We start from the raw sequence: 257,994 nt of genomic DNA, 5'->3' as shown, positions 1-257,994 counted from the left end.
TTTAGTGGCTCCTCCTCCCTTGCTCTGTCTGAAACTGGAACTCTTGGAAGCTGAAGGAAGGTCCGTGTTGCAGCTACATGAAGGTGTGGCTTCATTGCATCAAATGAAAATTATAACAAAGATTAATTTACCCCTTCTTTGAAGAATCTTAAAATGATAAGCGGTGAATCTGGCCTCATTTCTGCCTATGTTTTGTGGTGAGAGACTTAAAAATGTAGTTTGGAGGTTATCAGCGTCCTCCCCAGAAATCACATTTCAGGGTCTTTTGCTCAGCCAGTGAGTCAAGGTTGTCTCAGTTTTATCAGACTTGCTAAACAATTGGGAGCGTTTCCCACTGCGGCTGTTTTGCCTTCCGTTCTGGAAGTATGGGGCATGGGGGTGGGAGAAGCAAGGGGCCGCCGGAGGCAGGCTGGGAGCTTCACATACTGCAGATACACACACACTCACACACACAAATATCCAAGAAGCAACAACCTTGAACTTCAAAATTTCAAACTGGAGGCTACATACTTATAAAGCAAAATAAAATGTTTTGAATTTCCAATACTGCCCACTGTGATAACAACCTATATCGAAGTGTCTGTGGTATTTCTGGAATGCAGGGTGGCTGCATATTTGCAAATCAATGGGTGAAACTTTCTACATTTATAATGATATGAGGGATCACAGGAGCCGTGATGGAATCACTCTGACCAGTATCTGTTCTGTCACTCATCTTCTAGCAATAATAAATGATGGGTCTAATTCAACAACATTCACATCTAGCTTTTATCTATATAGAAGTTCAAAAAGTAATCTTCCATTGCCCTGCAATGAAACTGGCTATATTTTTTGATGAACTGCGCTCTAAAAATGTGTCTGTACTTGTTATCACCATGCCTTGGTTATGAAAGCCTAATGCCAAAAAAATGAACTTGCTTACTACATTATCAGGACATGCTGGGTTTTTTTCTGCTTTCACCATCTGCTTGCTTTCATATGCTTTCCATTACTGAGACAGCGTATTACACTGCTAGCAGAATTAGGAGGAATAATTTAGCTCCCAAAACAAACATGATAGTAAATACAATGGGCAACATTCTGCTCTCTCTTCAGTCTGTGCAATCCACTGAAGTCTGTTCTGTGACACCTAACTGGGTCAAATTATTTTCTTAATCCTAAAGGTGCAGCTCCAATTGACTTCAGTGAGGAAATCTGGGTGTACATGAAGGAGGAATGCAGCTCACATTATGCCCAACACCTAATCTAATGGAATAAGGGGTTTTCTTCATTGCTGTGGTATGTTACACTTTCATCTACTTACTGAAGTAGGTGCAATCTATTTAAGGCTTATCTAACATATACCATGCATAGAAATTGCAAGGAAAGGTCTCCCTAGGCTGGTGTGCCTGCTGGGTGAGGGCAGCCAGCACCACCAGCTTCACAGAGCAGCAGTGAGCAAGAGGCCCTTTGAAAAGCCAGTTGTCAAGGGGTGGCTGAGGAGGGGCTGCGTTCCACATGTGGGCTGGTGGGAAGAGAGGCATCCCAGCACAGCGGTCACCAGCTATCGGGGACTGCAGCTGCTTCACCCTCTTGTGAAGACGACCTGAACCCAACAGGCTCTGCTCACTGGCATGCCTTGGGAACCCCTGTCTGGTGCTGGACAGACGGCTGTACTTGGGGTTGGCTCGTGAAGAAGGAGAGTGGCTAGACTGAAAGCCTGTTTGCATTGTGTGAGCGCAGAATTTTTGTGCTGATCCAGTAAGGAGGTGGCTTATGAATTGATGTGAGTGCTTTTGAGAGCATAACCTCATAAAACAAAAGTTTTTCAGGGATCACAAACAAGACTGCAGGCTTTGTATTAACAAGATATAAAATAAGACAATACCTTTATATGCTATAACATAAAAAACCCAAGCATGCTAGCCATCTGTAAGGACTTGGCCATTCTTGTTTTTCTTACAGACACAGAAAAATATGGTTCTGCTGTGTATTCTTCTCTCATTCTGCAGGGGAGTCATGCACTCTGCTTCCATGAATGCTCTTCAGCATCAAGATGATGCTATATCCCTTAGTCTCAATCACTTCTGCTAGTGTCTCCACAAGGAGATGATTAGTCTGAATAAAAAGAAAGTAGCAAAAAGTGAAGAGGTTCACTCCATTGCGTAGGAAGAGCAATGCAGAGAAGGACTTTGAGGTGAAGCTGAACATCTTCTCTTTATTGCATAATTACAGAGAACAGAGAAGCACCACTTGTCACTGGCTTATGCACTCTCCGTTCTGCCACGTTTACTAAAGCTTGTTTTCAGGTTTCACCATAAAAGAAAATGAATGGAACCAGGTTTATCTCTGAAATGAATTGAGCACATGGCTGCTGATTCTTTTCACCCATACAGCACCATTTTGAATGTTCTGAATTAAATCACTGCTTAACAAAATAAACCATAGTATATAAACATTAATTAATATTCATAGTAAGTGAACTTCCTTCCAGATTTACTTCTGGTGAATAGATCTTGGCTCTAGTCCTTGAAAACCAGCACTGAAAGAGCAGAGCTGAAGCTGTTATAAATTACTGTTTGTGATGGCAGTGTCATAGACTAGAAGTCTATCAATGTGAATCATCATAAATCAGGAAGGAACTTACACAAAATGTGCTGCTGCAATAAACAACAGGCTTCTGCAACTGAAAAGCTCGATTGACATCAAGTTCTTGATTCAATAAAACATTACTTTCTTCATGACACATGAGCTTCGCTTTCACAATATGGCCCTGCACTGTTTTGCATTAGGATGTTAGAAATGTTACTTCCCTGAGCTGCTCGACCTGGTCTCCCCCCAGCTGGAGGAGCTGCAGGCAAATGGAACTTAATAGGAAATTTAGGATATTGATATATAGTGTTATTGTTTTAGCAGGTTTACTCTGACTTAATAACATGAGGAAAACAATTTATCTGGAATATATATGGCTAATAGCTGTAGGAAACGTGTTTATCTAATGTAGCATCTAGCTTACTTGCAGAAATTGTAATGGATTCTTCTCTGCAACATGGTAAATCATAAAGATTGTGTAAATAGGTAGATCTGAAGATGAGAAACACTGTTGAGGATCTACCTGGCAACAGACACCCATTGGAAATCAAATGACCATTTCAACTGGCAACATGGTATAAATCTTTTGTTATTGGGTTGCTTGGTTGTGGTTATTTGCAAATGAATTTGATTATTAGAAAAGGGAAGATAATAACCAGGAAATATTTGAGCTCAGCAAGTTATATATACTTCCCTGTTGACTTCAAAATGTGTCTAAACACATACAAATCAAAACAAGTTAGTGGCATCAGTGTCTTCATTATTCAATCCACTTCAGTTCATCTTATGAACTGCAAATTAGTTCTTCACATATTTGTCATGATTAGGTTAGGTTTATGAGTGACTCATGATAGATGGAGAGTGGAGTACACAATAAAGGATGAGGAAAAACCAAGGAGGCTGGTGTCTCTGGCATGCCTCAGGTGGGGATGATATGTGGTAAACACGCACTTCTTTTCCTCCAGGGGGGCAGTGAACATTAGTACAGTATTTGTACAACTCAAGTATTCCCAATAAAGACCTTGAAATACCTGTTCCTCATACAAGGCAAACAGGTTTCCAAGGGAAGGCTTTACTGCCTTTTTTTTTTTTTTTAATCTGGAAACCAACTTTTAAAAAAAAGAGAGAGCACCAGAAAGAGAGAAAAAATGGTTAACATTGTTATTTTTGTTGGGATCTCACAGTAAACTTCAGTGTAAGAGGAAAAAGAAAGGATGTAACTGAAACTTTACATGATTCAGTACACAGATTAAAGTATGTGCCTCTATTCCCTGTCGGCCTAAGGCAGAAGATAAGGTTAAGAAAAGTTAGAGAAAGGGCTACTTAGTCTTTACTAGTGCAGATTAAAGGATTTGAAAGGCCTAAGGAAAATGCTGTCCTAAAAATGACTTGATTTGCTTGTGTTTCACAAATCCTTGGAAGGTACATGCTGTTCAGGAAAGATGGAAATAGAGATTATCGTGGCAGATTAACATTGTAGTGCCATGATGCGGTAGTTCATAAAGGAAAGAGATAAGGCAGCACGGATGGGAAGCAATCTGTTCAGGCTAAAATAAGTCTGAGGAAGGACAGTAAAGGTTGGTTCTATTGCATCTCTAACAGCCCCCAGAAACAGCATCAGGAAAGGTTATCATTCTCCATAATGCTCTTACAGAAATATCACACCCCATGCCTCAGTTGCAGAACAAACACTACCAGCAATATTACAGCCTAAATACTCGTGGATCGAGACACTCAGATTTCTTCATCAAAGAGCCACTGAATCAAAATGCAGAGCAGCAGTTAAGACCTGGTTTTGGTGAGCAGGGAATGCATCACGCAAGAGCTAATCATAGACAAGAATTTTGCAATGAGAGGACATGGGCTGGCTCAGTTAAAATTAAATCAAAGAATAAACAAAAATAGACCTGTTACTATTTATTGAACTAACTACCAGGAAACAACTAGTGAAAATAAGTTGACCAAATAACTCAAGGACTTCAATTTAGGAAGGGCTTGACATTTAGATCAAAGAAACCTTCAAGTAAATTGGGGGAAAAAACAACAGCTTCTAGTGAAATGCTTCAGATCTAACAGGATGAATAATCACTTCAAAATGGCTATTACTCATAGGGAGATCAGACATCCCAGATTGCCAGAGCCATCCTGAAAGATAGAGATTGTCCTATATATATCCTGGCAAAAATCTCTGAGACACTGCAGAGCTCTGGATTTTCCTTGTCCCCTCTCCAGGCAGCAAGAACAATCCCATTCCCAATGCCACCACGACAGAAAGATGGGGACAACATCAGCCCCTCGCCAGGTCACACACCCCAATGCGGGGGATGTGCCTCTTGCCACAAGACACAATGTCCCTTTTATAACAAAGCAAAGTTAATCACTTGAAGTCTAAGTAATCAAAGCACTTACAAGAAATGGAAAAAGAGACAGATCAGCAATGAAAACTGACTTGGAGGTCAGAGAGTGGAGAAATACAGTGGAAACTGTTGAAAGTGAAGCATTGCAAAGGAAATTAAAATAACAAATGACTCCTCAGCTATATAAATAAAAGGAGAACAAGGAAAAAATGGAACTGCTCTGAAATGGGAATGATGTGAAGATTAAAGGTAATTCAAGTATGGTTCCAAACCTAAATGAGTACTATACTTTGGTTTTCTGTAATGACAGCAATACTGACTTTAATGGCAGAAAGCTGGATGGACAATAGGAAAGAAAGTCCTTACCTGGAAGTGGAAGGTAGTGTGTTCAGGTGGGGAAGGAGGGAGCAAGAGTAGGTGTTGTCCCTCCCTGATTCTGAGAGACGCAGCATGGTAACCAGGACACCAAATGACACTGTCAAGGGGCACTGGCTTCCTGGATAACAGCACTGGTAGCACCTACAGAAAGAAAATGAAAAGTAATCTGGACAATTACATGTCCTTTTGCCTGAGATCAGTTCTGTGCAATTTGTTAGGACAATTTCTGAATAAAGTAAAAGTTGAGGACATGAAAGTAAATGGGATAAAACGTAACCTGAGCTTACCGAATAATATATTCTTCTGGCGAAAGAAAAGAAAAGAATTGTAACTATCTAGACTTTGGCAAGGCATTTGCAACAGTGGGAAGTTACCATTTAAATCAGCATGTGCAATGCACAGCACAGCCGTGCAGCAGGCAGTGATGTGGCCGGTGCAACAGGACCACAGGCTTTACTGAAAAAGGAAGGACCGCGCTGAGGGAGATTTCTGCACAGGGAAGCACTGAAAGTAATGCCCATGGGCTGCTCTTGTACAATAACTTCATCAGAGGCATTTACAAAAAAGGAAGTTATATTAATATATAATATTTAAATGTATATTTCTATTAATAAATGTTCTGATGTCACAAGTTTAGGAAGCATTGCCAGAGCAGCAAAGGGTCGGAATATCACGCAGAAAGACCTAGATGGCTTTGAAAAACAGAAATAGGCTGAATTTATCTGGAAAAGCAAAGGCTGGTAGCAAAACTGTTGCAGTAAGATGGAAAGCTGAAAATTAATTAAAGAAGATAAAAATCACAGGGTGCTCAGCTGCAGGGTGAGTACTTCTATAAGATGATCATACGCGCTCCTAGGCTGTGGTGAATGAACTCAGAACTGTTACTTATCCCCAGAGAAGTGTCTGTGCCATTGCAGCCACTGAGCAGGGTCCGCTGCGGATGTCTGTACCGTTCGGGTAGCGGGTGACACGCAAAGAGGAATTCAGACCTGAACAGACGGGGAAGGACTTCTGCCAGGCCCGAAGGTCTGCCCGTCCTGCACGAGGAATCCGGAGGTGTGGGGGCTGCTCTGCTCAGAGAAAGTCAAGGCTGGGAGAAGTGAACACAGCAAGGAAGCAAAATACGAAGGAGCGAGAAGAACTCATTATATTAAAGTAAATCAGTTGTGCACGGGGCGATGCTGGAGGCAAAACCATCCAGACTGAGCGGGGCCGTGCAACTAGGAGCAAGGAAAAGTCCTTCAGAACGGAGCTTGCTGCCACCGGTCCCGCCGAGCCCAAGCAGACCTCGCGTCCCGCCGCGGGGGTGCGCGGGGCCATCGCAGGGTCGCAGCCCACCTCCGAGAGGGGGTCCAACGCGGCGAGGTGGGACGGGGCACAGAGGCAGCAGTGCCCGAGCCAGAGCTCTCAAGCCCTGCAGAGCCCACGCTGGATTCCTGCAGAGAGAGAAATGCCTCTGCAGCGCCTGCCCCACCGTGGACCCTGGCCAAAATCTCTCCTTTCCCTCTCCACCAGCCCAGATAACGAAGTTTGTCGTATTTATAACTTATTTTGCTTCTTGTGCATACTTCCAGGTATACACTGTCCTGCAGCTCGAATAACATCCTGGCAGCAGAACAAGGCACTTCATTTCTGTTGACTGAGGGTTACATCCTCGGGTACTCCAAACCAGCAAAGCTACGTTAGCTTGTCCTGGCTAGAGATCTAGCAAAAAATATCTAACAGAGGAGAGAAAATACATGAAAAAAACACAGATATTAAGCAGGGCTTTGTGTCATAGCTAGCACTGGTGCCCTGACGGCTCTGGTTCACTGAGGGGTCCTGGCACAGAGAAGGGGTAACACTTGCCAAAGGAAATGCTTTTTGCAGTGTTAGCTTCCTTCCTGCATCACGGTGCTCCAAGGCTCAAACCCCCAAATTTTCACAACTGCCCCAAGAAATGGCTGCATGAAGCATAAGTGAGTCCCTCTAGTATTGCCAAGCATATCCAAATACACGGGAGCTGAAGCCAGCTATGCAGGTGAAACAATCCTGGGTTCTGTTTCTGCGCTACTTCAACAGGACTGAAATACTTACGTTTTAAGGAGAGTCTATAAATCTAGCTGTACACACATACACATGCATTCATTTAATTTCACTATTATGAGTAGCTATATAAAACTCCACGAAAATAATTTGCCAGATTCCTACCCCCTCTTTATCTAGGTTATAACAGCTAGTATATGGATTTATATTTTGGACCTAATACAGTAATTGCAACTTTAACAGCGTATTATCCTTTTCCTCCTGATGGACCTGGCTGAGAGTGTCACCCTAAAACTAACTGTCTAGGTATATAGAGATGGATGCTTAATCTAACAGCCACATCATTTCTGATCTTTAAGAGCCCAGTGCAGGATGGACAGTGCAACTCTAACAAAGTGATTGTAAAATGTCTTTTTTTTCAAGACCTGCAATTTATAAAGTTTTACCACTGTATCCTTAACACAAGAAACCTGGCAGTCAGGAGGAAACACACAAAACAGCCTGTCTCTTGGGAAGAGAAGAGAGGGATGGCTCTTCACCTGTCCGCCTGGGGCGAGGTGTCCTCAGCAGTGGGAAGAGGGAAGCTGTGGCCCTAAGCAAGCCCCAGGATGCACCCGTCCTGGCACTGGGTGGGATGGTGAGGAGGCAAATCTCCTGGGCTAGGAAATGGTGAAACAACTTAGGAAGATCTTAACTGATAATGCAGAATTGCTTTTTTCTCTCTTATAGCTCTTTTTTTTAGTAACAGCTTTCACTGTTGCCAGCCTGCATTTTTGGCCCTTGCTTTACCCGAATAAAATAAACATATGCCTTTCTTATCCAGTCTTATTGAGTTATAAGACCAACAGTGAGTGCTGTGGCAGCAATGATCCCCCTCCTCACTGGGATGAGAGGTGTGTTTGGGCCGTATCAGGCTGCTCTCTCCATCTGGCAGCCTCTGCTGGGTTAGGAGATTTTGGGAGTCTGGAGAAACATCTCTCAAGTTGCAAGGTCCTGGCTGCAGGCTGTTAACTATGTAGACATTTGTGATATATATATTAAGATTAATCTAGCTGACATATGAATAGAAATGCCTCCGTGTCAAAGCACCATAAGAAATGAGAGCAAAGTTTAAAAGAATATCCTACGTTGATTACCAAGGATGCATCTGGCAGAAATTGAGCTATAAATGCTGGGGAGTTTGTTCCCATGAAGACCAGTTGGCTACTCTGCAATAAGGCCCCATCAGAGATGGTTCACCAGCAGAAGTCTTGTACTTTGGTAACAGCAAGATGGGAACAAGGATATACCATAACTCTTTTGTCATCATCCTCCTTTTGTCTCAACTGGAAAGAGGATTATAATCTTAAGGCAGGGCAACAAAGACAAAGGGGAGCAACCTTGATTTACATCCTTGGAGCAAGGACTGAGTGAGATCTGAGGCCAATGTATTACACCACAGTAATTTCTCAACTCCTAGAGAGTATAAAAGGACTATCCAAAAGGGAGTTTGTCATTGCCAGAAAAGAGGAAGCCAAGAGACATGATGAGGGCTCAAGGCTCAGCATCCCTTGTCCTTGCCTCCCCGGGCACAGACAGAAGAAAGCTCTTGAGTGGGTGTGAATGCATGTGAGAAATACATGTGTGTGCATACACGAGCAATCTGAGAGAATGAGCATGAGGGACTAGAAATAAAATTGTTTCAAATAAAATCACCCTCCCTTTTCATAAGGTCTTACACTGAGTTTTGTTGCTTTCATTTCCTGCAACACATAGTGACAAATGCAGGGAGGACTGTTCATCAGCCTTTTTGACAAGCACTGGAGAAGTGGCAGAAGTACCTGCAACTTGGAGGTCACTCCCCTATTGCTAAGATCCTTTTCCAAAGTATCAAATTTTCTGGTCACCAAACACTACTTTGCTTTTGATGAAACACCATCCCATATCTCTTGCAGTGCTATTTATCTTCCCCTTTTTACATTTCCTGGTCAAAGTGTGCCCTTGGTTTTACTTGGAAAACAATATTGGTCAAGTTGCAGCCACTCACCAGTGTAACACCCCTTGGCCAGGTTCAGGATATTGGTAACAAATTATGTACTTCTGCATACTTGTGCCTTGCTATTTGGTTTGCTTTGTCTTTCTCCAAAAGGCTACTTGTACTTCACTTTCAATTAGAATTACATGATTTACTTTCTGAAGGAGCAAAAGTTAAGATGTTATAACATAGTTATTCTCATGCTGACCTTCGTGTGTTTCTCATATGACCATCCATCTTTCTGCTAAATATCCTGAACTCCCTTTTTTCTACAGTTTATCATGACTCACCATTACAACATGTTTGCTTCACTTGGTGGAGTCTTGGGTATGTTAATTTTGGAATGAATTTTCTAGTACAGCTGGGATCTCATCACTAGTGCTGCTGCGCTTTAGCAGTCTTAAATTAGGAAGATACAAGACGAGATTTCTTAATAGAGGCAAGTTTCCTTTACTACGGCACTTGTGTGCTAGTTTCAGCTGGGATAGAGTTAATTGTCTTCCTAGTAGCTGGTACAGTGCTCTGTTTCTGAGTTAGGTATGAGAAGAATGTTGATAACACACTGATGTTTTCAGTTGTTGCTAAGTAATGTTTAGTCTAAAGTCAGGGATTTTTCAGCTTCTCATGCCCAGCCAGCAAGAAAACTGGAGGGGCACAAGAAGTTGGGAGGGGAAACAGCCAGGACAGCTGACCCGAAGTGGCCAAAGGCATGATGTCTATTGGTATGAAATATTCCTGGTATATAAACTGGGGTGGGGAACCAGCTCGGGGACTAACTGGGCATCAATCGGCAGGTGGTGAGCAATTGCACTGTGCATCATTTGTATATTCCAATCCTTTTATTATTACTGTTGCCATTTTATTGGTGTTATCATTATTAGTTTCTTCTTTTCTATTCTATTAAACCATTCTTATCTCAACCCATGAGTTTTACTTCTTTTCCCTATTTTCTCCCCCCTCCCACTTGGGGCTGGGGGGGGTGTGGTGTGTGTGTTGGAAGTGAATGAGTGGCTGCACAGTGTTTAGTTGCTGGCTGGGATTAAACCACGACAACTTGATATAATGAAAAAGGGAAGAACTGAAAATAGGGTGGTAAATGTATCATTGAATTGTTTTCTGGACCACTGGGAAATGCTGTCTCTCCTTGCTGCGTGGGTCCATGCCCATCCTGGGCCCCCAGTGAACACTAACACACCCAGAAGGCAGAGAACTCTGACTGGGTAATCTTAAAAACATATGAGGTAATTCCTGCTTGTTGGTTCAGCACTGGTGAGGTCACATCTCCAGTATGTCCCAAGGAGGACCTGGAACAACCAGGGACATACCAGATGGGAGGATCAAAAGAGATCAGCTGCTTATAAAATCACAATCTGCAAGAACAGGCTAAATGAACCAGGGTTGATTAAACTAAAGGGAAGTCCAAGCTGGAACATTAACAGCCTCCTTTAAGTACAACCAGGCTGTTGCACAGAGAAAGGAAATAAAGTAATTTCCATGCCCATGATGGATTGGACAGGAAGTAATTGCGGAGAAGTAACGGACGAGAATGTAATTGCAACAGTGACAATTTGAGAGATTTAGGTTAGATATTAGGAAAACCATAAACAGGATAGAGATGCACTAGAAGAGATTCACTGTGGCGGCAGTGGAATCACCATTAAAGAAGGTCTTTGACAACAGGCTAAGACAAACATCCTTCAGGGTGCATAGTCTGACTTCCAGTCAAGCAGAAAACTGATGCCTTGCTGCCACATCTACCTCTAGTCCATAAGCCGTGTCTAGCACAACAGTTTCCACGCCAGTCCCCCAAATCCCAGTGCTCTCAGTCCTGGTAACTACAGAGAAAACAGTTCTCCACATGTAACTCACCCTCTAAAGGCAGGCAGCATGGAGTTTATTGACTGATAGATGTAGCAACATAGATGTCAAACCTCCTGGTACACTGTACAGGGACCTGTGATGTCCAAGCATCAACTGGCTCATATCAACATGTATACTGTTACATGTGCCCTCCCTGAGCCATATTATTGATATGAACCATTGCATTCTACTTTAATTTATGCAAGTAGGGAAAACTACAAAACACAGTGAGTTCAAAGGGAGCACTGCCATGAGCTCGAACAGCACAAGACGTCAAAGAAAGTGCAGTCTTTAGTATCCTGGGAGGCTCCTAAACATTATCTCACTTCAGCCATGAACAGATGGCCCTTATCTATGCTAAGGAAGAGCACATTTTCTTTCTACTGCAGCAGCAAGATGCTCCAAGGCTGTTACTTCACCCCTGGTGTCATGGGTCTAGAAGCAGCAGCAAGAGATGCAAGACAGAGCTGCCGTTTCTGTAGAGCTACCTCAACGCTGCTCAGTTTCTTCATGCGTCTCTCCTATAGATCTACTTCTGCATTTCCCAGAGATGTGAAGATGAAACTTCAGGGCTGTAGCCTGGCTCCAGCAGTGTAAGAGAGTTGGCACTGTCTTGCTGGGATTTTGACTGTGCAACACCCCTGGAGGCTCTACACCCCAGTTCCCTGGGCTGTAGCTTGCAGCCCACTGGGTAAAAGGCATTGGCTGTGACTGGCTATATAACTCTGTGATGGATAGAAGCAGCCCAGCTTCATTTTGAATCCCAGTTTCTACATCACTGTGGAGAGTCTCATTGAACTGCTGCTTGCTGGGGGAGGAAAGGAGAATGCTTTTTAGTAAGAAGATCTTAATTTCTGCCCTGGCTGATCCCAGCAGTAGCCACAGCATGAGGCATGGTAACAACTGTGAAGTCCTTTGTTGGCCCGTGGCTTGTAACAATACATACGTAGCTCCCTCAGGCTTTCTGAGGATTAATTAGCTGATGTTCATAAAGCTTTGAAGATAAAAAGCGCTCTGTAAGTGTTAAAGGATTGCTGTCTTGATGTGTCATCAGGATATCAAGGAGTTACTTCTTGCTCTGCAAGGCGCAGTTACTTCAGGTGATCCTACACAGCAAGCTATTTTTTCCCCACTTGTGCTGAACTTCAAACTTGATTGGGGAATTATTTCACTGAAAGATGCAAGAGTCTTCTTTTCATCCCAGGCTCCCCTCACTTACATGGGCCGTGTCCCCACTGCACCAAGACTGTGTCATGAGACATGCTCCTGAAAGGTTTATTTAAGCTTTCCAACACACTTTACTGCAGAAGAAATAATTCTGCCAGGATGCCAAGAAGAGCAGATGCAGCACACCTAGCTCTGCTGTCCTCTTCCGCAGCGACAACATGCTGTACTGGTCCAGCACTGCTCAGTTCCAGCCTAACGCAACACACCACTAATTTGCTTTCAGTTATCCCTAGTATCTCTTCTCCAACTGTGACAGAAAACAAGAGAGACTGTCAGGTATGGAAACCAATTCACCTATAAAGACATATACTAATTTCAGAGAACAATAAGGGTACCTATCTGTACTACCCCTTCCTAGACACATATAATCACGAAATGTTTGTAACACATAAGCTGCAGCTCAGACACCAGTGGTCCATCACACCGGGGCTGGACAAAATTCACTGCTTCTGGAATATCACCTGGCTCACCTCTGAGCTGAAATCCTTGTCTTAAAAAGTAAGTTAATCCTCATTCAACCCTGGATGCTTATGGCTGATTGTAACTCCAAACCAACTGTCAGCCCTAGAGCATATTAGAAACTGGAAACAACTTTTGATGAAAGGAAAAAAAAAAAACACCAAAAAACCCAAACAACAAACCACCAAAAAACCAAAAAACTTTTCTAAGCTTTCTGGGAGAAGAAAGCCAATTCCTTGACTGACAGTGCAATTGAGGGCTTTTAAGTACTCCACTCAGTCTTAACATTCAGGGGGGTAGATTTTACAAAGCTAAGCAGGATCTGGAAGCAGGCATCAAGTAGTATATTTGGCAGTATCTCTTGGTACCCAATTTCTATCAATGTCATTTTAAATCAGAAAACTACAGTCCAACCTTGAGTTAAGCACTTAAATCCCTTTAGTTTTCCTTGGTTACTCTGAACCAAGATTGATTATTAGTTTTAAAAATGGCAGGAAATTAAGTATATGGAATATTTTTTCTAAAATACTCTCTGCTTTATTTTCTCTGCTAAAATACTCTCCACTATTTTCTAAGGGCGAAGCAAGTTCATTAGGGTATAACAATCCTTCCAGTTTGACATGAGAGGTTGGAGAACCTTAGAAAAGCCCTACAGCTCTCATCCTCTGGAAAGAAGGATGGGGCTTTGCAAAATTCTGGATAATTAATTCTGTTTCAACCTCCCTGGGTATAAGATTTAATATGTGACATAGACAAATGTGTTTCATCAAACTGAAGTCCACAGAAATTTAGGCAAAGATAGGAAAAGATGTTACAAATATTACGATTCACAAAACTTTGCATAACTTGGACCTAAAACAAAGCCTGAAGTTCTGAAAGTTTCCTGGTTTGTGTCTGTATCACCCCAAATCTGCTATTTTATGGAAAGATGAAGATGCTAGACTCAACATATTACACATCCAAAGCCAGAGGCAGCAGCATCACCTCAAATGGCTGCTGGAAAGCGTGTTTCCTACACCACATGCATATACTCATGCTGGAGGACTTCTAAGGATTGTGAAGAAGAACTCTAAGAATTAGATGAGACTGATTTCTGACTTTTCAGCTGATTTTCTTGCTTAGCCTAGAGAAGAGATATCTCTGCTTTTTTAAGGGATCTTTTCAGAGCAGTTGCTGAATTGGGACTTGAGGCAAAAAATTCTCCAGTATTCTCTGGAGAGGAGGCTAATGCATAAACATAAGGTTTCATAATTTTATCCAGATAAAAGTATCTTGACCTTCTAGTTCTGGACAAGCAAGCCATGCTGCAGTGATACTAATTGAAAACTGGAGGCTCCAGCATTTTTTATAAAACTTCCAAAAAATTAAAAGCTTCCTGCTATTAATAATCAGCTATACAAACATCTTCACAAAAAAAGGGAATAGCAGTAGCTACAGAAACAGAGTTAGACAGATGACCACTCATTCTGGCTTATTGTTTATTTCACAAAGGGACTACCATGTGCTCTCTCAGCCAAAATGACCCAGATAAGGCAAATCTGCATTTTGTAACCATAACTGACTGAGATGCAAAGCTAGAAAATCCCAGCAGGGCTGTTTCAGCTACAGCAGCATTCCTCTTGCAGTTTCTGGTTTTTACCCCTATGCCATTCACATCTTTTCAGCTCCAAAATGCTCCCTATTTTTAGTACACAATTTGAACTAAAAATTAAACAAAGTGGGAAATAGCAGACTGGAAATCACTGTCCCAAAGCATTGTATGGTAATTGCAGACACACTACATGTCTTGGCCCCATTCTCTTTCCACCGAGTCAAAAGCAAGTTTAACAGATCTTCCCTCCTTGCTCCTGTACCTGTCTGTTGTCCTTGTTTTGCTCAGTATATACTTGGTTCCTTCCTTTGCTTTTACCTTCTCTTAGTTTCCTATTATTTCCTTTCTCATAACACTCTTGCTCTTGGGCTAATTCCTAATGTGCTTGCACCAATGAAGTTCCTATTGACTAAAATGCTGAGGAGCAGCTAGGGGCAGGAGAGGGCTGGGAAGGACTGGAGAGGGACAATGACCTTATACAGATGAAAAATTTAAGTGGCACAAAACCAAAGTAAATCTGAAGCATAAAGCTGTTACCTCCCCCCTTTTTTTTTTATTTTTTGCTTAGAACTTAATAGAAAATAAAGTCCTTGTAAAAGGGCATGAGGATACAATCACTGTCTGTTACTCACTCTTATTTATAAAGCACAGTTGTGTTGCCTGGTGATGCAGTTAGGTGAATAAAAGGGGAAGAGTTTAAATGATGGAAATGCAGAGTAACTTCCTGGAGCAAGCAGTTATTCCATCAGTATAAATGCCTTCAAAATTGGGTCCCTATTCTAAAAGATTAATAGTATTACAATCTGCTCCAGAGACCTCTGAAATTAGCAGAGATCTTTCAGTCTATTTTATCTGGCTTTTGATTAGCCTCTTAGCATAGACTAAAAACATGACAAGGTACAATAGAGCTGAGAAACAAGGAACAGGGAAGGAAATGTTTGCCAGAATATTACAGACAACCCTCATTAATTCCAGAGAATTATGATGTCAAGTCCCAAATAGCTGCAAAATGTTTGAACTAATATGTTCTTTCTAATCCACACTTTATTTTTAAAGTGGAATCATTATGCAAGCGTTACCTGAAAGATCTTCACTGCTTAAATTTGCTACATTAGCCTTAAAGGTACTGCGTCATTAGAATCCAAGACTACCAAGGTTAATCTGCAAATAGCTCTGCCCAGAAACACCACAGGTTACATTTCTCCTGGCTATAAAAATCATTGAAGTTCAGACTCAGGTTCACTGGGCCACGGGGCCCAAGCCCATTGCAGCCACACACTCCGGCAGCTGGCGCATGAAGTATTTTGGCAGGCTGGCTCCCATCTCCCATACCTCTTGTCTCTGCATGCAGGGACCTTCGAGGACACGCAGCTGGCACACGTCATACCCTAAATCTCCATCATGGCCTCTGACAAGCATCCTGTCCACTTCGGCCTCTCGGTACACAGATGGCCCTTTCCCATACGAGTGGGTACCCTGTTGCACAGAGGTGCCCAACTGAAAGCTCAGCTTAGAGCAATTTTTCTGAATAAGGTTCAGAGTACAAGCCATTCCTGTATCTCAGGTCTCTGCTATTTCCCTAGACAACACAGCTATCCTCAATTTGGCAAAACGCAGCATGGAGAGAAGCAGCCCATTGCAATTGCAAAAAATGCATTTGAGAGACTGGGACACACCGTTCCACCCCATGTTTACAACTGCCAAACACATAGTGCTTTTGCTTACGCCATATGGCTTTGCAAACTACATTAGCAGCAGCATAAACATATCAGTGACCTGTTACAGTCTGCCCAGAGGAGCCTAGTGCTATGTGTGTACAAAAATTAAAATAAAAAAAATATACTGCTTTGCCCCAGTTCAAAGGGCCTGGGGAACATCCAGGCCACTTCATATACCCTAATGCAACCAGGACATTGTGCGGCAGTACCTTCTGGCCTCTTTGCCGCAAGCCAGCACCTGCAGGTAACATCACGAACGGGATCAGAGTACCAGACTGCCCAACTTCTCACACCAGAGATACTCACAGTCACCTTAACCAGAGCTGAGTCCTGAGTGCCCTACTAAAGAGGCAGTATATCAGCAGGAACCCTCACACATTCAACACCTCACAAACAGGGCAGGTGTTTCTAATTGCTTCTGAAGGCACATTTGGAAGGTGTGGATAAGCCGGGTCAAGGTGGGTGGGTGCTTCTGGCACCTGTATTGCTTTTGGGCCTTGGGCTTGTGCACTGGCCAGCTTCTCCACATCAGCACAGGTTTAGCTGCTTGCAAACATACTGCAATGAACAACAAAACATGCAGAAATTACAAATGCAAGTGGGCTGTGGGGAAAGGGTGGGTTCAGCTCCAAGCTGATAAGAAAGTGTAAAGATAGCCAGAGAAACAGTTCATCTGCTTAGCCTTTTCAAGACAAAGTATTTGGTCCATAAATTCCTGCTGGGTTTGGTAATAGTGTATGAAGATCTCTTTTACTGCAGTTAGCATGCGCACATCACTGCATACACAAAGTGTATGGAATGACCTACTTCGCGTACTCAGTGGTTATTTTCCAAATGTGAGTATCTTGGTCACGTGAAAAAGTCAAGTTACAACAACCTGCGCAAGGTGCTTGGGCAATGTGCTGAGGCCATAGCCCCACTCTGTCAAGCCTGCCACACCTGAACTTCCCCATGAACACAGGGCTAGGCCCTTTACTTGAAGAAGTAGCATAGAAGAATGTTGCACACAAATAACTCTTCAGATTTTGACAAAGAAATTAAACTGGGATGAGGGATTCAAGGGAGGAAAAAGACGGTTAGAGGGTGTTCAAGGAGGGGAATGACCAGAACTTGTCACCTAGAGATGGGGTGTTATTGCCAAATTCCCTTAGTGCAAGTGTCATTGCACAAAGTGCAGTAATGGTGTGAGAAGCTCACTATTTATACAGAAACTAAGCAAAAAACTCCCTTTCCAAATATGGGCTCTTAGGGACCCTTCAGTGCCAAGGCAGCCTCTACGCTGTGGGCACGACTACTTTGCAGAGAACCCTGCCGTCTGGTCTCACTGGGGTGGTTCCCCACAACCCTCTCTGGCCTCCTACATGCCCAGTTTTCTTTGCACAGAAAGAAATATGTGAGGGAGGAGAAGGTGTTGGATCTTCAGCTTGTACCTGCGCATGGGGCTCACATGGTCATCAGAGCAGACACAGCTGCAGCTCAGCGGACTAGCCTTGGGAGTGTGGGGTACGCGGGATGCTGGCGTCTTGACTCAGGCTGTTTCTAGAGCTACAGAAACACCTTAAGGAGTCGAACGGAAACAATTCAATGCACAATTGCATAGACTGGTATTTGATATGCAAAACTTGATCTGTATTCCTTAACAGAAGTGTTCCATGGTCACTCTAAAACCGCTCCTACAAAATCACCTGTGCACAAAGCACTTCAGAAACACTAGCACAGCGTCCAGGGAGGGGAGGTGTGGCTGGGCCTATTGGTAAGCAAAGGTGAGTGATCCTGTCACATCGGGGAGTTCAGGCTTGTGTTTACCTATACATAACATTTCTGACCATATCAGAGAAGAAAAAATTATGGTTTGCCCAGGGAACTAAATAGAGAAGGAAGCTGCTTTACATGTGATTAATGGAGAGACAGGAGAATGTTTGCTTTAGCATTGCCCACCGAGGGCCAGTGCATGGGTACTGCAAGGCAGCGCTCCACAGCCGTTTCAGTCTGTTCAGCCTTAAAAGCATGGGCACAGCTTCTGCAGGGCATCCAGGTCACGCTTCACCTGCTCAGCATCACTGCCATCAATGCCGGGCTGTGCCTTGGGGTATCTCTTCGCGGCACCTTTCCCTACAGTGCATATCCACAAGTGGGACTAGAAAGAGGAGCTCACAGCAAGCCTTCCTGGGGCAAGGAGAAGGACCTTTCCTGGGGTGCTGGGGTGTTGGGGAGCTTTTGTGGGGCTCCCAGGCTATGTAGCATGTCCTGCAACTCCGTCTCTACATGGTTACCTCCAGCTTCCCTTCTTGTCCCCCCACAGAGCAGGGACCCGCAGATGCTGGCATGTGATCCGTGGTGCTGCTGGCCAAGGGATGAAATAATACACTCAGTGCACCAAATCTCAGCCTTGCCCCCAAGGCAAAGACCGAGGCACAAGAACAAGGGAAAGCAGAAGCACAGGACGCTAACGCCTTAATTAGTGCTGGTCCCCCATGGCACCTTCTGGGGCAGTGACTGAACTTTACAGCTGAGCTTTCATAGGTGTATAAGTACCAAATCCACTTCTGGGGATTTAGGTTAAACTGGTCTGGTCTGATTTTCATAAGTGGAAAGTATCCGGGACTCCCACTGCAACTCAACACATGGGACCATTCTAAATAAAAAGATAGATTCTGTGTTGCTGTGCTTTTCAAGATATTTACTCACTCTTCACCTTTTGTTTTATGCTTGAGACACCATTTGAATAATAAGACGATATATCAGCTCTTTCCCTATTCTTTAATGTATTTTAAATAGTATTCTTTCCTGTTCTTGTAAAAGCAATGTTAAACGGACAAATCTGGCATACAATTGAGGTAAAAGATATTTCACATAATCAGAGATCAACAGATATGTTTTCAAGTGCTTTCTTTTTCAATTCTTTCCACCAAAATGTGTTTAAACTCAAATAAGTATGTCCTGACAGTATTTTCTAATTGAACACAGAAATATTATTGTATTGAAACATCAAAGCCTAGAAGTAATATTGACAGTAAACAGATACAGAAGTGCAATGTTACTAAATGCAAAACCGTAAAAAGTAAACTAAGTAAAAAGGTATTAAGACCTGATCTCAGTTTTCTCAGCTGCAGTGTCACAAGAGAATAGAAGCTGTAAAATGTGTTGTCCATTATGATTATTTCTCATAGCACAGAAATACAGAGAAGCCTCTATTTTAGAATTCATTAGGTTGACATTCAGTACCCCAACCCTCTGCTCCACAGTAGCAAACCACTTTTTGTCTTTTTTCAATGCATACTCTTCTTTCAGGTTTAGTACCATTTTATTATTATTATTATTATTATTATTATTATTATTATTATTTTCATTGAATAAACTTTAAGGAATTGCTTCTTTTAATGTGTTTTATGCCAAAATGTTGGCAGTTTTTTTCAATGCAAAACCCAGATTGTAGTACATCTGAAGAATATATACCTGCATGAGCAATGGCCCCATGGCAGGAACGTGAACTCTTAGTAGCCTGACTGGGGGCATGGTCACAAATCACTCAGATGAGTTCATTGTCTATATTTAGTTTATCCACAGAATTATTGTTTGAGGTGCTTTGGCCAAGAAATGTAAAGGCCTTCCTGACAATGTCAGAAAAATAACGAAGAGAAATAATGTAGCAGATGTAAGTAGTTTGCCTGCACCAAGTAAATATTCATCTGCATGTCTGCAGGTAAAATTACCCGCATAACTTTGCAGGAGGGTAGAGGGAATCACATCTATTCACCAGCTTGCAGTTAATTCAGAAATAAGAAGTATGCCTGCTGGGCTCTCCTAACGCACCTTAGCAGAGGTATAATAAAGTGTTATGTGAGCAGACGTTACTGACTGACCTGGAGCACAAGTGCTAGTGAGTTTTAAGGGGAGCTGAGCTTGTATGTGCTGGAGGAACTTCTGAAATTCCCACCTATATTTTCTCAGTTGTGCCTAAATCTTATAATTTGCCCCTGGAACTGTATCAAACCACGGAGAGCAATTTCGGCTCATTGTGGTAATGGACAAATTGATGTTGCCTGAGGATAGCAAATGCTCCAACTGCCCAGAAATTTAGGCAGCATCTCATGCTTGCTGTGAGAAGCTGAAATGTGGATTTTTAAGCTGTCGAGCTTGGCAAACTTTGACGAGGCTTGAAAATTATATTGATTGAGCATCATACACAAGACCATTATTCTTATAAAACTCTTTCATTGTTCCCCCCCAAAAAATTGTTGTAAGCACAGAAATGTAAAGTGCTTTGACAAGAAAAAGCAACAGCAAGAAGTAGACATTGGCTGACTTCTGTAAACCTGAAAAGAATTAATCTTTTGAATATAGGAGTCAGATTCTCAGCTGTGGAAAAAGAAAGGCTCAGTTCCACTGTCTTCAACATAATTGTGCTGTCAGAGCCATCTACCACTGTGTCATAGTCACAAGACACTCTTGTACTATTATCACAGATTCCTCCTTATTCTAGCATGGGCAAGGAGACTGCAGGGCTGGATATGGTGGGGAGAGAAGTACAAAACAGAGCGGGGGGAGAAGAAAACCCTGTGAGGAAAGAAAGAAATGCAATGAAAGAGCCCGAGTAACTGCAGTGTTAGCCACTGTCTAGATGCGATTGCTTTGAGTACACAGGGTTGTCATGAATTTTAGGGGAGCCACACTGCATGATAAAAGGTCTGCCCTCAGACTGGCTTCCTCCAGGGCGTCAGGAGTGGGAAGCCAGACTTTCCAGAAACTCACCTAACACCCCAGTGTCAGAGTACACAGAGGGAGCCAGGTAAGCAGAAGACAAGTTCTCAGTCTAGAGGGGACCAGAGACGGCAGGGAAGAGAGAGATGGATGCAGCATTGCTCGTTTCATGGGGACTAGCAGGGAAACCAGTCTCAGTTCATATGCCAAGTGGGATTTCAGGAAAGAATTGGAGGAAAAAAGCTTGGCCCAGCAGGGTTCAAAGACTGTCTGCAGGAAGGGTCAAAGCAGAAGTGTAGCACCAGAGAGAAGGGCACAAAAGGGGCCCAGCTGCAGTCTGGCCCCGGGCTCGGCACTGGGATGCCAGCGGGCTCGTGCGGCAGTCGGGACAGCAGCAGAGAGCAGCAGGAATGGCGGCAGCCACTGTGGCAGAGGCCTTCCCTGTGCTCAGATGTCCCCCACTCTGAACAGAATTTCTTCCCCCTGCCCTTGCTGCCCTTCTCTCCACCCGGTCCCCTCCCTGTCACCAGCTGTCCATATTCAAAGCCTCGCCACAGTGGCCACATTCCCCTCATCTCCCCTAATTCTCCAGCAGCCCTGCCTTTCCCTTTGCTGCCCCTTCTCCCATGGCTTTTCCTTTCCAGCCGCCCTCACCCAAGCACGTGCATTAAGGGGGAGGTGCTGGTGGGCTGGTGGCATCTGCAGGACTGGGGGGACCCGCCTTGACCATGCCATGGGCCTGCCCTGCCAGTTTTGACCACAGGCTTCTTTCTTAGGAGCGGGCGCTACCATCAGCTGGAGTCCCAGGACATTGGCCTAATGACCCATGTTTTGTAGAGAGGGTCAGCACCTGGAAGCTGCGTGGTGGCTGCAAGGGGGAGAGGCTTTTCCATGGCTCTGTGTGTGGGAGGAGGAAGAGGAGAAGGCGGCCATGAGGCTTGCCACAAGCCTGAAGCAGGCAGCAGAGAATTTGTTGAGAGAGGGTCCACGATGTTCCTGTTGTTGTCAGCCCAAGGAAACTGGGGGAGCTGTGGTTCAGAGCAAACCGGTGCTCTCGCTGGCTGCCGAGGATCCGTTAGGTGACCTGGCGCGGTTGTTCAGCCAAGGAGGACCGGGGGCTGCAGCTTGTCGGCCATCTGCGCCTGACAGGCTCCAGCCAAAACTGCTCCCCGCAGGAACCCACACCGATGCTCGCTCTCATTTTGGCAGGCGAGGAGCAGGAGATGAGGGAGGAGTGGTACAAAGCTCGGTCTTAAGGAGGATTATTAGTGTCAACAAATTTCTGTTTTCCTGTAAGATCTGTGACTGATTCCAGCAAACTCCTCTTGCAGACAAAATCTGAAGAGCTGAAGAGTACAATATAAAAAATGCATGTGTTATGCAGAGCCATACTTGTCTTATCGCTCTCCTACCTGCGGCACATCCTGTGTGCTGCTGCCTTCATTTAAGCTACATTAGATTGAGGACTTATTTTAAAGAAACACCCACTATCTAACTGAAAAGCATCGATTCATATGGATACCTACACTCAAGCATCAAATATTGAAGCCCTCGTCTACTGAGTTCAATGCCTGAGTAAAGGCAAATTTGGATCTGAATAAAAGCCTCTTGCATATTTATCTGAGTCTAACAATTCTCCATGAATTATTAATGTGCCTGTCTAACTATCTACTTGCACATTAAAACTTCACACTAGCTTTCCTAACACATATGGCTGGACTTTAGGAGCAGCAACTTGTGAGTAGTTCTCAGTGCAGCAAGGCATCAAGTGCCTGTGAGCATTTTTACTCCTTGAGTGTAATATCCTACACTTCTCCCAGCCTACATATGGTTATTTACTTATTCCCTTCTCTCTGCCTTAAACATCTGAGACAAAACAAAGGTGGAGAAAGGGGACTGGGTGAAGGGTATCCAGCACCCATCTGGCTCTCAGCTGTGAAACGCTGCATGTGCTGTGGGTTGTATTTTTGACAAGCCTTCAGATACAGGGGATTTCTCCTGGCACATCCCCACGCTGTGAGGACTGTAGTCTGATCACAGACACTTCACTTCCCTTATTCAGGGAAACCTCCTGGCCACTTCAGTGGGAATTTGAGGAAATGCCTCAGGCTTGCCCAGCTGCAGGCTGCAGTGCCATAGCCATGTGGAGTTGCTTGTAGCCATATTTGCCATGTCTGAGTCAGACCAGATGATGTAGTCAGAAGATCATTTTGAATTTGTAGATAATTTTAAAATGAAGTTGCATTGAATGAAGCATTAGCTTCATCAAAAAGCCAAATCATGCTGGATTTATGAAACATCGCTCAGCTATGAACAAAACTGTTATTCCTTCTCTGAGCTTATTTGCTCTTTTCATGTCCTCTGCATTAATTTCCCTGGGGTTTCCTACCCCTAAGTACCCTCTGATGAGGAGAGTCTTGCATTCGGCCCCTGTTACACGATCCTCCAACTGCCCGGTGACAACAGACATAATTAGCCTGAATGGGAGGGAACAGCAAAAGATAATCCTGCGAAATGACAGCTGCAAACATCCCGTTTGATAGTCTTCATCGTGCGCTAATGACTGTTTTCAACACATGCCAACGAAACACAATGCAAACATGACTGTGGAGTGGGCATGCACGAGAGCTGAAGAAAGTAATGCAAAATCTTCTACCAAATGATAAATGGGCAAAGAATCATTATAGATAATTCCTTGCTGACATATACGAGCAGACAGATCTTGGTCCATTTCTGCCCTCAATTACATGGTGCAGTGACCAGGCAATTTAAGGGGGATGGCACCTATGTTAGTGATGGCAGCCTAGATCCTCCATATATTATAATTACAGGAGGCAGGGCAAGTTTTCAAAGATGCCTAAGCACAGCTTACACCTAGTTCTGTGACCAAAGCATATTAAGCATGCTGATATTTCTTTATTATTCTAGTTTTATATCTAATAATAATATCTAATAAAATCAATCTAATAATTATGCTATTATTACTACTAAAGCAAATACAAAGCACTTAGCATTTTGTCACAGAAACATATAATTTTTTTGAGTTTCACATTCCTTGGAGCACCTACCTTAGTCTAGTGAATCATGCCTTTCATTTCCTCAGCCTTTCAGAGGATGTATCAGATTAGAAGAAGCTGTAACTTACCTTTACTGTAAAACCATTGAAGTGACTCGGGCTTCTTTGGAGATCAGTTTGTTCAGCTACTTGTACTAGCCTTAAGAAAGGGAACAGACTTCTGGAACTAAAAATGTTCTGCATCTTGGAATACACTTATATGTAGGTATCTAAAAATGTATGTCTTCATTGTCAGGTAGGACAATGTAAGTAACTGTTAAGTTAAAGTCTGTTGATAATGTTTTCTGCTTACTATCATTAATAATAAAATGTCAAACTAATTCTAAAAGTCAAAACTATGTGGAAGGGGAAGAGGTGCTGGATTTAATGTGGACAACAAGCAAAGAACAAGTCAGACTATTCTGGGGGGCACCTCAAGTCAGAGGTCTTGCTATGTGATGAGGAAAAGGGAATTTGTTACTCGATGTGACAATGCTTTTATGTTTGTTATGTATATTGACCTACAAGATTTACTATGAGGCTTGCACACTCTTTAAGTATTAATTTCCTTGCTTTTAAGTCTTGTTTTGTAAATGCTGTGATAGATAATTATCTGTAGTCATTTCACAGTTGTGGCTTTTGTAAAGATGTCTATTTTCTACATTCTCTTGTTCTTCAGATGTATTTTTCAGATTTTACTTTTCTGATAGATAGCTAGACAAAATGATAAAATAAATGGAGTCACCAAGGTCACCAGATAATTAAAAAAGAGCCAAGGTAGCTGTGGCTGGAACTGGATATTGATGTCCCATTGTAATTATACCTGGAAAGCACCGGAGAGCAAAAGTGCACTGTCTGCACAGAATACGAGCTGTCGATACACTTGCAAAGGTGTGGGGCACTGCAGCTGCTGGGTAGCATGCTCGGTGCCAGCACCATCCCAGCCAGGCTCTCCACTTTGCTCACTGACAGCATGGGCAGCAAGGACACGCAGTGCTGTGCAGCACATGCTCTGCTTTGCCCTCAGCTCTGCTATGGAGATGTGCTCCCAGTTCTCAAATAAAGGCAATTCCCTTTCCATTGTACTATTTCTCACCTTGAATACTATGATGTGATTTACTTTCAAAAGCCTATCTATCTATTGGCATCTCTAAAGCACTTATCTCCATGGTGTGATACCTTAGCATTATACATGGAGTAAAAAATAATTACAGTAAGACTGCCTATGGGCAGCTTGTAATGATGGCAAATATTTTCATTTATGCTACTATTTCTATAGGTAGTTTTGAAATAAACGATGTGCACTTGCTCAGCTTACTATGAAAACATTTGTTAGATTTATTCCATTTCCATTTTTTTGTTTCTCCTGAGTTTCTTCCTTTTTCTCATCCTGCACTTGAATTTCCTCCCTTACTTCTTTCAGATTGCCCCTAAAAGAGATGAGAACAAAAAAAGTCAGAACCTTTTAAAAGAGCATTTCGAAATAATTTTCTAAAGAAAACGACTGTGCTGGCTAAAAAAATGTGTATTCCGTCTGCTGTTGCTTAATTCACAGAGAAAACTTACCTCTTTTAATTTGTAGCAAAGCATAGCACTGGATGAGGCTGAATAGATATGTGAGCTCTTTTGTTGTCTGAGCTTATATTGTCTAAGCTAATAAACAGAATTGTTTTTACTATGTTACTATTTCTGGTGACAAGATCAAATAAATACCCAAATACAGTTGGGTCTATTTAAAACAATGATTAGAAGATAGACATGCTTACACCTAAACTCTTAGAAACCTGAGAAAATGATGAGTTTTCATCCTGAGATAAATGAGACACAAGACCCCCTGTTTGAGGGACAGCACTCAGATCAGAAAGGAGACTCAGACACAGTTATGCAAAAGGGACAATTCACTGAAATTACAAAAGTCTAATTAGAAAAAAGTTTATGTTATTTAAATTGTTTGCAATGAGTTCCTGTTCTCATGCAGCTTATTTCTAAATAATATGAAGTGTCTTTCCTTCTACTTGTATACTTTCTATAGACCTTAACTGGAATAAATTTGCCCTGTAGAATCAAGTGTAGATCCATCCTTTTACCATATGATTTAATAAACCCCCCATACCTGCTGGGGTTCTTAAAGGGCCTTTATTAATCTTCAGCAGATAAATAAGTATCATGTAAATAACCATTTACATTGTTATTTACAACTGAGTAACAACCAAAACTGCCAGCCATCTTCCTTCTCCAAGAAAAAAAAATCATCAGAGAGATCAATGGGTAGAAAGAGGAAACTTGCAATTTACCCTGAATTCAACCAGACCAAAAAAAGGTTCTTAACAAATCATTGCACTTCTTTATACACGTTGGTAGAAAAGTTTGCTGGGAAGCCTCCTTAGCTTGGGGGGACCAGAAGGGGCCGCAGGGAGGGCCCTGGGGGACCCTAGGGGGTGGCAGGAGGGAGCAGACCCAGACCTGTGGGGACCCAGGGAGCAGCAGGTTTCTGCAGGGAACTGGGAGAGAGCTTTATGGGCTTACCCAGCCTAAAAAGCCACTGAAAATCACAGGATGGGAAAGCCAGGCTTGGGGGAAGGATGTACCCTGCAGGGAGACAAGGGCAGGAAGGAGGCTGGTTTCCAAACCTTGTGCTCTGTTTTGGGCCAGGAAGCTGAGTTAATCTATTGAAAAAGGTTATCCTGGTTTAGTTCAATATTATAGCACATCAATAAATGGCCTCAAGTTGAGGCAAGGGAGATTTAGGTTAGATATTAGGAAAAAATTTTTTACTGAGAGGGTTGTCACACATTGGAATAGGCTGCCCAGCGAAGTGGTGGAGTCACCATCCCTGGAGGTATTCAAAAAGCGCATAGACAAGGTACTCCAGAACATGGTTTAGTGGGCATGGATGATGGTTGGACTCGATGATCTTGAAGGTCTTTTCCAACCTAAATGATTCTATGATTCTATGAATAAGACAAAGCTCTAAGGACTGGACAGTGCTGATGTCTTTTCACATGCTCATTTTGAAGAAAAAGAGGGATGTGCCTGGCTCAGGGTAGCATCACAGGTAAGTGCTAGTTCCCAAAGTGCTGTGCTGCATGGAGAGGAGAGACTCAGGCTTCTGGTGGAGTAAGAACGGAAATGCAAAGCAGAGACAACTGGATAAAATTTACTTTTCTTATTTTTTATTTTGTCCTTCATGTTGTTACATTCTTAATGCATACAGCATTCAGAAACAATTCCATTTTTAATAGAGGGAAATTTCAGATTCTCAGCCATTGATATAAACCAAGGAAAGGTCTCTGTCTTTGAGCAAGCGTTATGCATTTTGTAATCATTACAGATGGTAAAGGATTTCCAGAGATCCAGAGATCAGCTCAGTCTATCAAAATTCTGCCCTACAAATGAGATAATGTACCACATGCCACTTTGCAGACCCCAACAGCTAGATTCACTTGTAGCTGGCAGCATCTTGGCAAATTCTGCTCAATGTCTTAAGCAAAAAGGGGGTAGAAGAAAGTTTCCGAATAGCAGGTGCCAAGCTCTGCTTTCAGAAAGCCAGGGGCACAGGGGAGAGCAGTCCGTGGGTTTCTGTCAGCTCAGCAGCACAGCAAACACGAGCAGCATTGCATCCTCCTTGCTTCCATCCAGTTCCAGGGAGCATTCGAGCGCTATCAAGGCGGTCAGACATCTATCTCCTTCACTAAGCACCTCACTTCAAACAGCGAGATTTTCAAAATGTTGAGCAGCTACAGCTCCCACTGAGATCACTGAGGGTTGTAGCAATTTAGCATGTGTGAAAGATTGGGGGATTTTAGTTTCCACATTTAAATATCAACTTTGGTGCCTAACTTCAGGTGTCGAACACTTACAATGGGAGCCAAAGCAAATAAGCATGTCTGCTCCTGACTAATACTTTTAGGAAAGCTGAGCCCATCAGCAAACAATGCTGGGAATGAAGACTTCTTTCAGGAAAATTGTTTTCACATAAAGACTACTAGAACAAAGCAATATTATTTTTTTTAATATTCAAGTATTTCTTAATGTATTTACTCATACAAAATAACAGTCATTTCTAATACAGGACCATGTGTGTGGAGCAAATAATAGAGTAGACTGGAGTTTTCTCCACTACGTCTTTTCATATCCTCACTTCTCCTTCTGATTAGGTTGGAAGCACAGTGCTGGGATGGATTAATGAACATCTACCCAGTAATTTATGTGACAGGAAATTGAACAACCAGCTCCTTGGCCATTATTTCTGTGAATTTCCCAAGCTGTAAATGCATCAAACAGTAACAGAAAAACATAAATTCTGTTAAGCAAAAGGTCTCATTTTTCTAGGTATGTCAACAGGCTTTATGGGAAAAAACCCTCAGAATTAACTTATTGACAGAAAACCTGTAAGACCAAATGTTTACTTGTTTGATTATGAATTACCATGGTGGCAAAAATTGGCCGAAAATGTTAATGATTTTAGATACCCAGTAATATGGGATCCTAAAATCTAAAAAAAAAATATGTTGGTTTCAGAAAAAAGCCACATATTTGCCACCCAAACCTCTGACCTTTTACAAAATGTTTTAAACTGGGAGTCCAAACTGCTGGATACCCTAAACAGCTCAGTATTTTTACCCAAATGTTAGCTGGTGGACTTGGAAATAGAGAAAGGGGAGATTCTTGGTGAGGAACATTACTCTGACAGGTCCACAGCTAGATGCTAAAGTACCATCTTCCAGAAGTCCTACAGATATAGAACTTTATTTTATTTACCCAAAATTAGGATTAATACCACTAGGAGTTTATAGAATTAGTTTTGAAAAACTGGAGAGAATGACTAACTTTGTGAACCTGCCAGCCATAAATTTGTAATCTGATGAAATATATTTGAACAAGGAAAACTCTGTGGTTCCTTAGTAACTAAAACTTCAGTGAAGTTTAATTCTTAGGTGTGTTTAAATTGTCTGAAATATACTACATCAAAACCCTCAGCAGCAGCAAAGAGCAAGGTGCCTATGTCCATTGAGTAATACAAGTATAAAATTCAATTCTATTTTTTCACTTTGACTGCCAATTTTATGGCACTTCATTTAAGCCTGAATCTCTAAAGAATCAATTCAAATTAGCTTTATAATTTTCCCCAAAGAATCTGCTTTAAAATAAATTGAATAGGAACATAAGACTTAGTAAATGAGTATAAAATTCAAGTGAACTTCTCTGAAGGAAAATCTCTTTTAATCAGAAGACAAATAAAGCTCAGGTGCAATAATATATGACAGCTCTAAAAATAGTTTGTCCTTGCTGGTGGTTTAACATTGGACAAACCATACTTCATGTAGTTGTGATGTCTAAGGGTTTCATGCCATGTTACTGGGAATATGAGTTGTTATATAAGATTGTGTTTTAAGGCAAACATAAGAATCCTTTTTTTTTTTCCCAATAACTGCCGTTTCATCAAATCTTAGCAATGTTGTGACAGAGCACCAGTGCTTTTTCACTTGTTTTTGTACAGTTGCGGTTCAGAGTGAGATTTATGCAGTTTTCCATCACTGACAGTGGCATTACTTGTTACAGCTTTGGATGTTTTCTGGCACAGGTGTTAAAAGTTTATCCTTCCTAAGCAGCAGATAGGAAGTCGGGGGATCGCATACCTGTGACCAGGTACCTTGACCCCTGGCAGTGGGCACAGGCTCCGGGGGACAGAGCACGGAGGTGGGACAGTTGCAGCAGTCATCTGCCAATTCGGCTCAGCCTGCTCCCTGAGGAGGAGGAGAACAGCATGTCTGGCACTGGGCTGGAAATGAAGGCACAGAAGCATAGCTAGCAGCCAGCGGAGTTGTCAGGGAAAAGCCGAGGATGCTCACCTAAGGTGATATTAACAGATTTTACCCAATGACAGGGTGTTCGGAAGAGCAATGAGCCCAGATGCCAACAGCCCTTCTGAGTCCTATCCCCATCACTAATTTTCACTGTGTCTCCTTGGCAATCCATTTAGCTTTCCTTTACAGTTCCGAATAGCAAATGCTGAGAAAGTGCTAAGTTTGATTATCATATCACATATACATAAAAATCACCTTGCGTTCTACTTGTACACAGCTACGTTCAAGGTGGAAAGCTGAAACTGAGATAATATTAATTCCAACCACAACTTCCAGCTGCCCTGGTGTCAGGTGTCCCCAGTAATCTACCTAAAGAAGGATGGTCAGGAGGTGGGGGTGTTCTCCCGTGGAATCCTGTGGCTCTGGCCCTGTTGTAGTCTTCAGAAAGTTCACCTGAAATCCAGCTGAGGGAGGTGTCTCCTGTTGCCTCACACAGCGGCAGAAATCCAGGTCCCAGCTTGCTCAGCCCTAATCACAAGCATATTAATGAAGCGTTCGTAGGAAAAAAAAATCATGCCTTCACTTTGTCTGATGCCAGACATTTACCGAGGTACTGAGTAGTCACTCGTGTTGTCACCTTCTTTTTTCTGTAAAGGCAAATTAAATCAGCAAATCAGATTGCCTCCAATTTATTTTTTAAGACATACAAGGAACAGATAAAATAAGCAATTGCTCTGCAATGCTGAGGCAGGCCTGTGGCCGAACCCAGCAGCTCCCGCCCCGTCTCTGTCCTTCGCTGCTGCATGGACTGTGAGCAGAGTTGCCCTTCCTGCCACTGACGTACCGGTGGTTTGAACATTTCCTACCACCATCCACTGCAAAATTGTGACGTATGAAAGACAGCAGCTACATCCAACACGCTACCAAGTCTTGGTGTTTGGGGAGGAGCTGGTGAGGGAACGGCAGCATTACCTCAGGAGTCCTAAAAGCGTGAAGATGGGGACTTGGATCTTCCAGCCCCAGAGGAGGCCTGGCCTTGTTTCGGGTGGCACGGCCGGACTGTGTGACCGCCCTGCGCTGCACATGGTGGCCAGGTGCTGGACACCGTCCGCATCCAGGAGGGGAACAAACCCTTGGGTCTCTCCCTGCAGCAAGAGAACAACAACGCACAGAACTCAGGTTTGTATCAGCACAGACCGTACAACACTTCCAGTGTAGCTCTTCTACTCTTCTTCTGAACTTAAAAGAAACCACCTTACAACCTGTTGTGGCAGCACGGGCTGGTGGCTCCAAGTCGGGCTCATCAGTGTCCTCAGGGACATGATACAAATTCTACTGTTGTTATGTTTTACCCTCTCATACAGACAGATACAGTACTGAAAAGAAAAGCCCCTCTGCATATCTGACAAGCTTCATCAGTATTATTTCTGGCTTCTGCTTGAAAGAATACATGGCTAATATCCATTTGGGCAATGTGGTGCCCAAGATGCCCAACAGAGAACAAATGACAGGAGTACGAACACTCCATGGATACAGTCAGAGAAGTCTTCATTCAGGACACCTCATTATTCACTTAATTATTCATTTTGTTTATTTACAGTAGAGCTATTACACATAATATGGTGTAAATCCCTAGCATCCTCAAACACCAGATGCTGGTTTTTCTCTCCAGTCCCAAAAGAAAAAAACAAAGCATCAGTGTGAGAATTAACAAAAAAGTCCAATTAAATTCCTTGCCAGAATGTTAATTTCCCAAAGATAAAAGCAGCAAATTAATAATAAGCTTCTAGTCACCTCCCTTATCACTTTTGCGCACATTTGAAATGACAATAGTCTGTGTCTAAAATGGACATTATCAGGTAGACAAGCAAATTTTAAAACTGATTTTAAAAGAGCCAATATATAATATTTCACCATTTTCTTGTCTCAAATATGGGTCAAAGGGAAGAACTGCTAAGGGCATTGCTCCTTTGAATGACAAGTTATGCACAAATGTTGGTATAAAGGCATGGGAGATGGAAGTCTTCACACAGAATACAGAGGACCACAGCAGGGGCTGGAAGGATCTCAGAGGTCGTTCTTTCATCTCCTTGCCCCATGGAAGAATGGACTATACCTAAGGTTTTCTTGGCAGGTATACATTCAGCCTGTTCTTAGAGCCCCCCTGTTAATGACAACGGCTCCAGGAAATAGATCCCTGCCAGTCACTCCCTGATCATTAAAGAGTTTTTCCTGCTTTAAAGTAATCTCACTTGCTGCAGTTTAATCACATCACTTTTTGTACTATCAATGGATATGAAGAAAAGGATTTTTAATTTTTTTTTTTTCACATCTGCAAGCCTTTTGTGCATTTGAATAATGTTACCATGTCCTTGCTCAGTTTTCACTTCTTCTTGGGATTTTTTCCAATTGCTCTGACACCAGCCCCTGTTTTGGGTGAAGGGCAATGCCATACACACTTGTGTCAAAGGGAGTTTTGCCATTTACTGCAGTGGATGCTGGCCTGAGCCCCAGCCACCTTTGAATTCCCCTCTTCCCTGCCATTTCCTCTCTGCCAGGGAAGCCCTAGCAGTGCGTGATAAAATGGGCTGAAGGCTTCACACTGCCACTCTATGCTCATAGTGAAAACTAAATTTTTCAGTCCCAAAATAATCAGGTATCTTTCAGCCATATTTTCATTCCATTTAGAGAAATTATTATTAAAATGCACATTTCTTGAAAGGTTTTGACAAGGCATTGCTCTTTTTTTATATCAGGGTCCTACAAAAGCATGCAGGCTTACATTAAACACGCTTCTGTTTCATGTGTGGGACCAAATCAGTGCTTTCATTATCAATGAGCAACACATCTTAAGTTGCAACCAGATGGCACTTGAGCAATTATGCACATATATTATCTGGCACAGGAAGGAGAAATATCAAACATAGCTTGCCAACCTACTGTTGCCCATGTGATTTTTATGATAATACCAGAGACTATTTCACAGAGGTGAAATATTTAGGTTTTCTGTTGATTGATTCAGGAAGGGATATTAATAGATTTTGCAAAACATGCAAAAATGCAGTATTCGCATAGCTGGAGATCAGTAAAATCAGTCAGAAAACAGTGGAGTGAGGACGTTATCTCAGCAGGAAGAAAGACGAACTATGTACCCGGTTCTCAGAGGCAGAGACCCTTTTAGACATGTTTGTGGAGTACTTTGCCTACTGTGATCCTGTGCAAGGATAGATGCTGCTGCAGAAAATATTCCTGAAATAGTGATCAAGTGTATTTAAAGGAAAGAAAAGGGTTTTTTACTGGATTACATGCAGTTTCCAGCATGCTGGCTTTAAAAGTCATAAAAATACAAAGTTTAAGATAACCCTAGCCCATATTGCAGGTAAGTGAACATCACATATATTTTGTAATGTACAGTAACAGTGTAACTGTAGTTAGATTAACTGCTATGCTCTGAAAAGTGACTACAAAATGATATCATGGTGTTTCTTGTTTATTGGGCAGCAATGATTTTTGAATCAAATATAAGTTGTAAGTAAAAAGGTGCTTCACGTAGTTGCAAATGTTCCAACAAAACTTCCAACAGAAGTTGACATGTAACTAGGTTACTGTTTTCATGCATTATCATCAGAATTCAAGATTCTGCCGACAAAATAAAATCTTCACTGACACCTCTGATTCCACTGACTATGGGCGGGATATTGAAGTATGTCCCAGGGTATTTCTCTGCTGTGGAGCACAGTTTAGAGATATCTTTATGTCCTGAGTCAAGCTCTAAGGTATTCAGCCATGATGTGTTGTACGTAACTTCAGTGAGGCATGCCACTAATTTTCATAGACGCTTTTGAAAATCCCGCTTTTACCTTCACTGACGCCTATGTAGCCCTGCCAGTGTTGGATTTGCATTGGGTGAAATGGATTACAAATCAGCAAACAAAACTAATATTGCTATTATAAATCATGCCTATCAAATAAAAATACATCAAACAAAAAAGTTTCATGTTACTATAACTGCTTTTGTATGAAAACCACAGTTTCATTTGTGTATCATCTCCCTCAGTACTTTAAGTGCATTTCTAGTTGTCATTTTCCAAGGTTTTCTCAATTCTCCTGAGGTGCTCTGGTCAGCCAGACAGGCTTGGTCTAGTTTGTTTCTGGACAGTTTCTCAGTTCTGTTCTCCAAACCAGTGTCCTTAATAAGTCTGTATCAGCATTTCTGCTATACCATTGCAGTTTAAAGACAGTAACGTATTTAAACCTTCTCTTTGTGCAGAACAACTTTATTGACAGAAGTCTACATTTTATTTAAACTAGTGTAAACTAAATTCATGCTGTTGGAAAGTAAACAGAAAAGCAAGTAGAAAGGAATTTGGAGTCATTCATGTTAGAATATGAAGATTCAGGTTACCTCTGGAAAACAGCGAAATACAATCTGTTTAACATTTGTCTTCACTTCAGATTCTCCTTCAGAAGAATTTTTAGGTAGACTTCCCAGAGATATACGCTCAAAGGGTCCTTGCATTAATTGAGATTTTATCTCCTGGAAATCTCCACTTTTTCATGTAATAACAGGATGTCACGTCTGTAACCATTGTGTAACAGAAAGAGTGAAGAAAACCTCTAAAGTGAGAGATGGAAGATAGGTAGTTCAATTATTGCCATTCACTTGGGAAGATGTAATATTTCCTGGAATCTGAGATACTCTGTACAAGCTCTCAGAGAAGCCCACAACTTTAAAGACACACAAAGTTACATAAAAATAACTATGCCTATGATCTTCATTTGTTCATTTTATACCATTTTAGGAATATAAATGGATGTTCAAAAGAGTATAAACTACATTTACACTCATTCTAACATCCCTTTGCAGTGTGAGAATGACATAAAAAGGCCTAAATATAAATAAGAATTGTAGATAATGAATGAGATAATTTAATACCCATTCAATAAGAAATCACAGGATGGTACTGTACTTATGTCAATCAACACATTTTTAAAAATCAGATCTTGTTAAATAAACTTGACGTGATTTTCCTATGAAATTACAAGTCTGGTGTATTAATGTTGTTCTGATATGACAGCCTCTGTGAGGCCTTTGACTCAGTACTAAACAACATTTGGATTTTGAAATTACTGTATAAAAGCAACACAGCATACACTAAAGGGATTCAAGTGTCTAAAAATATCCTCATTTCTGAGTTCACGAGGAATCTTTTCTGAATTATTTTCCAGAAAAGTGATTTTGTGATCTTTCTTTATGAATATGTTATTCTTTAATGATTGTGTTAGGCTATAGATTAATGAAGACTTGCAAATAATTAAGTGGACAGCTCATTATTTACCACAGTTAAACGCTTGATGCAATACACACACCACATCAGGCACATCTTTGTGAAATACAGGGATATGTCATCGAGAAAAAATAATTTTCTTATTTTCAGCCCAAATAGATACAGGTTTTGAAGTAAAATATAACTGAAGGATTTTCTACTTCTTCTTCTGTATGCAAGTCCATCTTTGGATCTTTCCATCTTTGATACCAAGGTCCCTGTTAAGAGCTATATCTTTGCTGAAAGCATGATAAAAGTCATTTAAAAGAAAGTAGGTGTAAGGGAGAGCAAAGCTGCCACTGAAGAATTTCCTCTGTTGTCAGAAGGCTGTGGAAGACTATTAATTAGCAGTTAAAATCTAATCTCATTTGTATGCTTCCTAGAAAAAAGGAGCATGCTGTAAAAGAACAGTGAATGACATATCTATATAAAAGATCGTAAATATACTTTGAAAGCCTTTGACTGTTTATTTTTTCTTACGACAGAGTCTAGATTTCATTTTTTCAAGATGATTGGAAGAGTCCAAGCCATTTCAAGTATAGTTTTGCCTGTGTTTAGCAATTCTTGTGAAAGTAAATGTTTTTTTTTTTTTTCCCCCCTTATAGATCTTTAAGACTACCAGTGTGCCATCCAACTTTCTTAATCTGGTGGCTATGGATGCTGGGGCAGTATGAGGGGACTGAACTGCAGGTAGCGTTCAGGCTTATGTGCTCTTTCTAAATAGTGTTTCCCATGGGCATGGTTGGAAACAGGCTATTGAATGAGATGGATCACAGACCTGACCCCATAGGTCATTTCTGAAGTTCTTATGATTTTAGTAGGACAAAAGTGCCTGAACTTCTTTATGTCCCTTGGCCTATGTACACCATTTCTAAATTTCTTTGTTCCATACTATAGTTAGAGAACTGCCATAAAGAACAGAGAACTGCAATGATGAATCACTGCAAAGGAGAACTGGTACAAATCAGAGAGCTACAAATATTTTCTTTATGATCCTACCGTTCTTTTTGCCATGACCAGCTCTCAACTAGAGATCCAACATGATTTCTCACCCTTGATTTACAGTCCTCAGTTCTATATGTCTAAGAATTGATCTTTTCCTGATCTAAATTTTAATACATCATACCAACTTGTAGATTGTTTTCACAATTAGGAGCAAAATATTACCATCATGGCAACAATGTAAACATAGTTTCTGACCAGTCTTTGTCAAAGGCACCTAATAAGTTTCAGTATCAAATGAGTTTTTAATAAATCTGGATGACTCAATTTTCTTAAGCTCCAGTAAATTTAGGTGATTTGCTAAGTTTAGAAATCCGCAGCTGTTCTCACGGATCACTATGAACAGAGAAAATCCCTCTATGAAGTAGTCTCTCTCTGATCATAACAGACCCAGGTTGTGGCGTTGCACAAAGGTTTGAATGCTACTTGCCTAAGGAAGCAGACCAAGCATGGGAGAGCACTGCAGAGGGTTCTCAGCAGGTGCTGAGGAGGACTGCTCCGCCACTCAGAGCAGCACAGCTGTGTCAGCACAGCAGAGCACAGGACCCAAATCTTGCTTCTGGGCAGCATTTTGCATGATATTGCCCTGCAGTGTATAAATACACTAGTGGTCAAGCACCAGTCTGAAGATCTCGAGTTCTCAGTGAGCTGCGGGAGTGAGGCTGTCTATTATATGTGTCTGATTTTTAAAGTTCTTCTTTTTCCTATTTATTCGTATGAAGTGTCTTATTTTAAAAACTTAAAAATGCAGGCTGATTCCTTCAGGATTTTCAGAGCTGTGTATGTAGTTAATGCATGAACTATTAGATTCCAGTAGAAGCTAGCACTTAGCTGCCTCAACCATTTTGCAGATTACAAGAGCCATCTTCCTATTTAATTAGGTGCTTAAATATTGCACCTAATATTTTTATTCTAATTTTTATTTCTCATATATGATATATATATATGTATTTTTATTTATGATAGTAAAGCTACGTAATGTATGAATGAAGATAGTGGCAAAAATAAAGAGAAATCTAACTGCTCCCTAACATCGTTTCTGAATTAATTGTACATCCATTTCACTACTGAATCTTCAAATTATTATTATGAAAGCTATAGAATATAAAATAGGAAACATTATGCTGCTGTACAAAGCCACAGCTATTTCCACAACTTCAGTAGTGAGCACAGTTCTGATCATCTCAAAAAGATTATACCAGGACTGAAAAAAACACAGAGAAAGGAGCAAATGTCATTCAAGACAGAATCACTTCTACAGTATGGGACATAATAGAATGGAGTTGTAAACCTCTGGACACTCACTTTTCTACACCCCTACTGCTATATGGCTAATCATCACTACTGCCAACTGTCAGAGACTGGACATTGAAGAGGTGGATCTTAGGTCTGTCCTGTACAACAGTCACAATTTTCTGGCATTTAGCTTAAGTTTCAGGACTCTGCTTTTAATCTTTTTTTGTGGTGAAATTCTGTCTCTGTCCAGACAGGGCTTTTGGGCTCCATCATCTGCACTATTCTGCAATTGTCCCTGTAGGTCTGACTTCAGAGCAGTATTAAAATCTCCAGTAAAATGTGCTCATTTCACAAAGCCAACTACAAAAAGAACAAACCAAAACCCCCAAAACATGTAATTAAACATATTAATTCGGATCAAGAGCATCTCAGAAAAAAGAAAGCTTAAAACATGTTGCTAATATATTTGGTAGCTTATCAGGTGGTGACTTACTGTCCAAATGGGGAGTTGGAAAATCTAGGATACTTGGGATCCTTTTTCAGGGCTCCTCTCTTTGGGCACAGCACATCAGTTCTGGAATAGGGCTTTCCTCTTCCAAAACAATGCTGTCAAAAGTCAGAATTACATGTAATTCACCTTCTGAGGCCTTTTGAGACAGTTAAATGTGTCTGTGTGCTGCTTTCCCAACAGAGTGAATAAGTAGAGCTTCAAATGAGTTGTTATTTGTACTCTTTTATCACTAGAATTTCATATTACTAACTCTAAAGATTGCCCTTAGCCAGGAATAGGAATGCTAACAAATATACGACACTTACAAAATTAGTACAATGTTTGACTATGACATGATTCTGTAGCATCTGTTACTTCTCAATATGTCACTGAATATTTCACAATTATTTAACATCTATCACAGCTTTCTTCTCCAAGAAAGATTAAGTATTTCAAAGTTCATTCCTTTCTAGCATAAATGTTCTGCAGCTACTAGGGTTTTCTCAGTAGACCTATCTCAGGTCTTTTAACGCAGCAACTTATCCTAAGATGTACTATTGTAGGTGTCTTATTTTTCATAGCTAGTTTGTAAGCCATCCTTAGCTACATTCTTAAACATTTTCTTGAATTTAGTAAAGCTAACTGTAAAAGAAACAAAATTTTCACTTTACATATTAAATGTATTTAAATTAGAATGACTCTAACAGAATTATGTGTCTAAATGCAAATTTGACTGGAGTGCACATAGAAATACTCCTCCTTGGCATCAGTGAGAGATTTCATCTGACTAAGGCTGAGATTTTGACCATAGCATAGGTATCAAAGCAATTTTAAACACCAGACTCCCTGGCTAACTCTACATTAGCAAATACTTCAGTGCAAAAGCAGTGGTTTAATATTATGATGCCATTGGTGCTGAGTCACTAGATGAAATGTTCTCACCACACATTTTGTTCAAACTTGTCTGAATAGAAGCTATGCCACAGAACTGTGGCTTTCTTGTCCAGAGGATCCTCTACCCTAGGAAACTCCATGCCATCCTTTTGTCTGTCTCATGCAGAAGACAGTAGCTTGTCACTGCCCCGTCTCCTTACGGTCTCAAATTGAAAAGCAGCTTTATTTCTGTTCCTGCTCGTTTCTGGCTGACACCACGATGCTGGTTGCCAAACTCTGCCCTCACTCTAACTTTGAGCAACATCCAAAGATCCCATTGAAGAGACTAATGAAGGCCTGGAGCCATGGAAAGAAATCCAAGAGGACACTGTGATGGCAGTGACACTGGCTTTTCTTTCAAATGAAATACCAGTCATGGAGAATGGGATGCCTTGCTGCTGTGAATGTTTTGCTGATGGTCAGCTGGACTGCTTGATATATGCTGGAGCACTTGGAGATCTTCATGGTAGTGCAAGTTAGTCATCATTCAGACTCATGTCTCCATTAGGTATTGAAGCATGTTTCATGTGTGCCCAGAGTGGTCTTTTAATTTACTTTCCCCCAAAATAAATCTTGATTTGCACATACCATAATGACTCTGCAAACTGAACCAATATACAGAAAGTGGGGAAGATCAGGGGTTTCACTTCAGAACTACACTATGTTTTGAGCCAAAATGTTAATGCACGTGCAAACTCTGAGCTCTTTTAAAATTAATCACTGATTTTTTATTTCTGGCAGATAAGAGGCTCAGATACGGAACCTTAAATAACTATGATTAAAAAAACCCCTTGTTATTCCCGTTTCTTATGGACAATGGTGCAACATATTTTCTCAAATTGTTATTGGCAATCTCTACACAAAAAGTTATACAAACAGGTCTGACTCTTTTTTACATTTGGGCAGCCTTCCCAAAGAACAGTGTTAAGGAATCAAAGCAGGGATGCAGCTGTAATTCATCCTAATTTTGAGACTGCATTTCATTGCCAGAGAAGTGTAAAGCTGATATGTTATAGTAAATGAGAGTCATGCCAAAGCTTTTCTTTGAACTGTGACATTTTGTGTGTCAGCTAGTTACTGGGTTTGACTTGTCAGCCACCACCCACCCAGCTGATTAAAGATAGAAGACACAGTAACACTGCCACAAACCTAATGTACTATCTTTACACTAAGTTTTATTTTGGGAACCTTATAGGGATGTATTGCATATTCTATGATGTACTGCACATACTTATTTTCTGATTCTTCTAATTATTGAACAAATGGATTAAATACTCATTATTTGATACACCAGGAAAAAAAAAGTAAACAAAATATTTCAGTGAGGACAGTCTTGATATTGGGCTTAATTGTTTGAATTCTTTTTCAGTCAAAGCTTTCCCAGATTTCAGTATACTATACTTGCAGGCTACCAGGAATGTTATGTTGCTCAAAGACCATAGTTTAACAACCACTCATTCAATCAATAAAATAATAGAATCATAGAATGGTTTGGGTTGGAAGGGACCTTTTAAGGTCATCTAGTCCAATGCCCCCCGCCATGGGCAGGGACACCTTCCACTAGACCAGGTTGCTCAAAGCCCCATCCAACTTGGCGCTGAACACTTCCAGGGACAGGGCATCTACAGCTTCTCTGAGCAACTTGTCCAATCTAAATCTACCCTCTTTCAGTTTAAAACTGTTGCACCTTGTCCTGTCACTACAGACCTTGGTAAAAAGTCTAAATCATCCGAATCCTTTAAAAGGAAATTACAGATTACTAGATTTCAATGGCTATAGTGAATTACAGAAGCCCCAGGGGAACAAAACAAATAAACTTTGATAGTATTTATGGTTATATAATTTATATATTTGCCATAAAATGGCAGCGATAAGCTACATGTATGAAATATCCACTTGCAAATAATTTAAATAGATGATTCCTCATTTGAAAACTTGAGAAAAGTAAATATTCTTTTTATGGATATTTTTAACAAGGCAATTCTGCTTGTTAAGTAACTGAGGTGTCAGAAAACAACAAAAAGTCTACATAATAAGAAAGCAAATATGCTTATAAACTTGGAAAAGATAGTATAACATTCTGGTAAGTAAATCCTGAAGATCCACCTCTGTGCTGTTCCATAGGGTACATGAATAATTATTTGTTGAAGAGCTATGGCTCCTTAGCTACTGCAACTCCTTTATTCTGTACTGGAGGTTCAGCCACAATTCAGTTCCCAGGGTTGTTCCCAAGATGGTAGCCATCAAACAAAAGAAAACTTATCTGGGCTGATTTAATTCACATCATTGATGTCCTTACATGCTTGGAAATGTTGCAGATAAGAATGTAACCTGCTAATGAGTGTATAGTTCCATTTTATGTCACTCCAGAGTTGACATGAGTTGTCAGAGTTGCAGCTTGTGCGCTAAGGCTGATCATAGCTCTTAGCTCTGCTGATCCTTTCATGTTGACCTTTCATGTTGAGCTGTTACATCAGCAGTAGAAAACAGAGAAAAATGAAGAGTGTGTGGCCTCTTTCATCCAATAGCTGGGTACCTATCGCTTTTATTGTTTCCCAAACCCTAACTGAAAATAGGCCACCACCTAACCCACCTAATAAATGTCATTCCTAATTTTATCAATTTGTAGTGAGAGCTGAAGTGTTTCTGCAGTTTGCTAGTCAAAACCCAGATAAGCAGTAGCTAGTAATTAATTTTTATTCAACTATTCAGCAGGAAGAGTGTCACCAGGGCCTACTCAGTTCCACTCAGCTGTGGTCATCTGCAGTTTCTTTCTGTCAGTCCTCGTGGGAGGAGAAATGAGAACACTTATGAACCTTTAATACAGTTCTGTTTTTTTTCTAAAAAAAATTTCCAACATGGTAAAATAATTTCATTGGCCTCTGCTGGAGTTTATGTTCTCAGTAATTCAGGTTCATAGCTACTTTTCAAGTCCTTGAGAAAACAAGGATTGAGAACATATGGAAATAAAAGAGATAGAGAGCACTTTCCTCTCTAGAGTTCCTTGCCATATATACAAGACATATATATTTCTTAAAATGAAAAGTATACAAAGACCCTTCTGTCTGTTATAATATTTAACAGAAGACATATAGCAGATATATTGTCAGCTATTTGGACAACAAATCACAGCTGGACAAGAAATATAAACAAGAGGCCATAGACTTTTTAACTGCTCCTTATAAACAAAATAATTATTTTTTAAATAAGTAAAATAATAAATAATAAAAAAAAATATAATAATAAAATAATACTGCATGGACTCAGTGTTTAGGAAGGGTACAGGGTCTGGGCAAAATAAAAACTGAAGTCTTCTGACCAAAAAAATACAAGGTAAGTAATATCACAGCAAATCATCATACATTTTTTCATGAATGCGTCTAGACCTGTAGCGACTATCCCTGTCAGATAATAATTCAATCTCCTGCATCTCAGAAGAGGCTGTGATGATATTGCTAATTAACATCCATGGTGATGATTCTCTTATGAAAACAGTCATCTATTGGGAAATGGCATTTCTGTGGCAAAACCTCCAATCTATTAGCATGTCTTGCCATCACCTTTCAAAGGTAACACCAGTTTGCTCCCACTGATTAGCACATAAAGTATGCTATTTGAGTTACAGCTCATTTTACCTAATGGTATCTGGTTCTTATATATAGAATCAGATACATCTGCTGATATATTCACTGTTTCCAACATCGTCCCATTATTTGTATATTATCTGCCTTGGAATTAAAGAAAAGAAAGATTTCACTTTGCCTGTACCTAGTGAGATACATACGTTTAATGGGAACAGAAAACACAGACATCATTTTATAAATACTTTGCCTACATTCCAGAGTAAATTGTACTCTGGAATGCCTCACTAAAATTTGAAAGAAATTAGAGACTCTCTTAACTTAAAAGTAGAATTGATACTCTCTTCCTCTTACTGATCATTATTATTTGTTATTTATTTACAGTAGTATTAAGTATGTGCTACAGTCTGTAAGCTCACTTGAGGAGAGGATTGCTTCTGGACAGTTTTAAAAGAAATCCCTAATCCAAGCAATTTAACAACTGGCAGGTAAACAGAAAAGAAGCAACAGAGTGGACCATATGATCAGAGACAGTGCCCATAACAAAATCTCTATTATCTGTTACTATTAATATGAGCACACAAAGGCAGTAGGAAGTAAGTGATCACAGATAAAATAAATTGAGTAAGAAAGATTTATCTATCTCATTCTAGCACAGCTTGGATGGATGGATGTATATAAAGTTACAGCAGGAAAGAACACCTCCCAGTTACTGGATAAGAGAGAGAGAAGGGAAGATAGCTTTGTAGACAATGACAGATTCTACCTTATACTTCCCCTCAGCTGTTGGGAAATTCTCTGATCTTGCTAAAGTGTATATATATATATTCAAATTCTTCCCTAAAAGTCAGCTGAAGGTTTGAATACACAGGATTTTCAGCCTCTGAGACTGAGGTCCATAATGCACAGTTTAAAGATTTATTACCTCCATTTAAAAAATTGTTTAAAAAAAAGAAAAAAGTATTTATGCTTACCTTACTTCCTTACATACACAGTTCATGATAATTGTTCAGAAATAAATCGGGTAGCTAATTAACCAATAAATGTTAAATTTTTAAAAAAGTGTACTATATAAAAAAGAAAAATATACAAAAGTGAAACAATAAAGGAAAGACAAATATACTACTGATTTTAAAAAAGCAGGCATTATCTGCCATAAATTTAATCAGTTTCTATACATGGGAGATATTGTGGTCTGTCAACAAAGGGCTGTTCAAAAAGTGAACAAATAAATTTCACAGTAACTGCAAATCAGAGTTGCTCCTTTTTCATCTGTTAAGTCAAAAAGTACAGAGTTACAGTTCCTAACTAGACTGATTAGGAATCAATTGAGATTTCAAATATTTTAAGTATTCTACACACACATACACATGTAAATTAATACACCCAGCTTGTCAACAGTAAAGCTTCAAAGGCTGTTCTTCAGAGCTACACTTACAGTCAAAGTTCTTAAAATGCTGGCTGAAACAAATGAAGTTTCATTGATTTTTAAATATCTTGAGATCTGAAGTTTTCACTTTGTCTTTTCACCAGAGAATATTCTTTAGGCAAAGTACACTGGTGATACTTCATCTTGTCCGTACTTCATTGCAGATTCAAACTCTTTGAAGCTAATGCGGCCATCAGAATCCTGATCAACTTCTGTAAGAGAGAAGAGATTTGGTATTTAAAACCCAAAAGACATTATGTAAAACAGACATTATATTTAGCTGTTGATATCCAACACCAATATTGTTTTTGAAGAGCTCAAGACTCCTACCACTTGAATTCTATACAAAGAATTAATGAACTAAAAAATGCTTTTTGTGTAGTACATCTCATATGAGGATCTCAAAGATTTTTAAAAAAGAAGAACAAGTATCATTACGTGCATTCAACAGGATGTAAATGTTATTTACAATATGACTTGTGCAAATTTAGCACTTTTAGCACAAATTTAGTTCTTACACCTCATCCTTAATTCCCCAAATTCAATCACCTGTGACAGAGATCCTCTAAGTTCTGTAACACAACATGCAACCCAAGACTTCTAGGTCTTAAGCTACCAGAAACTTACATTAAAAATTTCCCAAATTGCCCCATGACCTTCCACATGCTGCAAGCAGCTTATTTTGAAACAAAGTTTATGTTAACAGAAGACCTACTCCTTGTGGTTGTAAGAAAAAAAAAAGCTAATTTGTATGTTAGTATATGCTAAAGTGGATACTCCAATAGTCAAAAAAAGTCTCTGAAAAGTAAAAGCTGTTAGTATTTATTTCCCTGATATAAGATGGCAATTCAATTAATCCCATTAACACACAGGGCTAAGTTTTATCAAATGCATTTTGCAAAATTATTTGATGTAGTTATAAATTAGGCTGACAAAATAGTATTCTGTAAAGTATTTGTCTTAGTTCTGCCTAGCTTTCTTACTAGAAATATGACACTTATAAAAAAGTTAAAATTAAATAATAAAAAAAATGATTAATTGTTGGATCTCAACATTCCCTCATCATCTTGGAAAATATTTGACGGGTTTATACCGAGATGCAGTACATAATTTTATTCATAATTTGGAATAAAATTTATGATTATTACTGATAAAATTTAGAGATGACACAAAGATTGCTAGAATTATAGTGCTGCAAACTTTGCCATTACCATCAGTGTTCAATGGCAGCAGCCCTACCATCTTGCAGAATGCAAAATGGGATGCATCTTCTACTTAGACAAAATTGAAAATTCCAGAATAATCCATGCTGTTTAGCAGAGACATATTTTATTATCCTTTGAATGCCCTGGAAATTTCAAAGACATTCTATACCCTGAAGAACTAGTACAGTAATTCAGTTTTAAAGAAAGCCTTACACAAAGGGATAGGATGTCCTGTTTGACACTTATTCTAAACGCACTCTTGAGAAAAGCCTAGTAAAGGTAAAAGAAAATAATTTATTTACAACAGCTTCAAATACAGAAACACAGTTACAAAGGTTACGAAGACTGATAAGAGAAAACAGAAAACTGCTTACATCTGCCTATCCTTACCTCAGTTGCAAGCAGCTTCTCTAGATTATCCAGCTTTCAAGACATCAATGACTACCAAATGATGGGACTAAAGAAAGATTTCTTCTGAAAAAAATACTACATCTTAAGTTTTTCTTCACAGAAGAGGGTCTTGATTTGGAATATGTGCTTCCCCTTTCCCTGAAGAAGTACTATTTAGATTAAAATGTTATTATTCTCTCCTTCAATAAAAATTATTAATCTTCATCTTTTTCAAGAATCCCTCAGACTACCAAATTCCCACCTCTTTGGAACTTTTAACATCATTTGGTAACATTCATGTCTTGGCAATAAACAATCTGTACTAGTGCTTAACTTTGCTATCAATGAACTATTAACCTCTTGTGAAGTAGAGTTGATCAGACGAAGTTCAAGCCTCATGGTGCAATAATGAACCTTACATAGCCATAAACATATGAAATGACACCCTGTTGTTATGGAAATATTTAAATTAAATTAATTCTTTCAGATCATAGTTGGCTCTAGATTAAGACTAAAACATGATGATATTCTATTGTTTTTCATGTAAGGACAAGTTTGAGGTGATGATCACCCTCAATCACGTCTTTAGGGACAACATGATAGCTGGAGGTGGACCAGTCACTCAGTTTCTTGGTGAAAGGGATCCTTTCAAACACCACATGTTATAATACAAAGAAATGCAAACTTACTCACCAGTGAAGAATGAATGCAGGTCATAATTACAAACTGGAGATGCTGTCCTGGAAAGCAGTGACTGAAAAGGACTGAGGAGTTGTAGAAAATAATGAAATTAAGATTATCTCCTACTGTGATGTTTTACATGAGAGGGTGAATATGATCCTTGAATGTATAGGCAGGGTAATATCTAAACCAAATACAAGACTGATTTTATTTCAGAATATGGTGTTAGGAAAATTGTGAAGGAAATACTGTGTCTACTTTCTGGTGCCAGCACTTCAAAAAGGGTACTGAGAAACTTAAAAGAACTGATACAATAACTACAGTAATTATACAAGTTCTGGAAAACATGCCTTATAATGAGATATTAAAATACTTTGTTCGAAAAAAGATTGGAGAACTGATCCAATCAAATCAAGACCATAAGTATCTCTAGGGAAAATATTTAGGATAGTAAATATCTTTTTAAGCCTACAAGGAAAGACATGATGATAGGCACAAGTTGAAGCCAAAGCTAGAAAAATTTATAACTTAAATAAGGTGGTTTCTGTTAAATGAGGTTGATGAGCTATTGAGGTAACTTACCCAGGGATATGGGAAGTGATACTTCCTTGATTTACCCTCCCTTGGTGTATTCTCTGTACATTCAGGAGTTTCCTAAACCACACATGTATGTCTGCATGTAATTATTTGTGATGTATATTTATTACATGGATTTGTCTAACAGCTTTCTGAACTAATGTGAAGCCCATGGCTTGAGCACCTGCTCTATGATTAAGTACCACCTCTTATTTGTTTTGAACCTGCGAGTAATTTGATACTCCTTATAATTTAAGTACCTTTCTCAGTGACTATATGTATCAAAGGGTGCATAAAAGGGATCTGTTTTTAAAGATCAACCATTGAAGCATTTTTTTTAAAAAAGCCTATTTTAATGACAGTAATTATTAATATAACCTGTGCTGTTTGCAAGTAAACTACTTAATTCAAAGAAAATGTACAGATTTAAATACCTGAGAGAATGTATAATAATCGAATAGCAAAATCTCTTTTTTTAGTGTTATGAAGTATTCTCAGAATTTAATTCTGGAAGATCACTTTGTGAGTGTTTTAGAAGTCAGTGCTGACAACCTGGCTAAACTGAAGTTAATGGGAGTTTTGCCATTAATTTTCAGGAGGCAAGGATTTCACCCAAAATATCTGAGTTATGGGCATAAATCACATCTTTAATGTTTATATGTGTGCCTGTTTGGAAGCTGCTCTTGAAAAATGGCCCTCAACTTTACATGGTGTTTGTTCAACACCCTGAAAGCCACTAAATGACTCTTTGAATTAAGAATCACTTTCTGAACAACCTTTCAGCAGAGATTAGCAAGATATGTTGGGTGATAAATAAATGACAAATAAACTGGTAAGTAGTTAGAAGAAACACTACGTTTATTTAAATGTTATGGATTTTTGGAGCCTTGCCAAAAGTAATCTAAAAGTGAGAATGGCCTTGGAGTGTTAAATTTTCGTTTTCATCTAGCTGAAGCAAATGATATATTCATCCTTGTGACTATGAAAATACTATGTCACAGCATATTGATCTTTATTTCACAGGTCACTATTCATTCAACATTCTTAGTAAAATATATATAGACATTGCAAGGTATGTAGTGCCTCGGGTAGATTGTCTGATCTTTCACTGAAAATTGAGTAATAATCAGCATCACAAGTTACTGACTGTGAGATATAAATTATTCTCTTATACAATTAAGTAATTGAAGACTCCCCAAATCACCTAAGTGTATTTTCATAGGAAACTGGATTAGAGAAATGGTACTTTCCTTCTGACAGGAATATTTTAACTGTAAATCTGAGTAGAGTAAATGAATAACCTAAAAGACTAATGTTTAATATAAGCTGCCTCTTGAAGTTTTGTGTTTATTAATTCACTGAAATGAATACTTATCAGAAAAGTATCCACATGCAAATACAGCCTAGCTTTTTATTTTAAAAATAGCTGTATATACTAATCAGTTTCTTAAGCTTTTTCCCAACTAAACCCACAACAATTTACATATGGTCAGATCTTGTAGTTCTTGAGATAAAAACACAAATACAGAATTTGGCCAGAATGTTTCTTCTTTTTGTACAGAAAGACTCTCACATAAGCACCACCTTTTATGTGTAGGCACACAATTTGAAATATACTGTATCTATGTGATTTATACATAATTTTTTTCATTAATCCATCATATCTGTTCAAAACATGCAAAAGTATAGATCAAAGATTTTAATTCCACCCTGTATTTCTCTAGATAATTGAGTATCTGTCCTAAGTGGTAAATCACAGAATTAAGCAATCATTTCTATTACTTAAAAAAAAAGAGTAGTGAATGCACTGCAGAGCCAGCAGAGACTGCCATTGAGTTGGCTTTCAACTGGTTAGCTCAGTAGGACAAGCCCCAAAGTCGAATAAGAGCCAGGATAAATTAAACTCTGCTCAGATCTCTGATGTCATGGCCATACATCAGATATATGCAAGTGAAGAAGGTGGCTTAAAACTAGCTTAGATTTCTCCACTATGTAAACATCCTTAGAGATCATTAATTATACTACTGAGGATGGATGGTCTTCACTTTGACTTTGAAAGAACTGAAGCTAACCCTTGGGAAGAAAGTTTTCATCTAATATATTTTATGGAGGCAGAAGTTTTCATAGAGATCAGTGAGGAGAAAACACCAGATATATCACATAAATGAAATACAGGAAGAGAAATATAACATGGGACATACCATTGAGAATGAAAACTTCAAGGTTCCTTCTCAAAGCATTCTACATGAATAGGGGTTCACTTTGGTTACTGCTAAAAAAAAAAAAAAAAAAAAAAAGAATAGCATTTCTTTAAAAGTAGTAGGAATGGTTACTTGACTTTCCAGATAATTTATTGTCTAATGTATGACTTAAAAGCATTAACAATACATTTAAGTTTGGGTAAAATAGCATTAACAGTTAACATAACTAAATATAAAAAGACTACTTTCTGCTTACAAATAAACATAAAGTTAGAAATTTAAGGAATTTTAAATACTTGTTTCCAAACACTTTTAGTTTCCAGTTAACTGAGGTATTATGAGAAACAACAAGTTACAGAGGCCCCTACTTTCCATACACAGCTGCAATTTATCAAAAGCCTACATGTGGAGGCATAATACATGGCTTTTTATGCATTGCTATATAACAACCATTTTCTCAGAGCAGTTGAAGACATAATAAGATATACCATATGTATAAGTAACTTATTTCTGCAATAGTCCATGAACTAGAGCGATTTTCTTAATTGTCCGTATTTTTTCTTCCACAATGAAAGACTTAGCAATATTATATACTAGTCCTCCTGAATTAGAGACAAAAGCATGCCAGGCACACAGGGCTGGGTCTTCAATTCACAATTTCTCTGCAATTTACATTTCCCTGGTTTTAGGACACACCAAGAATAGCAGTGGGTTTTCCCTATTTATTGTAGCCATACAAATGAGATTAAGCATTCATACACATTTCTATCATGAGTCTCCAAAACCTATGTGTGTCAAGTTCCCTGCTATCTCAATATTTAGGTGTATATTGTGAGTAAAGAGAAGTTGTGCATTTTCCTTAGATTATTTCAGAGAAGTGCTAAGGAGTGCAGTTTCCTGAATTACCATGCTAGATTGTATCTGAAGTGCTCTTAAGTACTGTGAGCCATTCAACTGTACTGCCTTGCATCTCTCACAATACATTTATTGTCTCATTAAATATTTTCTACATTTCAAATGCTGTATCTTACTCAGATACCAGAGGCCAGCAGGATTGCTTGCTATGAATGATTTAGGCCTTCAGGCTTTTCTGCAAGTATTTCTGGACATAGTTCTTTTATGCTTAAGTTCCCAGCACCATTCAGGTCTAACAATGTCTGCCTTACTTTCATTCTTCTGACCTGGCTGTGACAATCCCAAACCCATTTTCTATTAAAAAAACTTTTCTCATTGTATTATTTATGGAAATCTAATATGAACGTCATAGGGACCCAGTCTATGCAGGAAACCCTGGTGATTTCATAAGGAAAAGGCAGCTAAGAACCCCGCTGCCTTTTTCACTAATATCAAATGATGTTAAATTTTGATCTAACTTGTATTTTCAAGGAAGCAGAAGTACTGAAGAAATGCAACTTACCTTGTGATCCAAGGGTCTTCCTTTACTGCTTCTCCACTATTTCTGACACTATCTTTCCTCTGCTTCAGTCAGAAAATCTGGATTCAATTTCCAAGGGAACCATCTTTCCCATTAAAACTTTATCATCAGTTTTACGTGCCCCGGTGATAAAATTTTCCAAATTTTGTTTGTCTACTGTATGCAAATTCTATTTAACCTTATTACTGACATCCTTGTCTTCCACGTTAATTTGCTCTAGAGCCACTTGTTACAATGTTCTCCCAACCCTCCTTGATGCACTGAGCTTCAAAGCAATATGGGTAAATACTACTTGGCTCTCATCCTGTTGGCCCTCATTTTAACTTATTCCTTGTGACTAGAACAATGTCAAAAGATCTGTAGGGTAACATGTTGCCTGCCTGCCATGAGTCGGAGATGACTGCTTTATTGCCTTTTAACTCAGATTAAATGTTAAGAACATGGGGCTCAGAATTTTCTTTTATGTCTTTGCTATCTGACTGAGAACTCCAATCTTGACTTCTTTCTTTGGGAATTACAATACAAATAAGAATTTTAAAAAACCTAAAAATAAGACAATTTACAAATACAGGTCTCTTAAACATGTTTTCCTACTATATGGTCACAGTTTTATAAATAAATATTGACTCCAATAGGCAATTATCATGAGCTAGAAAAATAAGTCATATTAACTGGAAAAAGGCCCCCTTTTTTTTTTCTCCTATGCAAACTGCTTATGGAAACAGCAACGAAAAGAACAGAACACTTTCTGAGACATTCCAAAGTACCAGCCTGTGAAACAAACTGATTCATAAAAATATTCCATATGATTACAGTATAATTCCAGAGAGTAAGCGGAAATATCACTTGAATATGCATTAAACTATACAATGACCATACAGACCTGTGGGTCTAAAACACCTGAAAACTTGTATTTCACAATTTGTATTGCTCTGAGTAAAAACTCACTACTTGACGATTATTGAGAAAAAAAACTACCACCACCAAATAACCTGAAAACAATTGCTAGAAACTGCAGAAATTGATCACATGTATATAATCTCAACAGCTTAAGAATAAAGTTCTCACATACGGAACTTAAAATTGATTATATCTTTTACATCCGAATTTTATTGCTATTACATTTATTTGATATTTTTCAATAAACCATCAGGGAACAATTTAAATCAGAGCCCAGACTTTCACTGCATTTAGAACCAAAGCTGTCATACTGATTGAACAGTGAAAGTAAAAATTACACTTCATGCAAGGAGTCCCTGCTGAGGACAAAATGACCCACCAACTGAAGATTCAAAGATGACAGCTTCTTCAACAAGCTGCCTTCTCTTCTGATTAACCAGCTGGTTCTTTCTACTCATCCTGCTTGCTTCCTTGTTGATGGGATTCCTGCAGAGCTCCGCAGCTGTTTTGTTACTAATGCGTATATTAATTTCACTTCTTTAAAAACCTAAGTGTTGAGAAAAGCCATTCTGATCTTTAGTAAACATGGAAGAATTATGAAGATATGCCTGGGTTTGCTTCCTGAAACAGGACATGCTGTTGGAGTACCAGCAGTCAGAAGTTTCAGTTAGGTAGGAGAGCTTAAGGAAGTATTTAAATTGTCATAGAATTAAATTAAGGTAGAAATGCACTTCACTTTACCTTCAATGTTGCTCAGGTTTTTGAAATTATCTTTAAAAGTAGAGAATGAATGAAGTACTGCTGAGGGGAGAACTGCACCAACAATATACTGACTTCAGTTATTTCTTCTCTGGGATAAATACTGTCCTTTTTTTCTGAGTGCACTGCCTTACTACTGCTCTCAATAACTGTAACATACTTTCTTCTTGATGCCCAATTTTCTACCTTCAATGTTCCTTATCCATTGATGCATGCTTTCCCTGATTTTCTTCTCTCTGAACAATGGAAATAGTCTTGGACACCCTAGTCCTGCCAAATTTTGTCCCTTCTTTCTTAACTGGTTCTTTTTTTCTGAAGTCTTTATCATTCATGCCGTGGTTGATCCCACGGGTCTAGTAGTGGTAGTTAGGCGGAGTAACTCTTCAGTTTATTTCTCCGAATGCTTCTCCGTAAGCAAACTACCCCAGACCCTCTTCTCTTGATCACTTCTGCCTTCTTTTTCTGCTGACCAGGAGAGCACCATGGAAGAACCTCTAAGCCTCTACTTCTCTGAGTGTGTTTTGTAGCTAATCTTGAATTTTTTTGGTGTGCAGCTGCCCACTGTAGCTTGTCTCCTGACAGCTTCTCACTCTCTTTCACTCAGGAAAAATAATTTACCCTTTGAATATAAATGACCCTTGCTTATGTCAATATTTTTTACTGCTTGTTCTTAAGCTTCTGCCTCTTAGAAAAGATCTACTGAAATCTGCAATGATCTCCAGGTTTTATAAGTGAATTAAGAAATGCCTTGCAGAGCTCAGGAAAGAACTGTCATTTGGAATCGCTACCAAATGTGTGTGTTTCTGTCAGATTTATTTAATGAGCAGTTGTAGGAACAACACCATTAATAAATATTTTCATCCCTGACTTAGAATTAAGTCAAATTTATAACATATTATATGTATTATTATAATATATAATAATATAATTATATGTACAACATAATATATAAAATATAATACTTAATAGAGAATATTTAATGTGTAATACAGAATGTAATCATTATATAATTATACAATCTTATATAATATTATAATTACTATTATATAATTTATGGATGATTCAGAGAATGATGCAACAGTATGCAACATGGAAGACATAGTAGTTGGATACAACAGTCTGAATTGTGCAGTAAGCTTGCCTGTTCAAACAAAATCACTTTTTGCAGAGTCAGAACTAGAAGCCTAGAAAAAAGAAATGCAGATTATATCCTCAATGGGAGGTTTATCATAGAAAGATGATCATAAAGAGCTCTGGAATCTTAGTGGAAAAGCAACCCAGCATGAGCTTTTAAGGAGCAGTCAAGACATAAAGAGTGAACCTGGTTTTAGTTACACAAATAAGGGAGAAGTGCTATTTATGCTGCAGATGCAAAATGCCATGAATAACACCAATACTGGAATACTGCATTCAACCTTGGTGTCTGTTTTTTGAAAAGAATCCTTAAAACATTAGATGATGCAGAAACCTAGCCTGCCAAAAAATCTTTTGGAAACAGAAATTGCCCAAGGAATTCAGTTCCTCTGTTTCCATCAGACGCTGTTGACATGACCATAGTGTACCTCCGTAGAGAAGATACTCAATATCAAAGGGCTAGTGAACCAGAACCAGTGACAAAGGCTAAGAAGAGAAAAAATGAAGAATAAACCAAAAATGTTTAGGAAAAAAACCCAGTCAAATTATATAGCCTGTAATTTACAAATATTCAAGCTAGTATCTTTAAAAATCTTAATCACTATGCTTACATCAAAAGTTCAGATAATCCCTCATCTCCTCAAATTTTACTTACTTAAGTGTAACTGCTTTAAAACCATCATCCTTCCTGAGGAGTAGGCACCTAACTTTAGAGCTACTAATTCTGTCTTTAATTGCTTGGTAAAAGCATTGAGACTGACTCAGAGATTGACTATTTTCTCCATAGTACTAGCTCATCAGATGAGGAAAAAAGGGAGTTTAAAAATCAAGGGTTTAGATATATCTAATGTATTTAATATTTCCATCCTTTTATTTCCTCTGAATAGATTTATTTGAAAACATGAAATGCCTTACTTCATGGCTACATATTTAACTATTCTAATCATTAATATTTGTCTTCTGCTGTTGCCTAAAAGCCCTAATCAGGCTTGAGGTCTCATTTAACAAGGAACTATAAAATACAGAAGACAAAACCTGGAAAAAATGAGCTTATACCTAAAAAAGAAGACATGAAAAAAACTAATCAAAGTAGATGCGTACTAGTCCAACAAAGTGCTGTCTAAATTGGAACTTAAGTTAAAACTTCCTTAGACTCCAGGTGGCAAATGGTCATCCTGCTTTCCAGAGCTGCTGAATCTTTGCGATAGCTCGTTAGACATCACTTTGCTTAGCCAAGGATCCCGTGTGACAGCTGTTTGGCCTTGCTCACCCAGGTTCGGTAGAAGTGGAGGAGAGCACGTAACCACCTAAAGCTCCAGTGTGAGCAGATGGTCACCTGCACTCTCCCAAGTGTTCCCTGGAGAAGTGTAAATAGTTAAACATCATCAATAACTGAATTCAATCTAACTAGACGGTGTCCAATTTTTGCCTCCTTCATATCGTAACATTTTTTATTCTAATACTGTAAAAGAAGAATACTATTCTCTAGCTAACTTGCAGACTGCGGGAAAAAAACACATACATATATTTCATGGTTTTTCTTACTATTTAAAGCCGCACTCTCAGATCTTGCAAACTAGGTAGGATCAGATCTGAAAAGTTTCAAATAAAATGCATACATTGGCAAAGAATAACGTTAGTGTTCCAATATTCATTCCTCTAAGTCATTCTTGAAACAATGTTCTAGCATGGACAACGTAGATAATCTGTGACACCAGCTGCTATCTTTCTACAAAGATTAGAGTTGAGTAATGAAGGTCATGGGCACATGAATAGGCTGAGAGGTGGTGAGTTGAGCTCTCCTATTTGTCCAAAGCTGCAAACCCATGATGCAAACTTTGAAAGAAGTGGCAAATGTCGTCCTTGATGAATGATGCAATTTTCTCACACTCTTAAATGTTTATCTTTCATGAACAGCCTGCTTGTTTCTCATGCTTTCAAATGCACATCTGCTCATCTGTGTGCAGCTGCCGTGCTGCAGCAACGTTTATGCCTTGAACTTCACAAGTTAAGATGGCACCTTGACGTGGTAGCACTTACATGCACCCATCTGAATCCAATGTCACATTCAAAAGATATTCTTGCTAGATCTTGATTACTATATTCTTGTTGCCTACGCTTTCAACTGGATGCTACCAATCACCTGTCATGATCTGAATTTGTTGCAGGACATAGGTAGAAAGAGCATTACAGTCACACTCAGACAATCCACACTATGAGCACCGCAGTCATCCCTGCTCCCTTTTTTTTACCTCTCTGCAGCATTTGCCATAGCTAATGAACTATGAACTGTACGTAAAAGAGGCTGACTCTTTTGAAACAGTTTATTTCAAGAGAGCCAAAACCAGAGAGGAGCAGTAGAAAAATGTAGCTCACAGTTCCCTTTTTCTTCAACCTTATTTAAAATACAGACACAGAGACTGAAAGAACTGGAAAGGTGTCGTGAACTCCAGTGAAAACACTATGTAGGCATTACAAAATTCCACCCTTTTATCATATTGTATTGCTCACAGTAACACAATGTCACCAAACTGCCTCAGTACTTGAGCTCATGGATAAAAAGCAGAAGATAGAAGCAGAAACTGAGAAAAAGATAAGTTACACTTGGTGGCAGGAAGAAATGCTTTAAGGAGCTTGTGGCACAGTGAAGTACCTACTGGCTGATGTTACACAACCCCATTTAGGCAAGTTAGTCTATAATTTAGAACTGATCCTGGACTTCTCTCTCTGACAATAACTCTAAAACAGGTACAAGAATTCATCCTGTCCTTACTGTTGATGATTTGGCCTCTGTAATACGTGCTTTTGTCACCTTTCAGCTGGACTACAGCAATGCAATATCCTGGGCACAAAGCCATTAGCCCTTAGGAAACTCAAAATAGTACAGAACACAGCAGCACATTTCCGCTGCAACCCAGGGTACTATAGGCACATCAAATCTGCTTTCATCTTCTACAGTAGCTCCTATAAAATACTGATCCAATTTTTATGTCTTTGTCATTATCTTTAAGGTGTCCAATAGTCTAGGAACAGAATACCTAAAGGATCAACTGGGAACCTGCAGCTCTGTCCCATTAAGGACAAAGCTTATTTTGTGCTGTAGGTAGAGCTTTGACAGAGAATAGTCTAAAGCAGTTGAACAAATGCTCGTAACATTTAAAGCATCATCACTTGCTATTAAGTACAAGATGTACTTTTTGGATCTTAATCTCAAAAACTAGTCCTTTTGTAATAATAATACAGCAGTTGGAAACAAAATCACAAAAATCTAACAAGTTTTTGTTTGCTGTTATAGAAGACAATGAAGGAAAATAGAAACACACTTAAGTGTTACCCCTATTTGTTCTGAAAATGACTCAGCTATAAAGATAATAAAGTACGTATAAATATCTGAGTAGAAGAGCATTCGCTGTTTCTTCCAAATGTAGTGGCACTGTATGTCTTACATGAACCAGGATATTCCATGTCAGTGATGATTAATCTAATTGTTAAAAAAAAAATACATCCAAGAAACATGTTTTAGAAACCTTTAGGAAAAAAGCAAAATATTAAGAGGCAATGTAAAAATTTCCAAACCACTTAAAAAGTTTGAGGCTCAAAGTGTAATTTATTTTCAGTGAGACAGAATTGTAAATGCCTAACAGACCCAGAAAGTAATGTGTGTGTTAGGCACTTTTAGTAATTCTATTTAAATTTTATTAGACAGTAATATATTTAAGGTGATATAAAAACCTGAATTTCTCATGCCATATCTCATGTGCAAAGATTAATTTAAAAAAAGGACTGGAAATCCAGAAACACTCTATTCAGCAAAGGATAAATATAAATGAAAATTTCTTCAGGGATATACTAATCTTAGTAACTCTGTACAAATTATCAAAATGGATGCCATGTAATATTAACAAAAGCATTGGTTTTATCAACAAAAACTGTTCTGTAATCAATTCACCTTAGGAATACTATGAATTATATAATCATTATGCAATAAAAGCTTTTGAAAACTGATGATTATTCAAGTGAAAAGACCTGCCTCCCATTAAGTCTTCTCTGAGGCATCAAGTTCCCATTTTCTACACCTAATTCAGGCACAGAAACATTTCTCAATTTCTTAATTGTATTTATTAGCATCAATGTAAATAAGAGAGTTTGAAATCTTACCTCCAGCTTATCAGTTCCTGTTAGATAGATTTACACTCTAAATGTCACTCAAGTCGTCAAGTAAGGGGACAGTTACAAGGAACCGTAAGTATATTAATATTAATGGAAAGAAATCCGTCTGTCTTAAACACTGTGATACCAAAAAGGAGATCAAATAATTTTTATTTCAAATATATAATCACTTCAACTAAGCTATCCAGTACCATCTTGAAGTTGATTATAAGATGAAAGAAACGGGACAGAGATGGTAATCATTTAATCCCTTAAGAACAGCTATCCTGAAGAGCTTTCCACTTCGTGCTCAACAGTATTCTAGTATGTTATGATCCAGCTAGAAAAGAAGTATAACAGTGAGGAAAATTATGTTTCCAGGAACAGAATTTTCACAGTAACGAAAAGTTCTACAAGAGAAGCAATATAGGAAAACTGACCACTTTAACAGATGGTGTCATAGATGAGTGTGCTGATGCAGTCTTTGACAGTGACGAGTTCCTATCATCAGCTGCGGTGAGGATTTATAACTTCAGAACTAACCTAGCAGGGATTAGTACATATAAGCCAGTCCTGGCTGCTGAGGCTACACAGGCACATGGGACTGGATGGGGTGAGAGACAGCATGGTTCTGCCTGTACACTCAGTGATACATTCAAACGAAATCCTAGTGGTGATTGCCAGACTGAAGACGCAGACAGACGACACACCAATACCCGCGCAGCTTCCAGGTGGGCTGTGGGAAAAGAAGGCAGTGCGGCTGCTCAGGAGGGACTTCCGTGGACCCCCTGAGGACATTTGACTAAGTACAACCAACCTATTTGCTGGCTTGCTGGCGTTCTTTGCTGCGAAGAGACTGGCAGATCCCTGGAAGAAGGCATGCCTGGGGTTTCCTGAGGTCTGCAGGAACATTGTTGTCCCCGTGGAACCCCGACACCACCTTCCCGCGGGGTGGGCAGCAGAACACCGCTTCCAAAACAGCTTCCTACTGAGAGCCCCCCGTCTATGCTGTGTCTTTATAAGAGCATGAAGATGACTATATAGCCTTCCCACCAGGTAATTTTTGCTGAGTCTGCTTTTACATTTTCAATTGCAATTTTGAAATACTTCAGAGAAGCTTGTCTCTGACTGTCAAATGTTTTAAAATGTTTTAACCAGATGCCCCTTGGTGGCTGAGTAAACATGGAACTACCATTGCATTGAGATCTAAATCAAACTTGCATGCGGTCTAAAAGACTAGTTTCAAGAAGAAAACTAGTAAAAATACCACTAAAGCAACTAGCACAGCAACATTTGATTAAACTTGATTTGTAAGATCTGTTTTGTATACAGGTTACCAAATATTTATGACTAATTTAATTTCTTTTTATAATATTCTGTGTGGTCTAGGGAGGACAGCATTCAACATAGGTTATCCTTTTCAAACCACAACACAATTTCCTTGAACAAAATAAAACAAAACCAATGGAAAATAGGAACTAACATCAGTTATTGTGCTACACAAAGGGAACAGTATACAACATAGAGCTCTGGTTCGTAATATTGCCATGTGTTGTTAACAGCAGTTGGAATTAATACATACCTCTTGACTTACTGAAGCACAGAGATACAGTCATAATAGGTTTGTATTAATACTTCACTTAGTAGACCTATCACACTGCATCTTCTACCTTCAGGTTTACATAACTGATTCCTTAAACTATGCATGAACTGTAATATTATTTAAAGATTCAGTTTCTGAGGTCAACTTCAGATACACAACTTTTCCATAATATTTTACAGAAAAAGGAAGAATATGAACATTTTGTTACATGCGCTACTGGAAAAACTAAAATGTCAACAAGACCTCTTTTTAAAGCATTGGTAGTCATATGAGATTTTGTAATTTGTATGTACTTGGCTTTTAATAAGAAAGTTTGCTAAAATATTTCTATGCTTAGTGGAAAATTATTATCTCTCAATTAATTTTATTTGCATCAGAAAGTCTCCTTGTGATCATCTATTGATACTACTAATTAACCAGAACAGACTTCTCAGTCTTCTGTGTACTTTAAGAAGTATAGGCACTATGGTTTCTGTGACTAGCATTACATGAAAGATAAATCCTACATGAGGTAAGTAAGAATTACTGAAGCACACAGTCAACCTTATACCTTTTATTATTACATTCTGCCTACCTAAACAACTCTCTGTAATTGCATACAGTAAGCCTTACATATTGATTCCAACTTGATTCTTGCATTACCATACATTTCTGCCACATTTCTCCTCAGAGGTGCCTTTATTGCAGTGATGGGTTAATGAGTTTGCATTTATGATTGTGAAATGTGAACTGACGCAAAAATGCAAGTTTCTAAAAGTATTTGTATTCTACTCTGTAAATCATAATTTTTTTTCCAGTACCAATAGGCCAGACTATATTATTTGTTTTGAGGCATAAATCTGAAGGAACAATAATCAGGACGTAATACTAAATTCTGAAAATGGTATCAGGAATTTACACATTTCACTGATGCTATCTGCATTCTAGTAAGAGTATGTCACATGATGGACACCTTAAAATAAATACTTGCATTCAAAGAATTGATATTTTAGTGTTCTGTTTTCTCCCACATTTTTCCTATGCACCTCCATGTCAATTTGAGAACACAGAAAATAAATTTTCCCAGATATTAAGAGACTTTTTAGGAAATTATTTTAGGAAACTATTTTAAAAACAAATGAACTTGAAAAAAGTGTTAGTTACAATGAATCTGAAATACTTTTGTGCTTCGTTTTTTCTATTTACTAAATATTATTGGGCAAAAACCATTGTTTAAGAGGTAAAAATAGCATGAGCTGTGCGTCAGACTTGTTTCACTTTGAGGTTTTCAGGTATTTATGACTTCTTATTAATTCTTCTCATTTTTCTCCCTGATTAGCAACTGGATTCACCATCTGTTTCAGTATAAAGCATCACATAAGGGTAGCATAGAACTGGATAACATAAACTGCCTCAAAAGCTGCCTTGATAAAAACAGATGGGATCATAGAAAGATAATCTTTAAATGTGCAGTTGCTGAAGTTATACTTTTTCTTTATAAAAGGGAACTTTCAGTATTGATTTAAAGAAAACCAGGCCAGCTATCTAGACTATTTCAGTAAAAGATATGTTACTCTATACTTTAAACACTGAACTAAACTATCATTAAACCTGCACGCTTCATTAGGTGTGCTCCTATACAGCAGTATTGTATTCAACAAGAAGTAAAGATATGCATCAAAGCATAAAAATACAACTACATACTAAAAGCAGTTTTAAGAATAAAACAGTAGAGGTAAATAAATTTCTTCTCAGATTTACGGAAATTATAAATTCAGAAGAAATCCTAGTTATTTACTAAACTTACTAAATAAATATGTTTTATAGAATTCATTATTCTACACTGGCCAAACCATATTTTCATTAAACTGTCCTTATTTACATTTAAAAAAGACTTTATAGATGTACTAAAGAAGAATAACCTGGTTTTACCAATATCATATTAAAGTTATTTCAAGATGCACAATATGAGTGTATGCTATGCCTCAGAAAGAGAAGCAACACATTTATATTCAAAATTCCTAAAGAAAAAGAAGGCTATTTACCAGTCCATGAAGCTAGAGCTTTCTGTTTCAGCCAATCCCCACTACTGGGAAGTGCATGCTTTCACTGTGGAAAGCAGAGGTCTGTGAACCAGGTGTATGCTACATCACGAATACAATATTCCATACTGAGTTTCATTAAAAGCTATGTTGTTTGCTGTTGTGGGGACGTCCACAGACTAATTTAAAGAAAAGCCCTAAAGAAGTGAGAAAATCAGAGAATTTACACTTAAATTCTTCCACCCACTGGTAAAATTTCTTTTTCTTCCAGGAATCAGTTCTATAGTTTTCTCTCTGCTATTGAGATATGACTGCAACAGATAAGAAAGGCAGTGGGAAAGAGTAAAAACAACAAGATGATGTTTTCAAAACGAGAATCTGATTAGACTCAGAGAGCATAATTTTTCACTGGCACTTCACGTTTTTCAAAATTTATACATTCCTATAGCAATCTATAGAAAGCTACTTCACATTTTATGGATAAATGTTCTGGTACAACTGCACCCTCTAACACCATAAGAAGATTTAATGCAAAACCTAATTCATTTGCATAGCATCTGAAATGAACTAGCTTTCCTTTCAACCTTATGTTTTCACATTAGAAATAAAGAATATAAACACAAAAATTGCCATTCTGGATCAAATCATTGGTTTTGTCTCGTACCCAGCCTTTGACAGTTATCAACAGGAGAAACTTCATGAAAAAATACTAGTACTTGTCAATAGTCCTATGTATTAAAACAGGCATTCACAGAGGAATGTTCTTCCCAGTGCTGATTGATATCTGGCTGCCTTATGCTCTAAGCATTCATATTTTCTCACCTAAATAAAAATCTAATTAATATAACTTTCTGTACTTTTACTCCTCATAGAAGTAAAAGGCTTAAGCCTTTCTGAATGCTATTGAATATTAGGATTGATATAACATGTTCTGTGTTCATGCAAGCCCCATTTGCATTTTTTTCAAATGGTGTTTGTACGTTTATTACACTAGAAGATAAGTACTAGTTGGGAGTTCCTTGTCTTCTTTAACATCCTCTTTTTTTGTTTCTTTCATTCATGCATGTTCTTATTCATCTCTTATCCAAGCTAACTGATCTCAGTCTTTCCAATTTCTTCTCACATGCAAGTTTGCCTTTATCTATAGTACTTTTTGCCCATTTCCGGATTTTTTTTCCGTTAAAAACAAGCCCTTCTGAGTCAGGAGGTAGAATTTATGGGGTCTAACTTGTCATCAAAAATTCTGTCAAGTCGAAACTAGTTATGTTGGTTTCATCTAGCCACTGGAGAGAGGGAGAGGCACTTCCTGAGAGGAAGGCATCCCATCCTACCACAAGCATCTAAGATAGGTGGGGTCAATCATCCCCTGTAAATGATCCTTGAAAGAATATGAGAGATGAGACTATCCATTTCCACTGAATCACACGGAGCAACCAAAGGAAAGGAATAACAGCAATTTACACCAGTGTGTTACAAATATTGCAATACTGCTTTTTTTTCTTGTTCCTTTCACTTCCCAACACTATCCCCAAATGTTTTTGATATTGCTGAATACAAGCGGAGATATTTATTGACATGGCTATAACAATATGCAGGTAATTTCTTAGCGTAGTTGCTGAGTTAATTTAGAACTGAAAATGCACGTGACTATTGCAAACCATTGCTTTGGCTATATATAACCTTAATTCTTTGGGTAATGGTGTACATCTCCTATTGGGCTACCAATTTACTTTGCATTTGAGGTTCCATTAGATATCTTGATAAACTCACACAGACTCAACCAACATAAATAATCTGATATTCTTTACTAATTAGTAACTTTGTTATTCACCCCATTTTAGTTAATAAATGTATCCAAAAAAGTAGGATTTAATCAGATGCCATCCCACTATTCAAGTCTCATGTTTGCAGTTTACTCTTTATTTTATGCATGTACTTTTCTGTTTTTTTCAGACATAGACATAGTCCTAATCCTGAAAGTGCCCAAAGCTCTGATCAGCATGGAAGCTTGTATGGAACAAAAAGTGAAAAGTCCATAGAGGATCTCTAGGGTCTTTGTGAAAAGAAACATATTTTTCCCCACCCTAAATGCTCTTTCTGAACGTAAGCGTGCTTTTTCTCCTACTTCCACACCTGCCAAGGCTAGGTGAAAAACAATTCAAATTAAATACGTAAAAGCAGTTAGGTAAACTGGATCCCCTATACCCGTAAGTCCCAAGGAAAGTAATGAGATGCCACCATTTAGCAGTGTAGATAATGTAAAAAGATCATGTGAAAAAGGAGACAGCCAACCTGCAATGGTGAATGTTTTAGAAAATTTAGTAAATCTTCTACCATGTGATATTACTAATTTACATGGAAATCTACTTATAATTATCTTTATTTATTACAATTTGGTTTTCTCTATGACAAGAAATCTCTGTGATCAGATGCAACGGTTTATCTTATGTTGAAATATTGCAAACAAACTGTCGACAGCTCTATAAGCAAAACAGAAAAACAAATGAAAGCAGAGTAGTAAGTAATGTCTATTTTACTATTTAGATATAAATACAATATTCTTTCCAATGAAGACTTGTAGTTGCTCTGTAAATAAGTTACACTTCTGTTTCTCAAAGGAAATCATATACAATTGGAAAGGCACTGCATAAACAGTGGAATGTGTCATTCCACTTAAAAATTGATATATGAATTTAATAACCAATCATAGACAGAATCATAAAGAAGAAATATGGCTGGTAGACAGATGGTCTAGTCTAGAACTGGAGGACTGTGTTCAGTTACTGGTGTTGCTATTTGTTCCACATGTAACACCAGCCAAGCCATTTCATCTACTCTGTACTTCAACTTTCCTGTTTACAACATGGAGAGAATGCAAGCCTTCAGTCCCCCAAAACCTCTCATTATATGCTTCAAAAGTGGCTGCAGGATACTCAGATCCTAGTCTGAGGACATAAAAGTTCCTAAGAAATTTACTACACTCATCACTAAGGTAATTCATAATTTTATTATGATATCCAGCACAAGAAGACCTTTTTTCCCTGTTTTGGCCAACATATAGATAAAATCACAGCTGCTTAGTAGTTTAACCATGAGCCAAATGCAGTTAAGGGGTTATTTTCCTCTTTTCATTCCTACCTGTGCTTCTTTTTCTCTGTTTTCATTCTTTTTTGCTGTTCTTTCATTGCAGCTATTGAAAAAAAGTTGAAGTAATGAATTTGTATTTGGTCCTGAAGACAAGACTACGTCAACTTTCTTCTGGTAAGAGCTTTAAAGCTTCTTCTCTTGCATCGAGGAAACTCAGCTTTGTAGTTCACAACGGATTTAAGAGTTGAAAAGTCATTACTGGAATTTGGGAAGCTCTACCTCCAGCACCTGCTTTGGGTTTGTGTGGCAGGGTTTTGGTAGCAGGGAAGGGGCTGCGGGGTGGCTCCTGTGAGAAGATGCCAGAAGCTTCCCCGGCTCCAAGTCGGACCCACCTCTGGCCAAGGCATCAGTGACAGTGGTAGCGCCTCTGGGAGAACAGATTTAAGAAGGGAAACCTGCAGTGGAGAGGGGAGTGGGATGTGAGAGGAACCCCTCTGCAGACACCGAGGTCAGTGAAGAGGTCGGGGGAGGAGCTCTGCCGGAGGAGGGGGTGCCCGTGCAGCCCGTGGAAATAAATGGTGGAGCAGATGCCCATTTGCAGCTCAAGGAGCACCCCATGCTGGAGCAGGTGGATGCCCCCGAAATGGCTGTGACTCCATGGGAAAGCCCGTGCTGGAGCAGTCTGTGCTTGAAGGACTGCAGCCTGTGGAAGAGACCCACACTGGAGCAGTTCGTGAAGAACTGCAGCCCATGGGAAGGACCCATGCTGGAGAAGTTCATGGAGGACTGTCTCCCATGGGAGGGACCCCACGCTGGAGCAGGGCAAGAGTGTGATGAGTCCTGCCCCTGAGGAGGATGAAGCAGCAGAGATAACGTGTGATGAACTGACCGTAAACCCCAATCCCCATCCCCCTGCACTGCAGGAGGGGAGGAGGTAGAGAAAACTGGGAGTGGAGTTGAGCTGGGAAGGAGGGAGGGGTGAGGGGAAGGTGTTGTAAGATTTGGTTTTACTTCTTATTATCCTTGTTTTGATGTGATTGGTAGTACATTAAATTGATTTTTTTTCCCCCAAGTCAAATCTGTTTTGCCTGTGACCATAAGTGGTGAGTGATCCCTCCCTGTCCTTGACCCATGAGCTTTTCTTTATATTTTCTCCTCCTCATCCCACCAGGGGGGAGGAGTGAGCAAGAAGCCTCATGGTGCTTTGTTGCCGGCTGGGCTTAAATCACAACACGCCTTTTACCAATATTGTTAAAAGTATTTAATATGAACACTAAACCACCAAATTCAGCTATGCATAACAGAAAACTTTATTGCTGGGTAGGAAACACCAGACTAATGGTCTTAAACGCTTATCTGAGCACATGGATTGCTACAGCAAAGACTAACACATTGGAATCTTCATTAGTTCGTGAAGGCAAGCAACACTGTAGCACAGCCTACAAGTTGTACAACAGAATGCAGTCTTCTATTTATTTGCATACGCACCAAAAAACCACAAAAGTGTGTTTTTGCACATTTCTGGCTCACCCAGTAACTCTGTGGATTCCAAAAGGATATCAGTTGCAGTCTGAAAGGTGACTTGGCAGCTTGAAGAAAAAGTTCCTCTAATCCACCCTTGAAGTTTCTTTTCAGAGGTGTTTTAGCCAGCTTTAGTCTCATCCAGACAGATGAAGAATTGGAAGGCAGCACGATCTGTGAAAAGTGTAAAGGAGATGTAGAGTTGAATGACGACTGCATAGAGCTGACATTAAGGACTGCTGCATCTCAATAACCTATATTAGCCTAAGCCTAGCATTATAAATGAAAGAAAAACTAACTTTCCAAATTCCATATGCAAGCTTTTTGTCATCACAGAAGATGCTCATCATTATTTCCAATGACAAAAGGAAAGATATTTATATAAAATTAATGCAGATTTCGTGTATTCTAATTTTTTTCTTCATTGTTGATCAGTTGCTAAAAAGGTAGAAAATGTAAATATGGCATGGCTCAACTCTCTTTGAAAAATAAGAGACATGTTATGAAGGGAATTTCATGTCTCTGAATAAGAACAGTTCCCCATGCATTTCCAAATTAGTAGATAGTTCTTTAATTTGGAAATCCAACATCCAGTTTCTGTAAAACAAAGAATTTTTTGGTTTTAGAATATCAGTTATGATAAAATCAATGTAAAGTTGTCACAACTGAGATGATACTCCAAGAACTGAAAAATTCTTGGGAAGAGGTAATATATTTCATTAGACAGTTGGATAAATCAGGCAAGATTTCAAGCATACAAGTTCTTCAAATTTTGTTTCTTTTAAATGAATTGATTTTTTTTAAATAGAAAAAATGCATTAAATACAATTTTATAATTTAAATGGAAGTAAGATAAAGGGAGCTTTAACAAAACCAAGAATTTTTAAAAACAAAAATAGCACATGCTAGATTTTAGCACACTTGGAGGGCACCACTGAAAGTTCTTTTACGTATGACATCTAAAGAGCTAAGGTACATAAAGCTCTTAGCTACACTGAAAACAATGAGAAATAATGGTCTAAATGTTAAAAGATCGACTATATCTGACTTTCTCAACTCTTACTAGAGCTAGTGAAGATATTAATTCACAATTTCTATAAATAAATTACATGTGAATTTTTATTTTGTCAATATCTGACAATAGTGGTGGGATTTTGGAAGGAAAAGTGTTTGCTGACCATTAGTCTCCAAAAGTAATTTTCTTCATTGCATCTGACCAGCTTTATCCATTTGTGCAGAACATAGTGCATTTAGTGTTTTAGAAATTACACTTTCAATCATCATCAGCCCAATAGAACAAAATACTAAAGTTAAGTGCTGAAAAGTGTATAGCTGTCTATGAATTCTGGTGGGTAATTATGCAAGACAAACATTATACATTTGTAGTAAATGGTATTTACCTTCCTTCCATCCAACCATTTTTCTGTTATAGAGGAGAGTCATGCTTTTAATTTGTAGCTCCTCACATTTTTACTATGCAAACCAATGAAGCAATAAATTTGTTTGTAATGAGGGAATATTTCTGCCTATTGAAATTTTAATGATAGTGGCATCAAAATACAGATTTAACCTCATAACTATGAAAGAGAACAATAAAACCAAATTCATATACACTCTAACATATCCACAAAGAAAATACAGTTCTGAAGGGTACAAAATACTGTTAATCCTTTACTATGACTTTACGGATTAGTAGATATTCACAGGTCATAAGTTCACCATATTTTCCAGTAGATTACTTATTAAATACTTCTGTGCAGATAACATGGTTTTAATAATAATTTTTTTGTATGAAGTGTTTTAGAGAAAGAAAAACAATATTTCTCATGTGCGAATGGGTCAGAAAGCAGATATGCAAACTAATAAAAAAGGAAGAAATCAGTTTAATGTGTCAGTATAGTTTGAATCTACATGCTACCTGCTTCTCTATTTACACAGTGGTATTTACAGCCTAATTCCCCTCTTATCATTCTTAAATTTTTTCTTTCCTCTAAATTCATATTCATCTTTCCAGACTACCTTACCTTTCCTCCTATTGCTTAAATCTTCAGTGCTGTCAAAGAAAATATATTCCCCTTTATTGTTCTTTCTTTCTCTCTTACCAGCTCCTTCCTAAGTTCCTAATAAAACCTAAGGGCTGTATGCAGGAACAGTACCACCTATATGCATTTTCCTTGTTACTCCCATTGAAAACATATTAGAAAATGATGATGTTGTTAAATTAGTAATGTACTGGTTGGAAAATAATTACAGCTAAATGGTCTAAGTCAAATGATGAACGTTTCGGACGTACAGCAACAGTTTCTTTACCAGTGTCTTCAGAGGGGGTGAGAAATTGCCAAAGTTTAGACAGATTGACAAGAATTGTATTCCAAGTAAAGTGCTATAGGAGCAATACAAACTGGGTATTTCCATATCAGAAGATTCTGAAGAAGGATATTTTTATAAGGATTTTAAAACCAAGAAAATTAGCAGTTACTCATGCAATTTGTAGCAATCATTAATAGGCACTGAACGCTCACTACACAGTATTATATGTAAGTCTTGTCAAGAACTAGAGAATAGTGCTATAGTATTTCAGTGTAGGACATGTGCTACGCCAGATCTGAGGGTCATAACCCTCACAGATAGGACTGTCAAGCAGATTAAAGAGAAACTGACAGCAGAACTAAGACTTGCAACCAGGAGGGATAAGGAATCATGTATTTAAAAGGTTCAGATAGGAAACTGAGAAACCAAGTCATCCAGCCTCTGTACTTCCCTACGAAAGAAATTTTTCTAAATCCTAACTGATTTGGTATTGAACCTTTCCTCAGGTGATTTGGTTTCTTTATTTGTCAGCTGTTGCCCTATCTATCTGTTTACTGTTGTGGACAGGCCATTTAGAAGGCCCTTACTAAAACAAACATCTCATTTTGATACAGTGAAAAATTCAGGAGAGAGCGAGCAAAGTGATAAATATTTAGTATTAAACAGTAACATTCTTCACATATGTAATCAGACTGAAAAAGAAGGTCCAATGATGGCTCTACCGTCTCTCAAAGTAGGACCCATTTCTGGAACATTGCCAGTATTTAGATTACCAAGTATTATAGACATTTTCAAAAGCTAATTAAGAGCATTATTTCATATAGGCATAATGGTTTACAGGTAGCAGAAAACATTCCTTACTACATCAGTCTTAACTAGTGAGAAGATAAAAGAGTATTTTTTCAAAATACAGAAACACAGTGTTTCAAATGATTCTCCATCTGACAACAGTGAAATTGTTACTTTAACTTGTAGTGGCTTAAAAAATCTACAATTCAACTGATTACAGACAGATGATTAATAGATTCATGGGGTTAAAAATGAAATGGCTTGCTATAACCATCTAGTCTTCCTCGATCCGTAATAGGCCCCAAAAATTCCAACCAATAATGCCTCTGATGAAGTAAATTATTCAGTTTGGCTTTACAGCTAGTCAAATTAGGTTTTTACCTAATATAGATATAGATAAAACTGCTTTATTTTCAGCAACCTTTGAAGAAATAAGAGCTGCTTTCTATGGGATAGGTATCTATATATTCATTAAACATTTTAATGAGCTGATTTAGATAAATGGATGAAAGGCAACAGCTTTGATCATAAAATACTATTTTAGTCTTGGAAACCATCTCCTTCACTATAACCTTGAATTATATAGTTAAGGAATATCACTTTATAACATTTTATACTGTTAAGTTATAACAGTATCATTTTGCACTGTTTATGTCTGAAATATTTGCACCACATCAAAAGATTGCATGAAATAAAACATTTAAAAACCTAAATTTCATTTTAGTAGACTCATTCATTAGAATGTTTTGTGACAAAGATAAAAGATTAGTTTAATTTACAAAAATCCACTCCTGGAACACATACTGTGATGTGCGCATTACCATTCTGTGGCAGAGCCTAAATGACATCTCTCGTATTTTCTTGGATCTCAGCTGTACTAAGGTCCAATTTTTACCTCTCTGAAGAAATAAGAAGCCTGATGCTCCTGTCCATGCACCTCAATTATATCACTTAGGAATGCTTTAATTTTTATGAATATTGGGCCTGCTCGAGGCAGTGGAAAAAACTGATTTTTACATGAGTCTCAACAAATCATAATACAGAACACATTATGTTAGTAAGGGACATACTTAAACATATACTGAATGCTTTCCATCACTCACAGACCTTAGACCCTTGTATCTAAGGTATCTGAATTTAACAGAAGGGCTAGCTACAGTAAGTAACATTTTCTTTTCACATACAATTTTCACGTTCCATGTTCACAGAAGAAGACCTGAAGATAAAATATCTACCCGAAATCTTTATGAACCATGTAGAAACAGAAAAACCCTAGCATTATGTATCAATCTGTCCAGTGCTCAACTACAAAACTTGCTATTTGGAGAAAAGCTAGTAGGAACCATCAGTCTAGATTCTGGTTGCATACAAAATACTGCATATGAAATTAAATATTTTATTTGACAGGTCCCCTCACCAATCTTACATGCTTATAACCATGGAGGCAAAGTCTGTGATGAAAAGATGCAAATTTTGCTATTGATTTCATTCAGCATGGAGTGATGCTTCTTGCATTATATTTCTCATATGGTAAATTGAAGTAAAAGTTCATTCTTTTGCCTGATGAACAAAGAAAATGGAATGAACCATAAATACAAGAAAAAGTTTAAAGTTGTAAAAAATTGTATCACCAAGATTATCAAAGATCTGGCAAAGTCCCAGATCATCCTAAGAATGGAACTAAATGTGTACAAAGCCAACACATACAAATGATTCCTAGAATAGCAGAAACTCACTAATCAAAAGATTTGCATAATAATCATCCATCTGTATGAAGCACCATATGGCAAACAAGACTGTAATTTCACTAAATATGTTTTCTAGGAGAAACATGTTGCTTGCATTTTCAACTAAGTAAAAAAAAACCCCAAACCTAGTCATAAAAGGTTGATACACCCAAGTGAGGGGAAACTTTTGATGTAAACATGAAGAAGGCATGGAAAGCAGAGTGCTGCAATAATCACACATCTGAAAAATATTTTTCGTGTGTGTAACAGAATATGTAAAAAAAACCCCCAGTTTCAAGAAGAAGAAAAGCAGTGGGCTGCTGGCAATGAATTACATATTCAAATCTTCATAAGGGTTTGAACATAAATAATTTCAATTTACTAACATATCAAAAAGTGAATTCCAGCTTATCTTTTAAGAGTTACATCTGTACAAATAAAATGAACACTTCAATATTACTTTCTTATATTTCTTTGAAATAATAGAAAAGATAATCAAGATTACACACACAGGGATAAGATCTAGAACTCTTGTATCTGTTTATGTAAATTCTGAGGTTATTAATATTGACAGCTTCTTCATGAACAGAATCAAATTGTAGCATATCTATATAAACCACATACCAGTCCATCTATATTTAGATAGCTGTGCTTCACCAGAAACATGAGTTCACTGATTTTATAGTAAAGAACAATTTTAGCAAAGCAATACTTTCAATAAGGAATTTAGGAATGCTGCGGAACTGCATATGCAGTGAGAGGTTTCCTGGTTTTAACCATTGATGAGGCAGCTTTTTAGGAAAAGCATTGTTGTGGTTTAACCCCAGCTGGCAACTAAGCAACACGCAGCTGCTCACTCCCCCCTGCCTGCCTGGTGGGATGGGGAAGAGAATCAGAAAAAAAGTAAAACTTGTGGGTTGAGATAAGAACAGTTTAATAATTGAAATAAAAGAAGAAGAAGAAGAATGAAGAAAAGATAACAAAAAGAGAGGGAAATAAGGCCCAAGAAAAAAAGACAAGTGATGTGCAATGCAATTGCTCACCACTTTGTGACCGATGCCCAGCCAGTTCCCTGAGCAGTGATCCGCCCCTCCCAGCCAACTCCCCCCGTTTATATCCTGAGCATGATGTCCTATGGTATGGAATATCCCTTTGGCTAGTTCGGGTCAGCTGCCCTGGCCACGCTCCCTCCCAGCTTCTTGTGCACCTGGCAGAGCATGGGAAACTGAAAAGTCCTTGACTTAGGACAAGCACTACTTAGCAACAACTAAAACATCAGTGTGTTAACCAACATTATTCTCATACTAAATCCAAAACACAGCACTGTACCAGCTACTAGGAAGAAAATTAACTCTGACCCAGCTGAAACCAGGACAGCATTTAAATAGACTACTCTAGTCATTATGATATATATACCCATTGCTTGCCTTTTACAAATTCAGGTGCGTAGAGAAATGTCAAATCAAGGAAAAAACAGAATTCAGCAATAGCTGAATGGGCCTGTTTTGTGGGTATCTTTTTATAAACGTGGTATGTTGAGGAGTCTCTTGCCTTTGAAGAGGAGGATAGGCTAATATATTTTTGTAGGCACATATTCTTAGCTCTTTGCATCTAGGCACATTGACAGAAGACCACTCAGTAAGAAGATGCAATAATAGTCAGGATTACTTTTCAAGGAAGAAACCTGTTAAATCTCAAGTGATCTATGGGAGTAAGTAAATAAAAGTAAATAACAGAACAGGAAGGGAGTAAAAGGTGGCAGAAACTAGGCCAGCTGATTGGAGCTATATAGTAGAAATATGTAGGATTCTTTTATTAATCTAGACTTACATAACAAAATCTCTAACTGGAATTTGCAGCAAAAGGATGTACCTTACAAAATGTCATTTTTATTTCCAGCAAAAGGAATTCCAAATAACCACCTGAAAGATTCTGTTGAGAACATGCTAATTTTTGCCTCCACTAACCACGGAGAAAGCATTTCCTGCATGAAAGACCCTCTTGTCGGCTGACCTCTGAAGCACTAGAAACTGCCACAGAAATTAAAACAAAAATAAATTGAAGATATCTTTCCAAGATAATCTAAAGAGATGTTACTGAGAATACAAGTGGCCAAATTAGAACTCCGTTTCATCTCTTTGGATGAAATCCTGTCCCACAAAGCCAATAGGAATTCATAATTGTAATGGAATTAACCATTTAACTGAGAGCGTATGTAGATGGTGACAACTCAGTCTGCTGGACAGAAATGCTACAGGGGGGCATCTCCCTGGTAAATTTATGCTTGGAGCTGACATTTTTGGTGAACCAAGAGAAACAAGGCTGAACAGCTGCTATTATTTGTTGTTACTATTAGTTAAAGTTAGCCAGGAATAGAGATCCTAGCAAACACATTCAAAACTTGGTATCTTAAGAAAAATGAGTAAGCCTCAGACTGCTACTAACTCTGGCCAATAATGATGTTTACTGTTTAGACAAAATTCAAGATTTTGGATTAATATAATAGGTTACATGAGGAAAGCATTAATCTGAAAACTACCATGGTTTTCTGAAGTTGAAGAACTTAACTGATTTATAGAATAATCCACCTACTATGCTGATCTCAATTTCAGTAGGTGTTGCTTGGGGCGGGGAGGGGATTAAAAATACTAAAATATTCTGAAGATAATAGTGTTTCAAGAAGAGTATCCATATATATTCTTAAAAAACAATATTTAAAATCTCCTGAAGTATAAATATGATTAATTCAAAATGTGAACATTACGCAACTTCAGTAATTTTCTTTACTGTTTTAATTTTACATTTGTTTGTACTAAGGTGATACAACATAAAATAGAGAACACTTCAGTGCAATCACTTCAGAAAACATAATACAAGCTGAAAGAGAACATGCACACATTTCTTCACATGTAACAACTATTAGGTGACCATAATAAAAGAGAATCTATTCCAGAAGCAAAAATTCTCAAATTCCTGTGTACAATAATGCCCCTTCTGCTCAAAAAACTTAAAAAATGCAACGAGGTATGGAATTTCTGTCTTTTTTTCCACTCTTCATACTAGTAAGTACTTTGAATAATTGTGTATTTTGGGGAACTGGGCTGACCTGGAAGAGATTTATAATTGGACAGAGGACTCCACCTTCAATTTACCAGATCATATCTTATATAAATTCTTTAAAATTCTTAGAATTGTTAAAACCAATGGTTACCCAGTGAGAGTGTTAGTCTAGTTCCCTACAAGCTTGTGCCTCTGCCAAAAACATACCACCTACAACAACTTCATTGGCAGTCTCAGCAAAGAAACTAGGGGTTGAAAGCTATGAAAACACAGGAATCAAGTGGTAAAATTGGCATGAAATGGAATGATTTTCTTACTGTTACAGTGGACTCCTTGAGCCTAGGCTTGAAGCACAACAAATGGGCAGTGTAGAACAGCATACAGTGGAACTGTACCTATAGCACATTATTCAGTTAAATCAAACATGATTTCTTCTAATTTTAAATACAGTCTTTCTGTACATTCATATAAGTATGGTCCCTCTGTATGTTCATAGAAAATTTTGAATATCTAAGATAAGGAGATATCTTTGGATAATTTGAGATTATGGAATTATTTTGGGATATTTAATTTGATTACAAAGAAACAAGAGCTGTGATTTATTTTTCCTTGATTTTTATGACACATTCCTACAATAAAACATTACTCAATTTAAACCATTATCGAGTAAACTTTTGCATATTACTAGTGTCTAAGGAAAAGTATACTAGTAGCATGGTTTTGAAACACTACACATTCTTTTGATCTTTAATAACATTATGTTTTTAACTTTCAAAACTGGAGCACAGATTTTTAAGTCATTATCAAGGCCTGCAGATTCCACACAAGTTCTTCAGTTTTAACCATTTAAAGATTTCAAATGTAATGTTTCTGGGGAACCTTAACATTCATAGCATTTATTTTACAGAAGAAAAGCATAAATGCAAAATACTAATGGGCTTATGTGGAATAGAATTTTCACATATTAAACTTAAGATCCTCAGTCATATACAGCACATGTAAAAAAAAGTTCTTCAGGCTCTATGTTTTTCTTAGGTATCTTGCAGAACTGCTACTACTGCTTATGTATCTTTATTAAAGCGAAGAGGTGGTTAAGATCATTAGTACTGGCTGGTAATCATAAAAAAATACACATAGGACAGGTAGGGACTTCTATTTAAAGGAAGTCTCTTTCTTTACTGACGGAGTCTTCCAAACTTCTTATATAGTTGCACATAACTATCATGTTCATTTTAATGAGCTCTACAAAAAGGTTAAGTTTTTGACCTCTGGAGCTCAAAGATCAAGTTATCACAGTTTTACTTCTTGTTAAAGAACTCTGGAATCTATTCATATCATGGGTATTATATGACCAATTGTTTTAATGAAAATTGGGCAAATACTGAAGTAGGAGTCGAAGTGATGTGTTGCCTACAGCCCCAGTGTCCATAATTGATTCATCTTTAAATAATTACCATATCACCTATAACCCTGCCAAAGCAAGTTTTAAGACTCAGGACTCCCTGGAGAGAACCGTGTTTCATTACTAATTGGTGTTGAGAAGAGAAGATGGAAGGAGAAGGAGGCTAGCTTTAATCCTACTTCTTCTTCAATGTTAGCATAACAAGCAGGTAACTATTTCTTTTTATGCCAGTCTTCGGTGTTTCTATGTTTGTTCAGTGCTTACCTACATGTAACTGGGTAACAAGACTAACTGCAGACTAGTACCACGTCTCCAATAACAAAATTGCAAAGTTTGCCTAATTTTAGCAGCTATGGTGCAGTAATTTCAGTTTGCACTTTGCTTTCTGAGCAGAGTTAATGAAGGTGAGGCACACAGAGAACCTGAGGCAAAATATAAAACCCACGTAATTATTTCAGAAAGATGGCAGTAGCCATGCAGTAGCTCTGAATTTGTTTCCTTTTGCTGAAGTACAGAGACCCATGCACATTCAGTAATAGAACTATGATACTGAATGTCTTCTTCACAATATTAGAAGACGGAAGTGGAAATGGTTGGCAAAACAGTTACAACAGGCATGAGTGGGGGAAAAAAGACCTGTCCAAGGAAAGCAGAATGGCTTTTTTTGAGGTCCCTATACCTGCCTACATGCATAAACTCTTGTGTTCAGTTTCTGTTTCACCTACAGATTTTGTGTGTTATCTTCTGTATGTCTCATTTCTGTGACTCAGTTGTTGATCTGTCAAACGAGAATTAAACCCCATATTTATTTCACTTCCCATTTCCCTCAGCTCTGGCATAATTCCATTAGAGCAATGTGAAGAGCCTGGATATATTGTTTGATAGTTCAGATTGCCCCTAAATGGTAGCTGTAAAAAGCACAGTCTTTACTGTAACTTCCACAGAAAAACTAATAGCACTTTGTCATGGTTTAGGAAGCTCAGTTTTGAACTAAACAAATACCAGACACTTCAGAAACTAGTTAACCAAACAGCATTATTAAAACTATAATCAAATTTCACTCCTTCTGTCCAAGCTAGATGAGATGAGAACTCTCAGTAGCAATTATGCCTCATTGTTGGTATGGGACCTTGAATTTAAAGCAGATGGTTGGTTTTGACCCAGATCTAGAAATGATGCATTCTGCATCTCACTGGACTGACTCACTAGTAGCATTTACAGTGCTGCTGCTAGTCGAGGTCTTGGCTGTGTATGTCTACATCATCCTGTGAGCCTTTAACAACAGCCCGAGGAGTAGCCTGAAGACATTCTTTGCGAATGGTGAGCCACGCATATGGGTGTGCTTAGTAGCTGGGTACATTATTATGCATACCCATATAGGCTGTCTGAGGTTTATCATAGAGATTAATATGCTAATCCAACTGATCACAACTGTTCCTAAAAGCAATACAAACAGAATTAGTTGTCTTCTGCTACTGGAACAGGCAATATGACTACTGGCTATTGGGGTAGTTTTTCATAGATTAATAAAATTTAAAGTTAAAAGGAATCACTAGAAAATCTAGTGTGACTTCCGGTACTGCAATGACTCAATTTTTTTTGTTAATTGGCTGCATTGAGTCAAATAACTTCTATGTAGTTAAAGTAGCCAATATTTATTTAAAAATAACAGGTAGTAGGTAGTTCACTATTTCTCTTGATAATTTGTTCCAATGGTCACTCTCTAACTGCCTTTTCACCATTGTGCTTTGTTATTTTGCTCATCTTAGTGTCATTGATATATTCTACCAGCACTGAAAAATCACATAAATATTTAATAAAATGAAGCATTGTATTAATAACTGCAAAACCCAAAAGGAAGCATCTGAATTCAATGATAATTTTCCAATGACTTTCTGAAATCTATTCAGTCAGTTCTTGGTCTATATAACACATGTATATTCATAGAATCATTTAGGTTTGAAAAGACCTTTAAGATCATCAAGTCCAACCATTAACCTAGCACTGCCAAGTCCACCACTAAACCATGTCCCTAAGCACCACATCTACACATCTTTTAAATACCTCCAGGGATGGTCACTCAGCCACTTCCCTGGGCAGCCCGTTCCCACGTTTGACAACCCTTTCTCAGTGAAGAAATTTTCCCTAATATCCAACCTAAACCTCCCCTGGTGCAACTTGAGGCCATTTCCTCTTGTCCTATCACTTGTTACTTGGAAGAAGAGACCAACACCCACCTTGCTGCAACCTCCTTTCAGGCAGTTATAGAGAGCGATAATGTTATCTTTTAAATCAGAAAGTTGTGTAAATTATGTTGTACAAAATCATAACTATGTTAAATCTACACAATCGTCTTTATCACTAAACCTTATATCTCACAGAATGAAGTCAAGCATTGTCCAAATTCTGCCTAGCTGGGGGCAGTAAGGGAAAACTAATAAACAGTGTGTCACACCTATTCATTTGTACTGTCAAATGGGGCCCTAGAAGGCACAGGGAACTCTCATAGCTTAGAAAATCACTGCTAACAAAAATTCTTGAGCTTGTATGCACGAGCTGTATGCACATTATAGTGAAAGCCACATTTAACTCTCCCTTAAAAGCAGTATTTCTCAGAGACATTGGAATAAAAGACTATTTGATACAAAATATTCAAAAATAGTAGATTCAAATATGACAGCATGACTTTCAACATAATAGTATTTTCATAAAGACAATTACAGTAGATCTAGTAACTCTCTGGGACCTCACATAATTTTAAATTCTTTTTTAGTTACCTGTTTTATTAGGAATGAAAACTATTCCAACCATTTTTCTATTACATTTATGGGATATTATTGAACACTATGCTTATAAAAACATTTTATGATTTCTACTGTACATTTGCAACTGCCAGCCTTCAAATTCTAAACAATACGGGCACAACATAATTTTAGAAACTGAGAGAGGAAAATACTATGTTGGATGTATTAAAAAAAGCAAAAATCCTTTATTCTTTTCCAGAATCCATTCTATGTCTAGTGGAGGCAGAGAAATAGTTACAGAGCTTTTAATACTAATGAGAAAAGTGCTGTTGTGAGGACAGCAACAATGCTAAGCAAGAGAATGATATAAACATTAAAAAGACCAGAAATAGCACTGTAACTGTAAAGCATAACATTGATTTTGGGGTAACAAAGGAGATCAATTAAAACTGGAAATAATTCGCGGCTGTGGATGTCCTCTATACACGTACATAGCACATGCCTTCTATGACAAAGTAACCTGCTCGGTTGATGTGGGGTGAGCAGTGGACTTTGTCTACCTGGATTTCTCCAAGGCTTTTGATATGGTTTCTCACAGCCTTCTCCTAGAGAAACTGATGCATTATGGTCTAGACAAGTGGTCTGTGCAGTGGGTGGGGAACTGGCTGACAGGCTGCACCCAGAGGGTGGTGGTAAATAGCTCCTTTTCAAACTGGCAACCTGCCACACGTGGGGTCCTCCAGGGATCGATATTGGGCCCAAAGCTGTTTAATATCTTCATAAGTGATCTGCATGATGGGATTGAGTATACGCTGAGGAAGTTTGCTGATGATACCAAACTGAGTGAGGAAGTGGACACTTCGGAAGGGAGAGCCACTCTGCAGGAAGACCTAGATAGGTTGGAAGAGTGGGCTAACAAGAACCTTACGAAGTTCAGCGAAGACAAATGTAAGGTCTTGCACCCCGGGAAACATAAACCAGGAGTGCAGCACAGGCTGGGATCTACCTGGCTGGGGAGCAGCTGTATGGAAAGGGACCTGGGGGTCCTGGTGGACAACAAGCTCGGTCTGAGTGAACAGTGTGGTGCTGTGGCAAAGAAAGCCAACAGGATGCTGGGTTGCATTAACAAGGGCATCACCAGCAGAGATAAAGAAGTCATTATCCCACTCTACTCAGTGCTTGTCAGGCCACACGTGGAATACTGTGTTCGGTTTTGGTCCTCACTATGCAAAAAAGACATGGACAGGCTGGAGAGGGTCCAGAGAAGGGCCACAAAGATGATAAAGGACTGGGAAGCCTGCCATTGAGGAAAGGCTGTGAGAACTGCATTTGTTAAGTCTTGAGAAAAGAAGGCTTAGGGGAGACCTTATCACCATGTTCGAGTATTTAAAGGGTGGCTACAAAGAAGATGGAGACTCCCTTTTTACAAGGAGTCACATGGAAAAGACAAGGGGTAATGGGTACAAATTACTCCTGGGAACATTCCGATTGAACACAAAAGGAAAATTTTTCACAATGAGAACAATCAACCATTGGAATAATCTCCCCAGGGAAGTGGGGGATTCCTCAGTATTGGACACTTTTACGATTCAGCTGCACAGGGTGCTGAGCACACCATGCTTTTGCCAAGAAAGGTTGGACCAGATGATCCTTGAGGTCCCTTCCAGCCTCATATTCGATGATTCTATGATTTGATTCTAGGTACATGGTAGAGTTCTTTATGATAATACTAATTAAACTGAAATCACTGTCAGGGAGTAATATAAAGTTGGGATCCCATCCAAAACCCAACACTTCACTGGCTAGTTTCCTACCCAACAACAGAGGATTTGGTCGTCACATGGGTCCAGGAATAATTACAGCAGCAGATGCACACTCCTGAAGCATCACAGTTCTCCTTATTCTGTCTTTTCTCAGGGCTTTTACTAGCTGCTACTATCATAAGATTGATTCACTCCCTCCAAGCAAAGCACATGGTTGTATCTGCTTTAACAAACACATTTTTAAGGAATGTCTTTTTTTCTCAGGATAGATCTTCTGTCTCTACAACAGGTAGCTTGTTACTTTAGGGAAGATTTTTACTAGGAAAAAAAAAAAGATTACCAAGGAGCTAAAATGAAATAGGGTGTGAGGATTTGGAAAGTGCTTTAAGTCTAGGTTCTTCTTATCTACTCTATAGCACTAATATTTTACATAACTTTTACATTAAGTCTAAGTTAAAGTTTTGGATATTTTATTGTGTACCTGTGAAAACGGAGTCTCGTGTACTTTTCTTAACTCCCAGTTCAGGGCAGTATTTGTTAATAAATTGATTCTTGTGTGCATATGCTGAAGTACCAGTATAGCCATTAAAGTCAATGGATCTGTCAGGTCTAAGTGCATCACTGATTTATCTATATAAAGGCCTATAATTGGAATATCTATTTGTAGAAGATTTAAAGAAAAATTGAAAAGTCAAGATCAAAGGCTAAATCCAACCCAGATATTTGCTATGGTAGAACAGTTTTGTGCTTGCTATTTTCTCTAGCCAGCAATGTGAGAGTGAGGTGGCCAAGGTTTGATTCCTCAGCCCAAGCAACTAGATACCCATTTACAACTGATGAATTCTTGCACAAATCCAGATAAGGATTGAATTTATGCTCAAGACTGATAAAGAAAGGCTTGGCTTTCTGACCTCAGTAAAAACTGGTATGTTTGAAAACTTCTCCAGTTTCTCCAACTGCACCAACTGGTCTATATAAGATAGTACTTTACAACCCTGTCTCATCTACATCGGAGTTGTCATTTGTCCATTCTGTTACTATATCCATGAAAGTTGAAAGCCAGCTCCCAACACAAAGACCTTTCATGGTCCTTATGTAATGTTCCTACATAATGATTCATAAAACAGAAGATTATCCGCTTAACTGACAGGATAGTTACTTTGTCTTTCTTTCAGATATTAATATAACAGAAAAACGTTGTTTCAACATGCAAAGTGTAACATTCCCCATACATTCCAAAACCTGCAAACAAGCAAGGACGAGAAAAACCAAACCACCAAACCAAACCAAAAGAAGCCATGTTTTTAATCTAAAGAAAACTTAACAAATGACATATACTTTACCATGTTTCATTCAGAGAAAACAGCATTAATAGACACCCAACAACAAAAATTGGACAGTTGTCTAATATGCCTTGAATAAGCCTCCTACTCTTAGTTTTCTCGTCAGTTCTGATGAGATCACCACATTTTGCTTCTGTGAAATGGAAGAATGACACAATCTCCTATGCAAAGAGCTTTGCGATGTGCTGACATGAAGTACTATACACTAATTAAGTGTTTATGAAGTTTCCACTGCTCACGCTGTCCAAAAGAACTATACCTTATTCTACCTTGTTTGATTAAAAAAATGCTCAATCTTCAACCAATGTTTAAAGACCTTCTGGCCAGTATAAGTACAGCTATAACAACTATCAAATTACTTCCTATCCATGCTATTTTTCTCTATGTACATCTCTATTCTTTTTCTTTAATTTCAGTTTTGCTGCTGGTTTTCTCAGAAAACATCCTCTTCAAAGCCTGGGGAAAATAATGTTCACACAGAATCATACAATCATAGAATCATTTAGGTAGAAAAAGACCTTTAATATCATTGAGTCCAACCATTAACCTAGCACTGCCAAGTCCACCACTAAACCATGTCCCTAAGCACCACATCTACATGTCTTTTAAATACCTTCAGGGATGGTGACTCAACCACTTCCCTGGGCAGCCTGTTCCAATGCCTGACACCCCCTTCAGTGAAGAAATTTTTCCTAATACCCAATCTAAACCTCCCCTGGTGCAACTTGAGGCCATTTCGTCTCATCCTATCACTAGTTACTTGACAGAAGAACCAGCACCCACCTCACTACAACCTCCTTTCAGGCAGTTGTAGAGAGCGATAAGGTCTCCCCTCAGCCTCTTTTTCTCCAGACTAAACAGCCCCAGCTCCCTCAGTTACTCCTCATAAGACTTGTGGTCTTATGGCCCAGGCCCCTCACCAGCTTGGTTGCCCTTCTCTGGACATGCTCCAGCACCTCCATGTCTTTCCTGTATTGGGGGCCCAAAACTGAACACAGGACTCCAGGTGTGGCCTCACCAGTGCCCAGTACAGGGGACGATCACCTCCCTGCTCCTGCTGGCCACACTATTGCTGTTACAAGCCAGGATGCTATTGACCCTCTTGGCCACCTGGGCACACTGCTGGCTCATATTCAGCCGGCTGTCGACCAAAACCCCTAGGTCTTTTTTCCACCAGGCAGCTTTCTAGCCACTATTCCACAAGCCTGCTTTTGCCACTTCTTATTTCGGTGGCTGTGAAGCTGCTTCTGTCAATGTAACTGCAAATAACTAATGTAGCTGCAAATATGCTTATTATTCATATAACTGTCTCAACTTCTTCAGTAGAGCTAAGCTTTAGACTTTGGGTTACCTTTCATGGAATACATTCTTTAGCTATTCTCTGGTCTTGGCAAAACAAATATCAAAAAGTATATCCTTCCAGCAAAATTAAATTCTTTCATTCAGGTCTATTACTACCCCTTTGCTTTACTACCCTCATCAGACGAAAAATGGAATTACAATACTTTACATCCATTATAGGAACTGGTACCATGTATCCTAACACTTACCTGCTTCCTAAAGACTCCCCAACATTGTGGTCTCCTCTCATGTGGAAGTCTAACCAGGCTTGCTCCAGTTTCCTTAAGTTCTTTATAAGCTGGAGAAAGCTAGTTTTCAAAGGCAGAACATATCTTTGATTCACACATTTCTATACTTGTTCATAGTATTTTTTCTATCCTAGTCTTATTGGATATTTTAGCGCTCTTTGAAATTAATTTCACATTTCCAGTGAAAAATCAACATTAGCACTTCTCTTAATTTGATAAAAGATATCTGAAACCCAATAATTATTCATTCTAATTTGTATTAGCTTTATTGTTGAAAACATCTCTTATCAATCATTGGTCAATTATCAATCATTCCTCCTCATTTTACTGGGTGCCTCTGACTCCTCAAAACTTTCTCTATGTATAACTAAGGTAAATACCATTATGTCATTTGGAAGTACTGTTACTTGATTGTTCATCTCCTATATTGGATTTTAAAACCCTTAGGCATTTCCTTACAAGTCTTTTGAAAATTAAAAATGGCCTAATTTTTCTTGTTCTTTTATTCTCATTCACCATTGTACAGAAATACATTTTAACTGATAGCTAACATCATTGAAGTTTCACCAAAAGGTTATTCTAAAAAGCCTTCAAGAATCCTGGAAGCTTGACTTCAGTTAATATTTATGGAGTACTTCAGAACCATAGCCTTTCTTGAGAATAGACACACCTATCTTTAAATTCAATGTCACCACAGAATCATTAAGGTTGGAAGGAACCTCTTAAGATCACCTAGTCTAACGCCCTAGCCAGCTAGGTTGTCCAGGATTGTCTCGAGTTGGTTCTTGAATATCTTCAGAGATGGAGACTTGTCCTGGTTTCAGCTGCGATAGAGTTAATTGTCTTCCTAGCAGCTGGTATAGTGCTATGATTTTTGAGTTAGGTATGAGAAGAATGTTGATAACACACTGATGTTTTCAGTTGTTGCTAAGTAATGTTTAGTCTAAAGACAAGGATTTTTCAGCTTTTCATGCCCAGCCAGCAAGAAGGCTGGAGGGACACAAGAAGCTGGGAGGGAACACAGCCAGGACAGCTGACCCAAACTGGCCAAGGGGCTATTCCATACCATGGGACGTCATGTCTAGTATATAAACTGGGGGGAGTAGGGGCAGGGGGATCGCCTCTTGGGGACTAACTGGGCATCAATCGGCTGGTGGTGAGCAATTGCATTGTGCATCACTTGTATATTCTAATCCTTTTATTATTACTGTTGTCATTTTATTAGTGTTATCATTATCATTATTAGTTTCTTCTTTTCTGCTCTATTAAACTGTTCTTATCTCAACCCATGAGTTTTACTTCTTTTCCCTATTTTCTCCCCCATCCCACTGGACAGGGGGGGAAGTGAGTGAGCATCTGTGCGGTGCTTAGTTGCTGGCTGGGTTAAACCACGACAAGACTCCACAAACTCTGCGTGCAACCTGTTCCAGTGTTTGACCACCCTTACAGGAAAAAAGTGTTTTCTTGTCTTTCCACCAACATGTAAATAGCATCTTCATTAAAGGCAAGTTGCATATTGAAAATAAGTTTCTAATTTAAAAAAAAAAAAAAAGATGTACAAGCTAAGATTAATCTCAGCATTATCTTGGTACAGAATTCAACAATTTTTGGATTGAAAGTATTTTGGAACCTAGTGTATCTAATTTTTCTGTTTTCTAAGCATTCTCATCCAGTTATTCTACAAGCCTGAGCTGTCTCCTCTGGGACACTTACTGTTTCTATGTTTGTGTACAGAGTTCATTGTTTCAAGTGCTCTGCAAGTCAGATTAATTAAAGTATTCATTTTGTTTATTTCACTACTGCTGAATCAAGGCAGACCTACATCTTGTAAGAATATAAGCACTTTACACTTCCACTTTTAGAGCGTATTCCACACAAAGTAGTTGATTTTCCTCATGGGGACCAAGTATAAAATATGAAGGAAAATGACAATTATTGACTGATACTGCACCTTTGAAAAGGCCAGCAGAAACAGTTACAGAGGAAAGATACTTATTATTTATTTTTGTCTCCTTGGAGAAGTGGATAATGATATACATATTCATAATGGTTTTGTTAGAACACTAATACACATTGGAGAACTTCAGTAAGTTTTAAATGTTAATCTAAATCTGTTTCTTTTCTCTCTGTAAACTAGCTGTGAACTGTGACCAGAGAGTCTTAGATCTTCTTCAGCTTGGTTTTCCATTCTTTATTCTTTCACTTTCATGGCTGAAAAGAGGAAAAATAGCTTTGCCGTTGCCGAACTGTTCCTGTTCCTGACAGGCTTAGGAATAGGTGTTCCATGTACAAAGAAGTAGCAGAGATATTTGCAGGTATTTACAAACAGGATTGCAGGAACTGCCCTTAATCACAGAACTGGAATCACCAATGGCTATGCAAACAGTATCAAGACTGAGGAAGGCAAGCAAGCAGTATTACTACTGACAAAGGATTTTCTTTTGGTTTTAGGTAATGTTGTGTTCTGGATAACAGGAATAATTTGGTTATTTCATTGATGTTTTGGGGGCATTCCTTTTCACAGATAGTACTTAAAGACCAGTGGTCAACTTAGTTTGACATAGTATTATACCGTTTATCACTGATTTTAGTTAAAGCAGACTTTTGTTTCAGTGTTAGTAACCCAGCACATTGTTTTATCCAGTAAAATCACAGAATAATATAACTATTCCACTTAAATAAATGCCATCTTCACACTTAAATCCGTGATATCCTAACAGCCCTGAGACTGTCTTGTACATCAGTACTCTGGAATATATATGGCTGTTCACTGTGACCCAGCTAAGTGGAAGGCAGACAATGAGGCAATGTGAAGAAACCACTGGAATGGTCACCAGAAGCTATCAAGTAAATTCCATATGCAACCTGGCACTAAGCTTTTAAAGGGCCTAGTTAACAATGGGATCTTCTTGCAAATTTAGACATTAATATCCTTCTATTACATACCTTCCAAGATAAATATTAACCCTCCTATCTTTTGCTGTCACAAAGAAGCTTCTACCTCCTAGCTGTTTTTTTTTTAAAAGAAGGTTACACTTTCAAGAACCACAGGCTATGACTCTGGAAGTCTCAATACTTACTGGTGGTGCAGGACCAGGGGATACAGTAACATGAAAATGGCTTTACAGTTTGATTAATCACACCTGAATTAACTTTGCAGCATTTGAATGGTATGGATTAAACTAGGCACAAGGCCATGTACTCAGCAGTAACACTGAGCAGATGCTCATTAACTGAAAAACTTCACTTGATGACTCTGAATGAAACAATGAAATGGGAATTCTTTCTTTAAAAAAGAAAAGAAAGCAATATGTAGCCACATAACTGAAGACCCTTACAAAATGCATAATCTCCAAGTGGCTCAAATAAAACCATGCATCAAATCCACCTCTGATTGCTTGATTCTGCAAATTTAATGTTCCTTTAAAACAAACTTTGTAAACACATTTTTTCCGTGTTTTCAAAAAAATCAAGTACAGGTATGATAGTATTCAAATAGCTTATGATTAGAGTTGGAATCTACCATCAATTGAGCTAACAGAATATACATACATATGTGTACATATATTTATATATACTAACAAGTTTTATCCTTGTGTGTGGAATTGGAGCACTGTAATGATGTTACAAATTCCTGCTGAGTAGGGGAATACAGAATCTCAAGAGTCCTGGGATTCCAAATTATCCCATATTTCCAAATATCTCTTGTAGAGTCCTTCCTACTAATTTTAGATTTCAGCCCCTTGTTACAACATGGCTTTATTCAAATCATCATTCAAATTATTATAGCCATAACAAATATAAAAAACTACACCTGAACAACAGACTAGAACTTAAATTAGATTGATATCTATTGTTAAATAGCCTGTTTTTCAACAATTCTTACTGATTATGCAGATTATGAGAATAAGTTTCATGTATTAACAGGCATACATTACAAAAATATTTTGCAGTCCTCCTTTACAACATGATCACTTTATGAATAGTCAAACTTTGTAAAAGCATTTGTGATTATGATATTAATGTGCTCAGTGTGGCTGGTGAGAAATGCCATTTTGCGATGAGGAAACTGAGGCACAGTACAGCAATTTGCGGAAGAGTATGCAATAACCTTTGGCAGGTATATAAAGCACAGATCTTCTCACTCCTCTTACAAGACAGTAATTCTAAACACATTCATTGATCTGTGTATGTTAGACACCCTTAGCATAACATTCTAATTCAGGGCACAGAACAAAAAAAGCCTAATATTTAATTTGATAATTTTTATAAAAAAATCTTCATAAATTCCAAACCATATTTGAAGACAGTTAAGTGGAAAACTGTACTATAAGGAATTTTGTCGAAGTATTAGAAAATGAAGCTTTAAAAGCAGCCATACGAACATACTCTTTTGAGAACTGATTCAGAGGCAGAAACTGTGGCAAATTGGATTCTTGCTAATAGAGAATGGTATTATTTCAAATGCTCATTTTCTAAGTAACTGAAATAATTAAAAACCTGTGCTAATTCTACATTGCAAAATAAACTTTTGTTATATTTTAAATTTATTATTTTGTGGGGTTTTTTTACATTTTTCTTCATAGTCAATTCACATTTTAAAATTTATGTTTCCGTAGGGTAAACTATATTATATTAAGGCATTATTACAGAGGAAGTTGCTGCCTATTTTTTTCTAGCTAATGTTACAGGGAAAAAATAAGTCCACAAAGAATAAAAAAAATTTCAATATTTCTCTTAACATTCTTTAAATCTGTTTTTTCTCCATCTTTGCATTTCTCACCTTTTTTTGTATTCCTGGTTATTATACTATACCATGCCATGCACATGCCTCTTTCCTTTAATTACTTTTTGTACTTACTTGTTCATCCACACTTTTACTGCCTGTTGCTAAGCAACATGCATAACATTAGGCCATACATTCATTTATCTTTGAAGACGTTTGACTTCCTTTTTGTGTCATTCTTTTCCAATACTTTATCCCATTCAATGCTGCTGTTGATTTCCACCTTTTTTCACACTTTGTTCAGAGTAACTTGCCTAAGAGTATCTATATATTTTTTAAAATAATTCCTAACCAACCAATATAGTTTTAATACTCAGTGTTGACGCTCTTTTTTCTTTTTTATCTCTATTCAATTAAAAAAAAAAAAGTTGATACAGAAAATATTCTGTATGAAGAAATGTATCTGTTAACTTGGGCAGAGGTATGAAGTCAAGACTAGAAGAGAGAGAAAGGCTACCAAAAATGTACATGCAAGAAGGGCAAAAGATGACATGAGTTAGCATCTAAGATGGACCTTGTTTCATAAATATGGTGGGGTCTTGAAGGTAGAGAAAAGTGTAAATTTGATGTAGCTAAGACACAGGGCAAATGTAGGACTTAAAACACAGAATGTCTTGGATAAACCAATTACTTCAGCAATTAGGAAATAGAAGGCTTTGGTCCTGTATGTTTCCTGAAATCTACACAGAATAGCAAACAGGTTAACTTTAGTAAGCCTTCTCTGAAAGATTTTTAAGACTTACTATATAGACAACACAGGTGTCTACTTTTAAGGGTTCATATTAACATTAAAAATTGAAAAAGCCTGGTTATAAACTATTATAGCATATGAAAGAAATTCAGCCTCCTGCCATCCTTCAGTCTCCCCTAACTCTGTTCATTTTTGTTCTCTTACATTCTTTCAGAGTCACTGAATATTTTAATAAATTCTCTCCAAAAAGCCACACAGGGTTATGGCAGGGTAGAAAGGGGTAAATAATGTCCTAAGGAATTAGCCTTACCAAATAACAGATGCTGTCAGCATCCATCCAATTTTCTCTTTTAGAAAAAAAATTACTTAGAGGAGCAGAAACAACATGTTTAATGAGAAGTAACGAATCTAGCCTTCTATAGATTTGCTTCATCTACCTACCACAACAATCTGATTCTTCAGTGACTTCTGCCTTTACAATACTTCCAATTCTCTTCATGCTTCTCACCCTTTTCCTTTTCCTTGTTGTTCGGCTGAGGAAGAGGCAGTATATGCCACAACTGACTGGAGCTTTACATATGTTTAAAAACTACATATATGTAAGAAATTAGTAAATACAGGCTTAACAGATAACCTGCTTCTATTTCTCAGAATGAATAAATAGAATGTTTTCTGCCTCAGCTGGTAAACAACACATGTTGCTAAAATTTTAAGTTCTAGAAATTTAGAATAGTTTAGATTTCTATTTGTCTCCAGTTTGGTTGAAATTGGCCAATGTATTAAAAATAATTAAGGCAGGATAGACAGAAAATATGAATGCATAAGACTTACTTCCCTAAAAAACCAGAATGGTATATGATGAAATAAAAAATAGAGGTAGTACTGATCAAAAGTCACCATATAGAATTAAAAGTCAAGGTGTCTCCCTACTCCAGTGTAGGCAGCATGTTGTAATTTGCTTCAGCTACCCTTTCTTAAGTCTTTCTTCTACATGTCACCACATACATGATCCTTTCAAAAGGCCTCTAACTTTGCACTGAACTATGCAGTAAAGACTGACCCCTTAAATCAAAACTATATTCAAGCACTGACAAAAGTATTCTGTACCCCAATGTGAAAGTAAGCCAAATAGCACCATCAGCAAGCAATGCACCAGCTGTGTGTTTCCTAAACGGCAGTTGTGTGATATGTTAGTCTTGAATCACTCTTCTGACACCAAGGAGAAATCTTTATTCTTTGGCATGGAACTTTATCTTCATCTAATTTTCCCATTTACTCCAAAAATCTTGTTCCATTTTATACATGTCTTCGTGGGACTACGGATCATTAAAAGGGGTGAAGAGGAAAGGAGGAGAAATGAACAGTTCCATCAATATAACAATTTCTCCTAAGATTTTCGTTAATATATGATATCATTCATACATGTGCATGATTTAGTCCACATCCATGTTCTACTGATTGCCCTCCTTTCCTTAAGTTTTCAATGAATCTATAATGTCAACTAACTTTATACAAAGCATTCTACTTTCCCCATTTACATGTCAGTCCTCTGGCACTTACTAAAAAAGCACAGATGTAAGAGGGGATTTTTACTTATTTGTCTGCAATCTGTTTAAATAGGAATCTCTTTGTTTACACTATTTTTCATCGTTTCACTTTGGCTTTTGCCAACTTCTCTCTTCTGCTGTATTTGAGGATGACATCTTGAACCAAAATAAATGTGTGTTTTTCTTCATTGTTATTCCCTGCAAAGCAGGCCCTGCATATAGTGGCCAACAAACTCTTCCTAGACCATCAGGAACCACTGGCAGCACCAGCCTCAGCAAAGAAGCCAGCCAGATCAGAGACCCCATATCTCTCTGATCACCAAAGGTAAATCACAGTTGCTCCTGGTTGTGGCTGGACATGTGCCACCATGCTGGATTTTCCTGAAGTTTCAGAAGGTTAAACCAATTTAACCTGAATGACCCTAAAGACTATCAAGAATGCTTCATGATTCCCCATTAAAGCTGCAGTAGTAGATAATAGTTGCTTTGACATCTAAAAGACCTCCTACTATCAAGACACAAGACTATGAAAGAGTTCACATGACACTAGGAGGCTGTATGGGGTATCTTATTACATTGCAAGGTCATGCAGATTTTAAAATGGAATAACATTATATGCTCCAAATAAGCAGCAAATGTATATATGTGCCTCTGCAGGCTTCATTATACATTCAGTTCAGCAAGATAACATCTTTTCAATTCATGCCAGTGAAAAAAATCCTAATCATACTTCAAAAACAGATCAAAAACTTTCTGTACATTTTTATGGGACTGTCACCAGATTCCTTGACATTATTAATTGAGCTCTGGACTTAAATTAGCATTTGTTGCTACCAATGAAGAACAGAAAGAAGTTATTTCCAACTTCTGTGTAGATACTTAGGTTTTCCACCCCTAAAATTGAAAGTATAAAACAATATAAAAGACAAAAATGTCCCAACTGTTACAAGCCATTACTATGGAGAACAGTTAACATGTAAGATCTGTATTTTCCAAACCCATTAAATTCTAACTACAGATACTGCTCGGGGGAAATCAATGATCTCTGAACACCAATAATATTAGTCACTTCACTTCAGAAGCTATAGTCGCTAAAATTCATACCGTCCTTAGTTATCTTTAGGTATATATGTGAGGTACGGCCATTGTTTACTTTCTTCTAAATGAAGGACATCAGCAAATGAAAAAGAAAATTCACTACCAGAAGGGGCTGACTATGAAAAGCTTCCAGTCCCAAACAGTCAGGATTTGAAAAGTATGAAAAACAGAGGAATGAGTCTGTAAAACAGAATGGCTGTGCTATATACATATATGAAAATAAGCATAACACATTTACTAAAACCAATCTTCAGAAAAAAACCCCAACACTAAGGTGAGGGCCGGAGAACAAATTAGTTAATTACAGTCTTGTTAATTAAATGCATCAGTGACTCCTTACTGACCTTTTTTACTAGATGACTCCAGACAAGGCTCCATTTGAAGTGTTTATGAAGCGCAGTTTGTCAGCATGAAAAAGATAGGCTGAAGAATTTATTAACCTTCCAGCATAAGAAGCCAGGAGGAAAAGAGTAAATAGTTGATGTAATTCTTTCAAATAAAACTTGATATGCCCTTCAAAATTACACTAAAATGTTTAATTTTTTTTCAGAATTACTATTTTTCACTACATAATTAATATAAGGAAAATTTTATTAGGTCCTTAAATTGGAATAGCACTCATGCTCAAAAATTCTGGTCACAGCATAATATGTATATTTATGCATAAGCAGAAGACAATGACACTATGTATTTATATTCACCAACTTAGGTAAAGAATTAACATTGCATTTAGCATTGTAGTGCATACACCATATTAATGTTACTCATGGGAGAAAAACCCAGCAGATAAAGACCAATAGAAGGAAGAAGAGAATTTGCTGCCAAGTTTGCAATTTAGATGTGTGAGACAAACAGCTTAGTATTTATTAGATGAAGAAAAGACACACTGTCATTTACAGTAGACAAGAGGAATCAGAACTATCTGTTGAGAAAACAAGGGTTGTTCATTTGCTCATTTCCTAAAATTATTTGATTCCAGAAGAGATTAACAGTACTAGAAGTTTATAATCAGGGGACAAAAACACACAGATAAAACACGGTAGACAAGCTGACTAGGAATATACTAAATAATAATAAAAAATAATCCTTAATACAAGATAGTTATAAAATGATCATTATTTTTGCTTTGCTAAATGTAATTACCAGTTAAATTACAGAGATCTTTGATCAATTTCTCAGCAGTAAAACTGTATTCTAAGTATGGAATTTGGCTTACTTTCAGCAAAAACTTGTAACTAGCTTGGAGAATAAGACTTCAAATCATGAAGGACTTGAAATAATTTCATATCTGTTTCTGCAGGCTATTTGGCAATATGGAGCGATGCATTACCTTGATAGGAAGATCCAAATCAGTTTCCTTATGCTTTTTTGAGTGTAAGAAATATGACCTCTGCACGTGTCCAAGCAACCCCAGGAATGTGCTCTACTGCTTGGAAAGTGAACATGTATTCTGATGCCTTCTACTTACATAATTCTGACAACAGGCTTTCAATAGGAAGGCAATCAAGTAATTGATTGAAACATCATAACCCAGCAAAACTTCGGTTTTGTTGAAATTGGTTTGCAGTTCCCAAACCAATTCTTTCATAATTCCTATAAGATTCAAACATTTAGTCAAACTCTGTAAAGAAAGCACTTTAACTGGTATAAGCGACTCCACGGTGGATAAAACCCACAACCCTATCTAGCTAGGAAGTCTTGATGAATTCTAGATTGTTAGCAGAAATTTGGAATTGTGGAAGGAAAAGAGGAGGGGAATCTCTGCTTCACACCTAACCAACAGTCTGGACATCAGCAACGTGCTTTAAAAGTCTAACGCCTATTGGTACTTGACTATGAACTTGGAGGAAACCATCCTGAAAAAGAAACAACCATGATCCAAACTGTTGAACGAATTTCTCAGACATTTAGTGTTTGTTAAAACACATGTAAGGATTGGAAGTAGATTGAATACACCTGCGATACTCATACAGCATATACATGGCATTTCCGATATCAAGACAGAAAGATTATGTCATGCCAAGTAGTCCTAACGGAGGACATAGAGCATTGGTGGTACATCAGATTTTGACAAAAGGCTCTTCTGCTCATTTTGTCTTTTTAATACCTGTCTGGATCCAAATATAAAAAATAATGAGAAGAGGTCACATCAGGTTACTCAGATGCCATATCATGTGATGATAGAATTGGAAAAAAACTTTCAACAGCCTTGGCTAAGCTGTGAAAATGAATAAATAAAAAGAATTGATTTAGAAGAGTCTACGTTCAATGCAGAGACTACAATTACAGCTGTTGTACAATTCTAGGATACAGGACCTGGATGGGGGACAGTTCCTGGTTTAAATGGAACTATGAGTTTCATATGGGAAACTAACAGTTTGAATTATTGAAAAGTTTCTAAAAAGCATGACATGATTCCTAGGAAAAAGAATGTTGTTCTATAGAAATATGGGAATAACAACAGCATATCTGACAAATAAACAGTTTCCTCCCCCTTTACCTGCCTATCAGAATGGGCATCATCAGATGTTCCAAATAAAGAATAATTATGGAGCACTTTACTCACTAATAAGTTGGGTTTTTTTCCTATTCCTAGTTAATAACCAACATAGACAAAGAAAGAAAAATAGGAAAAAAGAGCTGTGAATTCATAGGGATGGAGTGGGATGGGATGAAAGAATTAGAAATTATAGGACTTTAAGAGTCTAGAAACCAAAGACCAATGGGGTAAGAAATTGTCATGAAAGATCTTTTTTGCAAAGGAAAAGAGAATTTAGCATGAATCAATTATCTTTCCTACAACTGCTACAGTACATAAACAGAGTGAGCAAATCTGAAGCCACAATTTCTGGTCATGTCTGTGAGAAGGAAGTCTAGAGTGGGGCAATTAAGGCCTTTTCACAGAAAGCTCTTTTCAAACAAAATAATAGCACAAGAGGGTATGTTTCTCCAGAATATGTGGCAGGTAAGTACTGCAGGGTCTCAAGGATGATATTAACAGAGGATCCTAAATGGCCAGCATTTTATTTGGAATATCTAAAAATTGTTCACAATGACAGGAAATGGAATCCTCTTGACTGCACTGAATCAATGGACTGAATAGAGCTTTCTCTGTACCACCTCCCTGGGAATTACACTGAAGTTCTGTGTGAAAGCCACATATGGTCTTTCTTACATTAGAAGCACTGTATTTGTAAGAGAAAAAGCAAGGAAAGGCATACATACCACAAATCCACAGAAAGAGTTTGTTAAAAGAACTGGTTATGAAGTTAACAAAATCTGTTGATTGATTCCAATTGCCAACAATTCAACACTTTGAAATTTTATCCAGAGCACATCAGTGAATCACTCTCAATCACTCTTTTAACTATATTGTTCCGTCACCAAATAGTCATACTAGACATTCTTTGTTGGGAGAAGAAAACCCACCATTTATTGCTGTCTTTTTGGCATAAGACACATCTTACCTAACATAGTCTCAGGCCTGATGTGGACTACTAACCCACATAATGATAGTAATCCAACTCTATCTAATGCAGAACAATCTTTTGCTTTGGCATACTGACTTCTTTTTACCATTCCAGTTTGTGTTCTATGACAGGTGCATACATTTCTGAGTCTTAAGATAATTTTCCAAAAACATTAAGGATAGTTAGTTCCATATCTCTATCTAACTGAGATAAATGCCACAGGTCGTAAAACTGTGGAGGTGTTGCATTCTCAAAATGTCCTCAGCACCCAGAGAAACATAGCTCGTTTCTCTAAGACGAAAAGAAGAACTCAGGTTCTGGAATCTACTGCCTCTCATATGTATTACTATTTGCTCAGTGGTAACTCACAAGATCTTTGGGAAAGAAACGGTATTTTGCTAAGTATTTGTATATCGCCCAGTGCAATGTGTGACTCTAGCCCTCTAGTTAAGTCTCTCAAGTGCTACTGAATATCCTGTGACTTCTGAGGTCCTTGTGCTATAGCAGAAATCATAGAAACATAGAATCATACAAAACTCTGGGTTGGAAGGGACTTCTGGAGATCACCTAGTTATGTTGAAAGTAGGGTCTTAGATTAGGTTACCCAGGGCCCTGTCAAGCTGGGCATTGAATATTTCCAGGAAGGGACATTCCACCACTTCTCTGGGTAACCTATTCCAACGTTAATTCTCCTCAACAATGAAGATTTTCTTTCCATATTCAGACAGAATTTCCCCCAACACAACTTGTACACATTGCCTCTTGTCATGGTACATCATTGTGCTATGCTAGGACCTTTTTTGTGACTGTATGAATTTGTTCACTGAAGACTCCTCTTTTGTAGTATCGTCAATGTACTAAACCACAAGATGCAACACATGCTCAAGGGTATCTGTAATCTTATTTTTCCTAGGATTCCATTATTAAAAGGGAATCTTCTCTTGTTATCAAACTTATTTTAAGAGAATTTGCACAATGTACAAAAGATCTGGAGGAAAAATTCAGTGGATATGCTTTAAAAATTCAGAAATCATCTTTGATTATTAAATATTTCAGGATTTATGGCATTATGCTTTTCAAACTTCTGAGGGAAATATTACAACAAAAGAATACAATAGTTATAAATTGTATTAAACAAAAAATTCTGTGAATAATTGAGCTAACGATAGCTGATTTCCTGTAGATTTGCATCTTATGATTGACTGACATTAGAGTCTATGATGAAATCTTTGTCTAAAGCTTCTCCACAGTTCGGCCTTTGTAAGGTCTTCCTTCCAAGTAGACTTTGTGATGCCTGTTAAGATTCATTAACTCACATAACAGTCCTTTCCTATGTTGGGGGCACTTATAGCATCTCTCCTTCTTTGTTCACCTATTTATATGAAATTTGCAGAAATCCAATTATTTATTTGATCTCAGTTCTTTGTGATACTTTGCTGAAACCAGTCTGTAAGTTCCAAAGGTATCAGTGAGAGGACACCCATTATCCTACAAGCCTTATAAGAAGTCAGTTAAAAAAACTCACAGAAATTCTTGTAAAGCTGAAACACGAACACTTTGATAAACTTTGTCCAGTTCCGGAATGTAAAGATTGCTAAGAGCACATACATCATTTAAATGCTATTAATAATATTTTATGCCTAATTTAAACAAAATACTAAAAATGAAGTAAAGGGACACTGTGTTGCTATGTCATAAACAGTACCTGCTGCCAATTAACTTGAGAGCATTTATCAAATCAAGTAATAACTTAGTCCGTCATGTTAAAAACAAGTGCTGTCATCAGGTATTTCTTTAAACTAGCTATTAATTTAAGTCTTGTTAGGACATAATATTACAATATCCCCTTTTCAATTGTGTTGCAACTCTGATGCTGATTCGTTTTCTCAAAATGCAGCAGAGATTGTAAGAAAAAAGAACAAAATCTAAAACCAAAGAAAACTGGATAACAATTTGACAGAAGGCTGTTCTTTTTATTATGCCGTAGAGTGGCTCATTTTTATTTTTGTCACAGCTTTTTTTCTACTATAAAGGGACCCTAGACTTTGCAAACACTTCTTTGCTGCTGTAGAGTTATTGCTATTTATATTCTCTACTATTCATACTATTCATACTATATTATTCTACTCTATTCAGTGCAGTTTTTGCCTCAGTCTTTAACAATATTGATAGACCTTGGGCTGCCCAGTCCCCTGAGTCAGAGGACCACGAGTGTGGGAACTATGACTTTCCATTTGTGGACACTGAAATTGTAAGGGACCAGCCGTACCAGATGAATGTCCACAAGTCCATGGGGCCTGATGGGATTCATCCCAGAGTTCTGAAGGAGCTAGCGGATGTTGTGGCAGGACCCCTCTCTACCATCCATCAAAGGTCTTGAGAGTCTGGGGAGGTCCCTGCTGACTGAAAGCTAGCCAGTGTTATTGCAATTCACAAAAAGGGCGTGAGGGCAGACCCAGAGAGCTACAGACCTGTTAGTCTAACCTCAGTTCCTGGAAAAATTAGGGAGAAGATTTTACTGGGTACTGTTGAAAGGCATTTAAAGAACAATGCAATCATCAGGCACATTGCTCTCTGCACCTTCCTGAGGAGGGGAAGTGGAGAGGGAGGTGCTGAGCTCTTCTCCCAGGTATCCAGTGATAGGACACATGGGAAAGGTTCAAAGCTGTGCCAGGGGAGGTTTAGATTGGACATTAGGAAGCATTTCTTTACCGAGAGGGTGGTCAAACACTGGAACAGGTTTCCTAGAGAGGTGGTTGATGCCTCAAGCCTGTCAGTGTTTAGGAGGCATTTGGACAATGCCCTTAACATGCTTTAACTTGGCCAGCCCTGAGTTGGTCAGGCTGTTGGACTAGAAGATTGTAGTAGGTCCCTTCCAACTGAAACAGTCTATTCTATTCCATTCTATTCTATTCCATTCTATTCTATTCTAGTCTAGTCTAGTCTAGTCTAGTCTATTCTATTCTATTCTATTCTACTGATTAAAGTAAAAAAAAAAATCCAAACATATCTGGTTGTTGCTCTGCTTCTATTGCTGTAACCACCCCCACAAGGCATTTGCCACCACCCCTGAGTCAGTATAGAGATAGAGCAGTGGCCACTTTTCTCATTCAGCAATATCTAAAGTTAGCTGGATGGCTTTCACCTCTGCAAACTGACTCAATTCACCTTCTCCTTCAGCAGTTTCTGCAGCTTGTCGTATAGGACTCCAGACAGCAGCCTTCCACCTCCGATGCTTTCCTACAGTGTGACAGGACCCATCAGTAAACAGGGCATATTACCTCTCATTTTCTGGCAGTTTATTATACAGCGGGCCTCGTCAGCATACGTAACCTCCTCCTCTGGCAATATACCAAAATCTTTGCCTTCTGGCTAGTCCATGAGCACTTCCAAAATTCCTGGGCAATAGGTTTCCTATTCGAGTTTGTTGTGTGATCAGCACAACCCATTTACTCCACATAGCATCAGTTGCATGATGTGTAGAGGGAACCTTCCCTTTGAACATCCAGCCCAGCACCGGCAGTCAGGGTGCTAATAGGAGCTGTGTTTCAGTACCAACCATTTTGGAGGCAGCTCAAACTCCATATGCTGCCAATATCTCCTTTTCAGTTGGTGTATGGTGACCCTCAGATCTTTGATAACCCTGAGTCCAAAACCCCAGGGGTCAAACTCAGCTCTCCCTGGGTGCTTTCTGCCAGAGACTCCAGGTAGGGCCATTCTCCCCAGCTGCGCTATAGAGCACATTTTCAACATCTTGTCCACCCCGGGCTGGCCCAACAGCTACTGCATGAACAATCTCCCGTTTAATTTGTTCAAAGGCTTGCTGTTGCTCAGGGCCCCATTTAAAATTGTTCTTCTTCTGGGCCACTTGATAGAGAGGGCTTACAATCAGACTGTAATTTGGGATATGCACTCTCCAAAAACCCACAATGCCTAAGAAGGCCTGTGTTTCCTTTTTATTAGTTGGAGACATAGCTTCTATCTTGTTGATCACATCCATTGGGATCTGACATCCATCGGGATTTGATGACATCCATCTTGCCATCTGCAGATCCCTTGACCTTACTTTATTTTATGGCAAATCCAGCTTTCAGAAGTATTTGGATTATTTTCTTCCCTTTCTCAAAAACTTCTGCTGCTGTGTTGCCCCATATGATGATGTCATCAATGCACTGAGGTGTTCTGGAGCCTCACCCTTCTCCAGTGCAGTCTGGATTAGCCCATGGCAAATGGTGGGGCTGTGTTTCCACCCCTGGGGCAGTCAATTCCAGGTGTACTGGACACCCCTCCAAGTGAAAGCAAACTGCAGCCAGCACTCTGCTGCCAAAGGGATTGAGAAAAACACATTAGTGATACCAGTTGTGGTGTACCACCTGGCTGCCTTTGACTCCAATTCATATTGAAGTTCTAGCCTGCCCAGCAAGGCAGCACTCGGCGGCGGCGTGACTTCATTCAGGCCACGATAGTCAACTGTTAGTCTCCACTCTCCATTAGACTGTCGCACTGGCCATATGGGACTGTTAAAGGGTGAGCGAGTTTTGCTGATCGCCCCTTGGCTCTCCAGTCGATGAATCAGCTTGTGGATGGGAATCAGGGAGTCTCGGTTCACGTGCTATTGCTGCTGGTACGCCATTGTGGTAGCAATTGGCACTTGTTGTTCGTCAGCCTGCAGGAACCCCACAACCGAAGGGTCCTCGGAGAGACGTGGCAGGGTACACAGCTGTTCAATTTCCTCTGCCTCCAAGGCAGCTATACCAAAAGCCCATCTATACCCCTTCGGGTCCTTAAAATACTCTCTTCTGAGACAGTCTATGCCAAAGATGCACGGAGCCTCTGGGTCAGTCACAATGGGGTGTTTCTGCCACTCATTCCCAGTTAGACTCACTTCAGCCTCCAATACAGTTGGCTGTGGGACCCCCCCCATCACACCAGAAATACAGATGGGTTCTGCCCCTTTATAACTTGATGGCATTAGGGTACACTGTGCACTGGTGTCTCCCAGAGCCTTACACTCCTGTGGGTCTAATGTGCCAGGCCATCAAATCCACACAGCCCAATAAATCCAGTTGTCCCTTTCCTCCACCTGGCTGGAGATAAGGCCCCTCTAATCCCAGTCAGAGTATTCATTACTCACTTTTTGTAAAAATAAATTAGAAGTCCCTTCAAGAGGATCAGACATAAGATCAGCCCTTCTACTCTGCCTGTGGAATTGCCTGCTGGAAACCGGAGCAGCATTTTTCCTGGAAGAATCCCCTTTTGTGGTTGCTTTTCCTCGCAACTCATGTACCCATGCATCTAGGGTCAAGGTAGGTTTTCCATCCCACTTCATGTCCTCTCCATGGTCACACAGGTAAAACCACAGGGTACCCCATGGTGTGTACGCTCTATATTCTCTCTCTTGAGCAGAGGACCACTCACTCCTAATAGCTGAGATACAGGTGGGGAGTAGGACTTTTTGATCAGTTTGATCAGGTTTTGGACATTTCGGACAGTTTTTCCACAGCCAAGATGAGGCTTGTAGGGAGGAAGAGAGATTTTCTTTGTATTGCCAGAGACAGTGACCCATTTCATCCACCATCAGTGTCTCTTTGTCCTTCCAGCTCAGTACTGCCAATGGGTTGGCATACAATGATGGTGTGCTCCGTACAAACTTCCACCACATGGGTCACATGCATTGGACTTTGGATCTCTGAGTAGTTTTGTGTTGTCCAGGTCATAATAAATAATCCCTAGCATGGCTAATTCCCTCAGATAGTGGATGCCTCTCTCCACAGTGGTCCATTTGCCTGGTTCACATATAACATCTTCCTTGAAGGGGTACCTTTCCTTCACGCCTGACAGAAGTCACCTCCAGAGGTTGAGGGCTTGCGTCCCTTTTCCAATTGCCTTGTCAACGCCCCCTTCCCTAGAAAGTGATTCCGACTGCTTGGTTTCTCTACCCTCTAATTCCAGGCTACTGGCCCCATTGTCCCAGCATAGGAGCAGCCAGATGACAATGTGCTCACCTGGACAACAGCTGAAATCTTTTCGCATATCCCACAGCTCACTCAGGGACACGGATCGGGCGATTACCTCTGGTTCTGCCTCTTCCTTCTGTTCTCATGAGGACCCTGGTTCATCTTCATCCCTTACTAAGTGAACCGATTTTTTTGTATATTTCTTCTTCTGTATAGGGGCAACTGATACTGGCACAGGTTGGTTCTTGGTTCACCTGCAGTGCCTGTCACGGGCTATGGAGTAGCTGCAGTGCCTGTAGGTGGGATTGGAGTAGCCGCAGTGCTTATCACCGGGGCTGGAGTAGCTGCAGTGCCTTTTGGTCCGTTTTCCCTCCCTTCTCTCTGAGGGTGCTCCATAATATTGAGCAGTGTTTGGTAGATAATGGGCAGGACCCAGCAGTGTGGTAAGTTGTGTGTCTTTGGAATAGCCACAGCATTTTCCTTTCAAATATTCTATCACTGTATCAGGGTCCTGCAGTTGTTTGGGAGCAAAGTTCCAAACCTTTGGAGGTGAGAAGTTCACCAGATACCTGCCCATATTTTCCCACATGCCATGTCACCCATGATTATCTAGTCTCGGGGCAGATCTCTGGGTGATATTCTTAAATAGTTGTTTAACCTTAAACAAGACCTGGAACACATTTAGGAGATACAGAAATAGGAACATGCTGGTTTGAACATCCCAAGGATATTAAAAATTCTCAAGAGCTGTTATAATTTGCCTGGAGGAGAAGAGGAAGGTGAAGAAATGTGTCTCCCCCATGGACTGGCTCTCCGAGGAGAAAAGGTAAAAGGTGTAATTATTAATAGTTTCTGATAGATGGCTCCCAAAGAACGGAGATGACAGCAATGCTGAGTACAAATACCAGATTAGTTTCACAACCAGCAATTCTATCATAGCATAAGCCAGTGTTACAAAGTACAACAACATCATAACTTTAGCCCAGTTCCCATGGGTGCTAAATGGCACAACAGGGAGCATACACTGCAAGTGAGGTATTACAGGACACAACTTCAAGAAGAAGCACACCAACTTTGAGAGCGAATAAATTGACATTATGACCAGCAACTATTGAACTAATATAATGAATGCCTATAACAAATTTGTTCTAACGTGTTCCAGTCAGATCTGTCATTATCTCAACCTGTTGGGCCCAATGTTGGGCACCAAAAAGGACTGTCATGGTTTAACCCCAGGACGCAAATAAGCACCACTCAGCCACTTGCTCATCCCCCCCCAACCAGTGGGATGGGGGGGAGAATCGAAAAAAAGTAAAACTCATGGGTTGAGACAAAGACAGTTTAATAGGACAGAAAGGAAGAAAATAATAATAATGATGATGATGATGATGATAATAATAATAATAATAATAAAAAAATAACAATACTCTCCCAACTTCTTGTGCCCCTCCAAACTTCTTGCCAGCCATGCATGAGAAGCTGAAAAATCCTTGACTTAGTACAAACACTACTTAGCAACAACTGAAAACATCAGTGCGTTACCAACATTCTTTTCATACTAAATCCAAAACAAAACACTATACCAGCTACTACAAAGAAAATTAACTCTATCCCAGCTGAAACCAGGACAATATTATAAGACAGGTGTTGGATTGTTGCCAACCTCACAAATGCCAGCTAAGGACAGGTAAGAGAATCTGTTGGATTATTTTTACTTTCTGTCTTCCTAGAGTGAGATACTGGTTACAGAAAAACATTCTTAACTCCAGTCCCTGATAGGAGGTAGTAAATAAAGATGCTGAGCCAGGTCCTTTACGCTTTGATGTTCAGTCTGGTTTACCATATTCTTTTACCAGTTTTAGGGCAATGGTATATTATTTGTGGGCATGAGACAAGCTTTTAACCCACGATTTGAAAAAAAAGTACATAAACTGATATGCACGTGTAGGCAAAAAACGGATCTTTTCTGTTAGAGATGGTTCTCAGGAGATAAGGAAAATGACTTGTATAGGTGATGAAGTGTGATAATATGAAAGGCTGCAAGACAGTTGCTTAAGAAACAAGAACAACAAAGGAATAAACTACTGCAGGCATCACCAGAGCTGGAATGACATTGTACTGTGTACTATGTTTCCATGGCAACTAGCCATAGGAAGATGAATGTCTCATATTCACTGTGCTCTGCAGTACATGTCTATAAATCAAACTTGCATAAAAGAGCATAAGATTTCTTCTGTGGGGTAGCTCTGAAAAACAGGTTATTTTCTCATTACTAGATAATTACATGAAAGAAATACGAGACAATTAGGTCATTTTTCGTATGGAAAGTACCAATACATAGAAAAGTACTAATATACCTCTAGTGTGTGATCCTATCAATCTAAAGGCACAGCAGCATAAAATGCAGATCATGAATGCCTTCTTTTCTTCCTCAAGATCTGATCTATGCTTGCTAGCTTTAAAAACTGTATGAGACTTTTCTGTCCACTTTTGGTTTGTAAGACATTTTTCATCATTTATAGGTTCACTCACATTCACATGCGATTGGTTTTCAGCTTACTTCTGTCACTATTTCCATTATCATGGTCTAAGGATTTGGCATACAAATAACCTATTTTTTCTAAACAAATGGTACAGCTAAGATAAAAACATTTTCAGCAGCAGTAATTAATGATATTGTATAATTCAAATTACGTTCATATTCACAACAAAAAAGCAAAACAATACTTGAAATATTTTTTTAAGAATTTGAATCCAGCTTTAAAAGACATGTTCACTTACAGACAGCCATTTATCAGAAATTATTATTGCAAAGGACTTGTCACATTTCATATCCATGTAGCTACATGCAGAGCAGCAGCATTATTATAAAGAAATTCTTGTGTGTGGTACCCATTACAAAAAGCCCCATCATGAAAGAACATATCATCACACCATTTACCTTAGCAGGTACTTCTGCAACTCCTGTGTCAAGAATGTTGAGTTTTTATGGTACAATGGCATTCTAATCAGGTGCACACCAGGTGCATGATAAGCACTTGAGCATTTTGTTCAATATAACTGCAATTATTAGCTCAGAAACAATAAATGTTATGCTACTGTTCAGGCAAGATTATGGTCATTTAATACAATCAAATATGAACTAAAAACTCACCCACATTTTGCAAACTTTAGCAACAGCTAAGTGCAGTATATTACTGGCATCTGTAAGAAAACAATCCCTCAGGAGAAAGAACATCTACATTAAGTATTCTTTTATCAGTATGAGATGAAAATATATTTATGTTTGTTCCTATTCCCATGGAATTAAAAAAACCACAACAACAAACCACCCACATGTTATACTTAGAAACACTGCTGAATGAGGTATCTTTTTCCTTTCATAAAATAGAGTATTTAACACCACCACTCCATCCTGAAGCTGTATTACCAATTCAAATTAATTCACTACATCTTTACACATTTATAAAAGAATATACAATGTTAAAGTAAAGCAGAGATATTAACTGTATGTTTCATAGCCCTGTATTCCAGTAAATACAGTAAGCCATTGCTAATAACAGGCCACAAACTCTATACTGAGTTGCAAGGCCTGAGGACTGAGGCTTGTCAGACTGTCTGAACTTGCTTGACCTGCATGGAGATTTTACTCGCTTTATCTGTAACAGCAGTTCTTTTAAGGACCAGATGGCTATGTCTAATTTGTTCTTCTTACCTTTATACAGTATAAACATAGCTTTATACAGACAGTAGTAACAAAAATGTCTTCTATGTAAAATGAAATATTTATGAGTTTAAGATAATGATGTAGAGAAATGTAGACCTGGCAGGATAGCAGAGCCCTTCAGATGTAAAGACATAGCATATAGAGTAGAGGAGCACAGGCATGGGATGTTAAGATACAGGGCACAGGCTAACACTGGAGGACCAAGACTATAAACAACTCACCAATGGTCAGTTAAAGACATGCAGACACAGGAGCTGGAAAAAAGTGGGTTTATGGATGACAAAGAGAGCAAAGAACAAGTATCTGAAATATGTAACATATGCCACATATAGTGAATCTGGATGCAATGTGGGCTTGCAGACCAATGAAGAAAGAGGAAGGTGTAAACTGTGTTGGAAAACATACAAAACCAACCCGAAGTGGATGCTAGAGTGACAGACAAGAAAACATCGATATGAGTATCATACTCCCTCTGGTGAAGAAGTCAGGATAATGGCAATTCACCCTGCCATGCCTGCCTTGAACCTGTCAACCTCAGGACTGAGAGGGACAGTGGAAGACTGAGAATAATAACAGAAGAAGGGGTAGATGTTAAGAGGTGTGTAACACAGTTAACTGCATTGAGACTTTATGTAGCATAGTATTCTTTATTTTATTTTTCTTTCTTTTTTTTTCAATTATTAAATCTGTACTAATAATAATTCTTTGACTAGACTGCTAAGATTTCAGTTACAGTAAAAATAAATATTGGCTTTATGTATCAGGTGTGTGTTCTTTGTAGCCATAAAAAGATTTTGAGCATAAGAGTTGTTTACAGGTAGGTTAGAAAAATAATCTGTTATTCTTTAGCTTCTTACTGTATTATATTAAACATTTTAAGACTATTTTAATATGAATAAAAAATATGAATGATAAATACAACAATTCTATTTTCAAGCCTCAAGTTTGTTAAAATCTATTCAACATGTATGGATGCCTCATTATGCACCTACAAATCAAGTCTACTTGGTCTGAAAGCTAAATTACTTTGGTGCGGCCCTTCATTCTTAACATAAATCAATTACTGATATTCTTCCTTCCTTGTGTTCTGCGTAGCTTGAATACACTTGTTTTCATTTTTATATCTAAGAATATGTTGAGAATTACACTCTATAGCAGAAAATAATTCCTTGCTCTGTATGGTAAGTAGAGAAGCTAAGTATTATGTATGTGCCTTTTATTCCCACTTCCCGTTCCTTCCCTTTTAGCCTTTGAGACGCTAACCACAGACTTAGCTTATTCTGTAACATTTTACTTAATTTAAAGTGTAAGAAAATAATACATGCAACCCTCCAAATTAAAGGAACCCACCAGTACCTGACATGGTTTGGAGATAGTATTTCCACAAACATGAAATACCCTTTTCATATAATAATTTCCTGAAGCTCTGAAATTAGCTTTTCTAATTAAGTTTTTTTTTTTCCTTGTGTTAATCTGTCACTATGTTTTACTTAAGATTTTGAATGCTCTTTTGAGTTGAATCTCCCAGTCTTCCCCACTGATTGTACTATGGTTAAAATCTCAGCGATCACAGTATACAAACTGCATTCCTTCCAGATGGAATTAAACCGAAAGACATGTTCCCGGCATGCACTCAAAGCACTCCAACGTCCAGTAATTAATCAGTCTGTTGCCCAGACTAGAATTAGTCCAAGTAACTCCCTCAATGAATGTCACACAGATACCGGATCCCCAGCATGAACTTCTTGCTCTGCAGACCTGATTCTTATGTGCTGTATTAATTGCTAATATAGATATAATTTTAGAACTCATACTTGTTTAGAGTCGTCACACCTAAAGATGCTAAACATCTTACATGTATGTGTATTGTAAATGATTTTATTGAACATGAAAGAAATATTTTAAAACTATGTTCAGTCCCAAAACTTAATTTTGGTCTCTGTACTGAAAAGAAAGAAGAACAAGAAACATATCTGCAAATACAAAATTATATACACTGTTTGTTTTAGCAATCCATTTTCATATGGATTTTGTGCCACAAATACATTGAAACTTCTGACAAATATCTATGTCCAAAATATTTCCTCTGGTTTTCTTTTCATACAGTTTTAATCCAACTGTACAGCTCAATTTAGGACAAAAGTCTTAGCTCTGTTTCCCTACATAAAGTTCAACATACATACCAAGAGTTAAAAGAAATATCCAAAAAGGATGTATACCTAAAAGAGGATTTAGGACTCTGATTTCAAATTACAATTCTAAAGAGTTCCATGCAGATTTGGCCTGTTCAGTCCTAAAGAAATCTGTATTACACAATACTACTGTGCAATTTCTTTCAAGAGTAGCCAAAGAAACATGCAAACCTCTTCCTGAAAAAGAAATTTTTCTATGTTTCTCTTCAGGTTCCATACCTCATTCATAAATATGCAATCACAAGTTTCATTTGCTGGACTCTGATATTTACAGACTAATATGCTAGCATTAGAGCCACTGTTGATCGTGACTTGTCTTCTTTACTAGATACATAGTATACCATAACATTTGGTTGAACTTTACTTCATTTATTAAATTCATCATTATTATCATTTAGATTTGAAATTGGGGAGTTTCATTGACAGAAAGATGGGTCAAAAGTTTTCAGAACTATTTTACAATATGAAGCTAAGTCTGAATTTATTTGACAATTTTTCAAATGAGAAAGATAATGAAAAAATATATGTAAAAATGCAAAATAAAACATATGCTTTTCTGACCTAAAAAGCATTAATATTCAAGAAAAACATTTTAATCACTGTACAGAAAAATTGAACATTAGGCCCTTCATAGAAGTCCTTGAAATAAAATATTTTGAAAGGATAATACCTGAAGCTATTCTACCTACATTTTCCTATTCATTTCTTGACAATATACCAAAAAGTGATAGTAAAATCACTTGGACATTAAGAAAAATATACCACATAACTTTTCAAGCCTTCTTAAAATAATTACTCTCCCCAAAATACATTACGTCTTTAGTGCAAAACCACAAGATTATCATCTAAGAAGACATTAGTCACTCTACACTTTGATTTTGTTATTGTATGCCAGTGGCTTGAAAGATGTATGGACCAATTCCTGTTCTGCTATAATGCTTTGTACTATGACTCCAGATAACTGCAAAAAAGAAAACCAAACCAAAATCCAACACCACCTTTTAAAGATGGTGCTCAGCAAGCTATCTGATGCCATGTCTTCAAAAGTGAAGGCTTTTCTCAATGACTGAGTTACTTCCAAACAAAACATTCACATCACAAGAAGGAAGTTTTAGGCTTTGCAATGCAATGTTTTCCAAAACATTTTTTAAATAATGTTTACTGGCAACTGCAGAGGTAAGACCAATTTTTTATGATCTGCAAATTACTCTCAAAATTTTATCCTTTCACTTCTGAGTCAATCTCACCTTGCAAGAAAACTCACCACTACTGCCTTGCAATATACACTACAGTTTAACTGAATTTTTGAAGAGACAGCTGTTGAATGCAGATTTCCTGATTACAGGAGGAAAATGTAAAAGTAAATAATTTTAGGCTTCTTAAGAAACAGTACAGGCAACAAATTACTTTCTGTATCTGGTAATATTTATTATTTTAATTATAGTTATTGTTTTTATTATTTCTATTTATACAATTTATATTATTTACACATATTATTTATATTTATAATATTTATTATTAAAAGCACTGGAACACTAATGTGCTGAAGCTTATAACTTCAGCTGCATGAGAGAATCTAATAATTTCAATTAACTGAAATATACACAACAAAAAGCCTGCTCTGTTAATCTTACGTGAAGGCTTCGACTATGATTTTTTTCAGATAACTTAGGAGAAACAGAATTGAAGGCTCTCTGGAAGTCTTCAAAAGTCAAAAATCCTCTATCTTTTAAATCAAGATTAGGCAAGAGAAAAATAATACAAATTAAGGGGGGGGGGGTTAAACTACTTAATACAATTATGTTTGCATGTGAGCTAATCAATTCATATTTCTGAAATGATTATACACTCTTTAAGTTACTGTATTTACAAAATATTTTAGGATGGCTACATTACATAGATGAACAGTCTAAGAAAGATTTTATACTGACAATTCCTTTTTGCCACTGTGAACCCTGTTCAAAAGTACCGTGCCTACAACATCTACAAGTCTCTTATTTAAGTTTTAGTTTTAAAAGTAGACATCTTGAACTGAAAATTTCAGATCTGTAAAACTTTGCAAATATAAACTCTAAAATACACAAAATTACATTTCAGATCTATCATTTTCATTGACATCTCAGTCTGAGCATTGTGTTTCAAAAATTTTTTTCATAAAAAATTTCTCCTTCAGTTTAATCCTGCTGCAGACTTAAGATCCTGAATACATTATACCAGAGTAATATCAACTGATCAATCACTTAGGTTATGAAGTCACTTCCAGACCCAACTGGAAAATAAAGCATCTCAAACAGGGCTATCACAGATTGTGTGCAGCAGATAGCAAGACAAACAAAAACATAGTGCTTGAAACAGTTAAGTCCTTTGAAATAATTCACTAAAAATAACACTTCAAAAGCTACTTTCAGTTCATGGCAAAAAGCTGAGTGGATGCTTATCTGATCATCCCAACATCATCTGATCTGCCATATGTTTCACTCTCTTTTCAAGGACCATCGACCTATCTCAGGTCAGGAGAAAAAGGCAAAGGATCATCTGAATGTCTACCAGCTCAGAGGCTACTGATGAAGTTTCCTTTTTTTCAGTTTGTCGATGGGAGATCCTCTGCTATCTAGCAGGAATGAAAAAGAATCACCACATCTACTTCCCAACAGGAACAAGAAAAAATCCTTGGTGCTTTGGTTTCCCTTCCTTGGTCTATCATGAGAAATAAAAAAGATCTATAGCCATCACCAGGGACAGAAATCTGTAAAATGTATGACATAAATAAGTGAGTGGAGATATATGAGTATGAGTAACAGAGAAATAATGAGAGGCAGTAACAGCAAGCAGGTAGGGTGAATGGCTAGAGATTTCTTCTAACAGCTGGAGGAGCTCATAGTACATCAGACAATACAGTGCTACCACCTAGAACTCCACAGCCTACTGACCCTGACTTTATAGTAATATCATCATGATCTCTGTTAGTCTGGTACTGTTTTACTTAACTTTGCAGCATCCAGGACATCTCAACTTCTTTTCATTTCCTTCAGGTGTTCTGTTTTCCTTAATTGTTTTAGAATTAATACTCCAAATATTTAGGAGAAGAACTTACCTTGCGCAGCAAAAGGTGAAAACATTTTCCTTGTTTCATTACTGTATAACTGTGCAGCCTTCATTGCACTCATGAGATTTAAAAACTTTCCAAATATTAGACTTAGAAAAATGTAAAATATAAATAAATCTCCCTGCAAAAAAGTCAGGTTTTTCTCGTTAAAAATATGTATGACTGTGGTATACTCATTATGAATAATTTTAATTATATAAACAAACACAAAAATAAAACTGAAATAACAGCCTTCAAAGTTAGATCATGATCATGCAAATATTTCATATTGTTTAAATTTTCTCACATATTTTCTACACTTGAGTATAATAATTCTGTTTACTTCTACTTTTTTCTTCTTGTTACCTGCCATCTCATGGTTCTTTGCACTGAAGAGAAACATGGACTTTTCTAAGTCAATAGCACTTGCATGCCATGGATAAAGATCCATGCTGCTTAAACAATCTATCTGGCATCATTCCCAGCAGTGAGAGAACTCTGAAATAATCTATAACCTCAGATAGAGATTCCTATGAAATTCATAATAAAATTGAATGTAAAACTGAATGGGTTATTCCTCCTGTATACTATATGAAAGTCTTTATCTTATCCTTTTAATGAACCAAAAAAGAAAGAAATTGAAATGCAAACCTAGTTTCTAAGTTCTTAATTGACCATTTCTTCTAAAATCAAAAGTAAACCATAAAAATTTAGAAAAAAAAATCTGCCCCCCAAAACTTCAGGCCTCCCCATGAAACATGCAAAAATCTTGACATAAAAAGTCTGCAGATACATATTTTTTTTGACAAAAAAATCCCACTTCAGCTCAATATTTAAACACAGACAAATATTCTTTTCTCATAACTTTCTAATATATGCTTTATGCTCATTGTAAACAATTTAGTTTTCTTTAGAAGGCAACATGACTGTATCCTGCAGGAATTTTTCTTTATCAAATAACATAACAAAAGCTCTGCATTTCTCTTTCTTTGATTCATTCATATCCTGTTCTTTCTGCAGTTGTTCAAAAGCACAACTCCTTCAGCTCCACCTGCTGTCTCAATTCAAATCTTAAACTCCAAGCGTATGGATTTCCAGTGTTTCTTTCCTTATTTCTTCTTGAAAAATCATATATTAAGAACTGTTACAGTCTCAGTTTCCAGGATTACAAAGTCTTGCTGCTTTCAACTGCTAGGTTCTGTACATGCACAATTTCTTTAATAACAGAGGTTGCCTAAACATACTGAACTTGCCTGCGTGAACAGCTTTCCATTCAATTGGATAACTATGGAAGTGAAACCATAAAAAGCAATACAAGCTTTCCATCCATTTATTTTTTTCTCTTTCAGAGTAACATACAAGCCCAGAAAATTATAGTATACAATTTTCCTTTTATAGAATGACTCCTATAATAGAGTGCTGCCTATTCATTGATCTTGAGAGTTGGCAATTTATGTGCTACTAGAACAGGCTGTAAAGTTATCTCAACAGACAAAAAGGTCATCTTAAAAAAATATCAAAGCCAATTAGGTATTAACAAATCTATAATCTATCTTTATACCTTAGTTCACTACTTTACTTTCAGACATTCATGTGGTTGTTCTTTTGAAAAAAATCTGTGTAAAATCTTTACTCTGTATTTGCTGCCTAAATTAAAGATTTACAAGTAAGGGCGTGGTTTGATGAACATGGTTTCTGGCATCAATGCTAGAATAAACAGAACCAGCCTCCACAATGCCCTTCAAATGTATTGATACAAATACTTGTGGGGCCATGTGGCAAGAGGGATGAGGGAACTTATTGATAAAAGTAACCACTTTTTTTGCCACTTCATTTTTTATATGAATCATTTCCCCAATGAGACTTGCCACATGACCCCACAAACAGATGGATGGGAGTAACTGATAAGGTCAAGGACAAGAAAAAAACAAGCAGAACTATATAAATGGGAGGGTTGTTACAGAAAGAGGTATTTATTGAACTGTGGTGTAAGACTCCAGTATTTGCCCAAATAAACAGTGGAACAGTATCAAAGAACTGATAGAAACTTCTTCATCACTTAACAACTTGAACCCTAAGAATTACTAATTACTTTTCTCTATCACTAATCTATATAATGTTACTATTAAGAAACGCAACTTAGAGAAGTAAGAGTAAGTTCAAGCTAAATGTAACATACAAGCACAAATATATTACAAAACTAAATTAAATCATATGATTCTCTTTGGTAGCCATGGTCAGCTCATTTATAGAATCATAGAATAGAATCATTTAGGTTGGAAAAGACCCTTAAGATCATCGACTTCAACCATAAACCTAACACTGCCAAGTCCACCACTAAATCATGTCCCTAAGCACCACATCTACACATCTTTTAAATTCCTCCAGGGATGGTCACTCAGCCACTTCCCTGGGCAGCCTGTTCCAATGCTTGACAACCCTTTCTCAGTGAAGAAATTTTCCCTAATATCCAACCTAAACCTCCTCTGGTGCAACTTGAGGCCATTTCCTCTCGTCCTATCCCCTCTTACTTGGGACAACAGGCCAGCACCCACCTCACTACCACCTCCTTTCAGGCAGTTGTAGAGAGCGATGAGGTCTCCCCTCAGCCTCTTTTTCTCCAGACTAAACAGCCCCAGTTCCCTCAGCTGCTCCTCATAAGACTTGTGCTCCAGGCCCCTCACCAGCTTGGTTGCCCTTCTCTGGACACGCTCCAGCACCTCAATGTCTTTCCTGTATTGGGGGCCCAAAACTGAACACAGGACTCCAGGTGTGGCCTCACCAGTGCCCAGTACAGGGGACGATCACTTCCCTGCTCCTGCTGGCCACACTATTGGTCTTACAGGCCAGGACACTGTTGGCCTTCTTGGCCACCTGGGCACACTGCTGGATCATATTTAGCCGGCTGTCGATCAAAACCCCCAGGTCTTTTTCCACAAGGCAGCTTTCCAGCCACTCTTCCTCAGGCCTGTAGCGCTGCGTGGGGCTGTTGTGACCCAAGTGCAGGACCCGGCACTTGGCCTTGTTGAACCTCATACAATTGCATACATTATCATTAATCTAGATCAGGTTCTTCAAAACTCTTGAGAGTCTAAGCTTCAGATTTTTAAATTTATGAATGAAAAAGGAGTAGAAATCATTGACAGGTGTTTGTGTATTACTGGAATTTCATGGTCTCACAGAAGACATTACTGAATCCACCTCCACCTGGAACACAGAAGATATGACACAGTGGTTTTCTACAGAAGTGATAAATCTGAACTCCTGTATGATTTCCATTTTTTATCACTAGTAAGTGATTTCACTAAATACTGATCTCATAGTAATACTGATTACACAACAGTATTATCTATGGCAATTACATAAAAAAATATTTTATACTAATTAAAATAAAACCACCTTTTTTTCATCCAGTAAACTAAGTATATATGTATGTCTAATAGAATCCTAATCAATATATAAATCTTAAACTAAGTGTGCTTAAACAAACATGCTTAACTTTATACAGATTGGAGTTCAACTGCACACAAAGGCACTGTAATATTCAAAAATAACCTCTGGAGCATCAGCCCCCAAATTTGTCATTTCCCTTAAACAATGAAAGAACTTTCTGTTTCAATATTCAGATTGGAGACCAACTATTTCCTGAAATCTAGTTTGATCAAAATTGTCCTGGTTTCATCTGGGATAGAGTTAACTGTCTTCCTAATAGCTGGTACAGTGCTGTGTTTTGAGTTCAGTATGTGAAGAATGCTGATAACACACTGATGTTTTCAGTTGTTGCTCAGTAGTGTTTAGACTATAGTCAAGGATTTTTCAGCTTCTCATGCCCAGCCAGAGAGAAAGCTGGAAGGGCACAAGAAGTTGGCACAGGACACAGCCAGGGCAGCTGACCCAAACTGGCCAACGGTGTATTCCATACCATGGGACGTCCCATCTAGTTTAGGAACTGGGGAGTGGGGGCGGGGAATCGCCGCTCGGGGACGGGCTGGGTGTCGGTCGGTGGGTGGTGAGCAATTGCCCTGCGCATCGTTTGTATGTTCCAATCCTTTTATTACTACTGTTGTCATTTTATTAGTGTTATCATTATCATTATTAGTTTCTTCTTTTCTGTTCTATTAAACCGTTCTTATCTCAACCCACAGGTTTTGCTTCTTTTTCATGATTTTCTCCCCCATCCCGCTGGATGCGGGGCCAGTAAGTGAGCGGCTGTGTGGTGCTTAGTTGCTGGCTGGGGTTAAACCATGACAAAAATTCATTTGGTAAATCCATCAAAAATAAAATGTAGAGAATAAAAAAATGAGAAGGAAATGAAAAAAATCTGTTTGCACCATCCAGCTTCTACAGCTTTCCTAAAACCAATCCGCTACTGTCTCATTTTATGTACTATGTATCTCTTTTACTGCCATTCAATAAGATCTTACCTCACAATTTTATCTGATAGGAACACAGGAGTGACACTTACATGTTGATTAGCACGTTACCAAGATTCACTAATACTCACTAATATTAGTGTGTTACCAAGATTCATTAATAGTACAAAAGCAAAAAGCTAAATGACATGATGAAAACCAAAAAATTGACTTTTCGGAACTAAATTTGGAGATGACCAAGAGATCACTGGAGAAGATCTTTGAACAATGTAAGGAACAGAAAGGGAGTATATATCCAAGAAAGAACAGCCATCCATTTGGGCTATATTTATACTGCTTTTTAGCATGACTGAGTGCTCATGAGTCCAAACTCTCACATCTATGTTATTAGAATACAAGACTGCACATAATTGCAGCACTGAGACAACTCACATGAGATGAGATGACATGTTAGAAGCTTCTAGTGCAACCTAAACGTACTACATTCTGGAGAACCAACAAGCTAAACATGCCATGACCAGTTAACCTAAGACTATATGTTCCATTTGGCCTACAATACTTTTCACATAGACTGTGTCAGGCATACAAATAGACTAGGGAGGCCTTTTTAGAAAGCTTTGATAAGATGTGCCAGAAAGGCAGCTGGAAGTTGTAAGCAGCCCTGAGCTCAGACTGCCTTTCTGTACGCTGGATGTCAGGGTGCCCTGCTGTTGGCATCTTGTTCAGCAGACCTACCGGTGTCCTGATGTGAAGGTACAGAGTTGGGTCACGAAAACACTGGATATTTTGGGGGGGGCCTTGCCTCCTAGGCAGTGTAGAGAGTGCTTTTAATTAGATCTAAGCGTAACAGTACCAGGAATGAAACTTCAGCCGGAAAAATGATATATTTTCATGACTACTATTCCTGCAGTACCCTTCCCATTTGAAACACTTAACACCTGAACGTGCAGTTAGCTAGCTGAACAGCTGTTGAAATATGAGATCAGTTCAAATAATTTTGGGGAAAAGAGGATCATTGAATCAAACTTTCAGAGGAAAAAAGTGTAAGTCCCACAAATACAATTCCCACAATGGTGCTAATTCCCAGAAGTGGTGATTCTTATATGCTAATAAATATATCCGATAAAAATAATCAGTCCAACAATCAGGTTAATCTCTTTCTATTTTCATGTTTTCCCACTTGTCTCAGAAGGCTTAATTTTAAACAGTAGTAAGTTCAGAATCTCTATGAATAACCACACAAAAACAATATTTTTATAAAAAACTAATACAGAATTGTTGTAACAAATTATTTTGAAAAAGCAAGTGGAGTAGGAATGTGATTCAAATTCTTAGGTCATACCTTCTCCAGTAAAGAGTCCATTAATGACATCTAGCGGGAAAAGTTAGTATTACTTCTAATTTATAGATTTGCTAAAAATGCAGTTGCTTGATTGCAGCTGATGCTAAGCAATTGCCATTTCTTTGAAAAATTTATGTTAGTATGTAGTGTAGTTGAGGAAACAGTTTCACCTTAAGAACTTAATAGGTAACATGTGCACACCATTCCCTACGTCTTGGACAAGCTCTTGAAAGTACTCTCCTTGCCAGGGCTGTTCTTAGTGACTTCCGAAGAAATACAAGGGCAGTTACTATAGTCTCTGATTTTAATCATTTTGACAACAAAGTAAAATGCACAACAACGTGGTCAAGAACTGGATCTTAACAATCAATTTTTAGGATTGTAACTTCTGTGTTTGGTTCCTATCTAGTGCACAAAGTTATATTTCTCAGAACTAGATTAAAAACTACCAAAATGTTGAAAGGAACACTTACAAGGCCTAGCCATGAGGAAAAGCAAAAGGTGGGGCTGTGCCATAAACCATACTTAATTCATGTTAGCAAAAGCCACAAAGGAAAGTATCTGTCTACCCAGGGATCTCTTAGTACTTCATAATGAGCAGTCATTGGGTAAAGAGCAACAGTTGCTGGAATTGGGCCCACTTAAGGAGCTAGCAAAACCACTAGACGACAGAATCAGTCCTGGAACAAATGTTTTTAATTAATTTCTGTGCAGCTGCACAGACAAAATGGTCTACAGCCAGGTGGTCGTGGCACTGCCTAGAGACACAGCAGGTGTGACTTGGCACATTTTCAGGAAGAAATAACTAAACCTGCACCTCCTTTCTTCCCGGCAGTCCTTGACTTCTATCATCTTTCCAAGAACAAGCCATCAGTGACTTATGCACAGAATCTGCTCTTGTTTGAATGCCTTAAGCGTGTTTTGAGTACTCCTACTGGAAGAAACATTCAGGGAATTTAACAGAACAGCTAGTTTTTACATGAAGGTAAAAATAGATAAGAGGAAGCTGAGCATTTTCAGGTTCATAATTCAGCAGTTAAGGCTCACTTTAGAAGTCTAAAATTATTTTTAGATCTGGCCCTAGTTCATTGAGAAAATGTTTACCCACAGCTGAAATGTATGAGAGATTACTACTTTCAGTTTAATAAAACATTTCTGTGGTTTTTACTTTAAATGATCATAGACAAAATTTTGTTTATGACCTTGTTAAAACTATTTTCTTAAAATAAGTATTTAAGTAAAAAAAAAAAAATTAGTCACAAGTGGTCCTTGGGGAAGAAGATTGCTCAAACTGGAGAAAAAAGATGAATCATAACTTCTATGCTAAATATACTTTGCAGTATATTCATCAAGCTTGTATTGACATGCCATGAGAAAGACAAACTCAGACACACGTGTATTTATTCTGAAATCTTGCATGTGTTCTTCATACTCTTTCTGAGATCATGCAATACTAGAGTAGAAATGTAACTTCCAGACCCACATTAAGCCATACAATTTATCCTGTATCTTCCTGTGAGTATGCAACACGTGATTTCTCTCAATAAACCTTTCTTTTTGTACATCTATAGATTTATATTAGAGAAGTGAAGACTAAAAATGCCCAACTGTTACATGAAACCAAAACCAGCTACATTTTTGAGCATACATGTTTATTATTAGGACATGCAGTAGTTTCACATCTACTGAAACCACCGAGTAAAGAAATGGAGTGTACCACTAATAAAAACCAATAATGATCAATAAAAAGCTCAGTAAGTCACTTGTTTCATATGTCTTGTACACATACAAAATACAGTGCATCCTTCTGCTCATCACAGCCTGCAGCAGGAAAGGCAGGGGGTTGATTATTTTCTTTTGAAATAAATACCCCCAGATAAGAAAATTACTTGAAGAATCTGTAGGTATTTCTGTTTACCAAACCTACATTAATCCACTCCAATTAGTGCGGACCAGCCGGTACACAGAGTTCTCAATAGTGAGACATCTATATAAGCTGGATCTTCAGAACATAAATGAAAAAATAAATGCCTTTGATGGTTTATAACCAAACGACATTACTACAGCAACTTTAAAGTCCTCTCTTCTTAAATAGCCTTTGTTATCTTCATCACGCGCTTCAAAAATCTACAGAAAGTGACTTGCATTATAAAACAATAAACCTGACCTAATATTTTTTACTTTGAATAAGTGCTATGGGAAGAATAAAATAGGCACGTGCTGAAAAAATGATACTATTTTAAAAACTATTGAAGATTAGTCACATCTCTGTCAGAATTCTGTTCATCTGCTCTGTTACAGTAGCTGAAAATGGACTGAGGCCATTTAATTTTAAATTTTTGTTAAGTTAAATTTTTCCTACTTCTACATTTTATATGCTTATTATGAAAAGGCTTTTTGCACACTCAGAATATATGGTACAGACTTCTAGAAACCAAATTACATTAAATTTATTTCTGCAAGATCTTGAATTTTTTCTTGAAAAGTGCCAGGCATCTTTAATTCTCAGTTAAGTCACAATATAGACAGGAACTATGAGGAGAGACTGGAATGCAAGCATAGTCAGAAGCCATCAAATTTTCCGAAGTACTTTTAGAAAACAAATACCCTTTCCAGAGTCTATACTTAGACAAGAGGTTATGCACATAACATAGAAAAAAATGCAACTTTTCTAAGAGCTTTTCCCACAGAAGACCTTCTGCTAGGGTTGAAAATAAACCATTTAATCTCAGAGTACTGAAGAGCATATCCAGAGATAGATTCAGGAAGAAGCATTACATGCAACTCTGCAGAATAGTACTAATAAAAATCACACAAACAAGTTGAAATTTCATTAATGTTTTTCTAGGTGTAGCTTGCCGATTTTCTTGCATGCTGATACAAGACACTTACGCTAACTGCAGTCACAAGCTTGTAATAAATTAGAGTAATGAGAACCAAACGCCGAGACAGTTCATTTTGGTAGACAGAGCAAGCTTTGATGTAGTCCATGCTCTTCCTTTGATTAATTTTACACCTGTTTTCCTTCCACCCCCTTCTTGAAGTCGTCACGCAGTTATCTCATTAGCGGGGCACTTCAGACACAGTAATTAACACCGAGCTGAATGAACGATTATGCAAATACTGCACCTGCCCTGAACTAATACTAAGGTCAAATAAAGACTTAAAAGATTAATTCAGCTCGCTAAGACGTGACCGTTTTGCCGGTTTAGCGGCTTGGAGAGAGATGCCAAAGCTGCTCGAGCGCCTCTCGACGCCCGCGCGCCCCCGGGCGGCCGGAAAGGCCCTTCAGGCATCGCCGGGCCCCGAAGGGTCGGTCCCGCCGCCCCTCGGGCTCCTCCCCCCCACTCGCACCGCGGCGGACGGGGAAGCTCCCTTCGGGCCGCGGCAGGCCCCGCGCCGCCTAGCAACCCGCGCGCCGCCACCGACGCCCGCGGGGCGAGCGCAGCGCCGGCGCCGATTGGCTAGCATCAGGCGCGCGCCATTGGCTGGGGAGGCGGGGCGGGGCTGCGCGGGGTGAAGGCGGGCTGGGCCTTCTCCTCTTTCTCTCGGGTCGGGGCGCGCCGCCCGGGCGTCGGGCCTGCAGGTAAGCCGCCGCTCGTTCGCCCGCCCGGAGCGGGAAGGGGCGGGCGCTGGCGGCCGGGGCGAGCGGCCGGGCTCGCGAGGTCCCGGCTGCGGGGCGGGAGCGGCCGCTGCGGCCCTCGGCCCGCTGGTTCGCGCCCCTTCAGCCGGCGGCGGCCGGTGGCGACTCCCGCCCCGGCCGCAGGCTCTGTCTTCCTCGCGGGGCGGCGCCGAAGCCGGCGGGAACAGCGGTCGCGTCCACAGGGCCCGCGGCGGTCGGGGCGGCGGTGCCCGGGCTTCTGCCGCCCTCGGCTGAGGGGAGAGGCGCGGCTGAGGGCCCCGTGGGGGGCGGCGGTCCCAGGCTGTGGTTCCGCAGAGGCAGCCGGAAAGGGCGGCCGCCACTCGGCTCCCTGCTCCCGCGTGTCCTCAGCAGAGCGCGCTGGACCCCGAAGCGTCAGGGTCGGTAGGAGAAATACCTGCGTGATGCAAACTGCTCTTTTGAATTTTGAAGTGCTTTCCTGTCCGTGCCCCTATCCTAGCCTGTTTTCCACGTGCAGATTTCCACGTTAGCTGCTTCCCACTTGATGGCTGCTCCCACTGCACGTGTTTCTTTGTTTTCTGGGCACAGGAACGAATAAGCCTTGTACACTGAAATTTTCCCGAGTCAGAACTTGTATGGAGATTCTGCTAAATAGAAGAGGCAAAGTTCCCTAGTAGTAAGCAAATGGAAACTAGAAAGGGAAGCAGACTTTTGCATAGCAAAAATGCACAATTTTTGTTTGGTGTTTTGTTTTTTAATCCCTAGGAACATGCTTCAGGAGGGTGCACACGGAAAATGGACAGTGTCTAGCAGTGATGAAAGTACTGAGGAAAATTCTGACAGTGAAAAACCATCTACATCTTCACTATTGGATGCTGCACGTGGCAGAACAAGTGGGCCACAATATCCATGCTCTGAAGCTAGGAAAGCTGCTCACAAGAGAAAAGCTTCTCCCCTGAAGCTCAGTGATAAAAGTTTTTCTACGGAAATACCTCCAGCAGGAAAACAGAGAACTAGCCAAGAAGGCTTAGGCTGGTGTCTTTCTAGTAGTGATGAAGAGCCTGAAGATCAGGGAAAGCATGCCCACAAAGAAACAGTGAAAGAAGAAAAATATGATGCACCCAAAGAATATCTTCTGAATCTTTGCAAAGGTGATGAACTCTCAGAGAATCAGAAAGCAGAGGAGTATAACGAAACACCCAGTGAAGCCCAAGATACCTGGGATTTGTTGAATGGAGAGAACCCTTTTAGGTTTTTTCTCACTAAAGTCAGAGGAATTGAACAGAGCTATAATTCTGGAGCCCTGCACATAAAAGGTGAACAAGTGGCTTCTACAGAAGTGGGCTTTTGGGAGACTTGTTTGCAAGACAGTGCTTATTTTTAGTTTGTGGGGTATTTTTAAATGCATATATTCCTTGGTGTAGCTTTGGCTTTATATTCTGAATGTGCAAGTTGTAGGAATTGGTTCTGTTACCTTCGCCTTTATCTTTTGGAAATATAGTGTATAAAGCATTAATTTGCTGATACTGATTCTGTTGTAACTTGTGAGTTATGCTGCACAAATCTAATGTGCATTGAGTCAAGGCAATTCATATGATGCTTATTGCTGCTTTCTCTTGAGTTAATCTGGGGAAAACCACTTGCTTTCGTGGCTTTTAAAGGGATGCTTTTCTTGTGTGCCTAACCATTCTCCCTGAGTAGTTGTTTGCACTTGAGTGGTTTGGACCTAGTAATTCACTATTACTTGATGCAATAAAAGATAGTACTTCTGAAGCTCTGTGGCTGGGATTCATGGCCCCATTTCAGTTCAATTAGAAGTGAGCATAAGTCAAGATGGAGTGAAGTGTTCAGGGTACAATACTGATGCTTCAGGAATGCTTTGTAGTAGTTTGATGTAAGGGGGAACAGCTCTGTGCACCTGTAAACATCCCCTCATTAAGAAATGAAATCTCATACATCACAAGACAGAATCAGAAACAAGGATTAATACAAGGTTTATGTACAGAAATACAGTAAAATGCTGAAAAATTTTGTAGTTCTTTGAAGGAGAACAAGTGACTGAAGACCCATACAATCAGGTTGTAGCTTTTCCTCAACTTGTTGTTCCATGTGAGTGTTGATTGTTGATGGTAGCCTGGTGTCAGAGATCTCAATTGCTTTACTACTGTATGTCTTTATCTGCTTTGTGAATTCATTGTGGCTTTTGGTGTGCCCTCTCTTAGGACTAGTTGTCCTGCTAGGTGATTAGTTGAGCTGGTGGAGGGGGCTGAGTTTTTTTTGTTTAACTTGGAAAGCGAGATTTCTGTAGAGATGGGGCATGAAATATTTTGTCTATCCTAGAAGGTATTTGTAAGATATGTTTCTGAGTTGCTGCTGTGCTTCAGTTATTGAGGTTATACATCCTCAGTCAGATTAGCTATCTGTGTTACCATGAATGAACTAAGGATACACATATCCTACAGTTAGTCTCCAGTAGATAAGTCTTTAAGCATTAACTATGCTCTTATTGCTTCCACCCTGCCACAGTTCTTCAAGCCCTCACTATAGTGTAGAGAGTAATTTGTCTCTTTCTCCATATCATCTTGGTCTTCCTCCTAATGAGTGTTTAAAACTTGTTTTCTACTTTGAGAGGTTTCATGCTTTTTATAAATATAAGACCATAAGGGTTTCACAGGAGAATTGGTGACTTGAATGTTCAGAACAGTAAAACTTAATTGTGAATGTCTCTGTTTCACCAAGTCTGTGAACAATCTGGCACTTGTGGTAGTTATCAAACTGTTCAAGATGCGAAATGTTTACCTGAACCTTTTTTACTCAATTATGCTTTAATGTTTTTAATAGATATTTTGTCTCCTCTTTTTGGGACTCTTGTATCTTCTGCCCAGGTGAGTTTCTTGTTTGCCAAATTGATTTCACTTGCTTATTTCACTTTATTAACCTTAAACTTGATAATCCATGTTTGTGCCATGTAGTTGATATTAGCAGGGAACTTTGTTAAAATACAGAGGGAACTCTAAATGTTTTCAACAGTACAACAGTTAATTGAAATATAAAAATCATACCATGTTCTGCTTAGAATTCAGGTAACTATAAGACTGCTTTCTCTTGTGTTTTTGGGGAATGTGCAACTGAAAAATATGTATTTATGTGCATGTGAATGATTTTTTTTTTTGAAAGAAAAAAGCTTTGCAATCTAGGAATGATATTTTTGTTATTGCATAGAAGCTTTTGCTATGATCTGTGGTATAAGCACATGGCAAAGAGATGGTTCTTGAATCAAAGCTTTTGCATTAAGCATATGTGATTCTTTTTTTCTGCATTTTACATTTTATGAAGACTAATACATGCTTTTAAATAACTTAAATTCATTCCTGAGTTGTTGAGACATGAAATAAAGTATGTGAAATTCAAAAACTACACCTGTTTTTGAAACATGCTGTATTTGATGTAAGTGCTATTGAGTAATGACTACGCAGGAAGCTTTTTTGCTGTAGTTAATTGTTCTGACAAACTCTGATTTTTCTTTTTAATGAGTCTGTTTTTCTTTTCTTATGTACAAGTTTAACTACTGTATAGATGTGGGATGGCTTGTAAGACAGTATCCACAGGAATTCAGGTATGTTTATTTTACAAAGGTGAAATGACATAGTTTCCAAATCCTGTTTGTGCAAGTTCCTGTTATAAGTTGCAAATTACTGTTACCGATTGTGTCTGTGTAGACTCCTGGTTTTCCTTGTACACTTATTCCAGACTTGTAGCTCTCTGTTGATTTCTTGCCTCTTTTCAAGACTGTTAAATGGTCAGAGTTCAGTATGGCTGGTTTCTGATTTTTATTAATTAACACTTTGGAGGTCCCATTGTGGGCCATGATGACAATGCAGTAGATGACCTGTAAAGACAGAACAAGAAGTTTTTTTGCCATACAGTGTACTGAGCCAAGAGCAAGGTAATGGAAGAGAAAGGGTGAATATAGGAAGGGCACAAGAAAACCGTGCAAAAATGATCCAAGATGGTATGTCATGGATATGATATGGTTGGCGTGGCTGGATATCATCATGGAAGCAGTTCTTACATTTGCTTGAAATTCCTTTCTGATAATTGTAGCCTACTGCAAATGAAGTGAGTGTACGATGTACAATTTTCTCTCTTTTTTGCATTTTACTGGAAATGCAGTGGAACAGAGTATTAGGAAGTGAATGCGGAACTACTGCCAGAATAGATCTAGCCCTCTCCTTTTCCCTCTCATTCTTCCTGTCTTCTCTGTAAGGTAACAATGATTAAATTGTCTTGGATACACACTGTGTATATCAATACTTCTGAGAGCTTTTATTTGTCTGTTTCCAGCTATATAGACAAGAGTTCCTTACAAGATCTTGTATTACTAGTTTCTATTTTGGTGTCTGGTTTACTCCATGCTTCTTGTTTTTCCTTTTTTTTTTTATTAAAGTTTTCTAGTGTCTTTCTCTTAGAGGTCCTATTGTAGTTACTACTTTTTTGAGATAGTTAATGAGGCATATAGACTTTAGTGCCATCTTCCTTCTGGGCTATCAGATTTAGGGGCCAGAAGTCATAGCTACATGAAGGAGTGGTTTAGACTACTAGTTCATTTGATGTTTTAATAGTAATCTCCTTTTATTTAAGGAAGAAGCCATTGTTGATAGTTCATGGTGAAAAGAGAGAATCCAAAGCTGAACTGCTCGCACAAGCGCGCCCTTACGAGAACATTAGCTTTTGTCAGGTAACTAACATTTGTATCAGCTTAACTTCAGCCAAAGGATATCTGTTGCACTCAAAATCTTGTTATGGATGAAGAGACATACCTTGTATGGGAAGTCAGGAATTTATTGTTATGTTTTAAGGAGTATACTTACTAGGACCTTGGGAACATGGTAACTATGTCCCTCATCTTCTGTGGTTATGGTAGCCTGTCACCCACAAAAGGTTTGCACAGAATGCTGCCCACAAAAATGTCATGGGTCTCACAGAAGAGCTGCACACCTTCTCCACTAGCATGTTACACTCAAATTCTTGCAATGGCTGAAAATGAAGCACTTTTTGTGTAAAGTGCAGAACTTAGTCCTAGTGTCACTGTAATCTTAAGTCTCATCACAGAATTATTATTTGTCCAAATATGTTTTACACAAGAAAAGGCTGTTACAAATAGTCTTCATAATACCATTAAAATTGCTGTGAGCGCACTTCCTGGCACATGCCACTTTCTCTCTGATGTTATGCTCACTCTTTTGCTGTCCCTGAGTTGTAAAGTTATTGGCTTCAGCCTAGGGGAGGGATGTGGTTATGGCAACTTGCCAGTGTTTCATGATTTTGCTGGGTGGAATATATTATTGGTTATGGGGATATCTTACTCTTTATTAGGAGGAGGATGAGCTTGGAATTTTCTTCCTTCTCAGGCAGTCTGGTAACCATGAGCTTCCTAGAGATCGCTGTATTGATGCCAAACATAGTGAGTTCTCAAGGCCAGGATTTCTGGGCTGCGGTGTGCTATACTAATTGGGTGTTTGCACCAAGTTGTGGAGTAGCTACAATTTTAGATTAAGGTTTCAAATATGCTAACAATAAATTCATGGGTTTGCATATAATGTTTCCTTTTCACATACAACAAGAATTTAAATGTAGTATGTTCTATATGATAAACTTGTCAGTGTAATTAATAGTAAGTAGCAGGTGAAAATGTGTGTTTGTGATGGTTTTCCTATTTGAGTATACTGCTCTGGATTCTTCTGGTAGTCTACATGCATTCCATTATGGTAGTACCCCAAAATGAAAATATTTACATTTCATCTTCTCCTCCACACCCATATTAACTAGGCACAATGTTGGAGCCATCATTGGGTAAAGTATCTTAACACCTGTAACTCATGTTTCATTCTCTCTCTAGAAATTGTGCTGTAAATACTCTTTAGTAAAAGCAAAACACTGATAAAAAAGCATTTCTCTCTGGCTTCTGTCTTTTCTTTGCAGTGTTAGGCATTAAACTGCTTTTAACAGTTGTCATGCTTCAGAATCAGAGTGGTTGAGGTTGGAAGGGACCTCTAGAGGTCATCTGATCCAACCCTCCTGCTTGAGCAGGGTGACTTAGAGCCAGTTGTCCAGGACAATGTCCAGATAGGTTTTAAATACCTATAAGGATGTAGGCTCCATAACCTCCATGGGCAACCCATGCCAGTACTCAGTCACCCTCACAGTAAAAAAGTGTTTCCTGATGTTCAGAGGGAACCTCCTGTGTTTCAATTTGTGCCCACTGCCTCTGGTCCTGTCACTGAGCACCACTGAAAAGAGCCTGGTTCCATCTTCTTTGTACCCTTTCTTTAGGTATGTATACACACTGATCAGATCTCATCTGAGCCTTCTCTTCTCCAGGTTAAACAGCCCTAGCTCTCCTAGCCTCTCGTCCTCATAGCAGACATGCTCCAGTCCCTTAATTGTCTTCATGGTCCTTCATTGGACTCTGCAGCATGTCCATGTCTCTCCTGTACTGGGGAGCCTCGAAATGGACCCAGTACTGCAGGTGTGGCCTCACCAATGTTGAGTAGAGGGGGAGGATCACCTCCCTTGATCTGCTGTCAAGATTCCTCCTAATGCAGCCCAGGACACTGTTAAGTCATCTTTGCTGCAATGGCACATTGCTGGCTCCTGTTCAACTTGGTGACCAGCAGGAATCTCAGGTCCTTTTCTGCAAAGCTGTTTCTGAAAATACTGCTGGTATGAGACCAGAAATTCTGCTGGAGCAGTTCCAGCAAACAGTTGCATTGCCATTTAAAGACTAACTTCTGGAAATTACAGAGTACGTTTAAAGATGTTGAGGGGGAAAATAATGTATTTTGTGTTCTGTCCACTAGAGAGCAGTGAAATAAAACAAAATTAAGCACTTCTTTAACATATAGGAATGCACAATAGGAATTTTTAATGATCAACTTTTTAATTTTATAGGCTAAACTGGATATTGCATTTGGAACTCACCATACGTAAGTAACAGCTCTGAAGCAGAAAGCTCCACTTCTAAAGATGACCACAGCGTTGGTACATGCAGTTACCATGATTGGACTGCTAACTAGTGTCTTGAAGTATTTATAGGATAGGAAGATAGGTTATTACTGTTTGTGAAAATACAATTCTGAAGGCCTAATGTATATTGATGAAATTTAAAAGTAGTATGTTTCATGTTCTATGTGTATCTGTTTAATTTATCTGCAAGTAATTTTAAAGCCATAAAATTAGGTTTCATAGAAATTGATGAGTCTTAAAAGAAAAATGTCCTTAATTATTTTGTATTTATAGATTATAGGATTGTTCTAGTTTAATTAAACAAATCTGCTATTAGATAGATATGAGATGTGCAAGTTAGACAATTGAAGTCAGTGAACTACAGGTCCTGGCTCTTAACTCATGCCTTAATACCTAAACTGTAATGGAGACTTGATCAGTCATTGGCAGGTTGGACACAACACTGATTTGCTGCTCAGCTTTTGCAGCTGTTGTGGAGCATCTGGAAATAATTATTGAATTTTGGGGTCTTTTCAAAGAAGAAACTTTAATTTGATGTTACAGAAGTATCACAAAGGGAATATTGTAGATTTCAAGCTAGAGATAAGAATGGATTTAATTTTATGTCTCATACCAAAGATCTTTGGTTTCAAGGCACTGCAGTATTTTTTAATCAATTAGTCCTTTCATATGATTTGTTTTATAAAACATGACATTATGTTAAAACATTGATCTGAAATGCCCATTTAAGGTGCATCTGTCTTCCTGGTAGAAAGCATACTCACCTCCTCATTGTCTTTTTGGAGAAGAATATGCAAATAAAGGAAAGAAATCAGCATTTAAAAAATGGGTCTTACTTTTCTCTCAGGTTTAGTGAGGAACATAGAAGGAATTGAGGTGGTTTTTCAAATTGATCATTTTTAAAGCTTTAGCTTATTTTACTTAAGCAGTTTAAGCAGCAGCTCTCATTCTCTTTATGCTTAACTTCAATTTTTTTTTTTCTTTCACCACACTTTGGGACAAATAAGTGATAGTGATCTTAAATGCTGCAGTTCTTTAACCCTATATTTTAAAGGGTTGTTCTGGGTAGTGTATTTCTGAATGCATGTTCCACTGCAGATGGAACACAACAAGTGGGTGGCAGACCAGTAAATTGGATCTTGGTAGGTAATGAAACAATTTTGTTCCAAGGGAAACTTAACGGATTTCAGCCCATCAAATATAAAGACTTAAATTCATGTCATTCCTGTTGTATGATACAAAAAATTACATGTCAGTGATTTTTTTTTTTTGAGGTAGTGGTGTTTTGGTCAGTTATCACTTTTACATACCTTAATCTTGTACTTTATTTTGCTGTAAAATACTTATTTTATTTTCAACTCAATTTGTGCTTAGATCAAGGCACAGCATAGATGTGGCAAACTATTTTATAGTTAGGGGGTCTTGCATATTGCATAAACTATGCAGTCAGCACAGGAGAACATGTGCAGGTACCTGAATGTTAGTTTGCTGAACTCTTAACATTAAAAGCAGAAATTACTGAATAAATAATTGTCTAAATTTGAGGCTGATGTGATTTGCATAGCATTATCTTGCCATGGGACAGCAATGAAAATAAGTGTATTTTTCCTTACAGCTTTTATTCTTGAGCACTGTTTTCCATGGAAGCTATATCATCCTTCAAGGACACATGGATATGCTGTCTTTACACAACTGTTGAAAACTTGTATATGAAAATTTGAGCCTTTATGTTAGAAAAAATACGGACACTTATTTTTAACTTGGTTACTAGTTTTAAAACTCCTTTCTGCTGTAGCTTGAGTTTAGATTTATGGTAGATAATAGCTTTTGCCATCCCAATGGATAGTTACCTACATACCTTCTTTTACTTTAAAAGTTGTCAGTTTAAGAGAAAAGAACTATGTTTTAATAAATTCAGCTATAAGCAAAGGCCTTTTAGTGTTCCTTAATTCTTTTTTTAGCTATCTGCAAGGAATAAGTTTATCTGAAGAACATAGCAAATATAGAAAGTATTCCACAAGTATTCATTTTTGCTTTTGGAAACCAGTTGCATGAGATGTTAAACTGTACTCTGGAATATATTGTATGATGCTGCTGACAAAATATATGGCAATAGTCTAATGACTGTCATGCGAGTTTGGCATGCACATGGATTGAGTCTAAGTGGTTACACTATGCAGAACAAATCTTTTGAAAGTAATTGTCTTGGAGCATTTTAATGAATTGGTAATTTATCTCATACTCTCAGTGTACTTGAATTAGATGAAGTGTTCTATATCTTTTTCTTAAAGGAAAATGATGTTGCTGTTATATGAGGAAGGTCTTCGAGTTGTGATACATACGTCCAATCTTATTGCTGAAGATTGGCACCAGAAAACTCAGGGGTAAGCAACAGTCTCTAGCAGGTGTATGTTCACTTTAATACTTTCTGTACTGCTGGAGACAGGATACTGGGTCAGATGATCCAGTGCTACAAGTCTTAAACTCCTAAGATAGAGCTATCCTAAAAAAAAAAAAAAAAAAAAATCAAACCTAGAATGGCGGTAGCTGTCTAAGCCTGAACTCTACTTGCTTTCTACTGTGAACAAAATTTTCCTGAGCTGGCTGTTACCTTAAATTTGGTCTGACTGATTTAAGGTCTTTTATTATGCCATGCTGTCACTTTATGAAAAAACTACCTAGCTGTAAAGTACTCTTCATACAAATCTGAAGCAGCTATTTAAAAGTTATCTTAATACTGTAAGAATAATGCAAGTGTGCAAATGTTCTGCTTCTGCTGTGACTGTATCTAGAATGTAACCTGATAAATGCTGGGTACTCTTGGTTCCTTATTACAGTAGATGACCCAGTATCCTTTCCTTGGAAAGAATTTTCTTCTTGGGTTGTTTTTGGTAGAAGTTTCTAAACTTAATGGCCAGCTTGGGACATAGTTTTGTTTAGACCACAAAAAATAGGACTAAGTGACATGTTAATATAAGGCCCCTCCACATCTTGTTTTCTTGGCTATTTTTATGGGTGCATTTTTTAGTTATCTCCACAGTAACTCAAGGTATAAGATTTCTTCATCAAACTAATTGAAAATGTTTTTCAGAAGTTACTGTCACTGTGACATCCATTCTGCTGCCATTAAATATGGCAAGGTTTTGAGGCTTTTCACTTGTCTGAGGCAAGATCTCATAAGGGTTTTTGAGTGGCAAAAGTATAGCCACCGATTTTTTGTCTTTAAATCTTTTCCTCGGGGATGGTTTTAGTATCTCTTGGCAGTTAGCTTTTCAGAAAGCCAAGAAGGCATGAAAATATCTATTTGGGATGCTTAACAAGTTCGTCTACTTGTCAAACATGAAAAACATTTTTATTTTTAGCTTTTGCACACTGCAGTAATATGCAGTATCACCAATATGATGGTTCACTGGCTTCTCTGTTTTATAGGCTTCTGAATTACAAAGGATAGTATCAACATGTTGTAAAGTTGATAATGCAGAACCTTTGGTTTCCATGGCTACAATAATGTATGACTGGAAAGAAATGCTAGAAGTTTTCCCTGCATAATGCCCACCCTATTTTATTCTGATGGAAGTTCTTGGGAGGCAAGTTACTGTTGTGGGCTACTCTTCAAACTATGCAGAACTTTCAGACACTCTAATTAGTGTTTTTCTGTATCATTACACAAACCAGTAGCTTAGCAGAATGCATTGCGGTGTTCTATTCATACAGAAAATCTTGACAAAAGGATTGCTGGTTGGTAAGTTTGAGCCTGGCCTGTTTAACAGTGGTGAGAGCTGTAAACGTATGGACAGATAAATGTGCTGAGATTGTTTTCATTTGGCAGTATTACTTTTATGATATTGAGTGTAAGACTTGATTCTGTAATTGTAAAATAAAGGCAAGTTGCTTTATAGTTAGTATCACAATAAATCTGTCTAGTAGTCATTTAGGACCTTCAGATGTGCTTTAATCACTTACTAAAACCATGTGTTAATATGTGGTGTCCTTGTTGTGGCTTTGTTTTTAGGATATGGCTAAGCCCTTTATATCCAAGGCTACCTCAGGGAACAACTGGTTCTGCTGGTGAATCTGAAACTAATTTTAAATCTGACCTAATAAGTTACTTGTTGGCTTACAATTCTCCTACGCTCAAGGAATGGATAGATCTGATTCAAGAACATGATTTATCAGAGACAAGGTATATGTTGTCTTGTGTTTGTAGTAACTTGCGTGTGTTTTTCCAAAAAAATTAAACATCTCTGTTAGGATCTGTTAGACCATGGGTTTGTTTTTTAAGCTTACATTGTTTCAGACTTAAGTGTTCGAACTTGAGTCTAACTTTAGCCAGTTTTTTAATCTATCTTCTGTAGATTATGCTGAATTGACCAACTTTTAGTTTTATGAACATACATTTTAAAGGAATGAAAAAACAGGCATCAGCACTAACTTGATAGAAGCTGTAAGTAATAGGGACTCAATTTCATTTAAGTTAGTCTGGCTTAAATATTTGCTCCAATAAAATTACCAGTCAAAAAATGTTGTTTGGGTTTGTCATGTAAGAGGGATCATGTAAGCAAAGGTTATTATAATGGGGATTTTATTAAGCATAGCCTTCTGTATCTATAAGGTGAAGTTCAATCCACATACATATGTATAGAATTTTGCCTGTTAATAGGCATGGATTGTGTCTGGTAGGCAGTGTTATATTAAATAATAATATACTTTGTCTTGAAACAGGCTTCTCTAATATCACTTTGCTGATATTACTTAACATAATTCAGGATGCTTGATTTACTTCTAAAAAATACATCCTGCATTTCCACTGAAATACTTTAGAAACTGTAAATCTCCCTGGCTGCTTAATAGCAGTTTTATAAGCTGGCAAAAGTTTGTTGAAAAGAAAAGCTGAAAAAGGTCATAAACTGTGGTGGAAATAGAGACTGAAGCATTGTCTAGCTTAATACATAAAATAAAAAAATGTGCTTTTTTCTTTACATGGAGTCTTACAAGATTGGAGGGGGTAAAAAAAAAAAAATGTACCTTATAGTCAGGTGAACTAACAGCCTGAGCTACTGTTGTTAGTCGCTTGGTCATGAGTTTGGACAGGTTGGCTGAGCCCTAGCTGATGTGAGTTTATGTGTGGGTTAGGGAAGAGTCACTTGTTAGGATAAGGATCGGTTCCTTGCCATATAAAATATATAGGAGATTCATTCATAAATAAAGCTAGGCATGAGATGCAGTAAGGAACAACTTCTTAAAACATCTGTTTGTTGTGACTCTGGGCAGGTGTCTTCTGTTTTCAGGGCAAAGTCAAACAGGCTACTAAACCATTATTAGGAAGACAGTTGAAAAAGCTGTACTTTGCATCTGAACTATTAGGTGCCCAAATGAAATCTCATACCTGAATCTGCTGATTTGGATGTAGCAATAGATGGGCTTTACTCAAAATTATATGTCCAGTTCTGTGTCAAACAAACTATTTGCGTTTATTGCTAACATAATCTGCCTTCTGCATTTCTGTACACAGAAATAGATGCAGTTCTTGTCTAGGCTGTAGAACAGCCTCATGGTGCATGACAGCATATAGAATGCTAGTAATAAATTATACAGCTGAAAATCCACTTTTCATTGTATTGTAAATCTTAAGTATGAAAGATTAAATATTTCTGGTTGCACTTCTATGTTCAACCTTGCTGATAGTTTTACTTAAATACCTTAATGCTTTACAAACCAAAACACCCCATAGCTGCAAATAACTTGGTGGTTTTTTGTTTCTGTAGAGTGTATCTGCTTGGTTCTACCCCTGGACGATATCAAGGTAGTGATAAAGAAAAGTGGGGTCATCTTAGGCTCAGAAAGGTACTAAAACTAACCTTTTTTATTAATATCCTTTTAAATGTACATATAATTTTGAAGACTGTTCTTTAATTGCTTTCAATTTTTCTAGCTATGATCAGCAATCTTTTAATACATTGTTACAGTTTAAGTTAGCAATAACATAAGCTTGAAATTTATGACAGTGTAGACTATGCACATAATATTCCTGGGCATTATTACCATGGTCAGCTTGTGGTCTGAGTTGTCATGTGCTTACAGATATCTGAGGAGTCACCGTTACTCAAATGACTTCCTATCTGCTGTTGGTGTTTCTAACCAGTGTGACACTACCAAAATCCAGTCTTCTGTGACTGGGAACCAAATATAGCCTTTTTTAAAGGCACTCGCAGAGGAAAGATGTGTTGATACAGACTTGCCTGCACATAGGGAACAGGCTTATTTTATTTACTTAAATGTTAAGGGCTATTACAGTTTCTCTTTCCCTAATGACCTGGCAAAAACCCATCAAATTAAAAATCAGTTTGCACATAGCAGATGTCATCAATTCAGTCAGGTTTTTAGTTTTGTTCTACTACGTTTCTAAGATCTTGGGGGTTTTTTATTATTATTATTAATGAACTGAATAATTAGGAACATGAATTTTTTACCCCCGCCCCCTCACGTTATTTATATAAGCCACAATGGTAAATCTTCATACAAGATTACATGACTCAAGTTCATAGGGCCCCTTCTTTTTCAGTATTTATTTAGAATCAGGTAAGGTATTTTGTCATCTGTTAAATGCCTCTCATAATTGGGGAATTTTCAACCTGCACCTCCTGCTGAAGTGGCATTATTTCAAATTCCATTGTGAATTTTTACATGGAATTCTAATGCTGTTCATGGCAAATTTCAATGACTTACAAAATGTCTTTTTATCACATTGCTTTTCAACATAAGGTTACTCTTTTAGACCTCCCCTTGCTCGTAAAGAGCTTGCCTTTTCTGATATGTGTTGTCTGCATGTGTTTTTGCCTAGGAAGACACTGAATGAAAACAACATAAACCAGAAAAAGCCTGTAAAGATGGTCTTGTGGCAAATGTTTCTGTGATTAAAAAGATTAATTTTTCTAGTGACAATGCAGATAGACCTGCTGACACTACACTGATGGAAGCCATTTAGTTGTGTCCTCTCTAGAGGTGGAAGAAGCTAGCCACTACATATAATTTAATATGTGTCTGTATCCATCTGTTTTTAATGTGACTTTAAATTCCATTCACAGCTAAAGAACTCCTCTAAAAGGATTATTTTAATTTTCTCTTCAATTGTTCTTTTTTTCCCTTCTTATTGTAGGCTTCTATTGTAGCTGGGGCTTTAGGATATGAGAGGAATTTTATGGCCAACAACCACCAAATATAAAAAGATTTAGTTGTTTAATTTATTGTGACTTCTGAAGCTAATGTTTCGTGTTTTTAGGAAGAGCTGCTAGCATTCTTTTTACCCATTATTTAATGGTTGGCTTCTGTGCTTTTGGATAAAACTTGTGATGTTTGATCTTCTCTTGAAGGAACAGTGGGTTTATTTGGAGAGCCTGATGACTTTTTTTATTGCAAAGTTATATAGATAGTATGAATGTTAATATCTTTTGTTGTCAGAAGTGAATTACAGAGAATTTATTATATCAGAAGCAATATAAAACCACTAATTAAGGTATTCTTTACCTGCGGAAGTCTAACTGTTTTAATTTCCCTCACTAGCTTTTGAAAGAGCATGCTTCGTCAATACCAGCACAGGAGTCCTGGCCTGTTGTTGGACAGTTCTCAAGCATTGGTTCAATGGGAGCTGATGGGTCCAAATGGCTGTGCTCGGAGTTCCAGGAGAGCCTGGTGGCTGCAGGCAGCAGTGTGACAACTCTCCTTAAATGTGATGTTCCAATTCATTTGGTATGCCTTTTAGATGCTAGCCTCCTTTATTTAACATTTATTCACTTGTTTAAATCTTAGTCATTGACTTGCTTTTAACTTTTGGAGGACATTAATGTAGCTTTTGTCCTGAAATCATAAGGATCCCCCTTAGTGACACTTGTGTATGGTACACTATAAAAATGTACTATAATTTCCATCTGCATGACACTAGAGTGTATATATAATCTAATCAAAATTATATTCTTATTCTATAGCTTGTCTTCCATTGAGTTTTGTAGATACAACTGTTTCTGCTACCGAGATGTAACTGAACCTTGAGTGATTAATACATAAACCAAATTATTTTATAACCTGGTTAATTGTGCTAATAACCAAATAAGAGGAGGGGCAGAAACAAGTTTGTGGCAGGAGCTTCTTAAATCAAGGAGCAAATGTTGTCAAACTATGCCCTTAGCATGTGCTAATTGCCCCTGTATACTCATATTTGAGATATGAGTCTAAAAATCTCATAAAATAATGTTAAGAGCTTACTTTGACCACCATGGAAGTGGTTGAAGCAGGATTGTTTGAGTCTTGCTAGCTAATTTTGGTAGGCTCTGCAAGAGTGGCAAAAATATTAAAGAATTTCTTTGTTACTGGCACACAACTAGTTTTAAGCTGCAGTGTAATTTTATTCATTCTGAAAAATGAAGCTTTTAAAGTTTTGATGTCGTTGTCATCCCCCCCGCCCCCCTGTAAGTTTTCTTTAAGGTGATTTTTGTTCGAAAATTGACACCTTGTGTATTTAGAGCTGTGATCAAGTTACCTCCCCCCCCCCCCCCATGAAGGTTTATCCGACTGTGAACAACGTGAGGCAAAGTCTGGAAGGCTATCCTGGTAAGCACATGAACCTCTATTTATTAGCTTTTTATGGTCATAATGTCCTGCAAAATCACTTCAGTGGTTGATGCTCAATGAACCTGAAGTTGTCTTCTTGCTGAGAACTTGGTAGAATAGGTGGCAGTAGAACCCTTTTATTACTGATACTGGAGCTCTGACTCCATCTCTCTTATTGTGATTGAATAGAAAAAGCTTTGTGGGCATTTGCCTATAATGTTTCAGTCTGTATAGCCATGTTCATATGTTGCTGTATAGGAAAAAACAGCTCTTGCTCACTGTTCTAACTCCAGTCATACTTCATTTTGGCAGAAAATTCAGATTTGAGTGTGCCAAGTTCTCCTCCTTGTGTTTTCTTTGCAGTGTCATCCTGCACATCAGATACAGAGGAGAATAAGATGTTTCACTACTCATTAGTAATTTTTTTAATATGGTAATCTGCAATTGTTCTGTTCAGTCCTCCCATGTTTGTGTTCATGAAGTCAATATATTTGTATAGAAAGCATAGTCCCAGCCAACCTGAAAGAGGAAGAGGTACTGTAGTATTCTGATGCAGCGAAGCTTCTGTTTCTCAAAAGCAAGGACTTACCTGGGTTACACCTGTCATGCTAAGGGAGCTGGCTGACGTCAATGTGAGGCTGGTTTTGATTAGTCTTCAAAAGGTCAAGGCAATTGGAAGAGATTGATGAGGACTGAAAAAGTAATTCTTTCCTGCCTTCAGGAAGGGTAAGAAGGAGGATCTGAGAAACTGTAGGCCTGTCAGCCTCACCTTTATTCCTGGGAACATGGTGGAGCAAAGAATCCTGGAAACCATTTCTGAACATATGATGGACAAGGTGATTGGGAGTAGTCAGCATGGATTTATAAAGGAGAAATTATGCTTAATTAACCTGATGTACTTCTATAATGAGATGACTGGCTTGATGAATGAAAGGAGTGCTCTGGATGTTGTTTCTTAACTTTAATAAGACTTTCGATGCCGTCTCCTGTAACATTACAGACAGCCTGATAAAGTACAGACTGCATGAGTGGACAGGGAGGTGGAATGGAAACTGGCTTAACTGCCAGGCCTCAGTGGTTGCGATCGATGGCACAAAGGCCAGCTGGAGGTCAGCCACTAGTGGTGGTGTGTGCCAAGCATTGACACTGGGGCCATGCATTTAATATCTTCATTAACAACCTGGATGGTGGGGCAGAGTACACCCTAAGTGAGTTTGCAAATGATGCAAACTCAAGAGCGGTGGTTGATGTATCAGGTGATTGTGCTGCCATTCAGAGGGACTGTACAGGCTGGAGAAATGGGCTGACAGGAACCTCATGCAGTTCAACAGAGGGAAGTGCAAAGTACTGTGCTGGGGCAAGAATCCCAGGCATCAGTACACACTAGGGGTTGACTGGTGGGAAAGCAGCTCTGCAGAAAAAGACCTGGGAGTGCTGGTGGTGACCAAGCTGAAGATGAGCCAGCAGTGCACCCTTGTGGCAAGAAGGCCAACAGCATACCGGGCATAGTAGGCACGTTGTCAGGAGGTGACCCATCCCCTCTATTTAGCACTGGTCAGATCACATCTGGAGTGCTGTGTCCAGTTGTTGGCTTCCCGGTACAAGACAGATGTGGACATGCTGAACCAAGTCCAGCAAAAGGCCACAAAGATGAATAAGGGATTGGTGCATCTGTCATACAAGGAGAGGCTGAGAGAGCTGGATAACCTGGAGAAGAGAACTTTCCTGGGAGACTCTATCAATGTGTATAAATATCTGATAGGAGGATGCAAAATAGAGGCAGATTCTTTGCATGGTGACCAGTGAAAGAACAAGAGGCAATGGACATAAATTGAGATACAGGAGATTCCTGTGTACCCTTACAGCAAAAATGTGTTCTGATGTTTAAATGGAACAGGTTGCTCAGAGAGGTTGGAGAGCCTCCATTCTTGGAGATACTCAAAACCTGACAGGATACTGTACTGAGCAACATGCTCTGTTTGACCCTGCTTTGAGCAAGGAGTTATTCTAGATGATCTCCAGAGGGTGCTTCCAGCTTCAGCAATTCAATGATTCTTTGGCATTGCTGAATCCATGAACATGTGTTTTTGTTCCAAGCCAAATACCTATGCTCCTGTGTCGTATGAAGTAGAGTAGCTGTTGAACTCTTCTAACAGTTGATGGAATTTGAACACAGGGCTAGCAAGAATGCTTTCAGCTCTCTATCTTTCTTCGGAATTGAGCAGTGTTTGGACATATGTAGAAACTGCAGCTAGTGAGTTTACAGGTATCTATCATTTCTACAAGTAAGAGTCTTTTGAAATACATCTGGTTGTCTACAGCATCTGTTTAGCAAAGTTGATACTCTTGAAAGTCAGAGATGCAATCTGCACAACGCCTTGTTACTGTCATTTCTTTCATATTGTGAAATAACTTAGTGAATTATGTAACTCTGTATTTGTGCAAATTAACAGCTCCATGGACTCCTGCAGTTAGTGCATTTGTGAGAGTAGTAAAGCTTTTGTAACAGGTCCTTGTAGTGTCTTCTAGGACAGGTTGAATGCAGTAGGTTTTGCATCATGTTTTTGATATGCAACACTAATATAACTCAGTATGCCATGGCTGATTCTTCTTTGTTAAATCCATTTCAAGAAATCACAACATGCATTAGCCAAAGGCCAAATCAATACAAATACAATTTCATCAGAGAAGTTATTGCTTTTTTAAAATAATGTTGATAATGTTGGTTGATGGTTTTTTGTATTCTTTTGGTTTTGTGGTTTGGGAGGGTTTTTGTTTGGTTTCTTTTTCTGAAAGCTGCTTGTTTTATTCCCTTTAGCTTGTATGGGTAATGATTCTAATCTGATGATATCAGGTGGTATCATAACAAAAAATTACCCATAAGCACCTATCTTCTAAGAGGACTTAATTGTATAGCCTGTATACTGTTTCTCTTTCCTAGTGTAAATCTGCTATGTAGTGAGTAACTTAGTAAATTGTAAGAATGAAAAAAAAACCCAACTATATATCATTTTATACTATTGGAGCATTTAACCATTTTATGAAAATAAGTCATGAGGATAGTACAGATAGCTTATTCCCCACAATGCTTGCTGCTTTTAAAATGTCATTCAAAATATAAATGTACATGTTTGGTGTTTTTTTTCCTTAAGCTGGTGGCTCACTTCCATACAGTATACAGACAGCACAGAAACAGCTGTGGCTGCATTCCTATTTTCAGTAAGTAGAACTCAATGCTTTGAATGTTTTTTTTTTTTTCTTCCTTAGACTGTATGTTTAAACTTACAATGCTGTAATGCTTGAGTGTTAAAAGCAAATTAAGGGGAAGTGGTGAGAAGCATGATATTATTAAACTCCTTAAAATAAAAGCCTTAAGTTTCTTATCTGCTGGTCTTGTCTCCAGAACATAGTCAAAACGTGCTATTTACCTGTAAAAAAGATACGGGATGCTGTTGCTAATGGAGGACACTACCAGATTTTGGATTCTGTAAACTTCTATTTAAGCTTTCCTTCTCTAAACTGGAATAATGTTACTCTTCTTTTTTCCTTTTTTTATTTACAGTTGTATTTCACTTTCCCACTTGTGCCTTGGCATTAACAGGATTTCAACTGAACCACAACAGTGTTAGGAAGGCTTTTTTGTTTGTTTTTTGAGTGCAGCAGTCCTGCTGCAAAAATTCTCAGTCCCTTATGGTAATATCATCTTTTGTTAAAGGTGCCTGACGTTTTCCATTAAGAACTTCTATTTTCACATGCTACTAATTTTGCCAAATTCTAACAGTCTGACACATGCCATGCCAGATGTCTCCCTCAGGCTGAATCTTTAAAAGCTTAAGCGTGTTTTGAGAACAATAGGAAAAGTTGTGGGTTTTTTTGATCTGTGCAAAACAAAAAACCTAAATCTTGTAACCTCTTAGAAACTACAACTCCCCCTTTTACCAGAAACTTTTAACTCTTCCAGGTGAAAGTTGTTCCAATAAGGTAGTTTACCCGTATCTAAGTAAGAGTGTGTGAAGTTGTATTCTCAGCACTCTGAATATATACACAATTGCTAGTTGCAGAGAGCATACTCCTTTCTGGAGTGAACATGATTGCTGCTGTGAGCCTTACTGGTCAATGTCCAAGGAATGCAACTGGAACAGAAAGACACGAGGCTTTGTCTTCTGCCTTTGAAGTGTGCCCTCTGAGCACATTCAGCAAAGGAAGAAGGCTACAAACACCTTCAAGACTTCAAGATTGTTCAGTCATGATTCAAAAAGTGAGGAGGCCATAAAACTGGGGGTGTTTGTGCAACCTTAATTCAGTTTCTATAAGTATATGCCTCATGAGAATCTTACTGGAAGAAAAGTGTAACCTTCTGTTGGTTAGTCTCTTAGTGTAGTCTCTTATTTAGTGCACAGAATGTTACTTGATAATGAGATCATTCATTGTTTTATTACTGTTCAATGAGAAAACACCCACATACCTGTCTCATTGGGCATCCTAGGGTCCTGCTCTGGCAACAGAAGGGCTGTTTTAAATTCATCTGTCAAATTGGTTGCAGATGATGAGTGGCCCTGCATAATGGCTCTGTAGTGACTACCCAGATGCAGATTCTTACCCTGTAGTAGCAGAAGATGCTAGCCCTTGAGGACAGCCTGCCTGTAAGCTGTTACCGTAGAGCAGATGACATACAGCAGCTTATATGTGGTAACCTGAGACACAGAGAAAGTGGTAGGTCCTGTTTCAATAGGATTAAATATAAGATGAGCTATTTTAAAGACTAGCCATAATGCAAAACTTTGGGCAGTAGAGGGACTAGAGAAATTTGTCTTTACCTTACTGGAAGATAATACAAAACCAGCAAGAAACTAGGGAACCTACTGGAGTTGAAAGAAGATAAATACTTTTATACTTACAGTAAAGGAGAAGGAATAGCTCCTTTTTACAAGTAGGGAGAGATTAATGGAGTTGGAAAATGGTGTCCTATAGTCTCACCCAAAGAGGTAGAACTCTGCCCCAGGCATATGACTTTTATAATGTCTGTGGGCTGCTTTTCTCTTTTCTGCCAGTTGAGTGTATTTAACTAACCTATAATGCAGCTCTGAATTGTAATTTTGCAAATTTCTCAAAGTACTTTCTCAAAAGAATAAGGTGACTAAGCTTAATATTGATTTCAGATTTCTGATCATAGCGAATGATTCCTAGACTGTTTTGATTAGCTACTGTGTAAATAGTGCAATTTGTTCAGTTTTCTCTCTGGTAGGGTTGCTGTTTTTTCCTTTCAGTATTCAGTATTACTAATTGATAAGGAGAGATTTGCAATGCTTAATGATTTCTGTTAATTGCTGATTTTGAAACAGTTGATCAGCTTTAACAATACATAACATTGTATTTTAATGCTCATTGTAATTGATTGTCTTTTAATACCACATGCCTTATGTTTGTGCAGTTACCTTGTGAAATTTTTATTTTCAAAGAACGGAGGAAGTTGGTTTGACAAGAGTTTGACTTGTTGACAAGTCTACAAAAGTAGTTGTATTAGAGCTTTATGTATTCTCTAGGTCTGTAGAGTTTTGAAGAACATCTTTCTTCTCAGTTCAAAGAACTACAGTGTTGTTCCCCTAATATCATAAAAGATGAGATATGGAGCATTTACACAGAGGACCTACTGTTCTCTTATGTTTGAGACTACTGGTGTGAGTTGTTTTAATTATGCTCAAGCCTTGTTGCCAGTATCTTGAGATGGAAAGCCCATTTACTATTTGAAGTAAGAACTAAATGATGAAAGAGGTGGTGTTGTAGAAAATGAGTTATTCCTGGCTCTGCTTAGGGGCTGACTGTCTGCACAGATTAATTTTCAGGATGTTAGGATTATCTGGCTTCCTCATCTCTTAGCTCCACTTGTAAAGGGGCCTCTGTCTGCTCCTTTACCTCACTTGTGCCAGAAATATCAGACATTGGTGGCAATTGATGCTTGCTATATGTCTTCCAGCTAAATGCACTGTGATTGCAGTGTAGTCTCCCTTTCAAACTCAAAAATTCATCAGAGTAAAACAAATATTTATCAAATGTTTAAAACATACTTAAGAAATTTTGCAAGTAAAGTAGATATAAAAGCAACAACTTGCACTGCACTAAAAATGTGAATGCTTACAAGTGAGTCCAGAGTATTTTCTATATTGCAAAAGATACCTTATTCATGGTAAAGAACATTTTTCCCCTTCTCCCTTCCCAAAAAAAACCAAATTATGTGAAACTCAAAAATAGCTATTGGAAAAATAAAGGGATGGGAGGGGCAAAAGCTGTTGCATTTTAAGAGTTGGAATGTAGATTACCTCTTTAATTCAGTGCACTTAATAATCACATTAGAGGCTGTGTAATAAAAAAGAAAAAAGAAAAGCTGCTGATTGAAATGCCACAAAAGACTGGGAGGGATGAAGTAGCAGCAAGTTACTAGTAAAAATGTCAGGATTAGTGGTCTAAAGTTAGTGTTAAGCTGTATTATAGATACAGAGTTCTAGTCCTAGGGGTGTAAAAGAATAAAAAAATAGCAAAAAGGCTTTCATGTTTTACTGTTCATATTCTGATAACACCTACTTGTATAACTCCTTTTCTTCACCCCACACCTGAGCTTTTAGCTTACATGGTACCATGACCTCTAACTGTCAGAAAAATAACTACTTCAAGTTGTGGTTTTGCTCCATAATATTTCTCAAAGCTAGTTTCATTTACCTTACCGTATTTATCTCTGATACTGAATATTCCTGAAGTTTACTGCAACATGAGATCAGTCCTGTGTACATGCTCTGCCAGCTGCATTCTGATGAAAAGTTTACAGCTTAAAACATGTTAAGTCAATTTGACTAGAAGTAGCCTGAAATTGTTATATTGACATATGCTCTCATCCTTGCTGTGCAAAGCCACTGCTCTTGTATTTTACTTCAGGCTTTTTGTAATCTGTTTTGACTTTTTTTTTCCTAAAATATGCCAGGAAAGTTCCATGGTGAAGTTGAAATTTAGCTGTATTAAGAATAGATTAAATGAGATATTGTACTCATCTGAAACCCCTTCCAGTTATTTTGGTTTATCATTCCATTATGCAGTTTGAAGATAAGCTGACTTTTAGGTTGAAGAGAAAACGCTTCTTAAATACTTCTTTGCTAATAATGCTTTTACTAAAAGAATCTGAGTTTTTAATGAGGTAATTATTTTAAAAAAACCCAAAACACCAACAGCACAACAACCTCTTCCCCCCCCCCCCCCCCCCCCGAAACCTCGTTGGAGAACATAATCACTTTCTTTCCTCCTTTTGTCCTTATATATTTTTGTCCTGCTAAAGAAAATGTGGCCAAAATGTATGCTCCCCTTTCTGATTTTAACTTCTGGAGTAACAGTTTCAACCACTTGTAATTGAGACTAACTGCAGTTAGATTACTGTGGTTAGTAAATCAAAGAGAAGGGGTAATACTGCTAAAACACAGTATCTGTCAAAGATAAGGAGGCAAAAAGGCAGTAAACTGAGATACTAATCTCAAAATTATTGCAGTTAATAGTGGGGGGAGAAGTTTGTCCTCAAGTAAGGCAGCAAGATAGAGCTAAAGAAAATCTGTGTTCAGTTCCCAATTCTACTATTTTTTTCTGGTCTTCATTTCTACAATTTCAGTAGTTACCTAATTATTTTTGTGCCTTAAACTTAAAGATAATGTTTGCCTAAACTGTCAGTTGTAAGATAAAAGCTATTAACAAGAGCTGTTGAGTTATGGTATAGACTTAGAATCTGTATGTATGGCAAGTGTAGAGTTCTGTAGGGGAGCACAAGTTTCTGTATCATACATATCTTAGTCTGTTCTTCAGAAACAGACTTCAGTGTGGCTTGCATCAAAATATAAAGATGTCTAGTTTGCACAAACATGCATACAGTGTTTCAGCTCTTGCCCTTTAGGTTTACAGGACCAGTTCTCAAAAACAGTTTTCCTTCCTTTACCAGAGGATAGGGTTGTTTAAAGTAAGTAGGTCTTGATCCCTGAACTGCAAAGCCTCTTAACTAATGTGAAAGTTAGTCCTGGAAGTCAACTTCAGTAAATAATTCCAGCCCTTCCACTTCAGGTTTCTTAGGCTTTTAAACAAACACAGTTCACTTAAGAGGTTTTTCAGAGCTGATCGATTCTTTTTTATTTGCCTTTTAGAACAGAATGCTAAACTAGGGAAACAAGACTGTGACAACCAGAGCCTATTGTATTCGAAACTGAGGAAAGAAAAGTCTCTGGGTGGAGGAAGGTGTATTTGGAAGCCTTCTTCCTGATTTTGAGTGAGGACTAACAGCTGTGGGTGGAAAGTGTTTCCAAATACCATGATTACATAACTTCAGTTACATACATATACTTACTGCTTGCTTACAGTTTAGTTCTGTAACATTGATGCTGAATTACCCCAGCAATGGCTTGTTGTTTTAAACTAGTTTTTAATATATACACATAGATAAGACCTCTTCTCTCTTAAGCCCTCAAATTTCTTAGTGGCTTAGGGGCACAGAAAAGGGAAGAGGAAGGGTAGTGTCAACAATCTATCAATTGTTCCCTGCCTCTACTTCATGCATAATAAATTGTAATAAGCTTGGGGAAATTTGTGAGGTTTAGTTTGGTGCCAAGCTCCTTTGCTTAAAGGCATAACCATTGATAGCTTTCAAAGAAGGAATATTGGCTGGAAGTTTGGGCTTGGTTTCTTAAGTGCTAGCTGGAGTAGAGGAGTGGAAAAACTTGTTAGGAGATCCTGATACGCTGAGGAGAATATCTGTCTGTCTATATTTGTAAAGAAAAAATAATCCTGCTGTTATGACTACGAGTAAGATTGGATTTCAGGATTAAAAATTCAGTTAAATAAAGTATTTTCAGCCTTTCTGTAGGGGCAATTAGTATTAAATGTGACAAGTGTAGGGTGGTATTATGCAAAACATGGCATTGTAGTATGGTGAGTTTTTTAGACCTCAAACTAAAACTGTATATGAAAATAATTCCTTTTCTTTTTCTAGCAAATGGTCAGCAGAAGTCTCGGGTCGAAGTCATGCTATACCTCACATTAAGACGTACATGAGACCCTCTCCTGACTTCCAGAAGATTGCATGGTTCTTAGTTACAAGGTAAACAACTAACCATACACCTCTCACTTAAAGTCATATATAAAGTTCTTGTCAGTTGCAGGCCCAGGTGCAAAAATATAATGCCATAATCTTCATACTACTATAAGTAGTGATAGGAATTTTTGGTCATATTTTATGTTTCTTCATTGCATTGCCCCTTTTGGGGCTGCACATTGAAATGATTATGCCAGGAACTGTTGGCAATCACACCAAAATCTTGCCTGAACTGTAACTGCCAGTTTCAGGGTTCAGCATCAACTGAAATGATAAGTATTTTTAAACCTCAGGTTAAGTTTCTTTAACACATGCTGTACATGAATGTGCTAGTTTGTACAAAATAGATATGGGTTAAACTGAAGTTTTTCCTTGTGCTGCCTTATTGTTACAAAACATGTAGATACCTAGTATTTGAAATCTGACCTTTTGTCAGATTGAGTTGTTCAGCAGTCTAGCTTGAAGTCTAGGTTTGCATTTCTGTTTGTTTTTAAAGAAGCCAAAAGAGGGAGCAAGAAATTTCTTGGCATGAGGGAGAAGGTCTTATTGTGAATGAAAAAATACAGATAGGTTTCAGTTTTGCCAAAACTGATTTTTGTGCAACCATACGTACTATAGATTATGATCTTTCTATCCTTACTCTTAAATGCTCAGTTACTTTATTTTTTCCTCTTTTTATTCTGGCTTTTTAAATTCTATTACTCAATACTGTTGCCTGCAATAGTAGTAGTGACTAAGGTGCTTTTTGAAAGGATTTAAGTCATTCAAATGTGATGCTGAGTCCACCTAATACAGAAATTCATGGTTGCTTTTATTTTTTTCTCATGTTTCTTCTAGTCTACCCTTTGCTACTATCAAAAAGCATCCAGTATGTCTGTCAGTTAAAACATAATGTTGAAGCTTTGTATTTTGCTCTTTGTATTTTTGACAACAGAATTGTATTTGGTTTTGACTCCCAACTTGATCTACTTCACAGAAGATACTGATGAAGGATTAACTACAACATGGTGCTGAATAGCACATTGAAACAAAAATACCTCTTTGATAAATACTTGTTTTCATAAATATATTAAAGAACAAAATGTTAGGAGTAAATGATTGTTTAACACTTGCAAAAATGCTTTGTACTAAATGTATTATGTAACTAGTCATAATTGAGCTGGTGTTAGATCTAAGTCATGAAATTGAAGTTATTTACAAATACCAAGTTCCTTTCTGAAATCTGGAGAGAAGATTCAAAAGGCTGAATTTGTCTTCTAGATCTGTATGACACAAGTAGGCTTGTATAATTATCCACATGTGTTGTATGAATACCCTCTTACATATTGTCTCTACTGCTCCCACTGTGCTGTAAAAATAGCAATAAGGAATAACACCCAAATTACTTTTTCTGAAAAGACTGTTCTGATTGAAGTTCTCCTGCTAGAAGTGCATTGCTACAGCTGTGGTACTTAAGCATTTTCTGCTGTGAAAATTATGCCTTGTTGAAATGCTTTGTTTCTCTTTGTAGTGCCAATCTATCTAAAGCAGCCTGGGGAGCCCTGGAAAAAAATGGCACCCAACTGATGATCCGTTCTTATGAACTTGGAGTCCTTTTCTTGCCTTCAGCATTTGTAAGTTCATAGTTCAAGTACAAGTCCTGGGATATGCTGAGAATCTGCAAATATTGATGAATACAAATGTGCCTGAATAATCTACTTACTAGGTTCTGTGTTTCTCTTTTAGAAAGCTAATAGCAAATGGAATTTATACAAGGTATTCTTTAAAATAGAAATAGTCTGTTTTCCTACACAGCAAGTACAGATTTGGTATTGATGTGACTTTTGTCGTGTTACTGAAAGGCAATAATATTTTAAAATTGTAACATAACTAAATGTTGCTGGAAAGGATGATCAAATCTCTTATGTGCTTCTTAAAAGTAGGCTGCAAGTGCATAATCACATTGAAGTGATGCATATGGGTTGTAACCTGAAAAACAAGGTGGCTGATCTTGCTCTTTCCCTGAAATGCATTTGCAAAGCCATGTGACTGTCTCTTCTCAAACTTTCTGCTTTGAGAACAAGTTCTCAAATGCGTCTTCAAAAATCTCCGATACAAATCTAAGAACATCTTCATAAGAGGCTCTTTAAAAGTTGAAGAATTGTATCTTCCAAACCAATGTGACAGCAGTCTTGGTATGTAGAAGACAAGTTTGACCTAAAATAACTATTATTCTAGTGTGTGGAGCAGAGGATTGGGAGATGTGATATGTTTTCCTGGTAACTGAGGTCCATCTACCTTGTAGTCTAGTCTTAGTGCAGTTGTAGCAGATGCCATGGGGATTAGCACAATAAACAGTATGTATGTGATCTCTAGTATGTGTTCCCTATGATTTATTTTAAAGGCTTTCCAGGAGGAAAATTTTATCCAGACCATGACAGTTAGTAGCCACTCGGTTATTCTCTTATTCTTTTAACACATATCGTTCCTTATTGAACTACTCTTGCTGGTTTTTAGTCCTCTACAGAATCCTGTGGTAGTGAGTCCTGTGACTTAATTGTGCGTTAATTGTGCATTGTATTTAAGAAAAAAAGCTTTGCTTTTTTCTTCAGATTGTTTTTTGTCTTATTTAAAACTACTGCCTGGCAGTGTGGAGATGAGAGTTTCTTGTTCCTGTTTTTGATTCCTCCTCCTCTCTGGTGAACCTATTAGTACCAAAATGTTATCAACATCAGTTAGTCTATGATCAGAAACCATTCAATCTCCTTCCTGTGTGAAATTTCTTCTTTTCCAGAGAAGAAATTGCAAGTTTCTCTGAAGAAGCGTTTGTATGCTAAAAGTCCTTAGAAATACTTTTCTGATGAAGAATACATCTTTCCTAGATAATGTTCACAGCTGTTCACATTATGTTTCATCATTTCTGTTGATTAGTAATGTAGTTCCAAGTGAATATTTACTGTACTATGACATCATAAAAATGTTGACCTACCATAACTATATAATTGTAGTCTCCTAAGATAGCAATATTAAGATTGGTGGTTTCTGGCTGTAGCTAAAGAACTATATCTCACTTGACATTTATTAAGGAGTTTACATAGCAGTGTGTCTCTAAGGTTCACAATTTCAGAGACCAATCTCAGACATCATTCTCCAGCATGGTTATGTGGAAGAAAACTTTTAGAGAAAATGTGTTGATTAGACTGAAACAAGAAAAATCCTACAACCTTCCTATAGTAGGAAGCATTGGTTTTGATATCACTGCAATCTTAAAAAAAACCCAAACTAACAAAAAAAAACCCCAAACCCACCAAAACCCATCACTTGCATAAACAACTATTAATAACAGAATAATGAAGTGTTCGGCAAAAAATTGTGCAAAAAGATTTTACTTCTAACAGCAACTGACCTCAAGGGATAAAATAATGTTCTAAGGAGGTGGCTGTTATCTCCACATGCTGCTGAGCAAAGAATTTACGTATGGTATTGGTATGATTCTACTTAGTGAATGAAGTTTTTTGTATGAACATAACTGATCACCGGATTGTGCAGTCATTTTACATAATTTGAATATTCCTGTTCTCACTCTGGCTTTTTCCATGCATTGCTAGTTTTGGAAAACATACTTCAAATGGATAGAAAATCAGGAATAATTGAGTTAGTCTTTTTGCCAAGAGTGACCATACCTGTTTCAGATCTGAGCAATCTGCAAAATTTTCACTTAAACCCAAACAAACAAAAAACAAAACCAAACAAACAAAAAAACCCCAAAACAACAACAAAAAAACCAAACCCCAAAGGAAAATCCTTGTGAAAACATTTGGCTTGCATTCCATCTTGAATCTTGCGTTCTACACAGGATTTTTTGCACGTGGAGCAGGGGAGGGGGGGATTACCAGAACACTTTTCAGAGGGTCAAAACTTATGAATTTTCTTCCTTGCACCTAATATTGTAAGTCATAATGCCTTTGATCTGATTCTTGTGAGGTTTTTCTATAACTCACGTTTCATTCTAAAATCAGACTTCAATTTGATGAACAGAGTTATCTGTTCAGGAGCATTTAGTTTATCAGAAATACAAAAGGTTCTGAGCCACTTGAACCTTGGAAAATTTCAGCAATCTGAAGTTACAACTTTACCTTCTTTGCCAGCTAGTTAGAACTTTCTGCTGTTAATGACTTTTTCATCATCCTGGGTGTTTATTTAGACCAAAATTATTAATGTTTTTGTTTCTGCTCACAGCCCAGTCTTAGCAGTTGGAGTAAAATCCACTTAGACATTTAAGAGATTAAGAATTATTAGAAATGAAGTGTTTTTATTCTTGTGTTGCATCAAAATAACCAGAGTTTAAATGCAGTGTCTAAGCTAAGTTTACTGATGATTAAGAGCACACTGGATACTTACTAAGCATCTGCTCCAGCCTTTAGCAGAAGCCTGCAGGCCTGTTTACACAAAAGTTAGCGATAGATTCTGCTATAAATCCAGTGTGAGTACTCTACTAGTAATGACAACTGGAAAGAACAGGTTTGCTAAATACTCTTGGGTTAACAGTTCCTAATGAAGCTCAAGCCTTGTGGTCATCAGGGTGAGAGGCAAAAAAAGACATTGGCTGGGGCTGCTCTCATGAGAGGAAAGGTTTCACTGAAACACTGCAAAATTTTGACCTCTTTTCTCCCTCTGCTGAACCTCTGTTTAGGGACTAGAGATAATTCCACTTGGTGTGGGAGGGGGGCTGCATTGCTTTGAATCTTAAAGGCTTTTCAGCAATTTTTGCTGCATTCTACATTCATATGCACACTCTAAATTTGTTTATGAAATGAACCCCAGAGAACACTTGTGGTTTTTTTTTTAAATGTGTAAGAGTCGTTGACTCCTGGCATTGTGTTTTTTCCTTTTGATCAGCCTTTTGGAAAAGGCAGTCAGGGTATTCTGGTTCCAGTCCCCACTATGTTCAAGAAAAGATCAAATTCACCTATTGCTATATAGGTCTATGTTATTTTGACATTCATTGAAGCAGCAAGCAGTGTGAAAACTTCTGCAGTGCAGAAGAGTCACTGCTGAAAATTTGACCATTCAGTAAAGAGATGAAAAATGTTTTTTTAATGTTTGTAGTAGCAAAAAGGTGGGAGAATTAATGTTTCATACACTGGGATCAGGAACTGTAATCTTGTTATAGTATGCCTGCAAGGTAATATCTGATTAATTAGAGAAGTAGGATTTGTCCACTGACCATCTACTCCACTGCTCCCTGCTATCTGATTGTTGTGACTGTCCCCTAGAAAAAGATTTCAGGCTTTGAGACTGTAACAGTGTTACTGTGCTGTCTTATCTAACACCTGCGTAACTGTCAACTTTACAGCAGTAATGAAATTCTAGTTTTCATCTTGGGAGTGTCCACCTTCTCTCTTAAGAAAAAAACTGTCATGAAAAATACAATTTCTATCCTGCTTTGTGATTTCTTTTTAAAGTTGAAAATAAACACAACTTATACTTCATATAGTCAGTGTCAAATGCAAAAGCTAGGGGCCAATATTTTCAAAACTGAACTTTCACTTGTACTCCTAACATGGTTATAGAAGTGTAAGTAAGCTGCTTTGGGGGGGGGGGCGGGGAGTAGAGTGCTTGTTAGGGAACCAAATGGCTTTTCGGAAAGTGCAGAAATACATATCAGGAAGATGAGTTACTATCAACAAGTGAATAAGTGCTGCTGGAAACAAATTTAACCGTAGTCATCAAGGATTTGAATGGCTGATGGTTTTTTCTGCAGTATAAATTTATCCTTATGATGCATGCATAATGCAGTTTCATATCTAAAAACCAAAAATAGCATAATGCACACAAGATGTTTCTTGAGAATTGCCAGTTGATGGTTATAGCAGTAGAGTTCAGTACAAATTGGCAAAACTGTCCAAGAACTGGAGCTAATACACAGGCAAGATAAGTATCATGTTATACTGTGCTAGCAGTGTCCACATTAGTTTAAGCCTTCCTCAGGCATATTTGTAGAAGCTGCTGTCATTACAGCGACATGCCTTTCATGAATTAAATCCATTTGTAATGTTTTAGTAGAAACCAATGCTTTTGGCAAAGTTTTTCCTTTTATGCAGCTTTAGGAGTCAGCATTTCTAGAAGATGGTTCTGAATATCTTCAAATGAGATTTAATTTAGCATCCATAACTTGAGATAACTTGTTCTAAGGCTGTGTTTCAGTCTAATGATACGCTGCAGCAGATTTCTAAGTGATAGGATCTGACCCTTGGGATCTTCATTTGTCAAAAATCATTTATTTCAAAGGTGTCATTAACCTTTAGATATGAGAATTTTGTCTATTGGACCATCCTTTGTCATCAAAGTCTATGGAAGTTTTGTAACTGCAGTAAAAAAGGAGCCTTCAGCAGGAATTGAAGTAGTTAGTTACTCAGAGTAAATCTAATTTCTATACATACAGCAGATCAAAACAACAAAAGTTACTCACACAAACCTGGTCAAGATCTTGATCTCACTGAGTAGTTGTAGGGCAAGCTCAGAGTTGCAGAAAGGATGCTGACAATCTTGGGACGTGTCAGTCATTTTTGTTTGTTCAAGGCCTCTCTTCTTTAAACCTATAACTGCTGCAGGCTTAGGTTCTCAGCCTAGGAAGAATAATATATAGTGAAGCTTTGCTGTAATTCAAGATCATATTCTGGTGACAAGTAGGTTGCTGTACTTGTCTGACTCGGCAGATTAGTCTCTTAGAGAATTAACCACCTGATAAGATAGGTTGGAATCTGGCTTCTCAAACATATCAAAGTAGTAGATTAGCTTAGTATGTGGAACTGCATCATCAGTTGGTCCCACCATTATAGTAGCCTGTCTGTGGCTGTCTTCACTCCCTTAGTTGTACTGGCACTGGTGCTCAGTGGATTCTTCGTGGTTTAAACCAGCTCAGACTGGCCAAAACCAAATTGCACAAGTTTTCAAAGAGTTTTTCCATGCACCAGCTCAATATGATCAGGTGAGTTCTGATGCAAGGAAGAATTAGGAAGAAGCAAGTTCAAGGTGGCAGAGAGCACGGAGGTGAGTGTAGGATCACATTGAGATAACCTTCTTTTGGCCTGGTTTTGGAACCAGTGCCTGTGGAAAAAGCTGATCAGTGAGGTTTTGGATGAAAATGGGTGTAAATGGCTAGGACCTGACTGAGGAAAATGTGTTGTGCACTATAAATGGTAGAGCCAAGTCCCCAGATATTTCCCTTTTTGTCACACTGGTTACTTTACAGTAGCCACTGTTGGGGGAGTAGAAGGCTTTACTTTGTCATATCAAAGGAACATCTCAAAACTCTCAGTGGCCAAAAGCAGACGCATATGGAAAAGTGTGATGGTCAGGCATATATGTAGTAGTTTATCCCTGAAGATTTCTTGACTTGGAGGCTATAGCCTCTTCTGTGAGCATCTCTTGTCTTCTCTTAAATGCCTATAAGCTTCTAGCTTTCACACCTGCTCTGGCTGAGTTCTACAACTTAATGTCACATGAAGCACAGTGTTCTGAAAATTAGTTTCATTTGATGTTTCATCTTGCATTGAAAGATGGAATAACCATGTGATCTCTATTCACCTTTTCCATACTCCTCTTTCTATACACCTTTATCTGTTTCTAGGCTGAGGAGTCCTTAGCCTGCTCAGTTGCTCCTAGGGTGGAGATTGTTTGATTGTTCTTGTTTGATTGTTCTTAATGTTTTTCTCTCTTTTTTTTTCTTCTGTATCATTTGAGGTGGAAGGGTGGTGAGTGGAGGCACAAAGGTGCATGTGAGATGCAAGTATAAATCTGGAGAAACAGATCCAGATATAAGTCTGTGACACAATGATGTTCTCAAGGTTCTCCTCAGTTACTGAGTCTGTTTGGCCTGCTGTATTTATTTTTTTTTTACAAAATGGTATGTAATAGGTTAGCCTCTGATTCTCATTCACTTGTTGAAAGACAAAGTTGTTTGTCCAGAATTGACAGAAATGTGTACACATGAGAAGCACAATTCTAATATATCATACTTCATGATAAAGTTCAGTTTGATTTTGTTGAGTAGTGTAATTAAAACATTTGCAATGCAAAGATGCTTTGTGTAAGTACAATGCTTTCTCTGCAGCCCTCTCAGCTCTCACTTGTCCTACATAAATTACAGAAAGCAAGCAAATATGTGCTCCTATACACGTGGCTGGACTAAAATCTAAAGTGTGCATGAGATAATCTTATGTTTGAGTTTCAGAACTCTCAGAACACAACTTAATTCAACCTCATCTAAAACTTGCAAGAAAGTAACATTTAATATGTATTAGTTTCCTCCCAGTTTCCTAAATATTGATACTTGTTTTTTCTGGTTGCCAGTCTTCAAAATTAAGTCACCTGTCAGTAGTCACATGATATGGTGTATATGCAAGCAAAATGGGGAGAGAGACTGCAGCTGTCTTTCCTTTCCTCACTGGGAAGTGCCTGTGGAGTCACCTGATAATGAGGAGGTAGTCAGAGAGACAAATATTAATACTTGCCTTATGTACATGCAGTCATCTGATACTCAAGTTGCAATGCTTAGCTTGTGAATCTCTTATGTATATGCCCTGCAGTTAACTGTATAAAGAGTCTTCCTTTGATAACTTTGGTTGTTAAGACCGTTGTTTGTTCAATGTGGTTTTAACATATGTGGCAGAGTGGTCTGAGGTGAAGATAATGGAGAACTGGGAATCGACTAGCATTTAGAAACTGAACTTTCTAAAGTTTGTTTGCAATTTAAAATATACAGAATACAAGCTAGATGAAGTGCTTTGAAACATAACTGAGCATTCCTGGGCCTCGAGACTCGGCACACTCTAGCTACTGGAATGCCAATTTAATACTGCCAATTTCTGATAGTTCTGTTTCTTCAGGTTGTTTCATGCAGTTTGATCACAAAGTTAATGACACTTATTCTGGTAGAAGTTAAGACTTGGAATCATAGAATTATTTAGGTTGGAAAAGACCTTGAAGATCATAGAGTCCAACTGTTAAAACATTCTTGGCAGCGGTGGGATTCGAACCCACGCCCCCGAAGAGACTGGAGCCTTAATCCAGCGCCTTAGACCGCTCGGCCACACTACCCTGGTGCACTGACATAGCACACATATAATATTCCTAATCTTAAAAACTCCATTAGCTCTGTGGTTTGGGCTTTCTATTTTCTGCTGAATACAAATTTGGGAGTGGATTGTTCCTCACTTGCCAACTGTTGACTGCCAGTTTTTGTCTGTTTTTTAAAATGCTTCCAGAAGTTATGCTTTGGGGTTGGGTCTTGGCCTGATGTGCTAATGCAGACTCTCAGAAATATGTTGAATGGTTGTTCTCAACAGAGCAGCAGCTGTCATCATTTGCAATTTTAGTGTTTAGGGAAAAATCAGCTGATGCTGACATTAGATCACAAGCTTCTCTTGATTAAAAAATAATGTTTATACAAAAGATAGTGTCCTCTGTTTGAACTGCATTTCCCTTTCTATCTCCATTTTTTTTCTCACCTCCTACATCTTCACTCTCACTCATGTTCAGCTTGGTCTTTCAGCTGCTGGGGATTCCTTTCTAGAGACTGAAATAAGTTAATCTTTAACATGTAAAACATGTTGAGAGAAACATCACCTAACAATATGGACTTCTGGGAAGGATGTTGCAGTAATTATTTTGTTTGAAAAATCCTGAAAGTGTCTAATGGAAGGCTTTTTAACTAAATAGTTCCTCCTCACAGCTTCCGTGTCTCATAAGGTTGTAAGATAAATGGAGCTTGACCTGTAAAATGGTATAAAAGTTTGTGGAATACTTAAATCTTCTAAAAGGTCTGTTGAAGAATGTGGTACTAGCCAGTCAGCTTTTGGAAGTAGAAACTCAGAGAAATATAGTAGTTGCTATTAAACTGAGAACTTACCCATGATTGCCTACCTAGTACTACCAGATGCTACGATTATATCTAGATAATCAGTCACAGACAACTAACAATAGTATTTCAGATTCTGAAATGCTGTGTTTGGTGAATACTCACTGGTAATGAGTAAAATAATGTCTTATAGTTAGTTGCCTGTGGGGATGGGTGTATGAGCTGAATCTGGATTAGAGAGCAGCCAGCCATTATGTGTGTGTCATCAAAACTGAACTGCTTAAATTTTTGCTGAGTTCAAACAATTGAACCAAGCACCTTCAATCATAGTGTAACTTAGACCAAAACTAAAAGTAGGTTAAGCTCTTTGACTGTAATATTAACTTCCAATGTAATATAGTAACACTTTCTTCTTTGATTTATCTAGTTTCAGATGAAGTCTTCTATCCTGTTTGAAATAGTGGGGGTGGGGAAATAAATACAATGTAGGTAAACTGAGATTTTATACGTGGACTTTAGGATGCTAATTAAACCTTGCTTTTACTGTTCACAGAACTGCTACAAGGTTTTCAAACTCCCGTGGTAAAGACACCCTAAGGCATGTTTTCCAAGCCAAGGAACTTTGGGTTTAGATACCTGAATTTGTCACTGTGGGCTTCTTACAAAAAAAATGTTCTGACACAGTTGAGTAAAGCCCCGGTTTGAATAAATATGCCTCAATGTTGAGTAAGAATTTCATTGTGTATTCTCCTGGCCAGAGGAGCATGGTCACTGTAAAGTTTGTGTGCATCCTTAATTCTTAACTGCCTATATTAGTGAGTTCTTAAATAGTTTTGCCGAAGAGCAAGCTTTTTTTCTGTTTACTGGCATGGGAAAGGATAGTCCCATAATCATCCAGTGGAATAATCAGCTGTTTCCTGTAGGAGTTACTTCAGTAGTATCAAAATACTGTAGTGATATCAGTGTTAATTCCTACTTAAGTAGGGATGGCAACTCTTACCTCTGTCTTATGTGATGGGTTTTTTTTATAGTCTCTAATCTGCCTTGTTTGGGGTAAAAAAAGGTTGGAAAGCAGAATTTTAAAAGCTGTTCTACTTCCTTCTCCCATTCTTCTTCCCAATGCCTACTTTTACACTGTATGATGGCAAGGCACTAATAGAACCCACAACAGTATCTAAAAAAGTAGGCTTTCCCAACTGAGAAATGTATCTCTTAACATTTCAAAATGTATTGCTGTGAACAGTAGTCAAAGAACAAAATAGAGCTGCAGAGGGAAAAATTCTGAAAGAATAGAATATGGCTGAGGAAAATTTAAAAGACAGGCAGAATTTTTTTAGGCACAATCCTGCTGGTTTGTTTTTTGGAAACAGCAATGAGAGCTGTCAATGTTCAGGAAATGCTCAAAACAGACAAAATGTATGACATTTCAGTTTCTGTGTGATCTGTGTGAAGATAGACATGAGAGTTACTTTTAAAAGCATGTGAATCTTCTCAGAGAGCTTTATTAAAGGATGTATTCTATAACCCAGACCCTTACTCCAGGATGTTATGAGGAAAACTAAGTATCTTTTCCTAGATTAGCATTTCCTGAATGGAAGATCTCTACAGGTTAAATTCTGACAGACAAATAAAACAATTTGGGAATCAACTGATGGAGTCCAATGGGCTTGGAGGACAGTATCAGAGAAGACATAAGACTCAAAGGAAAGGAAAATATAACTGGTGGCTACTGAGGAAGAATGAAGATGAAAGCAAAGGCATAGAACAAGAGAAGGAAGCAAAATGCCTGAAAAGAAACACACTGAAGTAATAACAGGGAACAGAGGGTAGAAGAAATGAAGTGGAAATGGAAACATTACTGGGTTGAAAAAAAGATGGCTAACAGGAAAGAAAATGAGATTAAAAATGTCCTACAAGTGGTGCATTTTTCTTTTATGTTTTGTGAAAAGCACCCACCACTATGAACTTCAGTGTGGAATACATGTGGCATAGCTCTTGATACTTGAATTAACTGAGATTACTATGTATATATGTAGAGGCCTAAGTAAGTGGTGTTCTACACTATGTGCTTTGATAGTAATGGTTATACAAATTTCAAACTTGGATGGTGCCAGGCAACAGCTGTACAACTTTGGTGTTCTTCATCATGGACCTTGTTTGTTTGTTTCTCCTGTTCTTTCATTTAAAAGGCAGTGGCTTTTAGCTAGTCTTTGAAATAATACACAGTGTTTCTTAGGTCATAACTTGTAGTTTCCTGTTACTTTGGGTCATGAGACAAAAGAAGTGTCTATATGCTAAAGGAGTTTCTTGAACTGACTTACTAGAACTGCTGTAATACAGCTTGACACTGTCTTTGGCAGCTCTCCCTTCTCTCTGTTACTATGCTTCTTGAATATCAAAGAAAAAGGTGTAAGGCTGCTTTGTATCCCATGCTCTGTGGTCATATGAAAGTTGCTTTCTCCAACTTACAATGCTACCATTTGATTAAGTAAAACTTCAGTAAAGAAGAACTTAATATCGCAAAAGTACTGTATATAGATGGGACTATCAATTCAGCCAGCATGATGTTTGAATAAAATGGGATTATTTAGTGGTAATAAAGAAGCTTGCTTGTACTATTATAAAACAGTACTCCAGTAAAACTTGGACAGATGGATCCTACAGCTTGGCTAATGCATAAGTTAATATTCAGATATGAGCTGGCAATAAGCGCTTGCAGCCCAGCAAGCCAGCTCTATCCTGGGCTGCATAAAAAGTATGGCCAACAGGTCAAAGAAAGTGATTCTGCCCCTTTGCTCTGCTCTAGTGAGAGCCCACCTGGAGTACTGTGTCCCAGCTCTGGAGTCCTCAGCACAGGAAAGATGTGGACCTGTTGGAGCAGGTCCAGAGGATGGCCACAAAAATGATCAGAGTGATGGAACACCTTATCTATGAGGAAAGGCTGGGAGAGCTGGGGTTGTTCAGCCTGGAGAAGACGAGGCTCCAGGGAGACCTTATTGCAGCCTTTCAGTAGTTAAAAGGGGGCTTATAAGAAAGATGGGGACAGACTTTTTAGCAGGGCCTGTAGCAATAGAACAAGGGGTAACTGGTTTAAACTAAAAGAGGGTAGATTCCGACTAGATACAGGGAAGACTTTTTTTACAATGAGGGTGGTGAAACACTGGCACAGGTTGCCCAAAGAGGTGGTAGATGCCCCATACCTGCAAACATTCAAGGCCAGGCTGGATGGGGCTCAGCAACCTCATCTAGTTGAAGATGTCCCTGCTCATGGCAGGGATGTAGGACTAGATGACCTTTAAATGTCCCTTCCAACTCAAAGTATTATATGATTTCAGAAAGAAAAATACAGTTGTCCAGTAATGTCTTCAGAAATTAATAATAAAAGCTTGATAGCCTTTAAACTTTTAGCCTGTTCTAATCAAATTGTACTTGACTGACAATAGGCTATTGGAAATCTCAGTATTAGAAATTTGCTTTGGTATAACTCATTACAGTTGATGAATGGGATCCGATTTCTCTGGAGACATGGCTAAACAGTATCATCTGCCAAAGTTACCTGAATCGCTTTAAATCTATCTGCCATTGTATTGCGTTATAGGAGTTTTTTCTGTAGTCCTTAATCTTGTTTGAAATCCACTGTCGTTCTAATATGAGTGTAGTCTTTGAAACTTTTATGCAAGAAGTTTCAAATCTTCATTAAATTGTTTTAGTGTACATAGCGTTACCCAAGATATCTGAAAAGTATAGTTTGTAGACTTGTTTCTGTATCACAAGTTGAATTTTAATTCAGTTAAAACACACTGAACATCTAACTAATATGGTCAGAATGAAGCTAAACAGCAAAGAGAAAAATTTTAAAGCTTTTCCCTTTAGTTGAATATTAAACACTAGAGGTGTTAGTATTTTGTTTAATTATTAAAAATTTGGTTCTAATATCCGTAAGTATTTATGTAAAAGAAGCGACATCTCAGTGTATTGAGATGTGCTGCCCATATGGTACTAGCAAAGACCTTGGGCAATTTGGATAGAATTGCTCACACAAGCAAGGCCACAAGTGTGTTTACCTAGTGAACATGGAAATAGATTGGTATATGTGTAAGGGACTGAGAAGGTAGAGTATATCCAATGTGGACCCACTTGTGGGGCCAAGCCAATGAATGCAAAAGAAGAAGAGCCTGAAATAGGCTGAAGCTGAGTTCTTAAGACAGAGAAGGTGCATTAGGAAATATCTAATCTCAGTAATGGAGGAAAAACATTTTGTTTATTAAAATAACTCCTATTGAGAAGTAATCTATTGTGGATTAGGTTGTTTTTTTCCCCTAAAACTGATAAGTCCTTTTTCTGCATGTTTTCCTTTCTTCATAGGGATTTGACAAAGGTTACTTTCATGTGAGAGGGAAGGTGCTTTCAGAAAGTAATGATTCAGCAATATATTTTCCAGTACCTTATGACCTGCCACCAGAACAGTATGGAAGCAAAGGTAAGGTGTGACTTCAGAAGAAAAGTAGGTGTATTATATATGGAGCAAACTAATTTGAGTAACTCTGAGTCATTTGAACACTGCTATGTTCCAAAGCTTTATTTTAATATTTTTGTGGTATGACTGCATTTGAGGTGATGCCAGTCCCACATTCTGCTTGCGACTTCAAAGAAAGCAACTATAGTCTTTTGGTTCTAACTTTTTCTTTATTGTTGTTTATGTTTTGGATCAACAACCTAAATATTATTTTTTCATTCCTCTTCCAATATATTTGTATGCATGAGGAAAAGAGATATTCTTTATGGAATCAAAATGTTTTCCTGTAGAACTGATGGGGGAAGGAGCATTGAAAGAGGAATGTTTGGAAGAGAGCAGGTGTGAGGAAAACACAAGCCTCTGGAAGTGGGGTGTGAAATAAATACTATAGAGCAAATGTGAAAGAATTGCTGTAAATCAGTAGAAAGAAGAGTTGCTTTTGGTCCATTCTATATTTCATAGTTTCAGATGTCATTTTCTTGAAGATCTGTGTTGTAATCCTCCTTGGAGTGGGTATATTTCATAACACTTGAAGAGATTCACAAAATCTCAACCTTCTCAGTTTATGAGACTCTCTCTAGAACATGCAAATCATGAAAGCGATAAGTAAGTGCTGCTATGAGGTGATGATGGCTTGAAAACCTAAAAATACATTGAAGATAATGATGTGCACCTGCAACATTTGGGAATAGTAAATTTTTATATTTTTTGCTCTTAAAAACTAATGCAAAAAGATTGAAACTAACTTTTTTTTGAGAAGTCATGATTTAAAAAAGACATCATCTACAGCAGAGCTTGAAATAATAGAGAGTAAGAAAGGGTTCAGGAAAGATAGTGTTTATAGCCACTCAAATCTTTTGGTAGATTTTTGAACTAACAAATTATGTGGGGAGAAAGACTGTTTAAAAGCTAAGAAGTAAATAGACTTATAGAGTATTATATAGTAAATAACAGTAAAGATGCATCATTTGGGGGTGACTGAAGTACCCCAGCAGGATCAGAGCCTGTAAGCATGATGCTTCCTGTAGTTGAAGTAAGAATGCTTCGGCAGCATCCTCTTGATCAGGTGGCCTCTTTCCTTTGTTGGCTTGACCTCTGATTTTTCACCCATAAGCTCTCAACCTGTTCATCGCTGTTTTTCAAACACAGCTCTGTGCAGTCAATCCACTTTTTTTTTTTTTTTACATAGTGGGCCAACTCCCCCCCACCTTTTCTTCCTTGCCTGTCCCTTCTGAACAGTTTATAGCCTTTGACTGCAGTGCTCCAGTCATGTGATTCATCCCACCACGTTTCAGTGATAACGATTAGATCACAGCTTTCTAGCTGCACAGTGGCTTCCAACTCCTGTTTGTTATCCATACTGTGTGCATTTGTGTGGAGGCACTTCAGCTGTGCTGTTGACCATTTCACCTTTTTAGAGGAACAAGCCCTAGTTCCTTTGCAGCATTTCACAGGTGTTGCCCTGTTGGTTCCTAATGCATCAGCAGCCCCTGGCTCTTCTGTGTTGCTCAAAGCTCCATCCCCTTCTGCCACTGAGTCTAGATTAAAGCCCTACTTACATGTCTGGCCAGCTTGTTGGCAAAGAGGCTTGCCAACTTGGTCAGGTGAATCCCATCAGCTCCCAAAAAAACTGGCTTCTCACAGGTAGATCCATGATTATAGAAGCTAAAACCGTGAGTATGGTATCGGCTATACAGCTAGGCTGTATAGTTCATCTGTTCAATATGAAACGTGTTATTTCTGTAACTTGCAAAGATGATTTTTCTGCTTTAAAAGCTTACTAATTACCTAAAAGAATTCTTAAATGGTATTTCGGTTTTGCTAGGGAAAAATTACTGGCTCAATGTAGAAATGATAATACAATCTATTATAGTGGCTTATTTAGTACGAAACATGCTACCCATTTATGTACTGTTAATGTTGTTTCAGGAAGTGGTGGCAGGGGTTATGCCTGATTTACTAGCTAACTAAAGGGGAAGAATATACTACAGCCAGCTGTTGTGCTCTGGGACACGTATGCACTGTCTTCTTGTTAACTAATGCTCAAACTGATGTTTTCTGGAAGGTTTTTCTGAAGGGTCATACTTAAATTTTTGGAAATTTTAAAATAAAGATTAAAAATTAGAATCTGTGTGTATTCTCAAATATGTTACATATACTGTCTTCCTCATGTAAAAATGTAGTTGTACAATTAATATTATTCTTGCTTTAATTCCTCCATTTAACCTACTGTGTCAGTGAGTTTTATGCATATTTCAACTAAATGTAAAGATTTTTTCCAAGTAACTTGTTTCACTTTTTGCATGGAAAGCTTATTTCTGTAGAGAACTCATTTGTCTGTACTTCAGCTTTCGGATCTCAGCTTTCTCCCATGATATGAACAGATGTCAGAATTCAAGTTGTCTAGGCTTCGGCAATGGAAGCAAAGTCAGCTGCCTGTGCCTTTTCACATCTCTTTCCTGAATATTCTGTTTCAGTGCCTTAGCGTCCTGGTGGAAAAGATGTTTAAAGAATTCCCATGTTATGCGATGGACTCATAAAATAATCTGTCCTTAACAATACAGTTATCAATTCCCAAAGTCTCTGGAGTGATATAAACAGATGTATTTTAATAAAGTCTTGATAAGCAGAAATGCAAGTAATTATCCTTTCCCTAAAGAAACCATATTGACTGATCCCTATAATTGAAGGAGAAAAGGCTCTGGGGGATTTTCCATGAACTCAAATTCTTTAACCATGGAAAAACAAAGTACATATCACTTTCATATAATCGGAAAACTCCTATCAGGAGCAGGAGGGAGGAGAAGCAGGTGCAATAGTGAACAGATAGATGGTCAGGAGCAGGGCCATAGATTTGCCATTTAAAGTTCTAAGTAGAAGATGGGTATATCAAAATGCATTGTTTTTTTCTGTACTTGTACAAATTCAAATCTTGGATCAGACATACTCTAATGTTAGAGAATTATATTATATAATGTAACAAAGTGAAAGAAAAACAGTTCCTTAGTTCGTGGAAATAATTTAATTGCAGAGATTATTTGTCATCTTGTCACAATGGCTTTCTGTCATATGAATTGGTGTTTATCAGATTGGACTGGACTTCCAGCATGAAAACTGTTATAGTGAAGTAAATGCATCTTGAAAAGCAATAAAACACATCTCAGGACATACAATGATAAACTCATCAGTAAATGATGTAAATAATCTATCTGGTTTCAGCCATAATAATTAATGAGGTTGATCCGCAGTCCTTTATAGTCCATATGTTCAATAATAATGAAATAATTTGGTCCCTGTCCTACTTTTCTCTCACCCCATATAACAGAGAGAAAAAAAAAAAAAAAGACTTGTCCACCTTTGCCTGGTTTGCCTCATTAGTCAATGGGTTTCATTCTAAAACTCAAGTTTAGGCAAAACAGGAAAAGAGGATTTCTTGGAGAAACAATGATGATTTTCTTCTTCTGAAGATTTCTAAAGAGTATAAATTGAGGTCATTGTGAGACAGATAACTTCTTGGTTTTGCACTGTTTTTCTCTCCCAGAGAGATGGATTATCCTTCACTGAAACGTAATCATAGGCTAAGCTATAGTTACTGAAGGATGCATTTATGTGCTTTAAGATGTCACTGGTAGGGCAATTATGATACATCATCTCTGTGACATATAACATATTTAAAATTTTCCCATTGCTCTCATTTAGTTTTCAGCTGTATTTCAAACTTGCTCAGAGCCACATTTTACAATACATGGACAGGTAAACTCCTTCTGCTTATGCCAACCATAGTAATTTGATCTTCCTGAAGGGAACAAAGAATAAAATTTAACTGGGTCTCAAACCATAGCTGGTAGCAGCATAGTCACTTCAAGTTGAGATGAGGAGTTTGTAACATTTCTTCTGTGAGAGAAATCATAGCAGAAATATTTTCATGTCAAGTAGCTCATTTTAACTACATAGGATGATTTTAAAAAAAGAACAAAAAAAACCCAAAAGAAACAAACAAACAAAAAGCCACCAACAAATGACACTATAATGCTTGAAAAAAATATTTGTGGACCTAAAAATTGTCAGAAAGTAATGATTATGTGATCAATTAGCTCAATGAATCAGTGAATTACATGTATTGTAAACAAATACAACAAATACTGCTGTTGTATTATAGTAAGCTTCAGTATTTTGGGCTACTACATCTGGTTTTTTTCCTAGTGAGTTGCACTTAACTTTCTAGTTACATTTAAGTGGAATTAGATTTCTGCTTAATTGGCTCTGTTTTCTGCTTTTTTAGAGAGTCCTCAGCAGGTGAAACATCTGAAACATTTCTCTGCATTATTATTCTGCCAGATTTCAGATTTATTAATCTCATGCACTGGTTAGAGAATTCTCTTACAGCGCTACTGAAAAGGGGAATGACTTAAAATATATATTTATCAGCAGTTCTTTGAGCTGTGACTGGGTTACAAGGCAGGAATTTATATAAGCTTTTTCTGAGCTCTTAGTTCAGAATGCTCTGGAACTGCTCAAACCCTCTGGAAGAGAATCCCGTAAAGTAGGGGGGCAAGTAATTTCTGATAAACAAGTTATTTCTCATTCAATTTTCTCTTCAATGTATGTATTTAAATCAAGGAAAGCAACTGGCTGTTCAATTGACTAGTAGTATAGAGAAAATATATGTGTATACAAGAAAATTAGGTTCCAGCTCAGTTCAGATTAATCTAAAGTTAGAGTGAAACTACATATTATTCTCTATATATGCCAATTATATGAATTACATTAGTCTTTGGTTATTTTGCTCTTTGTTGAAGACTTCTTTCCTGAGCCATTCTAACAATTTGTAAAAATGTATTAAAATGTATTTCAGTATTTTCCAGCGGGAAAATCTATTTTACCTTGGTAACTGGGGGCTAAAGCTGTCAAATCTCATGCTATGAGAGGCTGGAAGAGTGGTGGGCAGATGAGATGGAAATTTGCTTTAATGTAAGTTGAAGCATTGTGGAGAAATGTACAGTCCGCTTAACAATTCATTAGTTCTCTAGCTGAAGTTTTCAACTTCTGACAGCTGTGATTTCATTTTCTTAATGATGCACAAAAGTATCTGTAAGATGTCTCACAGGAACAGCTCTCTCCCTTGTGAAGGGCCCTGCTGTTCAATATGCCATTGCTACACTAATATGGAAGAGCAAATTGACCTTTTTCTTGTGACTTCAGATATTCAGTACTTCATATTTTGTCTAGCATTCAATAAGTGGGAATTGGGAGTATGGTGAAATTACATTTGGTAAATATTTGTAGTGATTTCAGGAAACTAGTAACACTCCATCTCATTTATTATGCATAAACTGCTGTTGTGTTGGATAAAAACAAGAAAAACTTCATGGCATATTTGCCTCCAGCTCTGGTAGGTTTAGATATTTGTGTTTATCCTATTATTTAAAAAGTGGGGATAATTTTCATTTATCCTGCCTTCTACTAGTGACAGATTGCCTAAAAGAAGAGATCAGTGTTTTGTCCAGCTAAGCTAGAGGAATTCTTTACTACTCTGAGCTCCCTTACAAGGACCTGCTGTATCCTCAGGGCATCAGATAAGTTCTGGGAAAATGTCACTGTATGTGGCCTCTACCTTTCTCCCACCTTTGTTTTTTTGTCAGAAGTTCTAGAATTCTCCAGTTTCTCTGTCAAGTAATGAAAACATTTTTGAAGAAATTAAGAAAGAAGACTTCTGGGCAAGTCATTCACATTTTTCAATAGCCTTTTTTCTAATTAATATTGCATAGATACATGGAACCTGTGTACTTTCTAGAGTTTGAAAGAACTTGACTGGCAGCATCCTATATGAATTTTTGAAGAACTTCAGGTCCTCTCAGTGTGCTTAATATGGTACAAACTCTAAGAGAATACCCTTTCTTCTGAGAAGATGACAGCTAGAAGCTAGTCCTATTTCTAGTGATACTAATACATTGAATAGAAGATATTTCACTTATTTAACACTCAGAGCAATGGTAAATGTAAACCTGAGTATGTTTAGACGTTTAGTTTTTCAGTTTTTTCAAGCAGCAAGTATACATTGTCATTGTAGTTCATATACCAGGGCAGGTGGTGTGGAGCAGGTGTTGGAACCAATCTTAGTCTGTGTTGGCATCCATTTCCTTCCTAGGTGGAACCAAAAGCATTATTGTTGACTAAACCTGCAATTTGAGATTGAAGCTCTCTTAAGACAACTTGACATCAGATGCTTCCTCAGATGGCCTCCCAGAGTCCAACTGTAACATCTGAGTACATGGCAAAACCTGGTTTTCTTCAAGCTTTTTATAACGACTGTGAAGAATTTAACACTTTGTATGAGAGGAAACTTGAGTTACAGAGTCACCATTTAGTTTGACCACTTCTGTGTATTGTTTTGATGGGGTTACAGACTTGAAGACCAGAAGGAGCTACTAGATTCATCTGATTTGCCACATTACTAGCCAATTTCTTTGAGCTCAAGGCTTGTGTTTGGTTAAGAGAGATCTTCCAAAATGTGCTTCAGATCATTAGTTGAGAGCATCATCATGAGACAGCAAAGTCACCAGACAGTCAATATTTTGTTTCAATAGTTGGTCAACCCAGGAATTTAAAAAAGCACTTTATATTTGTTATTCTTTTCAGGATAGAAGTATGATGCCCAGCCTAGTTGTTGAACTTATATTTGATTTGATCCATCTTGTGCAGAGTGCAAGATTTGTAGTTGAAGTCTGAGGAAATGTAACTATGTCATCCTAACAGATCAGAGTTAAGGTTGCACAGACTTAGACATTTTTCCTTTAGACTATTGCTTCCCAGCTGCTTTAAATTACCAGCACAAACCAGTTTTATTATGCATGATATACATAGCTTGCATCTTTCTCTTGCTGCAGGAAATAACACACACAGTTTACATCTGGCAGTTTTGAAATAAAGATTAAGATCATTCCTACTCTGAAATGACAAAGGGCCTCATTAATTTTTAGCAGATAACATTTGGTGTGTGCAACATGTATGTTATTAACTCTTTGCAAATTGCTGCTTTGAGCAATTGCAGTTGTTCACCTCCAGTAGTCAGCTGAGCAGCAGCAGGCCATTTGTAGGCAGCAGATGCATCTTCAGGGCAAAACATTTAAAGAATTTAAAAAACTAAAATTACCTGGTAGCTGATAGTGCTACTTAATAAGTGCTACTTATCTCGATAGATAAACTATACAGATACAACAAGCTCCTGAACTCCTCTGTTGTTAAGCAACAGATTCAGGCTGTCATAGCAAAAAAAAGACTATGACAAAGCTGAATGTATTGGTGGTACTAAGATAAAAGAAACCTGTAGACCAGTAATATAATTTGAGAGTTCCTTGGAAGGAAAAGAGAAAATGATCCAGTCTGATATGTGGGAAAGATGCACACAACCGCCAATCTTACTTAGCAAGATATCTTTATAAATAAAATTTCTTTATGCCTTTGATAATATTCAGATTTTTATTTCCCTCTAGAATCTTTCAGATGAGTATTGCTATTTTGTTGTATAAAATTATCTTCTTATTGAGCTCCATTGTCACATCTCAGTTGCAATATTGCTATTATCTCTCTTACCAATACAAGTTGACCTGATTCTCTCTTGAAAGTACAGCAATTCATTTAGAGTGCTTGAGGACTGATACCCCTATCACTTTTGATTCACCCTATTGAGAAGTTTCTTACAACAGACTTACATTACACAAAGGGGTACAGCCATGGGGGGGGGGGGGGTGGTTTGTACCTTTGCATGGGAAGAGGTACAAGCTGCTTGCTGTAGTCAAGGAATGTCACTGAATTTGTGATTTAAATATTACACAGTTTACTGACTGGTGAAATAATCTGCTGTATGGGAGGAACTTGAAACTTTTAATATATAAGTACATCAAGGGGTTTTTTTAGAAGAACTTGGGAAAGGCCTCAGAAAAGTGCGAGGGACTTTTTTGTTTTTCCTCATCACATCAGCACTTTGAGAAACAAAGCAAATCCTGCTTTTAAACTGCAGTACTGGCTTTGTTTTCTTTTTCTTTTTTTCCCCAATGACTGTTCATTGTCCTGGCCTTCAGGAATTATTACCTTGTTTGTGAATATTGTTATAGATCCCACATCTATACCCTGTTTGCCTTTCCCCCTTCTTGAGATCTTTCAGGTATGATTTTTGCATTGAGAGGAACAATATGAGTTCTGTTTTGAATGCCATGCTCATCCAAAGGAAGGGGAGAAAAGAGTCTGAAATGTAGTGTGCACCTTCTGCCAATACTGAAAGGAAGAACTTTCCAGTGTCATGCAGCAGGGAGTAAGTTTGCCATGTTAGAATGTATACGTAGAATGACTTGAAGAACTCCAGTTATTTGTGAGTAACCTTTCTATATAAGTGAACACTTACTACTTTAAAGCTACATTTTTCATTTGGAAGGCTCATGAAATAGTGTGAAAGATGATGTAAGAATCTAGTCTCTGTGTTTAGAAATCAACCAGGAATAGCTCTCATCCAGATCACTCACAGTGAAAAAGACACTTGTATTTTAAACTGTAGGAAGAGGATCACAAAGATGCTTTAATTGTATTTTATACTTTACTGTTCAATTGCATGTTCCTGTAATTCACAGACTTTTCTGGTTTTGGCTATACATACCGTACTGCCATCTGTCAGTGATAAAAGTGATAATTTTAAATTGGATCTGACATTTTAAAAACAACCAAATTATAATTTGTTTCAGCAATAGTTTTACATATGGCTTATTAAAATAGAATCAGGTGTTTTATAAAACCAACAGCATCCCATTAATAGAACAAAGTTCCAAGTACATTCATAGCTACCTTAAGAAAATTTTATTAAAATAGCCACAATAAAAAAGAACTAAATTAGATATTGAAGTATCTCAGAGCACTTTAAGGAGTGACTGAAGTTATTTCTGTACATCTAAGTCTTCCTCTGCCTGTATATATTGCTGAATTAGAGTAACTGCAGATGGTAGCGAAGATGGATAGGTCCAAGCTGCATAATGTACTCCAAGTGACAGATTCCAGTGCTTGAGTGGAACTGGATTTATTCTGATGTCGTAGATGGTGGTCAGTGATCAAATCTGAGTGTATGCTTGAAATCCTCGATGCTTTTTCCAACATTTGCTTTATTCTGTACCTATTCTTATAACTATTAACATTTACGCTGCGGTAAGGTATTCACCTAAAACACAAAAGGTACACATGGCTCTCAAGCAGGAGACTGATAAAATAAGCTTAGGGAAATAATGTAATGATGCTACTTTTTTTTTTTTTTTTTTTAAGAGATCACTCAAAGTTTCGATATCCTGCAGTTGACCCAGAAACCTAGAGGTGTTCTTTGGCAGTGCACTGTGAGTTAAGTGCTATAGTTTATTCCAGTTTCCGATGCCTTTTATTTTTTTGTGCTTGGAAATTACCTATCCACTGTACCCAAAAGACAGCCAACTACTTCTTCCACCTAGAAGATATATCATGATTTTAAATCAGGGGAAGACATGGATGTTTGCTTTTATTGTCCTCTTACAATAACATTATGTGAAAGATGGTATTTGTTGCACAGGCTGTTCTTTCTCTGGTGATCACATTTCTGTGGCTTGTAACATCCCAGCAGTCTTCATAAACTCTAAACATAGTGTCTTTTTTCAAGTGAGGCAGATTCAACAGACGCTTTTGTAAAACATTTGCAAAGCTGGGATATGTTTCACTGTAACGTATGGATCTACAGTACTAGAACTAAACGCACTCTAGTAGCAAGTAATAATGAGTACTTAGTAGGAATGCTCTCCCTGCCCCATGTTTAATTGGCCTGGTACTTGTCACAGTGTGCTGTTGTGTGATTTATATGTCCCTTTATTACTGCTTCTGTCACTTTCTTACTCTTCTTGCTACAGTAATTCTCACTTCATATATTGTGAGAGCTGGCATTGGATCCTGTAAACTTAAAATTGGACAACAATAATCATAATCAATAGCTTCTGTAAAATTTCAATTGAAAACCATGTAGCAAATCTTCTTTAGAAAGTATATATAGTATATCACGTAGATGAGTTGCTTGTTTTTGATAAATGAACTACTCCATCATCCTCAGTACAATTCAGCTTAACCTATGCATTGTACAGGTTAATGTCACTGTCTTCCTTCAGGGCTCATTTTGTAGATGGAGAAAAGAAGCAGGCTAGATTTATATAAACTTCTTGTTTGAGAAGAATCACTGAAAGCATTGAAGGAGTTTTCTCTGTATTTCAGTAGGAGTAGCCCGAGAGAAGTAGAATAATAGCTTGGCTTCACAGACCAGCTGCTTTTCTGCAACATGTATGTGGTACGAGGAGGAGCCTAGAGCAGGTTGCAGAACTAGCAGTTGGCTCCTTCTATGTTGCCTTTTCTCCTTCCCAAGAGTGGGAATAGTTTCTGTATTCCGAGAAGGAGGGAGGGAGGGAACTGTCTGCTGCAAACCTGTTGCTCATCTAAAGATGTAATATTTGAAAAAGTGAGGCGTGAACTCGAACATTTCAGAGTTCAGGCAGCATCATTCGTAGATACTGAATTCTTACTCTCCATGTGGAAAATACTAATATGTTTCAGCACTTATTTATATAAATAATTCCATTGGGTTAAGAGATACACAGCACAAAAGTTGCTGCGTTTGGGCCAAACCAAATTTGGCTGCATTACTGTTCTTGTTTACTGTCTGAAATAAATTCTTTTACAGCTGGTGGGGAGTATGTTGGGTTATGATAATTATATTTAAAATAATATTTGGGGGGAAGCAAAGCCTTTTGAAAACTCTAAATCTTACCCTTTCAAAAAATAGGTGAATAAAAATTTTCAGGATACTGAAGTTGCACATGGGATTATGTGAAAATCAGTGGAAATTTTGACCTTCTTCCTCCAAAGGGAGGGGAGGAAGAGCATCAAAATTTTACATTTAATAACTGAATTTGTCATGAGCGTGTTTTTGTTTTGGTTTACAGATCAACCGTGGATTTGGAATATTCCTTACACTAACGCACCTGATACACATGGAAATATGTGGGTTCCATCGTGAATGTTTCCAGTATTCTGTGACGTTTCACTTACTGACACTGAGCCTGCCACACTACTTGCAAGACTGCTTATTTCTGTTTTTTAAGCTATAATGTCTGCTATAATGGCTAATTTGTAATTGAAAGAAACATTCAAATGTTGATAACAGGGAGATTTTTGGAGAATCTATAACCATATCATTACAAATGAACTGGCATTTTTAAATACCTTTTTATATGCCTTATCCTCACTGTGGTTCCTAATATGCTTTTCAAGATCAAAACAAGTGTAGACTGTCCTCAGAGATTCTCTCTGCATTTTTAGCTGTAATGAGTTTAAAATTTACTGTTCTGTGAGACTGTCAGTTGGCCCCAAGTAGCTGGAATAAAAGTTATTGTTTGTAAAATTTAAATAAAAATAAAGTCAATCTTGTTTATATATCCTTTGTTCCATCTTCTTCTAAGTGTGTACATTTCAAATTGGATTGAAACTTTGCTTTGCAATTATCACTTCTAATGAAAGCTCTAATATTTGCTGTGTTGGCTTCTTGCAGTATTTGGCTCCTGGTCAGTTATTTCCTAAGCCTCGGGGGGGGGGGGGGGGCGGTGTTCCCCCCTTTCAGAAACCCAAGCACTGTCCAAAACACTAAATTGAAGTGAGTGGGCTTCGGTGCTGAAGAGTTGTTTTAAGTAGTGCTGTGGGATATATGAACAACTGGTCCTGCAGCCTGGAAATCTTGTAGGATAGTGTGGTACTTCATTCAGAATTCCTTCTCGATCCCAAATAATCTGACTGGGTAGCTGTTCCGGTGCTACCTCATTCATTTTGCAGTGTCATTCCCCAAGATGGTTTGGAGTGCACTGGGGAGTGCACTACTTCCTAATGTTTAATGTCTATCTCTGTTTCATTCAAAAATTACTATAAAAAAGGTGTGTGGTTAGGAAATCATATGACATCTGGCTAGCAAGGAGTTTTCTTTTGTTTTCCTACACTGTCGCCAACCAATCCATAGAGAAACTCCATGAAGTACTGCTTCTTTTCCATCTTTCATATCCTCTCTGCACCTCTCTGGTGCGGTTATCAGATGGTCTTTCAAATCAAAAAGGTTATGGCTTTGAGTTATTGTTGGGGAAATTATTGTACAGTCTCTTATTCAAAGGGTAAACGGAGCTAGATAGTGGAATAGCCTTGCCTATAACACAGAGGAATTTTACACTCACTCTTCACAGCAATACCAGGAACTTAGGTGTTCTTTTCTTAGCTTGTGTTGGCAATTTGGAGACCCAGTACTCATTACTGTTGCTTTATCTGGTTTTGAGAACTTTGTCAATAATGTGAGCTAAGTACAGGTCAGAGTGCTGCTGGCATGTCCACGGAACAGATAGGAAGGTTGCTTTCTGCTTTCACCTTCCCTTGATTCTGTATGCAGAATCTGTACTGTTTATGCTACATGCAGAAACTGATGCTGTCCCTGATGAGCCTGAAAAGACAGGGATCAGGGAAGGTAACACGAAAATGGAGCGGTGTGCTCTAAAAATGGAAATAACAGCTTCATAGCCATTGTTAACTAACTTTTTAACAGAGTATATAATTTTAAGTATTTTCATTCTGTGAGAATTAGAGAAGTTCTAAGTAGGAAGATGTCTTCATATGAGGAAAGCTTTAAGAGTTCTAGAAGGTCAGCTAACAATTAATGGACATTTATCCTTAATTTGTGAAGAATGTGATTTATTCATGCTACATATATGAGTATTTCTATTTTGTCGTAGAGTGATTTGACAAGCTCTGAGGCATTCCTGGTTAAATTCCAGCTGGAATTTTTTGGTTTCCAGGAACTTAGCATGATTTAACTTACACTCTCCAGGGCTCAGATTAATGCAGTGTCAGAAGATCCTTCCAAAGTCCCTCAGTGGGAACAAATAAACCAAGTGATCAGTTCTGCTAGGAAAAAACTCAGCAAATCTTTCCAACACAGAGCTGTCACCCAAAGCAACTTGGACTGTGGTATAAGCATGGAAGTGAGGCACTGCTGGGTGGCAGAGGTGGAGGGAAGAGTGAAGGCTGGGGGTTTGGTTTGCTGGACAGTATGTGGTGTGAGGTGAACTAATGGTTCAAGTAAAGGTTGAGTTTGGTTGTAACAGATATGCACGTAGTTCTGTTTTAACTGTTCAAACAATGCTCTTCTAGAAAGGCAAGGAAAACTTGTTTTGAATAAACTGTCCAAAGATAACTAAAACTCCAGAGTACCAACAGTCTTTAACAGTCAGTCCTATGCAACCCAAACACAGCTGGGCTTCATGACATATTGGAGATGGTTTCTTTGCTCCTCTAGCAAGATGTTTCATTATGTATAAAATTTTCTCAGGAGTAAATTGCAGCTCTCCCATAGCTTCTCCAAAGATAAGCAGTGCATTTTAGTTAAGTGTACCTGTACCAGCTTATCATTTCCAAAGGAGATAGTTAATTAAAAAGTACTGACACTGTCAATGAGCAAGAGTAACTAAATCTCTGCGTGAGTCTTCCAAGTAATTTGTTGATGCATTAATAGTAGCTCTGTTCTGACCAGACACTTGTTGGTAATCATTACTAGGGTACTCTGTGACTGTAGCTTTCTTAATTACAGGTTTATCATTCAAAATTATCAACAGAACTAGTAAATACATAGATTTTTTTCTATTATTTACTATTGTGCTAAGCCTTACCACCACCAATCTTTTTGTCGCTAAATACCTGCACACACAGACACTAGGGAGCTGCGTGCTTGTGGTGTTGAGGGGTAGAGCAAACATAGCAGGTTTCCTGATAATGATGCCACAAGTGACTGTACTGAGGTTAATAGCAATTCAGTGTTCAGGCTCACAAGATGTTAACTTCAATTTGGGGTTAATTTAAATGTCAGCAAGATGTTTAACCATTTTTTTTTTCACTCAAAACTAAAAGCTAACTTTTTTTTCCTTATGCTAGTGAATACATTGCATTTCTTTATTCAACCTTGCTTGAATGCTCTGAATGGGTGACTGCATCATTACACTGTTTGTGCTCTCCACACACTCAAGTTTTTAAAGCTATCTACCCAAGAGCAGAGGGAATAGTGACCTTTTTTACAAGAAAGTATTCTTTAGAATAAGTACCTTAATTAAAACAGGGGAAGTAAAGGAAGAAAAGGAGCTTAAAACAACAAAAGGTGCCACACCTGTGATATCTGTCAGCCACCTTCTCATTTTCTACTTCAGGATTCCAGCCAATATCAACTCACACTTGCTCTATACCTTAATAGTGAGCATGTCCTTAAAAAGCCACTTTCTCAAGAAATTAAATCACTGCACGTTCTTTATAGCATTTTAGTTTGGTGAAGATCAGATTTGAAAAATTAAGGGAACTTGCAATTTTTGATGCCCAGCAACAGTAGTATACTTTCAAAACTGTGCTAGATATTCTTACCTGCATTAATATAATGCTCTCTCTACACCCAAGACCAACACAAAAAAAAGTATTCCTGACTAACAAAATAATATCCTCAACTGAATATCCTTGAGTAATTTTCCTTGGATAATTCTTTGGATAATGTGATCGTTCTTCACATTCCTTTGGGCAATCACAGTGACGTCATGGTTGCAAGCAGTTAAAAGCTCCTGTTCCCACTGTGCTAATCCAAGCCACCCAAGAACAACTTCAGTGGATGGAGACTTCAGTGCTGACTGAGGGTGCTCAAGCAGTTCTGCTGTCTCTGCTGTCTGGGAGAGCACTGATTTAGATCCATCTTCCCTCTGGCTGGCACAGACTGGCAAAGCAGGGAAATATAGGGGGGGGGGCTGTCCCTCTAATAGGAACTATCAATAATTTTAAAGATACACCAGCATTTTTTTATGAAACCATGCCGTTACCTTTAGCCCTTGGCACAGAGTCTGATTAGTTTGACTGGCATCTCATCTTCCTCTTTTTTTGGCTGTTTAATGTCTTCCAGCATTGCTGCTAATTTTAATTGCCATATGTCAGTCTATGCTGAAGACTAAGGAGGAGGGAATAAAATCCTATAACACGATGTGTTACGCATCTTCTATGAATAACAACAAATACGAAAAAACTAAGAGGAAGCATGAGTCCCATTCATCCTCGGACGTTGGTTTACTGTGCGATGTGGGAAAAGGACTTGGCTTCTCTCTGTGCATGCAGCCCAAGCAGTTTTGTTGCCACACACTTGGTGATCGTCTCTCCAACACCAGCAGAGAACTGCCCACAGTCCACCCCCAGGGCTCAGACCAATACCAAATCCACCTCAGGCTGTGAGACCATCAATGACTCTTTGAATGTATGATTATCCACCATTAAGGGAGATTTCTAATTACTAAGACCTTAGTGTTCATTCCCATTGCATTTTAACTGCAACATAATTAATAGAAAATGAAAAAAAAAAAGTAGATCATAGAATCATAGACTCGTTTAGGTTGGACAAGACCTTTAAGATCATGGAGTCCAACTGTTAACCTGTGTAAGGACTGTGACAAGTCCACCACTAAACCATGTCCCTAAGCACCACATCTACACATCTTTTAAATTCCTCCAGGGATGGTCACTCAGCCACTTCCCTGGGCAGCCTGTTCCAATGCTTGACAACCCTTTCTCAGTGAAGAAATTTTCCCTAATATCCAACCTAAACCTCCTCTGGTGCAACTTGAGGCCATTTCCTCTCGTCCTATCACTAGTTACTTGGGACAACAGACCAGCACCTCCCTCACTACAACCTCCTTTCAGGCAGTTGTAGAGAGCGATGAGGTCTCCCCTCAGCCTCCTCTTCTCCAGACTAAACAGCCCCAGTTCCCTCAGCCGCTCCTCATAAGACTTGTGCTCCAGGCCCCTCACCAGCTTGGTTCCCCTTCTCTGGACACACTCCAGCATCTCCATGTCTTTCCTGTATTGGGGGCCCAAAACTGAACACAGGACTCGAGGTGCGGCCTCACCGGTGCCGAGTACAGGGGACGATCACCTCCCTGCTCCTGCTGGCCACACTATTGCTGTTACAAGCCAGGATGCTGTTGGCCTTCTTGGCCACCTGGGCACACTGCTGGCTCATATTTAGCCGGCTGTCGATCAAAACCCCCAGGTCTTTTTCCACGAGGCAGCTTTCCAGCCACCCTTCCCCAGGCCTGTAGCGCTGCGTGGGGTTGCTGTGACCCAAGTGCAGGACCCGGCACTTGGCCTTGTTGAACCTCATACAGTTGGCCTCGGCCCATCGATCCAGCCTGTCCAGATCCCTCTGTAGAGCCTTCCTACCCTCGAGCAGATCAACCCTCCCTCCCAACTTCGTGTCATCTGCAAACTTACTGAGGGTGCACTCAATCCCTACAACTATCACAACGACTTGAGATGTTGTAGTATTACCTCATTAACCTGCTTTCTAAAATAAAATATATGTAGGTTTTCTTTCACTGGAAAGAAAGAGCGTTTATATACTAGCATGTTTTACAGAGCTGAATTCTAGCCCCCAATTATTTTAAAGTAGAATTCAGCACTATAGCAATTGCCAGATACTGCTGAGTTTAGCTTTTTCTTTTTATAGTAACAGTGATTTTTCCAGAAGGTTTGGATCGAGAGCTCTTTGACCCTGAAAATAATGCATTTATAAACCACACGGCAGCAGCTGGAGAGCTGCCTCCGTCTTCCACACACAGTTTCCCCTCGACTGCCCAGTACTGGAAGACGGAGATGCGAGAACTGGTCGAGAAGGCAATCGGTAACCAGGCCCGCAGAGAAAGAGGTGCCCTCTTTTGGCAGAAGGGAGTCATTTCTCTTGCTTTGATCGTAGGGGCATAGATATCGTCAGCTGCAGATTTTTCCTCCCGGTCTCCGTCAGAGGCCCCGTTACGCCGGGCGGCACAGCGCTCCTCCGCCCCACGGCCCGGGGCTGGGCAGACGACGGGGCGGACGGCGGCCCCCCCCGCGGGCGGGAAGGCCGCGGGCTCCGGGGGGGGCAGCCCCCCGCCCCTCTGAGGGGGGGAGGCCGGGGGCGGCCGCCCTCCGCCGGCCCGACCCGCCAGGTGCCGGCCCGACCCGCCGGGTGCCGGCCCGGCCCGGCCCGCCCTAGCCCTGCCCGGGGCAGCGGGGCGACCCCCGGGGGGGCGGCGGCCCCGCCTCTGCTGAGGGGCGCTTCCCTCAGGGGCCGCGCCCGGCCCGGTGCGCGGCTCCCCGGTGGCCGTGGCGCCGGCGGCCCGGGGTCGAGGGCGGCCGCGTCCCGCCGAGCGGCGGGGGAGGGCGGCGGGGCGAGCTGCCGCCGGTCCCGCCTCGCCCCCCCTCCCCAACCCCCCCCCCGGCGGGCAGGAGGCGCCTGGCGGTGCCTGTCCCCGCGCCCCGCTCCGACGTGCTCGGGGCGGGGGAAGGAAGGGGATATGAGACCGGCGGAGACGGCAGCCCGGCGCGGGGCCGGGGCGCGGCGGGGCTGAGGGGCCCCTGCGGGCCGGGACGGGCCGGGACGGGCGGGTCCCTCGCCCGCGGGATGCGCCGCAGCCCGGAGCCCGTCCGCCGCGGGGCCGTGCCGGGCGCGGCGGGGCAGCGCCCTGCCCCCGGGGCGGAGGTGCCGGCCGGCTCCCGGGAGGAGAGCCGCTCGCCGCCGCCGGGCTCCGCGGCGCCCTGAGCTCTGCGGCCGCGGCCCCGCGCACGCCCGGCGGGCGGCGCCGGGATGCCCGGCGGCGGCGGCGGCGGCGGCGGCGGCGGCGGGAGGGCCCCGACGTAGCGTGGCGGCGCGGCAGCCCGGTCCCGCGGGGCGGAGGATGGCGTGTCGCGGCGGCTGCTGCTCCAGCGCGGGTCGCCTGAACGCGGACAACGCGCGGTTCCTCCTGCTGGCGGTGCTGATCGTGCTGTACATGCTGTGCGGAGCCGCCGTCTTCTCGGCCATCGAGCTGCCCACGGAGCGGGAGGCCAAGGAGCGCTGGGAGGAGCGGCTGGAGAACTTCACCCGGCGCCACAACCTCAGCCGCGCCGAGCTCCGGCACTTCCTCCGGGAGTACGAGGAGGCCAGCGTGGCCGGCATCCGCGTCGATGACATCCGGCCCCGATGGGATTTCACCGGCGCTTTCTACTTCGTGGGCACCGTCGTTTCCACTATCGGTGAGCGCCGGGACCCGCCGGCGGCGGAGGGACGGGCGGGGGACGGGGCGGCGGCGGCGGCGGGGCGAGGGCGGGGGCGGCCGGAGGTGCGCAGCCCCCTCTCTGCTCGCCCGGCTCCGCGGGCTGGGCGCGGGCTTCGTGCCGGTGCCGGGCACGGTCCCGTCTCCTCGCGGCTCTTTTTCCTCCCTCCTCCTGCAAAGAGGCGCTGCCGCGGGAGGCGCCACGCCTGCGGAGCGCGCTCGCTCTCCCCTGCAGCGCCCCAGAAGCCTTCGGAAGCCCGAGCGCCGGCAGCCCGGCCGGCTGCTGGCTCCGCGGGCGCCGTGCTCGGGGCGGGCAGGGCACCGGCCGCCGGAGCTTTCCCCGCGAGTCCCGCTCGCCTGCGCCTCGGCATGCGGTGGCAGACGTTGTGAGGGACCAGTCGCACCCAAAGCCGGAAGCTTTAGACGAACGCTCTATGCCTTTGCGGTCTGGGAAATCTTTTTGTAGCGAGTCTTGGGTCTGGAGGTAGGTGGCTTCGTAAGCTGCAAGCTCAGAAGGGACCTTTCTGAGGATCTAGGTCTGGTCTTAGCAAGAGCCATAAACCAGATTTTGTAGTGTCCAGCTGCGAAGTGTACAACTTGGAAAGGCTGGGTTTCAAACCGCTCGGCTTTTTGCTCGTCTGGCTCTCGGAGGCAGAACCGACAAGTCGGTGGGCGCTGCTTATTTCGTTTGTGAATAAACCCAAGTTTATTCAGGTTGAAGGAGCCTTCGGGGAAGGTGATATTGAATAGAAATTCCGAGGGGGCTGACGAGAGTACATTAAGATGAACAGGGACAGCACCAGGAACTGACATAAGCACCCCTGGGACCCCATGGGCGTCAACAGAAAGGCTTCATTCAGGTGGCTGCGGACAGCTAAAAGCCCCGGAGAAACTGAGCTTGCTTTAGTTAAGGACAGGCAATTTTGTGGGCATTTAGCACTGTGATAAATGGGATCACTGAATCTTAGTCACGGTATCTCCAATTCACATCAGTCTCCCTCCACATGTGAAACGCACACTGAGGAATGATTGTTCAATTACCAACAGCAAATCTTCAGTAAATCTCCATTAACACTTGTTCGCTGAAGAGGAGTTTTTGAGATGCCTTGCTTTACGTGGGACGTGTGAGAGTTTGTGCTGTCCTGCAGTTTGTAGAATACCTGACATTTCCCAGTGGTTCTGCTCAACCTCTCCCTAGCACTGAGTTTCTTAGGTCTGGAGTTAATTTTGTTGTGAAAGATGTCATCGGGATGGTTTTATATTTCCTCAGGGCATCAAGATTTGAGTGTTTTGTGTCCTTACACCTTAAGTCTGTAAGACCTAAGAACTATGCTTAGATGTTCTGCTGAACTGGTAATTTAAAGCATTCTCCTGCAGGCTCTGCAACCACATGCTTATTTTTGTCAACCGTATTGGGGTCCTAACAATAGATTTTGTTTTACACATCTCATATCAATATTTTTGCTCTCTTCTCAGCCCTTTCCAAATGGTCCACTTCTTCTTTCATGCCCCAGTATGTTGTCCAGAATTAATATGTTACTCCAGCTGCAACCTTGCTAGTTCCGAGGAAAGTGGAAGGATTATTTCATGGTTTTTTCAGTCTATCCTTCTGGTGGCTATATACACTTCTACAGCTAAGTAAAATTTGGTGCCTTCAGTTAAAAGCACTTTTTCAGGAGCAGGTGCTTTTATGGCATATTCCTAATGTCAGCTAACCTTCTAGACTCAGTACTATGTGCTGGTATAGAAGCTTTTGATTTAGCAGGTAAATTGTTGTAAAAGCAATCATCTTTTATTTCTTTTGTACTTTATATTATTTTTTTTCTCTTTTGCATAGTGGAAATTATTTTGCTACTCCACCAGAATAAATTTATTTCTTCTGCAGTAAATAAGGCAAACTTAGCCACTTTGATATACTGCTAAAGCATCACTCAAATATTACCTGTAGCACCAGCTACTTCCAGTACTTTAGCTAGAAAGAAATACCATCATGTATTTTTGGCTTTCAGAGGAAAGAAGAGTTTTGCAATATCTAAGGGAATAATACTGTCTTTTTTAATTAAGATTCACACAAAATGTTTGTCACATAGGTATTGGAGCATGATACTGGTGCATCTAGTCAAGAGGTCAAAACTAAATATAACTAGCCTATTTTCATTTGTCTAGAAAATACAAAGCTAAACAGAGCTGAACTAATAAAAAATAAACAATTTGTCTTTTCTCAGTTTAGTGATGTAGAATTTGTTCCGTAAAAGGGTTCATTCCTATCAGCACTCAGCCTGTAACTCCTATATTCTGGTGTGTCTTTTGCTTAGCGTGATCCAGCACTAAGGTTACCTATACAGTAAGCGGAAACATTAGAAATGTAAGAAGGTAACCACAAATACCTGCCTAGACTAGCCAGGAGGTGACCCCAAGGAGGAAGGTGGGGTCAAAGCCTCTCCATCCCATGAAGGCAGGTGCCTAACTCTAACCCACAGGGAGGAGCCCACATGTGTGTAGCGGGCTCCTCCATAAGCCCACTCTGGTTTCCAGTCAGCCCTTTGTCACATAATGTAGTGTCCCTTTTGCCTGGAAATCGGGTGGTAGTAGTACTGTCTCAGGATGTGAGAGATCAAAACAACTTCTTTCTCAGCAAGGACTTGAAGCAACATCCCAGTGTCTCAGCAGAGTGCTCTGACCACTGGTCTAGAGAATAATGTCAAGCCAGGACTCTCAGTGTTTTCTCTTGAAACTCTTCCACTTTGCATAGGCTAATAAAATATCCTGCAGACCAGAAAGTAAAACGTGGTCTAAGTCCCCATTTGCACTTCAGTGAATCTTTATGTGGTTTATACAGGGGGGTACAGCGTTTAGCAGGCTCTGGGTGTTCAGCAGCATTAGACTGTAAGGGTTGCAAATCGTCAGCAGGCACTCTGACGTCTAAGGACCTCTGTTGTACCTTGGGACAGTAGTGCCTCCAAGAGGTAGGGAACTGCTGCCCATGTGTTTTGAAGATCTGCGCATTGGATCACTGCTTATCTTTCATGACAGACACCTGGGCACCCCCAGTTCCACTGGAAATAGGTGGACACTACTACCCTTGAGCAATACAGAGAGTTAGCATACTGGGATATTTGCAGCATCTAGATCCTCCTCTGCTCTTTGAAACCATTGGAAAAAACTGTTATTGACTTCAGTTGCATCAAACAAAGAATTTATCAATGCATCAAGACACCCTTATCTCATGTACAGCTGTTTTTCTTTGAATAACTTAAGAAAATTGAAAGGACTTTGTTTCCTTTTTGTTTTTTTAGAAAAACACCTATGCCCACCCCAGCCTGTATTATGATCTTGACTAAAACATGTTTATTTTCACTGTAAATGGAATAAAGTGTATCTTGTCATAAAGGAATATCCTGAAGCAACTCCTCAAACTGACGTATGATATGGCTGCCCTTTTCACAGGCTGGTGGAGGTTGGAGGGGATCTCTGGAGATCATCTAGTCCAATCCCTGCACTCCAAGCAGGGTCAGCTACAGCTGGCTGCTCAGGGCTGTGTCCTGTCGGGGTTTGGAGGTCTCCATGGATGGAGACTCCATAAGCCCTCAGGGCAACCTGTGCCAGTGTTTGACCACCCTCACAATAAAAGAAGGTTTTTCTCTCTTATTCAAATGGAAATTTCTGTATTTCAATTCGTGCCCGTTGCCTCTTGTCTTTTTTTTGTGAACTGTTGAAAAGCAGTGAGGCAAGGGAGGAAATTATACCATCTTCACAAAATGAGGTAGATTTTCTGGAGAAATTGTCAAAATTTGCATCCTTCCTCTCTGCAAGAAGCTGCAGCATGTTGGGCTGGAAGCGTAAAGTCTTGGTGCGAGGTAAGAAAAGAGATTTGTCCACCGATGCATCACCTGGGCCCAAGAGGTAGAATTTCCTGGAGCAAAGGGTGAGATTTTTACCATAGAGAGTGATGAGCAACCACACGGCATATCGTACAGAATGGGTAGAAGGAGGCACCTGCTAGAAGCAGCCTAGAGAGGGTTGCCGATGGGAGCGTCATTTACCAATGGAGAAATCTGCATGGGGTGAGGCAGCCGCACTGTCCACGTTACAGCAGTCTGTTGTGGAGTGAAGGAGGGAGCGCTCATCAATGTCAGAGAAACTGCCTGTTTCCCCATTTGCACCTGCGTAAGTGCAGTACCTACTATTAAGTGGAATTACAGCAGTGCAAAACAAGAAGTGCATGTGGGATAATGCCCAGCAAACCACCAAGGTCATTAAAACTGGAGAGCTGGGCTACTGCTTGTAGCCTTGAGATCACCCTGTCTTTACCATATGTAGAGTGAACAAAGGGTGGCAACTGCACCGAATGCTCCACCTGGGGCCAAAGGCCAAGCTTACTCCTGGTGTCACAGAGGCCAAAGGATGTGCCATCACCTAACCATACCATGCCTGAACTATTTGAACTTGTACAGTACAAGGTGCGTTGTCCTCCTAGCTAACTTTTTTCTTCTTTAAGTACTGTTCATGCTGCAAGCAGCCCTAATAGTTCAAAACAACCTGCTTTAGCCACTGAGCCATAACCAGCATCCCGTAATCCCAGGTCGGACAATGAGATAAGCTCACAGGAACTAGTGTCTTGCTTTTCATAGATTCACTCAGTTTCTGGATTTTTCTAATCATAGATTCTGGTCTTCTCTTTCTTCTTGGTGAGCCAACACTCCAAGAAAGTTGTGCATATGCAGCAAGTGTGTTCTACCATTTAGAGGAAAGCAATACAAGTCAGTGCTTTTAGTTATGCTCCTAGCTGTGCCCCTCATTCATTAATAAAGTGTAAGTTTCATCTCTCTGCTTCACTTTATCCAGCCCAACAGCAAGAATAGAACCATTCTTTGACTCAGAGAGGCTAAGCTCATTTTTGTGCCCATAAAGTGTACTGTCTTTCTTGTCCCTGAACGTCAGTTGCCTAAACATGAACTCCAGAAAACACCATCAAGACCCTGAATCCTGTCCAGAATGCAACCCCTTATATATTTTATTTTAAAAAGATCCCTCTTTTCCTTAAAAACAGTGGCATGCAACTGTTGAATAAAAGCATAGTGATTAAAGTTCTTCCACAAGAAGGGGAGTTTGGGTTTTGGTTCCCTGCTTTGACCACAGCTCTCACATTCTGGCTATTCTTGATGAAGGCTTCATTTAGTGGAGGGTGATGTGTACATAATTTTCAGTTTTATGGATCCTTTACTGATTCCAAGATGCTTTTTACCAAGGGTGCTGTCAGTGATGGAGATAATCCTATGAAGAACTCCTTGTTCAGCATGGGAGCTGTTTCAGATGATACCCTTCTGAGGTACCTACCTTCATCTTGGTACAACGTACAGAACCAGAGCGTGCAAGGACTAGATTACATCCCTGGAGCCACTAAGCCTCTGGGTCCTTTCCTGAATATAAAGTACTTTTTGCCATCTTGCCATACTCATCAGCAGGAGTGCTAAGATTGCACCAGGGTGTTCAGATTCTCTTTCAGATAAACAAAACCAAAATATTTAGTTCCAACAAGCTCTGTTGAAGGTAACATATTGATGGTTTCCCTGCTTTCTTCTATTGTAGAGTGACTGGAGGGATAGGGATACCCCAGATATCAATGCAGGTCATGACTGCTTGAGTTAGTGTGACACCCATTCTCTCTTTCCCTTTCAGTCTACCACATCCTGCGGTCTCTGACTTGACAAGTGTATTCTGAAAAGGTGGAATACAGGTACTGCCTATCATGCCTACTGTCCTTTCCCTTTTGGCATACTTTAAAAATGATACTTAGTTTCCACCATAACAAAATATTCAAAGATCTCATAGTGCAGAAAACTAGGAATTCTGATGAGCAGAAATAGTGTACAAGAAACAACTTCATAAAAATGTCATTGCAGTAATTAATGTATCAACAACTGTATGGTGATAATTTAAAAGTGAAAAGTGCATCTGGCTGAGTAAGTAACGCTGAACAAGGAGTTGATATTTAGAAGGGAAGATTTTGCTTTGAAATATTTCACAGACAAGAAACAAAATGAAAAAAAATTGCTACACTGGTTGCTTTGGAGGCTGTTTTTTCAGGAGGTATTGAAACAGTCCTGCTGGCCTTCGTTGTGTAAATAGAACAGAACAGGGTTTATTTTTTTTTCCAAATACTGTAGCATTTACATTAAGAGAACTGCAAAGAGGATTTTAATTAAAGATAAAAAATATCTCACTCAGTAAATGTCTTAAAAGTGGAGCTACAAAAGAAAGAGGAAAAACAAGGCTTGCCCCGTGCCAACAAGAGGAAACAGCAGCCAGAAACGATGAAAGCAGAGGCACCAAAGGACAAGGTTTATGTGACATGCAGGGAGCTGGCAGAATGAAAAAAAACAGGGCAGGGGAAGAATGTTTCCTCTCTCATTTTGGTACTTTGAGAAGAAAGTTTTGTCTAGAGTATATAAAAAAGTCTTTCATTAATTATAGGTCATCTTTAAAAATGCGTTGTAATACTCCTGCATTGATAGCCCCGAGAGCCTAAAAGACATGTGTGCTCTGAGAGTGAGGATCGGATTGATTCCTTTCCCTTGGGCTTGGGAGAGTGCTTCAGGAAAGGCATCTCTAGAGCAAGAGGCTCTTCACTTTTCATTCCTGTCCTTCACCTCTGTCGCCCTGCCCTGCCCCGCCGTCCCGTCCCCCGCCTCCCTGCCCCATGTTCTGTGTTTGCCAATAAGGGGTGCTTAGGCTGATGCTTTAGGGACGTCACAGGTAAACTGAGGCCATTTACTTACTTTACAGAGGTAACCAAGTAGCTGTCAACTCTCTTAACTTGTGATTGCTACCAGCCTAGGACTGCATCTGTTAATCAATTAGGACTTTCCCCACCTTTGAAAGACTTACATGCTCATGTGAATGGTTCACTATAACTTACTGAAAGCTTTCTCTAATTTATGACAGATCTGTATAAAGCAAAGATGCAGGAAAAAATGTGAAAAGGAGAACAGCAGTTATAATGACAGGATGGCCACCAGTCTCTGCTATACGCAGAACAAAATAGAAATCTTCAAACAAAGCAAACCATGTAATAGAAAGGAAGTATAAAATTAAATCAACCTGGAAATCTTTTTACAAGCAAGATCTAAAAAAGGTGCAGGCGTGATAGCCTAGCATGTTCTCTCCTGGATAGAGGTTAAAACACAAGGTTAAACCACATGGTTGTAACCCACAAGCTAACGGGGAAGGCCAGGTCAGTTCTTCTGTGTAAATTTTCTTACTTCTGTTAGTGCCAGAGTCTTCAAGTGATCTTCAAGTCATCCAATTTTACAGAAGATATCTAAAATAGGTCAGAGGAATTAGTATGTCATAAGGTGTCTGTTCCTCTCCCCTGACTGGAAAAAAACACCTGAGGTACCAAGTCCAAAGGTAGATATTTATACTATTGGTGTTGAAATTTAGGTGAAATAAATCCCACCCTAGCAATCTAAAGATGGGCACCTAGGCAGTAGCAGAACCAAATCGGCATGCCGCTGTTGGTAACACTGACTATAGCTTCTCTGCCCTAGGTTCTCTCTCTCTTAAACGAGATCAGTGAGTAGTTAAAACCACTCTGAAGTCTGTAGAGAAAATAATTTTATCAGTTACACCTTCTCAAGAAGATTGGGGTTAGTTTTTTTGTGAGGAGCTGGGAAGATTCTCCAGGGCATGACTTGATCATAATAGGGGATTTATCTATTTACAGGTGTATGTTCTGGGACATGAGCACAAGTTCTCTGGCAAATTTTTGAAACATAGAAGCAACTTAGGAGGAGACCTTTCTGGATTTGACTCTAGCCTAGTTTCAATGGAAGTGCGGAAGGCAAATTCTCTGACCCCAGAGGGGCAGAGTTCATTATTCTTTAGTGGAGAGGGAGGAAGGAACAGAAAACCAGGAGATTTCAAGGGCAAAACTTTTAATAAACTCAGAGATCTGCATTGTGCTATCGTAGAGGAACCAAAACTAAAGAAAAAATGAGTTAAGGCAGGCTAGCAGTTTCTTGGACAAAAGGTATGAATGATGCTGGCTCAGGTGATCCAAGTGTAGAAGGAGCACAGGAACTGTAATAAAAGACCAAAATGTCTAAATTTTAAGTTGGTTATTGATTTCAGTCACAAGAAGGAAGCATATAGAAAATGGATAGAAAATAAGATCAGTGAAGACAAATAAAAGGAATAATATGGAAATACAGGAACAGAATAAAAAGTCCAGCCTCTCAAAACATGGTCCTATTAGCGAGGGGTATCAAGGGTGATGTGAACTCATTCATCAGCACAATACTGATGAGAAAGACTAAGAAAAATATTGGTCTGCTGTATAGAAAAGAGGAAGAGCTCTCAATAAATGATTCCAAGAAGGCTGAAACATTTAATGCCTTTTTCTGCATCAGTCTCCTGAAAAGGTCAACCTCCACTGATGTGTGGTACAATTAACACTTGTGATAAAGGAGAAAGTAAAAGAACAGATTAGAATCCCTAAATCTGTCAGATCTTTTCAAATCATTTAAGCCAACTCAACTGCATTCTAGAATATTCAAAGAAATTACTAAAGCAATAAGGAGCCCTTTGGCAACTCTTGGAAGGGGCTGAAATTCCAGGCAACATACAATGGCAAACATTTTGCTGGTCTTTAAAAAAGGGATGATGACAGGAAGGAATTAAAAAAGAAAGTTATATCCCAAACAACTTAACCTTAATTCACGGAAAATTGCTTGAATGGGTAATCAGATCAACTATTTGTAAACATCGAAATGGAAACAAGAAGTCAAGTAATATTCAACATGAAATTACCAAAAGTAGATCTTGTTAAATTTAGTCTATTCTGTTGCATGACAAGGTAACTAGCCCTGTGGATAAGAAATAAGCAACTGATATCAGATATTTTGGCTTCAGCATGACTTTTGACATTGCCTCACATTTGATAAGCAACCTGAGGAAAGTGGTTGGGATGAATTAGCAATGGGACCAACTAGAAATTGTATTCATTGACTAGTTTTCACTGGATCACTGTCAGAATAGAAGGATGTCTCAAATGGGGTTCTGCAGGGGCCTGCTGCCTGTCTCTGGTACAGAACTGTTGCTATGCCTTCATAAAAGAAAATTTTTTAAATCACATTGAAATGTATGAGGAAGATTGCAGCGCAAATTTCCACTATATGCTGTACTGGGAAGCATTGTCTGGAATACATTTTTCAGATTTGGGCTGCTTCATTTCTAGAAACAGGGTCTAGAAGGAAATGATTGGTATCATCAGACATCTAGGAAACAGAACTTAAGCAAAAACTGGAAGAAATCAAGGAACTTGCACAGCTGAAAGAAGGGAATTAGTGAGGGAGAACATTATGTATGAAAATACGATGCAGGAAGGACTGAACACTCTTGAGTGCATGGCAGCTCAGACATAGGTTAATGGGCTTAAATGGCAACAAAGAAGATTCAGGTTATACATGAGAAAAAGCTTCCTAACACTAGGTAAAGTGAAGCAGTTGTGCAATCTCCCTAGGAATGCCATAGAAGCTTCATCACCAGAGTCCTTTATACCCAGGTTAACCAGACAACCCACAAGAATGACTCTGGAATCTTTAATTCCATCACTGGGCAGTGAATGACGTTTTTATGCCTCTGGCAGAGCTTTTTTCCTAGGTTCTATGATGGTATGTATTCATTATCCCTGTTACCCTAAAAAAAAAAAAAAAAAAGGCAAGGTGTTTGGCACACTGCATGTAGAATCCTGATCTTTGGTAATTTTTCACTTGTATTTTCAGAATGCAGACAAAAAGAATTAAATTTACATGGAACTTCATAGATTTATTTTTTTTAAACCTTCAGGAAATCAAAGCAACTTTTTAATATTAGGATGAAGCAGGCTTTGACATGCACAATTATGTTACCCTGCTTAGTATACATCTCAAATTAAATAAACTTTAAAAAAAGCCTAAAATAGAACTGATCATGGACTGAGAAGCACTTAATTAAAGCAGTGAAATGGGATATAACAATATCTTTACTGCTGCTGGAATGGAAAAGGATTCATCAAAAACCAGCTAAAAATAAACAGATCTTTACTTTGAAGAACTTGGTCCTGTAAGGAGCTAAGACTTTGCTGGAAGTCTCTATTTTGGCAGCTGTAATTAATTGTACCTCCTTCTGCTAGTGTTACATATACTGATATGACTTGGAGACAAAGAGCACAAGGAAAGTACTGTTATCCGTATTCAGCAGATGGAGAATTAAGACAATGAAATTCCATTTAAACTGAGCAGTGGATATTCTCCACTGTGCCTTCCACTGCTCCCTTCATCTCCCACTTGATGAAAAGAGACACCTAGCAACATAAACCATTGCTCACTTTGGGGCTCTACACTTGCGTTGCTTTCCTGCAGAAACCAGGGGATGGGGGGAAATAAAGGGAGGAAGGGTGGCTGGGCATGCGCGGACCTTGCCTTCACGTATGGGTGGGACATGGCTGAGGCCACCGTTGTGGGATCCCACTTTTCAAACACAAACAGGTAATAAGTCTTAGATATCTGAAATTGCTGGAAGGCCTAAATGATTTGGATGGCCAAATCCTATATTCAGGAGTGATTTAACACAATTAAACTTTCTAAAAGTCCACATACTCCCAAGCCAAGGCATTTTTTTCCACAAAACACTGCTGGAAATGGAACATAGTCCTTCAGGTGATACGCAGCAGGGACCTTTGTAGGAGGTCTGTGTGTCCAAAGGAAATGTTGCAAGTTCGCTGGATGAACGCTGGAAGGAACATCGCAGGCAGCACTGGACTGCCCAGCCTCCATCCCCAAGCCATTGACACTGCAGCCCTTTGCAGAAAGGCGACGTAGATCAGGAAACGCGCCATGCTCACGGCTGCTTTTGCAGCTCCCTGGCAAAGACTGAGCATACAAATACCAGGCCAAGGAAAGCTCTGGTAGTGTTGGCTTTCTCCAGATGGGCCAACTGGAGAATGGGTCCATTCTGCAGGCGGGCCACTCTCCAGCTTACTCACCTTGTGAAAAGATCTCCCTGCTATAATTCTACTAATTCTGCCTAATACTTACTTCTAAGGCATCTGTAATTTTCCAAGCCAGAAGTTTCCTGAGGAGCATGCTGCAGGCTGAGCTGGAGATTAATTCTATGTATTGGAGCACACAGCAAATGAGGGTTTTCTGACTGGAGTGGTGACACATGCAGTACTAAGTTTTCCTATTTCCTGGAGGGAAAATTACTTTTTTAATTGAGAGCAAAAGCCTAATCAGGGCTGAGAACATTAGACATGCCATGAAGTAGGATAAGTTGGATGGAGAAAAGAAAAACACTAATTTAAACAAATTACTTGCTGGTTATGGGAGCAATCTTAATTTGTCCAGTGGATGAATTCTAGGAATAAAGAGGGTCTAGGTATACCAAATAGTGAGATTGTTTAAAAAAATGAGAGAGACTATATTGACTTAAGTGATTAAAAACTAGTAAGTTCAAATAATGATTTATATTATAGTTATTAATATAAAATAATTATTTTTACTTGGGTTAGCTCACATATAAAAAGAATGAGAAAGTTGTGCTAATCAAATCATAAATGCTGGGAGGAAGGGTTACAAACTTAAATCCCAATATTAGCTGACTCTCTTAACTGAATTTTAGAATAGTTTAGTCAAGATATAAAATACTGAAAATAAAGGCTTTGATTACTATTTATGTTTACTCATATGGATAGTACTGTTTATTCAGTGGAATTATTTCAGCTGTTAAAGTGAATCATTTGTTCAAGTGATTGATGCACCAGCAGTTAATATATTAAAGCGTTTTCAGCGCAGTAAGAAATACTTCAAAACAGAATTGTTTCAATATTAAAAATGAAAAAATCACTTCTATATATGAATAGTAGTCTTTGAAATACTATTATATAATTTAGATTGCCAGGAAAAATATTTAGGATTATAACATTGGGATTTTTATAGCATTCATGTGGCTTAAGCTTTCCATTGATTTCACACTGCCATCCCTGAAGGAAGAATATAGCTTGTGGAAGTGTTCCAGTCTTCTTGACTTGTGAAAATTGAATGTATCAGAAGGTGCTGTTGATTGCAAATATAGCCCAGGCTTTTTGCAACCTCAGACCAATTTTGAGTTTGAGGTTGTTTTGTTCTCATAGTAAGAATGTTAATAAGACCCCAAATGTGATTTTATTCACACAGAAGAAATGATGGCTATTTTAAGAGTGACACTTTTTAATAGAAAGCAGTTCTGCTGAAAAGCTGATAGTCTTCAGCTATTAGAAAACTAAAGAAGTGGAAAATATATATTGCTTCAGTCTAAAACTGTAACATTGTAAAAAAGCAAAACAAGTAGCAAAACATTGAATTTAAATGTACCAAAGATGCAGGCTAAAAAAAGTTTTCTATTTTAAGCATGTATTTGCATCCATTTTGTACTCTTCTGCAACACTCTTTTGCAGTGATGAGTCAGAACTTCACAGCAACAGCTGTCCAGCCTTCTTGCTAAAACAGACTCTTCTTGTGTACATCTGTACTTGTGATTCTCTTATTCATGCCAGCAATGTAGATGTAGCCTGTACAGACAGCTGAGCTTTGCTGATTCTGTCTGGTGGAGGATAATGCTCTGGTGGAGGCATGATATCAATTCCGTGTTCTTACACACATACACATAAAGTTACTTATATAGTCAAGCTCAAAAATCTTAAAGCTAGTTAGAGCAAAACCTGCATGTTCCATGAATTGCTTTGAAAATAAGCAGATGTTATAGTCCAGTTAGAAGCAGAAATTGATTTTTTTCTGAAGCTATTTCTATAAAAATATAAATAGGATAGTGCTGTTAGATTAGAACCTTCACTTTAAATGCAACTTTTCTTTCATATTGCAGAATAATTCTTTTTTTTTTTTATTCCTTCCTTTTGTATTCCCCCTATATCACATCTCTTTTCCATTCCGTGTATGCTGTGCACTGGCACTGTGGTACTGTTTGTTGTAAGAAAAATCATATTTTGTAATGGCCAGTTTCTCTCTTTTTCTAAGTAGGAGTTAATTTTGTTATACAGGCTGGCCTTCTTCCTTTCATCTTTTAAGTATAATGCTTTAAATAGGAATTTTCATCTGCCCAAAGAACTGGGGTCTGTATCATCCATCTCAGGCTGCAATATTCCTAGTTCATCGAGTAAGCAGGTGCAAGCTTGGTTTGTGGCTTAATGAGAAAGATTGTCCTACATGCTCCAGGGAGCAGTACTGCCTCTGAAGCGCTACTTCACCACAAATTGAAACATCATTGTACTGAAAGAGACACTGCCTTCCAGATGAGCTGTAAACCAAAGCCCCTTGTCGTTAGTACTGTCCTGGCACCCTCTGTAATAGTAAGACGTTAGCCTTGCCCATATTTTAATTTGGAAGCTCCTGGTATGGGTACATAAAAGGAATTCTCACCACGTTTTCAGCTGGACACTGTATTCTACTGTTCTCTGATACCTTATGGGGTTTTGTTTGCTGTTACATTACAGCCTTGTTTCATGGCAGGACTGCTATAGTTCAGTGCCAGTGACAAAACACCCCTATATAATCTTAAAAAAATCATTTTGGAAGGAAATGTGTTTCAGGAGTTATTAGTATTGATGTATTGCAAAGAAATAAAACATTTACTCTTGCGTGCCTTCATTTACTCTTGAGGGCCATTAGTGACAATTTCAAGGTTCCCCACATCTGTTCCCTCCAATTTCTTGGTCTGGAATCTGAAAAAGCAGAGGAAGAGGAGGTAGCATGTAACAGGCTTGTCATAACTAGGTACTAAATATTTTGTAATTTATGCAGTAAGAGCTGGGTTACTGCTTTGCAAATTGTGCTTTTATAAGGAGAAATGCTCCTGTTAGCAATGTTTTTTCTCTGTCACTCCCCCAGAATGAATTATCTCCTGCTTCAAGAGCTGATGCAGGAGGGTACTGGAAAAAGAAATTAACTGGATGAGGTTTTATTGCAGAAACTTTGGAACTGTTTTCCTGATGTGTTTAAAGTTGAGCATGTAAATAACAAGGTGGGTGAGTTTGCAATCAGTTTAAAAGCCATCTGTCACAGCGTACTTCTATACAGATTGTAAAGTGTTTTGCTACTCAAATCAAGGACAAAATACTGTTTTTTGAAGTAACATTTTATTTAGTCTACAAGTCTATGTCACATCTTGGAGAGCCTGTTGCACTGAAGGGCAGATAATTTTAGGATTAATTTTTTATTTTGCCAGCATTCAAGGGGCTAAACTCAACATTTTATACAACCTGTCTGCAGAGCCTTCTCACCCTAAAGAAAACATTGGCATGACTCAAAATGTACACAGAAGAGATCTGCTTTGTTTACTAGGTGATTTTACAGTCATGTTTCAGAGCAGACTTGCACTTCAAAAAATAAAATTTTGCTCCCATTGAATAAAAACCGTAAAATACCATCCATTAGTACTAGTTTATGTATTTGCTCTCCTTTCCCATTACCTCTGAGGTTCATTAACCTAAATACCCCATCAGAAAAGAAGACGTAAATCCTACTTTTAATCTTCTGTCCATGCCCAAAGACAGAGCTGCAGTCAGCGGGGTATTACCACTCTTTTTAAAGCAGGTGCCTGGGCAGTGAGCAGACAGAAATGAGGAGGAGGTAGCCAGTAGACATGATCAAGGCAACTGCAGGGAAAAAGGACCTCCCTGTAAAGGGCCAGTGGGCAGGCAAGTGTTTTGGATGAGGATCACAGGCTTAGAGTCACCCGCTGAGCTTCAGCAGCAGCGCAGCTACTCGTTACCCCTTGCTCAAACTGAAGTGATCCAGCTGTCTTTTAGTGCCACTGAATATTATCCAGGCTAAATGTCTTTGTCCCTCATTTGCACGTATTCCAGATGTTTTGAAGAATACAAACACTTGCATTTCAACAATGAAGTTATGCTCCAAAATCTTTTGGCTTGCATGTTCCTGGAGTGCTTGCTTTAATGAGTCCTGAGATATATTTTGTCCCTTACACATGACAATTATGGCATCACACAGGTGCTTGTTCCTACAACATTTAATTTCTTCATTAAGGTCTCAGAGCTTGAGGCTTTGTTGCGAACTGGCATATCTGTAGTTCCTGAATAGGAAAGATCTTTAACATAATGAAAGGATCCATTCATTAATGGTGTCTGTCCATTTATTTTACACAGGGAATGCCTATTTTTCTTCTCACCACTTCAGTGGGAAGCATTTTAATCACTTAGAGCATTTGTTGAAAATATAGTCGCTTGGAGTGGGTACGGTTGGCATTTTCTTTTACCTGTGGCAAAGGCTTACAATCTGTGTAATCTCACCCTAATTAAGATCACAGAAGTTAAAACTTCATCTACATGGATGGATAGGCATGGGACCTATTCTATGACCATTGTAAGAATTTTCTGAACTAGGAACTAATGCGAACTGGGAACCTAATTAGAATAAAAACATTCTCTCTATATACATTGCTTCCCTCTGTCTCAGCTTCAGCCTGGCAGTCCTGCTCAGACCCTTCTCCTGTGCTGTCCCTGTGTGCTGGGAACCTTCCTAAGGATTTAAAAAATTACGCAGATTTCTGCACAATCCTTGCTGCAGAGATCTAGATCACACTGCTATAGCTGCGCCATGAGTGTCACTGACAGGACCTACCTTGGTGGCAGAAGATTCTCCTGCAGGATAAGGAGTCATGTTGCTCCAAGGCAGTCAGATTGGTATTTAAGCAGTCACCAAAGTTGATGAGGAAAGGGCACAACAAGTATGTTGTCACGGATTCTCTATACTTTGGGGACATCCTTTCTCAGAGTCTCTTATGCAATCCTAGCTGGAATTCAAAACTGCTCTGCTTCGGTGGGGTCCCTGGGATGATCCTTCTGCCATACACATGCATGCACACCCCCCCAGCTGCTCAGGAAAAAACTCCCTTGCAGTAGAAGCAATGTCTCTGACTATCTGGGGTGTAACTCTGCCCATACTAGAGTAAATCAAGTGCTGGCTAGAATAAATGACTTAAAGTAGTGTTTCTTCATCTATGGGGTTTTTTGTTTCTTAGAGCAATGCATCATATCAGCAGCACTTTCAGTTGCAAACAGATCATTTTTTCCATGACAGAATATGTTGCACAAGAAGGAAGTAATAGGGAGTAGCCCAAATCTAGCATGAAAATGAGCAGCTCAGAAGCATACAAAAATACCAGCTCAGTTTCCGATGTGTTTATTTGCTGCTAGAGCTGTGAGATACAACAGTCTCATACCTAGAATTGCCTCCCTGGCAGATTAAAGGGGGAGCATTGGCAAGTGTTTGCAATCCTGACAAAATCATGTCAAGTCCTGACATAATGAGTAATAATAAAAAAAAAAGCGTGAAACACATTTAAGTAGTAGTCTGAGATATCTTAAGAGTTGACAGAGAATCAGCACCTGATCGGCATAGAGAAAAATCAAAGCGAGAAATATGGGTGAGAAGCGCTGCTCTGACTTCTATAAGCACTTCCCAGCACTTGCTCGTAGTGCAGGCCAGCACCCCGAGGTACAGCTGTCTGCAGTGAGGAGGCTGCAGGGGTCAGAAGCCAGCTTTTGCCTTGCTGTCGTATTAGAAAGGTCAGGTGACTAAGCTGTAAGTTAAAATAGCTGTGGAAGAAAGGAATAAATGTAAAGGGCTATGAATTTACAGGAAAACAGTAAGTATCCACAGCAGGGGAGACTCGTGTGGTTGGACTGAAACATTAAAATCACATCATTTATTTACCTTTCATCTTAAATAGGGTCTTGGTTGCAAATGCAGTCCCCTTTTCTCCCCCTGTGCCGTTTTGACTGTTATCCTATTAACTGGAGCCATGCGCAAATTATGTAACTGGAAGAACTGAAGCCTCATGCCTTGATTGATGCCTGTGATTTGTGAGAAGGAAGATGCTCTCAGCAAAGCAGTATGTAGAAGCGTTTATCTAATACTGGCTGCTGTAAGAGTCTCCTGTAACCAGGGATGCGGGATCTGTCTTACTGCCCACAGTATCTGGCCCACTATTCCTCCACTGCCAGGGGATTATGCCTCTTGTAGCTGAGGAAGGACTTGTTTTCAGCAAAAATATTTTCTTCCTCATTCTTCCATTCTGTTCTGCAAGCCTTATTTTCCGTGTAATGTCTAGTGAGCCCTGGCCCTATGTTCTGCTGTAATGTCAAAATCATGGAGTGCAGATAATCAGCCACAAAGAGGTGGATATTAAGGGGGCAGTCGCCTCCTGACTCCAGGTGTATTTCATCTTCTGACCTGGAATAATGAGTATTATGAGTATTCCTCTTTATGTGAGCTCTTGTAAATCCGAACATTTGGTCATCATTTTATCTACCTTAACTTTAATGGTAAATTAGGCTGCAGGGTATCTGTGACTTCATTTCTGCAGTGCTACTGTATAATTCAGAATTACAGACCAAGTTATAAAATGAAAATGGTTTCTTAGCAGAATTGTTTACAAAACAGATGCTCAACTTTATTCAAGAAAGGAGCTAGCTAGTAATTGGTGTTTGTCCCACTAAACCCTTGGACTCTGGAACTGTCCCAGGACACAGTGTTAGTGCTCAATTAGAGTGCTAGAGGACAGTTTGCAGTAGCAGCATGTTCAAAGGAGTTAGGGGTAGCAGGGGACCTGATGGAGCTTGTTCAGGCTCAAGATACCATTTGCATAGAGACTCCAAAAGTTTCTACAGATCATACACAAGATGTTGTCTGCAAGAATACTTTTTTTTTTCTCCTTTTTCAAAGCAACATGGAGCAGCCAGATATGTAATGTCAGGGATTCTGCATGCTGCCAAGTGCACCAAGAACTCCACTTGGTGAATCTAAAAAGGAGAGTGGTTTTTGGAAAGTTTCTGTCATTGGGACAGTTGGAAACCTTTTCCCGGAATAAGGGTAGTTTCTCCCCATGCCGAAGGGAGCCTGAGAAACACTGTGCGTCCAAGAGCCACCAGCACAGCTGGGCTGTCGTGAACCTCTGGCTCTGCAACAGGTTGTTTTGGGGTTACGAGTTACTTGTCACCGGACAACCCACAGAGCAGGGTTGTCTCAGCCACACACAAGGAAACTGGGGCTCTTTAGCAGACCACTAAGGAAGATGGCTTCTCAATTGTCAGAATCCTGTTTCTGTTTTGGGAAAAATATGTCAAAAACAAAATGTTTCTGTGAACCACTTGCGTTTGATGCTTTGTTATTACCCTGTGAAAAAATGTTTTGTTAGAAAATTCCTAGTTAATTCCACTACACAGAAACAATTAGAATATAAGTAATTTTCTTTCTTTGTTCCTTTATTGTTTTGCATTTTTAAAAAGATATTCTATTTTTAAAGTTAGAAACAAATCAAGTATCTGGCAACATGGGCGTTTCTTCACATCAAGTAACTATTATGGGACTTAGTAAGAAGTCAGTTTGTTCTGCCCGGTAAAGTTCATCTACAGTGGCCAACAGAATTTTACTTGAATCCAGAGAAAACAAACAAACTTTTTTGTTCCACAAAGGATGTCAGAAACCTCTGCCTTAACCAGAGCCAAATTCAAGCTCCCCTTGGCAAAAAACCTGACAGTGCTGATGCACGTGAACATAAGAAAGTGAATTTGGCCTTCCCCACCATTTCTGAGGCTTGTGCTCTTGCAGGGCTCTGACTCAGAGAACAGAGAACTCAAATCAGTGATAAAACATGGATTTAGCCCTGCAAAGAGGTGTGTAACTCCCTTTCATAGCTTTAATGAGGCTTTGTCCATAGGAAAACAATAGAATCCTAATGCATTTTAAGTCTTTTGTAGACTTTGCTTGGAAGAAGCATCCTGATAGATGAGTTACGCAGACATTTCAGCTCTTCATATTTAATTGCTACTTAATTAAAATGTTAAAATGGAATAACTTTACTTATTAATGCTCCCAGCAGCAGTAAGGCAGAAAGGCAGAAAATGTTAAGGTGACAACATTGTGTTAGCATGCAAGAAAGGAAAGTTAAGTGGGTATGACAAACAATATACTTTGTGTTAGATGTAAATATAATTGGTTGTCATTACTTCATTAATTAGGAGGTGACCAAAAGACCTACAGATAGAGAGAAGTAAAAGCCTCCGTTACATCAAATACAACTTTTAAGTACTTAGAATAACAGCCATTTCAAAAGAATGAGCAAAGACTTTTGAACCCTATGACTACTGATTTTCTAGCAATGTACTGTCTTTAGCACTTGCCCTTTCAGAGGACATCCAAAAAAGTAAATCTATGCAAGATCCCACCTAAGCAATGTAAAAGAAAAAGATACTTAGCAGAGTAGAAGCATAATTAAACACTGCACAATTAGTGCTATAAGATGGGTCAGACCCTGAAATACCATGAACTGGTTAGGCTTTGTTTTCTAAAATCATGAATTCAGTTTTGGTCAAATAGAAGCAGTAGCAATAGGGTTTTTAACTTCATAAGTTTATTTCTAAAATGGAGAATGTAGTGTTTACAACTAGTCCATTCAGGAAGTATATCCCTCTCAGAGCATCTCTGGGTCTTTTTTGTTTCAGGATTCAGAAAAGCTGTGGGGTCTGATGACTACAGGAGTCCAACAGACCCTGCTGTGAATGGTTTAATTCAGATGCTTTTTCCTCTTTATATAAAATTGCTTTCAACAACGACAGACATTGCACCTGATCTTTCTCTTTTTTTCACCCTTCTTTCCTTATTGTCTACTTGTTAATTCATTCCTGACCATTACCTTGTCCCTGATGACAACACAGGTGTGACCGAGGCTTTCAGGCTATGTTGGACTGGATCTTGTGTTTTCTGAAGAGTGCTCTTCTAGGACAGAGCTCTGGAGAAGCCCCAGGGGGACTTTACCTTAGCCAGCTGTCGGGTGTGATAAGCTAAGGAGCTGACAAAAGCAGATTTTCCAGGAGCGGATTCCTCTGAAGAATCTCATTTTCCTATGGCAGGGATGAAAGATGACCTCTTAATGGCATTCGTAAGTGGTGACACTCAGTGTCAGGACCTTGCTATACTGGTAAACTAAAAAAGTAGAGGTGACATGGTCTATAGCTTCCCTGGCAGTTCTATGTCCTTGCTCCACTTCTTCTCCTGTTATAGTTGGCACCATGGTCCAGGTTCCCTAAGAAGGGACAGAAAAGGCTCTGTCCCAGCCTTGTGTTCAAGTTGGTGGATTAGATAGTGCTCTGGGGAAGGAGAGCAATGCTTGAAACCCCCCTGTGGCCAAGTAGGGCTTAGAGATGAAGCTTCTGACTTCACAGATGATTGATTACTTCAGTCATTGCCCACTATATGCAATAAAATTAGGAACCACCACTAGTACTTTGAACAGAATCCATAATTGCCAGTGCATAGTAAAGTCAACAAATTTAAGTCAAGAGAAGCAAAGAGAGTTTAGACATCTTTTTGCATGACTCCTGGAACACAAGGTTTGGATAGTCAGGCTGAGTTGCTCTGGAGTATTCATGGCAACTTTTATTTAGGTGCTTCTGGTACTTTGTGGGGAAACAATGAGGGTCTAGGAATTTTGTAAGTCAGGTATCTGCAAAGGGGAGAGAGTCTGAATAGCAGTCTTGAATTTCTCTGTTGAAAATGTGCCTAAAATAGATGGTGCTGTAGACAGTGTCTGAAATACTGTTGTGGTTTAAGCCCATCTGGTAACAAACCACCACGAAGCCGCTCACTCACTCCTCCCCCCTGGCCCTGCTGGGATGAGGAAAAAATATAAAGAAAAGCTCATGGGTCAAGACAAGGACTGGGAGGGATCACTCACCAGTTACGGTCACAGGCAAAAGACAGGCTCAACTTGGGGAAGAAACAAAATCAATTTCATTTACTACAAATCAAAACAAAACAAGGATAACAAGAAGTAAAACCAAATCTTAAAACACCTTTCCCCCACTCCTCCCTCCTTCCTGGCTCAACTCCATTCCCAGTTCTCTCCACCTCCGCCCCCTCCAGCGGCGCGGGGGGACGGGGGATGGGGGTTGGGGTCAGTTCGCCACACGCTGTCTCTGCTGCTCCTTCCTCCTCAGGGGGAGGACTCCTCACTCGTCCCCTGCTCCAGCGTGGGGTCCCTCCCACGGGAGACAGGCCTCCACAAACTTCTCCAACGTGAGTCCTTTCCACGGGCTGCAGTTCCTCACGAACTTCCCTGGTGTGGGTCCTTTCCACGGGCTGATCTTCAGTCACAGACTGCTCCAGCGCGGGCTTCCCACGGAGTCACGGCCATCTTGGGGGGCATCCCCCTGCTCCGGCGTGGGGTATTCCCCGGGGCTGCCGCTGGGCATCTGCTCCCCCGCTCCCTCCACGGGCCGGGGGGGCACAGCCTGCCGTCGCACCACGGGCTGCAGGGGCATCCCCTCCTCCCCCTCCTTCTTCACTGACCTCGGTGTCTGCAGAGGGGTTCCTCTCACATCCCACTCCCCTCTCCGCTGCAGGTTTCCCTTCTTAAATCTGTTCTCCCAGAGGCGCTACCACCGTCACTGATGGGCTCGGCCTTGGCCAGAGGTGGGTCCGACTTGGAGCCGAGGAAGCTTCTAGCAGCTTCTCACAGGAGCCACCTCTGCAGCCCCTCCCCTGCTACCAAAAACCCCGCCACACAAGCCCAAAACAAATACAATCCAGATTTATGCAGATGCTTAATTTTACACATCCTCAGTAATCACCCTGAAATAATGGAACTACTTACTTTCTTATTCTGGGCAAGTAATAGGTATAAACAGGTCTCTGCAGAAATAATTTTTAAATTTTTCTTCTGCAATTACACATAAACTATAATTAATGTAGTTGAAATTTCTTTTTTGCTTTTTTTTCTCCATTTATTTCTTCACAGGACAGTGAAGTATAGCTAGTTTTCTTCATACTGGCATTTCTTACAGCAAGGTGAAACAGAAGAGCAAGTGAAGTCTGTAAAACCACAAACATTCTCAGAAGGACAAAAAGGTAGCTATTTTTTAGATCTACTAGATTTCAAGTTTTTAGTATCCATTTAATTTTACATTTTAAATTTTTAAAGTATTATGACAAAAATATGTAGGGTTGAATCTCTGATGTGTGAAGTAAAAGAATAAACGCAATACTTGCTGTTGAATAAATCCTCCTGCTGTTGATATGAGGACTGCAGAATCTGCCAAAACTTCTCATAGCAGCACCATGGGAACCTCTGGAAACATCAAAGGGTTCAGTGATTACTGCCAAAACATGCACAAATTAGCGATAAAAAACAACAACCCTGCAGCATTTTAGAGATTACCATCTCCTTTGAACCTTTCTGGACGGCAATTGATACCAGTTTAGTGTCACTGAATTAAGAGCATTTTATTGGAAAAACAATCATTGTCCCCTTTGACTTAACATAATGAACCATGGCAATAACAGTTTCATGGTCATTAGTCAACTGTATGCATGAAGTGCGAAGCCTAAACTGCATGGCTTCCTGCCCTTAAATCACACCGTCTTGGCACAAGATGCCGCACTGCCAAGGACTGCCTTGTCGTGCCGCCAGGAGCCATTGTGCCTACGAACTGTGCTAAGTGCAGGGCTGTGATATTAGCTTAGACATGGGTAGAATTTTTTTTTTTTCAGTGCATCAGCACTTAGAAATGAAGATTTCTGATCTTACAGAATGCTTCCTTGCAGAAGTTACAGACAAGGGCTGCCCAGGCTATTGGGACACCTCTGTGTGAATGTGCATTTGAAACACGCCATGCCACAGAAGACCTGCATTCATTTACACACCTACCCACAAACAAGTGAAGTAATAAACAGAAATGAACCTAACCCACAAAGTTTTCCTCAAATTTATGGCTGTTTGATATGGGATTTTCTGGTTTTCAGAAAGCATGTTTTCATGTAGAAACCATATATATCATTTAGCTGACTTCTGTGTTTGGTAGGCAATTGAAATACAGGAGTAATAGTCCTGTATTGAGCACCAAAATGTGTGTTTCTGATCAAAGCCACAGGGACACCAGTGATCACTGTGAAGTCCACAGAGAGGAACTGAGTTTAGGGATAGTTTTGGAGATGGTTCTAGCTGTACCTGGTGCAGTCACACATCTGGTAATAACCTCAGGAAACAAAGCTGAGGTTATAACTTAGGTTTCAACTGAACTGTGAGTGTAATACCCCAACTGGCCTATATGTTTGTGAGGATGTATTGAAACTTAATTAAGATTGTTTAAATTCTATCTGATGGTTTTTTTATTTTAATTTTTTACTTGAACTCAGTTTCCTTTAATTTGTTCCTTTTATTCCCTCAGCCAACCCACTCTACAGCTACCGTTAAGTGTCTTCTGATCCCCTTAATTTCACAAAAGTCAGCACATGCTATGTCTTATCAAGAGCTACATTGCTAAATGCTGGGCAATGTGTATATGCTGATCACTGTCAAACAAAATAAGTAGAATTTCTTTCAGACTGCCCTTGTTTTAGAATAACATGAATTAGGATCTCTGTTACACCAACTCTTATTGTCCGAAAATCTGTAGGATCATAGTTATCTTGGAGACTGCTAGCCCTGTTTCATATTTGACAGAGACTGATCAACAACTCCAAAAATTACTTAAGCAGAATATGACTGACAGATAATCAGAGACATGGGCAGGTGGGCACATAAGCTCCATTTTACTGCAGAACCCAACTAAAACTATATATATGCTTATTTTTTCAGTTGCTATCACTACTGGACTTTCCTATGCCAAGCTTTTCTTTAGATTTCTGAAAGCTTTGAGCTTCACAACATACCTGTGGGTGTAATTGCTTTGTTGTTAATTCCTGGCTAGGCATGGTAAGAATGATTTTGCATTTATGTGTTTTATGTGCACACACATAGGTTCAACAGAGGTATAGAGGGCTTCTCATAGCAGAGTTAGGCAGTGAACCCATGAGTTCTAGATCTTCACAAAATAACATAACCTTTGCCTAAAAATGTTTTTGCTTTGTAGATAATCTCTAAATAGGATATAGGCTGTGGACATTCACACACACTTGGATTAAAACTTGAGCAGCTTCTGAGCAGCAAATGAAAATGAATAAGATGACTGAAATCTTTTATGAAAATGAGTGAGACAAAACTTCACTTTCAACTTTCAGACACTATCATCTCACATCTTTATTGTTACCTCCACCATTTTTTCGGCTTAAAAATTCCATTTCTCCTCATTGCTGTGGGACTATGAAAAAACTTGCTGGATAAAAATGGAACAGCCATGTTTTTGCCCTCATAAAATCCAGTGAATCATCATTGACTCTTACACATTGCTCATGATCACATTTAATGAAAATGAAGAGCACAGTGGATCTTCCTCAGCAGGTGTAAGAAAAGAGTTAATGGAGAAAGCAGCCTTTGAGTCAGTTGAGGAAAATTCTGCAGGGGAGATTTTCACTCTTCCATCCCCCAGTATAATCCTGGCGCTCGTAAATTATCAGAGCTCTCAGTACCTGGTAGGGAAAATCCAGGACAAATAATCCGCTTTGAAATGTAAAGAATGCAAACCATTCACTGATTCACCCAGGTATTTATAACTTTAAAAATATGGAACCATCGTTTAGAACCAACATATTGTGCCAGCTAGAAAGAATAGTATTGCAGGCATAGGGAAGAAAGCCTGCTGTCCTTAGAATGTTTGTTAGCTGCTAGGAAAATATCACTGCTAATGCAGTCCTGTACCCATGGCAATACGAGTTTATGAAGCTGAGTTTGCAGCTCTCAAGTTCTTCTGGTTTCCATATTGAAATACAAGTCATCCTAAGACTTCTGGCCTCATATAGTGATGAAATTAGTAGCTCTGCCATTAGGAAAAAACTGGTGATTGCACATTTTACAATGCTAATGTTCTTGCTTAGCACATCAGGATGTGAAACTTGCTGTTAATGGTGATTTTAGTTCCTCACTGATAGAGGCAGTGCCACTGATTATTGCTGGGAACTAAATGCACTTTGAGCCACAGGTCTACTGTCTTAGAGCCTGACAGTAATTATCCAAGTCCAGAAATTCCTGAATTTGGAAACTCAGCAACACCTTTATTTCTTGGTAGTCAATTCATAATAGGGAAGGAAGAAAGGAAAAGGAAATGATATCACAGTTTCTCACCTACACAAGTTTGGATTACGTATTTTTTTCTTTATTCCAAACTCTATATTACTGGATATATTCCCTGAGAAGTGGTACTTTGTTCTTGAAAATAAATGTGTGATCTGGAAGGAAAGAAATGTCTTTCAGTAATGGATAATTTCATGTTTTCATGATGAGGCATCCAGTTGTGTTAGTTGTAGTGATTTGTATTTAATCCTGGAATATCGTAAGATTGGCTCAGTGCTTTGGAATGGGAAATGTGCCAAAACATCAGCAAGCTGCACTTGTTAGGAAGTGCTCAAAGGTACGACTCAACCGAGATCCTTACAATATTGCAAACAGTGTTATCTTGCAAAGGCGCCTCCCTTGACAAGGTATTTTAAGTAGAAAATTAAAATAAAATTGTCCTTTTGGACTACATGGGCTTGGTTATCTCAGTGCATGAGACTAGACCCTGAAATTAGTTTTCACACTTGGACAGATATGGCAGCCAAGGTGGTGCTGTCAATTTGTTATAGATGGTCTTGAACATTAAAATTGAAGTGGACTATGCTATGATCTGAGTTTCAGATACCCCAGAGTTCCCATTTATATAAAGTCAGGGATGATTTGCAAGGTACTGAAAGTGTTTAGTTAGCTCTGAAGTGATGTTTTCCTGCAGATCTTTCTGTCTTTCCAAATTTGATCTCATACTATGCTGATATTCGGGGCTTCCCCTTCTCAGAGTGGAAGGGATCTGTGCCTCGGCAGATGGGAAGATAGGAATATGATTAGGGCTGCCGGACTTCCCCACACTTTTTAAATGCTGTGGGACCTTTACATCCCACCTCCACAGCAACCATGCATGAATAAAAGAAATACTGGCCTAATGTCTCAGCATGAGGAGAAGCATTTGTTGCCTTTTGGCTTTACATAAGCACTGCTCATCTTTCATTGCAGGAATAATTCAAAATAGAAATAGAGGCAGACTGAATTCACTAGAAGAATGTCTTGTTTGCCTAAAGATTTCTTTGCAAAGAATTGAGGCCCATGTATACCTGCATCACATAGGAAAGTTATGCTAGTGCCACTCAAAACGAAGGTTTTCTGACATCCTTTTCTTCCTATATGTCAGCTGAACAGCAGTTAAATCCTGCAAGAGAAACTTGTACTCACTGTCACAGATATTACACTACACCACACTTTGCATCGCTACCTCATTTAAAGCTTGCCAGAATATGCCCTTGTTAATAAGAGTATATGTGTTTGGTGTTATTTCAATAGGAAGTTGCTGTTAACTGTATTGCATAAAAAGGAGAGCCTGTCATATGTTTCCAGCTCAGAAATTGCTGCCTTTGCTACTATATAATGGCAGCTGGCCATTCCATAGAGATCTTGCATGGTGCACTATACAATCTGTCCTTACCTATGTGAGCAGGAAAAGGAAAGAAAATTGAGTTTGTTCCATGCAATAACATCATTGAAAAGAAAAGGCCTAAGTTTACCTAATATTTTGTGGGCTGGCATGCAGGTGAATAAATCTGAGTTTATTAGCAAAACAATCTTTCAATTACAAATTATGACAGAGCCAAAATATTCAGTAATCATATCCTGTTAATATCGCCAAAACAAAATTTTCAGTGCAAAATTTGGCTAGCATGAGATCCCAAAGGGTTAAATAAACTAAGGAGAAGAACGCACAAAGTCTGCTGTCAGTGGGAGGCAAAGATGAGTGTGCAAAAGAAGATGCCATAGAAATTTAAGCAGACATAAGGGGGTGTTTTGCTAGAAGTGAAAAACAGGAACCATTCTCAGATTGCTGGGGTTTGGGGTTTTTTTTGCCCCATATTGTCTGCTAAAAATGAAGGCAATAGTTGTCTTTATGGCCTTGATGTGGCACACCATCACCACAGTACTGTAGTGGCCATCTGAACTGTGGGAGTTGTGTTAGTCTCCCGGAGGAGATGGGACAGCTGTGGCTGAACTGCACACTGGTCAGTGATTCCAGCTTATGGGTCTGGGTCCTGGTCTGGCTCTGCACTGGGCAAGAAATGAGCACACCTGAGATGTTACTCCAAATGGTCAGAGATTGTCAGAGAATATATTTTATGAAACAGCCAAGTAAATAATGCAAATACAAAGAAAAAATGCTTACATGCTTGTAAGGTATAATATATATGTGTATATATATTATAAGAGATATATAAGATATGTATACATATATGTGTATATATATGTATATATAGTGTTTATGAAGTATTTATGAGGGTGAACACATTGGTGTTATACGCACACGTTCTTCAAGTTGTTTTGCAACATGCATAAATGCTGTTGATTTGAGCCTCTAGGCCTGTACTGCAATAGGAATAATGATCTGCTGGTGTTATCTTTCCTTGCTTCCCTAAGAAGCTCTCTAACCAAAAAGAAAACATTTGTGATATTCTGCTGGGGTAAAAAGCAATCAGGAAAAAAATGCTCACCTTCATGAGGTTGTCGTCACACATCTTCCCATGCAGTGATGCAGCATTTTGCTTCATGGTATACCTTTAAACGACAGATAGGCAAACAAAATGGAGCATTTGGAAGTTTGCGACTTACCAGTATCTATTACCTTTTGTGATGGCTTTGCTGCTTACTTTGTATGAAATAAATACTTACTCACTTGGAACCTAAAGACGATAGAAAGACTATAAAAGAGCATGAAGTTACCCACTGAAAATGAGCAGGTAGAAGTTTAGAAGAACACCAGGAAACTACGGGGAGAATATTTTGTGATTGCTTTCCTGGAAGAGGAAGGATGGAGTTTGACTTAAATTGCCAGGGAACAGCTGGGCATAGCTTGCTAAAGAAATCATTAGCTAGTTAAGAGACATACAATAAGCAGCTTAGGTAAGTACACAGTGGGAGTTATAAAGAAAGAAAATGCCAAAATATTAGTAACAGCTTCAAAGACGGATTTGAAGTGGACCAGTAACTGCTGTGGTGACAGACAGACAGACAGCTGGAGAATTACTGTTATCAGAGCATTGAAACGCAGCAAGCAGTTACCGATCAGATGGTAACTTCACTAAAAAGGAAGATAGCAGAAACAATTATGCAATATCTTGACAAGTTAAGCTGTGACAAATACAAGTGGACTTCAGTTGACTGACTTCTATTTATGAAAATAAAATGTTCTTAATTAAATTATTATGATTTTATAAAATAAATCATTAAACACCTTGTTCAGGTGCTGTTATATACTATGCTATGCTATGCTATACTATATACTCTTTCATAGTATATAAATTGTATGTAAGGCAGTATACTCTTACACGATAATTTTGCCAGATATGGATAATTTAATTTGAAAAAAAAACCTCAAATTTTTATTGTCCCTTTGGAATAAAAAGAAACAAATTAAGTTAAAAGTACATTTTCCAATTAACAACCAAAATATTTTTAAAATGAGCCATTTAAATAAAAATACCCAAATTTTCAGGATCATTTTTTATTGATTGAGAAGATATCTGGAATAAATTGGAGCATGTTCATTGATTCAAATGGTTTGGTTACAGCTATTGAAAAGTTACAGCTGTTTATTACCAGTATTAGATTTTGGCGGTGGGGAAACGTTCCATTGAAATAATTAGAAGATATCCTTTTAAAAAAAAAGTTTCTTCTATAGAAAAAAAAATGTGGGATTTTTTTATGAACAATGAATCTTAGGTAGGAAGAAGAAAGAACAGGTCTGAAAATCAGACAGGAGCTGGGCATGCTAGGTGACAGTTCATCTAGTTAATAATTTTTGGGGGGGTTATTTTCTTTCTGTGAATAATTGTCTTGCTTTTATGAACTTTTTTTTCCCCGTGGAAGTTCCTGCCTGGTCACACTTCAGTACTTTTAATTTTAGATAATTCCAATTTTAGACCATTCCAAGAAAAAACAGGTTTACTGATGTGTGTTGCCAGTTTCTAGTCCACTGTAAATGATGAAGTCAGGGAAAAGGGCAGCCTGAAGTTTGGATCTCTGCATCTACAGGGACTAGTTACAGCCAGAATCATTACTCTATGAATGGGACATTTTCTTTCTTCCTCTCTCTTTATAATATGGAATACAGAAGAGCAGAAATACATTTCAGGATATATATATAGATAGATAGATATATAGATAGATATATGCGCTGATATACTGACAGTAGATGGAAAAGAAAGAAAACAATTTTCTTTCCTATAAGCTGAGAAAACTTGAGTAGGAAGGAAATGAGGGGCAAAAACATGAAAGGCAGTGTATGAGGGATGGCCTGCATGAATTAATTTCTTCCTATGACAAGGTAATGGGCCTTTTCAGTGGGAAAAAAGAGAGGTCATCATTTTAGCATAAATTTTGATACTGTCCCACATGGCTGTTCATGCACATCCTGCATAAACACAGTCTAGATGAAATTACTGTAAAGTGGGTATAAACTGTTTGCAAAACTGTTCAGACAGAAGTCATCACTGTGAGTGTGTGTACATGTATCAGGTGGTGGTCCTACAGCAGGGTAATCTGGTCCCAGTGCAATTATTTAGTATTTTTGCTGGGACTGTTTTGATGAAAAAGGAGATAATTTACTTGTCAAACCCATAGCTGTCATAATGGTGGCAGGGGTGCAAGCCTTTCGAATAGGAGGATGAGAACTCAAATTGCAGGAGAGAACTGCAAGAATGGGGTGAAATCTAATACACGGGAATGCAGAATCCTGCACTGGAGAATTACCAGGTATGCAAGTACAGTAGCTGGACAACAGGTCGCATAGAAATTCTTCAATAACAACACCTGGACTTTATAGAGGATCACTGAACATGAAAATGTATCTTGCTGGAAAGAAAGGAAGGTCTCCCTTTGTGGTGTATAAGCAAGAATATTGCTTGTAAGGTGTGCAAAGCAAGCACTGCCATCTGTTCAGACCCTGTTTGGATTTACTGGAGTACTCCTCAGTTCTGAGCACTGCACCCTGAGAAAGAAGTAGAACTAAGTTGGAGAGAGTCTAAAGGAGATGGCTGAGAATTACCAGAGCCTGACAACATCATCTATTAGCAAAAACTGAAGATTTAAGATTGTGCTGAAGGAAGAAAGAGGAAGGAGAATAGGATAAGAATCTTCCACTACCTGAAAGGAACCTGCAAAGGCAGAGGGACCAGTCTGCTCTCTGTCTGGTGAGCAGGGTAAGATGTGCTAGGGGGACCGAGAAAGATTCAGGCTAGATGTTAGCAGAAATGTATTTCAGTGCCTTTTGGATCTTACTAAGCAATTAGACAACCTTACTTAGCCTTGTTCTGGGTGGAGTAATAGATGAGATGACCTTCTGGGTTTGTTCATATTTAAACTGCAGTAGTGTATAGAGTTCTCATACCCACTTCTGGGTTGCTTTGTGCAAGTGCGTGATGAAGTGCAATCCCCATCTCCAGTGATTTATATAATGTGAAAATATTTTCTCTTTTATATTTTATTTTATTTGTATTTAAACAAATACCCTCTTCTTGTTGGCTTAGAAAACATAAGCAAGAATGCTTCATTTTCTTTACACCATTAAGTATCTTTTTTTACTTTTGTCATAGTCTATCTTCCCTTCATATTTAATAGCCAGAGCCTTTTCAATCTCTTTTCATTCAGCAGTTTTCCTGTGCTTTTCATTGTTACTGTTATTACCCCAAATCCTCTTTCTCCTACACTGAGAGAAGCCCACAGCTGAAGATAATAACTGTGATGAGATCACACTGGTGATGTGGGCTAGGGCTTTGCAGTGCTGCACACTCTGACCCCCAACTCCAGCAATTTACGTAAGTGTTTAATTATATATATAGTACCTTAGCCTGTACTGTATTTTAGATGAATCCAATCTCATGTTCTTTATGTTCTAGCATTTGTTAGCTATTTTGATTGTTACTCAGCTCTATGTCTTTTTAATGATAAAATAGTTTGGTGTGGCAAATCAGCATCTCTTTTTATTATGGAGGGCTGTGTCCTCTCTCATCATTCCTTCCAGAGACATGACTAGACTATTTGACTAGTTTAGACAGGTTTGTATTAGACTAATTTAGTTCATTAACCATTCTTATTTTACTTTATGCCTCTTCTTCCATATCTATTTTCCTACTTTTTTTCCACAGTCTGATGATGTTTTCTGTTTCTTTGGAGGGATTCTTTACTGAACCACTCCCTCAGCAAAATTCGAGGCCCAGTTGTGGTTTCGCTAGCTGAGGATGAAATCGAAAGGAGAGCCAGTGCATGCACACAGTTTTAGACAGGATCAGACCCAGATGCTATGTTGAAGCTGTCATGAAAGCCTCAGAGCTGCAACCGACATGCGAGGACATGGGCTGGCAATGTTATTCCACAAGGGAAAAGCCAGAGGTGGATGTAGAAGTGATTTATATATGAAAAAGGGGTTTAAGTGTCTCTGGGATGGTTTCTTCTTGCAGAATTGGGAGAATAACAGCATGAGGACTTACAGCACTGTAAAATCCTGCCTTAAATAACAGAAATGCTTTCACACTTGCCATAGTTACAGCAAAATAGCTAGTGGTAAAATTAACTTAGCCTCTGTATACTTTGTATTATTGCCATTTTAGCACTTGGTATGCCTTTTAACTTTGCCCATGGCCAGGTTATATAATGAAATCAGAAAGGCTACAGTTCATTAAAGTAGCCCTTGATAGTGGTTGTAGTGCATGCATGTGAATGGTGGTTTAAAATCCAATAAATAAATAAATAAAGTTTTAATTCAGAGCCTGTCTTCATCAGAGGAAAACTGAAAAAATGCCATTTAATCTAAAACAGGACACCTTGAGGGATAAATTTACTGCTAACTGTGCATTTTATCACTGAGGCTGCAGTTGGATTTTGGAGACTCACCACAAGCTTTAACAGGGACCTACATACAGACTTTTCTCCTAAGTGCTTGTTAGAGCTGCCCTGAGTTAACTCTGCTAATAAGTCATTGTTCAGAACATGAACATCAGTGGAAACAGAGTTTTAGAGAAAATGATGGCATTAGGCTGCAGACAGCATGAGTTTCCTGATAAATATATTCATGTGATTGTTGTAGGTATGAATATATCACACATTTCAGTAATTTTGAAAGAGCTGTGAGGAATCCAAGTGGCTTTTACAGACTTTTTAAAATGAACCCTGCCTTTTCTAAGAAAGTATTCCAGCAAGTATTTTCTTTAAAAAACAACCCAACAGTTCCCTTCCCTTTCTGAGTCACGAACACTAAAAGCAGTAATAGCATGTCCTCATGATAAATGCTTTAGTGGCAAAGAAAATACAGGTTTTTTTGCAAGTCATGTTATGTATTTGCATCGTACTTCTAGAAGCCAGAAAACTCAGTTATTGCTTAGTCAATTCACTGAGGTTTGTGGAGGTGATGAGGAACTATAGGAAAGATGTCCTCCTAGCTCTGCAGATGTCTGCAGTCGGGAGCTCTGCTTAGAGCACCTCTGACCCTCCGTTATTTCAGTAGCAGGGTAGCACCAGCTCTCGTACTGCCTCTCTCAAGCCGATGTCTCTTGAAGACTCCTAGAAACTCATTTGGGTATCGGTGGGCTGCACAGGGCTTGGCAGTGTCGCAAATAGATTGTCTGCCACTGTCGTTGTCCATGGCCAGGCAGAGGAGAGGCAAATGGTGCTGGAGGGTGGACAGCGAGCTGGGGCAGCTCCTCACCTAACCCAGTCCCTCCACATGCCTGGCCAAAGTGGAGGAGGCCTTTGGGGCCCCAAAGTGCTTACTCACAACTTCATCTGGGTAAACACAAGTAGCTTTTTGGACCTTTTCAATTAATTTTTTTCTTTTTCTATTTTGAGCAAAATTTTTACAGAATAAAGGGAGTCTAGGGGAGAACCACACAAATTTCCAGCAGGTCGAAGTGCGGATAGGTGAGAGAGGATTTAAAAAGGCAAATATTAATTGCATGGTAAGAGGCAGTCAAGTAACATCATGTAAATATTTGATAGTACAGGATAAACTGGTGACAATCTATAAATATTTGAAAATGTAAGTATATGGGAAGAGTGGATTTACTTAGCATGAAAAAGAGTAGGATTAAGAGTAACAGGCTAAAATTAAATAATAAAAAGTTTAAGATTAATATCAGGGAAAAAAATTGGAAATTTTATTAACCATTAGCTGTCAGATTGTGGTTTTGAATCAGCAGTGATCTAGAAGATGCTTGCTGTTAAGTGTTCTGGCTACTTTGATCTGTTGAGTTGTGTTCAAGGCAATTAAAAGTCTTTGAATCTCTTCTTATTATTTCCTTCCAAGTTGGCAATTGTGCCAAGCTGGTCATGGGGATGGACTACATTTGTAAATGCTAAGGGAATTGACATGCCGAGTCACAGGTAGAAGAGGCACCTATGAAACATCTCTTCTATTAAGATGTGGTTCTTGCACAGGAAAAAATTTTTGAATATGTTGTGAGTCAATGATGAATATTTTATTAGAAGTTATGCGGATCCTACTACATGATCTATTTTAGTCAATTTAATAATTTCAGTGGGTTAGAAGGCTTGATTTAATAAGGATCCTACTTTAAATTCTGGAATATCATGTAACTTTATTTTAACAGAAAAGCTATGCCCAACAAGTAGCTTTCAGAATACTAAATCTTTTCAGATTTTTTTAAGGTAACATAAAAGTAATGTAGCTGAAATATTATGTAGCCTATTACTCAACTAGGCTATTAAAATGATTTGGTGGTTTTGATGGTTTTTCCCCCCAATTTTTGTCATCCCTATCAGATTTTTTTTTTTTTTTCTAGAAACTGAGTCATTTGTGCAAAGTTTTACATCTGTTGTTTGCAGCACATTTATATGTCACTGAATTTGCTGTCTTGGTGTCTGACTCATCATTGTGTTTCCCCAATGTAAACAGATTTTTTATAATGGACTTAGAAAGACATAAGAAAGGAGTAACATAGCACTAGACTAAACTCTTTGGCTAGTGTAAAACTTTCATATGTGAATATCTGTGTATGGCTAATGAGAATATACACAAATAGAGATAATTCTCCAGAGGTTTTTTTTAATAAGCTGTGTAAACAGCCATGCTTTGGTGTGTAAACTGCTCTCTAACTGACATAGACAGAAAGAAACTTTCTGTGACCAATTTGTCTTATAGTCAGTTGGCAGCAGCCCTTCCCTTTCTGAAGACTAGTTATCTGGTTATTTTCAGAAGTGGGATGCGCTATGCTGGGCACGCAGACACCATAATGCCGTATCTATAGTCCTTGGGACACCAAACTGTAGCACAAGAGTGGTGAAGTGAATGCAATTTTAAAAACATGCTCTCACCTTTATTTAATGCCATTTACAATCTCTTCCAGCTTGTGACCCAGTGCAGGGCTCCCATGCTAGGCATATTGCCTCGTACTGTGTAACAGGCAGAATATATGAACATCAATGCCTGGGTCTCTTTTAAAACTACAGATGTAATTAGGTGATGCTAACATGGGAAACAGCACACAAGGGTGAGGGCAGCCACTGAAACTGGTCTCCAAACCTGGCCAGGCAGAAATTGTAACTGTGCTGCAGGGTTAGCATGCTGCCTTGTCAGGGAGGCTGGAAAGGTGGGAATATCACAGCATATAGACCAGAAAGACGTGAGGCTGTTGCTGTTCGTGGTCTTTTGCAGTTCATCCTTTCTGCCACAGCAATAGTGTACTGATGCTTTAGCAATGGAAGTGTACATGGGGTCAAATGTAGAATAACTTATCCACGGGAAGTCAGTTAGATGTCAGCTGTGCACTACTATGAGATGCCTTATGCCAATGTGATTAATCTGTTAGATGATACAAGTTGCAGAGTCTTTTTGTTGCATTTAGTACTTTAATATGTTTTCCTCATTAGCATTCATTTTATACTTGTGAGAGAGCTAGTTAGTCGTGAAAATTAAAATTGAAGTCGTTGTTTAAAGAAATGGGAGTCAAAAACTTTTAGCATCTATTTGAGGTTTTGCCACTAACTGAGAGGCTTTGCCTCTCCTGTGCCTTAGTTTAAACATCTGCCAAATTAGGCCAAAATGCTTAATTATCTAATACAACCACAGTGAGGTTCAGTTTAATCACATGCGTAATGGAATTTAATATTTGAGTTTACGAGTTATGAAAAGTACAAATAAATACTAGTGTTAAACCTTGTTAATCATCATTTTCATTAGCTTCTTCAGTTTTCAAGGTGGTGCTTTGCCATTGATTTCAGCCAAGCTGAGATTTTTCTCAAAGTGCAGGGGGGTTTTGTGCATGTAACTGAATGAAGCGGTTTCTTTAGCTCACCTCATACAGGTTTAAAATTGCAGAGAAACATTTTGTAAATTCTGTGCCTATTGCCGCACCTGGTTTGAGAGTAAGTAATGTCAGGGCACTGACAGTTGTTTGTTATGACAGACTCTCTTTAATAACCTGCTTCATTGCTTACCTTTTTTCATTTTATCTACTTTTTTAAATAGGACACCTGAGATATATTCGTAAACTCTTCTCCAGGTATCTGTCCCTTGGTCAAGTCTATGCTTTGTCTTTCCTGCTTCAAACTACATACAAAGAATAGGGAGAGAAGATAAAGTTTTAGGGAAGAGTCATGGGAATAGTAGAGTATCATGAAACTTGTTTTCTAAGGAAAGTCTTGAGTTCATTCTAATTTATAAAAAAGGAGAGTGTGTGATGCTTTTGTGACCACATGAGGAACAAAAACCTGATTTTAGAGATAGCCAGTCTAGCAGATTGGTTTGTGTGGTTTGCTCAGCTCAGGCTTTCAATGTTTCATTTTAGCTATTGGAGTTAAGGTACAATTTGCCCATCACCATTTACAGCTGGGGATTCTTTCATTCAGAATTTATGAAGAACGATTTTTTTGCCTGCTGAACATTTCATTACCTTCCCATGTCAAGATGAATTGCCAGCAAGAATATTGATATAACTGAAAGTAAACAACTACATATTATTTTTCTTAATCTAAATAATTTTATTGCTTTAAACATAATATTCTATCTTACATAATATGTTCCCTTTCAGACAGGAACAGTTTTTCCTTTTTCTATTTGCCATGTTTTCTGAACTTCATGTGATACGTGGGGAAAAACGTGACTCCTCCCATATTTCTCTGCATTCTAGGCATCAAAATACAAGATGCTCTGTGGAAGATATTTGTCTCCAGGGACAGTCTAAATCATAGAAAGAAAGCTAATTTAATGTTTAATGTTTTCCTCTAGCCTGTAATTGCCATTCCATATGCTGATGAACACATTATTGTGGCAGGCACGGTGATTGTTAAATGGAAATATTTTTTAAATCATCATTTTTCTGTAGTGTTTGCAGCCAAAATATTATGGCATTGTATATTGCTGCCTGAGAATCTGCCCAGATATAAAAGCAGGACTCATACCTGTTTTCACTAACTGCAAAATAACTGAAAACCCCCTCAGAAGGTCCACATATGGCAATTACTGAAATGCTTTGTTGTTCTTGTTGTTTTTCTCATATTCAGTATGCTATGACTGTGTTATTAACATTGAAGAAGAAAAAGAAATACTTGACTTTTGAGTTGGTTTTGACTTGAATTATAGAGACAAAATTTATCTCTGGGACAACCAGTTGTGATTTTATCAGGATCAACTTAAACCTTTTAAATAAAAGAAAACCAAAACCACAGAGCATCAGATTTCTGTATCACTGAAAGAAAATTTCAGACCCATCCATTGTAACTGAAAGTGCGCTAAAAAATCATCAGTGGGACTGAATGGCCATCCATCGGTTTATTCATCTGTCTTTCAAAGACATACCCATGCAATTCAATCTGTCATGGCTTCAAGCCAGTAATTTCCCACCATAGGATAAACTAAGCAAATGTGTAAGTTTTTGAAAGCAGTGACAATATTTTCAGTCATTCACCTTTTGGTGAGAAACTCCAGGGGAAGTCTGTGTGTTTGAGACTCAGCCTCACTGCACACATTGAACATTCACTTCTTATCTGCATGTTCCATCAGAAACTGTTTTTCTTTTAAAAAGAGTTGAAGTTCCTGTTTGCTGTCACCACTTCACTTTTTTCAAGGCATAAGCCCCACACCATCTGTGCATATTTCACTGCAAGGCTCTAATTTCTATCTGTCAAGCTAAAAGGAAGCATCTTTTCATAGCAGTTCAATATTGCTCATTGACATTCAGTGGGATTCATCCTGAAAGGCAGGAAGAAACTTTGTCAGAAAAACAGAAGTTTTAGGGTGTGGGTATAAGACTGAAAAGTGTCCATTGCCCATGGAAACATGCTTAACTTTCCATGAAGAGGAAATATGGTGGTTTCCTGCATCTTGCTACTTTAAATTGACAAGACCCTACTTGCATTAATGGAATTGTTCACTTGTTCTACAGCGGGAAATGTTAGAAATTACTTCTTAATTATTGGTGTCAACAATTGCATCTTATCCAGTGTGCTTCATCTGTGGATGTGCATGTGCTGTACATCTGCTTTAAAGAGAAATCTTGCCCTGTTCTGTATTTCCTATATAAAGCTTTAATTCTCTCTTGCAATGTTCCAGTTAGTTTATGTGCACATAAATAGTAGGGAAGAGAAGCTTGAGATCTTAACAAAGTGAGATTGTTCGTTGCTAGCAGACTATGCCTGTATCAAATGTAAGAAGAGAAAAAACAGGGGCTGGAAAGGTGGATGTTGTCTTCAGGTAGAATCACACCTAATTAGAAGATGTCTCAGTTTTTTCCATGAGGTGCTAGCAGACTTCTTTCTGTACATGGTTAATGATGCTAGAAAATAATTGGAGACCTGAAGATGTGACAGTTCCTGGTATGATTTAGTTCAGTTTATTAAAGTTGGGCTTGAATAAAATCATCCTTCACTGAAAAATATGGCAATGAAATATAAACTGGCAATGACTATTTCACTGTAACTTCTTCACAGAGCTTGCTTCTACCCTCTGGGATATAGCAGACTAAAATAAATGATATGAAATTAAAAAGGTGCTTGCAAATTTCAGGATAAGTTCTTGTGTATCTTTGCAATTGATTTCTTGCCTTAGAAACAAATGTCATAATGCATGAAACTCAAAGCTATGCATGAATAATGTTTGGCTGAATGAGATCCCAGGAGTCTTTAGTCTCATTTGGGTTTGTGTTAAAAAGTGAGTAATCTGTTGTATTTGAAAAAAGGTTGATTTAGCCAAACTGCCTTCATATAAACCAGAGGTGGATGGAGTCTAATCTGGACAAGTGTGTCCTGAAGGACCCTAGCTGTATAATGTCCTAGTTCAGCCCCCTCCTCCCAAGCTGGCCGGACCTCTGTCAGCGAAGTACTTAAGGAAAACTAAAACAGGCAAGCAAGGTAATACTTTATCTTGGATCTGGGAAGAGAAAGGCAACAGCAACGGGATGGAATATTAAATTAAGAAAAATCAATTAGTTGATTGTCCAGGTGGCCTTTGAGACGGAAGCAGCAGTATTGCACTCCTGGCTCCCCTGCGCCAGTATTCAAGGGTGAGACCGGGGCAGCAGGGGAAGGCAAACTGGAGGACGCAGAGGAAAAACTGTTCTGTCCTGGGTTTCCAGCAGTAGCATTGACATACCTGATATCTTGCTTTCACAGTGCTTTCTGACTCAGTGCCATACAGTCATAGGAAGGTTACCAAAGCTGGGGCATGGTGGCATGCATGGAGTCGTCCATCTTAGACTCCTAAATGCAACTGCAAAGCAACTGGAGGTGACAGTCAGCTTTTAAACTGAGGTGTATAGTAGCTGTTTCTGCTACTTTCTGTGTTAATGGAAAGAACTAACGTTTTTCTTCAATGGAGGGTTGCATAGAAGGTTACCTGCTCTTTTCCTGGACAGCTAAACTGCTCAGACTAAACTGTCTTGTAGAAATTCCTGTCAGATACTCTGCAAGTGCCTTTAGAGAAACTAAACGTGAATTTCCCTGATGGTTCCAAAATAAAAAAAAAAATTGTGCCCAGCTAGATATGAGGAAGCTAGTAAATGGATCATGATGGACAACTCTCCCTCTGCAGATGTCAGCTCTTCCTTATGTTTCATGAGAGGAGAGAAGACAGCAGAGGAAGCTGCAGAGCTGACTGCCTTGCTGCGTCTCTACACCTCTCCATCTGCTCCCCATCCTCAGAGGAACAGGCACCTCTGTGCCCTCATTTTAGGAAGCATGAAAACTCACATCTGCTGCCAGGAGTGATAACTTTTAGCCCATTGGTGCATTGGCTGTGAGTTTTTTGCAATTGCTGGTAGACCGCTTGAGTTGCCATTTTATCAGCATTTATACCCGCTCTGAGAGCTGTTCCTGCTGGGCTGTTGTTTCTACTTCATCCCCCTGGCTTTCTCTTCCTCTGCCTACATTCTCCTATATACAGTTGCCCGTAGCAACACCCATTTGAAAAGGCCTCCAGTGCTATCTCTCCAGTCCTCCGGAGGGGAGTTCTGCCAGCACCAGCAGCAGCACGGGAAGAGCTCATCTCTCTGAGCCTCCCCTGGTGAGCAGGAACCGAAGGAAATATACCTTCAGAAAACAACAGTTTCCAGGAATGAGAGGACAGCATATCCAAAACCAAAAGCATCTGATGAATCACTTACTCACCAGGAGCTGGTCTGGTGAAAACACCACTTTCCTAACATTGTGCATCTTTCTTCAGAGGCAGCGCTGCACCCCATAGCCCCAAATCCCTTCCACATCCAACACCCAGAACCACCTCCTCTCTTCCACCTACCTACTTCTTGTGGGGCTATGCAATTAGCTGGGTCAAGGAACTCATCTGGTTAAAAATACTCTGACAAAAGGGTTATTTTTAACCTCTCCTCTGGATCAATGTGCAGCCACAGACAATTGCACTGGCACGACAAGAAAGCCAACGCCAGGGTTAAGTGGGCAAAAGCTGCTTCTACTGCCATTGCCACTGAGATAAATGCTTATCCAATTTCAGTGTAAATTGAGAAAGCTACATTTTTTTGTCAGTATAGCTGACAACTTCTGTATTTATGCTGGCAATGCTGGCATAACTGCAGCAATGGGGCTTGGACAGAACTTGGTAAGTGGGACCCACTTGCCCTGGAGTCCTGCACTCAAATTTGCCATCACCTGAAAGTATAAAGGATTTGGTAAAAGATGCCCTATGTTGATATGGAGCCAGCGTCTGTCAGGTCCTGGAGATCCAAGTCCCAGTCTTTTTCAGCCTTAATATTGGGATGTTTAGACTCGGATCTAAGCTCTTTACATCAGGTCATGTATCCTCATGCCAAGCTCCTTCTGCATCCTCTTTCTTTCCTGCTTCCCCAACGTATGCCACCACCTGCCAGTTATGTGAAACCATGGATCTGTAGCTTTTAACCTGTCAGATTACAGAAATCCATGTAATCAAATAGCAAAACTGCAACAGCATTTAGCAAGGCTTGACGCAGTGAGGTCTCTGAGCAAGAACTGCTAAAGTTGGTATGTTGTAACTCAGAATAGTGGTGCAGCTCAAAACTGGCTTTGAAGCTTCAAAGTCCTTGAGCCTGCCCCTCATCAATGCTAATAATGCCTTCATTTTCTTATTTGGTGTGCATTACACTGAATTTATCTTAATAGGAGGGAGTTTATTATTTCTGTTCTTACAGCTATGGCTGTTCTCACGTCCAAATACAAATTAGAAAAGAAATGTGTGCGGCAGATCTCTAATAAACTTGGTGAAATGGAAGTATATTATACCTTTTCGAACCCTTTGTGTAAAAAAAGAACTTTCTTTAAGTTTTAAAGCAGTTTCTTACTTGTTTCATTGAACGATATGTTAGATCTGGTATTTCAGAATTTGGTCTATACCATACCCCAGCTCAGCTTTTCTACTGCATAGATTTTGCAACCCTTAATCATATCCAGCCTCAGCTCATTACTTTCTAAAAAGAGAAGTTTTTCCTCATAAAAAAGTTACTCCATTCCCGTAATCACTTTAGTCATCCTTCTTTGTATCTTCTTTAACCCCAGTATCTCCTTGAGATGCAGAGACCAGAACTGAATGCAGTTCAAGGTGTTTACACCAAGATTCTTACATGGCATCCAAATGATGCCCTTGTTTCTATTTTCAGTGCCCTTTTTCTGGCTTGCTCCCCCCACCCCCCCCACCCCCCGAGTGTTGCTGCACATTGAGACAGTAATTTCATAGAAATGTCAATGGTGACTCCAGGATCTTCCTCCCATGGTGAAATGGCCAGGTCTGAGTTCAGCATTCTATAGTCATGATTTAGGTTATTTTTCCCTTGCTATGTTTCCCTACATTTCTACACTGAAGTTCATCTGCTACCTTTCTGCAAACTCACTCTGTTCTGTGAAATCCTTCCTGGCTATCAGTGGCATTTGATTACCCAAACAAACTTAGTGTCATCCACAAACCTGGGGATGTCCCAGTGCACTCTCTCCTCCCAGTCATTGGTAAAGCTGCTGAATAAAACTGGTCCCAATACTAATTCCTGAGGAATCGGCACATTCAGAAGATCTCCTGTCTATATCAATGTACAGAATCTCTCTTTTACATTTTTGCTGACAGCAACATAGTGATAAAAAATAAAGAACTAAGCTGGCTTCACTTTGCAGGCTCAGATGGACTCATTGGTATCGAGTAAAGAAGGAAGATAGGAAGAAATGGAAGTTTGGATGTGAAGTAATTCTTGGAGCAGAATGTTTATGAGGCTGCGTCCATAGTTCTGGCACCTAAAGTGAAACCCTGAGTTAGAGTCTGAACAGAGATGTTTTCAAGTAGATATTTGATGATTTTTTCTTGGTTATATTGTTTCCAGTCCTCTAATCAGGTGTGCAACCTCATACTTTTTTAAAACAATTGTGATTTAGTCCTTCCCCTATTCTTGGCTTTCTCTAAAGTCCATGGAGACACGTGGCTTGTGGTTCTTTGTGAAAGCTATCTAGTTGTCGTGAAGGTGTATCTGATGGCACCTTATATTCAAGATACATTCAAGGGATGTCAGGAGCCTGACACATTTCACATAGTGCTGTAAAGGTCAGTTTAAATGTAGGTAACATGAGGGGCCTTCATTTTTTTCCTCTAAAACAGTTCTGTTTGTTCCTTTGCAGGTCCTACCATCACACATTGTTCCCTCCCTGAGAAGGAAAGGAATTAAACTTATTATTTTCTGGCTTTAGACGCTTCTTGGCATCTTCATCAGCTACCCAGAATTTGGTTATTGAAGTCAAGTTCTTCTTTGTGTTATTCTGTTTCTTTATTTACTCCAGAGAGGAGGTTGATATGTGTCAGCCCTAAGCTGAGTTGCTACATGTTGAGGCATGCAATTTTATACAATTGCAAACTTATCTTTGAACTTACTTATCTTTACACAGAGTCCTCAAATCATCATCGGATGTTATGTAGCTTCTTCATTCATTCCTCAGAATCAGCTGTCAGGTTTTAAGAAGCTGAATGGTCTTGAGCAAGGTTATACAAACCTAGGGAAAGACAAGAGTAGCACACAACATCAGTGTATATGGTTCTCGATCTACACTATTCCTTTGCTTTCCATAGTTTGTTTCTGCAGTATGATACCTGCTCTCATCACAAAAATTAATGGCAAAACTTCACTTCCCAAGTAGCAATTTCCAGGAATTTCACGTCAATAGCAGCAGGCAAACCCCCAATTTGTAGGCAAGATAAAATGCTGGCAAAAGTAACCATTCTATTTTTAGTATTTATGCTTCTATCTACTAAGATATTTTTATTATAAATAGGTAGCTTCCAATGAATCCCAGGGCTGTGGATCAAATTTTACCTCACTCGTATTGCTGCAAAACCAATATAATTCGATTTATCTTAATAGATTTATGTCTAATTTGTAGAATGTGGTTTGTATCAAGGCCAAAATCTGATTGCACAGTGAATTTCTCTGATACACCATCATGTACAAAGTGTACAGAAATCGGGCTAAAACTGCTGTGTAATTACTGTTTGGTCAACTGGATTTTCCTGCCTACTGGAAATAAATGTAATAAGCCATGAAATTCAAGCATTTAATATGATTTTAAGAACTATATTTTCAGCCTCAACTGATTAGATCCATTTTGGTTAACTCCCTCTGACTTTCAGCCTACTGAAACAGAAGGGTGTTTCTTGCAAGGATGGGAAGGAGATGGCAAGGACAATTTATATGGAAGTGCTTCAGTAAGGAAGGGGCTGCAAATGTGAAAGGAACTACTGATAATTCAGAATTCTCCTTGGTGTTCAGATTAACACAGAGTAAGTATTTGCTAATGCCAAAGCTTCTTGTTGAATTGAAAGACTTAACTAGCTTCTTCTCTTAATTACTGCCAATAAGTTTTTGGGGAAGAAATTGCACATGCATATAGTCATATTGACCCATGCTCTGTCTTCTTATTTAATTCATTTATCTTTCCCATGACATTGATGTTTCTATTAAATTAAGTCTGGGAAGCATGTACCTATCATATTGTGTTCTTTATCTAGAATATATGCGCTCTTTGGGTGTGAGACCTTATGCGCAGTGATAAGAAATGAGGTAGGAATGCCAAGTACGTTGTTCTATCTTTATACAGTCTTTTAGGTAGGAATAAGGATTAGGTCTGGTTTACAAGAGATGAGGAAATGCATTTTTATAAGTTGTGGAAAAGAACATAAACATTTTGCAGTTGGCAAACTTTCCCTTCCTTGTGTGGTCACATGGAAGAGAAGGCAGTAAAGGGCTGCTCAGGCTGGGGCTGTACTCAAAAGCAGCAGTTTTCAAACAGAAGGACAAATTATCCTCCCTAGGAGCTGGAATGTAATGTGGAAATGTAGATGTCTAGAAAGCAGCTCCTAAAAACAATTCATCACTTTACCTCCATCAATCAGTGATGGCTACCCAGACAGCAAGGGGATAGACCGCTCTTGGTCTGAACTCTTGTTGGAAAAATGTTCTGGTGAATCTGTATAATGGTTTGAACCAAGTAACAAATTTGCACAGGCAAATAGATAACAAAGGGCAAAAAGGTCTAAAAGTGAAAGGCAGCGTGCAACCAGGAGAGCAATTGATCAACTACATGAAGAGCAAAAGCTGTGATTTATTATTATTTCTTCTCTTCATTCTCAATAGCTGGATAATGACTTTTAAAGCCTTCCAGAAACTACACACTGGCAGTCCTGCAGAAGTCAATATATTGTTCACCCTCCATCGCTGGTCATGCCTGACAAGGGTGTTTAAAAGGACACTCAGAGTATGAAATAAATGATATAAAAATCATCTCACACACCATGTTACCATAGTTTGGAAGGGAGATGCTTTTATCAAACAGCTGTAAAACGCTACATATTATCACCTAATAAAATAATTTTTGTTTGTATTATTTAATATTTTTATAATCTATGTAACCAATATGTCTTCACCAGTCAACATTTTAGATCCAGATACATTTATATGGAAAGCATTTTTAAAGGCAATGTATCATTCCTCAGATGAAGTGGGAATTTTGAGGTAGTGAATGTTGGTTTTTACAAGCAGCCAAAAAGGACTTACTAAGACAGTAGGCAGATAACAACTCAGTTTCCAAGCCAGGAGGCTTCCACTGTAACAACCAGCACAAATACCCTTAAAAAGAAAAGTGTTTCAGACAAGGAGGTTCAGTGATAGGCAGCTATGGTGGCAGGTCACCAAATGCAGTTTGAAATTTTCAGTGAAATTTTAGACATTTTCTCTAAGTAACTCAGTCTTCAGGTCTGAAAGACAAAAGAGTTGCTGAAGAGCCAAAGTACTTCAAAGCCTTTTAAGAAGACGCATATAGCAAAAATTCTGAACAGAGAGGGGACATTTTAAATAACTTGTGAAGCAATTTGTTGAAAGCTTTTGCTTCATCAATGACAGAAGCAACATGAAGCTTAACATCTAGGAGGTGGAAGCATTTTCTGAGGCACAGCAGCATTTACTAAGACGCATTTTGTTGGAGTTTGAAGATTTTTAACACAAAATTTGTGAAACGCCTGTCACATATGTACTGACATTTCCCTACAGATTTTCCAAGAGCATGGAAAAGGTCTATGAGGACAGTTTGCCCTGTCTGTAATCCATTTTCAAAGGCAGATCATTTGAGGCTTCTTTCTATAATCAAAGGCGGCTTTGAAATGGTTGTGAACAGATGTTTACTGCTGAACTGTTCATCATGAATGATATCTTAAGCCAGAGACTGAGACCTGAATACAGGTATAATGATTATTAAAAAAAAAAAAAATGTTTCTGACTGAAAAATTACTTAGCCCCCCAAAAGACAGGGATTAAAATATTCCAGCTGAGAAGAAAAGGCCATTTAAAAGTGCTTCTTAATTACTTTGGATGTTGCAATAGATAAAACAGTTGTGGCAAAGCCTTTCAACTCTGCATTATTATATATTTGAAAGAAAGTCCAGAGATCATAAGGTTAGACTTCAATCCTGTGATGCTTCTTATACAGTGGATTATTAGCTAATAGTTTAGTATCATCCATTGATTTTATTCATTGGGATTATCCAACGTCTTCAATAAAAATTAATACAGATTTGAACTGGTTGTATCTGTACATAATCAAGTAACAACCACTTATAGAGGATTTTTTTTATATCCTACTGCATTGCCTCCCCATCTAAAGAATAAATAATAAATACATTACCAGACTGCATGCAAACTCTTATGGCAAAATGCATTGCATCTATAAATAAACATGACCCTGACATGATCATCATTCAGAAGAGAGCAGAACAGACACACCTGCATCTGCTTTAGCAAAGTTGCTGCAGTGCAGTAGGATTTTAAAACCCAAAGACTCCAGATTCTGAAAATGGAGACCTGTTGCAAAGTAAAGGCTGGGCACACCCTCCACCTGTGCTGCCTGGAACCAGTGTGTCTGGAGGGAATATTCAATGCCTCCTTTCAATTATATAGCTCTTCTGAGTGACAAGCATGTGAAAACCTCATTTCCAAAATAGCCAAGGATATAGTGCATCAGTTTGGGCAATCTTTTTTGACCAACATGAAGGATCTGGGCTGAGAAGATGCTGACACTCTGTTTTTTCTCTATTCTTTAAGCTGTCATACCTGCCATTAAGGAAAGTCTAAGAGGATGCCTGGGCAAAAGAGGGAACTTCCTGGATAAAACAAAACCCTTTAGCACCCGTGTGGTTTTGCCCTGTGACTCTAAAAAAGCGTGCCAGTTCCAAACTGTTTGTGCTCCAGTTTGTTGTCTGGCAGACCAGCATCAAGTACAAGTAGATAATTTCCCTCCTAGCATTACAGAAGCTGATCAGGAATCCTGTTTGACATTTTTATTCCTGGGAATTGTATAAATTATATGGTTTTAAATGGAATATTGTCATTCCTTTTCTGAAATTTTCTGTCACCTCTACTGCTCATGTAAAGACTGATGCTTAACTTCAGCACCAGTAGTTCACCTAACAATTTTCTGTTGGTTTGTTTTATAAATATACCTGGTGGCACAAAACAGCAGAAGTGAACAATAGGAAACAGTATTTAAGAAATAAGTAAAACTCATTGCCAGAGTGAAAAAATAGAGTTTCCAATTTACCTGAGCAACAGCCAGGTCTTTTTGAAGACAAGTTTACTAAATGACATGGAAGTGGAAATTAATATGACTTTCAATAAGCTCGTCTGCTTAGTTAGTGAAGATCTAACCAAACATGGTAAACTACAGGCTGCACCCACCCCAGGATTTGGGAAAGACGTGAAGGTATTGCTAGGCCTTCCTCACTGATAAATACTGCATGGGTTATATGGTAATGACACGCAGATGTTCAAGTAGCTAGACCAGTTACTGGCAGTGCAATTCTTGAGGTAGTTCTTTAAGCTAGGTGTCAGGTTTTTTGAAAGTTACCTCTTCAGTAGAAAGTCTGCTAAAACCTCTTCAGCTTTAAATATTGTGCTGTCAGCTGTGAGGCTTGTAAGTGGATGTTAAAAAGATCTTGATATTCAAAACCACAATACGAAGGCAGAAGATACAAGGAAGAGAATATGAATCAGCTATAACATGCATATGAAACCGCTGCCACTGCTAGCCAATGGTTATCTGAATGTATTCAGATCTTCTGTGTGATGATGCCTTACCATTGCTATTACATGGGCAATTAACAGATCTTACACAAAAGAAAATGTCTTTGGGGTGGCAGGGTGCCTTAATGTCCTTGGACTTACCCGTCAATGCACATTCACAGAGATGGATGGGGTTTAGTCTGCTGTTCACTCATCAGGGCATCTTCATTCCTCTTTCCCTGAACTGTATATACTGTTCCTGAGTAGTCATTAAATGTTCAAGTAAGAGTGGATTTTATGTTATATTTTGCACTGGATACTTAAAATACCTCTTACTCATGGACAACATTGGATGCTTGGTTTCTTAGCTTAACCAGAAGGATTTAACATTTGAATATACTTAAAGCTTGTTATTCCAGTGCTTCTGTTCATGGTGCATTTTGTAAAAGATAAATCATAAAGCCATAAACATGTCAAGATTAGCTAAAAACATGTTTTAGCAAGCCCAGACATGCATCTGGTAAAGAATGTCATTGTCGTATTTCTAAGTAAAACATCACTCTTGGGACTGCAATACAGCTGGTGGCTAGTTTTAGTTTGTTGTTAGTTATGCTTTAACTGCTTCTAAGAAAACATTCATTGTAACATTCTTTAAAGCAAAATTTTATTCAAAGTCAAACTTTAAAATCACATCTTTAAACTACAAAAAAAAATTATATACTGAGCAAGAAGTATTTTAGCCAATTTTCACTTTCTGGGAGGCCAGTGGTGGGTTTTGGTCAAAGCCAGTGTGTGTGATACAGATTTTCAGGTGTTCCCAGACATCCTGGAAGGCAGCAATACTCAGCATACAGCAAAATATGGCATCACCAGTTCAGTCATAGTTTTCATTAAAATATCAGCATCTCAGGAGCTGTAATAGCCTTGATGAAGCTGAGTGCATTGGAATAATTACTAGCCAATTTTTGGTCTACAGCTCCCTTTTGTTATTTCACAAAATACTTTTGTACGGGACCAGCTAACTTGGTCATTCAGCATTTTAACGTTAGTACATATTCAAATCATACTGTACTCCTAACAACAGCCTGGTGTGTTTCGGTTTTGGGGTTTTTTTCTCCTTATTTTGCACTCGTGGGAGTTTGGCAGTTATGGTCTCCCTATTCTGTTGAAACAGGGTTAATTTTTCTCTGTCTATATCGTTCTGCATCATAGATGTTGAGAATTCTTTTAAAACACAATAACATAAAAGATTAATCTTTTCCCATTCATTTAAAACCGTCCTTTGGAGAATGTCACTTATTTCTCTACCTGTTAAGAAAGTTGCTGTGACTTTGAAGCCATTAATTTCTTCACCTCCTGGTTGGGTAAAAAAGAAAAGAAAAAAAAATATTTTTTCTTTGTAGTTCACAAGCCTTGTTTTCAGAAGAAAACGAGTCTCTAATGGAAGTCTGATAAACTCCCTCTTCAACTACTTCACTAACAGGCTTTTTATTTTTAAAGAGATTCCTTTGTGACACAGGCTTTTGCACCTATTTTTCAGCATGTGCATTATATGCTGTATCAAAGCACTATTTCCTTTTCATGTATGGCAAACTGGTTTGGACATGGCTTCCAGGAAGCCATTACAGAGAGACAAAAGACTGCACAGAGTCCTTTTAGCGCAGAAAGGACTTGATAAATGGCCTCAAAACTTTCAGAGTTGTTTTTACACAGTTAGCCATGGCACTGGTTGCTTACACTCCTGAGAAATCCTAATATTTAATTCTGAGCTTCTTTTCCAAAGTCAAGCATGCTGTTCAGCTGGGGAACAAGCAGTGTGAATGATGAGGTTAGAAGCATTTAAACCTATTACCAGTACAGGTGACATCTTCAGCACTTCTAGAAGAGCCAGGACTTTGCTTTGCCATTTCATGGTAACTTTTTCCCAAGGTTTTTAAAATGAAAAAAGTAATTTGTATTTAGAGTTGTTTGTGCATTTCTTCTTCCCCTGGCAGAATACATTATGAACTAATTAGGTGATACTTCAGTTCCTGGGATAAACATACATAGTAAAAGCTTTCTTGGCTTCACCATTTTAATAAGCAGAATCTGTAAAATCATTTTCATTAACTGTAGTTATTTAACTGATCAGCATTAAAAGTATCAAGTAGACGACGACACATCTGTGAAAAAGGTATTTACAAAGGAGGGCATTGTACACAGGCTGCCAACAGCTGAACCTCTCTGCTTCCAGGCTTAACAGCTTCGGAAAGACTGGGAAAAGCCATCTTCCAAAATAATCTGAAATCTCTAGGATGATTCTTGCAATTTATTTCTCTTTGTGCTTTTTAAAATGTCTTTCTTTCATTTAACTCCAATGTTTGAAATGATGGGCCTTTCTTAAGTGACTGTTTCTTAGTGCAGAGGCCAGGACATAACCCTAGGTTAGGTCTTTCAGACTTTAAGAAAGTAAGTGTGTATGTTGCACTCCACAGTCCATGTAATCTCTTTAAAGTTCAGCCAGGCATTTCCCCCCAAAGTTTTTACTCTTACATGTTTCAGCCTTATGATTTCAACTCGGTGATTGCCTTCAAGTAATCGCTCAGAGAAGAGCTTGCTTCTCCTGGAGGCTCACAAATACTGAGCTCTGGTAGGAATCTCCTTTGCTGGGCCAGGTAGCTGCAGATACCCGCGGGCAGAGGTGAAAGCCCCTCTGAAACGGCTTACATTTCCAACAGTGCAGTGTTTTCTCACAAACAAAAGCTATCAGTTCAGTTAAGCTTGCAGAGAGAAACCTCATAAAGCAGTTAAAAAGTAAATAAAGAGTTTCCGTGTGTCTCTCAAAGGCTACTATTGAGCGTTTAACCTTTAATCAAAAGAATTTCAGAAGCAGTTTCACAATTTTACTTCTGAAAGGATTCACTTCAGTTTTATCTTTGCATGTATGAACATCTCTGTTTCCAGACATCATTAAAGTATGATTTTGTTTCCATGAATCTATAAGTATCTGACTGAAAAGCCTGGCAGCCCTTTCATCCTCTAGATGAATTTACATCCGACTGGATACCTGCTGTGGATGGGAAGCCCTGCTCTGAGCTGGGGGGCTGGACTAGCGAGTCTCCAGAGGCCCCTTCCAACCTCAGCCATCCTCTGATTTTGGATGTCCTTAGTACATCACTTGCCTGGTTACATCAGGAAATGCGTAGCTTTGCAGCTTTTGACCACTCTTTATCATCTTGTTACAATCTCATTCAATTCTAGCCTCCTCTGCATGCTTGTCTTGTTTAATTGTTTGTGTGGGTAAGGCAGCTGATGCTGAGGTTTTGAGTATGCCTGATGCACAGAGAGCAAGACTGGTCATCATCGAGATAGGTAAGAAGAGCATCAGTCCTTGCAGCGTTGGGGTTTTTTTAACATTTGCAATGGCACAATACTTTGACAGCAAGACAAAGTTGCTATGGAGGATTTGGAATAGTGCAGTGTGAACCTCCCTGTCCTATTTTACGTATAGGTTGTTTTTTACATAAATGTTTGGACCTGTGAAATCCTATGAGTAGGCTGGATCATTTAACTTAGGCTTGTCTTACAGACATATGCCACTAGACCTGTCACTAAAAGAGCATCTCTGGCTTCACACAAGGGGCAGGTGCATTTCATTTAGGACATCTGTGAGCCAGGGGCGTAGCAAGTCCTCACCTTTTGAAAAAGCCAGACATTTAGAAACAAAACTCTATGCCTTGTCGTTGTGCAGATACTGGCGCACACTGTTTGGCAATGACTTACTCTTTTCTCCAAGCCAAAATTCACTGTGCTCTCTATTGCTGTCACTAACATTTCTCTGATTTTTTTTTTTCTTCTGTATAGTGTCCTAAATTTGTCATGACATTTTTGCACCTGGTGGCAATAATTCTTTTGTAGGTGATGTACTCTTTGGAGTAGCCTGACATTATTCAGGTTGGATGGGGCTTTGAGCAACCTGATCTAATGAAAGATGTCCCTGCCCATGGCAGGGTGTTGGACTAGATGATCTTTAAAGGTCTCTTCCAACCCAAACCATTCTATAATTCTGTGATTATTTTGCAGACTCAGCTTTTATTCCCAAATGTTCAGCTATGAGCCCCCACAGCATAAGTTTTTGCTTTTAAAATGTCAAAAAGGGTGAGAAATAGCCTTTGCCCCCCTTCATAACTCCTGGTTTTTGAGATCATCATACTCATCATATGCTCATCACAAGTGCTCACAGAATCGGCAGTTCTACGTCACCAGTTCTCCGGTGATAAATATTCACTGCAATCTCTGATAACATTTGCTGTCAGCACTGTCTACCAGTTTTCATAATTTTAATCACAACATTAACATCTGCTTCCTTTTTTTTACAGAATATTTAAAAAATCTTGCCACATACCATACCAACAGCCTTTTCTGTATGATGTGAGCTCATGGTCTTTGCTTTGCATTTGCAGTCCCCGCAGCACCTGCTTGGGAGCTGTGAATTTTTTGTCTTTATTCTTAGCTTTTGAGGGTTTTCTGTCAGTCTCCAAGGAACTAAAGCAGTGTTTGTGCTGTCTTTTATGCTATGCTCCTTTGAGCTGTCCTTCAGTTTGATGTATCCAAGCACCAGGCCAAGCTAATTTTCTGGATGAAGTTTCCTGTTCCTTGGAGGTAGCAATGCTGAGGCCCCTGACACGTGGTGGTTCTGGTAGCGATGGGTCCCAACCTTCCTCTCTGCCATCAAGATAAGGCTTGAAATTGGTTAGGAAAATGTAATCACACACAAACACACATGCACATATACTATTTCTTCATGTTACCAAAAATGAGTTTTCCTTATCTGTCCCCAGCTTCCTTCCAGCCTGTAATGCTGGAGGGTTTTTTTTCTTTTCTTTACTTTTTTGAGCTTAACACTCACAGCCAAGGTCTTTCTGCTTTAGCTGAACCACAAGTGACACTGTTGCATAAAATTGCTCTTATTGTGTTGGTATTTAAAGCCAGGGAAAACTTTAATTTTACAAAATCCCCTTCACTAAAATGCCACTAACAGCATTTCCCCAGGCTCATGTTACCAAGACGATACAGACACCACATTTTCTCACTTGTTTTTTTCCACTGGGGGAAACCAAAAAACCTGCCTTACTTCCCCTAGTTTTACCCGTAAATGAGAAGAAATGCTAAAGTCTTACTCCAGAGAAAAGCTGTATATATCAAGAACAGAATTCACAATAAGCAAATTTAAACCAACCTTTGAAAACTCTTAAAATACAAGCAGATTTGTACTATTTAAAAGGAAAATTTTAGTGTAGGTGAACCTATAGCTTAATTAGTACACAACATTATGTTCCTATTCCTTAATAGCTGAAGTTATGGTGTTTACACAGACTGACTGACTGAAAACCCTTGAAACAGTGTTAATTACATGCACGATTCAGATAAAGTATTATCCTGCCAAGATGAATTATGGCTTGAAGTTATGGCTGATTGTTAGTAAGGTAGAGTATTCAACAGAAAAAAAAAAAAAAGGTTTATATACATGTGTATGTATTCATCATATATACACATGACACAGAGATTTATATATTTCAGTTTTGCATATATGTGAATCCATTCATGTTCTCTTAAGTTCCTTCTGCTGTGAGGAACTGAGACAAATATTTTTTAATCCCTGTTTCAGTCACACTTCAAGATTTTTAGGTCTGGTTTTGGTTCTTCAACACATCACAGACACTTCATATATACAGTGTATACAGTATACTTGTCTTCTGAACATACTCTTCTGGGATCAGTAAGAGAAGGCCAATATTTTAAAGCATTTTTTCCTATAAATATGTCTTTATGGAGACTTCTTTCAGTGCTAAATGTTAACCGAACATACATCGCAAATCAGACTGTTACTGCATTTCTCAATGACCTTAAATACAAAAGTGTATGCCTTTGGCTTTCAAATTGAACATATTTCTGTTGTGATTAAAATTTTGATTTATTTTTATTTTTATGGTGTTTTTTAATGGAATGGAACTGGTCATACTGCTATTTTTGCTGTATTATATAAACTGCCTCCTCAGCCATGGCATTTTTAACTATGGAAAGGATCAGTTCGTTCTACCATATTTCCTTTTTGTTCCTTCGATAAATTTGTGTGTAGCTTGGAGTTTATGATATTGTAGCTGTTATAGTTTTAAGGAAAACCAGTTAGTGTTAAATAATCTGCTGACCCGCTGGGGGCAGGGGTCTAACACTTTGCTGTAGTTTGAACTCGAGTCACACCTACTTAGTTTTGCCAGCCTCTGCAAGGCGTGTTGGTGTCTCCCTAGGGAGAGGACTTTTGTGATGCCTTGGCTAGTGGCAGGGTCAGATGAGTCGCCTGGTTTTGGTGCAGTCAGGCTGGACGAGCAGGCGCACCCTCCCCTCGAGACTCAGGCTGGGCATCCCTCCAGCACACAGCAATCTAATTATTTTTAATTTATTTACTTTGAACAAGAGAAACCACTACTACTTTAGCATTCTTCTTTTATCGAGGCATCAAATAGAACTTTATTTTTGTATTGTAGAATATAGGGCTTTCATTTCTCCAAACAGAAATAGCAAAAAGCTGGTTCCCCATACGCCTAGACAGCGGCCTTAGGGCTGCAGCCTCTGCCAGGGGCCTGAGACAGCGGGACAGGAGCGCTGACTGCTTCACTCGCTGAACTGTAGTTGATGCTACATGTCCACAGAACTAACGCTCGTCATTATTACAATACCCGTACCAAGGTATCAGCTGCTAAGCGCATTTTGGCACAGGGTTTCAGGCTGTCTTGGGGCCACGCACGCGCAGTTTTACACCCAGATTGGGCCCTGAGCCCTGCCGGAGCTGGGCTTGGTGTCACCGCCCGGGCTGGATGTTTCTGTGGAGGAGAGAGGTGGGAGCTGGTGTCTGCAGCACGTTTGCAAACAGCTGCCAGCACTGAACCCTTACGGCCTTCCCAGGGGCTGGGAAGTAGTAGTATAGATGTAATCGAGCACTTGAACACTTCTGCAGCCCCAGCAGAGTTACTGATATTATTCTGCCTTTTTGAGCCTGCCAAACTATTGATGGCTGGTTTTGATGGGTGCTCAGGCTGGAACAGATGTGGTGTTGCACCCATACACAGGGCTCGAGTACCTTCTTATATGATATATTAAAATTAATATTTAAGTAAATATTAAATAGAAACATGTTAATAAAATTTAGATTATTTAATTAGATAAATGTTTCTGTGTTTTAAGACTAAATAAAAGCTACACAAACCTTTAAATGACTGTTCAACTAAGTCACAAAAAAGTTTGAAAATAATAATAAGGTATTTTCAAAACTGAGCCCTGTTCTATTCTTATAGTAACACAGAAGGTGTACAGACTTACAAATCTATCTAGGGGTGATGGAAAGGCACTGGATGTAGCACCTCAGGCTTCAAAAACTACATAAGAATTATGAAGGGAAACCAGAATGTAGGCATAAAATATTTATACATGGACTTTGTGGTAGCACAGGAGCTGTAACAAGGCTGTGTACATTTCTCACACAAGACCTGGAATGAACCTTAAATAAAATATAACCTTAATTATATAAAGCAGAATGGCAAGGTTTCCATAAATTATCTTATGTGAAAAACTTACAATAATGAAAATTACAGAGGCTCTCTCCCAAAGAGTCATGTATTATTTAAGGGCTACAGAGACATTATAGCAGAGGTATCAACAGACCCATAAGGATGTCTATTAAAATTGAATTTTTGTTATATTTTTCATCCAATGTTGTCCCTTTAGCATTTTTTTTACTTACGTATTTTGTATTTCTTAACATTGGAAGCTTTTCTTAAGCTAGGTTTCTGTTCAAGGCAGAACATGTGGTTTATGTATGTGAAATGAGAGAAGGACAGTAACAGGTATCCAGCTCTCCAGACACGTTTTAACAGTGACTCACTGTGAGTTGAACTTCGCTGCGTTACATACAGACATTGCCTCACATACACTAACTAACAGCTTGTCTTATGCTCTCCAAAACCAAATCAGTGAAAGTCCCAAGATTTTGGTATTTCTACCCTCAAAAATCCCATTCACACGCTCGGCATGACACTAACCTGTATCTGTGTTTCAAGACTGGGTTTTCAGAAGGCTTTTCTCAGAGGCTAAGAACTGTTACGCACAATCTCTTACACAAGTCTTTTGTATCCCTATGGTGGCACAGACTGAGCACGGGACTCGTGCAGTTCTTGAAGCAGTATCTCCCTCCTGTCCTTCGGCCTCATTGAAACAGTGGTGAGAGTGCTGTCTGCCAGGTTTGATAACTCTCCAAACCAGTTAGAGAGGGGAAAAAATCTCAATATATATATGAGAAAGTGTAGACTGTACTTGGGTAATTATGTTTATTGTTTTATCAAAATATCTTATATCATTAGTTTCAACATCTATATTGCCTTTTAGGATTGGACGTAACCCTGCCAGGAGCTCTGCAGAAGATTATATCTCTTTCGGCCCACCTCAGCACAACATTGTGGGTGCAGACTGGTGCAGAAGGAAGCAGCAGCAATGGCACTCAAGGCAGGGTCCCAGGTCACCAAGCAGCCGGTCACTCAGCTTAGTAGTATATCTGCAGATATGACTCAGCTCTAATAGCCCTGGAGACATTTCGAGCTTTTACAGCTCTGGAGTGCTCAGAATGCCCGGGTGGGAGGCACAGAGCTTGCTTGGGCAGGCAGATCTAGAAACAGAAGAGCATACAGCACAAAGGAGCACTGTTATAGCCATACATCGCTGCCTTCCTGGGCAGGCTGAGCCCTTCTCCACCATGTAGCCATCTACATGAGAAAATAGCATTGCCAATGAAATAAATGCTACCACACACCAGGCTGTCCCTGATAAAATATTATTTTGTCAAGTAATTGTTGCAGTAAAGGAGAGTTTCAGGACATGGCTAGCTCATTCTCTCCTTCTAATCAGAGAGAAGGTCAAACTGTTGAAATGAATGGTTGTGACAAAATGTATGAATGTGTGTCTCACTAGCCAGCCACACAGTTCAAATGTTGAGCTTCCACTGATGGGAAATCACAGAGGTGTGTGTGTGATTTTCTGCATACACTTAGCAAAATGAACTGCGTTAGACATTTTTTTTTAATATCAGAAATTGCACCCAAGTCCAAGTTTACTGCTGTCAGGTAGCTGTGACAGCACCGTGCCTGCTTCTACGGACGTCTCCTCTCACACAGTGAAAGTCTTCACAGAAATGTGTCTTTTTCTTCTCTTCCAGGAAGGACTTAATGTCCTCGTTCCTTTCCAGAACAGGACTGTTACAAGCTTGCTGAGGTAGGAATGTCATAAAAGGAGTGATGTGACATGATTTGAGAGTACTTTAGCTGTTCCTACAAGAGTTCCTACCAGTGACCATTACTCCAGCAGAACTAAAGTTTTGCTAGGAGTACTTATTCTGCTCAGAGAGCACCAGAGTAGGCTATCATGGCAGAAGTGAATTTTGCCAAATTATTAGTGTCAGCACACTGTAGGAACAGTGCGCAGTACAGGACATTTTCTCAATAAAGTCTTTGAAGTACAGCTTCTCTTAGAGTTACTTCTTCTGCCTCTCCTTTAGAAGCACAAAATATCCTTACGTAGATAGCTCAGTACAGAATGTGTCTGAGGGAAAGAGGGTCAGCATCTTTGCAGGTATGTAAGACTTCCTGTGTTTCTCTTAATTACTATTTTCTTGATCTTTTGACTGCAGTTGAAAGTCTTGGTCCTATTATTTAGCTTGGTTCACACCTGTCATGATCCTCAATCATTTTCCAGTGACTGTTCCACTGGTGAAATTAATTTCCCCAGCGCATCATGACCAAAGTAGAGCTGATGATAGAGAAAAACAAGGAAAAGAGTTGATCAAATAAACAGAAAATGCATTAGGAATACAGCCACAACATCACAGACAAAGAGTTCTGATCGTAGCCTAAACTGGAAAGTGGTTTCATGATGATATTTATATTTCTAACATCACAATGATTCATTATTGTTGCTATAGTGTTACCCGTTCTTTCTGCCCACTTCCTCTTTGTGGGAAAGGCAGGAGCAGCAAACTGCACACATTCAAAAAGGAAATGAAACCTCTCAGAAAAGAGATATTTTGCAGAACAATAGGAAGACCCAATCTTGTGATGCAAAATTAACTGTAAAATCTCTATATCTGTCCTAGTCTTCCTACACACACGTTATATTCAGCGCTCCAGGCTTCGTTCATGAGGGATTAGGATTGATGAACTGTTTCTCATACTCTTTCATGGCATCAAGCATACCAGGAAATGAAAACTGAAAGTTTAATTAATGTAACCTCTGAATGTCAGGACATGCAGAATGAAAACACATGCCAACCCATGTATCACCAGGCAGAGGGAGGTGACTGTGGGTAATGATACAGGAGAAATGCTTACAGCAATCGGTAGCACTGGAGTAGTTTAGAACAGAAAAGGTGAAATGACCTAAAACTGGCCTGGAGCAGGCAGCTGGATTCCCTGAGGCTGTGCGTTCTGTGTATGACATGCCAGGATGTGAGTGGCACAAGTCCTGTGCCTCTGTGGCTGTGTCTGGGGAACGGGATGTGATGGGGCTGGGGGACCTGGGCAGAGCTGGGTGGGATGGCTGCACAGCCTCATCCTGGGGGGTCTGGCTTTTGGAGGCTGGTGCTTGGTTTAATTCAGTTTCTCTAGATTTTCAGAGTCTGATAAATCAAAGCAATGAGGAAAGAGAATAGAGAAGCTAGATTTTTTGTAGAGTTGACTAATTATAGAAAGTTGATGCCTGTTTCCTCTTGTTAGATTTCAATATAAGCATGTTACTGTTAAATTGAGATCAATATTTGCTTAATTTTATTCAATATTTACCTTCTGTCGGAGGATTCTGCTTTAGGAGAACTTCCTGTTGGACCTCAGTCCTTCTTATCAAACTGACTATTGATAAGAATTACAGCTGCTTGCTTTTCTTTGGTTATACCCAGTACTTGCTTCAGGAAATCATGAAGCATGATTATATTATACTACTGATGTGTATACACTTTTTAATTGTTCTTTTGTATAAGTAACCTGTATCCTCTTGGAACCCATGAGGTTTGGGGTTTATCCTGATTCTCTCCCCCATCCCACTGGGTGGGGGGGAGTGATCGAGCGGCTGCGTGGTGCTTAGTTGCTGGCTGGGGTTAAACTCAAAGGCAAAGAGGAATTCCTATGAAAAACAGAGCAAAGCACAACACATCAGTATTCCCTGCATAAATTCAAAGTACTTTTGCGTTGCAAATATTTTATATAGTTCTGGTCCTGCTCCTTTATCTTTGAAAGACTGTATTAATGTAGAAAAGAAACAAGAAAGGCAATAGGGCTAGTTAGAAGTATGTCGTAGCAGATTGAAAACTAGAGGCTATATGTTGTAGACCTCTTCAGACTGGGGAAGAAATGAGAAAGAAGAAAATAATAGAAGTCTATAAAATCAGAAGGCTGAAGGTGAAGGGAGAATGCACATAGAGAATGGTGATTGCTACAGCTAACTGCAAAAAGTGGGAAGCCTGAAATCAATTGTCAAGCAGCAGCTTAGACAAAGACTTCTTTTCCACAAAGCACAATTACATTGTGGAACTTACTGTCTCAGGTTTAATGGAGACCAACAGTATAAATGATTTGACAAGACCGATGATCAAATTATTAAACATGATGTCCTCAAAGCCTCTAAAATGCTGATTTCTGAGAGCTGGGAGGATATTCCCAGGAAAGATCACTCTGTTCGTATTTTCTTCCCTATTCACACTTTCTTGTATCCTTTCACTGTCAACGACAGCAGTCTGACTCAGTATGGCAGTCCTGTGTTCTTGCAGTTTGGCCCTGCTCACCCAAAGTCTCTAATCCCAGGGCAGTTGACACCCCTCAGCTGGCACATAAAACATGGATGGCCACCTCCTGTAGGTGCATGTGACACACTTCGCTATCTCAAGCAGACAGCAAAAATGAACTGGCAAGTCTATATGCACAGTCTTTTCTCTAGCATCTGCAGGAATCACTGAAGTTATAAGGACTTTGCCTTTGGTTAACATTTTAAGGGATTGGAAATGAAAAGTCTGCTGTTTGTAAGGCTGTACTCTCTGTTACAAAGAGAGGACAGTTCAGGGACAGTTCTGCCTGTACAGGTCACGGACATGGAACTGGGGGCTGCTGGCCCAGTTCTGGGATACCCCAACAGGAAACAGGGGGAGTGCGATTCTCCTGGGACAGTGCAGGGACTGGAGAAAGACACCAGGCAGAGCAATAGGTGTCCTACCATTCTGCCAACACTTCAAACTGACATATTTCAGCTGCAAAATAAAATATTTTGGATTAAAAATGCTGCCTCAATCAAGCATGTCAGTAGTAATTCAGATACCTGGTGGCCTGTTCATCTCTGGTTCAGTTTGTCAGGTAGGCAGCATCTCATGTAGCATGTCAGAGAAAGCCTCAGCTGCTATGCAGAGATCTGCCAGGCATTTATTAACATTACCTTTTTGGGGAAAAAAAAAAATCTGCAATATTTCAGTTTTTAAATGCTGTAGTGGCATCCCAGAGTCCAGTCTCCTTTTCTATAATGGAAGGAAAAAAAGCATTTTACAAACAAAGTAGGGAATCCATGTTTTTTAGTCTCTTGCCCTGTAGCGTATCTGAAGCAGAAGAGAAGGGATAAATACTGCTTTTGCTAGTGTCTCATCAGTCTATGAAAATATATGGTGAGGCACTAATGCTGCCTCTGGGTGGGGGAGCACAGGTGCACTTTGCAGCTACCAGGTGTGGGTGCGTGGAGATGTCACCTGGCTCTGCAGCAGCCTTCGCTCATGTCCCTTCCCGCAAAAGAGCCACCGCAAGCCCTGGCCAGGCCCAGGATGCAGAGGGGATGTATGGAGACACCCGCCCCCAGGACAGACATTGCTGTGCTAAGTGTTGTCTTTGCTTTCAGAGAGAACAGCTCACGGCTCTTCTGATGCCCAAGTAGTGTGTATGAACCCAGCATGCAGACAACAGGCTTCTTTTGGTGCCCTTAGGTGAGAGGGCAGAGTTTTAGTGTGAGAGCTCTCACTGACCCCATGAAGGAATTGATTTATCCATAGATACTCTGTGTTTACACAGCACAAGATCATCAGTAATATTACTATAAAAAGAACAAATCCTACTGATGTGCCTTTTTGTCCATGATTGAGCCACATTTTTCCTTGAAGAAATTTAGGGAAAAGAAGAGGCAGATCCCACTAAAATAATCATTTACTTCCAGCTAGTGTTTGCAGGGCTGTTGTATGAAAAGGGTTTTTGAAAGAATTCGTGTTTTAGCAGAGATTAATGAGCAACGCATTTCTTATTTGACAGCCAGCAAGAAAAATTAGAACAAAAACTTAACCTGAAGTTGTGTTGGAACAGATTGGGTTTAGGTCTTTCAGAAGGACAAAATCTAATGAAATTTTTGATGGGTTTTATTTGACCACTAGTGAAATATTGCATTCCATTTTAAGATGATGAAACCTTTAAAATTCTGAAATATTTTTCAAATAATTTTTTCCATTCTTTTTACTCCAAACTGATTTTTTTTTTAGCTAAAAGGTAATTGAGATTTTGAAATTATAAGTTTTATCATGAAAATTCCAAAAGAAAAGATTTAATTTAGTTTCAACTGTTTCAGCCTTTTACAATTTTGCCCTCCTGCATTTCTTGGCTGAAACAATTCACCAAATTTACTTGGATTTATGAATATTTCAAGCATCCCAGGAGCCCATTTGAAGAAAAATGTACTTACTGTCAAACAAGTCCTAGTCTATAATACAGCATCCCAAATTAATCCCAGGTGTAATACAGTGATGGTCAAAGTCCAAAACCAGGCATAGTGCGGCCCAATACATGGACATACAAGGCATTTCAAGAACTGAAATTATTTCTGGGACTAAAAGCTTATAGCTCATTTTTGATAGATGATCTTTAAAGGAAAATACTTGTTAAATTAATATCTTTATACTGCTTTCAGGTTTTCCATTTTAGTGCTTCTTTGGAAATGTTAGTATTGATTGCTACATACTGAGATTCGTAAATAGAAAAATGAACCAAAAATTACATTTACTCCAGGAGGTAAAAAGAGTGCCCCTCCTGGAGAGGAAGAGCTGTCAAGGGACAGTCACACTCAGAGGCTCACTGCCTCTCTGGATCGATGTTCTGCGTCTTTTGGTATTTATAGTTCACCGTGTAGTTCCCGCCATGCCTATTTGGGTGCCTTTGTAAAGCCTTCGCTAGTGGGTTTTTACCCACGCAGAACTGAGCTCAGAGACAAAAATCCAGTCAACTAAACAAACGAACGTGAGGTGCTCAGGCTCTGGCGGTGGTGCCAGCAGCAGCATCCTGAGAGGGGCCTGTGGGAAGCAGCCCAAAGGCATAATGCCACGCCGGAGGTGTGAGCCTTAACTGCATTTCTCTTGCCAAGGCACTTGCTTTATGCTGTGAGGGATGTGTGGAGTCCCATGCTGTTCACCCTGTGTCAGAGGCTCCCCACCTCTCCGTCTCTGCCCAGCCTGCAGCTGCTTCTCTTCTTCAATGAACAGGGTGGGCCAGGGACGAGGCAGCCCCCCACCTCCCTCCCCGCCGGCTGCTTTGGGCAGATCCCACCGGCTGCAGAGAGGTTCCTCTCATCCATTGGTCTTTACGTGTCTGTCCACAGGGTGGAGGTCATGACTTGCATATAAGTCAGCCTGCACAGAAAATAAGCATCAAAACGAGGATTGTAGGGCAATCAGGTCATGGAGCAGAAGGGGAAGGTAGAAAGCGAGTGGAAATATTTGTGTGCCAATGGCAGAAAGTTCTTGTCACAACGAACATTTTGTCTGTGTCATTAGTCTCTCGTCGTGCTGTTCCTCACAACACAGAGCTGCAGTCCAGCTCTCTCTGGCACAGATATTTGGTGAGGAGGCTTAAGCCTCCTGTAGCGTTTCTGGACGCTGCAGTTTGGCTGTGGATGCAGGTGAAGACGCAGCAACCCTCGAGAGCCCACTCTTGGGGCTGTCGTTCAGAGTGGGTCATGCTGGAGGGGTGAAGGCAAAGGCTGTTGCTTAACCATGTGAGGCAGGAGCAGTGTTGGAGAGGAATCTGTGCTGGTAGGAGATTTCCAGTGAAGGAAAGATGAGTGCAGTTCAGCACTGTTGGAAACATGGTCTCTTCAGACTGCAGTTGTCTGTCTTCCAAGCACAAGTGCATCACACTGAGTATGATTTCCTTTATTTCCCAGAGCCTAATGTCTTTATTTCATAATTAGCATCTCACAATTACAAAGAGAGGGAAACAAATAACTGTGTCTCTTGTCCAACGTGATTTTTCTGTCCTCTCAGCAAGATTGTTTTGGCTTAATTATCAGTTATGTAATCCCTTATTAATCCTAATAAAACAGCAGCAAAGTTATTTATCATGAGTATGACTCCAGTTTGCTCAGTGATGTTCTGGACGTGCTTTTTGTTCTTTAGTAATATCTTATTAAAGCAAGATTGTCTTATCAATAGTTGTAAGCAAAACAAAACTTCTATTTGCAAGCTTTAGGAAGGGAGGGATTTGAGAGAAGACTGAAGCACCTCTGACCTGAGAAATCCCACGACAGGGAATGAGACCAGAGGAGACTTCTGTTAAGACTCACATACAGACTTGAACTGTGGAGTGGGACACAGAGAAATAGGAAAACTTCAGCAATGCTGATTTAAAAAAGGGCTGATAATCGGTGACAGACACCAGGGTCAGACACAGGGAAGCTCTAACGCCTGCTGGGGATCCCCACAAGAGGCTGCTGACCCCATAAGGGGCTGCGTCCTCCGGTGTGTGCTCCCAGCCTGGGCTTCCCGAGCCAGGCTGTGGCGGGCGCTGGGTGCTGGCTGATGTGCCACTCCCACTTACAGCAGGAGCTAAGTGAGGCTCGGAACAATTTCACCTTGCATTGCAAAGATCTGGTGGGGATGGAGCCCTGCAAGGCAAGAGCCCCACCCTGGGTCAGACCCATGGTGAAAACAGCATCGGAGAGAAGGATGCGGGTGCGATAACCCCAAAGCCTGGAAGTGATCCAAGGCACAAAGACGGATGGAGAGAGCCTAGCAACCAGACAAAAATTCAGACCTCCACTAAATTCTCTTTTCTTTCCAGTGTGTTTTCTTCTGCTTTTTGTTTCATTCTGATTCTGGAGGAAATGCTGGCATGACTTTCCTTCCCCTTACTGCTGGGACATGGTCAAGCACAAGTGGATAACAGCTGGGGAGTGTGTCCTCGCTTTTTCGCAGAGCTGAACTGTACCACAGGGATTTCCTGCCAGTTTGTCAGTCTTGCATGTGACAAAACTCCTGACACAATAACTACAAGTTTATTTTTTTCAACTGTTCTGTTTTGTCTTCCAGGGTTTGGCATGACCACCCCAGCCACCGTTGGAGGCAAAATTTTTCTGATATTTTACGGCCTTATAGGATGTGCAGGGACCATTTTGTTCTTTAACCTGTTCCTGGAGCGCTTGATCACTGTCATAGCCTACGTCATGAAGTCCTGCCATGAAAGACAGCTGAGGAGGAAAGGGGTCCTCCCTCACAACAGCCGACGGGGCTCAGGGACCTCTGAGGTGGACAGCCTGGCGGGCTGGAAGCCCTCTGTGTACTACGTCATGCTGATTTTGTGTGTAGCATCACTCATCATTTCCTGTTGTGCCTCTGCAATGTACACACCAATTGAAGGGTGGAGTTACTTTGACTCACTTTACTTCTGCTTCGTGGCCTTCAGCACCATTGGTTTCGGTGATCTGGTCAGCAGCCAGAACATCAAGTATGAGAGCCAAGGCCTTTACCGCTTTGGCAATTTCGTCTTCATACTCATGGGCGTGTGCTGCATCTATTCCTTATTTAATGTGATCTCTATTGTCATCAAACAATCCATAAACTGGATACTAAAGAAGCTGGACTGCAGGTGCTGCCACAGATGCCAAAGAAAATTATTTCGTTCACGAAGGAATGTGGTGATGCCAGGAAATGTGCGCAGCCGGAGGAACATCTCCATTGAGACTGATGTTGTCAATGAGAGCGACACAGACGGACGCCGGCTGTCAGGCGAGATGATCTCCATGAAAGATTTCCTGGCCTCCAATAAAGTCTCACTGGCCATCATGCAGAAACAGCTCTCGGAAACTGCTAATGGCTATCCGAGGCAAATGAGCTGTAATTCAAAGCAAAATGGATTCTCTGGTGGGGTTGGAGCCCTAGCAATTATGAATAACAGACTGGCAGAGACAAGTGTGGATAGGTAAAATAATAACAGTAATAACAGTGAAACAGTGTGAACCATTTCAACAAGTACAGAAACAACATGAATCAAGTGGAAATAGCTAGGGAGAGAGTGTCGCCAGAGGGTGGGATGGATGTGAATGGCATACCTCCTGTTAGAAGACCTCTGACACTTTGGGGGGGCTGTCACTTAATGTCTTTGCTCTTTGAGTTGCACTAGTCTCAGCCTTCCTTCTTCCCCTTCCTTCTGTTCCTCAAGCAGGTCACTGCAGGAGAAATTTAATTTAGCTTTCAGATCAATTTTCCATGTCCTGTTCTCCTCCATTTGTGTGAAATACAGATTTCAGGATAAGAAATCTGTGGTATGGGAAGAAACCAAGTGTGTCTACTGAATACATTCTTAATTCAAAGATTGTTCTGAGCTTTCTGTCTTACTCTCATCATATCTGTTTTCTAAAAGGAGCTTATCTGAGAGTAAAAGAGGAATCAGCCTTTCTCTGTGATATTGCACATCTATTGTAATGGAATAAACCCCCCAAACTATTTTCTTTTATATATCACTTCTTAAAATGCATTCCTATGTGAAACAGCTGGGCTTGAAAAGCCAACTTCTGCTGCAATTAATATTTGTTTAAATCTGGAGTAATTCTACGAAAGTTGGTAGGACTATTCTGGAGCTATTGTGATGTGAATGAGAAGAGAATTTGGCCTTTAGAATTTAATTTAGTCTTCCCTTTAAAAGGATACTGTCAAAAGTGATAGAATAAAAATTTATACTACTTTTGTTTTCTTCTCTCCATTTGCAAAACACGTGATTTTTTTTCTAGGCTACTTTTTCTTCTAGAATTTAATCATTGTGGCTTTCTGTTTCAGAAATATCAAGTTAAATTGAAAACTGCCATACTGATGAGTTGTATGAATTATTCCACAATAACAATCAGAGACTTTTCCAAATTTCTGTTCATATTTTTCTCAGTTGTAACTGAAGCAATTGAGCATCGGCATTACATAATGCAACTAGTAACTGAGTTTACATAGCAGGCATTAGTATGCAATTAGATTGCCATGCCAACATTCAGTGTATTATTATAAGCAACTGTGATCACAAAATCACTTTGGCAGTGTCCTTTTTACCTTTCATGTGATTCTGTCGTTATTCACCTGTTTTTCTGGCTTTCGGTGATGATGATGACAGGGCCTTGATTAGGGAAATAGAAAATGTTTAACTCCTCATTTTTCTCAATGAAATGCTCCAAGCAGACTTCAATGAGAAGAATAATAATAGTGAGAAGAATATGAAAACAGGAAAAGAGGTGATCTTTGATGACAGTGAAATCATCTTCTGTATTACATAACTGGAGAAATAAGGGATTAAATTAACATAAAGTCTAGCAAGAATTTAAGGAAGACTGGGCTGAATTCCTGATTCTCCTGTAACCATGCAATGCATTAAAGCTAAACAGTATATGAGAGTGTAAATAAGCAGAATTGGTCACAAAGGACCTGATCCAATTCCCCCTGAAAAGAACAGTACATGCATCAGGACTAAATGTTTTCTCACAGCTAGAAAACCTTGCAGAATACTAAAATTTTAGAGAATTTAAACACCATTATGCAGTTCTTAATTTCTCTCCTACGGAACAATGCAGATAGCCTCTTCAGTTTAATTTGTATTAGGAATTAATATATCCTTTTTCTTCATTCTGGCCAAAAGATCTTTTATTTACATTCCTAATACTGTAGAATAATATTTCAATACTCATTTTAAGCAATATTTGTATTTGAAAACAAAAACATACCTCTTGGAATACTTTACTATAATAAAGTAAAACCAAATATTAAACAAATATACTTAACTACTGAAAAGAATTGCAAGCTTTTTTGACATATTACAGCTAAAATGTCCTGATTCAAAGTCAAATCCTGCTGTCCTTAATTGCAAGGAGAGCTTCAAACTGAAGCTGTTAGTCCAAATCCTGATACGAACTCAGCTGTGCAGCAGTGGAATACTTCTAATAGTGTCCCTTCATATTTGCATCCATGTAAATCTGAATCAGCTCCCAAACCCTAACTTTGGTGGGAAAAGCAGTCAGACTTTTTTTTCGGGGGGTTATGTATTAGCAAAAATTATCACTGAGTTATTTTAGATTATATTATTGTGCCCGTTACATTGTTACACCTTTTTTTTTTCCTCCCAAGACCTTCTTTGTCTCAACCTCACTTAATAAAAATACTTGGATATAAAAAGAGAAAAGTACTGCTCTGAAGCCTTCTTTCCAAATTCATTCAGCAATGCCTCTGTTCACTGCCTGTAACCCTAAGATCTCATTGTTACAGAAGTATTCCTCATGCTGCCAACTAGCAGAAATAGTTTAGGACTTGACCCATTGCTTAAGCAGGGCTCTCATCCTGGGCAGAACAGCCATAGTCTTGAAAAGTGCAGCTTAATTCTCCATTTATGCCAGTTATTAACTCTGGGTTGCAAATGTGAGATTTTGCTGAGCACTGAAGACAGGAGAAGTTACTCAACACTGTTCCCTTTTCCAGGTGATTGAGTCAATGCACATTATCATCTTAGACAAATAGACAAAACATGAAGTTTCTTTAGTTCATTCATTATATAGTTTTGTGTCATTGTTAATGAAGGATCTGACTTTCATATAGGATTTTCACTCAAATCCTTCCATATCTAATTAGCTTTCAAAATTTGGTTCTGGAAATCTAAACACAGAGCAATATTCATTGCAAATAGGTGAGAAAGCAAATTGAAGGAGAGAAAAACATATATAAACTGATGGAAATAGATAAAACATTACAATTTGTGTAGTCAATTCAACAGAGATTATTTAGCTTTTAGAATATAACACATCCTAGTAGCAGATCATTAACATGGTCTTCAGATGGTTTCAACTGCTCCCAAGACATGAGACAGTTAGTTACATTGCTCCTTTCTATTCTTTGTGATACCAAGCCTCACTTACCCATCACCACAAAGGAATCTTTATTAGCTGTTCTCGATAGATCTGAAAACTTCTATGGTTATGAAAGCAAGGGACTAATATGTAGTCTTGATCAAAAAGATTGGACAAGGCTGTATGAGATCTTTGCTGTATGCTAGTTCTGTCTTCATTGATCAGTCCTGACCTTCTGCTCTCTCAAGCACTGGCTTCCTCATGACCTGAGCCTGCTAGTTGCAAGGCTCTCTGCAGTGGTTTTGTGGCCAGATGTCATGTGCACTGAAGATAAAGAGGGAATAAGTACACTAATTTTGTCTAATCATCTCTAATCAGATGTGAATTGCAGTTCCAGAGATGAAGGACCTGTACATTCTGAGACTGTGCCATCATGTATCATGGTGTCATCCTGTCCCCAAAAGACCTCTGACTTTGTCATTGAGTTCCCCCTCTAGCAGCCACACTGAACGTTGAATGAGGTAGCTTTACCTAGGAGACCAGTAGAATTCTTAGAGAATATTTTGGGATAAATAAGATGACTTTTAAGATCGGAAATTTCTGACTCCAGTCCAATGGTACTAGTACAGTTGTTTTTCTAAAGGCATTGGACAGAGAAATCCCCAAAGGCTCAGTTCATAATGTAACATCAGGTTATTAAAGTTGTAAAATATGTGGAGATACAAACATACATGTGCCAAAAAAAGCAGAATTTAGCATAGGAGTGACAAATGCCCATCCTGTGTGAAAAATAAGTTACAGTAAAAATACAGACAACATCACATTTCTTGCATTACTATTTAAAGTAGTGATGAGGAATTAAAGAAAATAGCATCAAACAGCCAGGGATCTGTTTTCAAACCTGTGTAATCTAAATTTTAATGCCATATTGCTTAGCACTAAAATCTCAGTCAACAAGACAGAAACCTTTCTGAAGTACTGAGTTTCCCTATTGCTTGCTATGAATTTGCATGATGTCTAATGAGATATGGGTGAGGGGTTTTTAATGCAAGAATGTTTTGGAGAAAACTTTGGATGTACTGAGGCTCTGAATCCACACTTAACAGGTCAGGAGTACCACTAAAATCAGTAGGTTAAAATGCAAGTTGCAGCCTGGCAGTCTGAAACTGAAAGTCCTTAATGGAATAATCGCCTGGAAGCTGGGTTTATACTTATGCCACACGTTAATAATATTGTTATTGTACTATATAATTATTGCACATTGAAAGGAAATATTTAGTGCTAACCAAAATATAATCAAATAAGTAAAGGTAGCTCTTAGGGTTTTCTGGCTAGTCTTAGGTTTTGTAAAATTTGTGTATCAGATGCTTTGCAGGGTATGTAGGTGTCAAAGGAGTTACATTAATTTATCTCCATGAAGGACATGGTCTTCTGTTTACAAGGACATGAATAAGCTTTTCAAAAGCATCTAACTCCTGCTGAAAGTCAATTCACTTCCCACCACACATTGACTTTCAGTAGAAGTCAGGTACCTAATTCCCTTAGGCAATTTCAGAATCCCAGCCGTGTATTAGTTTTTGAATCTAAGCTGACCTGAGAGTGTCCCTGAAAAGTTCAAACACTTGGAGCAAGGTCTCAGTGCTGCAGCACAGTAACAGCTGAATTCATTTATTTAAAAGCCTTTTATGGTGAAAGCTTTGCATCAACCAAATAGCACAAGCAATGTTTACAGTTTGTTTGATTTAATCTTGGCCTCTGCCAGTTTTAATTATATTTGACACATTTCTAAATTGAATAACAAAGAGAAGGTTGGGTTGGGCATGAAAAACAAACCAGCTCCATTTCTCAGACTGAATTAATCAAGAGCAAGAGATCAGGTTGGGGAAGGACCTTTCTGATTAACATTATATTTGAATAAAGTTCCCCTGGAGATGGAGGGTATTAAGTTGTTTGGATGACTCCTCTCCAACCGCTGTGGAAGTGGAGCCGTTTGCTATGACCCATCGATGTCGCCACTCTGGGAACAGCAGCTTAGTGAGCCTTAGCTGAGAAAAGGGTCAGCATTTCAATCAATACAGTTTGCAACTTTTGTCATTTTGATTTAGGTTACTAACATTTGGGTAATATTATAATTTCTTGGACTCTCCAAGAAGTAGTAAAGTTATTTTGTCCAATTTAATGTACAAGCTGTGGAGAATCACCAAGTGTTGTCTTTCCCCTGGGCAGAAAAGCCTGCCAAATATATGAGTACAATCTGTCTATTTGAGAACTTTCACAGCAATTTTTTGCTTAATCCAGGAAATAAGAATACAATCCCTTCCCTCTTCCCTATTTTCCAAACATATCTTGGCAACAATGCCTACACAATACTCTGTTTACTGCTTAAAAGGTCACACTTCACTAGGAAAATTAAAGCCATTGCTCATCAAGATGGACCAACACAGTCCTATTCTTTATTAGACTTAAGAGAAACACAGTGTGAACACAAAGAATGACTCTTCAGGTCCAAGAGGTCAGAAGCTTTTTGATACGGCCCCTGTTTATAGACCTGTTTCACGTCAAACCAGATAAAAACCCTGTTACCGCAGACTTTTAAAAGCATTAGTAAATGTTAGAACAACCTTGTGGAATAGATACACTCATTTATATTTTGTTTTCCTACAGTTCCACTCTAATATGTGCTGCAGTTTTCATTATTTGAAATTATTTGCAATAATAGAATAAAGAATATAAATTTGCAAAGATTTTGAGAGGCATGATAGATTTGTTTAAAATGAAATATCCTTTTCCTCAGGCTGCTTAGTTTTTTATAAGGGGAAGTTTGATTAAAAGTAGAATCAACAGGCTCTTTTTCTAAGCAAGTGTGCCAGTTTATGGATTCCAAATGGATTTCCTATTAGGTGTCCATGCAGAAGCTCCCAGAGAGAGGCAAGATGGCCTAGTTTTCAAACATTATCTTTTGAAATCTCTTTCAAAGCTATTGCCCCTTTCAAAGCAATAGAACACTGTTAGTGTTTTGTTTGTGGTCTTATCTGCGAAAACTTAGCCTTGCTTTTTTGATATCTTTAGAAGAAAAAGAGGCACATGAAGAAAAGTGAAAATAACCTTGCATAACCTTTACATGTACTGCTTAGAGCTGCTAAAATCCTCCTCTTTTTGCTAACTTGAAGTTTGCCTCAGAGTTTAATTTCTCCAGCTCACTGGTTTGGTCTTATTAGTGAATAGTCACAGTTCAAATCATGAACTTTAAAGTTGTATTTGTTCATCTTTTCTAAATGCTGGAAATTAGCTGATGGTCTGAACAGTGGATGCTGTGCTATGTCTGTTAGAGTTAAGGATGCTGGAATCACCATTGCTCTCATCTCTGCAGCAGTCAGGGAGACACTCTGTGACCAGTAGAGTCCATATTGCTGCAGTAGGAGCAATTGCTAGCTATTAACCTCTGGGTGTCAAATTGTCTGCATCTAGTGTACCGGGCCAGGAGTAAACAGAGATAACTGTGGAAGAAACCCTGAAAGAGGCCTCTGGATGCCATCTATTCTCCAAACCCTTTCCAAAGCAGGTCCAGCTAGTTCCTGCCCATCTCAGTCCAAATATCTGTAATTTGCTGGGTGACGCTGCTTCTGTGTGTAGCACTCTGTTCGTGGTGTGCTGAAAGTGCCCTTCTCTCATGAAGTATTGACCACCACCCTGTACCAAGAGGGAGTCGCAGCCCTTCCTCTGCAGCTGTTGCATTTGGGCAAATACTTAGCTCTAAGTTAAACACATTTTTTTGTAAATAGCATTCAGGCAGCTGCTTTTCTCAGCCTAATACATAGCAGATGGGTTTTTTGATCCCTAGGTATCATTATTGTTGGCGGTCTTATTAGAGATGTCAAGGACTGAAAAGGTCAGTCAGTCTGTCAGCCCCAGGCTCCTAGGCAGGGATATTACCCCTTTGGCAAGCAACCCATGGCATCTCGGCTAGGCTCTGCACATTGGATTTGGCTGCATTCTCAGCTCAGGAACTGATTCTGCTCCACTGAAATAAATGGAGACTTTGCTACTGGGCTCTTTACCTGGCATTTTTCACAAGAATTGATTTCACTTTATAAAATAATCCAAAGAAATGTTGACTAGCCTTTTGCTTTGCTTTTACCACCAGCTGTGCAAATGCTAATTCTACTCATGCAGTACTGTGTTCTGCACCAGCTTATTACTCAGGGACCATTATTTGGTCTACAAAATAATAATCTGCTTATAAGGGAGACTTATTTAAAATTGAAAGTATCCAGATTATTATCTCTAAGAATCATTTGGTAGTCACTCATTTCCTCAGGTGGAAAACTCTGACAAATATCACATTTTCCCTGAAACTTCCTGCAGCTCTGCAAGAGCAGGTTTTGCTCTATGCTGACTACCTGTGTCAGCTTGTTCTTTCCCTCAACTTTCTTCCCCCAGTCCATACCTGCAAGATCCTTTTCCCTCCTTTTTTTCTTTCCATTCATCTTTTTCTCAGTTCATCACATCCTTCTCCTAGCCAAATATACCATGGGGTTTACCTCTGCTGAACATTGCACTTGAAAGTGGACTCACTGTCAAAAAAAGGTTCTTGTAAAAAACCTGCCTCTTTATTCAATATGGATTCAGAGCCATACATCATTCATTAAATGCAATTTTAAAGTTGTGTTTGTATTATTTTTCATTCCTATTTCCACCGAAAGTAGCAAGACAGTTTATAGGAAGTTGGAATACAAGTATCACATGCAGGTACATGGAGGGAGAGTAGCAAAAGTGACTTTGATGCCTTGGCATCTGGAAGGGATATTGTGCCTCTTTTTGTACCTCCAGTTGGCCTGCAATTTGCATGGACTCCTATGTTATTGAATGATACCTTCAATAGAGGCTGCCGAGTTGATTCGGCCTCATAGAGTCAATATTTGTTACATTTCGCTTACTGCATTTTTAATAAATGAATGGGTCTGCATTGCTTGGTGAGCACAGTAACAATCTGTAACACTCCAGACTTCCCCACATATTAGGGAAACAGCAGTCTTGACTTTAACTTTCTTCCTCTGATAAGGGCTAATCTTCATGGCTGCTATAAAACACAACCATGGCATAGATGTTAAAGATTTTTATCTCATCATCTTCTCAGCCATGATTTCACTGGCACTGGAGTGGAATTTCTTGCACCAGTACCAGAGGCAGTAATAAGATGTTCTTAAAGCATTTTTGCCTGATGCCTTATGGAAACAAAGTGCATGGGATCAGACTGTACATATGTGTCTGTGTGCCTCTGCTCTGTTTTAAACATTGGCCACTTTAAAAAAAAATTGCTGAAGGAGGAGAGGTCTCACACAGAATCGACTTCCTACACCTTCTGATAAATGTTAGCACCCCCCCTGAGAAAAAGTCTGAGAGGCAGGTTTGCAACCTGTTAGATACAAGAAAAGCCACACAAAGTAGGTCAGAAGGAAAAGAAAGTGAGGCACACAGAGAGAATGATGTTCTGAATGTCCCGCCAGCCAAGAAGGTGTCAAACAGAGCTTACACCTCCTCCAACTTGCAGCACAGATCCAAAGGGAAAACAGCAAGTGTTGCAGTATTTTAGCATTGCTAAAAAAAGATCCCTTTAATCTGCCAGGATTTTAACTTTTTTATTTATAGCTCAGTCCCTGCCCTGAGCTCTGTTACCTTCTTTGGATGCCCAAGGCTTATAGGCCCTGTGCTTAAACAACGGAAACTACAGAAGTGTGTGTCGCGATATTTGGTCCTTGTTTGACACCATGTGATAGGTCTGTGCAATAGCAAGAATTAGTATCTGCAGACCACAGTCTATGACGATAAGAAAACAGAGAACTTTGTCATGCTGTTAATGCATTTCCAGTGTTAGAGATTCCACAGTTTTCCCAGGCAACCTATTGCAGAGCATCATTAATTTCACTTTTAAACATTTTTCCAAATGCTTAATTTCACTCTCCCTTGCTACAGGTGGGGCACATTGTTTGCATTCGAGCCATGCTGAATATGGAGAACAGAATATTCCCTTCCTTTTCCAAAGGAAGGTATATTTTACAGTATCTCCAGTCAGTGTCCACTACCCCAGACTAGAAGAATCCTGTTCCATATGTGATGTTTTCTATAGTTGCTCTTCTGTGCTCTAGACTGACTGCTTGATCCACTTTTGTTTTTTTCCTTTGAAGTATGGTGCTCAAAATCAGATACAGTGACATGGAAAATATTTTATTAGTAGAGCATGGAGCAGCATGATTATTTTCCACATCTTACATACAACATTGTGTTCACTTAGGTCCTAGGCTGCTGCTTGCTATTTTAAAACACTGTTGATTCTTCTTCAGTTTGTCATGTGTTATTAATGCCAAATTCTTTTTTGCAATACTGTTACCTAAACTGTAGTGCCTCCAGTCTACGCAAGTGATTATTCCTATGTAGCATCTTAACATGTATTGTTGTTGAATTGCTTCTATTTTTTCAGATCCCTTTCCCATATACATTTTGGTTTGAATCTTAGTCTTTCAGCATCTTTGCCACCCCTGACTGCCTAGGATCATCTTCAGACTTAAAAATCGTGTTCTCTATTCCATCATCCAAGTTATTAATAAAAATATTGACCCAGGGCAAGTTTTGAAGAATCCAGTAGATACCTTTTTCCAGTTTGAAACTAAACTATCACTCTGTACATACTGTTGTCTGAATACTGTTTCCCAATCTATTTTGCACTCATCTTGTGTTAGTTTCATCACGTGTAAATGACAGTAAACTGCAATTGCAATGTTTTTATTGCAGGTTGTGAGATATGAGCCAGGAAAGATTTAGCTTTCAGATCCCTGAGTGATTTTGCGCAACTGATTAGTAGGGGAAAAAGTAGTTAAAATTTAAAATCAGAAGTACATCTTGATTTACCAAGCCTCCAACACAAAACTCCACTCTGTCCTTTTACAGTTACATCTTATAAAACAATCATGTTCCCAGAGCTACAGACGTAGATGAAACTACTTGAAAGATTGCCTGGAGGAATTCAATCTGAAAAAATACAAAAGTATTTTGGCAATACACGGTAGGACTTGGGTTGGGTTTTTCCCTCCACACCATGTATTTCTGTTCTACTGATTAAAATCCGTTTAAAAAAAAGCCAAACATCAGCATGGAACATTTTTCTATAAATATCTGTGAATTTTAATTTAAGTTTGTATAGCAAATCCTATTTTAGGTGAGATTAATGTGCTAGACATATTTAACCTGATTGGCTAAAAGTACTGGAACACAGAACAACTTTTGTGTGTGTGTGAGAAAAGTTTTTTTAAGAACAATTGTCCCTTGATGTGTCAGGCTGTTGAGTATCTTTTTGAAACATTGATTTCCATGAGGATAGCAGGAATAGAGCAGTGTGACCAGCAGATCATAGAAGCTTCCTTGCTTCAATCCCCAAACAAACCTTGTGCATTTATAATGAATGTCCTGAGAGTTCATTATTCATTCATCTAAGGCACCTTGGCTTATGGTCCACTAGGAAATGCTTGTCTGAGAGCAAAAAAAGTTGCAAAATGTACTTTGCCTTCCCATCAGACACTGATTGTAAGGAAATCTTCCTTGCAGGGAAGCTGGCCTGAGCTACAGCTGGAGGGAAGTTGTGCTGCTCCCTCTCTGAACCCTGAAGATTTACACATTAAATATACAAAATCTGCTTTGTAGGAAGTAGGTCAATACAGTAAAGCCATTGCTTTCTTGATTTTGATAAACTTTGAATGGGCTTATGAGAGGAGTTGTATCATAGCTGTTTGGCATCAGTAATAACTGCAATAAGCAGTTTCCAGCACAGAACAGCACAGAGCTAAATGGAGCCTCTGGAAGCAAATGTAAGTTAATACTAATAGCAAACAACAGAGGCAGTGTAGAACAGGACCACAGAGAGGAAAGTGATGAGAATTCACTAAACATACTCCTCATCTTCTTACTACCATTAGGAAGTGACATTGGATGTCAATGAGGACTGGATGTAGGTTGGGACTTTTTAAAGGGAAGCACTGGTCTCCTTTCAGATGCGTGGTAAAGTGGGAAATTTTAGGGCTGCTTTTTCAAGAAGTTGCCCCTAAGTGTGTAAGCAAAAGAGCCTGCTGCATGCAACATCCTGGTAATCCTACTGCCATGGTGAGCTGCAGCAGGGGAATACGTGATAATCAAAGCATGTTTGAGTTGTTATTATTACAGGAACAGAGTATTCTTGTGAAGGGAGGAGAAGGACTTAACTATCTTAAACAGACTAGGTTCCTCCCAAATAAAATTTCTAAAATATCTAGATTATTTAGGTGCCTGAACCTGAAATTAGAGTTATTTTCAGTCAGGTTCCATAGGCCACTTTAAAACAGCGGCTATGTTTCCAACACCAACCTGCTTTGACAGTCCCCTTATACCACAGCTCCATAGAAAGTGGGCAATGTGGCCATGTCACCCCAAATGCCTCCTCTGACATGAACACAGCCACCACGTTTCCTGCTCCACACACTGAGCTGGGGCTCCTTCACGCCTGGAAGTTCGAAGGCACGCACGGCCCCATCCCACGAGGGCTGCTGTGTTTGCAGTAGCAAGGGATTTCCCCACACCTGCCGTTTGTTTTCATGGTTATCCAGCTCTGATTTTCCCAGGGAGTGGGCTCACCAGCCAGGTAGCCACACATGCTGGGGGTGTCCCAGGCCTCACGTCCCAGGGGGCCCACCCGCAGCCCCATGTTTGCGCACCGCGGTAGCAGAAAAGGCCGTGCCTCAGGCTGTCTGCCCGGCCTCCGACGGAGGTTTCACAGCCCAGCTGGCAGTTCAGGTGCCTGGAGCCCCTGCATGTTCCTGGGGCAGATGCCCACAGGAATGGGTAGTTTTGGAAGAGCTTTAGGGTGAAATTGTAAGATTCTGCTCAGCCGGTCCTTTACTTAAAAAGCCTCTCTACTAACACACCTAGCAAAGATCACCATAAGCAAGTTTTCCTGTGAGCAGCAGAACTAATAATGCCTGTTTGCATACAAATTTATGTCTGATGTCCCCTATACTTGTTCCCCAGAAAGGAGTGTAGCATCCACACGTTCCCTACATGACCAGCAAAGCAATCCAGACCCTTTCTTTCTATTCCAAATGACACCCTAATCCAATACCCCATTGGTTATCCAATATCCAGATAGTCTCAGCTCCTTCCTGTAGCCATAGCAAGCCCACTATGATATCCTGTTTTCCACATTTTTAATACCCCTGCCTACTACATTATCCCCTGGCCGGTGCATCCTAAGCTGGCAGTGGCTGGCAGGCTGCTAAAAGTCCAGGTAACAGCTCATCCTGCCCTTCCCTCAGGCACATTTCTCTCCTAGGCACTTATCCTCATAAATTTTGTAGAAATTTAATATCTTTCATATTTCTACACCTGCAGCAAATGTGGTTGAAAATAACTAAGAGGTTCAAATGCTTTCAAATAGTCCAAACAGTTGTGTTCCCAGCTCATTACCAACAAAAAATGTGAGCAGGAGGCTGTAATCATGGCACACCTCTAATACTAAATAGGTGTTGTGATGGGGGGAAGGGAATCAGCATCTGACTCAGTCCAGCCACCAGCACAAATACTCTAATAACTAATTAGAATCAGGGTATTCCGGGAAAGAATATCAGAATATTTCAGGGTCAGTGGAAAAACCTGGACAAAGAATAATATTTCATATTCATAGAGCTAGAGATAACTCTGAGGCACTCCAGAAACACTGTGTTATTAGCAGATGTAATACCACAGACAACTTGAGAATATCCTTTTTTAAAGGGAAAACATTAAATTGCATGAAGTGGGTTCTGAATGATATTTATAGAGGCAAGCAAAAAAAGCTATTGCCTATATCTCCAAAGGCACTCCAAAGGAATGATGACATCTGCTCATCGTGCAAAGCAAGTGAAAAAGAAGTAGCATGTTAAACTGTACTAAGAAGATGTGTTACTGTGCTATGTAGATCAGATATGTGTCCTCATCCTGCTTATGATTGTAATAGCTTGACGTAAAGACTATTACAAAAGTAAAAAAATAAAATCCAAGGAAAAGCAATTAAAAAAATTCAAATCAGAGGTCCCTAAATGCTTATTTCCAAGGCGCACACATAGGAAAACAAAAAGTCAGGACTGTTTGCAGATCTAAGTCATGAAATAAGTGTGAAACTTGCTTATACTGTGTCTGGAAAGAAGAAAAGCCAGTCCTTCAGCACAAGCTGTGACGGGTGCTCAGGAGGGAAACTATTCCCTCCTGTGTAGGTACAATGGGAGCAAGGCTCACACATCTCACTCGAGTCCCAGGGTGCCCAGCAGAATGACCACTTGCAGATTAAAAGGAACAGAACAGATAAATACCAGGACTCATTTGGTTATCTCCACTGAAAGCATTAAAAAGGATTGAATTGGAATAAAATGTCCAAAAAAAGGCAAATAAAAAGGTGCACTTTTAATATTGTGTTTAGTTAAAGCAGAACAATAATCATGTAAAAATGCAGTAGAATTTTAAAAATGGATGTCTACATAAATAATAATTGTGCTATCTGATATAAAATAATGCTTCTGAGTTGTCATTCTTCCAGGCAGACAATGTTAAGAAAAAAATTGCCCTCTCCTGCAAAACAGAATTTTTTATAAAAAGTGCATGTGAAGGTTTTCTCTTTAGCAATTGGCATTAAGGACTTGTAACCAGGCCAATAAGCCTCTGCAGTTCTCCTAAGCACTGTTTCCCATGTTACTAAACTGCTCAGGAAGTACATGAGCAAAGGAAATTCAGTCTCTGTGCTAAATGCAATACGGATCCTGTAACAGAATATTTATTGAAAAAGCAAAACGTGTGTTTATATACAGCAACCATATCATACATTTAAAGATTTTCTTCTCCGCTGACGAACGTTCAGGAAAGTAACAGGTTTGTTACAAATGGATGCAAACTACCAAGTCCCTTTCCAGCTTTGGTAAATGCTGTGAACTGTTTAAGGGCAAAGCAGTTACACAGACAGATTTTTTAGGTGGGGGTAAACTGACAGATTTACACCAAAGAAGGATTCGGCCTTTGGCACTGTGGGGCCTAAATATTAGGCCAGCTCTTTCCAATTACAATAATGTAGTGCTCTCTCCAAAGCCTTCTGCAATGCCCACATTTCTGATTCTTGCAGCAGTTAGATATTAGAATAACAGTAGGGGTACAGTGTAGAAGGACATTTACGTTAAAAGACCTGTAAGGAAGTGAATACCAGTGTGCCTAATATATGTAACTGTATGAATCTTTTAGGTTGCATTTTAAATGTTGTATTCCATTGTCTTATTCTACTTTAACAGCTATTTGCTTTTTGCAGAAGTTGGGAATTGGTACATAAGCTTAGCATCAGGGATTAGGCTAATGTTCCATAAAGACAGGCAACTGCGATATCATTCAAAACTCACAATTTATGAGATTCAAGTCTTTCGAAGTGATTTTCCCACTATTTCTTGAATTACCTATTCATTTGATGACACTTTCTCATTGAGAAATATTCAGTTATCAACCAGCTATTTAGAAAGATTGGTGCAGCATGCTGAAAGCAGTAAGGAAGTATAAAATCTGACCCTATAAAAGCACTATCGTCACTGAGTTTGGCTCCCACAAATGAGAAGCTGTGAGAGTATTAATAGCATGCAATCCATCTATTTTCGTGCCCAGAAATGGTTTCTAAATTATGTAAAAATTAAGATACTGATATTTTTCTATTCAATAAAAGTTAGCAGTGTTATCATACGTGCTTGGATTAATTTTTTTCAGGTAACACTGACCAAAATGACTACTTGCTTAACACTACAAACCAGCAGGCATTAGGAAACATGTTGGGTTTTTTTCCAAACACCTTTTCAGAGTGTGTAAGGGCAGGATGAGCAGCACTGCTGCAAGGCACAGAAACTTATGACTTGTGGTTTGGGATGAAAGTTGGATTTAGCATTGTGCAACACAACACAAAAGTGTTTGCACAAGTCAAAAGGCTGCTGCATGAGTGGAGATTTCAAGCCATTCAAGCGAGAGGGCTTTTCGTTGCTCCTGATGTATGACGGGGACACAGCCTGGCCCCCATAGCAGCCCCCAAAGCAGAGGGCTGCTCTCAGCCCCCCACACAGGCCCTGATCCCCCCCCCCCAACCCTTCACAGCTGCCAGGCATTTGGGAGAGGCACCAGGCGATCCCCTGACACTCGGGATGAAACCCAGTGGTGAGCTGGTGCCTTGAGGAGCACTGTGCCCTGGCCTGTTCCCCACAGGGCTGCACTCAGCAGGGAGGCCTGCGGCAAAAACCAAGCTTGTGAGGCACCTTGACAGACCCCTGCCCAAGACCTGCCGAGGGTGAGGTGGGTCTGGATGAGAGCCTGCTGAGGGAACCGGGGTCAGACAAAGCCCTGGGATGGCTGGGCAGGGCGGTGGGGATGGGGCCAGGCCAAGGCCAGGCCAGGATGTGGGCCCCCTTTAGCTCGGCAGGGCATGGCTGTGGGGAGCTGGAGACCAGCCCTGCTGCAGGTCGCTGGGCCGTGGGCAGGATGGGAGAGACTGGTCAGGGCCAGTGAGGCCCTCAGCGCCCTGGCTTATGTGGGGTTTGCCCTGGTGAGGGCAAGAGCTCCGGCTCAGAGGGCCAGGGCTGCCCCTAGGCACGGGTCTCTCAGCTGGTGGAGCTAAGAAACAGCCATTTTAGGCAGGAACTTCTCAAGGGGCAGCAAGAGCATGACGATGTTTGTGGTTTGCTTCAGCTCAGTTTTGGTTCCCCAGAGAAGCCCTACCAGTGATCCCCCCAGACCCCACCAGCCATTTGTTCATCATGGTGCAGCACAACATGGCTGCCCCCTTGCAGTGCTGCGAGGCTGCACCGTGTCCTATGACAGGACAGACAGTCAGCACTCACTGCCGAAATGAGAGCCTGTGAATTAAATGCTCTCTAATTTAATTTGCCTGTCACAGACTTGGGCCATTTTGTATGAGAGTGTCTCTAACCCTTACTAATAGTAGTATGTTAGCACAGTTTGTCAAAATGCTCCCATGGTCTCAGCAAACAGCTAAATGAGACACTTGGGCTTTCTAATGTGATATATCAAATCCACGCATACAGCTCCCATGCATGCTGTTTGCCGAAAGGCAGATCTTTCTGTTCATTGAAACTCAGTCGCTATAATTGAGACGGTTTTTATGTCTTCACTTCTATTTTCTTGGAAGCTATTCTTGTGGCTGAGTTTGTGCTCCTGACAAATACAGACAGTATCAGTGGTGAGTGAGGGGGGAACTCAATTCCCACATGGGAAGTAAATGATTATGTTGTTCTCAGAGCATAACCTGGGGTTTGTGTTTTACAGATTCCTGAAAGTCTCTCCTCCTGCTTTACTTGGTGCAAGACAACAAATGCTGCAGGAAAATGCATTGGCTTTGTGTAAGCAGAGGACAAATATTCAGATTGAAATCCCTGTTGGAAACAAATGATCAGACCTGATTTTTGTTCTTCTGAAGAGCAGACTCCTATATCCCAGGTTAGTGTGTCAGTCACAGGGTCATGGACTGCTTTCTTTGGGTTATATCTGTCTTAGAAAAATGTTACTATGGACCTGAAAAGTTCTCCAATTAGTAAGTGACAAAAAAATTCAAATTATTTCAAAGGAGAATTAGGCAAACTGGTGGGGAAAAGGTCTGTTAAGGATGCTTCCAGGTACTTATTTGTTTGAAGACTAACCTCTGTGATACTGCTGTGATCATTGTTGAGGCTGAGTCTATGTGGTGGGACAAGAGGTCTCCCTAGTATGTCCCACAGCTCAGGTCGCCCTTTCCTCCACATCAGGCTTTACTGGATGCTTGTTGGAAAGCAGCCCAGATCACCCCCTTCACTTGTGCCACCACTACCTTTTGAAGAAAACCTGGAGGTAAGTGTAGGTCTCAAGCCCAGTCTCTAGATGTGCCACTGATGCATGGCCTGGGAAAGCTGGGGGACCAGAGCTGAAGCCTATGTCATGGAAGAGCTCAGTCCTGTAGCCTCCACTCAGCATGTTTCACACCTTCAATTTCTTTATCTTCCTAACACAATTATACAGAGGAAAGGCAATAACTAATGTCACAGCAGAGACACTACTCCACTGTCTTTTTTTTTTTTTTTTTTTTTTTTTTTACCAAAAAAGGGTTTGTTCTAATGCATAAAATTCTGTGTGATCTATTTTAGGGAATAGCTGGGGTGGTGAATGACTCTGCTGTGCTAGCTGAAAAAAAAAAAAAGGCACCATTTTCATCTTGATGGTAGCACACTGTCTGTGGCACAATGGACTGATGATGGAGCAGGCCTGATAAGTACTTACCAAGCTGAGACAGGACAAATGCATGTAAATGTCAGTGTGAATCTGGTTGTTCTTTATTCATTGGCTGTCAGTACCTTTGAACTTTAATATTATTTTCATTTCCTCTCCCTGTTCCTCATTTCCAGTGCAATCGTTATCAACCAACAAGTACTCTGTTAGGAATGTGTTGTGCTTTACATTGAGCAGTAGGTTTGTTTGAAGTTAATAGCTTTGAGTACATGATGCTAGCTTGTAGTTACCTGACATTACCCTTCCTTCATCTCAATAACAACGAGACTAGAGGAGCTTCTGGGAAGCTACAGGTATTGAAGATTCCTGCTCTGCCCCTTTAGTCTTTTTGGTGTGTTCAAATCCCAAGTTTAGGATCCTGCCTTCCAGACACTGAATCTTCATCTATTCCAGTGAACTTTAGAGTCGGAATTGAAAGCCTATCCAAAAGATTAGATCTTCAGACAAGGCCAGTGCACTAGCATGATAATGGAAGATAATAGAAGAGGCTATGTAATGGTTTTTGTACTCTTCATTTGTTTGCATTCTAACTTGGCTTCCTTTAGTGAGTAAACTATTTTGTGGGGTTTGGGTTTTTTTCAGTATTTGAGTTCTAAGAATCTCAGTCTTCAGACGAAATAACCACAAGTTCTGCCATTTTTTTCCAATTAAAAGTGTTACTTCTGACATTTATTGGGTGACTGGTTTCTCTTAGTGCTTATTAGTATAGTCCTAAGGAAGTAGTGAGGCAGATTTTGGATGGGTTTTTTTTCAGGTTATATGTTTTCTACTTTGTCGGTTAGTCTAACCATGTTTGAAAGCCTTGTTCTTACTCTAAGGGGTAGCCAAGTAGGTTAAACTAACTTTTGACAATGCATTTGTTTTTACCAATACTGAGAGCAGCTGAGGGAAGAATTGCCCTTCATGTCAATTTTCACGGACCTTCCTGCTAAACTTGTCCTCTTTTTTACTTTTAAGACTCCCATGATTTACTGATTACTTCCTGTTACTTCCTGATTGACTCAGAGGTTTTCATGGCATGCCAGTGCCACTGTGATCATTTAAAACCACTTGTTGCTGATGGAAATAAATGTAAGTGGTCTCATTTACCTCTCTTGACCATTATTTTTTATCTGAATG

General features: G+C 39.1%; 3 protein-coding genes and 1 non-coding gene across 7 annotated transcripts; 2 read left to right on the top strand and 2 right to left on the bottom strand.

Annotated features, from left to right (window-relative positions):
• Nucleotides 1-43,875: 43,875 nt before the first annotated feature.
• Nucleotides 43,876-117,409, bottom strand: EFCAB11 (EF-hand calcium binding domain 11). The gene is made up of 5 exons (XM_075031005.1): nucleotides 117,311-117,409; nucleotides 116,450-116,545; nucleotides 111,874-111,910; nucleotides 107,273-107,344; nucleotides 43,876-43,994 (listed from the first exon to the last, which is right to left on the bottom strand). Exons 1-5 carry the CDS (start codon nucleotides 117,407-117,409, stop codon nucleotides 43,876-43,878), a joined length of 423 nt encoding a protein of 140 aa, XP_074887106.1.
• Nucleotides 117,410-117,921: 512 nt separating this feature from the next.
• On the top strand, nucleotides 117,922-168,648 carry TDP1 (tyrosyl-DNA phosphodiesterase 1). 4 transcript variants are annotated; one of them, XM_075030005.1, is made up of 16 exons: nucleotides 117,922-118,004; nucleotides 118,785-119,335; nucleotides 120,861-120,904; nucleotides 121,580-121,635; nucleotides 122,661-122,757; nucleotides 124,971-125,005; nucleotides 127,337-127,429; nucleotides 129,058-129,228; nucleotides 130,811-130,889; nucleotides 132,606-132,791; nucleotides 133,562-133,649; nucleotides 136,802-136,868; nucleotides 142,660-142,767; nucleotides 144,272-144,374; nucleotides 156,968-157,082; nucleotides 168,110-168,639. In XM_075030005.1, exons 2-16 carry the CDS (start codon nucleotides 118,789-118,791, stop codon nucleotides 168,181-168,183), a joined length of 1,863 nt encoding a protein of 620 aa, XP_074886106.1. In that variant the 5' UTR covers nucleotides 117,922-118,004; nucleotides 118,785-118,788; the 3' UTR covers nucleotides 168,184-168,639. The 4 variants fall into 4 exon arrangements, with proteins under 4 accessions (XP_074886106.1, XP_074886109.1, XP_074886108.1 ...); XM_075030008.1 differs by having other exon boundaries at nucleotides 133,601-133,649; nucleotides 168,110-168,637; XM_075030006.1 differs by lacking the exon at nucleotides 117,922-118,004 and adding an exon at nucleotides 118,331-118,438 and having other exon boundaries at nucleotides 168,110-168,640.
• Nucleotides 151,761-151,842, bottom strand: TRNAL-AAG (transfer RNA leucine (anticodon AAG)). The gene has a single exon. It is a non-coding gene; the product is annotated as a tRNA-Leu (tRNA).
• Nucleotides 168,649-174,586: 5,938 nt separating the features above from the next.
• Nucleotides 174,587-242,011, top strand: KCNK13 (potassium two pore domain channel subfamily K member 13). Its single transcript, XM_075030004.1, has 2 exons — nucleotides 174,587-175,262; nucleotides 238,748-242,011. Exons 1-2 carry the CDS (start codon nucleotides 174,926-174,928, stop codon nucleotides 239,638-239,640), a joined length of 1,230 nt encoding a protein of 409 aa, XP_074886105.1. The 5' UTR covers nucleotides 174,587-174,925; the 3' UTR covers nucleotides 239,641-242,011.
• The last annotated feature ends 15,983 nt before the right edge of the window (nucleotides 242,012-257,994 follow it).

This window comes from Buteo buteo, chromosome 6, assembly GCF_964188355.1.
Source record: "Buteo buteo chromosome 6, bButBut1.hap1.1, whole genome shotgun sequence".
Classification (NCBI taxonomy): domain Eukaryota; kingdom Metazoa; phylum Chordata; class Aves; order Accipitriformes; family Accipitridae; genus Buteo; species Buteo buteo.
The sequence above is the reverse complement of the archived record's forward strand: the minus strand, read 5'-3'. Positions and strand labels throughout refer to the sequence as shown.

Coding starts and splice junctions, on each gene's coding strand:
- TDP1 (XM_075030006.1), top strand. CDS start 118,789: ATGCTTCAGGAGGGTGCACACGGAAAATGGACAGTGTCTAGCAGTGAT. Junction 129,229..130,810: donor CATGATTTATCAGAGACAAG/GTATATGTTGTC, acceptor TTGTTTCTGTAG/AGTGTATCTGCTTGGTTCTA. Junction 144,375..156,967: donor TTTTCTTGCCTTCAGCATTT/GTAAGTTCATAG, acceptor CTTTCTTCATAG/GGATTTGACAAAGGTTACTT.
- EFCAB11 (XM_075031005.1), bottom strand. CDS start 117,409: ATGGACTACATCAAAGCTTGCTCTGTCTACCAAAATGAACTGTCTCGG. Junction 116,546..117,310: donor AGCTTGTGACTGCAGTTAGC/GTAAGTGTCTTG, acceptor CACTTTCTGTAG/ATTTTTGAAGCGCGTGATGA. Junction 111,911..116,449: donor TTGGTTATAAACCATCAAAG/GCATTTATTTTT, acceptor TCTGTGTTCCAG/GTGGAGGTGGATTCAGTAAT.
- KCNK13 (XM_075030004.1), top strand. CDS start 174,926: ATGGCGTGTCGCGGCGGCTGCTGCTCCAGCGCGGGTCGCCTGAACGCG. Junction 175,263..238,747: donor CACCGTCGTTTCCACTATCG/GTGAGCGCCGGG, acceptor TTTGTCTTCCAG/GGTTTGGCATGACCACCCCA.